The 288358-nt window shown below is 38.3% G+C and overlaps 1 protein-coding gene across 1 annotated transcript; it reads left to right on the top strand.

Annotated features, from left to right (window-relative positions):
• Positions 1-141629: 141629 nt before the first annotated feature.
• LOC147628367 (uncharacterized) lies at positions 141630-142353 on the top strand. The gene has a single exon (XM_086813044.1). It carries the CDS (start codon positions 141739-141741, stop codon positions 142351-142353), a length of 615 nt encoding a protein of 204 aa, XP_086669170.1. The 5' UTR covers positions 141630-141738.
• The last annotated feature ends 146005 nt before the right edge of the window (positions 142354-288358 follow it).

Genomic DNA, 288358 nt, shown 5'->3' with positions numbered 1-288358 from the left:
CTGAGAGCTCATCGCCTTCAAGAATTAACAGCATCTTTGCTTTCCAACCGGGAAACCCTTGGCCTTGAAAAGAAGGAATAGAACGTTGGCCAGAAGGAAAACCATTGACGAGAACAGTCATAGCCATATCTATCTGTGAGAAGACGTATAAGATAAAATCACAAAATTTGCACACCATAGACAAGGACGACTGCAAGAGATACGAGACGTCAATAAGAAAAGAGTCCTCAAAATAGCGAGATGTGGGACGCAAGATTCATTGGTAGACGCTGGATGAAAAAGCTAGATTGGTCGCTTTGCTAAAAATAGCAAAATCCGAGACGTGGGACACAAGATTCATTGGTAGACGCTTGACGAAAAAGCTAGATTTGGCGGTTTGCTAAAAACGCTTGACGAAGAAGCTAGATTTGGGCGGGTTGCTAAAAACGCTTGACGAAGACGAAACCTGTGTGCTCACAAAGACACTTGATGAAGACGAAACCTGTGTGCTCACACAAAGAACCTGTTTTGCTGTTTTACAGATGCAGTTTGCCTGAACTGTCATAACTTTTGACTCACAACTCCGTTTGACAAACTTTTTTGATAGGATTCACCAGCACAATACAATCTACGCACCTGCACCGATTAAGAAACAACTCTAATTACAACAAGTTAAGCTATAAAATCATGTAGACAACACATAATCAAAGAACAATCTTGTAAGACATGAAATTATAATCATGAATTTCACAAGAAGACATAGATGCTTCCCTCATAGATGCTCTGATACCATGTTGAAATGTAGAGAGAAAGAGACGAGACAAGAGACACATCATGTACGCTCCCAAAGACTGATTCATATTGAGGACAAGATACATATATATAGGTGAGACCAAGTTAGGTAGAGTGAGCCATATATAGAGCTCCAACAAAATCTCGCTACTTCTTAGCAACGAGCATAACAACAAAATTTCACTGCTACACTCTAATTTTAATGTTTATTAGCAAAAATAACAAAAAAATCCGTTGTTATTCTCATTGTATAAAATTTCAGAGACTTGTTGAGTGTTGAATTTAAGTTATACATGGCACATACAAACAGAAAACGATTATAGTTTTTAAAAAACATCAATCAGAATACTTGGAACAATGTTTTGAGCAAAAAATAAAAACTTTTGAGAAGGGAAACAATGTCAAGATCATGAATCTATCCCATCTTATAATAAATCCATATGTGTTTCTTCATCAATGTCTATATCTAATGGAAGCTCAATGAAAAGATGGGGTTCCATATCAATATCACTATCATTATCCAATGAAGCATTGTCATTATTGATAGGTGACTCATGATCTTCTTTGGATCGATGTTCGTCATGCTTTTGATCGGCCTCCTCCAAAATGTTTTCTTCATGGTCTTCTTCCAATGAGCTAATTTCAGGTAGCACTTGCACCTCATCCAAAGATTCGACCTCCACATCTTGATCATGAAAGATATGTTTTGAATGATGGGAAACTTATACAACATACCACTAGGTTAGATCAATTTAATCGGTGTGAAACATAACCTAATATCACAAAACAAATGGGTTACACTTTTATTATACTACATTAAGATTTATCGTTTGGGATTGGTTAGATTACGAACCTGTTAGTGTTGAGGTAGTACAAAAGTTTCTTTCTTATCATTCCAAAAGTTAGTGGAATCAATTCGAAAGTATCTTTCTCATCATCCAAAATCGAGTTGAATGTTTCTTCACGGTGTTAAGAATTGCTAGAGCACCACAAAGCCTCTATATTAGTATCCTCATACTACATCATATCCACTTCACCAATGATCACAATACTAGAAATCAGAAGATTAATGGTACATATTTGAAGAACAAGAACCTTGGATATCAAGAATATCAAACTATGATATCAAACTGAAGCATGGAATCCACTCTATTTACATATCATTCTCAATATTGGGTTATTACAAGAATGGCATTAAAAATATAGCTTCCTCCTTTCATAATTCTATATGATAGACTTCATCTGGGAGATGAGACTCCGCCTCAGTAATTTGTAGAGCATTTGGTACTTGCAAAAGGAGAAACCACTCATAATCAATTCTGAAGGAAAAAAACACAAAAGCACAAAACTCGACACATTCTACTTCAATGATTTCCATGTCCAACACTAGGGAGAGGATCATGTTGACAAAATTCTTTTTCTAAGAGGTAAATTTTTTCAAAAGATCTCTAATCCAAAAAACTTGGACTTGTAGTAGCTAGCTTCTTGTGTGGTTGGCTCTTCATGGACATCATAATTATCTTCATGATATTGTTCCTGTTCTTCAAGGTCTTGACAGGTTAGAAACTGAAACCAAAATGCTTCTCAACAGAAGAAAAATATGTACACTGAGAAGGTTCCACCCAAACCATTGCTATGAGGATCTGCAAAGTGGCGGACACCAACTGGCCTAGTCTCATGAATGACCTTGACTTCATAGCCAGAGTCTCCCTACAAACTCAGACTAGAGACATAAAATAACAGTGTTTTTTAAAACAGAAGCACAAAAAACTCATACACAATTTTTACTTCTGCGCATAATTTCCTCACCTCTTAGACAAAAGGAGGAAAAAAACATTCATATACAACTAACTGTCTCTGCCCACAGTCTTCTCATGCAATTAGACAGAAAACGTAGAAAAATAATAGTGGTTAAAAAAAAACTCATATACACAACCCAACATGCTTAATGTGCAGCTGAGGACCCCTTCTTATATAATTTTCTTTGTTTCATTGTTTGGCCCATATCGTTGCTTCTCCATGCATTTCTCAAAGCCACTGTTACAACTGGCGGCCAGTTAACTACTGATATCATGCATCTTCTATTTTTTCCAAGTCTTTTGTGCAGTTGTATCACCATTCCTTTACCTCTTTGATTTCCCATTTCTAGTTGGTTGTGGCAACTGTGGCTCCATTGTTGGATTCCTCTCTTTTAGCGCATTTTCTGAGCTTTTAGCAGTCGTTCGCTCTCAACTTTCCTTCTTTTTTTTTGATCAATTTATTCTCAATGGTCGTGAGCCTCCTATTTTTGAGTTTCCTTGGGTATATGTTATTTTCCCCTTTCCATTGATTTTTTAACCATATTCACTTCCTTTTGACATAAGGGTGTGAAGACCTTTAAAACCCCTTACACCCCCAAATAAATGCAAGTACCACATGCTATATTTACAAATATGAGGAACACACAACTAAAATGCATCCTGTCTACACCCTCATATAGCAAAACTGATTATTTCCTATTACCAAAAAACATATTGTTGTCTTTATCACCACTTTTTGCTTTCAGTGTGCAAGTTTTTATTTTGTACGTTCAGAGAATTCACAAAAATTACTTGACATATTTTGCCAACCCCTAAGTCTGTGGGCATTCATGTCTTGCAGCCTCAAATAACCAATGTAGTGAATATCTGGAGTCATCCTCTAAGTGGCTGCCCTCACAGGAACTTGTCCCCTCTTTCTCCTTCTTTGTTTGACCGGTGGTAATCATCATCATCCTTGCTACATATTTCTTTAGTCGATAACCATTGGATCTTCTCTAGTGCAAAGTTTCATCATCCAAATCCTCTACCTAGTACAAGCCATTGGAAAATATTTGTTGTTCTTTGAAAGGACCTTCCCACTTTGTTTTAAACTTTGTGTGAAATGATTTGTCCAGCTTGCTGTTATATCGGAGTACCAGATAACATTGTTTAATACCTTTATCCTTGATCTTATTGTTAATTCTCCCGTTGATTTTATTCTTGAGTCCTTTCATATTGTTCAATAGCATGCATTCTATCCAACTCCGCTGTTTGTAGTGAAAGAAGCATGTTCCGCAAAATATGTTGTGGTTCTTCACTTTCTCTTACCAAGAATTTTAAGACTGGCATCTCCACCTCAATAGGTAATAAAGCTTCGGTACCATAAAGAATATGAAACGGAGGGAACTAGGTTCCTTCTTTGACTACGATCCTATAAGCCTAAAGTGCATAAGGAAGCTCTAAATCCCAAGTCCTTTCATGGGATTGTGTCATTTTACTCGGCATGCATATGAGTTCTCCATTAAATATTTCATTCATCTAGTTACGTTGGGGGTAATATGGTGTGGCATATCTATGTTAAATTTTTAGCTTCTCACATAGATGATCCATCAATTCACTACTAGAAATTGGCTCTAGTGGTATCCCAAAACGACACCAAATTCCCTCATATACAAATTTTGATACCTCTTTTGCATTGAGTGCTTTTGTAGCGTTAGCCTCGGCCCATAATCAATGGCTGTAAGTATATAACATTTTCCACATGAAGTCAAGGGTAATGGAACAATGGCATCGATCCCCCATTTTCAAAAATGTTAAAAGCAAGTATAACATTCCTAGGCTCAAACTTTAGTATTCTTCTTCCCATTCTTTGGCATGGGAAACATGATTTAAACCAATGTTGTACATCCTTTTGGATTGAAGGCCATATAAAACCTTCCACAATAATATCTTTTATAATGTGATTTTAAAAGCAAAATGTCCTCCGTAGTAGCCTCCTTCATGATTCACTTCCAAAATTTGATAGATTTATTCTCTCCGAGGGATTCTTCTTAGCACTAAATCTGTTTCTTTCATGAATAAAACATCATTAATCTCAAGAGTTTGTTTTGACATCTCTTAACAAAGTAATACCTCTTGGATTTTGAAAGATCTTGAGGCACTTTTCCTATCATGACATATGCTTAGGAACTCTATTCCTTGATGTAATAGTCCATCCACCTTAGCTGCATAAAGTATAGACATAATTGCACTTTAAGCAGCTTCGTGAGGTCCATGTTTTTTTCCCCTATCAATGTGGTGAATGCTCCATGCTTCAAAATGTCCAAGTAATCTCTTTACTTGTCCTACCCAAGCCTTGAGATGGGTATGCTTGGTTCTCCATACTCCCAATACCTGTATGATTACCAACAAATCATCTCCTTTAATTGCAATTCTTTCAATTCCAAAATTAAGACATACCTTTAAACTTTGACATAAAGCTCCATATTCGGCCTCATTGTTGCTTTTGGCTTCCAGTTGAAATCATGTTTTTTGTATTTCTTTCCCTTGTGAATCCAGAACCACCATTCCTCCATTAGTTTGATTTAATCTTTTTTTGATTACGTGTATTGTGTGTGACATAGCTGGCTGAGGTATATTACCTTCTTAGCTTGATAATTCCTTAAAATGATTCGATATTTTTCAAGCGTGGTAGCTCCTAGTACGTTACATCGCAGGATGTCAAATGCGCCGTTTTGAAGAAAGAGGAGAGGATTTTCAATGGTGGAAGTGAAAGCAAGGGTTTCGTCTAAAGGCGCAACACCGGTGAAGAAAAGTCGTTCTTCCTTCAGACTCTTCGCACCCTCTTGCCTCCTATAAAAAGCACCGTTTTGTTGGGGTAAAAGGCAGCTTTCCTGCAACATCAAGCTCTCAAACAACAACAATGGGTAGGCTAGCATTGCTGCAGGCGCTGGTGCTGTTGGTGCTGGCCTCCTTGGCTTCACCACTGCTAGCCGGCTACCATGAATCCCCGCCTCCAGCTTACACAATTATACCCCCCCTAATTCCCGAGCACACACCACCCCATTACCAACCACCCCCACCCGTTGGCTACACCCCTCCACCACCAGCTTACACTCCCGAGTCGCCTCCCCTCCTCACGCCCCCCACTGCCCCCCCTCCTCACCACAAATCACCCGGGCCCCACAAAATGCCGCCTCCCCACGGTAACAAGCCCTACTGGCCACCACCACCTTACTAACCACCCAAACATGTAGCCTCCTTCAAGAAGTGCTTTGAAATAAGAGCTAGCTATCGAGCTACAGTTTACTCCATGAGTTTTGCACAAGTTAATCTTTATGATGTGTTTTCGATACTCCATGAAAGGGGAGGGTTAACTACATTAATTTAGATTCAAGAATTTTGAACTTTGTCATTTTTTTACATCTTAAACACCTCCTTTTCACACGTGAAAAAGGGATTCTATTCATTTTTGGTAGTTTAAACACCTCTTTCAAATGGATGATATCAAGGGAAATAAAGTCATGTTTATCATTTCCCAAAATTCTCCAAACATCACTGAATGACACGAACACCGCTTTGTTTCTTACGCACTATTCTAGTGTCAATCTATGGAATATTTGGGTGTAGATTAAAATCCTTGTAGGTGTAGCTATTTGCACTTTTTAGCACTAATATTTTAGAAATTATATATATTTACCATTCTCATGCTTGGAATCAATTCAAGATTCGCTTTCACAAAGATAAATTAGTACATTCAAGTGCGGGTGATCCTAAAATCTCCATAGTATAGTTCATATGGTTGTGCTTACAAAGCTAGTTGGGTTTTATATTGCTCAAAAACATATTTAGCATTGAAGTGGAAGAAAAGCTCCAATAAGGTGAAAAAAGTGATGGTGGGGTTAGTCTTTCATATTTGTGGATCACCACAATCAAGAGCACCATGTTCATGCATTCATGTGATGAGAACTATCTATATACATCAATCTCTATGTTTGGAAATTTTCTCATGATTCGCTTTTGCAAGGTTTCAATCAGCACATTTAAAAGATACCCGCCACGATTATTTCCATATTACAATCTATAAGCCAATATTTTTGTTGAAGATCCACTATTCGAGAAAGCTAGTTGGGAAAATGTTTCTCATGAGTAACACTAAAGTATTCAATTCAAAGCAAACCTCTAATAAGCAAAAATTGGTAATGACATGGATATTAGTTCTCCTTTTTAAATTACCCCAAACACACTTTTGCTGTGCATAAGTTAAGCTATCTACATTACTTGATCATTCCCATGGTTAGAAGGAATTGACCATTCACTAAAAAACGGTTTCGTCATTAGGTTCAAGTGACAAGGGTATGCGTATGTACTGAGCTAAAACCTTTTAGTTAAAAATGCCGAGCTATAATTTTCCACATGCATTAATTCATATTATATAACATACTAGATAAAAGGGTTAGTGGGGATGTTTATCAGAATATCTTCGTATGGCCTTCTCTACAAGCACACATGACCTCCATATCCTCAAATCGAAGTGAAAATGCCATTTGGGCGCATTCAATGGATTAAATCTTTTAAAAAACATGATTTACGATGAATTTTTCAAAAATAAAGATCTAGATCTACAATTGGATAAGTTTAAAAGCTATCTCTTATGCTTTTTTCAACTACATTACTTAAGTCTATCCTACTATTTATCTAGAGTGATGTCCTCTATAGACCCACTAACTCCTTGTCCTTCTTACTTTTGTTAATTAAGCGCATGGAGAGGGGACTCTTACATGGGCATGATCTCCTTTACATATGCCTATATTTACGTGTCTTAAATCCACCAATCTCTCTCCATATTGCCATCCTCACATGTAACTCCTAATATTCAGTTGTCACTACAACACGTTGGGAGCATAGCAACGTTTTCTAGCAGTGTTTCAGCATCATTTATTTTATCGGGATGTCGAGGATTTCAATCATTGGCCCATAGCAAAACATCATTGCGGGTAGCACCCGTGGTAGTGAAATCTCGCTACTTCTTAGCAACGAGCATAACAACAAAATTTCACTGCTACACTCTAATTTTAATGTTTATTAGCAAAAATAACAAAAAAATCCGTTGTTATTCTCATTGTATAAAATTTCAGAGACTTGTTGAGTGTTGAATTTAAGTTATACATGGCACATACAAACAGAAAACGATTATAGTTTTTAAAAAACATCAATCAGAATACTTGGAACAATGTTTTGAGCAAAAAATAAAAACTTTTGAGAAGGGAAACAATGTCAAGATCATGAATCTATCCCATCTTATAATAAATCCATATGTGTTTCTTCATCAATGTCTATATCTAATGGAAGCTCAATGAAAAGATGGGGTTCCATATCAATATCACTATCATTATCCAATGAAGCATTGTCATTATTGATAGGTGACTCATGATCTTCTTTGGATCGATGTTCGTCATGCTTTTGATCGGCCTCCTCCAAAATGTTTTCTTCATGGTCTTCTTCCAATGAGCCAATTTCAGGTAGCACTTGCACCTCATCCAAAGATTCGACCTCCACATCTTGATCATGAAAGATATGTTGTGAATGATGGGAAACTTATACAACATACCACTAGGTTAGATCAATTTAATCGGTGTGAAACATAACCTAATATCACAAAACAAATGGGTTACACTTTTATTATACTACATTAAGATTTATCGTTTGGGATTGGTTAGATTACGAACCTGTTAGTGTTGAGGTAGTACAAAAGTATCTTTCTTATCATTCCAAAAGTTAGTGGAATCAATTCGAAAGTATCTTTCTCATCATCCAAAATCGAGTTGAATGTTTCTTCACGGTGTTAAGAATTGCTAGAGCACCACAAAGCCTCTATATTAATATCCTCATACTACATCATATCCACTTCACCAATGATCACAATACTAGAAATCAGAAGATTAATGGTACATATTTGAAGAACAAGAACCTTGGATATCAAGAATATCAAACTATGATATCAAACTGAAGCATGGAATCCACTCTATTTACATATCATTCTCAATACTGGGTTATTATAAGAATGGCATTAAAAATATAGCTTCCTCCTTTCATAATTCTATATGATAGACTTCATCTGGGAGATGAGACTCCGCCTCAGTAATTTGTAGAGCATTTGGTACTTGCAAAAGGAGAAACCACTCATAATCAATTCTGAAGGAAAAAAACACAAAAGCACAAAACTCGACACATTCTACTTCAATGATTTCCATGTCCAACACTAGGGAGAGGATCATGTTGACAAAATTCTTTTTCTAAGAGGTAAATTTTTTCAAAAGATCTCTAATCCAAAAAACTTGGGCTTGTAGTAGCTAGCTTCTTGTGTGGTTGGCTCTTCATGGACATCATAATTATCTTGATATTGTTCCTGTTCTTCAAGGTCTTGAAAGGTTAGAAACTTAAACCAAAATGCTTCTCAACAGAAGAAAAATATTCTCCTTAAATATGTACACTGAGAAGGTTCCACCCAAACCATTGCTATGAGGATCCGGACACCAACTGGCCTAGTCTCATGAATGACCTTGACTTCATAGCCAGAGTCTCCCTACAAACTCAGACTAGAGACAGAAAATAACAGTGTTTTTTAAAACACAAGCACAAAAAACTCATACACAATTTTTACTTCTGCGCATAATTTCCTCACCTCTTAGACAAAAGGAGGAAAAAAACATTCATATACAACTAACTGTCTCTGCCCACAGTCTTCTCATGCAATTAGACAGAAAACGTAGAAAAATAATAGTGGTTAAAAAAAAACTCATATACACAACCCAACATGCTTAATGTGCAGCTGAGGACCCCTTCTTATATAATTTTCTTTGTTTCATTGTTTGGCCCATATCGTTGCTTCTCCATGCATTTCTCAAAGCCACTGTTACAACTGGCGGCTAGCTACTGATATCATGCATCTTCTATTTTTTCCAAGTCTTTTGTGCAGTTGTATCACCATTCCTTTACCTCTTTGATTTCCCATTTCTAGTTGGTTGTGGCAACTGTGGCTCCATTGTTGGACTCCTCTCTTTTAGCGCATTTTCTGAGCTTTTAGCAGTCGTTCGCTCTCAACTTTCCTTCCTTTTTTTTTGATCAATTTATTCTCAATGGTCGTGAGCCTCCTATTTTTGAGTTTCCTTGGGTATATGTTATTTTCCCCTTTCCATTGATTTTTTAACCATATTCACTTCCTTTTGACATAAGGGTGTGAAGACCTTTAAAACCCCTTACACCCCCAAATAAATGCAAGTACCACATGCTATATTTACAAATATGAGGAACACACAACTAAAATGCATCCTGTCTACACCCTCATATAGCAAAACTGATTATTTCCTATTACCAAAAAACATATTGTTGTCTTTATCACCACTTTTTGCTTTCAGTGTGCAAGTTTTTATTTTGTACGTTCAGAGAATTCACAAAAATTACTTGACATATTTTGCCAACCCCTAAGTCTGTGGGCATTCATGTCTTGCAGCCTCAAATAACCAATGTAGTGAATATATGGAGTCATCCTCTAAGTGGCTGCCCTCACAGGAACTTGTCCCCTCTTTCTCCTTCTTTGTTTGACCGGTGGTAATCATCATCATCCTTGCTACATATTTCTTTAGTCGATAACCATTGGATCTTCTCTAGTGCAAAGTTTCATCATCCAAATCCTCTACCTAGTACAAGCCATTGGAAAATATTTGTTGTTCTTTGAAAGGACCTTCCCACTTTGTTTTAAACTTTGTGTGAAATGATTTGTCCAGCTTGCTGTTATATCGGAGTACCAGATCACATTGTTTAATACCTTTATCCTTGATCTTATTGTTAATTCTCCCGTTGATTTTATTCTTGAGTCCTTTCATATTGTTCAATAGCATGCATTCTATCCAACTCCGCTGTTTGTAGTGAAAGAAGCCTGTTCCGCAAAATATGTTGTGGTTCTTCACTTTCTCGTACCAAGAATTTTAAGACTGGCATCTCCACCTCAATAGGTAATAAAGCTTCGGTACCATAAAGAATATGAAACGGAGGGAACTAGGTTCCTTCTTTGACTACGATCCTATAAGCCTAAAGTGCATAAGGAAGCTCTAAATCCCAAGTCCTTTCATGGGATTGTGTCATTTTACTCGGCATGCATATGAGTTCTCCATTAAATATTTCATTCATCTAGTTACGTTGGGGGTAATATGGTGTGGCATATCTATGTTAAATTTCTAGCTTCTCACATAGATGATCCATCAATTCACTACTAGAAATTGGCTCTAGTGGTATCCCAAAACGATACCAAATTCCCTCATATACAAATTTTGATACCTCTTTTGCATTGAGTGCTTTTGTAGCGTTAGCCTCGGCCCATAATCAATGGCTGTAAGTATATAACATTTTCCACATGAAGTCAAGGGTAATGGAACAATGGCATCGATCCCCCATTTTCAAAAATGTTAAAAGCAAGTATAACATTCCTAGGCTCAAACTTTAGTATTCTTCTTCCCATTCTTTGGCATGGGAAACATGATTTAAACCAATGTTGTACATCCTTTTGGATTGAAGGCCATATAAAACCTTCCACAATAATATCTTTTATAATGTGATTTTAAAAGCAAAATGTCCTCCGTAGTAGCCTCCTTCATGATTCACTTCCAAAATTTGATAGATTTATTCTCTCCGAGGGATTCTTCTTAGCACTAAATCTGTTTCTTTCATGAATAAAACATCATTAATCTCAAGAGTTTGTTTTGACATCTCTTAACAAAGTAATACCTCTTGGATTTTGAAAGATCTTGAGGCACTTTTCCTATCATGAGATATGCTTAGGAACTCTATTCCTTGATGTAATAGTCCATCCACCTTAGCTGCATAAAGTATAGACATAATTGCACTTTAAGCAGCTTCGTGAGGTCCATGTTTTTTTCCCCTATCAATGTGGTGAATGCTCCATGCTTCAAAATGTCCAAGTAATCTCTTTACTTGTCCTACCCAAGCCTTGAGATGGGTATGCTTGGTTCTCCATACTCCCAATACCTGTATGATTACCAACAAATCATCTCCTTTAATTGCAATTCTTTCAATTCCAAAATTAAGACATACCTTTAAACTTTGACATAAAGCTCCATATTCGGCCTCATTGTTGCTTTTGGCTTCCAGTTGAAATCATGTTTTTTGTATTTCTTTCCCTTGTGAATCCAGAACCACCATTCCTCCATTAGTTTGATTTAATCTTTTTTTGATTACGTGTATTGTGTGTGACATAGCTGGCTGAGGTATATTACCTTCTTAGCTTGATAATTCCTTAAAATGATTCGATATTTTTCAAGCGTGGTAGCTCCTAGTACGTTACATCGCAGGATGTCAAATGCGCCGTTTTGAAGAAAGAGGAGAGGATTTTCAATGGTGGAAGCGAAAGCAAGGGTTTCGTCTAAAGGCGCAACACCGGTGAAGAAAAGTCGTTCTTCCTTCAGACTCTTCGCACCCTCTTGCCTCCTATAAAAAGCACCGTTTTGTTGGGGTAAAAGGCAGCTTTCCTGCAACATCAAGCTCTCAAACAACAACAATGGGTAGGCTAGCATTGCTGCAGGCGCTGGTGCTGTTGGTGCTGGCCTCCTTGGCTTCACCACTGCTAGCCGGCTACCATGAATCCCCGCCTCCAGCTTACACAATTATACCCCCCCTAATTCCCGAGCACACACCACCCCATTACCAACCACCCCCACCCGTTGGCTACACCCCTCCACCACCAGCTTACACTCCCGAGTCGCCTCCCCTCCTCACGCCCCCCACTGCCCCCCCTCCTCACCACAAATCACCCGGGCCCCACAAAATGCCGCCTCCCCACGGTAACAAGCCCTACTGGCCACCACCACCTTACTAACCACCCAAACATGTAGCCTCCTTCAAGAAGTGCTTTGAAATAAGAGCTAGCTATCGAGCTACAGTTTACTCCATGAGTTTTGCACAAGTTAATCTTTATGATGTGTTTTCGATACTCCATGAAAGGGGAGGGTTAACTACATTAATTTAGATTCAAGAATTTTGAACTTTGTCATTTTTTTACATCTTAAACACCTCCTTTTCACACGTGAAAAAGGGATTCTATTCATTTTTGGTAGTTTAAACACCTCTTTCAAATGGATGATATCAAGGGAAATAAAGTCATGTTTATCATTTCCCAAAATTCTCCAAACATCACTGAATGACACGAACACCGCTTTGTTTCTTACGCACTATTCTAGTGTCAATCTATGGAATATTTGGGTGTAGATTAAAATCCTTGTAGGTGTAGCTATTTGCACTTTTTAGCACTAATATTTTAGAAATTATATATATTTACCATTCTCATGCTTGGAATCAATTCAAGATTCGCTTTCACAAAGATAAATTAGTACATTCAAGTGCGGGTGATCCTAAAATCTCCATAGTATAGTTCATATGGTTGTGCTTACAAAGCTAGTTGGGTTTTATATTGCTCAAAAACATATTTAGCATTGAAGTGGAAGAAAAGCTCCAATAAGGTGAAAAAAGTGATGGTGGGGTTAGTCTTTCATATTTGTGGATCACCACAATCAAGAGCACCATGTTCATGCATTCATGTGATGAGAACTATCTATATACATCAATCTCTATGTTTGGAAATTTTCTCATGATTCGCTTTTGCAAGGTTTCAATCAGCACATTTAAAAGATACCCGCCACGATTATTTCCATATTACAATCTATAAGCCAATATTTTTGTTGAAGATCCACTATTCGAGAAAGCTAGTTGGGAAAATGTTTCTCATGAGTAACACTAAAGTATTCAATTCAAAGCAAACCTCTAATAAGCAAAAATTGGTAATGACATGGATATTAGTTCTCCTTTTTAAATTACCCCAAACACACTTTTGCTGTGCATAAGTTAAGCTATCTACATTACTTGATCATTCCCATGGTTAGAAGGAATTGACCATTCACTAAAAAACGGTTTCGTCATTAGGTTCAAGTGACAAGGGTATGCGTATGTACTGAGCTAAAACCTTTTAGTTAAAAATGCCGAGCTATAATTTTCCACATGCATTAATTCATATTATATAACATACTAGATAAAAGGGTTAGTGGGGATGTTTATCAGAATATCTTCGTATGGCCTTCTCTACAAGCACACATGACCTCCATATCCTCAAATCGAAGTGAAAATGCCATTTGGGCGCATTCAATGGATTAAATCTTTTAAAAAACATGATTTACGATGAATTTTTCAAAAATAAAGATCTAGATCTACAATTGGATAAGTTTAAAAGCTATCTCTTATGCTTTTTTCAACTACATTACTTAAGTCTATCCTACTATTTATCTAGAGATGATGTCCTCTATAGACCCACTAACTCCTTGTCCTTCTTACTTTTGTTAATTAAGCGCATGGAGAGGGGACTCTTACATGGGCATGATCTCCTTTACATATGCCTATATTTACGTGTCTTAAATCCACCAATCTCTCTCCATATTGCCATCCTCACATGTAACTCCTAATATTCAGTTGTCACTACAACACGTTGGGAGCATAGCAACGTTTTCTAGCAGTGTTTCAGCATCATTTATTTTATCGGGATGTCGAGGATTTCAATCATTGGCCCATAGCAAAACATCATTGCGGGTAGCACCCGTGGTAGTGAAATCTCGCTACTTCTTAGCAACGAGCATAACAACAAAATTTCACTGCTACACTCTAATTTTAATGTTTATTAGCAAAAATAACAAAAAAATCCGTTGTTATTCTCATTGTATAAAATTTCAGAGACTTGTTGAGTGTTGAATTTAAGTTATACATGGCACATACAAACAGAAAACGATTATAGTTTTTAAAAAACATCAATCAGAATACTTGGAACAATGTTTTGAGCAAAAAATAAAAACTTTTGAGAAGGGAAACAATGTCAAGATCATGAATCTATTCCATCTTATAATAAATCCATATGTGTTTCTTCATCAATGTCTATATCTAATGGAAGCTCAATGAAAAGATGGGGTTCCATATCAATATCACTATCATTATCCAATGAAGCATTGTCATTATTGATAGGTGACTCATGATCTTCTTTGGATCGATGTTCGTCATGCTTTTGATCGGCCTCCTCCAAAATGTTTTCTTCATGGTCTTCTTCCAATGAGCCAATTTCAGGTAGCACTTGCACCTCATCCAAAGATTCGACCTCCACATCTTGATCATGAAAGATATGTTTTGAATGATGGGAAACTTATACAACATACCACTAGGTTAGATCAATTTAATCGGTGTGAAACATAACCTAATATCACAAAACAAATGGGTTACACTTTTATTATACTACATTAAGATTTATCGTTTGGGATTGGTTAGATTACGAACCTGTTAGTGTTGAGGTAGTACAAAAGTATCTTTCTTATCATTCCAAAAGTTAGTGGAATCAATTCGAAAGTATCTTTCTCATCATCCAGAATCGAGTTGAATGTTTCTTCACGGTGTTAAGAATTGCTAGAGCACCACAAAGCCTCTATATTAATATCCTCATACTACATCATATCCACTTCACCAATGATCACAATACTAGAAATCAGAAGATTAATGGTACATATTTGAAGAACAAGAACTTTGGATATCAAGAATATCAAACTATGATATCAAACTGAAGCATGGAATCCACTCTATTTACATATCATTCTCAATATTGGGTTATTACAAGAATGGCATTAAAAATATAGCTTCCTCCTTTCATAATTCTATATGATAGACTTCATCTGGGAGATGAGACTCCGCCTCAGTAATTTGTAGAGCATTTGGTACTTGCAAAAGGAGAAACCACTCATAATCAATTCTGAAGGAAAAAAACACAAAAGCACAAAACTCGACACATTCTACTTCAATGATTTCCATGTCCAACACTAGGGAGAGGATCATGTTGACAAAATTCTTTTTCTAAGAGGTAAATTTTTTCAAAAGATCTCTAATCCAAAAAACTTGGGCTTGTAGTAGCTAGCTTCTTGTGTGGTTGGCTCTTCATGGACATCATAATTATCTTGATATTGTTCCTGTTCTTCAAGGTCTTGAAAGGTTAGAAACTTAAACCAAAATGCTTCTCAACAGAAGAAAAATATTCTCCTTAAATATGTACACTGAGAAGGTTCCACCCAAACCATTGCTATGAGGATCCGGACACCAACTGGCCTAGTCTCATGAATGACCTTGACTTCATAGCCAGAGTCTCCCTACAAACTCAGACTAGAGACAGAAAATAACAGTGTTTTTTAAAACACAAGCACAAAAAACTCATACACAATTTTTACTTCTGCGCATAATTTCCTCACCTCTTAGACAAAAGGAGGAAAAAAACATTCATATACAACTAACTGTCTCTGCCCACAGTCTTCTCATGCAATTAGACAGAAAACGTAGAAAAATAATAGTGGTTAAAAAAAAACTCATATACACAACCCAACATGCTTAATGTGCAGCTGAGGACCCCTTCTTATATAATTTTCTTTGTTTCATTGTTTGGCCCATATCGTTGCTTCTCCATGCATTTCTCAAAGCCACTATTACAACTGGCGGCTAGCTACTGATATCATGCATCTTCTATTTTTTCCAAGTCTTTTGTGCAGTTGTATCACCATTCCTTTACCTCTTTGATTTCCCATTTCTAGTTGGTTGTGGCAACTGTGGCTCCATTGTTGGATTCCTCTCTTTTAGCGCATTTTCTGAGCTTTTAGCAGTCGTTCGCTCTCAACTTTCCTTCTTTTTTTTTTTGATCAATTTATTCTCAATGGTCGTGAGCCTCCTATTTTTGAGTTTCCTTGGGTATATGTTATTTTCCCCTTTCCATTGATTTTTTAACCATATTCACTTCCTTTTGACATAAGGGTGTGAAGACCTTTAAAACCCCTTACACCCCCAAATAAATGCAAGTACCACATGCTATATTTACAAATATAAGGAACACACAACTAAAATGCATCCTGTCTACACCCTCATATAGCAAAACTGATTATTTCCTATTACCAAAAAACATATTGTTGTCTTTATCACCACTTTTTGCTTTCAGTGTGCAAGTTTTTATTTTGTACGTTCAGAGAATTCACAAAAATTACTTGACATATTTTGCCAACCCCTAAGTCTGTGGGCATTCATGTCTTGCAGCCTCAAATAACCAATGTAGTGAATATATGGAGTCATCCTCTAAGTGGCTGCCCTCACAGGAACTTGTCCCCTCTTTCTCCTTCTTTGTTTGACCGGTGGTAATCATCATCATCCTTGCTACATATTTCTTTAGTCGATAACCATTGGATCTTCTCTAGTGCAAAGTTTCATCATCCAAATCCTCTACCTAGTACAAGCCATTGGAAAATATTTGTTGTTCTTTGAAAGGACCTTCCCACTTTGTTTTAAACTTTGTGTGAAATGATTTGTCCAGCTTGCTGTTATATCGGAGTACCAGATCACATTGTTTAATACCTTTATCCTTGATCTTATTGTTAATTCTCCCGTTGATTTTATTCTTGAGTCCTTTCATATTGTTCAATAGCATGCATTCTATCCAACTCCGCTGTTTGTAGTGAAAGAAGCCTGTTCCGCAAAATATGTTGTGGTTCTTCACTTTCTCTTACCAAGAATTTTAAGACTGGCATCTCCACCTCAATAGGTAATAAAGCTTCGGTACCATAAAGAATATGAAACGGAGGGAACTAGGTTCCTTCTTTGACTACGATCCTATAAGCCTAAAGTGCATAAGGAAGCTCTAAATCCCAAGTCCTTTCATGGGATTGTGTCATTTTACTCGGCATGCATATGAGTTCTCCATTAAATATTTCATTCATCTAGTTACGTTGGGGGTAATATGGTGTGGCATATCTATGTTAAATTTTTAGCTTCTCACATAGATGATCCATCAATTCACTACTAGAAATTGGCTCTAGTGGTATCCCAAAACGACACCAAATTCCCTCATATACAAATTTTGATACCTCTTTTGCATTGAGTGCTTTTGTAGCATTAGCCTCGGCCCATAATCAATGGCTGTAAGTATATAACATTTTCCACATGAAGTCAAGGGTAATGGAACAATGGCATCGATCCCCCATTTTCAAAAATGTTAAAAGCAAGTATAACATTCCTAGGCTCAAACTTTAGTATTCTTCTTCCCATTCTTTGGCATGGGAAACATGATTTAAACCAATGTTGTACATCCTTTTGGATTGAAGGCCATATAAAACCTTCCACAATAATATCTTTTATAATGTGATTTTAAAAGCAAAATGTCCTCCGTAGTAGCCTCCTTCATGATTCACTTCCAAAATTTGATAGATTTATTCTCTCCGAGGGATTCTTCTTAGCACTAAATCTGTTTCTTTCATGAATAAAACATCATTAATCTCAAGAGTTTGTTTTGACATCTCTGAACAAAGTAATACCTCTTGGATTTTGAAAGATCTTGAGGCACTTTTCCTATCATGAGATATGCTTAGGAACTCTATTCCTTGATGTAATAGTCCATCCACCTTAGCTGCATAAAGTATAGACATAATTGCACTTTAAGCAGCTTCGTGAGGTCCATGTTTTTTTCCCCTATCAATGTGGTGAATGCTCCATGCTTCAAAATGTCCAAGTAATCTCTTTACTTGTCCTACCCAAGCCTTGAGATGGGTATGCTTGGTTCTCCATACTCCCAATACCTGTATGATTACCAACAAATCATCTCCTTTAATTGCAATTCTTTTAATTCCAAAATTAAGACATACCTTTAAACTTTGACATAAAGCTCCATATTCGGCCTCATTGTTGCTTTTGGCTTCCAGTTGAAATCATGTTTTTTGTATTTCTTTCCCTTGTGAATCCAGAACCACCATTCCTCCATTAGTTTGATTTAATCTTTTTTTGATTACGTGTATTGTGTGTGACATAGCTGGCTGAGGTATATTACCTTCTTAGCTTGATAATTCCTTAAAATGATTCGATATTTTTCAAGCGTGGTAGCTCCTAGTACGTTACATCGCAGGATGTCAAATGCGCCGTTTTGAAGAAAGAGGAGAGGATTTTCAATGGTGGAAGCGAAAGCAAGGGTTTCGTCTAAAGGCGCAACACCGGTGAAGAAAAGTCGTTCTTCCTTCAGACTCTTCGCACCCTCTTGCCTCCTATAAAAAGCACCGTTTTGTTGGGGTAAAAGGCAGCTTTCCTGCAACATCAAGCTCTCAAACAACAACAATGGGTAGGCTAGCATTGCTGCAGGCGCTGGTGCTGTTGGTGCTGGCCTCCTTGGCTTCACCACTGCTAGCCGGCTACCATGAATCCCCGCCTCCAGCTTACACAATTATACCCCCCCTAATTCCCGAGCACACACCACCCCATTACCAACCACCCCCACCCGTTGGCTACACCCCTCCACCACCAGCTTACACTCCCGAGTCGCCTCCCCTCCTCACGCCCCCCACTGCCCCCCCTCCTCACCACAAATCACCCGGGCCCCACAAAATGCCGCCTCCCCACGGTAACAAGCCCTACTGGCCACCACCACCTTACTAACCACCCAAACATGTAGCCTCCTTCAAGAAGTGCTTTGAAATAAGAGCTAGCTATCGAGCTACAGTTTACTCCATGAGTTTTGCACAAGTTAATCTTTATGATGTGTTTTCGATACTCCATGAAAGGGGAGGGTTAACTACATTAATTTAGATTCAAGAATTTTGAGCTTTGAAGGCATCAAATTTAGTCATTTTTTTACATCTTAAACACCTCCTTTTCACACGTGAAAAAGGGATTCTATTCATTTTTGGTAGTTTAAACACCTCTTTCAAATGGATGATATCAAGGGAAATAAAGTCATGTTTATCATTTCCCAAAATTCTCCAAACATCACTGAATGACACGAACACCGCTTTGTTTCTTACGCACTATTCTAGTGTCAATCTATGGAATATTTGGGTGTAGATTAAAATCCTTGTAGGTGTAGCTATTTGCACTTTTTAGCACTAATATTTTAGAAATTATATATATTTACCATTCTCATGCTTGGAATCAATTCAAGATTCGCTTTCACAAAGATAAATTAGTACATTCAAGTGCGGGTGATCCTAAAATCTCCATAGTATAGCTCATATGGTTGTGCTTACAAAGCTAGTTGGGTTTTATATTGCTCAAAAACATATTTAGCATTGAAGTGGAAGAAAAGCTCCAATAAGGTGAAAAAAGTGATGGTGGGGTTAGTCTTTCATATTTGTGGATCACCACAATCAAGAGCACCATGTTCATGCATTCATGTGATGAGAACTATCTATATACATCAATCTCTATGTTTGGAAATTTTCTCATGATTCGCTTTTGCAAGGTTTCAATCAGCACATTTAAAAGATACCCGCCACGATTATTTCCATATTACAATCTATAAGCCAATATTTTTGTTGAAGATCCACTATTCGAGAAAGCTAGTTGGGAAAATGTTTCTCATGAGTAACACTAAAGTATTCAATTCAAAGCAAACCTCTAATAAGCAAAAATTGGTAATGACATGGATATTAGTTCTCCTTTTTAAATTACCCCAAACACACTTTTGCTGTGCATAAGTTAAGCTATCTACATTACTTGATCATTCCCATGGTTAGAAGGAATTGACCATTCACTAAAAAACGGTTTCGTCATTAGGTTCAAGTGACAAGGGTATGCGTATGTACTGAGCTAAAACCTTTTAGTTAAAAATGCCGAGCTATAATTTTCCACATGCATTAATTCATATTATATAACATATTAGATAAAAGGGTTAGTGGGGATGTTTATCAGAATATCTTCGTATGGCCTTCTCTACAAGCACACATGACCTCCATATCCTCAAATCGAAGTGAAAATGCCATTTGGGCGCATTCAATGGATTAAATCTTTTAAAAAACATGATTTACGATGAATTTTTCAAAAATAAAGATCTAGATCTACAATTGGATAAGTTTAAAAGCTATCTCTTATGCTTTTTTCAACTACATTACTTAAGTCTATCCTACTATTTATCTAGAGATGATGTCCTCTATAGACCCACTAACTCCTTGTCCTTCTTACTTTTGTTAATTAAGCGCATGGAGAGGGGACTCTTACATGGGCATGATCTCCTTTACATATGCCTATATTTACGTGTCTTAAATCCACCAATCTCTCTCCATATTGCCATCCTCACATGTAACTCCTAATATTCAGTTGTCACTACAACACGTTGGGAGCATAGCAACGTTTTCTAGCAGTGTTTCAGCATCATTTATTTTATCAGGATGTCGAGGATTTCAATCATTGGCCCATAGCAAAACATCATTGCGGGTAGCACCCGTGGTAGTGAAATCTCGCTACTTCTTAGCAACGAGCATAACAACAAAATTTCACTGCTACACTCTAATTTTAATGTTTATTAGCAAAAATAACAAAAAAATCCGTTGTTATTCTCATTGTATAAAATTTCAGAGACTTGTTGAGTGTTGAATTTAAGTTATACATGGCACATACAAACAGAAAACGATTATAGTTTTTAAAAAACATCAATCAGAATACTTGGAACAATGTTTTGAGCAAAAAATAAAAACTTTTGAGAAGGGAAACAATGTCAAGATCATGAATCTATCCCATCTTATAATAAATCCATATGTGTTTCTTCATCAATGTCTATATCTAATGGAAGCTCAATGAAAAGATGGGGTTCCATATCAATATCACTATCATTATCCAATGAAGCATTGTCATTATTGATAGGTGACTCATGATCTTCTTTGGATCGATGTTCGTCATGCTTTTGATCGGCCTCCTCCAAAATGTTTTCTTCATGGTCTTCTTCCAATGAGCCAATTTCAGGTAGCACTTGCACCTCATCCAAAGATTCGACCTCCACATCTTGATCATGAAAGATATGTTTTGAATGATGGGAAACTTATACAACATACCACTAGGTTAGATCAATTTAATCGGTGTGAAACATAACCTAATATCACAAAACAAATGGGTTACACTTTTATTATACTACATTAAGATTTATCGTTTGGGATTGGTTAGATTACGAACCTGTTAGTGTTGAGGTAGTACAAAAGTATCTTTCTTATCATTCCAAAAGTTAGTGGAATCAATTCGAAAGTATCTTTCTCATCATCCAGAATCGAGTTGAATGTTTCTTCACGGTGTTAAGAATTGCTAGAGCACCACAAAGCCTCTATATTAATATCCTCATACTACATCATATCCACTTCACCAATGATCACAATACTAGAAATCAGAAGATTAATGGTACATATTTGAAGAACAAGAACCTTGGATATCAAGAATATCAAACTATGATATCAAACTGAAGCATGGAATCCACTCTATTTACATATCATTCTCAATATTGGGTTATTACAAGAATGGCATTAAAAATATAGCTTCCTCCTTTCATAATTCTATATGATAGACTTCATCTGGGAGATGAGACTCCGCCTCAGTAATTTGTAGAGCATTTGGTACTTGCAAAAGGAGAAACCACTCATAATCAATTCTGAAGGAAAAAAACACAAAAGCACAAAACTCGACACATTCTACTTCAATGATTTCCATGTCCAACACTAGGGAGAGGATCATGTTGACAAAATTCTTTTTCTAAGAGGTAAATTTTTTCAAAAGATCTCTAATCCAAAAAACTTGGGCTTGTAGTAGCTAGCTTCTTGTGTGGTTGGCTCTTCATGGACATCATAATTATCTTGATATTGTTCCTGTTCTTCAAGGTCTTGAAAGGTTAGAAACTTAAACCAAAATGCTTCTCAACAGAAGAAAAATATTCTCCTTAAATATGTACACTGAGAAGGTTCCACCCAAACCATTGCTATGAGGATCCGGACACCAACTGGCCTAGTCTCATGAATGACCTTGACTTCATAGCCAGAGTCTCCCTACAAACTCAGACTAGAGACAGAAAATAACAGTGTTTTTTAAAACACAAGCACAAAAAACTCATACACAATTTTTACTTCTGCGCATAATTTCCTCACCTCTTAGACAAAAGGAGGAAAAAAACATTCATATACAACTAACTGTCTCTGCCCACAGTCTTCTCATGCAATTAGACAGAAAACGTAGAAAAATAATAGTGGTTAAAAAAAAACTCATATACACAACCCAACATGCTTAATGTGCAGCTGAGGACCCCTTCTTATATAATTTTCTTTGTTTCATTGTTTGGCCCATATCGTTGCTTCTCCATGCATTTCTCAAAGCCACTGTTACAACTGGCGGCTAGCTACTGATATCATGCATCTTCTATTTTTTCCAAGTCTTTTGTGCAGTTGTATCACCATTCCTTTACCTCTTTGATTTCCCATTTCTAGTTGGTTGTGGCAACTGTGGCTCCATTGTTGGATTCCTCTCTTTTAGCGCATTTTCTGAGCTTTTAGCAGTCGTTCGCTCTCAACTTTCCTTCTTTTTTTTTTGATCAATTTATTCTCAATGGTCGTGAGCCTCCTATTTTTGAGTTTCCTTGGGTATATGTTATTTTCCCCTTTCCATTGATTTTTTAACCATATTCACAAATCGAGTTGAATGTTTCTTCACGGTGTTAAGAATTGCTAGAGCACCACAAAGCCTCTATATTAATATCCTCATACTACATCATATCCACTTCACCAATGATCACAATACTAGAAATCAGAAGATTAATGGTACATATTTGAAGAACAAGAACCTTGGATATCAAGAATATCAAACTATGATATCAAACTGAAGCATGGAATCCACTCTATTTACATATCATTCGCAATATTGGGTTATTACAAGAATGGCATTAAAAATATAGCTTCCTCCTTTCATAATTCTATATGATAGACTTCATCTGGGAGATGAGACTCCGCCTCAGTAATTTGTAGAGCATTTGGTACTTGCAAAAGGAGAAACCACTCATAATCAATTCTGAAGGAAAAAAACACAAAAGCACAAAACTCGACACATTCTACTTCAATGATTTCCATGTCCAACACTAGGGAGAGGATCATGTTGACAAAATTCTTTTTCTAAGAGGTAAATTTTTTCAAAAGATCTCTAATCCAAAAAACTTGGGCTTGTAGTAGCTAGCTTCTTGTGTGGTTGGCTCTTCATGGACATCATAATTATCTTGATATTGTTCCTGTTCTTCAAGGTCTTGAAAGGTTAGAAACTTAAACCAAAATGCTTCTCAACAGAAGAAAAATATTCTCCTTAAATATGTACACTGAGAAGGTTCCACCCAAACCATTGCTATGAGGATCCGGACACCAACTGGCCTAGTCTCATGAATGACCTTGACTTCATAGCCAGAGTCTCCCTACAAACTCAGACTAGAGACATAAAATAACAGTGTTTTTTAAAACACAAGCACAAAAAACTCATACACAATTTTTACTTCTGCGCATAATTTCCTCACCTCTTAGACAAAAGGAGGAAAAAAACATTCATATACAACTAACTGTCTCTGCCCACAGTCTTCTCATGCAATTAGACAGAAAACGTAGAAAAATAATAGTGGTTAAAAAAAAACTCATATACACAACCCAACATGCTTAATGTGCAGCTGAGGACCCCTTCTTATATAATTTTCTTTGTTTCATTGTTTGGCCCATATCGTTGCTTCTCCATGCATTTCTCAAAGCCACTGTTACAACTGGCGGCCAGCTACTGATATCATGCATCTTCTATTTTTTCCAAGTCTTTTGTGCAGTTGTATCACCATTCCTTTACCTCTTTGATTTCCCATTTCTAGTTGGTTGTGGCAACTGTGGCTCCATTGTTGGATTCCTCTCTTTTAGCGCATTTTCTGAGCTTTTAGCAGTCGTTCGCTCTCAACTTTCCTTCTTTTTTTTGATCAATTTATTCTCAATGGTCGTGAGCCTCCTATTTTTGAGTTTCCTTGGGTATATGTTATTTTCCCCTTTCCATTGATTTTTTAACCATATTCACTTCCTTTTGACATAAGGGTGTGAAGACCTTTAAAACCCCTTACACCCCCAAATAAATGCAAGTACCACATGCTATATTTACAAATATGAGGAACACACAACTAAAATGCATCCTGTCTACACCCTCATATAGCAAAACTGATTATTTCCTATTACCAAAAAACATATTGTTGTCTTTATCACCACTTTTTGCTTTCAGTGTGCAAGTTTTTATTTTGTACGTTCAGAGAATTCACAAAAATTACTTGACATATTTTGCCAACCCCTAAGTCTGTGGGCATTCATGTCTTGCAGCCTCAAATAACCAATGTAGTGAATATATGGAGTCATCCTCTAAGTGGCTGCCCTCACAGGAACTTGTCCCCTCTTTCTCCTTCTTTGTTTGACCGGTGGTAATCATCATCATCCTTGCTACATATTTCTTTAGTCGATAACCATTGGATCTTCTCTAGTGCAAAGTTTCATCATCCAAATCCTCTACCTAGTACAAGCCATTGGAAAATATTTGTTGTTCTTTGAAAGGACCTTCCCACTTTGTTTTAAACTTTGTGTGAAATGATTTGTCCAGCTTGCTGTTATATCGGAGTACCAGATCACATTGTTTAATACCTTTATCCTTGATCTTATTGTTAATTCTCCCGTTGATTTTATTCTTGAGTCCTGTCATATTGTTCAATAGCATGCATTCTATCCAACTCCGCTGTTTGTAGTGAAAGAAGCCTGTTCCGCAAAATATGTTGTGGTTCTTCACTTTCTCTTACCAAGAATTTTAAGACTGGCATCTCCACCTCAATAGGTAATAAAGCTTCGGTACCATAAAGAATATGAAACGGAGGGAACTAGGTTCCTTCTTTGATTACGATCCTATAAGCCTAAAGTGCATAAGGAAGCTCTAAATCCCAAGTCCTTTCATGGGATTGTGTCATTTTACTCGGCATGCATATGAGTTCTCCATTAAATATTTCATTCATCTAGTTACGTTGGGGGTAATATGGTGTGGCATATCTATGTTAAATTTTTAGCTTCTCACATAGATGATCCATCAATTCACTACTAGAAATTGGCTCTAGTGGTATCCCAAAACGATACCAAATTCCCTCATATACAAATTTTGATACCTCTTTTGCATTGAGTGCTTTTATAGCGTTAGCCTCGGCCCATAATCAATGGCTGTAAGTATATAACATTTTCCACATGAAGTCAAGGGTAATGGAACAATGGCATCGATCCCTCATTTTCAAAAATGTTAAAAGCAAGTATAACATTCCTAGGCTCAAACTTTAGTATTCTTCTTCCCATTCTTTGGCATGGGAAACATGATTTAAACCAATGTTGTACATCCTTTTGGATTGAAGGCCATATAAAACCTTCCACAATAATATCTTTTATAATGTGATTTTAAAAGCAAAATGTCCTCCGTAGTAGCCTCCTTCATGATTCACTTCCAAAATTTGATAGATTTATTCTCTTCGAGGGATTCTTCTTAGCACTAAATCTGTTTCTTTCATGAATAAAACATCATTAATCTCAAGAGTTTGTTTTGACATCTCTTAACAAAGTAATACCTCTTGGATTTTGAAAGATCTTGAGGCACTTTTCCTATCATGAGATATGCTTAGGAACTCTATTCCTTGATGTAATAGTCCATCGACCTTAGCTGCATAAAGTATAGACATAATTGCACTTTAAGCAGCTTCGTGAGGTCCATGTTTTTTTCCCCTATCAATGTGGTGAATGCTCCATGCTTCAAAATGTCCAAGTAATCTCTTTACTTGTCCTACCCAAGCCTTGAGATGGGTATGCTTGGTTCTCCATACTCCCAATACCTGTATGATTACCAACAAATCATCTCCTTTAATTGCAATTCTTTTAATTCCAAAATTAAGACATACCTTTAAACTTTGACATAAAGCTCCATATTCGGCCTCATTGTTGCTTTTGGCTTCCAGTTGAAATCATGTTTTTTGTATTTCTTTCCCTTGTGAATCCAGAACCACCATTCCTCCATTAGTTTGATTTAATCTTTTTTTGATTACGTGTATTGTGTGTGACATAGCTGGCTGAGGTATATTACCTTCTTAGCTTGATAATTCCTTAAAATGATTCGATATTTTTCAAGCGTGGTAGCTCCTAGTACGTTACATCGCAGGATGTCAAATGCGCCGTTTTGAAGAAAGAGGAGAGGATTTTCAATGGTGGAAGCGAAAGCAAGGGTTTCGTCTAAAGGCGCAACACCGGTGAAGAAAAGTCGTTCTTCCTTCAGACTCTTCGCACCCTCTTGCCTCCTATAAAAAGCACCGTTTTGTTGGGGTAAAAGGCAGCTTTCCTGCAACATCAAGCTCTCAAACAACAACAATGGGTAGGCTAGCATTGCTGCAGGCGCTGGTGCTGTTGGTGCTGGCCTCCTTGGCTTCACCACTGCTAGCCGGCTACCATGAATCCCCGCCTCCAGCTTACACAATTATACCCCCCCTAATTCCCGAGCACACACCACCCCATTACCAACCACCCCCACCCGTTGGCTACACCCCTCCACCACCAGCTTACACTCCCGAGTCGCCTCCCCTCCTCACGCCCCCCACTGCCCCCCCTCCTCACCACAAATCACCCGGGCCCCACAAAATGCCGCCTCCCCACGGTAACAAGCCCTACTGGCCACCACCACCTTACTAACCACCCAAACATGTAGCCTCCTTCAAGAAGTGCTTTGAAATAAGAGCTAGCTATCGAGCTACAGTTTACTCCATGAGTTTTGCACAAGTTAATCTTTATGATGTGTTTTCGATACTCCATGAAAGGGGAGGGTTAACTACATTAATTTAGATTCAAGAATTTTGAGCTTTGAAGGCATCAAATTTAGTCATTTTTTTACATCTTAAACACCTCCTTTTCACACGTGAAAAAGGGATTCTATTCATTTTTGGTAGTTTAAACACCTCTTTCAAATGGATGATATCAAGGGAAATAAAGTCATGTTTATCATTTCCCAAAATTCTCCAAACATCACTGAATGACACGAACACCGCTTTGTTTCTTACGCACTATTCTAGTGTCAATCTATGGAATATTTGGGTGTAGATTAAAATCCTTGTAGGTGTAGCTATTTGCACTTTTTAGCACTAATATTTTAGAAATTATATATATTTACCATTCTCATGCTTGGAATCAATTCAAGATTCGCTTTCACAAAGATAAATTAGTACATTCAAGTGCGGGTGATCCTAAAATCTCCATAGTATAGTTCATATGGTTGTGCTTACAAAGCTAGTTGGGTTTTATATTGCTCAAAAACATATTTAGCATTGAAGTGGAAGAAAAGCTCCAATAAGGTGAAAAAAGTGATGGTGGGGTTAGTCTTTCATATTTGTGGATCACCACAATCAAGAGCACCATGTTCATGCATTCATGTGATGAGAACTATCTATATACATCAATCTCTATGTTTGGAAATTTTCTCATGATTCGCTTTTGCAAGGTTTCAATCAGCACATTTAAAAGATACCCGCCACGATTATTTCCATATTACAATCTATAAGCCAATATTTTTGTTGAAAATCCACTATTCGAGAAAGCTAGTTGGGAAAATGTTTCTCATGAGTAACACTAAAGTATTCAATTCAAAGCAAACCTCTAATAAGCAAAAATTGGTAATGACATGGATATTAGTTCTCCTTTTTAAATTACCCCAAACACACTTTTGCTGTGCATAAGTTAAGCTATCTACATTACTTGATCATTCCCATGGTTAGAAGGAATTGACCATTCACTAAAAAACGGTTTCGTCATTAGGTTCAAGTGACAAGGGTATGCGTATGTACTGAGCTAAAACCTTTTAGTTAAAAATGCCGAGCTATAATTTTCCACATGCATTAATTCATATTATATAACATACTAGATAAAAGGGTTAGTGGGGATGTTTATCAGAATATCTTCGTATGGCCTTCTCTACAAGCACACATGACCTCCATATCCTCAAATCGAAGTGAAAATGCCATTTGGGCGCATTCAATGGATTAAATCTTTTAAAAAACATGATTTACGATGAATTTTTCAAAACTAAAGATCTAGATCTACAATTGGATAAGTTTAAAAGCTATCTCTTATGCTTTTTTCAACTACATTACTTAAGTCTATCCTACTATTTATCTAGAGATGATGTCCTCTATAGACCCACTAACTCCTTGTCCTTCTTACTTTTGTTAATTAAGCGCATGGAGAGGGGACTCTTACATGGGCATGATCTCCTTTACATATGCCTATATTTACGTGTCTTAAATCCACCAATCTCTCTCCATATTGCCATCCTCACATGTAACTCCTAATATTCAGTTGTCACTACAACACGTTGGGAGCATAGCAACGTTTTCTAGCAGTGTTTCAGCATCATTTATTTTATCGGGATGTCGAGGATTTCAATCATTGGCCCATAGCAAAACATCATTGCGGGTAGCACCCGTGGTAGTGAAATCTCGCTACTTCTTAGCAACGAGCATAACAACAAAATTTCACTGCTACACTCTAATTTTAATGTTTATTAGCAAAAATAACAAAAAAATCCGTTGTTATTCTCATTGTATAAAATTTCAGAGACTTGTTGAGTGTGAATTTAAGTTATACATGGCACATACAAACAGAAAACGATTATAGTTTTTAAAAAACATCAATTAGAATACTTGGAACAATGTTTTGAGCAAAAAATAAAAACTTTTGAGAAGGGAAACAATGTCAAGATCATGAATCTATCCCATCTTATAATAAATCCATATGTGTTTCTTCATCAATGTCTATATCTAATGGAAGCTCAATGAAAAGATGGGGTTCCATATCAATATCACTATCATTATCCAATGAAGCATTGTCATTATTGATAGGTGACTCATGATCTTCTTTGGATCGATGTTCGTCATGCTTTTGATCGGCCTCCTCCAAAATGTTTTCTTCATGGTCTTCTTCCAATGAGCCAATTTCAGGTAGCACTTGCACCTCATCCAAAGATTCGACCTCCACATCTTGATCATGAAAGATATGTTTTGAATGATGGGAAACTTATACAACATACCACTAGGTTAGATCAATTTAATCGGTGTGAAACATAACCTAATATCACAAAACAAATGGGTTACACTTTTATTATACTACATTAAGATTTATCGTTTGGGATTGGTTAGATTACGAACCTGTTAGTGTTGAGGTAGTACAAAAGTATCTTTCTTATCATTCCAAAAGTTAGTGGAATCAATTCGAAAGTATCTTTCTCATCATCCAAAATCGAGTTGAATGTTTCTTCACGGTGTTAAGAATTGCTAGAGCACCACAAAGCCTCTATATTAATATCCTCATACTACATCATATCCACTTCACCAATGATCACAATACTAGAAATCAGAAGATTAATGGTACATATTTGAAGAACAAGAACCTTGGATATCAAGAATATCAAACTATGATATCAAACTGAAGCATGGAATCCACTCTATTTACATATCATTCTCAATATTGGGTTATTACAAGAATGGCATTAAAAATATAGCTTCCTCCTTTCATAATTCTATATGATAGACTTCATCTGGGAGATGAGACTCCGCCTCAGTAATTTGTAGAGCATTTGGTACTTGCAAAAGGAGAAACCACTCATAATCAATTCTGAAGGAAAAAAACACAAAAGCACAAAACTCGACACATTCTACTTCAATGATTTCCATGTCCAACACTAGGGAGAGGATCATGTTGACAAAATTCTTTTTCTAAGAGGTAAATTTTTTCAAAAGATCTCTAATCCAAAAAACTTGGGCTTGTAGTAGCTAGCTTCTTGTGTGGTTGGCTCTTCATGGACATCATAATTATCTTGATATTGTTCCTGTTCTTCAAGGTCTTGAAAGGTTAGAAACTTAAACCAAAATGCTTCTCAACAGAAGAAAAATATTCTCCTTAAATATGTACACTGAGAAGGTTCCACCCAAACCATTGCTATGAGGATCCGGACACCAACTGGCCTAGTCTCATGAATGACCTTGACTTCATAGCCAGAGTCTCCCTACAAACTCAGACTAGAGACAGAAAATAACAGTGTTTTTTAAAACACAAGCACAAAAAACTCATACACAATTTTTACTTCTGCGCATAATTTCCTCACCTGTTAGACAAAAGGAGGAAAAAAACATTCATATACAACTAACTGTCTCTGCCCACAGTCTTCTCATGCAATTAGACAGAAAACGTAGAAAAATAATAGTGGTTAAAAAAAAACTCATATACACAACCCAACATGCTTAATGTGCAGCTGAGGACCCCTTCTTATATAATTTTCTTTGTTTCATTGTTTGGCCCATATCGTTGCTTCTCCATGTATTTCTCAAAGCCACTGTTACAACTGGCGGCCAGCTACTGATATCATGCATCTTCTATTTTTTCCAAGTCTTTTGTGCAGTTGTATCACCATTCCTTTACCTCTTTGATTTCCCATTTCTAGTTGGTTGTGGCAACTGTGGCTCCATTGTTGGATTCCTCTCTTTTAGCGCATTTTCTAAGCTTTTAGCAGTCGTTCGCTCTCAACTTTCCTTCTTTTTTTTTGATCAATTTATTCTCAATGGTCGTGAGCCTCCTATTTTTGAGTTTCCTTGGGTATATGTTATTTTCCCCTTTCCATTGATTTTTTAACCATATTCACTTCCTTTTGACATAAGGGTGTGAAGACCTTTAAAACCCCTTACACCCCCAAATAAATGCAAGTACCACATGCTATATTTACAAATATGAGGAACACACAACTAAAATGCATCCTGTCTACACCCTCATATAGCAAAACTGATTATTTCCTATTACCAAAAAACATATTGTTGTCTTTATCACCACTTTTTGCTTTCAGTGTGCAAGTTTTTATTTTGTACGTTCAGAGAATTCACAAAAATTACTTGACATATTTTGCCAACCCCTAAGTCTGTGGGCATTCATGTCTTGCAGCCTCAAATAACCAATGTAGTGAATATATGGAGTCATCCTCTAAGTGGCTGCCCTCACAGGAACTTGTCCCCTCTTTCTCCTTCTTTGTTTGACCCGTGGTAATCATCATCATCCTTGCTACATATTTCTTTAGTCGATAACCATTGGATCTTCTCTAGTGCAAAGTTTCATCATCCAAATCCTCTACCTAGTACAAGCCATTGGAAAATATTTGTTGTTCTTTGAAAGGACCTTCCCACTTTGTTTTAAACTTTGTGTGAAATGATTTGTCCAGCTTGCTGTTATATCGGAGTACCAGATCACATTGTTTAATACCTTTATCCTTGATCTTATTGTTAATTCTCCCGTTGATTTTATTCTTGAGTCCTTTCATATTGTTCAATAGCATGCATTCTATCCAACTCCGCTGTTTGTAGTGAAAGAAGCCTGTTCCGCAAAATATGTTGTGGTTCTTCACTTTCTCTTACCAAGAATTTTAAGACTGGCATCTCCACCTCAATAGGTAATAAAGCTTCGGTACCATAAAGAATATGAAACGGAGGGAACTAGGTTCCTTCTTTGACTACGATCCTATAAGCCTAAAGTGCATAAGGAAGCTCTAAATCCCAAGTCCTTTCATGGGATTGTGTCATTTTACTCGGCATGCATATGAGTTCTCCATTAAATATTTCATTCATCTAGTTACGTTGGGGGTAATATGGTGTGGCATATCTATGTTAAATTTTTAGCTTCTCACATAGATGATCCATCAATTCACTACTAGAAATTGGCTCTAGTGGTATCCCAAAACGACACCAAATTCCCTCATATACAAATTTTGATACCTCTTTTGCATTGAGTGCTTTTGTAGCGTTAGCCTCGGCCCATAATCAATGGCTGTAAGTATATAACATTTTCCACATGAAGTCAAGGGTAATGGAACAATGGCATCGATCCCCCATTTTCAAAAATGTTAAAAGCAAGTATAACATTCCTAGGCTCAAACTTTAGTATTCTTCTTCCCATTCTTTGGCATGGGAAACATGATTTAAACCAATGTTGTACATCCTTTTGGATTGAAGGCCATATAAAACCTTCCACAATAATATCTTTTATAATGTGATTTTAAAAGCAAAATGTCCTCCGTAGTAGCCTCCTTCATGATTCACTTCCAAAATTTGATAGATTTATTCTCTCCGAGGGATTCTTCTTAGCACTAAATCTATTTCTTTCATGAATAAAACATCATTAATCTCAAGAGTTTGTTTTGACATCTCTTAACAAAGTAATACCTCTTGGATTTTGAAAGATCTTGAGGCACTTTTCCTATCATGAGATATGCTTAGGAACTCTATTCCTTGATGTAATAGTCCATCCACCTTAGCTGCATAAAGTATAGACATAATTGCACTTTAAGCAGCTTCGTGAGGTCCATGTTTTTTTCCCCTATCAATGTGGTGAATGCTCCATGCTTCAAAATGTCCAAGTAATCTCTTTACTTGTCCTACCCAAGCCTTGAGATGGGTATGCTTGGTTCTCCATACTCCCAATACCTGTATGATTACCAACAAATCATCTCCTTTAATTGCAATTCTTTTAATTCCAAAATTAAGACATACCTTTAAACTTTGACATAAAGCTCCATATTCGGCCTCATTGTTGCTTTTGGCTTCCAGTTGAAATCATGTTTTTTGTATTTCTTTCCCTTGTGAATCCAGAACCACCATTCCTCCATTAGTTTGATTTAATCTTTTTTTGATTACGTGTATTGTGTGTGACATAGCTGGCTGAGGTATATTACCTTCTTAGCTTGATAATTCCTTAAAATGATTCGATATTTTTCAAGCGTGGTAGCTCCTAGTACGTTACATCGCAGGATGTCAAATGCGCCGTTTTGAAGAAAGAGGAGAGGATTTTCAATGGTGGAAGCGAAAGCAAGGGTTTCGTCTAAAGGCGCAACACCGGTGAAGAAAAGTCGTTCTTCCTTCAGACTCTTCGCACCCTCTTGCCTCCTATAAAAAGCACCGTTTTGTTGGGGTAAAAGGCAGCTTTCCTGCAACATCAAGCTCTCAAACAACAACAATGGGTAGGCTAGCATTGCTGCAGGCGCTGGTGCTGTTGGTGCTGGCCTCCTTGGCTTCACCACTGCTAGCCGGCTACCATGAATCCCCGCCTCCAGCTTACACAATTATACCCCCCTTAATTCCCGAGCACACACCACCCCATTACCAACCACCCCCACCCGTTGGCTACACCCCTCCACCACCAGCTTACACTCCCGAGTCGCCTCCCCTCCTCACGCCCCCCACTGCCCCCCCTCCTCACCACAAATCACCCGGGCCCCACAAAATGCCGCCTCCCCACGGTAACAAGCCCTACTGGCCACCACCACCTTACTAACCACCCAAACATGTAGCCTCCTTCAAGAAGTGCTTTGAAATAAGAGCTAGCTATCGAGCTACAGTTTACTCCATGAGTTTTGCACAAGTTAATCTTTATGATGTGTTTTCGATACTCCATGAAAGGGGAGGGTTAACTACATTAATTTAGATTCAAGAATTTTGAGCTTTGAAGGCATCAAATTTAGTCATTTTTTACATCTTAAACACCTCCTTTTCACACGTGAAAAAGGGATTCTATTCATTTTTGGTAGTTTAAACACCTCTTTCAAATGGATGATATCAAGGGAAATAAAGTCATGTTTATCATTTCCCAAAATTCTCCAAACATCACTGAATGACACGAACACCGCTTTGTTTCTTACGCACTATTCTAGTGTCAATCTATGGAATATTTGGGTGTAGATTAAAATCCTTGTAGGTGTAGCTATTTGCACTTTTTAGCACTAATATTTTAGAAATTATATATATTTACCATTCTCATGCTTGGAATCAATTCAAGATTCGCTTTCACAAAGATAAATTAGTACATTCAAGTGCGGGTGATCCTAAAATCTCCATAGTATAGTTCATATGGTTGTGCTTACAAAGCTAGTTGGGTTTTATATTGCTCAAAAACATATTTAGCATTGAAGTGGAAGAAAAGCTCCAATAAGGTGAAAAAAGTGATGGTGGGGTTAGTCTTTCATATTTGTGGATCACCACAATCAAGAGCACCATGTTCATGCATTCATGTGATGAGAACTATCTATATACATCAATCTCTATGTTTGGAAATTTTCTCATGATTCGCTTTTGCAAGGTTTCAATCAGCACATTTAAAAGATACCCGCCACGATTATTTCCATATTACAATCTATAAGCCAATATTTTTGTTGAAGATCCACTATTCGAGAAAGCTAGTTGGGAAAATGTTTCTCATGAGTAACACTAAAGTATTCAATTCAAAGCAAACCTCTAATAAGCAAAAATTGGTAATGACATGGATATTAGTTCTCCTTTTTAAATTACCCCAAACACACTTTTGCTGTGCATAAGTTAAGCTATCTACATTACTTGATCATTCCCATGGTTAGAAGGAATTGACCATTCACTAAAAAACGGTTTCGTCATTAGGTTCAAGTGACAAGGGTATGCGTATGTACTGAGCTAAAACCTTTTAGTTAAAAATGCCGAGCTATAATTTTCCACATGCATTAATTCATATTATATAACATACTAGATAAAAGGGTTAGTGGGGATGTTTATCAGAATATCTTCGTATGGCCTTCTCTACAAGCACACATGACCTCCATATCCTCAAATCGAAGTGAAAATGCCATTTGGGCGCATTCAATGGATTAAATCTTTTAAAAAACATGATTTACGATGAATTTTTCAAAAATAAAGATCTAGATCTACAATTGGATAAGTTTAAAAGCTATCTCTTATGCTTTTTTCAACTACACTACTTAAGTCTATCCTACTATTTATCTAGAGATGATGTCCTCTATAGACCCACTAACTCCTTGTCCTTCTTACTTTTGTTAATTAAGCGCATGGAGAGGTGACTCTTACATGGGCATGATCTCCTTTACATATGCCTATATTTACGTGTCTTAAATCCACCAATCTCTCTCCATATTGCCATCCTCACATGTAACTCCTAATATTCAGTTGTCACTACAACACGTTGGGAGCATAGCAACGTTTTCTAGCAGTGTTTCAGCATCATTTATTTTATCGGGATGTCGAGGATTTCAATCATTGGCCCATAGCAAAACATCATTGCGGGTAGCACCCGTGGTAGTGAAATCTCGCTACTTCTTAGCAACGAGCATAACAACAAAATTTCACTGCTACACTCTAATTTTAATGTTTATTAGCAAAAATAACAAAAAAATCCGTTGTTATTCTCATTGTATAAAATTTCAGAGACTTGTTGAGTGTTGAATTTAAGTTATACATGGCACATACAAACAGAAAACGATTATAGTTTTTAAAAAACATCAATCAGAATACTTGGAACAATGTTTTGAGCAAAAAATAAAAACTTTTGAGAAGGGAAACAATGTCAAGATCATGAATCTATCCCATCTTATAATAAATCCATATGTGTTTCTTCATCAATGTCTATATCTAATGGAAGCTCAATGAAAAGATGGGGTTCCATATCAATATCACTATCATTATCCAATGAAGCATTGTCATTATTGATAGGTGACTCATGATCTTCTTTGGATCGATGTTCGTCATGCTTTTGATCGGCCTGCTCCAAAATGTTTTCTTCATGGTCTTCTTCCAATGAGCCAATTTCAGGTAGCACTTGCACCTCATCCAAAGATTCGACCTCCACATCTTGATCATGAAAGATATGTTTTGAATGATGGGAAACTTATACAACATACCACTAGGTTAGATCAATTTAATCGGTGTGAAACATAACCTAATATCACAAAACAAATGGGTTACACTTTTATTATACTACATTAAGATTTATCGTTTGGGATTGGTTAGATTACGAACCTGTTAGTGTTGAGGTAGTACAAAAGTATCTTTCTTATCATTCCAAAAGTTAGTGGAATCAATTCGAAAGTATCTTTCTCATCATCCAAAATCGAGTTGAATGTTTCTTCACGGTGTTAAGAATTGCTAGAGCACCACAAAGCCTCTATATTAATATCCTCATACTACATCATATCCACTTCACCAATGATCACAATACTAGAAATCAGAAGATTAATGGTACATATTTGAAGAACAAGAACCTTGGATATCAAGAATATCAAACTATGATATCAAACTGAAGCATGGAATCCACTCTATTTACATATCATTCTCAATATTGGGTTATTACAAGAATGGCATTAAAAATATAGCTTCCTCCTTTCATAATTCTATATGATAGACTTCATCTGGGAGATGAGACTCCGCCTCAGTAATTTGTAGAGCATTTGGTACTTGCAAAAGGAGAAACCACTCATAATCAATTCTGAAGGAAAAAAACACAAAAGCACAAAACTCGACACATTCTACTTCAATGATTTCCATGTCCAACACTAGGGAGAGGATCATGTTGACAAAATTCTTTTTCTAAGAGGTAAATTTTTTCAAAAGATCTCTAATCCAAAAAACTTGGGCTTGTAGTAGCTAGCTTCTTGTGTGGTTGGCTCTTCATGGACATCATAATTATCTTGATATTGTTCCTGTTCTTCAAGGTCTTGAAAGGTTAGAAACTTAAACCAAAATGCTTCTCAACAGAAGAAAAATATTCTCCTTAAATATGTACACTGAGAAGGTTCCACCCAAACCATTGCTATGAGGATCCGGAGACCAACTGGCCTAGTCTCATGAATGACCTTGACTTCATAGCCAGAGTCTCCCTACAAACTCAGACTAGAGACAGAAAATAACAGTGTTTTTTTTAAAACACAAGCACAAAAAACTCATACACAATTTTTACTTCTGCGCATAATTTCCTCACCTCTTAGACAAAAGGAGGAAAAAAACATTCATATACAACTAACTGTCTCTGCCCACAGTCTTCTCATGCAATTAGACAGAAAACGTAGAAAAATAATAGTGGTTAAAAAAAAACTCATATACACAACCCAACATGCTTAATGTGCAGCTGAGGACCCCTTCTTATATAATTTTCTTTGTTTCATTGTTTGGCCCATATCGTTGCTTCTCCATGCAGTTCTCAAAGCCACTGTTACAACTGGCGGCCAGCTACTGATATCATGCATCTTCTATTTTTTCCAAGTCTTTTGTGCAGTTGTATCACCATTCCTTTACCTCTTTGATTTCCCATTTCTAGTTGGTTGTGGCAACTGTGGCTCCATTGTTGGATTCCTCTCTTTTAGCGCATTTTCTAAGCTTTTAGCAGTCGTTCGCTCTCAACTTTCCTTCTTTTTTTTTGATCAATTTATTCTCAATGGTCGTGAGCCTCCTATTTTTGAGTTTCCTTGGGTATATGTTATTTTCCCCTTTCCATTGATTTTTTAACCATATTCACTTCCTTTTGACATAAGGGTGTGAAGACCTTTAAAACCCCTTACACCCCCAAATAAATGCAAGTACCACATGCTATATTTACAAATATGAGGAACACACAACTAAAATGCATCCTGTCTACACCCTCATATAGCAAAACTGATTATTTCCTATTACCAAAAAACATATTGTTGTCTTTATCACCACTTTTTGCTTTCAGTGTGCAAGTTTTTATTTTGTACGTTCAGAGAATTCACAAAAATTACTTGACATATTTTGCCAACCCCTAAGTCTGTGGGCATTCATGTCTTGCAGCCTCAAATAACCAATGTAGTGAATATATGGAGTCATCCTCTAAGTGGCTGCCCTCACAGGAACTTGTCCCCTCTTTCTCCTTCTTTGTTTGACCGGTGGTAATCATCATCATCCTTGCTACATATTTCTTTAGTGGATAACCATTGGATCTTCTCTAGTGCAAAGTTTCATCATCCAAATCCTCTACCTAGTACAAGCCATTGGAAAATATTTGTTGTTCTTTGAAAGGACCTTCCCACTTTGTTTTAAACTTTGTGTGAAATGATTTGTCCAGCTTGCTGTTATATCGGAGTACCAGATCACATTGTTTAATACCTTTATCCTTGATCTTATTGTTAATTCTCCCGTTGATTTTATTCTTGAGTCCTTTCATATTGTTCAATAGCATGCATTCTATCCAACTCCGCTGTTTGTAGTGAAAGAAGCCTGTTCCGCAAAATATGTTGTGGTTCTTCACTTTCTCTTACCAAGAATTTTAAGACTGGCATCTCCACCTCAATAGGTAATAAAGCTTCGGTACCATAAAGAATATGAAACGGAGGGAACTAGGTTCCTTCTTTGACTACGATCCTATAAGCCTAAAGTGCATAAGGAAGCTCTAAATCCCAAGTCCTTTCATGGGATTGTGTCATTTTACTCGGCATGCATATGAGTTCTCCATTAAATATTTCATTCATCTAGTTACGTTGGGGGTAATATGGTGTGGCATATCTATGTTAAATTTTTAGCTTCTCACATAGATGATCCATCAATTCACTACTAGAAATTGGCTCTAGTGGTATCCCAAAACGACACCAAATTCCCTCATATACAAATTTTGATACCTCTTTTGCATTGAGTGCTTTTGTAGCGTTAGCCTCGGCCCATAATCAATGGCTGTAAGTATATAACATTTTCCACATGAAGTCAAGGGTAATGGAACAATGGCATCGATCCCCCATTTTCAAAAATGTTAAAAGCAAGTATAACATTCCTAGGCTCAAACTTTAGTATTCTTCTTCCCATTCTTTGGCATGGGAAACATGATTTAAACCAATGTTGTACATCCTTTTGGATTGAAGGCCATATAAAACCTTCCACAATAATATCTTTTATAATGTGATTTTAAAAGCAAAATGTCCTCCGTAGTAGCCTCCTTCATGATTCACTTCCAAAATTTGATAGATTTATTCTCTCCGAGGGATTCTTCTTAGCACTAAATCTGTTTCTTTCATGAATAAAACATCATTAATCTCAAGAGTTTGTTTTGACATCTCTTAACAAAGTAATACCTCTTGGATTTTGAAAGATCTTGAGGCACTTTTCCTATCATGAGATATGCTTAGGAACTCTATTCCTTGATGTAATAGTCCATCCACCTTAGCTGCATAAAGTATAGACATAATTGCACTTTAAGCAGCTTCGTGAGGTCCATGTTTTTTTCCCCTATCAATGTGGTGAATGCTCCATGCTTCAAAATGTCCAAGTAATCTCTTTACTTGTCCTACCCAAGCCTTGAGATGGGTATGCTTGGTTCTCCATACTCCCAATACCTGTATGATTACCAACAAATCATCTCCTTTAATTGCAATTCTTTTAATTCCAAAATTAAGACATACCTTTAAACTTTGACATAAAGCTCCATATTCGGCCTCATTGTTGCTTTTGGCTTCCAGTTGAAATCATGTTTTTGGTATTTCTTTCCCTTGTGAATCCAGAACCACCATTCCTCCATTAGTTTGATTTAATCTTTTTTTGATTACGTGTATTGTGTGTGACATAGCTGGCTGAGGTATATTACCTTCTTAGCTTGATAATTCCTTAAAATGATTCGATATTTTTCAAGCGTGGTAGCTCCTAGTACGTTACATCGCAGGATGTCAAATGCGCCGTTTTGAAGAAAGAGGAGAGGATTTTCAATGGTGGAAGCGAAAGCAAGGGTTTCGTCTAAAGGCGCAACACCGGTGAAGAAAAGTCGTTCTTCCTTCAGACTCTTCGCACCCTCTTGCCTCCTATAAAAAGCACCGTTTTGTTGGGGTAAAAGGCAGCTTTCCTGCAACATCAAGCTCTCAAACAACAACAATGGGTAGGCTAGCATTGCTGCAGGCGCTGGTGCTGTTGGTGCTGGCCTCCTTGGCTTCACCACTGCTAGCCGGCTACCATGAATCCCCGCCTCCAGCTTACACAATTATACCCCCCCTAATTCCCGAGCACACACCACCCCATTACCAACCACCCCCACCCGTTGGCTACACCCCTCCACCACCAGCTTACACTCCCGAGTCGCCTCCCCTCCTCACGCCCCCCACTGCCCCCCCTCCTCACCACAAATCACCCGGGCCCCACAAAATGCCGCCTCCCCACGGTAACAAGCCCTACTGGCCACCACCACCTTACTAACCACCCAAACATGTAGCCTCCTTCAAGAAGTGCTTTGAAATAAGAGCTAGCTATCGAGCTACAGTTTACTCCATAAGTTTTGCACAAGTTAATCTTTATGATGTGTTTTCGATACTCCATGAAAGGGGAGGGTTAACTACATTAATTTAGATTCAAGAATTTTGAGCTTTGAAGGCATCAAATTTAGTCATTTTTTTACATCTTAAACACCTCCTTTTCACACGTGAAAAAGGGATTCTATTCATTTTTGGTAGTTTAAACACCTCTTTCAAATGGATGATATCAAGGGAAATAAAGTCATGTTTATCATTTCCCAAAATTCTCCAAACATCACTTGAATGACACAAACACCGCTTTGTTTCTTACGCACTATTCTAGTGTCAATCTATGGAATATTTGGGTGTAGATTAAAATCCTTGTAGGTGTAGCTATTTGCACTTTTTAGCACTAATATTTTAGAAATTATATATATTTACCATTCTCATGCTTGGAATCAATTCAAGATTCGCTTTCACAAAGATAAATTAGTACATTCAAGTGCGGGTGATCCTAAAATCTCCATAGTATAGTTCATATGGTTGTGCTTACAAAGCTAGTTGGGTTTTATATTGCTCAAAAACATATTTAGCATTGAAGTGGAAGAAAAGCTCCAATAAGGTGAAAAAAGTGATGGTGGGGTTAGTCTTTCATATTTGTGGATCACCACAATCAAGAGCACCATGTTCATGCATTCATGTGATGAGAACTATCTATATACATCAATCTCTATGTTTGGAAATTTTCTCATGATTCGCTTTTGCAAGGTTTCAATCAGCACATTTAAAAGATACCCGCCACGATTATTTCCATATTACAATCTATAAGCGAATATTTTTGTTGAAGATCCACTATTCGAGAAAGCTAGTTGGGAAAATGTTTCTCATGAGTAACACTAAAGTATTCAATTCAAAGCAAACCTCTAATAAGCAAAAATTGGTAATGACATGGATATTAGTTCTCCTTTTTAAATTACCCCAAACACACTTTTGCTGTGCATAAGTTAAGCTATCTACATTACTTGATCATTCCCATGGTTAGAAGGAATTGACCATTCACTAAAAACGGTTTCGTCATTAGGTTCAAGTGACAAGGGTATGCGTATGTACTGAGCTAAAACCTTTTAGTTAAAAATGCCGAGCTATAATTTTCCACATGCATTAATTCATATTATATAACATACTAGATAAAAGGGTTAGTGGGGATGTTTATCAGAATATCTTCGTATGGCCTTCTCTACAAGCACACATGACCTCCATATCCTCAAATCGAAGTGAAAATGCCATTTGGGCGCATTCAATGGATTAAATCTTTTAAAAAACATGATTTACGATGAATTTTTCAAAAATAAAGATCTAGATCTACAATTGGATAAGTTTAAAAGCTATCTCTTATGCTTTTTTCAACTACATTCCTTAAGTCTATCCTACTATTTATCTAGAGATGATGTCCTCTATAGACCCACTAACTCCTTGTCCTTCTTACTTTTGTTAATTAAGCGCATGGAGAGGGGACTCTTACATGGGCATGATCTCCTTTACATATGCCTATATTTACGTGTCTTAAATCCACCAATCTCTCTCCATATTGCCATCCTCACATGTAACTCCTAATATTCAGTTGTCACTACAACACGTTGGGAGCATAGCAACGTTTTCTAGCAGTGTTTCAGCATCATTTATTTTATCGGGATGTCGAGGATTTCAATCATTGGCCCATAGCAAAACATCATTACGGGTAGCACTCGTGGTAGTGAAATCTCGCTACTTCTTAGCAACGAGCATAACAACAAAATTTCACTGCTACACTGTAATTTTAATGTTTATTAGCAAAAATAACAAAAAAATCCGTTGTTATTCTCATTGTATAAAATTTCAGAGACTTGTTGAGTGTTGAATTTAAGTTATACATGGCACATACAAACAGAAAACGATTATAGTTTTTAAAAAACATCAATCAGAATACTTGGAACAATGTTTTGAGCAAAAAATAAAAACTTTTGAGAAGGGAAACAATGTCAAGATCATGAATCTATCCCATCTTATAATAAATCCATATGTGTTTCTTCATCAATGTCTATATCTAATGGAAGCTCAATGAAAAGATGGGGTTCCATATCAATATCACTATCATTATCCAATGAAGCATTGTCATTATTGATAGGTGACTCATGATCTTCTTTGGATCGATGTTCGTCATGCTTTTGATCGGCCTGCTCCAAAATGTTTTCTTCATGGTCTTCTTCCAATGAGCCAATTTCAGGTAGCACTTGCACCTCATCCAAAGATTCGACCTCCACATCTTGATCATGAAAGATATGTTTTGAATGATGGGAAACTTATACAACATACCACTAGGTTAGATCAATTTAATCGGTGTGAAACATAACCTAATATCACAAAACAAATGGGTTACACTTTTATTATACTACATTAAGATTTATCGTTTGGGATTGGTTAGATTACGAACCTGTTAGTGTTGAGGTAGTACAAAAGTATCTTTCTTATCATTCCAAAAGTTAGTGGAATCAATTCGAAAGTATCTTTCTCATCATCCAAAATCGAGTTGAATGTTTCTTCACGGTGTTAAGAATTGCTAGAGCACCACAAAGCCTCTATATTAATATCCTCATACTACATCATATCCACTTCACCAATGATCACAATACTAGAAATCAGAAGATTAATGGTACATATTTGAAGAACAAGAACCTTGGATATCAAGAATATCAAACTATGATATCAAACTGAAGCATGGAATCCACTCTATTTACATATCATTCTCAATATTGGGTTATTACAAGAATGGCATTAAAAATATAGCTTCCTCCTTTCATAATTCTATATGATAGACTTCATCTGGGAGATGAGACTCCGCCTCAGTAATTTGTAGAGCATTTGGTACTTGCAAAAGGAGAAACCACTCATAATCAATTCTGAAGGAAAAAAACACAAAAGCACAAAACTCGACACATTCTACTTCAATGATTTCCATGTCCAACACTAGGGAGAGGATCATGTTGACAAAATTCTTTTTCTAAGAGGTAAATTTTTTCAAAAGATCTCTAATCCAAAAAACTTGGGCTTGTAGTAGCTAGCTTCTTGTGTGGTTGGCTCTTCATGGACATCATAATTATCTTGATATTGTTCCTGTTCTTCAAGGTCTTGAAAGGTTAGAAATTTAAACCAAAATGCTTCTCAAGAGAAGAAAAATATTCTCCTTAAATATGTACACTGAGAAGGTTCCACCCAAACCATTGCTATGAGGATCCGGAGACCAACTGGACTAGTCTCATGAATGACCTTGACTTCATAGCCAGAGTCTCCCTACAAACTCAGACTAGAGACAGAAAATAACAGTGTTTTTTAAAACACAAGCACAAAAAACTCATACACAATTTTTACTTCTGCGCATAATTTCCTCACCTCTTAGACAAAAGGAGGAAAAAAACATTCATATACAACTAACTGTCTCTGCCCACAGTCTTCTCATGCAATTAGACAGAAAATGTAGAAAAATAATAGTGGTTAAAAAAAAACTCATATACACAACCCAACATGCTTAATGTGCAGCTGAGGACCCCTTCTTATATAATTTTCTTTGTTTCATTGTTTGGCCCATATCGTTGCTTCTCCATGCATTTCTCAAAGCCACTGTTACAACTGGCGGCCAGCTACTGATATCATGCATCTTCTATTTTTTCCAAGTCTTTTGTGCAGTTGTATCACCATTCCTTTACCTCTTTGATTTCCCATTTCTAGTTGGTTGTGGCAACTGTGGCTCCATTGTTGGATTCCTCTCTTTTAGCGCATTTTCTAAGCTTTTAGCAGTCGTTCGCTCTCAACTTTCCTTCTTTTTTTTTGATCAATTTATTCTCAATGGTCGTGAGCCTCCTATTTTTGAGTTTCCTTGGGTATATGTTATTTTCCCCTTTCCATTGATTTTTTAACCATATTCACTTCCTTTTGACATAAGGGTGTGAAGACCTTTAAAACCCCTTACACCCCCAAATAAATGCAAGTACCACATGCTATATTTACAAATATGAGGAACACACAACTAAAATGCATCCTGTCTACACCCTCATATAGCAAAACTGATTATTTCCTATTACCAAAAAACATATTGTTGTCTTTATCACCACTTTTTGCTTTCAGTGTGCAAGTTTTTATTTTGTACGTTCAGAGAATTCACAAAAATTACTTGACATATTTTGCCAACCCCTAAGTCTGTGGGCATTCATGTCTTGCAGCCTCCAATAACCAATGTAGTGAATATATGGAGTCATCCTCTAAGTGGCTGCCCTCACAGGAACTTGTCCCCTCTTTCTCCTTCTTTGTTTGACCGGTGGTAATCATCATCATCCTTGCTACATATTTCTTTAGTCGATAACCATTGGATCTTCTCTAGTGCAAAGTTTCATCATCCAAATCCTCTACCTAGTACAAGCCATTGGAAAATATTTGTTGTTCTTTGAAAGGACCTTCCCACTTTGTTTTAAACTTTGTGTGAAATGATTTGTCCAGCTTGCTGTTATATCGGAGTACTAGATCACATTGTTTAATACCTTTATCCTTGATCTTATTGTTAATTCTCCCGTTGACTTTATTCTTGAGTCCTTTCATATTGTTCAATAGCATGCATTCTATCCAACTCCGCTGTTTGTAGTGAAAGAAGCCTGTTCCGCAAAATATGTTGTGGTTCTTCACTTTCTCTTACCAAGAATTTTAAGACTGGCATCTCCACCTCAATAGGTAATAAAGCTTCGGTACCATAAAGAATATGAAACGGAGGGAACTAGGTTCCTTCTTTGACTACGATCCTATAAGCCTAAAGTGCATAAGGAAGCTCTAAATCCCAAGTCCTTTCATGGGATTGTGTCATTTTACTCGGCATGCATATGAGTTCTCCATTAAATATTTCATTCATCTAGTTACGTTGGGGGTAATATGGTGTGGCATATCTATGTTAAATTTTTAGCTTCTCACATAGATGATCCATCAATTCACTACTAGAAATTGGCTCTAGTGGTATCCCAAAACGACACCAAATTCCCTCATATACAAATTTTGATACCTCTTTTGCATTGAGTGCTTTTGTAGCGTTAGCCTCGGCCCATAATCAATGGCTGTAAGTATATAACATTTTCCACATGAAGTCAAGGGTAATGGAACAATGGCATCGATCCCCCATTTTCAAAAATGTTAAAAGCAAGTATAACATTCCTAGGCTCAAACTTTAGTATTCTTCTTCCCATTCTTTGGCATGGGAAACATGATTTAAACCAATGTTGTACATCCTTTTGGATTGAAGGCCATATAAAACCTTCCACAATAATATCTTTTATAATGTGATTTTAAAAGCAAAATGTCCTCCGTAGTAGCCTCCTTCATGATTCACTTCCAAAATTTGATAGATTTATTCTCTCCGAGGGATTCTTCTTAGCACTAAATCTGTTTCTTTCATGAATAAAACATCATTAATCTCAAGAGTTTGTTTTGACATCTCTTAACAAAGTAATACCTCTTGGATTTTGAAAGATCTTGAGGCACTTTTCCTATCATGAGATATGCTTAGGAACTCTATTCCTTGATGTAATAGTCCATCCACCTTAGCTGCATAAAGTATAGACATAATTGCACTTTAAGCAGCTTCGTGAGGTCCATGTTTTTTTCCCCTATCAATGTGGTGAATGCTCCATGCTTCAAAATGTCCAAGTAATCTCTTTACTTGTCCTACCCAAGCCTTGAGATGGGTATGCTTGGTTCTCCATACTCCCAATACCTGTATGATTACCAACAAATCATCTCCTTTAATTGCAATTCTTTTAATTCCAAAATTAAGACATACCTTTAAACTTTGACATAAAGCTCCATATTCGGCCTCATTGTTGCTTTTGGCTTCCAGTTGAAATCATGTTTTTTGTATTTCTTTCCCTTGTGAATCCAGAACCACCATTCCTCCATTAGTTTGATTTAATCTTTTTTTGATTACGTGTATTGTGTGTGACATAGCTGGCTGAGGTATATTACCTTCTTAGCTTGATAATTCCTTAAAATGATTCGATATTTTTCAAGCGTGGTAGCTCCTAGTACGTTACATCGCAGGATGTCAAATGCGCCGTTTTGAAGAAAGAGGAGAGGATTTTCAATGGTGGAAGCGAAAGCAAGGGTTTCGTCTAAAGGCGCAACACCGGTGAAGAAAAGTCGTTCTTCCTTCAGACTCTTCGCACCCTCTTGCCTCCTATAAAAAGCACCGTTTTGTTGGGGTAAAAGGCAGCTTTCCTGCAACATCAAGCTCTCAAACAACAACAATGGGTAGGCTAGCATTGCTGCAGGCGCTGGTGCTGTTGGTGCTGGCCTCCTTGGCTTCACCACTGCTAGCCGGCTACCATGAATCCCCGCCTCCAGCTTACACAATTATACCCCCCCTAATTCCCGAGCACACACCACCACATTACCAACCACCCCCACCCGTTGGCTACACCCCTCCACCACCAGCTTACACTCCCGAGTCGCCTCCCCTCCTCACGCCCCCCACTGCCCCCCCTCCTCACCACAAATCACCCGGGCCCCACAAAATGCCGCCTCCCCACGGTAACAAGCCCTACTGGCCACCACCACCTTACTAACCACCCAAACATGTAGCCTCCTTCAAGAAGTGCTTTGAAATAAGAGCTAGCTATCGAGCTACAGTTTACTCCATGAGTTTTGCACAAGTTAATCTTTATGATGTGTTTTCGATACTCCATGAAAGGGGAGGGTTAACTACATTAATTTAGATTCAAGAATTTTGAGCTTTGAAGGCATCAAATTTAGTCATTTTTTTACATCTTAAACACCTCCTTTTCACACGTGAAAAAGGGATTCTATTCATTTTTGGTAGTTTAAACACCTCTTTCAAATGGATGATATCAAGGGAAATAAAGTCATGTTTATCATTTCCCAAAATTCTCCAAACATCACTTGAATGACACAAACACCGCTTTGTTTCTTACGCACTATTCTAGTGTCAATCTATGGAATATTTGGGTGTAGATTAAAATCCTTGTAGGTGTAGCTATTTGCACTTTTTAGCACTAATATTTTAGAAATTATATATATTTACCATTCTCATGCTTGGAATCAATTCAAGATTCGCTTTCACAAAGATAAATTAGTACATTCAAGTGCGGGTGATCCTAAAATCTCCATAGTATAGTTCATATGGTTGTGCTTACAAAGCTAGTTGGGTTTTATATTGCTCAAAAACATATTTAGCATTGAAGTGGAAGAAAAGCTCCAATAAGGTGAAAAAAGTGATGGTGGGGTTAGTCTTTCATATTTGTGGATCACCACAATCAAGAGCACCATGTTCATGCATTCATGTGATGAGAACTATCTATATACATCAATCTCTATGTTTGGAAATTTTCTCATGATTCGCTTTTGCAAGGTTTCAATCAGCACATTTAAAAGATACCCGCCACGATTATTTCCATATTACAATCTATAAGCGAATATTTTTGTTGAAGATCCACTATTCGAGAAAGCTAGTTGGGAAAATGTTTCTCATGAGTAACACTAAAGTATTCAATTCAAAGCAAACCTCTAATAAGCAAAAATTGGTAATGACATGGATATTAGTTCTCCTTTTTAAATTACCCCAAACACACTTTTGCTGTGCATAAGTTAAGCTATCTACATTACTTGATCATTCCCATGGTTAGAAGGAATTGACCATTCACTAAAAACGGTTTCGTCATTAGGTTCAAGTGACAAGGGTATGCGTATGTACTGAGCTAAAACCTTTTAGTTAAAAATGCCGAGCTATAATTTTCCACATGCATTAATTCATATTATATAACATACTAGATAAAAGGGTTAGTGGGGATGTTTATCAGAATATCTTCGTATGGCCTTCTCTACAAGCACACATGACCTCCATATCCTCAAATCGAAGTGAAAATGCCATTTGGGCGCATTCAATGGATTAAATCTTTTAAAAAACATGATTTACGATGAATTTTTCAAAAATAAAGATCTAGATCTACAATTGGATAAGTTTAAAAGCTATCTCTTATGCTTTTTTCAACTACATTCCTTAAGTCTATCCTACTATTTATCTAGAGATGATGTCCTCTATAGACCCACTAACTCCTTGTCCTTCTTACTTTTGTTAATTAAGCGCATGGAGAGGGGACTCTTACATGGGCATGATCTCCTTTACATATGCCTATATTTACGTGTCTTAAATCCACCAATCTCTCTCCATATTGCCATCCTCACATGTAACTCCTAATATTCAGTTGTCACTAAAACACGTTGGGAGCATAGCAACGTTTTCTAGCAGTGTTTCAGCATCATTTATTTTATCGGGATGTCGAGGATTTCAATCATTGGCCCATAGCAAAACATCATTACGGGTAGCACCCGTGGTAGTGAAATCTCGCTACTTCTTAGCAACGAGCATAACAACAAAATTTCACTGCTACACTGTAATTTTAATGTTTATTAGCAAAAATAACAAAAAAATCCGTTGTTATTCTCATTGTATAAAATTTCAGAGACTTGTTGAGTGTTGAATTTAAGTTATACATGGCACATACAAACAGAAAACGATTATAGTTTTTAAAAAACATCAATCAGAATACTTGGAACAATGTTTTGAGCAAAAAATAAAAACTTTTGAGAAGGGAAACAATGTCAAGATCATGAATCTATCCCATCTTATAATAAATCCATATGTGTTTCTTCATCAATGTCTATATCTAATGGAAGCTCAATGAAAAGATGGGGTTCCATATCAATATCACTATCATTATCCAATGAAGCATTGTCATTATTGATAGGTGACTCATGATCTTCTTTGGATCGATGTTCGTCATGCTTTTGATCGGCCTGCTCCAAAATGTTTTCTTCATGGTCTTCTTCCAATGAGCCAATTTCAGGTAGCACTTGCACCTCATCCAAAGATTCGACCTCCACATCTTGATCATGAAAGATATGTTTTGAATGATGGGAAACTTATACAACATACCACTAGGTTAGATCAATTTAATCGGTGTGAAACATAACCTAATATCACAAAACAAATGGGTTACACTTTTATTATACTACATTAAGATTTATCGTTTGGGATTGGTTAGATTACGAACCTGTTAGTGTTGAGGTAGTACAAAAGTATCTTTCTTATCATTCCAAAAGTTAGTGGAATCAATTCGAAAGTATCTTTCTCATCATCCAAAATCGAGTTGAATGTTTCTTCACGGTGTTAAGAATTGCTAGAGCACCACAAAGCCTCTATATTAATATCCTCATACTACATCATATCCACTTCACCAATGATCACAATACTAGAAATCAGAAGATTAATGGTACATATTTGAAGAACAAGAACCTTGGATATCAAGAATATCAAACTATGATATCAAACTGAAGCATGGAATCCACTCTATTTACATATCATTCTCAATATTGGGTTATTACAAGAATGGCATTAAAAATATAGCTTCCTCCTTTTATAATTCTATATGATAGACTTCATCTGGGAGATGAGACTCCGCCTCAGTAATTTGTAGAGCATTTGGTACTTGCAAAAGGAGAAACCACTCATAATCAATTCTAAAGGAAAAAAACACAAAAGCACAAAACTCGACACATTCTACTTCAATGATTTCCATGTCCAACACTAGGGAGAGGATCATGTTGACAAAATTCTTTTTCTAAGAGGTAAATTTTTTCAAAAGATCTCTAATCCAAAAAACTTGGGCTTGTAGTAGCTAGCTTCTTGTGTGGTTGGCTCTTCATGGACATCATAATTATCTTGATATTGTTCCTGTTCTTCAAGGTCTTGAAAGGTTAGAAACTTAAACCAAAATGCTTCTCAATAGAAGAAAAATATTCTCCTTAAATATGTACACTGAGAAGGTTCCACCCAAACCATTGCTATGAGGATCCGGAGACCAACTGGACTAGTCTCATGAATGACCTTGACTTCATAGCCAGAGTCTCCCTACAAACTCAGACTAGAGACAGAAAATAACAGTGTTTTTTAAAACACAAGCACAAAAAACTCATACACAATTTTTACTTCTGCGCATAATTTCCTCACCTCTTAGACAAAAGGAGGAAAAAAACATTCATATACAACTAACTGTCTCTGCCCACAGTCTTCTCATGCAATTAGACAGAAAATGTAGAAAAATAATAGTGGTTTAAAAAAAACTCATATACACAACCCAACATGCTTAATGTGCAGCTGAGGACCCCTTCTTATATAATTTTCTTTGTTTCATTGTTTGGCCCATATCGTTGCTTCTCCATGCATTTCTCAAAGCCACTGTTACAACTGGCGGCCAGCTACTGATATCATGCATCTTCTATTTTTTCCAAGTCTTTTGTGCAGTTGTATCACCATTCCTTTACCTCTTTGATTTCCCATTTCTAGTTGGTTGTGGCAACTGTGGCTCCATTGTTGGATTCCTCTCTTTTAGCGCATTTTCTAAGCTTTTAGCAGTCGTTCGCTCTCAACTTTCCTTCTTTTTTTTTGATCAATTTATTCTCAATGGTCGTGAGCCTCCTATTTTTGAGTTTCCTTGGGTATATGTTATTTTCCCCTTTCCATTGATTTTTTAACCATATTCACTTCCTTTTGACATAAGGGTGTGAAGACCTTTAAAACCCCTTACACCCCCAAATAAATGCAAGTACCACATGCTATATTTACAAATATGAGGAACACACAACTAAAATGCATCCTGTCTACACCCTCATATAGCAAAACTGATTATTTCCTATTACCAAAAAACATATTGTTGTCTTTATCACCACTTTTTGCTTTCAGTGTGCAAGTTTTTATTTTGTACGTTCAGAGAATTCACAAAAATTACTTGACATATTTTGCCAACCCCTAAGTCTGTGGGCATTCATGTCTTGCAGCCTCAAATAACCAATGTAGTGAATATATGGAGTCATCCTCTAAGTGGCTGCCCTCACAGGAACTTGTCCCCTCTTTCTCCTTCTTTGTTTGACCGGTGGTAATCATCATCATCCTTGCTACATATTTCTTTAGTGGATAACCATTGGATCTTCTCTAGTGCAAAGTTTCATCATCCAAATCCTCTACCTAGTACAAGCCATTGGAAAATATTTGTTGTTCTTTGAAAGGACCTTCCCACTTTGTTTTAAACTTTGTGTGAAATGATTTGTCCAGCTTGCTGTTATATCGGAGTACCAGATCACATTGTTTAATACCTTTATCCTTGATCTTATTGTTAATTCTCCCGTTGACTTTATTCTTGAGTCCTTTCATATTGTTCAATAGCATGCATTCTATCCAACTCCGCTGTTTGTAGTGAAAGAAGCCTGTTCCGCAAAATATGTTGTGGTTCTTCACTTTCTCTTACCAAGAATTTTAAGACTGGCATCTCCACCTCAATAGGTAATAAAGCTTCGGTACCATAAAGAATATGAAACGGAGGGAACTAGGTTCCTTCTTTGACTACGATCCTATAAGCCTAAAGTGCATAAGGAAGCTCTAAATCCCAAGTCCTTTCATGGGATTGTGTCATTTTACTCGGCATGCATATGAGTTCTCCATTAAATATTTCATTCATCTAGTTACGTTGGGGGTAATATGGTGTGGCATATCTATGTTAAATTTTTAGCTTCTCACATAGATGATCCATCAATTCACTACTAGAAATTGGCTCTAGTGGTATCCCAAAACGACACCAAATTCCCTCATATACAAATTTTGATACCTCTTTTGCATTGAGTGCTTTTGTAGCGTTAGCCTCGGCCCATAATCAATGGCTGTAAGTATATAACATTTTCCACATGAAGTCAAGGGTAATGGAACAATGGCATCGATCCCCCATTTTCAAAAATGTTAAAAGCAAGTATAACATTCCTAGGCTCAAACTTTAGTATTCTTCTTCCCATTCTTTGGCATGGGAAACATGATTTAAACCAATGTTGTACATCCTTTTGGATTGAAGGCCATATAAAACCTTCCACAATAATATCTTTTATAATGTGATTTTAAAAGCAAAATGTCCTCCGTAGTAGCCTCCTTCATGATTCACTTCCAAAATTTGATAGATTTATTCTCTCCGAGGGATTCTTCTTAGCACTAAATCTGTTTCTTTCATGAATAAAACATCATTAATCTCAAGAGTTTGTTTTGACATCTCTTAACAAAGTAATACCTCTTGGATTTTGAAAGATCTTGAGGCACTTTTCCTATCATGAGATATGCTTAGGAACTCTATTCCTTGATGTAATAGTCCATCCACCTTAGCTGCATAAAGTATAGACATAATTGCACTTTAAGCAGCTTCGTGAGGTCCATGTTTTTTTCCCCTATCAATGTGGTGAATGCTCCATGCTTCAAAATGTCCAAGTAATCTCTTTACTTGTCCTACCCAAGCCTTGAGATGGGTATGCTTGGTTCTCCATACTCCCAATACCTGTATGATTACCAACAAATCATCTCCTTTAATTGCAATTCTTTTAATTCCAAAATTAAGACATACCTTTAAACTTTGACATAAAGCTCCATATTCGGCCTCATTGTTGCTTTTGGCTTCCAGTTGAAATCATGTTTTTTGTATTTCTTTCCCTTGTGAATCCAGAACCACCATTCCTCCATTAGTTTGATTTAATCTTTTTTTGATTACGTGTATTGTGTGTGACATAGCTGGCTGAGGTATATTACCTTCTTAGCTTGATAATTCCTTAAAATGATTCGATATTTTTCAAGCGTGGTAGCTCCTAGTACGTTACATCGCAGGATGTCAAATGCGCCGTTTTGAAGAAAGAGGAGAGGATTTTCAATGGTGGAAGCGAAAGCAAGGGTTTCGTCTAAAGGCGCAACACCGGTGAAGAAAAGTCGTTCTTCCTTCAGACTCTTCGCACCCTCTTGCCTCCTATAAAAAGCACCGTTTTGTTGGGGTAAAAGGCAGCTTTCCTGCAACATCAAGCTCTCAAACAACAACAATGGGTAGGCTAGCATTGCTGCAGGCGCTGGTGCTGTTGGTGCTGGCCTCCTTGGCTTCACCACTGCTAGCCGGCTACCATGAATCCCCGCCTCCAGCTTACACAATTATACCCCCCCTAATTCCCGAGCACACACCACCACATTACCAACCACCCCCACCCGTTGGCTACACCCCTCCACCACCAGCTTACACTCCCGAGTCGCCTCCCCTCCTCACGCCCCCCACTGCCCCCCCTCCTCACCACAAATCACCCGGGCCCCACAAAATGCCGCCTCCCCACGGTAACAAGCCCTACTGGCCACCACCACCTTACTAACCACCCAAACATGTAGCCTCCTTCAAGAAGTGCTTTGAAATAAGAGCTAGCTATCGAGCTACAGTTTACTCCATGAGTTTTGCACAAGTTAATCTTTATGATGTGTTTTCGATACTCCATGAAAGGGGAGGGTTAACTACATTAATTTAGATTCAAGAATTTTGAGCTTTGAAGGCATCAAATTTAGTCATTTTTTTACATCTTAAACACCTCCTTTTCACACGTGAAAAAGGGATTCTATTCATTTTTGGTAGTTTAAACACCTCTTTCAAATGGATGATATCAAGGGAAATAAAGTCATGTTTATCATTTCCCAAAATTCTCCAAACATCACTTGAATGACACAAACACCGCTTTGTTTCTTACGCACTATTCTAGTGTCAATCTATGGAATATTTGGGTGTAGATTAAAATCCTTGTAGGTGTAGCTATTTGCACTTTTTAGCACTAATATTTTAGAAATTATATATATTTACCATTCTCATGCTTGGAATCAATTCAAGATTCGCTTTCACAAAGATAAATTAGTACATTCAAGTGCGGGTGATCCTAAAATCTCCATAGTATAGTTCATATGGTTGTGCTTACAAAGCTAGTTGGGTTTTATATTGCTCAAAAACATATTTAGCATTGAAGTGGAAGAAAAGCTCCAATAAGGTGAAAAAAGTGATGGTGGGGTTAGTCTTTCATATTTGTGGATCACCACAATCAAGAGCACCATGTTCATGCATTCATGTGATGAGAACTATCTATATACATCAATCTCTATGTTTGGAAATTTTCTCATGATTCGCTTTTGCAAGGTTTCAATCAGCACATTTAAAAGATACCCGCCACGATTATTTCCATATTACAATCTATAAGCGAATATTTTTGTTGAAGATCCACTATTCGAGAAAGCTAGTTGGGAAAATGTTTCTCATGAGTAACACTAAAGTATTCAATTCAAAGCAAACCTCTAATAAGCAAAAATTGGTAATGACATGGATATTAGTTCTCCTTTTTAAATTACCCCAAACACACTTTTGCTGTGCATAAGTTAAGCTATCTACATTACTTGATCATTCCCATGGTTAGAAGGAATTGACCATTCACTAAAAACGGTTTCGTCATTAGGTTCAAGTGACAAGGGTATGCGTATGTACTTAGCTAAAACCTTTTAGTTAAAAATGCCGAGCTATAATTTTCCACATGCATTAATTCATATTATATAACATACTAGATAAAAGGGTTAGTGGGGATGTTTATCAGAATATCTTCGTATGGCCTTCTCTACAAGCACACATGACCTCCATATCCTCAAATCGAAGTGAAAATGCCATTTGGGCGCATTCAATGGATTAAATCTTTTAAAAAACATGATTTACGATGAATTTTTCAAAAATAAAGATCTAGATCTACAATTGGATAAGTTTAAAAGCTATCTCTTATGCTTTTTTCAACTACATTCCTTAAGTCTATCCTACTATTTATCTAGAGATGATGTCCTCTATAGACCCACTAACTCCTTGTCCTTCTTACTTTTGTTAATTAAGCGCATGGAGAGGGGACTCTTACATGGGCATGATCTCCTTTACATATGCCTATATTTACGTGTCTTAAATCCACCAATCTCTCTCCATATTGCCATCCTCACATGTAACTCCTAATATTCAGTTGTCACTACAACACGTTGGGAGCATAGCAACGTTTTCTAGCAGTGTTTCAGCATCATTTATTTTATCGGGATGTCGAGGATTTCAATCATTGGCCCATAGCAAAACATCATTACGGGTAGCACTCGTGGTAGTGAAATCTCGCTACTTCTTAGCAACGAGCATAACAACAAAATTTCACTGCTACACTGTAATTTTAATGTTTATTAGCAAAAATAACAAAAAAATCCGTTGTTATTCTCATTGTATAAAATTTCAGAGACTTGTTGAGTGTTGAATTTAAGTTATACATGGCACATACAAACAGAAAACGATTATAGTTTTTAAAAAACATCAATCAGAATACTTGGAACAATGTTTTGAGCAAAAAATAAAAACTTTTGAGAAGGGAAACAATGTCAAGATCATGAATCTATCCCATCTTATAATAAATCCATATGTGTTTCTTCATCAATGTCTATATCTAATGGAAGCTCAATGAAAAGATGGGGTTCCATATCAATATCACTATCATTATCCAATGAAGCATTGTCATTATTGATAGGTGACTCATGATCTTCTTTGGATCGATGTTCGTCATGCTTTTGATCGGCCTGCTCCAAAATGTTTTCTTCATGGTCTTCTTCCAATGAGCCAATTTCAGGTAGCACTTGCACCTCATCCAAAGATTCGACCTCCACATCTTGATCATGAAAGATATGTTTTGAATGATGGGAAACTTATACAACATACCACTAGGTTAGATCAATTTAATCGGTGTGAAACATAACCTAATATCACAAAACAAATGGGTTACACTTTTATTATACTACATTAAGATTTATCGTTTGGGATTGGTTAGATTACGAACCTGTTAGTGTTGAGGTAGTACAAAAGTATCTTTCTTATCATTCCAAAAGTTAGTGGAATCAATTCGAAAGTATCTTTCTCATCATCCAAAATCGAGTTGAATGTTTCTTCACGGTGTTAAGAATTGCTAGAGCACCACAAAGCCTCTATATTAATATCCTCATACTACATCATATCCACTTCACCAATGATCACAATACTAGAAATCAGAAGATTAATGGTACATATTTGAAGAACAAGAACCTTGGATATCAAGAATATCAAACTATGATATCAAACTGAAGCATGGAATCCACTCTATTTACATATCATTCTCAATATTGGGTTATTACAAGAATGGCATTAAAAATATAGCTTCCTCCTTTCATAATTCTATATGATAGACTTCATCTGGGAGATGAGACTCCGCCTCAGTAATTTGTAGAGCATTTGGTACTTGCAAAAGGAGAAACCACTCATAATCAATTCTGAAGGAAAAAAACACAAAAGCACAAAACTCGACACATTCTACTTCAATGATTTCCATGTCCAACACTAGGGAGAGGATCATGTTGACAAAATTCTTTTTCTAAGAGGTAAATTTTTTCAAAAGATCTCTAATCCAAAAAACTTGGGCTTGTAGTAGCTAGCTTCTTGTGTGGTTGGCTCTTCATGGACATCATAATTATCTTGATATTGTTCCTGTTCTTCAAGGTCTTGAAAGGTTAGAAACTTAAACCAAAATGCTTCTCAATAGAAGAAAAATATTCTCCTTAAATATGTACACTGAGAAGGTTCCACCCAAACCATTGCTATGAGGATCCGGAGACCAACTGGACTAGTCTCATGAATGACCTTGACTTCATAGCCAGAGTCTCCCTACAAACTCAGACTAGAGACAGAAAATAACAGTGTTTTTTAAAACACAAGCACAAAAAACTCATACACAATTTTTACTTCTGCGCATAATTTCCTCACCTCTTAGACAAAAGGAGGAAAAAAACATTCATATACAACTAACTGTCTCTGCCCACAGTCTTCTCATGCAATTAGACAGAAAATGTAGAAAAATAATAGTGGTTAAAAAAAAACTCATATACACAACCCAACATGCTTAATGTGCAGCTGAGGACCCCTTCTTATATAATTTTCTTTGTTTCATTGTTTGGCCCATATCGTTGCTTCTCCATGCATTTCTCAAAGCCACTGTTACAACTGGCGGCCAGCTACTGATATCATGCATCTTCTATTTTTTCCAAGTCTTTTGTGCAGTTGTATCACCATTCCTTTACCTCTTTGATTTCCCATTTCTAGTTGGTTGTGGCAACTGTGGCTCCATTGTTGGATTCCTCTCTTTTAGCGCATTTTCTAAGCTTTTAGCAGTCGTTCGCTCTCAACTTTCCTTCTTTTTTTTTGATCAATTTATTCTCAATGGTCGTGAGCCTCCTATTTTTTAGTTTCCTTGGGTATATGTTATTTTCCCCTTTCCATTGATTTTTTAACCATATTCACTTCCTTTTGACATAAGGGTGTGAAGACCTTTAAAACCCCTTACACCCCCAAATAAATGCAAGTACCACATGCTATATTTACAAATATGAGGAACACACAACTAAAATGCATCCTGTCTACACCCTCATATAGCAAAACTGATTATTTCCTATTACCAAAAAACATATTGTTGTCTTTATCACCACTTTTTGCTTTCAGTGTGCAAGTTTTTATTTTGTACGTTCAGAGAATTCACAAAAATTACTTGACATATTTTGCCAACCCCTAAGTCTGTGGGCATTCATGTCTTGCAGCCTCAAATAACCAATGTAGTGAATATATGGAGTCATCCTCTAAGTGGCTGCCCTCACAGGAACTTGTCCCCTCTTTCTCCTTCTTTGTTTGACCGGTGGTAATCATCATCATCCTTGCTACATATTTCTTTAGTCGATAACCATTGGATCTTCTCTAGTGCAAAGTTTCATCATCCAAATCCTCTACCTAGTACAAGCCATTGGAAAATATTTGTTGTTCTTTGAAAGGACCTTCCCACTTTGTTTTAAACTTTGTGTGAAATGATTTGTCCAGCTTGCTGTTATATCGGAGTACCAGATCACATTGTTTAATACCTTTATCCTTGATCTTATTGTTAATTCTCCCGTTGACTTTATTCTTGAGTCCTTTCATATTGTTCAATAGCATGCATTCTATCCAACTCCGCTGTTTGTAGTGAAAGAAGCCTGTTCCGCAAAATATGTTGTGGTTCTTCACTTTCTCTTACCAAGAATTTTAAGACTGGCATCTCCACCTCAATAGGTAATAAAGCTTCGGTACCATAAAGAATATGAAACGGAGGGAACTAGGTTCCTTCTTTGACTACGATCCTATAAGCCTAAAGTGCATAAGGAAGCTCTAAATCCCAAGTCCTTTCATGGGATTGTGTCATTTTACTCGGCATGTATATGAGTTCTCCATTAAATATTTCATTCATCTAGTTACGTTGGGGGTAATATGGTGTGGCATATCTATGTTAAATTTTTAGCTTCTCACATAGATGATCCATCAATTCACTACTAGAAATTGGCTCTAGTGGTATCCCAAAACGACACCAAATTCCCTCATATACAAATTTTGATACCTCTTTTGCATTGAGTGCTTTTGTAGCGTTAGCCTCGGCCCATAATCAATGGCTGTAAGTATATAACATTTTCCACATGAAGTCAAGGGTAATGGAACAATGGCATCGATCCCCCATTTTCAAAAATGTTAAAAGCAAGTATAACATTCCTAGGCTCAAACTTTAGTATTCTTCTTCCCATTCTTTGGCATGGGAAACATGATTTAAACCAATGTTGTACATCCTTTTGGATTGAAGGCCATATAAAACCTTCCACAATAATATCTTTTATAATGTGATTTTAAAAGCAAAATGTCCTCCGTAGTAGCCTCCTTCATGATTCACTTCCAAAATTTGATAGATTTATTCTCTCCGAGGGATTCTTCTTAGCACTAAATCTGTTTCTTTCATGAATAAAACATCATTAATCTCAAGAGTTTGTTTTGACATCTCTTAACAAAGTAATACCTCTTGGATTTTGAAAGATCTTGAGGCACTTTTCCTATCATGAGATATGCTTAGGAACTCTATTCCTTGATGTAATAGTCCATCCACCTTAGCTGCATAAAGTATAGACATAATTGCACTTTAAGCAGCTTCCTGAGGTCCATGTTTTTTTCCCCTATCAATGTGGTGAATGCTCCATGCTTCAAAATGTCCAAGTAATCTCTTTACTTGTCCTACCCAAGCCTTGAGATGGGTATGCTTGGTTCTCCATACTCCCAATACCTGTATGATTACCAACAAATCATCTCCTTTAATTGCAATTCTTTTAATTCCAAAATTAAGACATACCTTTAAACTTTGACATAAAGCTCCATATTCGGCCTCATTGTTGCTTTTGGCTTCCAGTTGAAATCATGTTTTTTGTATTTCTTTCCCTTGTGAATCCAGAACCACCATTCCTCCATTAGTTTGATTTAATCTTTTTTTGATTACGTGTATTGTGTGTGACATAGCTGGCTGAGGTATATTACCTTCTTAGCTTGATAATTCCTTAAAATGATTCGATATTTTTCAAGCGTGGTAGCTCCTAGTACGTTACATCGCAGGATGTCAAATGCGCCGTTTTGAAGAAAGAGGAGAGGATTTTCAATGGTGGAAGCGAAAGCAAGGGTTTCGTCTAAAGGCGCAACACCGGTGAAGAAAAGTCGTTCTTCCTTCAGACTCTTCGCACCCTCTTGCCTCCTATAAAAAGCACCGTTTTGTTGGGGTAAAAGGCAGCTTTCCTGCAACATCAAGCTCTCAAACAACAACAATGGGTAGGCTAGCATTGCTGCAGGCGCTGGTGCTGTTGGTGCTGGCCTCCTTGGCTTCACCACTGCTAGCCGGCTACCATGAATCCCCGCCTCCAGCTTACACAATTATACCCCCCCTAATTCCCGAGCACACACCACCCCATTACCAACCACCCCCACCCGTTGGCTACACCCCTCCACCACCAGCTTACACTCCCGAGTCGCCTCCCCTCCTCACGCCCCCCACTGCCCCCCCTCCTCACCACAAATCACCCGGGCCCCACAAAATGCCGCCTCCCCACGGTAACAAGCCCTACTGGCCACCACCACCTTACTAACCACCCAAACATGTAGCCTCCTTCAAGAAGTGCTTTGAAATAAGAGCTAGCTATCGAGCTACAGTTTACTCCATGAGTTTTGCACAAGTTAATCTTTATGATGTGTTTTCGATACTCCATGAAAGGGGAGGGTTAACTACATTAATTTAGATTCAAGAATTTTGAGCTTTGAAGGCATCAAATTTAGTCATTTTTTTACATCTTAAACACCTCCTTTTCACACGTGAAAAAGGGATTCTATTCATTTTTGGTAGTTTAAACACCTCTTTCAAATGGATGATATCAAGGGAAATAAAGTCATGTTTATCATTTCCCAAAATTCTCCAAACATCACTGAATGACACGAACACCGCTTTGTTTCTTACGCACTATTCTAGTGTCAATCTATGGAATATTTGGGTGTAGATTAAAATCCTTGTAGGTGTAGCTATTTGCACTTTTTAGCACTAATATTTTAGAAATTATATATATTTACCATTCTCATGCTTGGAATCAATTCAAGATTCGCTTTCACAAAGATAAATTAGTACATTCAAGTGCGGGTGATCCTAAAATCTCCATAGTATAGTTCATATGGTTGTGCTTACAAAGCTAGTTGGGTTTTATATTGCTCAAAAACATATTTAGCATTGAAGTGGAAGAAAAGCTCCAATAAGGTGAAAAAAGTGATGGTGGGGTTAGTCTTTCATATTTGTGGATCACCACAATCAAGAGCACCATGTTCATGCATTCATGTGATGAGAACTATCTATATACATCAATCTCTATGTTTGGAAATTTTTTCATGATTCGCTTTTGCAAGGTTTCAATCAGCACATTTAAAAGATACCCGCCACGATTATTTCCATATTACAATCTATAAGCCAATATTTTTGTTGAAGATCCACTATTCGAGAAAGCTAGTTGGGAAAATGTTTCTCATGAGTAACACTAAAGTATTCAATTCAAAGCAAACCTCTAATAAGCAAAAATTGGTAATGACATGGATATTAGTTCTCCTTTTTAAATTACCCCAAACACACTTTTGCTGTGCATAAGTTAAGCTATCTACATTACTTGATCATTCCCATGGTTAGAAGGAATTGACCATTCACTAAAAAACGGTTTCGTCATTAGGTTCAAGTGACAAGGGTATGCGTATGTACTGAGCTAAAACCTTTTAGTTAAAAATGCCGAGCTATAATTTTCCACATGCATTAATTCATATTATATAACATACTAGATAAAAGGGTTAGTGGGGATGTTTATCAGAATATCTTCGTATGGCCTTCTCTACAAGCACACATGACCTCCATATCCTCAAATCGAAGTGAAAATGCCATTTGGGCGCATTCAATGGATTAAATCTTTTAAAAAACATGATTTACGATGAATTTTTCAAAAATAAAGATCTAGATCTACAATTGGATAAGTTTAAAAGCTATCTCTTATGCTTTTTTCAACTACATTACTTAAGTCTATCCTACTATTTATCTAGAGATGATGTCCTCTATAGACCCACTAACTCCTTGTCCTTCTTACTTTTGTTAATTAAGCGCATGGAGAGGGGACTCTTACATGGGCATGATCTCCTTTACATATGCCTATATTTACGTGTCTTAAATCCACCAATCTCTCTCCATATTGCCATCCTCACATGTAACTCCTAATATTCAGTTGTCACTACAACACGTTGGGAGCATAGCAACGTTTTCTAGCAGTGTTTCAACATCATTTATTTTATCGGGATGTCGAGGATTTCAATCATTGGCCCATAGCAAAACATCATTGCGGGTAGCACCCGTGGTAGTGAAATCTCGCTACTTCTTAGCAACGAGCATAACAACAAAATTTCACTGCTACACTCTAATTTTAATGTTTATTAGCAAAAATAACAAAAAAATCCGTTGTTATTCTCATTGTATAAAATTTCAGAGACTTGTTGAGTGTTGAATTTAAGTTATACATGGCACATACAAACAGAAAACGATTATAGTTTTTAAAAAACATCAATCAGAATACTTGGAACAATGTTTTGAGCAAAAAATAAAAACTTTTGAGAAGGGAAACAATGTCAAGATCATGAATCTATCCCATCTTATAATAAATCCATATGTGTTTCTTCATCAATGTCTATATCTAATGGAAGCTCAATGAAAAGATGGGGTTCCATATCAATATCACTATCATTATCCAATGAAGCATTGTCATTATTGATAGGTGACTCATGATCTTCTTTGGATCGATGTTCGTCATGCTTTTGATCGGCCTCCTCCAAAATGTTTTCTTCATGGTCTTCTTCCAATGAGCCAATTTCAGGTAGCACTTGCACCTCATCCAAAGATTCGACCTCCACATCTTGATCATGAAAGATATGTTTTGAATGATGGGAAACTTATACAACATACCACTAGGTTAGATCAATTTAATCGGTGTGAAACATAACCTAATATCACAAAACAAATGGGTTACACTTTTATTATACTACATTAAGATTTATCGTTTGGGATTGGTTAGATTACGAACCTCTTAGTGTTGAGGTAGTACAAAAGTATCTTTCTTATCATTCCAAAAGTTAGTGGAATCAATTCGAAAGTATCTTTCTCATCATCCAAAATCGAGTTGAATGTTTCTTCACGGTGTTAAGAATTGCTAGAGCACCACAAAGCCTCTATATTAATATCCTCATACTACATCATATCCACTTCACCAATGATCACAATACTAGAAATCAGAAGATTAATGGTACATATTTGAAGAACAAGAACCTTGGATATCAAGAATATCAAACTATGATATCAAACTGAAGCATGGAATCCACTCTATTTACATATCATTCTCAATATTGGGTTATTACAAGAATGGCATTAAAAATATAGCTTCCTCCTTTCATAATTCTATATGATAGACTTCATCTGGGAGATGAGACTCCGCCTCAGTAATTTGTAGAGCATTTGGTACTTGCAAAAGGAGAAACCACTCATAATCAATTCTGAAGGAAAAAAACACAAAAGCACAAAACTCGACACATTCTACTTCAATGATTTCCATGTCCAACACTAGGGAGAGGATCATGTTGACAAAATTCTTTTTCTAAGAGGTAAATTTTTTCAAAAGATCTCTAATCCAAAAAACTTGGGCTTGTAGTAGCTAGCTTCTTGTGTGGTTGGCTCTTCATGGACATCATAATTATCTTGATATTGTTCCTGTTCTTCAAGGTCTTGAAAGGTTAGAAACTTAAACCAAAATGCTTCTCAACAGAAGAAAAATATTCTCCTTAAATATGTACACTGAGAAGGTTCCACCCAAACCATTGCTATGAGGATCCGGACACCAACTGGCCTAGTCTCATGAATGACCTTGACTTCATAGCCAGAGTCTCCCTACAAAATCAGACTAGAGACAGAAAATAACAGTGTTTTTTAAAACACAAGCACAAAAAACTCATACACAATTTTTCGCATAATTTCCTCACCTCTTAGACAAAAGGAGGAAAAAAACATTCATATACAACTAACTGTCTCTGCCCACAGTCTTCTCATGCAATTAGACAGAAAACGTAGATAAATAATAGTGGTTAAAAAAAACTCATATACACAACCCAACATGCTTAATGTGCAGCTGAGGACCCCTTCTTATATAATTTTCTTTGTTTCATTGTTTGGCCCATATCGTTGCTTCTCCATGCATTTCTCAAAGCCACTGTTACAACTGGCGGCCAGCTACTACTGATATCATGCATCTTCTATTTTTTCCAAGTCTTTTGTGCAGTTGTATCACCATTCCTTTACCTCTTTGATTTCCCATTTCTAGTTGGTTGTGGCAACTGTGGCTCCATTGTTGGATTCCTCTCTTTTAGCGCATTTTCTGAGCTTTTAGCAGTCGTTCGCTCTCAACTTTCCTTCTTTTTTTTTTGATCAATTTATTCTCAATGGTCGTGAGCCTCCTATTTTTGAGTTTCCTTGGGTATATGTTATTTTCCCCTTTCCATTGATTTTTTAACCATATTCACTTCCTTTTGACATAAGGGTGTGAAGACCTTTAAAACCCCTTACACCCCCAAATAAATGCAAGTACCACATGCTATATTTACAAATATGAGGAACACACAACTAAAATGCATCCTGTCTACACCCTCATATAGCAAAACTGATTATTTCCTATTACCAAAAAACATATTGTTGTCTTTATCACCACTTTTTGCTTTCAGTGTGCAAGTTTTTATTTTGTACGTTCAGAGAATTCACAAAAATTACTTGACATATTTTGCCAACCCCTAAGTCTGTGGGCATTCATGTCTTGCAGCCTCAAATAACCAATGTAGTGAATATATGGAGTCATCCTCTAAGTGGCTGCCCTCACAGGAACTTGTCCCCTCTTTCTCCTTCTTTGTTTGACCGGTGGTAATCATCATCATCCTTGCTACATATTTCTTTAGTCGATAACCATTGGATCTTCTCTAGTGCAAAGTTTCATCATCCAAATCCTCTACCTAGTACAAGCCATTGGAAAATATTTGTTGTTCTTTGAAAGGACCTTCCCACTTTGTTTTAAACTTTGTGTGAAATGATTTGTCCAGCTTGCTGTTATATCGGAGTACCAGATCACATTGTTTAATACCTTTATCCTTGATCTTATTGTTAATTCTCCCGTTGATTTTATTCTTGAGTCCTTTCATATTGTTCAATAGCATGCATTCTATCCAACTCCGCTGTTTGTAGTGAAAGAAGCCTGTTCCGCAAAATATGTTGTGGTTCTTCACTTTCTCTTACCAAGAATTTTAAGACTGGCATCTCCACCTCAATAGGTAATAAAGCTTCGGTACCATAAAGAATATGAAACGGAGGGAACTAGGTTCCTTCTTTGACTACGATCCTATAAGCCTAAAGTGCATAAGGAAGCTCTAAATCCCAAGTCCTTTCATGGGATTGTGTCATTTTACTCGGCATGCATATGAGTTCTCCATTAAATATTTCATTCATCTAGTTACGTTGGGGGTAATATGGTGTGGCATATCTATGTTAAATTTTTAGCTTCTCACATAGATGATCCATCAATTCACTACTAGAAATTGGCTCTAGTGGTATCCCAAAACGACACCAAATTCCCTCATATACAAATTTTGATACCTCTTTTGCATTGAGTGCTTTTGTAGCGTTAGCCTCGGCCCATAATCAATGGCTGTAAGTATATAACATTTTCCACATGAAGTCAAGGGTAATGGAACAATGGCATCGATCCCCCATTTTCAAAAATGTTAAAAGCAAGTATAACATTCCTAGGCTCAAACTTTAGTATTCTTCTTCCCATTCTTTGGCATGGGAAACATGATTTAAACCAATGTTGTACATCCTTTTGGATTGAAGGCCATATAAAACCTTCCACAATAATATCTTTTATAATGTGATTTTAAAAGCAAAATGTCCTCCGTAGTAGCCTCCTTCATGATTCACTTCCAAAATTTGATAGATTTATTCTCTCCGAGGGATTCTTCTTAGCACTAAATCTGTTTCTTTCATGAATAAAACATCATTAATCTCAAGAGTTTGTTTTGACATCTCTTAACAAAGTAATACCTCTTGGATTTTGAAAGATCTTGAGGCACTTTTCCTATCATGAGATATGCTTAGGAACTCTATTCCTTGATGTAATAGTCCATCCACCTTAGCTGCATAAAGTATAGACATAATTGCACTTTAAGCAGCTTCCTGAGGTCCATGTTTTTTTCCCCTATCAATGTGGTGAATGCTCCATGCTTCAAAATGTCCAAGTAATCTCTTTACTTGTCCTACCCAAGCCTTGAGATGGGTATGCTTGGTTCTCCATACTCCCAATACCTGTATGATTACCAACAAATCATCTCCTTTAATTGCAATTCTTTTAATTCCAAAATTAAGACATACCTTTAAACTTTGACATAAAGCTCCATATTCGGCCTCATTGTTGCTTTTGGCTTCCAGTTGAAATCATGTTTTTTGTATTTCTTTCCCTTGTGAATCCAGAACCACCATTCCTCCATTAGTTTGATTTAATCTTTTTTTGATTACGTGTATTGTGCGTGACATAGCTGGCTGAGGTATATTACCTTCTTAGCTTGATAATTCCTTAAAATGATTCGATATTTTTCAAGCGTGGTAGCTCCTAGTACGTTACATCGCAGGATGTCAAATGCGCCGTTTTGAAGAAAGAGGAGAGGATTTTCAATGGTGGAAGCGAAAGCAAGGGTTTCGTCTAAAGGCGCAACACCGGTGAAGAAAAGTCGTTCTTCCTTCAGACTCTTCGCACCCTCTTGCCTCCTATAAAAAGCACCGTTTTGTTGGGGTAAAAGGCAGCTTTCCTGCAACATCAAGCTCTCAAACAACAACAATGGGTAGGCTAGCATTGCTGCAGGCGCTGGTGCTGTTGGTGCTGGCCTCCTTGGCTTCACCACTGCTAGCCGGCTACCATGAATCCCCGCCTCCAGCTTACACAATTATACCCCCCCTAATTCCCGAGCACACACCACCCCATTACCAACCACCCCCACCCGTTGGCTACACCCCTCCACCACCAGCTTACACTCCCGAGTCGCCTCCCCTCCTCACGCCCCCCACTGCCCCCCCTCCTCACCACAAATCACCCGGGCCCCACAAAATGCCGCCTCCCCACGGTAACAAGCCCTACTGGCCACCACCACCTTACTAACCACCCAAACATGTAGCCTCCTTCAAGAAGTGCTTTGAAATAAGAGCTAGCTATCGAGCTACAGTTTACTCCATGAGTTTTGCACAAGTTAATCTTTATGATGTGTTTTCGATACTCCATGAAAGGGGAGGGTTAACTACATTAATTTAGATTCAAGAATTTTGAGCTTTGAAGGCATCAAATTTAGTCATTTTTTTACATCTTAAACACCTCCTTTTCACACGTGAAAAAGGGATTCTATTCATTTTTGGTAGTTTAAACACCTCTTTCAAATGGATGATATCAAGGGAAATAAAGTCATGTTTATCATTTCCCAAAATTCTCCAAACATCACTGAATGACACGAACACCGCTTTGTTTCTTACGCACTATTCTAGTGTCAATCTATGGAATATTTGGGTGTAGATTAAAATCCTTGTAGGTGTAGCTATTTGCACTTTTTAGCACTAATATTTTAGAAATTATATATATTTACCATTCTCATGCTTGGAATCAATTCAAGATTCGCTTTCACAAAGATAAATTAGTACATTCAAGTGCGGGTGATCCTAAAATCTCCATAGTATAGTTCATATGGTTGTGCTTACAAAGCTAGTTGGGTTTTATATTGCTCAAAAACATATTTAGCATTGAAGTGGAAGAAAAGCTCCAATAAGGTGAAAAAAGTGATGGTGGGGTTAGTCTTTCATATTTGTGGATCGCCACAATCAAGAGCACCATGTTCATGCATTCATGTGATGAGAACTATCTATATACATCAATCTCTATGTTTGGAAATTTTTTCATGATTCGCTTTTGCAAGGTTTCAATCAGCACATTTAAAAGATACCCGCCACGATTATTTCCATATTACAATCTATAAGCCAATATTTTTGTTGAAGATCCACTATTCGAGAAAGCTAGTTGGGAAAATGTTTCTCATGAGTAACACTAAAGTATTCAATTCAAAGCAAACCTCTAATAAGCCAAAAATTGGTAATGACATGGATATTAGTTCTCCTTTTTAAATTACCCCAAACACACTTTTGCTGTGCATAAGTTAAGCTATCTACATTACTTGATCATTCCCATGGTTAGAAGGAATTGACCATTCACTAAAAAACGGTTTCGTCATTAGGTTCAAGTGACAAGGGTATGCGTATGTACTGAGCTAAAACCTTTTAGTTAAAAATGCCGAGCTATAATTTTCCACATGCATTAATTCATATTATATAACATACTAGATAAAAGGGTTAGTGGGGATGTTTATCAGAATATCTTCGTATGGCCTTCTCTACAAGCACACATGACCTCCATATCCTCAAATCGAAGTGAAAATTCCATTTGGGCGCATTCAATGGATTAAATCTTTTAAAAAACATGATTTACGATGAATTTTTCAAAAATAAAGATCTAGATCTACAATGGGATAAGTTTAAAAGCTAACTCTTATGCTTTTTTCAACTACATTACTTAAGTCTATCCTACTATTTATCTAGAGATGATGTCCTCTATAGACCCACTAACTCCTTGTCCTTCTTACTTTTGTTAATTAAGCGCATGGAGAGGGGACTCTTACATGGGCATGATCTCCTTTACATATGCCTATATTTACGTGTCTTAAATCCACCAATCTCTCTCCATATTGCCATCCTCACATGTAACTCCTAATATTCAGTTGTCACTACAACACGTTGGGAGCATAGCAACGTTTTCTAGCAGTGTTTCAGCATCATTTATTTTATCGGGATGTCGAGGATTTCAATCATTGGCCCATAGCAAAACATCATTGCGGGTAGCACCCGTGGTAGTGAAATCTCGCTACTTCTTAGCAACGAGCATAACAACAAAATTTCACTGCTACACTCTAATTTTAATGTTTATTAGCAAAAATAACAAAAAAATCCGTTGTTATTCTCATTGTATAAAATTTCAGAGACTTGTTGAGTGTTGAATTTAAGTTATACATGGCACATACAAACAGAAAACGATTATAGTTTTTAAAAAACATCAATCAGAATACTTGGAACAATGTTTTGAGCAAAAAATAAAAACTTTTGAGAAGGGAAACAATGTCAAGATCATGAATCTATCCCATCTTATAATAAATCCATATGTGTTTCTTCATCAATGTCTATATCTAATGGAAGCTCAATGAAAAGATGGGGTTCCATATCAATATCACTATCATTATCCAATGAAGCATTGTCATTATTGATAGGTGACTCATGATCTTCTTTGGATCGATGTTCGTCATGCTTTTGATCGGCCTCCTCCAAAATGTTTTCTTCATGGTCTTCTTCCAATGAGCCAATTTCAGGTAGCACTTGCACCTCATCCAAAGATTCGACCTCCACATCTTGATCATGAAAGATATGTTTTGAATGATGGGAAACTTATACAACATACCACTAGGTTAGATCAATTTAATCGGTGTGAAACATAACCTAATATCACAAAACAAATGGGTTACACTTTTATTATACTACATTAAGATTTATCGTTTGGGATTGGTTAGATTACGAACCTCTTAGTGTTGAGGTAGTACAAAAGTATCTTTCTTATCATTCCAAAAGTTAGTGGAATCAATTCGAAAGTATCTTTCTCATCATCCAAAATCGAGTTGAATGTTTCTTCACGGTGTTAAGAATTGCTAGAGCACCACAAAGCCTCTATATTAATATCCTCATACTACATCATATCCACTTCACCAATGATCACAATACTAGAAATCAGAAGATTAATGGTACATATTTGAAGAACAAGAACCTTGGATATCAAGAATATCAAACTATGATATCAAACTGAAGCATGGAATCCACTCTATTTACATATCATTCTCAATATTGGGTTATGACAAGAATGGCATTAAAAATATAGCTTCCTCCTTTCATAATTCTATATGATAGACTTCATCTGGGAGATGAGACTCCGCCTCAGTAATTTGTAGAGCATTTGGTACTTGCAAAAGGAGAAACCACTCATAATCAATTCTGAAGGAAAAAAACACAAAAGCACAAAACTCGACACATTCTACTTCAATGATTTCCATGTCCAACACTAGGGAGAGGATCATGTTGACAAAATTCTTTTTCTAAGAGGTAAATTTTTTCAAAAGATCTCTAATCCAAAAAACTTGGGCTTGTAGTAGCTAGCTTCTTGTGTGGTTGGCTCTTCATGGACATCATAATTATCTTGATATTGTTCCTGTTCTTCAAGGTCTTGAAAGGTTAGAAACTTAAACCAAAATGCTTCTCAACAGAAGAAAAATATTCTCCTTAAATATGTACACTGAGAAGGTTCCACCCAAACCATTGCTATGAGGATCCGGACACCAACTGGCCTAGTCTCATGAATGACCTTGACTTCATAGCCAGAGTCTCCCTACAAACTCAGACTAGAGACATAAAATAACAGTGTTTTTTAAAACACAAGCACAAAAAACTCATACACAATTTTTACTTCTGCGCATAATTTCCTCACCTCTTAGACAAAAGGAGGAAAAAAACATTCATATACAACTAACTGTCTCTGCCCACAGTCTTCTCATGCAATTAGACAGAAAACGTAGAAAAATAATAGTGGTTAAAAAAAAACTCATATACACAACCCAACATGCTTAATGTGCAGCTGAGGACCCCTTCTTATATAATTTTCTTTGTTTCATTGTTTGGCCCATATCGTTGCTTCTCCATGCATTTCTCAAAGCCACTGTTACAACTGGCGGCCAGCTACTGATATCATGCATCTTCTATTTTTTCCAAGTCTTTTGTGCAGTTGTATCACCATTCCTTTACCTCTTTGATTTCCCATTTCTAGTTGGTTGTGGCAACTGTGGCTCCATTGTTGGATTCCTCTCTTTTAGTGCATTTTCTGAGCTTTTAGCAGTCGTTCGCTCTCAACTTTCCTTCTTTTTTTTTTTGATCAATTTATTCTCAATGGTCGTGAGCCTCCTATTTTTGAGTTTCCTTGGGTATATGTTATTTTCCCCTTTCCATTGATTTTTTAACCATATTCACTTCCTTTTGACATAAGGGTGTGAAGACCTTTAAAACCCCTTACACCCCCAAATAAATGCAAGTACCACATGCTATATTTACAAATATGAGGAACACACAACTAAAATGCATCCTGTCTACACCCTCATATAGCAAAACTGATTATTTCCTATTACCAAAAAACATATTGTTGTCTTTATCACCACTTTTTGCTTTCAGTGTGCAAGTTTTTATTTTGTATGTTCAGAGAATTCACAAAAATTACTTGACATATTTTGCCAACCCCTAAGTCTGTGGGCATTCATGTCTTGCAGCCTCAAATAACCAATGTAGTGAATATATGGAGTCATCCTCTAAGTGGCTGCCCTCACAGGAACTTGTCCCCTCTTTCTCCTTCTTTGTTTGACCGGTGGTAATCATCATCATCCTTGCTACATATTTCTTTAGTCGATAACCATTGGATCTTCTCTAGTGCAAAGTTTCATCATCCAAATCCTCTACCTAGTACAAGCCATTGGAAAATATTTGTTGTTCTTTGAAAGGACCTTCCCACTTTGTTTTAAACTTTGTGTGAAATGATTTGTCTAGCTTGCTGTTATATCGGAGTACCAGATCACATTGTTTAATACCTTTATCCTTGATCTTATTGTTAATTCTCCCGTTGATTTTATTCTTGAGTCCTTTCATATTGTTCAATAGCATGCATTCTATCCAACTCCACTGTTTGTAGTGAAAGAAGCCTGTTCCGCAAAATATGTTGTGGTTCTTCACTTTCTCTTACCAAGAATTTTAAGACTGGCATCTCCACCTCAATAGGTAATAAAGCTTCGGTACCATAAAGAATATGAAACGGAGGGAACTAGGTTCCTTCTTTGACTAGGATCCTATAAGCCTAAAGTGCATAAGGAAGCTCTAAATCCCAAGTCCTTTCATGGGATTGTGTCATTTTACTCGGCATGCATATGAGTTCTCCATTAAATATTTCATTCATCTAGTTACGTTGGGGGTAATATGGTGTGGCATATCTATGTTAAATTTTTAGCTTCTCACATAGATGATCCATCAATTCACTACTAGAAATTGGCTCTAGTGGTATCCCAAAACGACACCAAATTCCCTCATATACAAATTTTGATACCTCTTTTGCATTGAGTGCTTTTGTAGCGTTAGCCTCGGCCCATAATCAATGGCTGTAAGTATATAACATTTTCCACATGAAGTCAAGGGTAATGGAACAATGGCATCGATCCCCCATTTTCAAAAATGTTAAAAGCAAGTATAACATTCCTAGGCTCAAACTTTAGTATTCTTCTTCCCATTCTTTGGCATGGGAAACATGATTTAAACCAATGTTGTACATCCTTTTGGATTGAAGGCCATATAAAACCTTCCACAATAATATCTTTTATAATGTGATTTTAAAAGCAAAATGTCCTCCGTAGTAGCCTCCTTCATGATTCACTTCCAAAATTTGATAGATTTATTCTCTCCGAGGGATTCTTCTTAGCACTAAATCTGTTTCTTTCATGAATAAAACATCATTAATCTCAAGAGTTTGTTTTGACATCTCTTAACAAAGTAATACCTCTTGGATTTTGAAAGATCTTGAGGCACTTTTCCTATCATGAGATATGCTTAGGAACTCTATTCCTTGATGTAATAGTCCATCCACCTTAGCTGCATAAAGTATAGACATAATTGCACTTTAAGCAGCTTCCTGAGGTCCATGTTTTTTTCCCCTATCAATGTGGTGAATGCTCCATGCTTCAAAATGTCCAAGTAATCTCTTTACTTGTCCTACCCAAGCCTTGAGATGGGTATGCTTGGTTCTCCATACTCCCAATACCTGTATGATTACCAACAAATCATCTCCTTTAATTGCAATTCTTTTAATTCCAAAATTAAGACATACCTTTAAACTTTGACATAAAGCTCCATATTCGGCCTCATTGTTGCTTTTGGCTTCCAGTTGAAATCATGTTTTTTGTATTTCTTTCCCTTGTGAATCCAGAACCACCATTCCTCCATTAGTTTGATTTAATCTTTTTTTGATTACGTGTATTGTGTGTGACATAGCTGGCTGAGGTATATTACCTTCTTAGCTTGATAATTCCTTAAAATGATTCGATATTTTTCAAGCGTGGTAGCTCCTAGTACGTTACATCGCAGGATGTCAAATGCGCCGTTTTGAAGAAAGAGGAGAGGATTTTCAATGGTGGAAGCGAAAGCAAGGGTTTCGTCTAAAGGCGCAACACCGGTGAAGAAAAGTCGTTCTTCCTTCAGACTCTTCGCACCCTCTTGCCTCCTATAAAAAGCACCGTTTTGTTGGGGTAAAAGGCAGCTTTCCTGCAACATCAAGCTCTCAAACAACAACAATGGGTAGGCTAGCATTGCTGCAGGCGCTGGTGCTGTTGGTGCTGGCCTCCTTGGCTTCACCACTGCTAGCCGGCTACCATGAATCCCCGCCTCCAGCTTACACAATTATACCCCCCTTAATTCCCGAGCACACACCACCCCATTACCAACCACCCCCACCCGTTGGCTACACCCCTCCACCACCAGCTTACACTCCCGAGTCGCCTCCCCTCCTCACGCCCCCCACTGCCCCCCCTCCTCACCACAAATCACCCGGGCCCCACAAAATGCCGCCTCCCCACGGTAACAAGCCCTACTGGCCACCACCACCTTACTAACCACCCAAACATGTAGCCTCCTTCAAGAAGTGCTTTGAAATAAGAGCTAGCTATCGAGCTACAGTTTACTCCATGAGTTTTGCACAAGTTAATCTTTATGATGTGTTTTCGATACTCCATGAAAGGGGAGGGTTAACTACATTAATTTAGATTCAAGAATTTTGAGCTTTGAAGGCATCAAATTTAGTCATTTTTTTACATCTTAAACACCTCCTTTTCACACGTGAAAAAGGGATTCTATTCATTTTTGGTAGTTTAAACACCTCTTTCAAATGGATGATATCAAGGGAAATAAAGTCATGTTTATCATTTCCCAAAATTCTCCAAACATCACTGAATGACACGAACACCGCTTTGTTTCTTACGCACTATTCTAGTGTCAATCTATGGAATATTTGGGTGTAGATTAAAATCCTTGTAGGTGTAGCTATTTGCACTTTTTAGCACTAATATTTTAGAAATTATATATATTTACCATTCTCATGCTTGGAATCAATTCAAGATTCGCTTTCACAAAGATAAATTAGTACATTCAAGTGCGGGTGATCCTAAAATCTCCATAGTATAGTTCATATGGTTGTGCTTACAAAGCTAGTTGGGTTTTATATTGCTCAAAAACATATTTAGCATTGAAGTGGAAGAAAAGCTCCAATAAGGTGAAAAAAGTGATGGTGGGGTTAGTCTTTCATATTTGTGGATCACCACAATCAAGAGCACCATGTTCATGCATTCATGTGATGAGAACTATCTATATACATCAATCTCTATGTTTGGAAATTTTTTCATGATTCGCTTTTGCAAGGTTTCAATCAGCACATTTAAAAGATACCCGCCACGATTATTTCCATATTACAATCTATAAGCCAATATTTTTGTTGAAGATCCACTATTCGAGAAAGCTAGTTGGGAAAATGTTTCTCATGAGTAACACTAAAGTATTCCATTCAAAGCAAACCTCTAATAAGCAAAAATTGGTAATGACATGGATATTAGTTCTCCTTTTTAAATTACCCCAAACACACTTTTGCTGTGCATAAGTTAAGCTATCTACATTACTTGATCATTCCCATGGTTAGAAGGAATTGACCATTCACTAAAAAACGGTTTCGTCATTAGGTTCAAGTGACAAGGGTATGCGTATGTACTGAGCTAAAACCTTTTAGTTAAAAATGCCGAGCTATAATTTTCCACATGCATTAATTCATATTATATAACATACTAGATAAAAGGGTTAGTGGGGATGTTTATCAGAATATCTTCGTATGGCCTTCTCTACAAGCACACATGACCTCCATATCCTCAAATCGAAGTGAAAATGCCATTTGGGCGCATTCAATGGATTAAATCTTTTAAAAAACATGATTTACGATGAATTTTTCAAAAATAAAGATCTAGATCTACAATTGGATAAGTTTAAAAGCTATCTCTTATGCTTTTTTCAACTACATTACTTAAGTCTATCCTACTATTTATCTAGAGATGATGTCCTCTATAGACCCACTAACTCCTTGTCCTTCTTACTTTTGTTAATTAAGCGCATGGAGAGGGGACTCTTACATGGGCATGATCTCCTTTACATATGCCTATATTTACGTGTCTTAAATCCACCAATCTCTCTCCATATTGCCATCCTCACATGTAACTCCTAATATTCAGTTGTCACTACAACACGTTGGGAGCATAGCAATGTTTTCTAGCAGTGTTTCAGCATCATTTATTTTATCGGGATGTCGAGGATTTCAATCATTGGCCCATAGCAAAACATCATTGCGGGTAGCACCCGTGGTAGTGAAATCTCGCTACTTCTTAGCAACGAGCATAACAACAAAATTTCACTGCTACACTCTAATTTTAATGTTTATTAGCAAAAATAACAAAAAAATCCGTTGTTATTCTCATTGTATAAAATTTCAGAGACTTGTTGAGTGTTGAATTTAAGTTATACATGGCACATACAAACAGAAAACGATTATAGTTTTTAAAAAACATCAATCAGAATACTTGGAACAATGTTTTGAGCAAAAAATAAAAACTTTTGAGAAGGGAAACAATGTCAAGATCATGAATCTATCCCATCTTATAATAAATCCATATGTGTTTCTTCATCAATGTCTATATCTAATGGAAGCTCAATGAAAAGATGGGGTTCCATATCAATATCACTATCATTATCCAATGAAGCATTGTCATTATTGATAGGTGACTCATGATCTTCTTTGGATCGATGTTCGTCATGCTTTTGATCGGCCTCCTCCAAAATGTTTTCTTCATGGTCTTCTTCCAATGAGCCAATTTCAGGTAGCACTTGCACCTCATCCAAAGATTCGACCTCCACATCTTGATCATGAAAGATATGTTTTGAATGATGGGAAACTTATACAACATACCACTAGGTTAGATCAATTTAATCGGTGTGAAACATAACCTAATATCACAAAACAAATGGGTTACACTTTTATTATACTACATTAAGATTTATCGTTTGGGATTGGTTAGATTACGAACCTCTTAGTGTTGAGGTAGTACAAAAGTATCTTTCTTATCATTCCAAAAGTTAGTGGAATCAATTCGAAAGTATCTTTCTCATCATCCAAAATCGAGTTGAATGTTTCTTCACGGTGTTAAGAATTGCTAGAGCACCACAAAGCCTCTATATTAATATCCTCATACTACATCATATCCACTTCACCAATGATCACAATACTAGAAATCAGAAGATTAATGGTACATATTTGAAGAACAAGAACCTTGGATATCAAGAATATCAAACTATGATATCAAATTGAAGCATGGAATCCACTCTATTTACATATCATTCTCAATATTGGGTTATTACAAGAATGGCATTAAAAATATAGCTTCCTCCTTTCATAATTCTATATGATAGACTTCATCTGGGAGATGAGACTCCGCCTCAGTAATTTGTAGAGCATTTGGTACTTGCAAAAGGAGAAACCACTCATAATCAATTCTGAAGGAAAAAAACACAAAAGCACAAAACTCGACACATTCTACTTCAATGATTTCCATGTCCAACACTAGGGAGAGGATCATGTTGACAAAATTCTTTTTCTAAGAGGTAAATTTTTTCAAAAGATCTCTAATCCAAAAAACTTGGGCTTGTAGTAGCTAGCTTCTTGTGTGGTTGGCTCTTCATGGACATCATAATTATCTTGATATTGTTCCTGTTCTTCAAGGTCTTGAAAGGTTAGAAACTTAAACCAAAATGCTTCTCAACAGAAGAAAAATATTCTCCTTAAATATGTACACTGAGAAGGTTCCACCCAAACCATTGCTATGAGGATCCGGACACCAACTGGCCTAGTCTCATGAATGACCTTGACTTCATAGCCAGAGTCTCCCTACAAACTCAGACTAGAGACATAAAATAACAGTGTTTTTTAAAACACAAGCACAAAAAACTCATACACAATTTTTACTTCTGCGCATAATTTCCTCACCTCTTAGACAAAAGGAGGAAAAAAACATTCATATACAACTAACTGTCTCTGCCCACAGTCTTCTCATGCAATTAGACAGAAAACGTAGAAAAATAATAGTGGTTAAAAAAAACTCATATACACAACCCAACATGCTTAATGTGCAGCTGAGGACCCCTTCTTATATAATTTTCTTTGTTTCATTGTTTGGCCCATATCGTTGCTTCTCCATGCATTTCTCAAAGCCACTGTTACAACTGGCGGCCAGCTACTACTGATATCATGCATCTTCTATTTTTTCCAAGTCTTTTGTGCAGTTGTATCACCATTCCTTTACCTCTTTGATTTCCCATTTCTAGTTGGTTGTGGCAACTGTGGCTCCATTGTTGGATTCCTCTCTTTTAGCGCATTTTCTGAGCTTTTAGCAGTCGTTCGCTCTCAACTTTCCTTCTTTTTTTTTTGATCAATTTATTCTCAATGGTCGTGAGCCTCCTATTTTTGAGTTTCCTTGGGTATATGTTATTTTCCCCTTTCCATTGATTTTTTAACCATATTCACTTCCTTTTGACATAAGGGTGTGAAGACCTTTAAAACCCCTTACACCCCCAAATAAATGCAAGTACCACATGCTATATTTACAAATATGAGGAACACACAACTAAAATGCATCCTGTCTACACCCTCATATAGCAAAACTGATTATTTCCTATTACCAAAAAACATATTGTTGTCTTTATCACCACTTTTTGCTTTCAGTGTGCAAGTTTTTATTTTGTACGTTCAGAGAATTCACAAAAATTACTTGACATATTTTGCCAACCCCTAAGTCTGTGGGCATTCATGTCTTGCAGCCTCAAATAACCAATGTAGTGAATATATGGAGTCATCCTCTAAGTGGCTGCCCTCACAGGAACTTGTCCCCTCTTTCTCCTTCTTTGTTTGACCGGTGGTAATCATCATCATCCTTGCTACATATTTCTTTAGTCGATAACCATTGGATCTTCTCTAGTGCAAAGTTTCATCATCCAAATCCTCTACCTAGTACAAGCCATTGGAAAATATTTGTTGTTCTTTGAAAGGACCTTCCCACTTTGTTTTAAACTTTGTGTGAAATGATTTGTCCAGCTTGCTGTTATATCGGAGTACCAGATCACATTGTTTAATACCTTTATCCTTGATCTTATTGTTAATTCTCCCGTTGATTTTATTCTTGAGTCCTTTCATATTGTTCAATAGCATGCATTCTATCCAACTCCGCTGTTTGTAGTGAAAGAAGCCTGTTCCGCAAAATATGTTGTGGTTCTTCACTTTCTCTTACCAAGAATTTTAAGACTGGCATCTCCACCTCAATAGGTAATAAAGCTTCGGTACCATAAAGAATATGAAACGGAGGGAACTAGGTTCCTTCTTTGACTACGATCCTATAAGCCTAAAGTGCATAAGGAAGCTCTAAATCCCAAGTCCTTTCATGGGATTGTGTCATTTTACTCGGCATGCATATGAGTTCTCCATTAAATATTTCATTCATCTAGTTACGTTGGGGGTAATATGGTGTGGCATATCTATGTTAAATTTTTAGCTTCTCACATAGATGATCCATCAATTCACTACTAGAAATTGGCTCTAGTGGTATCCCAAAACGACACCAAATTCCCTCATATACAAATTTTGATACCTCTTTTGCATTGAGTGCTTTTGTAGCGTTAGCCTCGGCCCATAATCAATGGCTGTAAGTATATAACATTTTCCACATGAAGTCAAGGGTAATGGAACAATGGCATCGATCCCCCATTTTCAAAAATGTTAAAAGCAAGTATAACATTCCTAGGCTCAAACTTTAGTATTCTTCTTCCCATTCTTTGGCATGGGAAACATGATTTAAACCAATGTTGTACATCCTTTTGGATTGAAGGCCATATAAAACCTTCCACAATAATATCTTTTATAATGTGATTTTAAAAGCAAAATGTCCTCCGTAGTAGCCTCCTTCATGATTCACTTCCAAAATTTGATAGATTTATTCTCTCCGAGGGATTCTTCTTAGCACTAAATCTGTTTCTTTCATGAATAAAACATCATTAATCTCAAGAGTTTGTTTTGACATCTCTTAACAAAGTAATACCTCTTGGATTTTGAAAGATCTTGAGGCACTTTTCCTATCATGAGATATGCTTAGGAACTCTATTCCTTGATGTAATAGTCCATCCACCTTAGCTGCATAAAGTATAGACATAATTGCACTTTAAGCAGCTTCCTGAGGTCCATGTTTTTTTCCCCTATCAATGTGGTGAATGCTCCATGCTTCAAAATGTCCAAGTAATCTCTTTACTTGTCCTACCCAAGCCTTGAGATGGGTATGCTTGGTTCTCCATACTCCCAATACCTGTATGATTACCAACAAATCATCTCCTTTAATTGCAATTCTTTTAATTCCAAAATTAAGACATACCTTTAAACTTTGACATAAAGCTCCATATTCGGCCTCATTGTTGCTTTTGGCTTCCAGTTGAAATCATGTTTTTTGTATTTCTTTCCCTTGTGAATCCAGAACCACCATTCCTCCATTAGTTTGATTTAATCTTTTTTTGATTACGTGTATTGTGTGTGACATAGCTGGCTGAGGTATATTACCTTCTTAGCTTGATAATTCCTTAAAATGATTCGATATTTTTCAAGCGTGGTAGCTCCTAGTACGTTACATCGCAGGATGTCAAATGCGCCGTTTTGAAGAAAGAGGAGAGGATTTTCAATGGTGGAAGCGAAAGCAAGGGTTTCGTCTAAAGGCGCAACACCGGTGAAGAAAAGTCGTTCTTCCTTCAGACTCTTCGCACCCTCTTGCCTCCTATAAAAAGCACCGTTTTGTTGGGGTAAAAGGCAGCTTTCCTGCAACATCAAGCTCTCAAACAACAACAATGGGTAGGCTAGCATTGCTGCAGGCGCTGGTGCTGTTGGTGCTGGCCTCCTTGGCTTCACCACTGCTAGCCGGCTACCATGAATCCCCGCCTCCAGCTTACACAATTATACCCCCCCTAATTCCCGAGCACACACCACCCCATTACCAACCACCCCCACCCGTTGGCTACACCCCTCCACCACCAGCTTACACTCCCGAGTCGCCTCCCCTCCTCACGCCCCCCACTGCCCCCCCTCCTCACCACAAATCACCCGGGCCCCACAAAATGCCGCCTCCCCACGGTAACAAGCCCTACTGGCCACCACCACCTTACTAACCACCCAAACATGTAGCCTCCTTCAAGAAGTGCTTTGAAATAAGAGCTAGCTATCGAGCTACAGTTTACTCCATGAGTTTTGCACAAGTTAATCTTTATGATGTGTTTTCGATACTCCATGAAAGGGGAGGGTTAACTACATTAATTTAGATTCAAGAATTTTGAGCTTTGAAGGCATCAAATTTAGTCATTTTTTTACATCTTAAACACCTCCTTTTCACACGTGAAAAAGGGATTCTATTCATTTTTGGTAGTTTAAACACCTCTTTCAAATGGATGATATCAAGGGAAATAAAGTCATGTTTATCATTTCCCAAAATTCTCCAAACATCACTGAATGACACGAACACCGCTTTGTTTCTTACGCACTATTCTAGTGTCAATCTATGGAATATTTGGGTGTAGATTAAAATCCTTGTAGGTGTAGCTATTTGCACTTTTTAGCACTAATATTTTAGAAATTATATATATTTACCATTCTCATGCTTGGAATCAATTCAAGATTCGCTTTCACAAAGATAAATTAGTACATTCAAGTGCGGGTGATCCTAAAATCTCCATAGTATAGTTCATATGGTTGTGCTTACAAAGCTAGTTGGGTTTTATATTGCTCAAAAACATATTTAGCATTGAAGTGGAAGAAAAGCTCCAATAAGGTGAAAAAAGTGATGGTGGGGTTAGTCTTTCATATTTGTGGATCACCACAATCAAGAGCACCATGTTCATGCATTCATGTGATGAGAACTATCTATATACATCAATCTCTATGTTTGGAAATTTTCTCATGATTCGCTTTTGCAAGGTTTCAATCAGCACATTTAAAAGATACCCGCCACGATTATTTCCATATTACAATCTATAAGCCAATATTTTTGTTGAAGATCCACTATTCGAGAAAGCTAGTTGGGAAAATGTTTCTCATGAGTAACACTAAAGTATTCAATTCAAAGCAAACCTCTAATAAGCAAAAATTGGTAATGACATGGATATTAGTTCTCCTTTTTAAATTACCCCAAACACACTTTTGCTGTGCATAAGTTAAGCTATCTACATTACTTGATCATTCCCATGGTTAGAAGGAATTGACCATTCACTAAAAAACGGTTTCGTCATTAGGTTCAAGTGACAAGGGTATGCGTATGTACTGAGCTAAAACCTTTTAGTTAAAAATGCCGAGCTATAATTTTCCACATGCATTAATTCATATTATATAACATACTAGATAAAAGGGTTAGTGGGGATGTTTATCAGAATATCTTCGTATGGCCTTCTCTACAAGCACACATGACCTCCATATCCTCAAATCGAAGTGAAAATGCCATTTGGGCGCATTCAATGGATTAAATCTTTTAAAAAACATGATTTACGATGAATTTTTCAAAAATAAAGATCTAGATCTACAATTGGATAAGTTTAAAAGCTATCTCTTATGCTTTTTTCAACTACATTACTTAAGTCTATCCTACTATTTATCTAGAGATGATGTCCTCTATAGACCCACTAACTCCTTGTCCTTCTTACTTTTGTTAATTAAGCGCATGGAGAGGGGACTCTTACATGGGCATGATCTCCTTTACATATGCCTATATTTACGTGTCTTCAATCCACCAATCTCTCTCCATATTGCCATCCTCACATGTAACTCCTAATATTCAGTTGTCACTACAACACGTTGGGAGCATAGCAACGTTTTCTAGCAGTGTTTCAGCATCATTTATTTTATCGGGATGTCGAGGATTTCAATCATTGGCCCATAGCAAAACATCATTGCGGGTAGCACCCGTGGTAGTGAAATCTCGCTACTTCTTAGCAACGAGCATAACAACAAAATTTCACTGCTACACTCTAATTTTAATGTTTATTAGCAAAAATAACAAAAAAATCCGTTGTTATTCTCATTGTATAAAATTTCAGAGACTTGTTGAGTGTTGAATTTAAGTTATACATGGCACATACAAACAGAAAACGATTATAGTTTTTAAAAAACATCAATCAGAATACTTGGAACAATGTTTTGAGCAAAAAATAAAAACTTTTGAGAAGGGAAACAATGTCAAGATCATGAATCTATCCCATCTTATAATAAATCCATATGTGTTTCTTCATCAATGTCTATATCTAATGGAAGCTCAATGAAAAGATGGGGTTCCATATCAATATCACTATCATTATCCAATGAAGCATTGTCATTATTGATAGGTGACTCATGATCTTCTTTGGATCGATGTTCGTCATGCTTTTGATCGGCCTCCTCCAAAATGTTTTCTTCATGGTCTTCTTCCAATGAGCCAATTTCAGGTAGCACTTGCACCTCATCCAAAGATTCGACCTCCACATCTTGATCATGAAAGATATGTTTTGAATGATGGGAAACTTATACAACATACCACTAGGTTAGATCAATTTAATCGGTGTGAAACATAACCTAATATCACAAAACAAATGGGTTACACTTTTATTATACTACATTAAGATTTATCGTTTGGGATTGGTTAGATTACGAACCTCTTAGTGTTGAGGTAGTACAAAAGTATCTTTCTTATCATTCCAAAAGTTAGTGGAATCAATTCGAAAGTATCTTTCTCATCATCCAAAATCGAGTTGAATGTTTCTTCACGGTGTTAAGAATTGCTAGAGCACCACAAAGCCTCTATATTAATATCCTCATACTACATCATATCCACTTCACCAATGATCACAATACTAGAAATCAGAAGATTAATGGTACATATTTGAAGAACAAGAACCTTGGATATCAAGAATATCAAACTATGATATCAAACTGAAGCATGGAATCCACTCTATTTACATATCATTCTCAATATTGGGTTATGACAAGAATGGCATTAAAAATATAGCTTCCTCCTTTCATAATTCTATATGATAGACTTCATCTGGGAGATGAGACTCCGCCTCAGTAATTTGTAGAGCATTTGGTACTTGCAAAAGGAGAAACCACTCATAATCAATTCTGAAGGAAAAAAACACAAAAGCACAAAACTCGACACATTCTACTTCAATGATTTCCATGTCCAACACTAGGGAGAGGATCATGTTGACAAAATTCTTTTTCTAAGAGGTAAATTTTTTCAAAAGATCTCTAATCCAAAAAACTTGGGCTTGTAGTAGCTAGCTTCTTGTGTGGTTGGCTCTTCATGGACATCATAATTATCTTGATATTGTTCCTGTTCTTCAAGGTCTTGAAAGGTTAGAAACTTAAACCAAAATGCTTCTCAACAGAAGAAAAATATTCTCCTTAAATATGTACACTGAGAAGGTTCCACCCAAACCATTGCTATGAGGATCCGGACACCAACTGGCCTAGTCTCATGAATGACCTTGACTTCATAGCCAGAGTCTCCCTACAAACTCAGACTAGAGACATAAAATAACAGTGTTTTTTAAAACACAAGCACAAAAAACTCATACACAATTTTTACTTCTGCGCATAATTTCCTCACCTCTTAGACAAAAGGAGGAAAAAAACATTCATATACAACTAACTGTCTCTGCCCACAGTCTTCTCATGCAATTAGACAGAAAACGTAGATAAATAATAGTGGTTAAAAAAAAACTCATATACACAACCCAACATGCTTAATGTGCAGCTGAGGACCCCTTCTTATATAATTTTCTTTGTTTCATTGTTTGGCCCATATCGTTGCTTCTCCATGCATTTCTCAAAGCCACTGTTACAACTGGCGGCCAGCTACTGATATCATGCATCTTCTATTTTTTCCAAGTCTTTTGTGCAGTTGTATCACCATTCCTTTACCTCTTTGATTTTCCATTTCTAGTTGGTTGTGGAAACTCTGGCTCCATTGTTGGATTCCTCTCTTTTAGCGCATTTTCTGAGCTTTTAGCAGTCGTTCGCTCTCAACTTTCTGTTAACCCATGGCGGACATTGAGACGTATTATGTTTTACGTCATTAATTTAAATATTCTGAGTCATGGGCCGGGCTTGTCGGCACCATATGTTAAGGATAAAGGGATTGGGTGATCGCCGATGAGAGGCGCACCTGAATATCAGCAGGGTTAGGGTTAGGATCGGACGGCCATGTATGGGCGCCCAAGTGTGAACGGCCAAGTCACCTATAAGAGTCAAATGTAACCCTAAAATCCTCATTCTCATGTGTTGTGAATACAAGAGTGCTCTTGCCTTATCTCTTTGGTTTCCTTCTCCTGCGTATGTGAGAGAGAGAGAGAGAGTGAGAGAGCGATCGAGCACTGTGTAGCGGCACGGCGGGGCGGAGAGGCGGTAGAGCGGCGACGGCGGCTCCTTCTTCACGGCTGCGACGCGGGAATCCTTCAAGGCAGTGGTTGAGCGGTGAGTGCCACACCCTTTGGCATTCTGTTTGAGCTTCCTTCCCTGGTTGTATGCTTGCAGCCATTCGTGGCTCGCATACGGTGTCCGGCAAGTCCCCAGCTACGACCTGTGCTGCAAAAGCGCACATTTTTGGCGCCGCTGCCGGGGAGTTGCCCTGCACCAAGCTCCAGTTTGCAGCTCGACTGCTACACGAAGTTTAATATACACTGTAGGAAAGAGACTGTGTGTTTGTTGTTGAGGTGTTTCTATGTTTTGCAATCTGTCTTCTGCAATTTGTCTTCTGTGGTTCTGTTTCTTTTGTTATTTTTTCGCTCCGCGTGTGGGCGTGTGTTCTGTTATCTGGTTATCTGAGGGCGGGGGGGATTTCTAAATCCCCAGATCTGTGCTGTGTGCGAACAGCGCCGCGGCCAAGGCTGAACCCTAAAGAAACCCTAGAAAACTTATCTTAAAAAAAACAGAAAATAAAAATTTTTAAAAAAATACAAAAAATTAAAAACAAAAAAATAATAAATTTTATTTTTAAAGAAAGAACCAAACGTGTGGAGAGGAAGAGAGGAAAGATTTTCTAATTGGAGAAAAATTTTTTGAAAAGAAAGAACCCCAATTGACCCACGACCCACGACCCACGGCCCCGGTCCCGGTCTCGGTCTTTTGATATATATATATAGGAGAGTGAGCCTCCATAGCTTTCTTTCAAGTGAGAGCTTATGGGAAGTCGTGCCCTATATGTAGCCCACTCCCCAAGGAGTAAAGTGAGCATGTGGGATAAAGCCCTCACCCTTTCCTCCACAAGCAAATAGGCTTTTGCCCCTTCCCCCCAAAGGAAACGGACTATTTTGAGGACTACAGGAGCTCTAGATAGGCGAACACGGTGCTGTAAAGCACACTAGGACCCTTTAAATGATACGCTCGTTTCGAGCTATCACACGCCCTAGTCCAAGTTCGACCGTAAGTAAGGGGGTAAAAAATGAGTTAAAAATAATCTAAAAACAAGTAAAAACGAGGTGCAAAATACCCAAGAAACCACTTCTGTGGGCTTCAAGGGTAGTTACTAACGCACGTAGGGTACCCACATCACATGCATCTACATTCTGGTCGGGTACTAGAGCCTGAGCCACTAGAAAGCGTTTCAGTTTACGCAGGCTCACACCATCCCTCCACGTTGGCATCTTGGCCTTCGGCTGGAACCCAAGGGAGTGCAACCCAAGATCCACGAATAGTGGATAGTGACTCGTCTTCCGACTCAGAAGCCATGGAAGGACACCCTACCAAGAACCCTGAGGAGACAAGCCAAAACATGCCAGTGTGGGTCCCACAACCCAGATCTAGCATGTTTAGTCGTCTAATAGAGACCTTTAGTAGAGCTACACGCTCTGAGCATGCGACAAGCGAAGTAAATGAGGAAGGAGGGGTAGTAGATTCGCCATTCACATCTTATGTGGACCCTACCCTCCCAAAGAGTGTCCATGTGGATATTCTACCCACTTCGTTTAATGAGGGCCCTACTGAGCTACCACATTCCGATGCTCTTCCTAAAGTAGAGGTCCCTAGAAACCAATCCATAAGAAGTGACATTGCATCCACTTCAAGAGAACCATTTGGCACACCAAGTCTAGATGGGATATTTCTCAATGAAAATTGGGAATATGATCTACACACAGAGACTCTAACTGACCTATACACAGGTTACACATACCATGTAGGTTGGTTAGAAGTCCTACGATCTACATCTAGCGCCACTAATCTAGAGGAGCAACAACACATGATATGTGAGGTGATTCATAGAATTATCCAAATTGAGAGGCAAAATAGGGGAGTGGACCTAGTTTCCACTGGCCCTATGAGGTTTTTGGATACGGGCAAGGCCAAACAACCAACCCTATCACAATTGGAGACTCCCTCGGTGAGTCCCATAGACCCTTCGTATGTTGTTTCGCCTGGAGTCTCAATGCAGGTTGAGCCCACGAGCAGTAACTTTAGTTTTCCAACCTTGGCTCAACTTTCCATTAAGGAATCCACAATGCCTACCCCAATGATGAGCATGACAGAAAGCGCACCTGTTACCACTGTAGTTAGTACAACACCACTACCTAGTGGAACAGTACCTACAACAGTGCGTGCCCGTGCCTATCGACCCTATGTACCTATCTCAACTCATGCTCATGTAGCTCCTACGCCTCTTAGTATGCCAATGGCGTATGCTCCACGACCGCCTTATCACCACCCTTATCCAATAGGAGCTAGGCCTAGTCACATATCATATCCTACGTCATTTGCCAACATACTCAGACCAATGCCAACTCCTATCAGCCAGGCTATCCCAGACGTACCTCCACCAACTATGCCTGCTCACTTAGGTGATCTCGCAGCATTTGCTCAGACGATCGGACGATCCATTGCGGAAAACATGCGGGGCATGCCTGAGAGAGAACCTAGAAGCAAGGCAGTACAAGTGGCTAAGCTCACTCAAAACTTCAGTGGTAACGAGGATGTTAGGAAGCACATTGAAGTCTTTGAACACGTGTGTGATTCCTTGGAAGAGCACAATGAGCTGCATAAATGTAAAGCCTTAGGCTTAACCTTGAGTGGGAAGGCCGGAGATTGGTATCGAACCTTAAGGGTTGAAGAGCGCACTCACTACCCCACTCTCAAGAGATTGTTCTTAAAAGAATACATACGTGAGGGTGTGCTTTGGGGGGTAGCATCTCAACTTCAAAAAGCTGAACGTGAGGAAGGGGAGTCAGTGAGAGACTTTATAAGTCGATTGAAGCATCTAAATTCTCGCTGCACTCCTGATGAATGCTTCAATAACAACCAACTCCTCGATAGATTCATCCGAGGATTGCGCCACGAGGACATTTACAATGGCCTAGTCATTAGAGGTCTTACAACGTGGGAAGCAGTCACTGCCAATGCAATCCAGTTAGAAGACAACTTGATGATTGCGGGTAAAAAGGTGTCTTCAGAAACAAAATCCGTTAGTTCGCAAGTATCTGGGCACGAGCCAATGACGGTGAAACCTATTGCCAAGGAGCCCAAGATATCTGAAATGTCTGTGATCGACCTTACTAAGGCTCTCCAAGAATACTTTAGGGGTAATCGAGCTCCTCAGAATAGCCATATGTACCCAAGGAGAGAGCAACAATGGTGTTCGGTGTGCTTAGGACCACATAGCACGAGTGAATGTCCCACATTCAGAGTCAAATTCAATGGGAATTGCAATGCATGTGGTAAGTATGGCCATCAATCTAAATATTGCCTAGTACTTAAGCGAATGTTGGCAAATCAGGCACCACTAGCCTGGTCAAACACACCTCAAGTACCTGCGCTAATGCCTGCACAACCTGTCGAGCAACCGTCACAGCACATAGTTCCAAGGAATCCGAATGTAGTCCAGTCTGTGCCGTTACCACCGCCAGTGCTAGGACCACAACCTCCACATCCAAGGATAACCCCAATAAACCAGATGGGTTGTGAGTCACATAGTGCGTGTGGGGATTATGAAGAGGAGATAGACCCCACTGCTCCATACGGGATTGATACGTTTGAAATGATTCCCCAGTACTACATGGAGGATCATTTCGGGCAGGTCAAGCCTGTATATCAAGCGGCTGCTCTCGCCACAAGAGGGCAAAACCTTAATACCTTGGCAAGGAGACCACCTCTTCAATGCTACGAGTGTGGTGGACCGCATCGTGTAGCAGAGTGTCCTAATAGGCTACAGAAGATCGCTACTCAAATGCAACCAAATCAAGGGAGCACATCGGGAATGCCGGTACTTACATGTAAGCGTTGTGGCATAGATCATTTGATCGCTCAATGTCCACATAATCCTAATGCACCCAAGATTACGCCATTGAATTTGGTTGAGGTCACCAACCAAGCACGAGGAACCACACCCGTTGTACCCGCGAATGTAGTTACACGGTCAATGCTTCAAAATCAAAACTACATTCTTGAAGAGAGGGATACTGCATCAATCACTCAGGCAAAGAAAAAGAAAACACGACGAAAGAGATCGCTTAATGCCACGAGCTCCAAGCCCAGTTCAAAGACTAACATAGGGACAGGAGACGACCCCGTGTATATGAATGATCCTGAAGATGATTCCGATTCAATAGGAACCATGGGGACCAAAGCCACTACCTTAAGGGAGGAACCCACTCGGGAGCTCAATGAAGGAGAATCAAGCAAGTACAAAAATAAGGGGAAACAGAAGGAGACTTCCTCGGCCCCACAACCAAGTCAGTTAATGTCCTCTCGACCACCCAAATTGACTGAGATTCCCCAAGACAAGCCACATGGGCCAAAAACCCTCAAGAAAAAGATTGGAACTTACCCAAACCCAGTTGAGGAGATTGAACAAGTGCAACACTTAAGGGGTTTGGTGGAAGAAACACAAAGAGAACTGGAGCCAAACCTGAGAAAAATCAAAATTCCAGACACAGTGTTCCCTACGCAAGTTCAGCCTCACAGGAACCATAAACCGTTAGCTATACCTAGCATCATTCGGGAAGAAAGTGAGGATAGGACATCAGGAACTGGGCAAACACCCTTCCTGCTGGAAAGAATGTTTAGTGAGGGAATGCCTGACCCTATTGAAGAGGAAGTGATTCCATCTTCACCAGTCAAGGGGCGATGTCTCGAAAAGTACCGTTGAATGTGTCCAAGCTAATGGATTTCATGTCCTCCGAGATCAGAACCACGATCATATCCAAATTATACGGGGATCCTGAGCTATTCTTAGCTCTTCGGGCATTTCTCAATGGAGAACTAAAGGCGGGGCTACCACAATTTGCAAATATGGATAGACCTAACACGCTTCAAGATGAAGGGGAACAATGGGATCTACAACCCAACCTAGATGAAAACTCGGTCATGGAAATACCTGTTAACAAGTTGGGACAGTACTTTGAAGGTGACGAATCTAATGCAACCCTCCCCATTACTACCAAGGGATTAACTCTAAAGGGAATCCTTGATGGTGGTGCTGGAGTGAGCATTGTGACTAAAAACTGTTGGGAATCTATGGGGAGACCTCACCTCGAAGTCACAAACATAGTGGTTAAGATGGCAAACGGAACTATTGCTAAACCTATTGGAATGTTAAGGGACCTTAAGATCAAGGTTCTCGGATACAAGGTACGACATACCTTCATTGTAATGGATTTCTCCAAGCATCCTATGTCATATCAAATGATCTTAGGACGTCCTTTCATGAGGGAAGCACAAATGGTGCATGACTGGTCGAAAAACCATGTCTACCTACAATTCCAAGACTCTGTCATTCGAGTTGATCTTGAGAATGGTCGTGCACGTCCTTTAGGAAGCAAGGTTATCATTGATAATCGATCGGATACCACTATTCACTCCGCCCCATTAAGGTATTGCTATACATGCAAAAAAGAGACTGATGATGGGAAAGATTCTCCTTACATGGATGTCCTACCGGGTATGACTGAGTCGGATAACATGGATTGGGTACACCTAGCGGCAACCATAGACACATGGGGGAATAGAGGCACAAGCTGGGTAACACCTGAGGGGCAAGATATGCCACCGTTAGTGCCAATAAACATGATAGGTGTTATGCACTTGACTCCTGATGGCGAGAACGTGGCAAATTCCACCGACACTGAAGGTAGCGAATACTCTGACCAATGCAACTGTGAGTATGAATCTCAAGAAGAAACTGACCCTGAGCCTGAAGGGAAAAATGAATCAAATATTCACCCAAATGTGGAAGCAAGGTGCTCAAGGCCTAGGACAGTGACCTCCTGCAGTTCATCCGAAAGTGAGGGGGACACAAGTGAAGATCGACCAAGTGAGTTCGAATCTGACAGAAACAAAAATTAAAAACTTGGTAAGAAGAAAACGAGACATAAGCGCCAATGCTATCGAGCTAATGTACGCACTGCAATAAACAAGGAAAGATCCACTGCAGAATGGCTTAGTTATGTAGGAGCCATTGACGCTAATCGGAAGTTAGCAGATAATTGGGGACAATACCTCCAAGGTGTCATGTGGTGTATTCCGCAACCTCATGACGTCGCCCAATTAGAAATCGAAGAGAAGCTGAAACTAAGTCGTACTGCAAGAAGGCGGCAAAACCAAGAGTTGGCTCAACAACAAAAGGAAGCGGAATTGAAAGAAAAAAGCCTGGCACAACAAGAACCAGTAGACTTACACCCCGCACCCGAGCATTTCAAATCATTTACCACAGGGGAACGTAAAGTGGTCTACACAAAAGCTCAACGAACGCCTACCAATGGGAGTAGCGGTGTCTACGATGGCCCTGCAGTAGTCAAGGAGATAGACTTAGCAGATCCAGGTGAGGAGTCTAAACCAGTTTTTATTGCTCAAGACCTCACCAAGGCGGAAGAAGCTGCACTTACGAAGCTTCTTAAAGAATTCAAGGACATATTTGCTTGGACATATCATGATATGAAGGGTGTCCCACCCTCGGTAGTGCAACACACGATTCCAATGATTAGCACTGCTAAACCAGTCCAGCAACGTCCCTACCCAATGAATCCTAAGTACGCAAAGATTGTACAAGAGGAAATTGAAAAGCTGGTAAAATGTGGATTCATATACCCAATTGAGCACTCAGAATGGGTTTCTCCGATAGTCATCGTGCCAAAGAAGAATGGGAAACTCAGAGTGTGCGTTGATCTCAAAAAGGTTAATGCAGCCACCAGAAGGGATCATTACCCCTTGCCATATTCTGAACATGTGCTTGAAAGAGTGGCAGGCAAGGAGGCATATAGCTTTTTAGATGGGTACTCGGGTTACAATCAGATCACAATTGCAGTCGAGGACCAAGCTAAAACAGCATTTATCACGGAGTTTGGAGTGTTTGCCTTTCGCGTCATGGCTTTTGGCTTGACCAATGCACCTGCAACATTCCAACGATTGATAAACACGGCCTTTAAGGAATATCTAAGGGACTTCTGTGAAGCTTTCTTAGATGATCCTTGTGTTCATTCCTCTTGGGACGAGCACTTGATGTGTTTACGAAAGATATTTGAAAGGTGTAGATTATATCGCATCTCCTTGAATCCTTTCAAATGCCAATTCTGGGTTAAACACGGAGTTATCTTAGGGCATATAGTGTCCAAAAATGGGATTTCCACTGACGAGAGTAAAATCAAGGTCATTCTGGAATTACCCCCACCCACCAACTACAAGGGAGTCCAACGCTTTATGGGCCATGTTGGTTATTATCGAAGGTTTATTCTCTTCTTCGCCGAGATAGCTCGACCATTGTATAAGCTTCTCATCGAGTTTATTTGGACCGAAGAATGTGACCGTGCCTATGAGCTATTAAAGAAGGCCTTGGCGAGTGCTCCAATCTTGAGAATGCCTAACTGGGATTTACTCTTCCATGTGCATATTGATGCATCAAACTTTGCTATTGGGTGTGTGTTAACTCAACCTGGAGAGCACAAGCTAGACTACCCCATTAGCTTTGCCAGTCGCCAGTTGAACGATGCTGAGATGAACTACACCACTACGGAGCGAGAAGGGTTGGCAATGATATATGCAGTAAGGAAATTTCGTTATTACCTCCTTGCCACCAAGTTTGTTTTCTATGTAGATCATCAAGCATTGTTGTATCTGGTAAACAAACCATGCTCCACAGGAAGAATCACACGATGGCTATTGATTCTTCTTGAGTTTGATTTCACTGTTGTTGTGAGACCTGGCAAAAAACATGTTATGGCTGATCATTTGTCTCGCATACCTAATGGTGAGTCTCCTACAGGGGTTGATGATGACTTACCAGACACTTCCCTGTTCATGGTGGAGACAATGCCTGAATGGAGTGAGAAGATTGTTAACTTTTTGGTTAATGGCTTTCCACCCAAGGAGCTTCGTAAAGATCTAGCTCGAAAGCTAATCAAAGAATGCGAACCCTACTGCCTGATAGCCGCGACTCTTTATAAAAAAGGAAAGGATGACGTTCTTAGGCGTTGTGCCCGAGAGGATGAGTATCTATACATTTTGCAAGAGGCACATATGGGCATAGCCGGTGGTCACTTCTCAGGAGACTTAACTGCGCGAAAGATCTTACAATCAGGGTATTGGTGGCCCACTATGTTCCAAGATGCATCACTCTTTGTGAAGGGTTGCGATGAATGCCAACGATACAAGAAACCCCAGAGGAAAGATCAGATGCCCCTACATCCAATCAAAGTAAACCAACCATTTGAAAAGTGGGGTTTAGACTTTGTAGGTCCGATTAGCCCAGCGGCCCGAAACACACAATCTCGCTATATTATTGTGGCCACTGACTATATGACCAAATGGGCTGAAGCGAAAGCGACACGTAAGGCAGATGCAAGGACAACAGCCAAGTTCCTCTTTGAAAATATAATCACACGATTTGGTTGTCCTTTTGAACTTGTGAGCGACAATGGTACGCATTTTATAAATGAAGTGATTAAGGAGCTCACAACAAATTTCATGATATCCCATCATAAATCTACTCCTTACTATCCGCAAGCGAATGGCCAAGCTGAGAGTACCAACAAGACTTTAATCTCTGTTTTGACAAAGACAGTTGAAGCTCATCGCACGGATTGGGATCTAAAGCTTACAACAGCTTTATGGGCCTATCGTACTGCGTACAAAGTGGCTATTAATTGCACACCATTCAAAATGGTATATGGCCAAGAAGCAGTCATGCCGTGGGAATTTGTCATTCCAAGTCTTCGCGTTGCTACTCAAGAGGGTTGGGATGGTAATCCCTTAGCAGAGCGTCTGTATATCCTTGAGCGGCTAAATGAAGAAAGACAATTGGCTGTGTACAATGCCCTTGTGGAGAAGGATAGAAGGAAAAAATGGTTTGATCGCCACCTCAAGGACAAGGACATCAAGGTTGGGGATAAAGTCCTGATGTATGGAGTGCGTAATGAAAAGAAGAAGCTCAAATATGTTGGTAAGGGACCATATAGAGTATGTGAAATTACCCCGCAAGGTACCATTAGAGTGGAGACTCTCGACAGAGTTGAAACCATTGGATTCCTTAATGGGATAAATTCAAAAGATACTATGACCCCCTGAGCCAGGAGGAGTTACATGCAATCCATCAAAAGAAGGCGGCTAAAGAACAAGCTGAGCTTAAAAAGATACAAGCGAGAGTCGAAGCCAAAGAACGTCAACAGCGTGCTAGGCGACAACGAGAAGCCAACTTGGGGATTACACAAGCATTTTTTGAGGAAGCAGAGGAGGATGCACTGGAATCTGACCCACCTCTAAGATACCCAATTGAGTTACAGAGTCCTTATGGGGAGGTGCTGTATAATGCATTATTGGATACAGGAGCTCAATACAATTTGCTATCATATGGCGTGTGGTGCCAACTTGGAAAACCACCTTTATCCAAGAGTTCTATCCAAGTTCAAGGAATCAACAAGAAGAAAACTCCTGTCTCAGGAATTCTTCACACTCCGGTTGCTTATGACAAGGGAACCATAATTCAAAGCTTTTTGGTTATGCCTGCTGGTACCATGGAAGGGACTGTAATCTTAGGGCGCAAATGGATGATGGCCACCAAGTGCAATATCGATTGGGCAACCAGAAAAGTCACAACGCAAGAACCAACACTAGGTCTGACCGCTCAAAATCTCGCACCTAAGTCATCCACTCAAATATTAGATAATGAAAAATCACAAGGTCCAGTGGCAAAACCATCTTCAATTGTTGGCCACCCCTCTAACGCTTCAACGCCAAGAATGGAAACAGGCAAGGTGGTCCCTAAAGCTCCGCTTACTATGCCAAAAAACACATACAAATGGGTCCCAAAGGCTTCATTAATAGCTACTTCCCCTGCTCAATCTCGTTCAGCCACCAAGAAGCCTCGTAAAAGGAAAGCAGCTTCCCACCCGAAAAAGGGCAATGTAACATCACGATGGATCCCTAAAAAATTATTAGTAGCCCAAGGGTACTACGAGGGAAATGACCAGATTTGGGTCCCTAAACATAAGCTGAATCCCTCTACATCACCTGTAAAACCTTGCAAACCCATTGTTGCCACCCCAATGACAATTCAAGACCGTGGTAAGGGAAAGGTGACAGAGTGCTCCGCACCACTTCCTCCAGAGTTAGTTTGGATTCCCAAACGATATCGATCATTACCACCTAGCTCAGGAAGGGGGGAGCCACATGAAGCTTCTAGCTCCTCATGCCAGGCACACGCTAATATAGAAGTTTCTACATGCTCTACACCTACTCTTGTCAACACCCAACAAAAAACCGATGAGTCTACGTCTCCCCTTGTAATAGTATCGTCGGAAACCATTTCCTCCATTCGTCAATGGGAGCGTACACTACCATCTCTACAATTGGATGTGGCCACAAGGGTCATAAAAAGCTATCTGCCCACATCACAACCTATGACCCGCTGGACAAATTGGTTCCAAGAGGCTGCAACATCATTGCAACTAATATGATCTACCCAGAAAAAGGGGGAGCATGTACTCACGCTCGACATTCTAATGCTTCCTCCTTATAACCTTCTCCCCTGACCATGTAATTGCCAAATTCAAGGGGATGTATATATATAGCTTCATACATTTTTAAAAAAAAACAAACAAACAAAGAAAAGAAAAACAAAAAATAGTAAAAAGAGCAAGAGCACAAAAACAAGAGAAATATCCGTATACAATCAAGAACTAGATTGTCCTGTCATAAACCTACTGATGCTATATCTGTGTTTGCAGATATGGCAGATGCCCGATCATCATACACTTCATCCACTCCTACCTTTGGTGAAAGGTATCATCTGTACCTTTCTCAGATATTCCACATGTGCTATCCTGTAATTGAAACTGAATGGGATCATATAGATGTACTAGCCAGAGAGGAAAATGTTGAGGAATTAGAGTGGCTAATTCGCCTATTGACCATGACTGACCCCTACTCCGTAGAGGACATATCCCTGATAGCCCAATGCTTTCCTTTTCCACAAGATAACTATCCTCGCATGGTTACATTTTTGATGAGTTTATGTGGATGGGAAAATGAAAAGGAAATATCTGACACTGATGAATGGACGGATGAAACTCATGGCACTACTGAGGTTGACTTTATTTGTTTGGATGATGCGGATAGAGGCTTAGCCTTAGGGCTAGAGCCAGGACTCTACAACATCCTCTTACCGTATCCTCAGTAGTAGTGTGGTGACTGGTAGGTAGGTTAGTGTTTGCAAGTTTTTTCTAGTTTAGATTCCTTAAACAAGTCTTTAAATTTTCACACTGATGTGCCTCTCAAGGTATAGTGCTTGTTAGTTGGTTGTACAGGTTGAAAAGTTTGAGGTGGGTTCGCTTCCAAGTCCTGAGACTGCCGCAACGTTCATCAAAATATATCTACATCAAATTGCAAGTTGTCTCGTCAAATCAAGGAGATCTCCAATTACAGGTGTAATTCTTCCATACCCACTCTCTTTCGTTTTTACTGTTCAATCAATTGCATACACTATAATGAATGACCACATGGAAATTGTAAATATACTACTTAGTTTTTGAAGTTGCTTGCATGCTAGTGTAAATCATTAATGAGCTTAACTTTATTGGAAATATTCCTAGGCAGCATGATGTCTTTAGTTAACCTTGGAATACGATTGTCTTAGGTCTAGGGTCAAACCATCTTAATGTTTGACACCTAGCCATGTGTGTGTTGACCTCTAGGACATAGCTATTACCGCTTTGTCGAAAGGATGCAAGACAAATTATAGTTCAGGAGCGAAGATAAAAAAGAAATAGATTTAAAAAAAAAAGCCTACAATAAATGGCAATACAAGTCTATGATATGCTTTAATGTTGGCCTATCGCCTTATTGATACTTGGTAGGCGAGGAGTATTCTACTCCAGACCGATGCCTTGGTTGGTAGGGGGTAGCCTTGCCTAAAGTAAGCTAATAGATTCCTGGATAATGCCTTGTGTTAAACATGGTACCAGGATCGATGTTAGTTTTGCCTTAGGAAGGTCACCATTGTGTGTAAAAGTTGTCACGTGCAAAAAAAAAAAAAAAAGAAGGCAAAAAGCTCCTGTAACTCTGATGTTTCTTGTTTCCCTAGACTTGTGGTATTAACTTGTTCTTAGAGTAGACACAGTATGGTCATGTGTTTATTTATTAAGCTTGGTTATTTTTCTTGACTTAGGCCAGTTATAAACCTTGATTAACCTTTGACACCTTGCTTACTCTTGATTTACTTTCAATAATTTTAAACTCCTGTTAATTTGCTACACTAGCTCATTCATGTGACCCTTAAACTAAGTTCTCATAGCAACATCCATTGTGGTCTAACATGCTTGAATTTATACACTTTATATCTTTTGAATTCCAGCATATCTTCACTCTACTTCCCTGTTTTGCAGACGGTCTACCACAACAACCCTCTCGAGCTTACCATACCATAGCTTCCGAGGACGGAATCTACATCAGGAAGGGGGGCATGTTAACCCATGGCGGACATTGAGACGTATTATGTTTTACGTCATTAATTTAAATATTCTGAGTCATGGGCCGGGCTTGTCGGCACCATATGTTAAGGATAAAGGGATTGGGTGATCGCCGATGAGAGGCGCACCTTGAATATCAGCAGGGTTAGGGTTAGGATCGGCCGGCCATGTATGGGCGCCCAAGTGTGAACGGCCAAGTCACCTATAAGAGTCAAATGTAACCCTAAAATCCTCATTCTCATGTGTTGTGAATACAAGAGTGCTCTTGCCTTATCTCTTTGGTTTCCTTCTCCTGCGTATGTGTGAGAGAGAGAGAGAGTGAGAGAGCGATCGAGCACTGTGTAGCGGCACGGCGGCGGAGAGGCGGTAGAGCGGCGACGGCGGCTCCTTCTTCACGGCTGCGACGCGGGAATCCTTATAGGCAGTGGTTGAGCGGTGAGTGACACACCCTTTGGCATTCTGTTTGAGCTTCCTTCCCTGGTTGTATGCTTGCAGCCATTCGTGGCTCGCATACGGTGTCCGGCAAGTCCCCAGCTACGACCTGTGCTGCAAAAGCGCACACTTTCCTTCTTTTTTTTTTTGATCAATTTATTCTCAATGGTCGTGAGCCTACTATTTTTGAGTTTCCTTGGGTATATGTTATTTTCCCCTTTCCATTGATTTTTTAACCATATTCACTTCCTTTTGACATAAGGGTGTGAAGACCTTAAAAACCCCTTATACCCCCAAATAAATGCAAGTACCACATGCTTTATTTACAAATATAAGGAACACACAACTAAAATGCATCCTGTCTACACCCTCATATAGCAAAACTGATTATTTCCTATTACCAAAAAACATATTGTTGTCTTTATCACCACTTTTTGCTTTCAGTCAATGTGCAAGTTTTTATTTTGTACATTCAGAGAATTCACAAAAATTACTTGACATATTTTGCCAACCCTTAAGTCTGTGGACATTCATGTCTTGCAGCCTCAAATAACCAATGTAGTGAATATATGGAGTCATCCTCTAAGTGGCTGCCCTCACAGGAACTTGTCCCCTCTTTCTCCTTCTTTGTTTGACCGGTGGTAATCATCATCATCCTTGCTACATATTTCTTTAGTCGATAACCATTGGATCTTCTCTAGTGCAAAGTTTCATCATCCAAATCCTCTACCTAGTACAAGCCATTGGAAAATATTTGTTGTACTTTGAAAGGACCTTCCCACTTTGTTTAAAACTTTGTGTGAAATGATTTGTCCAGCTTGCTGTTATATCGGAGTACCAGATCACATTTTTTAATACCTTTATCCTTGATCTTATTGTTAATTCTCCCGTTTATTTTATTCTTGAGTCCTTTCATATTGTTCAATAGCATGCATTCTATCCAACTCCACTATTTGTAGTGAAAGAAGCCTGTTCCTCAAAATATGTTGTGGTTCTTCACTTTCTCTTGTGTGTGTGTGTGTGTGTATATATATATATATATATATATATTATGTGTATGTGTGTGTGTGTATATATATATATATATATACATATATATATATATATATATATATAGGGAGAGAGAGAGAGAGAGAGAGAGAGAGAGAGAGAGAGAGAGAGATTACGTGTATTGTGTGTGTGTGTGTATATATATATATATATATAGGGCGAGAGAGAGAGAGACAGAGAGAGAGGGAGGGAGGATGCAGCGATCCGTTATTGGTGACATAGGTGGCTGAGGTATATTACCTTCTTAGCTTGATAATTCCTTAAAATGATTCGATATTTTTCAAGCGTGGTAGCTCCTAGTACGTTACATCGCAGGATGTCATTTTAAAAGCAAAATGTCCTCCGTAGTAGCCTCCTTCATGATTCACTTCCAAAATTTGATAGATTTATTCTCTCCGAGGGATTCTTCTTAGCACTAAATCTGTTTCTTTCATGAATAAAACATCATTAATCTCAAGAGTTTGTTTTGACATCTCTTAACAAAGTAATACCTCTTGGATTTTGAAAGATCTTGAGGCACTTTTCCTATCATGAGATATGCTTAGGAACTCTATTCCTTGATGTAATAGTCCATCCACCTTAGCTGCATAAAGTATAGACATAATTGCACTTTAAGCAGCTTCGTGAGGTCCATGTTTTTTTCCCCTATCAATGTGGTGAATGCTCCATGCTTCAAAATGTCCAAGTAATCTCTTTACTTGTCCTACCCAAGCCTTGAGATGGGTATGCTTGGTTCTCCATACTCCCAATACCTGTATGATTACCAACAAATCATCTCCTTTAATTGCAATTCTTTTAATTCCAAAATTAAGACATACCTTTAAACTTTGACATAAAGCTCCATATTCGGCCTCATTGTTGCTTTTGGCTTCCAGTTGAAATCATGTTTTTTGTATTTCTTTCCCTTGTGAATCCAGAACCACCATTCCTCCATTAGTTTGATTTAATCTTTTTTTGATTACGTGTATTGTGTGTGACATAGCTGGCTGAGGTATATTACCTTCTTAGCTTGATAATTCCTTAAAATGATTCGATATTTTTCAAGCGTGGTAGCTCCTAGTACGTTACATCGCAGGATGTCAAATGCGCCGTTTTGAAGAAAGAGGAGAGGATTTTCAATGGTGGAAGCGAAAGCAAGGGTTTCGTCTAAAGGCGCAACACCGGTGAAGAAAAGTCGTTCTTCCTTCAGACTCTTCGCACCCTCTTGCCTCCTATAAAAAGCACCGTTTTGTTGGGGTAAAAGGCAGCTTTCCTGCAACATCAAGCTCTCAAACAACAACAATGGGTAGGCTAGCATTGCTGCAGGCGCTGGTGCTGTTGGTGCTGGCCTCCTTGGCTTCACCACTGCTAGCCGGCTACCATGAATCCCCGCCTCCAGCTTACACAATTATACCCCCCTTAATTCCCGAGCACACACCACCCCATTACCAACCACCCCCACCCGTTGGCTACACCCCTCCACCACCAGCTTACACTCCCGAGTCGCCTCCCCTCCTCACGCCCCCCACTGCCCCCCCTCCTCACCACAAATCACCCGGGCCCCACAAAATGCCGCCTCCCCACGGTAACAAGCCCTACTGGCCACCACCACCTTACTAACCACCCAAACATGTAGCCTCCTTCAAGAAGTGCTTTGAAATAAGAGCTAGCTATCGAGCTACAGTTTACTCCATGAGTTTTGCACAAGTTAATCTTTATGATGTGTTTTCGATACTCCATGAAAGGGGAGGGTTAACTACATTAATTTAGATTCAAGAATTTTGAGCTTTGAAGGCATCAAATTTAGTCATTTTTTTACATCTTAAACACCTCCTTTTCACACGTGAAAAAGGGATTCTATTCATTTTTGGGAGTTTAAACACCTCTTTCAAATGGATGATATCAAGGGAAATAAAGTCATGTTTATCATTTCCCAAAATTCTCCAAACATCACTGAATGACACGAACACCGCTTTGTTTCTTACGCACTATTCTAGTGTCAATCTATGGAATATTTGGGTGTAGATTAGGATCCTTGTAGGTGTAGCTATTTGCACTTTTTTTAGCACTAATATTTTAGAAATTATATATATTTACCATTCTCATGCTTGGAATCAATTCAAGATTCGCTTTCACAAAGATAAATTAGTACATTCAAGTGCGGGTGATCCTAAAATCTCCATAGTATAGTTCATATGGTTGTGCTTACAAAGCTAGTTGGGTTTGATAATGCTCAAAAACATATTTAGCATTGAAGTGGAAGAAAAGCTCCAATAAGGTGTAAAAAGTGTTTCAAGTGTTTAAACATGATTTAATGTTCTTCTATATACAATTATGCAACATGTGGAACAAAGGAGATAAAGTTTTTCTTCTTCAACGATCCTTAAGAAAAGGTTGTGGGATCATTTTCCCCAAACGCTTTCTATATCAAGGGATCCCAATCAAACAAATGAGAACATTGAAGATGGCAATTTGATGAAAGAAGATAATGCAAATAAACATACAACTAAGGACAAAGAAACATTTGATGTCACAATTCGGGATACTTAATGTGCTATTCAAATGGTGGACACATTCACGACATGCCAAAAACATTGTTTTTTCAATTAGATAATTGTGGATTTGAGAATAATAATGGGTATGTATTTTCATATTTGTCTTTGTTGGGAGAAAAAGGGGTTTATAGATGGTTTAACTTGGTTTTCTTACGGTGGGACACACATATGAGGATAGTGATGCATTGTTTAGTCAATTTTTTGTGAATCTTAGAACAAGTTAGACATTTACCTTTCCTCATCTTTGATGAGAAGCTTTAATGAGTGCACAAGTATGAAACTAACACCTTTTCTTATGAAGGAGGTGCCAGATTTCAAAGCGTATTGAAAGGGTATTTGAAAGATCCCTGCCCCCTCCACGCAATGAATTTGGGGGTGCTAGCAGGTGGAAGTAGCACTTCTTGCGCACGGCAGAGCCTCTCACTCAGGGCCTCGCCCACGGATATCCGGATACAAGACTAATCCCTTGGTTCTTCCAAAACCAAACCCGAAAAAAACTTCCCTCGCCCAGAAAGCACGGGCGTTTCCTCTCAGATATTTTTATTCTAACGTACATAGTCAAGAGCCTTAACTAAACCAAAACTAATCCGACCGAACCTGTAAGTCACATAGTCAGATCAAGGAAAAGACTTGCACTTGGATCATAGAGTCCAAAGATTTTTTCCTCATCAAGAGGCACAGCCGTTGATTCTTTTCCATAGAACAAGGGTTATCTGGGATTTGCTTCAACTATCGTAACTTAACAGAATTGAGTCTCATTTTAGGGATCCATCACTCCAGTCTAACCCTATCCAGTCCCATGGATTAGCCAACCGCCCAACCATTGTAGTGATAGGATCCATTTAGGAATTTGGATATGTCTTGCCCCGGGTACCAGGGAAAAGAGTTCCCAGGCCCCCTAGCCAGCGCTTCAAGCAAACTTCAAGATAGTTACACACCCTATATGAAATTGCGTGTTTCACAAATTTGGCTGTCTTTAAAATAATCTTTTAATGAAACCATAGTATCACTGATCATAATCCTCCAAAATATCCAGTTGAATTCTAATTTCCAATCATTCCTTCATCGGTGTACCTATGGCATCATTGGCAACCAGAACACTCACCACCTGTTCACTCGCGGGCCTTTTCAATAATTCCTAGCTCATATTATTCAGCAATATAATCACATAAGAAAATCCAGATGGACTCTTTATTGAAGATCAGCAAGATCAACCAACAAATCCATATAAAAGAGCCATGGACTCATCCGTTGAGGACCAGCAAAAAGGACAATCAACCAGATCCATGCCCGAGTTCAGAAAACAACTCTAACACCTTGTTCCATTTTCTTCCTCGACGCACACGTGGGTATCTTCGGCGGCGGCGACCCAAAGCCCAAGCACCGTATAGTCAACACCCTCTAGGCTCATTTGTAGGTCACCTAGCACTTCACTCATAGGCCGATTCCTTGGTCCCTCTTCCATCGTACTGGAAGCTCACCATTTAAATCAAACCGAGGCTGGTCAAGACCTCGATCGACCTTGCTACGCGAGACATCCTCCGTTGACTCGGTCAGTTGTTGTAACTTTATCAATTAGGTCTCCACAACCTTATTTACAATTAGGTCAAAATGCTTTCCCAGCATTCTTAACATAAAGCAATCATTTAAAAACAGGTTTCATAAATACAGTTTCTAATGAACTCTCATCTTTCCTCATTGTTCCACATCATTTCTCATTATTCCACATTCTTCTACATCAATTCATATTGCTTATTCCATATCCAATCATATGTATTCCCATCATCCTTCATCCATTCTCATCGAATCACATCATATTACATCTCATCCATTCACATCTACCCATATCCACATCACAGCACATCACATCCATTCACATCACATCTCATCCATTCACATCTACCTAGATCCACATCACATCACATTCATCCACCTTACATCTCATCCATCCATTCACATTACATCACATTCATTTATATTCATTCAGATCCACATCACATCTCATCCATTCACGTCACATCACATCATACTCACATCCATTTACATCTCATTGTATCATATTCACATCGTATCACATCCATTTAGATATCATCACATCACATACTCACATCCATTTAGATATCATCACATCACATTCACATCCATTCACATCTCATCACGTTCACATCCATTCACATCACATCTCATCACATCCATACACCCATTCACATCAAACCACACCCATTCACATCCATCACATTCATTGCATCCACATCACATCACATTCATTCCACCCATATTACATCGCATCCACATCTCATTCTCATCCATTTATCACATCACATCCTTTCACATATCATTACATCTCAATCTCATCTCATCACATTCACATTCACATCCATTTACATCACATCACATCCAATCCACATCTCTTCACATCCATTTACATCACATCACATCCTTTCATATATCATCACATCTCAATCTCATCTCATCACATTCACATCCGCATCCATTTACATCACATCACATCCTTTCACATATCATCACGTCTCAATCTCATCTCATCACATTCACATCCACATCCATTAACATCACATCCACATCCACATTCATTTACATCACATCCACATCCACATCCATTAACATCACATCCACATCCACATCCACATTCATTTACATCACATTACATTCACATCTTATCACATCTACTCACATCCTATCACATCACATTTACATCTTATCACATCCCCTCACATCTTATCACATCGCATTCACATCTTATCACATCGTATTCACATCTATTCATATTTAGTAACATTTTCTACTTTCGATAGCAATGATGGGACTTTTCTCAATTTTTCTGCCAATTGCTTGGCCTAGTTAAAGGTGCTTTTTCTCGATGGATATTTTCATATTCTTTCTCAAATTTTTCAAGTGAAATTTATTCAATATTCTTCTTTTAAGTAAAAGATTCATGGGATTTACAAAAATCAATTCTACCCATATTTCCCAATAAAACTAATAATGCTCCAAGTTCCACTTTTGATAAATACTCATAATTTGAAATATGCTAAAAATTCCTCTTTTACCATTTAATTTCTTGGATCTCAATTATCATGGGAATTCCTCTTTTTATATAAAAATAACTTTATCAAAATTTACTCTTATCTCATAATCAATTAAGCATAATTATTAAAAAATTTATTTCTCATGAATATGATGAAAATCATTCTTTTTGCATAGGATGTCCAATCCTAGAATATGGTAGGAAGTCCTCTTTTAGCATTATGCATAAAAATAAGATATGTGTTAATTTCTAAAAAATTTACCATAGCTTCGTTGCTATTTCAGATAATTTTTAATTTTTCTATAAAAGAATAAGACTTTGTAATACAATTATGATAGAAGAACTATCCTTAAACTTAAATCCAAATTATGGAATTAAATCCTAAATTTACCATAATTTTATTAACATAAAAGCATAAAAGTATAATTTTCTTAACCTCTAGGTTAACAAGCTTAGAGTTTGGTTTTTAATTAAGAATTTATCAATGAGAAGCATTCATTTTCTAAAGAATAAGCCATAGGAATGACTATTCTTTTGGGAGAGAGAGATATACATAAAAAGCATTCAAAATAAGCATAAAGATTAACTTTTTTGTGATTAATCATTAAAGTTCTTAGAGAAAGCTTGATTTGCATTAAAAACAACTAATTGGAAACTTCTCAAGCTTGAGAGGGGTTGAGAAGTGAAATCATTTGAGAATAACAAAAACCATGAAATTCCTTACCTATAGGTTTGGCTTGCTTATTTATCTAGAAGTGAAGCCCCCAACCAATCAATTGGTTTAGTGAGTTGAGAAGAAAGATCCAAGAGTTGTTGAGAGAGAGAGAGAGAGAGAGAGAGAGAGAGAGAGAGAGAGAGAGAGAAGCTCCAAGCTCTCCAAAAGTAGAGGATTTAAAGCGATAATATAAAATATCACTATTTTAATGTAATACTGGCATGGTATAGTTCACAGATTTGTTTACAAAAGACTAAGGATCTATTTATAGGTGAGGGAAGCCACTAACCAAGTCCAACTGAGTTCTAGAACTTTCCAAGTTCAATTTGACTCAATTTGGACAAGATTTGGACAAGTTTGGCTCCTTTTTTTATTTGGTTTGATCCAGGAGAGAGGAAAGATAAAAATATCACAATTTTTTTGAATTAGAAACCCTTCCACATTTTTGAAATAGGTGCCTACCACAAGAGTCCCCCTCTCCTTACCAAGGTGTCAAAAATGCATCATTATTCTAAAATATCTCATTTTTTTAGTAATAGCTCTTAATTTTTCACTAATAAACCTTGTACTCAATCAACTCTTCATCTTATGTGAGAATTTACTCATTTTAGGGTATTTTCTTTTTATTTTTGGATTTATCTCATCCCAACACTTGATTAATCCTATTGGCCCATAGGAATCTTGATTGGACCATAATCCAAAAATTTCTAAAAATGTACACCCTTAGGCTAAGGTCCTTTATACACATTTTTAATTAATTCCAAATGCACCTTGGAAAGTTTATTTTGAATCTCTGTTTCAAGGGAATCCATTTTGGACACTAGGAGGATTTTTATATCCAAAGATATCCTAATTTTGGATTGTCTCTCTCTAGGCTAAAACATGATAAAACAAGATCTTTCGTCTATTTCAGAGGGGAATAATTACAAGAATAGAAAAGGAGGTTCTTACACCTTTACACCTCAAAAGTTGGAGGGAGGAATCTTACATCCTACCCCACTTAAAAAACGCGAGATGTCCTCATCTCGCAGGTGGAGTATAGTCTCTCTTTCATCTTCTTCCTCTTCAATCACTTCCAGCGTTAGTGCCTTGGAAGTGGATAGCCGATTTGGGAATATCTCCCTTTGACTTCCCCCTTTCTGAGACGGAGTTCTTGCATTACTTTGGATTGAAACTGAGGGTTGGTTAGAGAGTCTACCTCTAGGATTTTTTTGATTTTTTACGGAAAGGAATGTGATGTAGCCTCCTTCAAGAAGTGCTTTGAAATAAGAGCTAGCTATCGAGCTACAGTTTACTCCATGAGTTTTGCACAAGTTAATCTTTATGATGTGTTTTCGATACTCCATGAAAGGGGAGGGTTAACTACATTAATTTAGATTCAAGAATTTTGAGCTTTGAAGGCATCAAATTTAGTCATTTTTTTACATCTTAAACACCTCCTTTTCACACGTGAAAAAGGGATTCTATTCATTTTTGGTAGTTTAAACACCTCTTTCAAATGGATGATATCAAGGGAAATAAAGTCATGTTTATCATTTCCCAAAATTCTCCAAATATCACTGAATGACACAAACACCGCTTTGTTTCTTATGCACTATTCTAGTGTCAATCTATGGAATATTTGGGTGTAGATTAGGATCCTTGTAGGTGTAGCTATTTGCACTTTTTAGCACTAATATTTTAGAAATTATATATATTTACCATTCTCATGCTTGGAATCAATTCAAGATTCGCTTTCACAAAGATAAATTAGTACATTCAAGTGCTGGTGATCCTAAAATCTCCATAGTATAGTTCATATGGTTGTGCTTACAAAGCTAGTTGGGTTTTATATTGCTCAAAAACATATTTAGCATTGAAGTGGAAGAAAAGCTCCAATAAGGTGAAAAAAGTGATGGTGGGGTTAGTCTTTCATATTTGTGGATCACCACAATCAAGATCACCATGTTCATGCATTCATGTGATGAGAACTATCTATATACATCAATCTCTATGTTTGGAAATTTTTTCATGATTCGCTTTTGCAAGGTTTCAATCAGCACATTTAAAAGATACCCGCCACAATTATTTCCATATTACAATCTATAAGCCAATATTTTTGTTGAAGATCCACTATTCGAGAAAGCTAGTTGGGAAAATGTTTCTCATGAGTAATACTAAAGTATTCAATCCAAAGCAAACCTCTAATAAGCAAAAATTGGTAATGACATGGATATTAGTTCTCCTTTTTAAATTACCCCAAACACACTTTTGCTTTGCATAAGTTAAGCTATCTACATTACTTGATCATTCCCATCGTTAAAAGGAATTGACCATTCACTAAAAAACGATTTCGTCATTAGGTTCAAGTGACAAGGGTATGTGTATGTACTGAGCTAAAACCTTTTAGTTAAAAATGCCGAGCTATAATTTTCCACATGCATTAATTCAAGAAATTATATATTTATCCAAGAAATTATACAACATACTAGAAATTATACAACATACTAGAAAAAAGGGTTAGTGGGGATGTTTAATAGAATTTTTTCGCATGGTCTCCTCTAAAAGCACACATGACCTCCATATCCTCCCTATTTAGTCTTATAAAGTACCTAGGGAAGAGTCCCTAGCATGGCTTTGTTCTCCATTACATTACCATGACCTCCTTTTCCTCTCTACTTTCCCCTTAAGGAAAGTGCTTAAGGAGGAGTCCCTAAGATAGCAAGATCCTGCATGCACATAAACTAGGATAACTTGGCATCAAAGAAAGAAATCCCAAGTGCTTTCTGTAGAGAAAGCACTTGGGAAATCTTGTGAAAGAAGGCAAGTCCAAGTACTTTCACTGGCGAAAGTACTTGGGACAACTCTTCAAAATTGCCATAAATCTCACATCTAAGGTCCAAATAGAGTCATCCAGCCACTCAAATCGAAGGGAAAATGCCATTTGAGCGCATTAAATGGATTAAATCTTTTGAAAAACATGATTTACGATGAATATTTTTAAAATAAAGATTTAGATCTACAATTAGATAAGTTTAAAAGCTATCTCTTGTGCTTTTTTCCACGACATTACTTAAGTCTATCCTACTATTTATCTAGAGATGATCTCCTCTATAGACCCATGAACTCCTTGTCCTTCTTACTTTTATTGATTATGTGCATGGAGAGGAGTCTATTACTACATGTGCATGATCTCCTTTACATATGCCTACATTTACGTGTTTTAAATCCACCAATCTCTCTCCATGACATCCCCACATGTAACTCCTAATATTTAGTTGCTACTACAACACATTGGCAGCATAGCAACATTTTCTAGTAGCATTTTAGCATCATTTATTTTATTGGGATGTCGGGGATTTCGGTCTCATTGGCCCATAGCAAAATATCATCACGGGTAGCACCTGTGGTAGTGAAATCTCGCTACTTCTGAGCAGCAGGCATAACAATGAAATTTCATTGCTATACTCTAATTCTGGTGTTGAGCAGCAATAAAAACGAAATTTCGATGTTAATCTCACTGTATAAAATTTTAGAGAGTTGTTGAGTGCTGAATTTAAGTTATACATGTCACATACAAACAAAAAATGATTATAGTTTTTAAAAAACATCCATCAAAATCCTTGGAGCAATGTTTTGAGCAATAATAAAAAACTTTTGAGAAGGAAAATGTTTCTCATGTGAGTAATACTAGTGAAGTATTCCATTCGAAGCAAATATCTAATAAGCAAAAATTGGTAATGACATGGATATTAGTTCTCCTTTTTAAATTACCCCAAAAATGCTTTTGCTTTGCATAAGTTAAGCGATCTACATTTCTTGATCATTCCCGTGGTTAGAAGGAATTGAACATTCACTAGAAAATGGTTTCATCTCATTAGGTTCAAGCGACAAGCCTATATGTATGTATCGAGCTAAAACCTTTGAGTTAAAAATGCCGAGCTATAATTTTCCACATGCATTAATTCATATATTTATCCAAGAAATTATATAACATAAAAGGGTTAGTGGGGATGTTTAATAGAATTTCTTCGCATGGCTTTCTCTACAAGCACAAATGACCTCCATATCCTCAAATCGAAGTGAAAATGCCATTTGAGCGCATTCAATGGATTAAATCTTTTAAAAAACTTAATTTATGATGGATTTAAAAAAATAGAGATCTGGATCTACAATTGGATAAGTTTAAAAGCTATCTCTTATGCTTTTTTCAACGACATTACTTAAGTCTATCCTGATATTTATCTAGAGATGATCTCCTCCTATAGACCCATTAACTCCTTGTCCTTCTTACTTTTGTTGATTAAGTGCATGGAGAGGAGTCTCTTATATGGGCATGATCTCCTTTACATATGCCTACATTTACGTGTCTTAAATCCACCAATCTCTCTCCATGCCATCCTCACATGTAACTCCTAATATTCAATTACGTGTCTACATTTACGTGTCTTAAATCCACCAATCTCTCTCCATGCCATCCTCACATGTAACTCCTAATATTCAACATGTTGGGAGCATAGCAACATTTTCTAGCATCGTTTACTTTATCGGGATGTCGGGGATTTCAATCATTGGCCGATAGCAAAATATCATTGTTGGCAGCACCCGTGGGTAGTGAAATCTCGCTACTTCTGAGCAGCGAGCATAGTACCAAAATTTCACTATACTCTAATTTTAGTGTTGAGCAGCAAAATAACGGCAAAATTCCATTGTTATTCTCATTGTATAAAATTTTAGAGAGTTGTTGAGTGCTTAATTTAAGTTATACATGTCACATACAAACAGAAAATAATTATAGTTTTTAAAAAACATCCATCAGAATCCTTGGAACAATGTTTTGAGCAAAAAATAAAAACTTTTGAGAAGGGAAACAATGTCAAGATCATGAATCTATCCCATCTTATAATAAATCCATATGTGCTGCTTCATCAATGTCTATATCTAATGGAAGCTCAATGAAAAGATGGGGTTCCATATCAAATCACTATCATTATCCAATGAAGCATTGTCATGATTGATAAGTGACTCATCATCTTCTTTGGATTAATGTTCCTCTTGCTTTTGATCGGCCTCCTCCAAAATGTTTTCTTCATCATCTTCTTCCAATGAGCCGATTTCAGGTAGCACTTACACATCATCCAAAGATAAGACCTCCATATCTTGATCTTGAAAGATATGTTTTGAATGATGGGAAACTTATATAACATACCACTAGTTTAGATCAATTTAATCTGTGTGAAACATAACCTAATATCATAAAACAAATAGGTTACACTTTTATTATACTACATCAAGATTTATCATTTGCGATTGGTTAAATTACTAACATGTTGACAGTGTTGAGGTAGTACAAAAGTATCTTTCTCATCATTCCAAAACTTAGTGGAATCATTTTTTTTGAAAGTATCTTTCTCATCATTCCAAAACTTAGTGGAATCAAATTTTTTGAAAGTATCTTTCTCATCATCCAAAGTCCAGCTGTATGTTTCTTCAAAGTGTTAAGAATTGTTAGAGCACCACAAAGCCTCTATATATCCATTAGGAAAATTTCAGACTCAAAAGAGGGCTGTTTCAATAATAATATAATAATAGACACAGATATTGAGTGACATGAAATCTACCAACGATATTCACCGGTGGTGGGATCTCTGTACAAACCCACCTAAAATGTGGAGAAACTCTTATCTTCATGAAATATTAAAAAAACCATCACCTTGTCTTAAAATATTTTAAATCGTTTTTTTGTCAACACCTAACACAATAAAAGAATGTTTTCCACATTCCTGTATTCGACGTGGAGCACTAAAAAATTCTTTCCACCACCCCTAGAACTAATGATTTTGAATGCTTGGAACAGATAGATACCCAATCTCCTGGTTATTCCCTCAACTTGGTTCCACTTTTGAAACTCGAAACATCTTTGGTGCCCAAAAGGACACACCGTTCCTCATTTTTTTCTTCCCTCCTTGATCCACAAAAGTGGTTAGCTCAAAAAATTGAAAAATGGTCAGCCATACAAAGGAGGTTATGGCAAAAGTTTCTTAAATTTAGTGAAATAAGCTTTATCATTTATTATTCAAAAAGAGTAATCCCCACCGCTTGAGTATTCTAAAAGTATTATTTTTATTCTATGCATAGAAAAATGCATATTAGAAATATTTTTATGATAAAAGTTTTATTTTCATTAGAATTAAATTCTATGCATAGAAAGATGCATATTAAGAATATTTTGATTATAAAAGTGTTACTTTCATCAAAATTGATTTTTATGCATAAATAGATGCATAAAGAAATTTATTTTTAATTCAAAAGAGATTCTCATCAATTTTGATTTTATGCATAGAAAGATGCATAATGAAATTTATTTTTAATTCAAAAGAGTTATTCTCATCAATTTTGATTTTATGCATAGAAAAATGCATAAAGAAATTTATTTTTATTTCAAAAGAGTTATTCTCATCAATTTTGATTCTATGTATAGAAAGATGCATATTGGAAATATTTTGATTATAAAAGTGTTAGTTTCATGAAAATTAATTTTTATGCATAAATAGATGCATAAAGAAATTTATTTTTAATTCAAAAGAGTTATTCTCTCAATTTTTATTTTATGCATAGAAAGATGCATAAAGAAAGTTATTTTTATTTCAAAAGAGTTATTCTCATCAATTTTGATTTTATGCATAGAAAGATGCATAAAGATATTTATTTTTATTTCAAAAGAGTTATTCTCATCAATTTTGATTTTATGCATAGAAAGATGCATAAAGAAATTTATTTTTATTTCAAAAGAGTTATTCTCATCATCAATTTTGAATTTATGCATAGAAAGATACATAAAAGATTTATTTTTATTTTGAAAGTGTTATTATCCTTCAAATTGAATTTATGCATAAATAGATGCATAAACGGATTTTTATAAGATGTGAATCAATGATATAGGATGTGAATGAATGTGATAACATGTGAATCGGGATGTGAATGAACGATAAGGGACGTGAATGAATGTGTTAGCATGTGAATCGGCATGTGAATGAATGAGATGTGATGTGAAATAGATGTGATAAGATGCGATGTAAACTGGATAGATGTTAATGTATGTGAAGTGATGAGATGTATGGGTAGATGCAAGTAGATGTGATCTGATGAGGATAAATGAGGAAATAAGTGATGAGATAGAAAAAGATGTGATTAGATGAGAATGGGAATACTTATGAAATGAATGTGGATTGATGTGTGGATAATGTGGATTGATGTGAATGGATGTATGGATGATGTGGATTGGTGTGGATGATGTGGATGGATGGATGTATGGATGATATGGATTGATGTGTGGGTAATGTGGATTGATGTATGGAAGATGTGGATGGATGTGTGGGTAATGTGGATTAATGTGGATGGATCAGTGGATAATGTGGATTGATGTGGATGGATGTAGGGATGATGTGGATTGATGTGTGGGTAATGGGGACGATGTGGATTGATGTGTGGGTAATGTGGATGGATGTATGGATGATGTGGATTGATGTGTGGGTAATGTGGATTGATGTGGATGGATGAGTGGATAATGTGGATTGATGTGGATGATGTGGATAGATGTAGGGATGATGTGGATTGATGTGTGGGTAATGTGGATTGATGTGGATGGATGTATGGATGATGTGGATTGATGTGTGGGTAATGTGGATTGATGTGGATGGATGAGTGGATAATGTGGATTGATGTGGATGGATGTGGATGGATGTAGGGATGATGTGGATAGATGTATGGATGATGTGGATTGATGTGTGGGTAATGTGGATTGATGTGGATGGATGAGTGGATAATGTGGATTGATGAGTGGATAATGTGGATTGATGTGGATGATGTGGATGGATGTATGGATGATATGGATTGATGTGTAGATAATGTGGATTGATGTGGATGGATGTATGGATGATGTGGATTGATGTGTGGATGATACGATTGGATGTGATTTGATGTGGGAATGATGTGATGTGATAGGGATCAATGAAGAAAAAAAATTTATGAGAAGATGAGAAAAGATGGGGACTAATGTGAAAGGATGTGGAGTACTGAGAAAAAATGGAAATATTGTTGGAATTGTATTTGTATGTGAAATCTGTTTTTAAATGACTGTTTTATGTCAAGAATGTTGGGGAAGTATTTTGACCGTCTTGTGAATGAGGTCGTGGAAACCTATCTGTTAAAGTTGCAACTGCGACGGAGAGTCAACGGAGGACGTCTCGGGTAGCAAGGTCGGTCGAGGTCTTAACCAGCCTCGGTTTGATTTAAATGGTGAGCTTCCGATACAGTGGATGAGGGACCAAGGAAGCCGCCTATGAGTGAAGCGCTAGGTGACCTGCGAAGGATCCTAGAGGGTGCTGACCATACGGTGCTCGGGCTCTGGGTCACTGAAGATACCCACATGTACGTGAGGGAAGATATTGGAACAAGGAGTAAGAATTATTTTCTGAATTCGAGCATGGATCTGGTTGATTGACCTTACTGGTCCTCAACGGATGAGTCCATGGCTCTTTTATATGGATCCATTGGTTGATCTTGCTGATCTTCAACGGAGACTCCATTTTTGATATGTGAATATATTGCCGGTTACTATGAGCTAGGAACTATCGAGAAGGCCCCTGAGTGGACACGTGGTGAGCGTTCTAGTTGCTAATGATGCCATAGGTACACCGATGAAGGAATGATTAGAAATAAGGATTCAACCGGAGATTTTGAGGGTTGTGGATCAGTGACACAACGGTTTCATTAAATGATTGTTTTAAAGATAGCTAATGCTGAGAAAAAGGCAATTTCATATTGGGTGTGTAAGTGGTGTGACTAGTTTTAAGTTTGCATGAATATCCGGCTAGGGGGGTCTGGGAACTCTTTTCCCTGGTACCCGGGACAAAACCTAACCAAATTCTTAATTGTATCCCATCACTACAGTGGTTGGACAGTTGGCTAACCCACGGGACTAGATGGGGTTAGGCTGGACTAATGGATTCTTAAATTGAGACTCAATTCTGTTATGGTACGATAGATGAAGTAAATCCTAGACAAAGATTGTTCTATGGAAAAAAATCAATGGTTGTGCCTCTCAATGAGGAAAAAAGTGTTGGTCTTTATGATCCAAGTACAATCTTTTCCTGATCTGACTCCCTAATCTAACTATGGGACTTACGGGTTCGGTCAGATCAGTTCAGTTAGTTAAGGCTTTTGACTACGTTAGAGAAAAGTTATCCCGGAGGAATCGCCCGTGCTTTCTGGTCAAGGGAAGTTTTTCCGGGTTCAGTTTTGGAAGAACCGATGGATTCGAGTGTGAGACCCTACCCCCCGCAAGAAGCGCTACTTCCACCGTTCGTACCCCTGAATTCGTTGCGCGGTGGGGACAAGGACCTTATAGCTGGTATCAGAGCGAATTGGCTAATGAGGATCAACCAAGATGCCAAAAATGTCAAAAAATATATGAAGCAGTAAAAGGTTGTAATTGTGTGAAAAAATTCATATGAATTGATATTCAAACTGAAATTCGTAAATTGGTAATTGGGTCTTCAGATGGAAGTACCGCAATTGTATGGAATCCCTGACTCGCTTGAGGCCTAGACATGATGGTATTTACCTTATAGTTCCAAGGACCATGACTACCCGTATATACCGAGGGTATAACTGTGCAGCTCTTTACTGGCAATATATACGAGTAAATCTAAAACTTGAAATTATAAGTATTAATACTATCCAGATGATGAATTCAAAAGTGGTTGATATGATTTTAAATTCTGGTTGAGAACTGATGAGTTGATTTGGATTCTGATTGAAAAATGAAGATTCTTGAATTTTGGTTGAAATGTAATAAACTAAGCAAAACCACAATGAGGATGAATGGGACGAATCCCTGTGATGATGTTCGTAGCTGGAATGACGTTAATGACTTCAGCAAATCACTATGAGATTAGTGGATTGTGCTGGCAGATTGCTGCTGTTAACACTTGACCTAGTTGATCAAGTTAAGGGATGTCAAATTAAAAATCTGTAAAGACCGTATTAGGTATTATGGGAAAAATCCCGCATTATGGGAATTTTGAAATTGAGAGGTTTCATGTATTATGGGAATTTCTCACTTAATGTGGGAATAGTTATTGTGGAATTTCTTAATATAGAACGGAGGAAGGTAGTGTTGAGATAATCACTGTTCGAACCAAAAAAGTGGTATAATTAGTATTTGTGCATAATTATATTTTGAAAGGAGTTTGATAATCATGTAGGAAGGTGGTGTTGATAAATACCATTAATAAGAAAGTGGTATTTGTTTCTTTGCAACAAGGACCTGCACCAATTGAGTTGTACACTGCACAAAATTTATGAAACAATTGAACAAATAAGATAAAAACATTATTATATCAAAAAAATATAGGAGGCACAAAGAAAAATTTCATTCAATAAGTGAAAATAAAAAATAATTTAAAAGAAGATAGTACAAAAGTACATCTCTTTTGGATATTAGAGTTATAACCTAAAAATCCACATTGTCAATATTGCATCTACAAATGCTACTCCTCATTGAAGGAACCATCAATATGAGCTTCATCCTCACAGGCCAAGCCTAAGCATGCTTTTGCTTTACGGGCTTCCTTTTCTGGTATCTTGATTCTTTTGTATGGTGGTGGATTCCTTGGTCTCCACGACCAGAGAATTGCATCAGCATTTTCCCATACTTATTGTTCTGCCTCATTAATTTGCCAATATCCCTTCCAACAATCAGCATAAGCTTGAGTATCTGTCAAACCTTTCTTCCTTGCACAAGGTCCCCAATATTGAATCAAGAGTTTCTTGTAATTTGGTGATGTAGGCTCATCATCAATATCCGATTCAGCCATAGCAAGCCAAACTGGATAGATGTTTGTGTCATCTGGGTTCAGCATAACAAAGTGTCCTTGCTGAACATGTAGCATAGGGTTAAATGCCTCCCTTGGTTTATCCCGTGCAAGCCCACAATAATGATCATTATGTTCTTCAATACCTAAGAATCTTTGTGCCTGCAATTGTTCAACATTCATATCATCTAATTGATGGGACCCTTCAGATTTTGGCCAAAAATCTGTGTACTTTCTTGCCTCTGATTGTATTGGTTTTCCAAGCTCTTCGATTACATTACTCCAATAATCTATGACGGGCCTATAATATCTTGGCACAAATGAACCATTACTTAGATTCTGCCAAAATTTTATGTAACCCTTCAATCCTGATATTACTTCTGCATGCATCTTTATATGCTCGGCCATTGGTAGTAGAGGTGGATCTCCTTTTGGTAACCTTGGTTTACCTTCACTGTCTGTCTTCCAAAGACGAATACTTCCACTCCAATTACGAATAGCTACATGTGCCTTTAATTGCATTACCGATGTGTCTCCTTCCATGAAGAACCTGAATAGAAGTGGTTTGGAGTGACCTATAAGTGCTTCTTGCCCATCACAAATGTAGCCATCACAATATGCCTTGAAGTCAGGGACCTGTGTAAGCAAGAAGGGAGCTGGAGAAGAAGTTGAGATGGTTCTTAAAGTATCCATCAAATGTGGTAAAGTAAAGGTTTGCCCCACTCTTAATTTCTCTGAAAACTTGCTAAACATGGCATCTATATCCTCATGTGTATGTCCGACCATTAGAAATCCCAACTGTACAGTTTTGAAAGCACCCCGTGCAACAAGCAATGACAAATAGGCAAATAAGTACCGATTTTTATTTTCTCCAGCACAATTATCTAGTTGTAGCAACAAGTTTTCTGGCAACTTGCAAAACGAGGAAACCCAATTCATTGTGTTTCCCTGATTTATACATGGTTCAACAATGGGATCTTTACCATCACTCATATTGTGGTTGTCTAAAGCTGTCCTTGAATTTAAAGCATGTAGAAGTGAAACATTGCTCCTTGGAAGCCCATTTGTTACTAGATCATCCTCTCTAAGTTATGTAAACAACTTACAATTGAGCCAATTGTTAGATTGGGATCAGATGGCCATAAACCATTCAAAATAAAGTGTCCATAATGACCTTCTGCATGGCCATGAGTGATCATACCAATCAATGCAATTGGTAAATTATATCCCGAATCCACACCCTTGGGAAGGACCCGTAGTCTGGGAATGGCTGTTTTCTTTTGATCCATCTTGTCATGGATGATGCATACATACTTTTGTGGTTGGGTTTGCGAAAATATGCGCCATGCATAGTATAAGCTCCTGCAACTTTGTTGTTGTCGCATGTAAATATCTCTTTCACTGAGGAGCCTTGCTCTTTCTTCTAGACTAGGTTTGGCTTCTAGTTTTGCCTTGAGACCACTACACAAGGTGCACTTGGAGAACTCACTTGCCTTTGTTAGGGACACTTGTGGGTACTCTTTATTCCAAATTCTACTAAACAATGACTTTGATAGCCTCTTCTCATGTCCCAACTGCTCAAGTGTTGCGTTAATTTCATTTAAAATGTCAACTTGCTTGAATATTGATGGAATCGACAACCTGGTTTCCCTTGAGCCATCTAGCATTGTTCTACTTTTGTGTGGCGCAAGCTCGGAGTTCATGTTCACAAATTCATCAAGTAGTGCTCTTGCCTCACTAGCATGTTGTAGGCGTCTCCTCAATACCGCTGTGTTTCCATGCACATATTGACACACACCGGACTCAAACTTTTCCCTGTAACGGTAAAAGGATGTCTTTGGTATACCATGTATCTCATACCATGCTCTGCAACAAACAATCGCCCCATTTAACCTAAATTCATATTTAATTTTTTGAGCTGAATCACGATGCCAAGCTGTAGAAAGCACATCATATACATAATTTGTACGAGACTCCTGAGATTGTCCCCAAAAGTCTTGTCGTATCCTCATTAGTACATCACGATCGATTAGCTGACAACATTTTTTTGCACAACAAGATGAAATCCTTTGAACTGATTCACGTGACATATATAATGCAGAAGCTGGTTGTGGTCTCTGCTTTGGAATCCTGTTTATGAAAGTGTAGCGTCTTTTTGCAGAGGTTTGGGCAACAATAACCTCATTAGTTACATCTCCATCATTATCCTCATTACATACATCAGCATGTTCAACATGCATGCCATTAAGCGGAACATAGCGTTGCAATGGGCTCCCATCCAGCATTGTCAACTGTTTAATAGGCCATTTAACTAGGGTGATACTATCCACTTGCGGCATAGTTTGAAATACATTTGCACTTTCAATAGCCACACCCACACAATCCTCACCAAGTTGTTGAAAGTTGACACATTCAAATGGAAACACATATAAGATAGTCCCTTGATTGATAATTTGCATCATGCTCTCATCCTTTCGAAGAACCATCTCATTCTTCCAAGATTGTCGGATTTGCATGTCAAGTTCTGGAGATGTTATCGGTATTGCATCTATAATTGGAGGTTCCACAGACTCTTCTTGATCTGCATCACTACATCTTTCACTCCACTCTCCAAATTCCAGCTCCCTTGTGAAAGGCCTTAAAAGCAATTTTGGCCAACGAACATTACTCCATAATGCATTTTTTAGATAAATGGTATCCATTGTAGGGAATGGTAGTTCCACATCCTTCAAGCATTCCTCCACAAGTAATGACACATTTCCTTGACCAATCTTTGTTCCACTACAAGTGGAATTTGGATCAATTCTACACACGCAGCCAATACCTATAGAATCATTGTTCAACATCATGTAGACCCTCCCTCCAGATTGGAAATCCATCCTGCACATAATCATGTTGGACTTGTTAAACTAGTAATCAAATCTAGCAAGCAATTTTTTTTAGATTGAAACCTACATCAGACTCTACCATGAAGTATAGCTCTACCATGTGGCCGAGCTAGAACTAGAGCTAGAACTAGCTCTATCATATGGTAGAGATAGAACCCATTGAAGACTATCTCTACTATGTGGTGGAGTTAGACTTCAAAGCATTCTAGTGATACCATGGTGTCTAGATAGATTATTTTGATACAGCTCTACCACATGGTAGAGCTAGATCAATGAACTCTAGCTCCGTTACATGATATAGTTACATTGATGCATTCTACATCCACCACATGATATAGTTACCAGATAGTATAGCTAGTTCAATGTATTCTAGCTCCACCACATGGTAGAGCTAGACCTTTAGGCATTCTAGGTCTACAACGTGGTTTATGGTACAGCTAGATTGATGCATTCTAACTCCACCACATGGTAGAGCTAGACCTTAAAGTTCTACGATGTGGTCTAGGTAGAATACAGCTCTACCACGTGTAGAGCTAGATCAAATAGTTTGAGGTCTAGCTCTACCATGTGGTGGAGCTAGAATTGCATTTAAGGTCTAGCTCTACATGTGGTGGAGCTAGAATTACGCCAAGAAGAGACCTACTTCACATGACAAGAACCAAGGAGCTAGAATTGCATTTGATCTTGCTCTACCACGTGGTAGAGCTGTATTCTACCTAGACCACATCATAGAGCTGGAATTATTTGAGGTCTAGCTCTACCATGTGGTGGAGCTAATGCAAATCAATAAAACTAATTACTCCAAGAAGAGACCTACTTCACATGATGAGAACCAAGGCTCTAGAAAAAAGGTCAGACTCTATTAGTCCTAAAAATAGGTTATTTATAAACTTAAATTATATGGGTTTATATATAGAAATCTTATATGCCTCCAGATACACTTGTAGTGCAAGCATAATTGTGTTTGCTAGGTCACCCATGCCAAACAATCGAGCACCCTTAATGCAACCACATGAGACATGGTAATTTTCCACCCATATATAACACCTCTCGAGGATTACACTGAAGGTATGCTTCAAATATTAAACCCGTAGGAAGGGGTTGGGCATGTAGGTAGTCCACATAATTAGAAATCCACATGCAAAACTAACACATATTGCCACATGCATGAACAAATTTGATGGAACAAGAAACAAATTTCAACATTTAGAGTTGTTTGATAACTTTTAGAAACCCCCTTTACATTGACACTTAAGGCAAGGTGATCCAATGGTTTGGATCACCTTTAGGAAACTCTAATTAACAAAATTAAAGTTTCAATTTTAAACTGAATCGCTGCAACCTTATCACAGTAGAAATTTGGTAACCACCTTGGAACCAAATGACTAAAAGGTTACAAATTGTAATCTAATTTAGATTGATGATTACCATTTGGTAACTTTGCACTAGTAAAAAATTACAAATGATAACTCACCTTTTAAGAAAAATTACCATTACGGTTTTTCTATAAGCCTATATGATGCATGCTTAACAAGGCTCAAATTGATAACTTGAGGTTCACCAAGTAGAAATCACTATAATATCTTGCTCTTTTTTCCAAGTTCTCTCAGTTCTCTCAATAACTGATAGAAATAGCTTTATTTTTTTGAAACTCATACAACATCTAGTCCCGAGCTATGTCAGTCCGCTATGCGCGCACACGTGTGTATGGATGCATAAGGAGCATAGATGAGTCTAGTAGGGAACTATGGATTAGGCGTCAAGAGCCGAGGACCTCAATATTGATTTTGCACAAGTGCACACAGCCATTGCATGTTCAGAAGATAAAACAAGGTGATTTGTCAAGATAAATTCGTAATAATTGATCTTCATAATTTAAGTAAATCCAAGAGCAAAAAAAGAATTATATGAAATTATCTTTGCTCTTGATTTTATATTTCAAAATTGTGTACATGATGGGATGGCCTAATCCCAAATGTATGGAGAAATGAAGAGATCTTTGGAAACTTTAAGATCTAGAAAATTACCAAACTGTAACTTAAAATTTGGTATATGTTACCAATGCTAATTTTATATTACCAATGCTAATTTTATGAAATTCTCAAATTTATACTAATCCTTATCCTCAACCTTATCCGCGGCGCACATTCTGGGCGGCTTTCTCTCTCTCTGCGTGGCGAACGTTTCTGGGCGGCTCTCTCTCTACATGGCGAATGTATCCGTCTCTCTCTACGGGTTCAGTGGGCGCACGTTCTGGGCGGCTCTCTCTCTCTCTGCGGGGTGCATGTTCGTGGGCGGCTCTCTATCTTTCTGCAGGTTCTGTGTGCGCCTCCATCAACACAAGCTACAACAATTCTCTCCTCTGTTTTGCAAGTTCTGTGTGCGCCTCCATCAACACAAGCTACACGGCTACAACTCTTCTGTGGGGCGTACGTTCTATCTTTCTGCAGGTTCTGTGTGCGCCTCCATCAACACAAGCTACAACAATTCTCTCCTCTGGTGCAGGTTCTGTGTGCGCCTCCATCAACACAAGCTACAACAATTCTCTCCTCTGGTGCAGGTTCTGTGTGCGCCTCCATCAACACAAGCTACACGGCTACAACTCTTTTGTGGGGCGCACGTTTGCATGGCCGTTGTTGTAGGCTTGCGTGGCCTGCTTCCTGCTTCTCTCTGGGCGGCTCTCTCTCTGTAGCCCCCCTTAATATGCGCATCTTCTACTCACCCCTTCAGCAGCTCTATCCGCTGGATGCCTAGCATTATGTACACCTGGGGTTATTTATCTAAGCTTATCCGTCCCTCCACAGCCATGCAAGCCATGCAATCTAGATTCTAGCAGGTATATGGGCGTCTCTTAAACTCTAATTTTCTCATTTTCTCTTCTGAATCAGACAATAAAAAAGATAGAGCATGTAGTAGTCGAAGTTTCATTAGCAACCATGTAGAGCATTGTAGGTCATAAAGGGCAATAAACAGGCCATAAATCTCTCATGCTTGGTTTTCTTTAGGCGTCTCTTATTGCTATGAGCAGGCCCACTCTCCGACGCAGCATATACAAGACATTGCATAGTTGCAGGCCACATCTTCTACAGCACCGCAGATAGAGCAGCCAGCATAAACTTGTCTACGTAGGTCCATTCCTGATTTTCTCTTCAGGTTTTTCTCTTCAACCATTCCTAAGTTTTTGAATTCTTGCATGCTTTTATTTTCTACTCTATGTCAATGTGTATGATCTGATTTTTGATTGACATGTTCAAAACTTTAAATCTAATCATAGATAATGATTTAATATGAGACAAAAATATGTGTACCTTGTTGTATCGTTGAATTTGATAATGGATGCGGTGATGTCCAAGTGCTAGTTGTCAATGACAAGATGGGAAAGTAGGTTTGTATTACATAAGCAACATGGACGTCAAGGAAAACTTGAAAAATAGCAAGACCATTTTAAATTCTTTAAGGGCGAGATAATTTGAATTTAAAATTGGGCGGGATAATTTGAATTTAAAATTGGGCGGGATAATTTGAATGCTCTACCACATGCTAGAGCTGGAAAATGCATTCTAGCTCTACCACATGGTAGAGCTGGAGTTGAAATGACTTAAACTAGTGCAAGATTACTTGAAATGAAAAACCATCCATCTAGTATCGTACCTCTATTCATAGCATAGCTTCTCCCCTCTCTCCTTGCTTGAAATTGTACTTTCTTGCTCTTACACTCTAAGCATGAGATCTATGCAAGAGAGCTCTCATAATAATGCAAGAGAGCTCTCATAATAATGCAAGAGATCTATGCAAGAGAGCTCTCATAATAATGCAAGATGTAGCTCCTAATGCTCTTACTCTCTAAGCATGAGACTATGCATGAGAACTCTTTTACTTTTTACATGAGATCTATCCATGGGAGCTCTTATAATAATGCAAGATATAGCTCTATGTATGAGAGCTCTTATAATAATTAATGCAAGATCTAACTCTATGCATGCGATCTCTATGTATGAGAGCTCTTAATGCAAGACTTAGCTCTACTCTTAATGCAAGACTTAGCTCTATGCATGAGAGCTCTTTCACTCTAGACATGAGATCTATCCATGGGAGCTCTTATAATAATGCAAGATATTATAGCTCTATGCATGAGATGTATGTAAGAGAGCTCTCATAATAATGTAAGATCTAACTCTATGCATGTGAGATCAATGTATGAGAGCTTTGAATGCAAGACCTAGCTCAGAGTTATGGTTGAAAGCAAACAGGGAAATATGTAAAGTGCCTAAGGTCAGATGAAGGGGGAGAGTACTTCTCCAATGAGTTCTCTGAATTTTTGAAGAAGAATAGTATTCGGAGATAGTTTACATACAGATACACTCCGGAGCAAAATGGAGTTGTTGAGCAAAAAAACAGGCACATTGCTGAGATTGCGGGAGCATTGATGGAAGAGAAAAATATGCCGCATAGCTATTGGGCTAAGGCTGTTTCTACAGCAGTTTACATCATGAATAGGACTCCAACTGCAGCCATACATGATGTAACTCCAGAGGAGAGGTTTATTGGTAGAAAACCTGATTTGTCTCATCTGAAAGTCTTTGGATGCATTGCATATGTGCATGTGCCAGATGAGCTGAGAACCAAGCTGGATCCAAAAGCTGAAAAATGTGTGTTTATTGGATATTCCCTTGAGCAAAAGGGATACAGGTGTTATAACCCTGCTACATGTGAGTTGAGGGTAAGCAGGGATGTTGTTTTTGATGAGATGAGCAGTTGGTATGCTGCTGAAAAAGAAGCTGTTGGGGCTGATGTGAGTGGAAATGTGGTTGCACAGAATGCAAGTCAGCAATCACAGTCTTTGAGTGGACTAGGAGAGTCCTCATCTAGTGGTTCAGTTGATAGACCATGGAGTGGAAGGCTGTGTCATAATACCAATCCTGTCTTTTTTCCTCATTGAGAGGCACAACTGTTGATTCTTTTCCATAGAACAATTTTTGTCCGGGATTTACTTCATCTATCGCACCATAATAGAATTAAGTCTCAATTTAAGTATCCATCAGTCCCGTGGGTTAGCCAACCGCCCCACCACTGTAGTGATGGGATCCAATTAAGAATTTGGTTAGGTTTTGTCCCGGGTACCAGGGAAAAGAGTTCCCAAACCCCCTAGTCAGATATTCATGCAAACTTAAAACTAGGCACACCACTTACACACCCAATATGAAATTGCCTTTTTCTCAGCATCATCTATCTTTAAAACAATCATTTAATGAAACCATTGTGTCACTGATCACAATCCTCAAAATCTCCGGTTGAATCCTTATTTCCAATCATTCCTTCATCGGTGTACCTATGGCATCATTGGCAACCAGAACACTCACCACCTGTCCACTCAGGGGCCTTTTCGATAGTTTCTAGCTTATAGTAGTAACCGACAATATAGTCAAGATCAGCAAGATTAACCAACAGATCTATATAAAAGAGCCATGGACTCATCCGTTGAGGACCAGCAAGGTCAATCAACCAGATCCATGCCCGAATTCAGAAAACAACTCTTACTCCTTGTTCCAATATCTTCCCTGACGTACATGTGGGTATCTTCGGCGACCTAGATCCCGAGCACCGTATGGTCAGCACCCTCTAGGATCCTTCGCAGGTCACCTAGCGCTTCACTCATAGGCGGCTTCCTTGGTCCCTCATCCACTGTACCGGAAGCTCACCATTTAAATCAAACCGAGGCTGGTCAAGACCTTGCTATGCGATACGTCCTCCGTTGACTCTCCGTTAGCAGTTGCAACTTTAATAGATTGGTCTCCACGACCTCATTCACAAGATGGTCAAAATGCTTCCCCAGCATTCTTGACATAAAATAGTCATTTAAAAACAAATTTCACATACAAATACAGTTCCAACAATATTTCCATTTTTTCTCATCACTCCACATCCTTTCACATTAGTCCCCATCTTTTCTCATCTTCTCATAATTTTTTTTTCTTCATCGATCCCTATCACATCACATCATTCCCACATCAAATCACATCCAATCGCATCATCCACACATCAATCCACATCATCCATACATCCATCCACATCATCCACACCAATCCACATCATCCATACATCCATCCACATCAATCCATATCATCCATACATCCATCCACATCAATCCACATTATCCACTTATCCTACCACATCAATCCACACATCAATCCACATTACCCACATATCAATCCACATCATCCATATCATCCATACACCCACACATCAATCCACATTACCCACACATCAATCCACATCATCCATACATCCATCCACATCAATCCACATTACCCACACATCAATCCACATCATCCCTACATCCATCCACATCAGTCCACATTATCCACTCATCCATCCACATCAATCCACATTACCCACACATCAATCCACATCATCCATACATCCATCCACATCAATCCACATTACCCACACATCAATCCACATCATCCCTACATCCATCCACATCATCCACATCAATACACATTATCTACTCATCCATCCACATCAATCCACATTACCCACACATCAATCCACACCATCCATACATCCATTCACATCAATCCACATTCATTTCATAAGTATTCCCATTCTTATCTAATCACACCTTTTTCTATCTCATCACTTATTTCCTCAGTTATCCTCATCAGATCACATCTACTTGCATCTACCCATACATCTCATCACTTCACATACATTGACATCTATCCAGTTTACATCGCATCTTATCACATCCATTTCACATCACATCTCATTCATTCACAACCCGATTCACATGCTAACACATTCATTCACATCCCTTATCGTTCATTCACATGTTATCACATTCATTCACATCCTGATTTACATGACATCGCATCTCATCTATTCATTCACATTTATCTGATTCGCGTCACATATCATCACATCTATTTACCTTTCATTCTCATCACTTCTATTCTCATCACATTTATCCATCCATCCATTCCCATATATTTGATTCATATCACATCTATTAACCTCTCATTCTCATCACTTCTATTCTCATCACATCCATCCATCCATTCATTCCCATCTATCTGATTCATATCACATCTTATCACATCTATTTACCTCTCATTCTCATCACTTCTATTCTCATCACATCCATCCTCTATTCATTCTCATCTATCTGATTCATATCACATCTATTTACCTCTCATTCTCATCACATCCATCCTCTATTCATTCTCATCTATCTGATTCATAATACATCTTATCACATCTATTTATAGAATGTAAGAGAATTCTTATTTTTGATATAAAGATTCTTTATGCATCTATTTACGCATAAGAACAACTTCAATGGGAAATAACACTTTTATAAAAATCCGTTTATGCATCTATTTATGCATGAATTCAATTTTAAGGAGAATAACACTTTCGAAATAAAAATAAATCTTTTATGCATCTTTCTATGCATAAATTCAAAATTGATGAGAATAACTCTTTTGAAATAAAAATAAATTTCTTTATGCATCTTTCTATGCATAAAATCAAAATTGATGAGAATAACTCTTTTGAAATAAAAATAAATTTCTTTATGCATCTTTCTATGCATAAAATCAAAATTGATGAGAATAACTCTTTTGAATTAAAAATAAATTTCTTTATGCATCTATTTATGCATAAAAATCAATTTTGATGAAAGTAACACTTTTATAATCAAAATATTCCCAATATGCATCTTTCTATGCATAGAATCAAAATTGATGAGAATAACTCTTTTGAAATAAAAATAAATTTCTTTTTGCATCTTTCTATGCATAAAATCAAAATTGATGAGAATAACTCTTTTGAATTAAAAATAAATTTCTTTATGCATCTTTCTATGTATAAAATCAAAATTGATGAGAATAACTCTTTTGAATTAAAAATAAATTTCTTTATGCATCTGTTTATGCATAAAAATCAGAACTCTTTCCTTAAGGTCCAACTGATTCTAGGGTTCCTTATAGTCTGGTGAACCCAACAGAATCCTAGAATAAAGATCCCTTATATAAAACTCATCATCAGATAATAATTCACTCAGATCGTATCATTCAAATCCTTATCACAATAATGGTCCATTAGATCGAATTTTCTATCTGAACAGTCCTTTATGGAAATTTTCAATTATACAAAGACCGTATTAGGTAAAGTGGGAAAAATCCCATTCCCACATTGAAAAATTGTATGCATTTAATCTAGAATATACCTTCTTCAACCTAGTATAAAAAATTTAAAAATGGTTTGCTTTATCAAGTGATGCTTGATCGAACCTAGCTTGATCTTAGAAATAGAAAGGTTTCAAGATTTTTCAGATCCACCACTTGAAGGTATCCTTATATACACAACCACTACAAATTAACATTATTAAGGATAGAAAGAGTCTCCTTGGAGTAGGATGCACTTTGTGAAAATTACGATTATAAATTTTATCATGGGGGTGTAATTTTGATTTTAAGGGATTCTAGCTCCACCACATGGTAGAACTAGAATTTTGAGCTAGCTCTACCATGTGGAGCTACAACACATTGAGGAGGATTTTAAAGATTTTTAGATCCACCCATTGGCCATTCTACAGTCCATAAGAAACCAAGATATAACATTTGATTGATCTAGACCCCCAATTACAAACATTGATACAAGAGATGGTATATTGAGAGTCCCCTTAGAGTAGGATGCACTCTCCAATTTTAAAGCTTCATTGTAATGAACAAGACAAAATGAACAAGATTTTATAAATTAAGGTGGTGAAGGTATTATACTTATATATACAATTGCTACAGATTAACATTATTAAAGATAGAAAGAGTCTCCTTGAGTAGGATGCACTTTGTCAAAATTACGGTTAAAAGATTTCATTTTGATGAAGCTTATTCTACTAAAGAGTCCCCTTAAAGTATGATGCACTTTGTCAATAGATAAAAGGAGTCTCCTTAGAGTAGGATGCACTCCATCTACGACTCCATTATAATAAAACATTGTAAATGAAAATAAATTTATTTTTTTGTGTTAAAATATGTTCAATGCCTTGCAAAAGGCACACAATTGAACAGCACGCTCACGAAGATGGCCAGATTACAAAGACCCTTTATATTTTATTATAATAGAGACCATTTACAAAGACCATTTACATTACAAAAGGGAGTAACAAAATGTACTAGTGTCATGGGGGTGTATTGGTTGAATGAGGTATTGAGCTTCTTTTTAAGCATGTTCATACTTCACATGACAAGAACCAAGGAGCTAGAATTGCATTTGATCTAGCTCTACCACGTGGTAGAGCTGTATTCTACCTAGACCACTTCGTAGAATTGAATGCTTTGAGGTCCAGCTCTATCATGTGGTGGTTCTAGAATTGCATTTGAGGTCTAGCTCTACCATGTGGTAGAACTGTATTCTATCTAGACTACATCGTAGAGCTAGAATGCTTTGAGGTCCAGCTCTACCATGTGGTAGAGCTAGAATGCATTCTTCTAGCTCTACCATGTGGTAGAGCTAGACTTCAATGAATGTAACCGGCTGAGGTTGAATGTAACTGTGGTAGAGCTAGACCTCAAAGCTTTCTACCTCTACGATTCTAGCTCCACCACATGGTAGAGCTAGACCTCAAATGCAATTCTAGCTCCAGCACATGGTAAAGCTAGACCTCAAAGCATTCTATCTCAATTACTCCATCTTGGAGCTCTCAATACATTTATTAGTCTTGCTCTACCACATGGTAGAGCTAGATAAATGCATTCTAGCTGGACTTCAAAGTATTCTAGTGCTAGTTTTTCAATGGATATTATCTCTACCAGGTGGCAGAGCAAGATTAATAAATGTATTGACCAGAATGCTTTGAAATCTAGCTCTACCATGTGGTGGAGCTAGAATGCATTCTTCTACCATGTGGTAGAGCTAGATTTCAATGAATGTAACCGGCTGAGGTTAAATGTGACATTGGTAGAGCTGTATTCTACCTAAACCACATTGTAGAGATAGAATGCTTTGAGGTCTAGCTCTACCATGTGGTGGAGCTAGAATTGCAATTGAGGTCTAGCTCTACCATGTGGTGGAGCTAGAATCGTAGAGGTAGAAAGCTTTGAGATCTAGCTCTACCATGTGGTAGAGCAAGAATGCATCGATCTAGCTGTGTTCCATACACATCAACAAAACCAATTACTCCAAGAAGAGACATACTTCACATGACAAGAACCAAGGAGCTAGAATTGCATTTGATTTAGCTCTACCACGTGGTAGAGCTGTATTCTACCTAGACCACTTCGTAGAATTGAATGCTTTGAGGTCCAGCTCTACCATGTGGTGGTTCTAGAATTGCATTTGAGGTCTAGCTCTACCATGTGGTATAACTGTATTCTATCTAGACTACATCATAGAGCTAGAATGCTTTGAGGTCCAGCTCTACCATGTGGTGGAGCTAGAATGCATTCTTCTAGCTCTACCATGTGGTAGAGCTAGACTTCAAAGAATGTAACCGGCTGAGGTTGAATGTAACTGCTGTGGTAGAGCTAGACCATAAAGCTTTCTACTTCTACGATTCTAGCTCCACCACATGGTAGAGCTAGACCTCAAGTGCAATTCTAGCTCCACCACATGGTAAAGCTAGAACTCAAAGCATTCTATCTCAATTACTCCATCTTGGAGCTCTCAATACATTTATTAGTCTTGCTCTACCACATGGTAGAGCTAGATAAATGCATTCTAGCTGGACTTCAAAGTATTCTAGTGCTGGTTTTTCAATGGATATTATCTCTACCAGGTGGCAGAGCAAGATTAATGAATGTATTGACCAGAATGCTATGAAATCTAGCTCCACCAAGTGGCAGAGCAAGATTAATGAATGTATTGACCAGAATGCTATGAAATCTAGCTCTACCATGTGGTAGAGCTAGACTTCAATGAATGTAACCGGCTGAGGTTGAATGTAACTGTGGTAGAGCTGTATTCTACCTAAACCACATTGTAGAGATAGAATGCTTTGAGGTCTAGCTCTACCATGTGGTGGAGCAAAAGTCGTAGAATTAGAAAGCTTTGAGGTCTACCTCTACCATGTGGTAGAGCAAGAATGCATCGATCTAGCTGTGTTCCATACACATCAACAAAACCAATTACTCAAAGAAGAGACCTACTTCACATGACAATAACCAAGGAGCTAGAATTGCATTTGATCTAGGTCTACCACGTGGTAGAGCTATATTCTACCTAGACCACATCGTAGAGCTAGAATGCTTTGAGGTCCAGCTCTACACTGTGGTGGAGCTAGAATTGCATTCTTCTAGCTCTACCATGTGGTAGAGCTAGACTTCAACGAATGTAACCGACTGAGGTTGAATGTAACCGGTTGAGGTTGAATGTAACCGGCTGAGGTTGAATGTAACTGGCCTGAGGTTGAATGTAACTGTGGTAGAGCTGTATTCTACCTAAACCACATTGTAGAGATAGAATGCTTTGAGGTCTAGCTCTACAATGTGGTGGAGTTAGAATTGCATTTGAGGTCTAGCCCTACCATGTGGTGGAGCTAGAATCGTAGAGGTAGAAAGCTTTGAGGTCTAGCTCTACCATGTGGTAGAGCAAGAATGCATCGATCTAGCTGTGTTCCATACACATCAACAAAACCAACTACTTCAAGAAGAGACCTACTTCACACAACAAGAACCAAGGAGCTAGAATTGCATTTGATCTAGCTCTACCACATGGTAGAAATGTATTCTACCTAGACCACATCGTAGATCTAGAATGCTTTGAGGTCAAGCTCCACCATGTGGTGGAGCTAGAATGCATTCTTCTAGCTCTACCATGTGGTAGAGCTAGACTTCAACGAATGTAACCGGCTGAGGTTGAATGTAACTGTGATAGAGTTGTATTCTACCTAAACCACATTGTAGAGATAGAATGCTTTGAGGTCTAGCTCTACCATGTGGTGAAGCTAGAATTGCATTTGAGAGTTTTCATGCATTGTGAGAGATCTTACATAAAGCTCTCAAGTGTGGATCTCTTCCATGAGAGATCCATGCATATAGATCTCATAAATATAGAGCTAACATTGTGTGTGATTCATTGTGAGAGCTCCCATGCATATAGATCGCAAATCTCATGCAAAGAGAGCTCTAATGCATATAGATCAGCTATTATCAAGTGCGAGTCATTGTGAGAGCTCCTATGCATAGAGGGCTGTCATGCATATATATCTCATGCATGAGAGCTCTTATGCATATCGATGAGCTCTCATGCATATAGAGTTATCATACATGAGATCTTATGCATCGAGCTCTCTTGTATTCTAAGAGGTCTCATGCATGAGATCCCTCTTGCATTGTAAGAGCTCTCATGCATTAATAGCTCTCATATGCATAGATCTCTCATATCATGCATGAGAGCTATAGAGATTTTGGTCTTGCACTAGAGCTCTCATGCAAAGAGCTAGGTCTTACATTAAGAGCTCTCATACATAGAGCTCCCATGCATAGAGCTTGGTCTTGCATTAGAGCGCTCATTCATAGAGATAGGTATTACATTAAGATCTCTCATACATAGAGCTCCCATGCACAGAGCTATATCTTGCATTATTATAAGAGTTCCCATGGATAGATCTCATGTATAGAGTGAAAGAGCTCTCATGCATAAATTTTGAAAGTGAGTGAACACCTCACCCTTCTCCTTCATGAAGTATACCCACACTTTCCTTGTGTGGTCATCAATAATTGTCACATAATACCTGCAGCCTCCCATAGACATGGTCTTCGTAGGACCCCATACATCTGAATGCACAACATCTAGTGTATTTCTGCTCACATATCTGTTACATGGAAATACATGCTTTGTTTGCTTTCCAAATTGGCATGCTTCACATATTCTCTGCATACCTTCAACTTTAAATTTTGGCAGCCCTGTCACAATTCCTTTAGTCTGCATAGACTTCATTCTCTGCACATTCACATGTCCAATTCTTTTATGCCAAATGTCTGTGTTTGCAACAATTCCTGAACCATTTGCAAACATCGCAGCACTCACTTCAAGCATGTTTACATTCAACATAAACATTCTGCCCACTCTGTTGCCTTTTGCAACCAACCTGCACTTGTCTTTAAAGTCTTCAACATAACAACCATCAGGGTTAAACCGAACCTGCAAACCCTGCTCAATCATTTGGCCAACTGAAACCAGATTCTTTGTTATGTTCGGTACATGAAGTACATCTGCAAGGTACTTCACTTTGCCATCCTGTATAGACAATGGCACATCTCCAACATGGGCAATTAGATGAGCAGTGTCATCCCCTGTTTCCACAAAACTTGGTCTTTCCAGGTTTTTCATCTCCTTGAATCACTCCCCATGACTTGTCATGTGGTTCGAAGCACCTGAATCAACGTACCATACATCATCTTTATGTGCTGCTTTTACATTTTTAGACATGGCATTCACGACATGCTGCATAATAAACAACCTTTCATTATCCTCATTGTTTCTGCTTAAGGATGCATAGTTGTTTTGCTGCGATTTCCCATTTTGCATGTCAGCCTGCTTCTTATAACACTCTGTCTGCACATGTCCAGGCTTACCACAATAAAAGCATCCACGTGTGTCATTATACTGCCTTTGCCGATTTCCACGACCTCTTTGACTCCCCCTGCCTCTGAATTGGCCTCTTCCACCTACGTGTTGTTATTGTTGTTGTTGTAAATTCTTGGGACTGTTGTTGTTGCTGCTGTTGGCCATAATTCTGATTACCTGTTCGGCCACCTCCTTGACCGCGTCCACGGCCTCCTCTACCTCGTCCTCTTCCTGAACTTGTGTAGCAGGCCTGTTGCTCGGAACTGTTTTTGTTTTGTGAAGACTGTTGGTCTTCACCCAAGCTCTTCTCTTCTATAATCAGCATAGACACCAAATCTATAAAATTGGGAATGAATAGATGTCTTGAACGCCTTGTATTGTGGCCCGAGACCACGTAGACAGACTTCCACCTTGTCATAATCATCTACTGAGACACCAATAGATGCAAGGGATTCCACAATACCCTTTATCTTCAATGCATAGTCATTCATAGACATACTCTTTTTCTCCACAGTATGAAGTTCATTCTTCAACTGTATCTTTCGTGCCTTGGTATTTGTTTCATAGAGCTTTACCAAGGTGTCCCACGCCTCCTTGGGGGACTTGTCATCCTGTATGTGCCCAATCATGGTGTCCTGTATACTGATAGAGAGCCAATACATGACCTTTCTGGCTCCTTGGTTCCAATCCTTCAACTCTTTCACATCTGCAGCAATCGGATTGATATCCGATATCTCCGATGCCTCTTCATGCTCACCTTCTATATAGTCCCAGTAGCCCTTTCCCATTAGGAAATTCGTCAACCTGAACCTCCAAGCATGGAAGTTGTTCTTATCTAGCTTCTCAGCGACAATCTGGGTTATTCCATCATTTGACATCTTGCCAGATACACAAATTTACCAGAAACAGCACTCTGGTTTGTCCTGCACAAACTGCTGTATTTTCTGCAGCGGTATTGTAGTACACTCAAATGTCACAACCAGTGACCTCAATGTGCATACATACACCCAATGGCAACTATTGACCTCTTTGTAGCACACAGTGTCTGCACAGCCAATCTGTCTTCCTGCAGTTCTTAAAACAGAATTCTGCAGAGAATCGATGACTTACCTGCAGTGCTCGAAATCGCTTGCTTTCTAAAAAACGGAGGTCCAGACGTGCCCGAAACGCGGTATCGGCCAAGGAAATGCAATTCGATAGGACAGTAGAGTTGCCCTATAGCTTTACTAGTGCAAAGAAAGCTCCTCAATCAGAGATCGTTTGCCGGTCCCTCCCGTAGAGCTCCCGACAAGGGTGTAGTCACTAACACAAATAGGGAAGAGTAGTTGAAGCTCTTACCCTCGTACCGCTTCCTGTGGTTCTCTTGCTTGCAGATCAGCCCTTAGCATGAACTAGGCTCTGATACCATGAAAAGATGCAGGGGGGAAAAGAGCTTAAGCTCTTGCAAGCACACACACACTCACAAAACCCTAATAGAGAACACACAAGGTGAGAGGCTGAAAATCTTCTTCTTCTTCACTCAACACTCAACACACCATATACAAGATAAGAGTACACACATATGAAAAGGTACTCAACCAAAATACATACAAGGGTTCTCTATAGTGTGAACCCAACTGAATGAGCTGGCGCTATAACTATGCCAGTCTCTAGAACGGTTGTCACCACACACCCTGTCATCCCACTGGCCGCATATCACCCGTGATCTAATCCTGTGTGAAGTATTCTGATGCATACTTATCTCTAGATTTGTGTGGGATAATTTTTGGTGGTATGGGACACTAGAACTTATTACGCATAGAAGTCCTTGATACTATGTCTCTTTTACATGTATGTGAGACGAGTATTTAGTGATATTTATTTGTGATGTGGATAACTTATCATAATTAAATGTTAAGTAAATCCGATTAACTCTTTTGGTTAATTATTGAGAGGGTGACCCAAGTGTAGTATAAGAATTAAGAGCGAATCTAATTAATTCTTTAGAGGGTGACCCAAGTTGGTTTGTGAGTGAATCCAACCAGCTATGACACGTGTGAGACGTGTGGGTGAGTTTGATCAACTCTGTGAATACGTGTAATGCGTATGAAGACATTGTGAGTGAATCCAATGTGGCAGTTTGATTGTGAGTGAATCCGATCAACTCTAAGACACGTGTAATGCATGTAAAGGTTGTGTGAGTTTGATTGTGAGTGAATCCAATCAACTCTAAGACACGTGTAATGCATGTAAAGGTTGTGTGAGCTTGATTGTGAGTGAATCCAATCAACTCTAAGACACGTACGATGCATGTAAAGACAGTGAGTGAATCCAATGTGGGAACAATTAATGTGTTTAATCACCCATGTGCGCTGATAGTTAACAACCGAGGACAGTTGTATATTCTCAACTAGGAGGATTATCACGCGAGTGAGATTTTCCAAATATTTTATTTTTGTAAAAGAAAATCTTGTGGAGCAAGAAAGGGCTAAAATAGCCATGTAACCTATTTTTAAAGTACTAAAATCTATAAATACTCAAGCGGGGATGCTTTTGACACATGCTTGGGGGGGGGGGGAAGTTGGGACCCAAGTTGGTGTTCTCTCTCGTTTCTATATTTTTTAGTTGTGCGCGTTTCTCGTAGTTTATGGTTTTTCCATTTCATTAGGAGCATTGTTGCTTTTCTTTGGCTAAGACTCAAACTTTTTCTTCTTTTCCTTCTTTGTCTTCTTTTCCACCTTAGGAGTACTTTTGCCTTAGCATTGTTGCCTTCTCTTTGGCTGAGACTCAAACTTCATCTTCTTTGCCTTCTTCTTGAGGTTTCTTTGTGCTTAGCCCTTGAATCTCTCTTTAACATAATTAGCACTCCACCTCTTACTTGGGACCACCATCTTCCTTCTTAGGCTTCTCTACTGTAGCCATTTACATGGTAGTGATATGTGGACGCAGAATAATAATGGGTCGATGTACTTTTTTCCCAAGTGAATGTACACACCTTTATGACTATAAGTGACGTTATCATGTCACTTCAATTGTACCTCACTCATTCTTATTAATATATTTTGAGTGCTGGGCTTCCATCTCTCCCTCCTTGTTTACTGCATCTATCATGTGTTGCTACCTTGATCTTAACTCCAACAAAATTGGTATTAGATCAAGTTCTCTTGGCACTCACCCCCTTGTCATCTTCTCCTTGAGATGCTCTTTTGATTATATCATATTGAGCTATCCTCTTAGATGGAGGTATACTTTATAGTGTGTTGTTCATTATGCTAATATTTAACTACGTTAACAGATATTTTTTGCATATCGGGCCAATTTGAGCGCGCTTCAAGGCTCGTTCGCATATTGTAAGTTTTTGCAAACCTAGGGAGTGTCAATTTGAACTGTATTTCTTCAATTTTGGGTTTTATGCACTGCAACAACATTTGGTATATAGATAGGGCTATCATCATCTTTGACATTGCATCTTCAAGCTCATCTTCAACAGCTTCAATGTTGGAAATCATGGATCTAGGACTAGGCTAGCCTATGGAGGTTCAAACATAATGCTAAACATGATTATAAACAAATGACAAAGAGCAATACAAAGCAACACAAGATGCACTTACTTGACCAAGAGATTGTGTACTTGAGAATGAGTTGTGTTACATTACATTGAAATGACCCTTTATATAGGTCCAAGTACCATATGGGCTTTGCCTTTGCATGTGGGATAACTCCTAGCCTTCACCACATTCATCCACATCCCTTTGACCTTGTCTATGATATGACATAGATCACTTTTTCTAACACCCTTCCTTGATCATGGCATATCATAATGCCCTTCCTCGCTTCTAACATTACATGAAAGAAAAAGCTTAACTCATAAGGAGTATAGCTCTACAGTACAAAAAAGAAATTAGCATCGCTCATAGGGAGCATAGCTTCTACATTGCGAAAAGAAAATGACATGACATGAAAAACATTCCTACATGAAAACATTCCTCTCCCATACCCCATCATCATCATAGCATCATCATCATATCCATGGGCATCATCATCATCATTTGTTGGTCATGGAGACCCAACTCCCCATCAATCCCCCCTTGAGGGCTACATGGCCTACTGAGAGATATTGTGAGCATCATAAAAACACATAACCTACATCATCGGTGGTTAGAGGTGTCCATACATAAACTTTGGGTAAGAGAGGGCATAAATCATTCGTCATTATGACATGTGAGCCATGACATAAGAATCAACATAGACAGCATCTTGTTCATCTTCATCGATATCTTCGTCTTTATCTTCATCCATTTTTGCATCTCTGTCTGCATCTTCATCTGCATCTTCATTTTGCATAGCATCTTCTTCGTCCTGACATTGCACATAGATTGGTCGTGCGTGCATTCCCATCAATCATACCCATTCTAACTACCATTGCCACTTAGGCTACATCATAGGTGCCTAGAGGTGGTTTTCATCCAACAAATTTTCCTACATATTTTTGGAGTTGTGCCCCCACTAGATCCAAAACATCTCCCATATTTGATGCATGCATTTTTGTTGATGAATGCCACTGTGGAATACAAATTCCAAAGAAAGAAATCCCAAGATGATGAAGCATTTGCTTCCCATGTGAACACCCACTATGGAAGCCTCTTTTACACTAAGGTTTTTATACCTTAGTATCAACGGTGGTTTTTATAACTGCGTTGTCAGCGCACCGTTAGTATTTTTGATGGGCACCGCCAAATGTCAGCGCTTTCCGTCGATTTCAGATCTGCTTGGTGTTCGAAGGCTCCACAGATGATGCTGGATAAGGATCTGGTCAACTGCCTTCTTCGTCTCGCCGTCACCGCCTATGTTCTGCTGTGGCCTGCGCTACTGGGCAGCTCCTTCTTCTACTGCTTTGGACAGTGATAGCTTCTCATTCCCTCCTGGCTTCTGTACTAGGTTTGTGGTTGGCCGTGCACCGTCGTGAGCTGCCACACATGCTCTACTTGTTCTTGCAAATGCGTGTCTCGGAGGTTGCTGAAACAGCTGGCACTTGGAGATGTAAATGTTGAGGCCCGTGCTGCTATCTCTCGTTCTGATGCTGCCGTCTACAGCATAGCCTTCACTGCCGGCTAGCCGTTGCTTTGTTGCCGAGCTGCTTATCTATTCTTTAGATGCTCACTCTCTCTCTTCATGCGGTGTGTGTTCCAAGTACCTCTTGTATGGCAAAGCGAGCGCTCGTCTATGGACTCTTATCTCCTTTGAGAGTCTAAAGGGCTCTAAACTAAAGAGACCAACACAATAATCCTAATGAAAGAGATTAGTGCTAATGATGTGAAAAATACTAAGCTAAGCTAAGAGAGATAGACCTAAGCTATTGGAGAGCTGAACCTACCAGATCCCTAATGGTGCAAAGACTAATGCAATAATTTTGCTATTCCTTCTTCTCAATGGCACTTCCTTTTGTGGGCACCATATTGAAGAGAAATGGCAAAATAACTAAACTAAGCTAAGCCATAGCCTGCCAGGCTCTGATACCATGTTGGAAATCATGGATCTAGGACTAGGCTAGCCTATGGAGGTTCAAACATAATGCTAAACATGATTATAAACAAATGACAAAGAGCAATACAAAGCAACACAAGATGCACTTACTTGACCAAGAGATTGTGTACTTGAGAATGAGTTGTTGTGTTACATTACATTGAAATGACCCTTTATATAGGTCCAAGTACCATATGGGCTTTGCCTTTGCATGTGGGATAACTCCTAGCCTTCACCACATTCATCCACATCCCTTTGACCTTGTCTATGATATGACATAGATCACTTTTTCTAACATTCAATAGCATCATCAATTTTTACATCATTGCTCAGTATTATTTCCACACTCTATACTCTACCATTCTTCATACACTTTGTAGGTTTCCTTCATTATCAGTGATCTATTGGTAAGAGTAATCTCAATTGCATTCAGTAGGCATTGACAGCACCTGCAAGTAGCCAGTATATTTACATTTTGTGTGAGATTAGTTATTTACAAGTTGAAATGGTAGGTAGTGATGTATTTGGGATGCTTTCCACCATTAAGGATAAACTTGGTGAGACCAACTACACGTCATCATCATATATGATGTTTCGTGTATTGGTTGCCAAAGGGTTTTTGGAACGTCATTATTAGCATTGAGGCATGCCCTGTCTCGTTAGCATAGGATAGTACAAGTACTTTGGATAGTGACACTAGTTCAGATGTAACTGTGGCATTTGCCTCCACACCTCCCAAAGTGGAAAAAACCAAGTGGGATGGCAAGGATGCATAGGCACATACATTAGTGGCACTCTCTATGAAGAGGACCATTATTCCTCATATTCACTTATGTAAAACTACTAAGGAGGCTTACAATACCTTTATTGCACTTTACCAATTATATAATGAGATGCGAGAGGCCTACTTACGTAAGTAGTTAGGGTTTGAGCATATAAATGAGGGAGATTTAATAGGAGTTTCTCACAAGGATTAAAGATCTTAGGGAGCAACTTGCATGTATGATAAGGCATATCTAACAGTTCATTGGTGTCTACTATTCTCACAGCTTTACCAAATTCATACCAAGGTTTTACATCCACACTTCAACTCATGATGAAGGATAACCCCAAAGCCCTTATGTTTAATGAAATAGTTGTAGTGCTAGAAGAGTTATATCAACAAAGCCGAATTAGTATGCATGTGGGAGATTAGGCATTTTGCATTGCTGGTAAAAAAGGTAAAGGCAGAGCCTTTTCTCGAGCCTTTTTTCATGGTGCTATGAGGTATGTGGTCCTATGAGGACACCATCAATCACACAAGGGATATCTATACTTTGTGACTTTTATTAATGACTATTCTAGGTACCCCTAGGTGTATATGGCACCTTTCGTATAGATCGAGGGGGGGAGTATATATCAAAGGAGTTTCATGTATATATGGATGAAAGAGCAACAATGGTCACTTTGAACCATGATGCTGAGTATATGACATGATAGCTTTACAATGACTGTGAAGTGTGTATGGCTCAGATGACTTTTGGTAGATCTTGGTGTTGGACAACAACCCCCACCTCCATCTTCACTGATAGATCAGAGTGCATTGGCCTTGTGAGGAACCCAATATTGAATGCTCTATGTTAGGGAGAGGCTCATTGTTGTAGAAGAGATTAGCCTAGCTTATGTCTCTACACATGATAATGTGGCAGATATGTTCACGAAGGCTCTCTCATGATCAAAGGAGAAGTTTGAAGCTTTGGGCTTATTGCCATTTGGGGATTGATTAGCCATACGATCCTTGTACATGTTCACATCATCACAACAGGAGGGATTTGTAGCCATTTATATAGTAATAATGTGTGGACGTAGGCTAGTTACTACATCTATGCATGCATTACTATGTTGATCTCAACTCCAATAAATTATAGCCCTTTTTTGGTAGATGTGTGGATGTAGGCTAATAATGGGCTGGTGCACTTTTTTCAGCAACATGATCTCAAAGCATTCCATTATTGATTTTCTTAGCATGTATTGGGTTGCTTTATACATGAGTTATGCCTGAAGCATTCCATTGCCGATTTTCTTAGCATATTGGGTTGCTTTATACATGAGAAAGTATTATCCTCTTTTATCTTCCATGTGTGGCTCCTACCCTTCATAGTCTTCACCTACCAATTCCCTATCCACATTGTGGCCAGGAGCTATGGTTGGTTACCAAGGAAAAATGGGAAGTGAAAGTGGAGTTGCATTCAATTTTGGTAGTATCGCTTCCCACTCTATCATAGATTTGATAATAATATCTCCTATATCCGAATCAGGGACACTCATTTGTTTCCATATGATTCTTGCTATAAATGGTACACCAAATAATAAAATGTTTTGGCTACAATTTAGAAGGGTTGGAACCGCTTATCTTTAATTTCTCTCGCATCATGGTGGTTAGCCAACTCCTTAACCACTACATCATGTGGCTTTGTCTTCTCCAAATGAGCTTGTTTTTTGCTGTTAGATCTGGACCTTGATGATGAGGAAGGCTTCCACTTTCTCCATCACGTGGCTTTGTCTTCTCCAAACTAGCTTGCTTTTTGCTGTTGTATCTGGACCTTGATGATGAGGAAGGCTTCCACTTTCTCCATCCTTTGCACTTCTTGATGATGAACAACGCAGGAAAGACCATCATGCAGTTGGGTTTGATAATGAAGTCTTGAAGCCCTAGTCTCTTGGTATTTTGTTCTTTGATTCTAATTTTAGTCTCTTGGACTTCCATTGTAGAGCATTGTGCAATGGGACAAGATTATAGACCTTCATGACATAGTCTCGTACCTTGTCCTTCTTTTGATCAGTTCTCATAGATGGAGAATTTGTTGTGCCAATTGTGCTAATTGGAACCTTGTGGGTGATGAAGGTTGGATGTATATTGTTCCACTCCTCTGTGTGGTAGCTGGTAAATCTTCATACTAGTGGTGATTTCTACCCACTATAAACACATTAGGAAAACCCTTTACATAGTTTCCCTCCTTTTTGCTACCGTGAGGATGGCATTAAATCATCTATAAACACATTAGGAAAACCCTTTACATAGTTTCCCTCCTTTTTGCTACCGTAAGGATGTATATTGTTCCACTCTTCTGTGTGGTAGCTGGTAAATCTTCATACTAGTGGTGATTTCTACCCACTATAAACACATTAGGAAAACCCTTTACATAGTTTCCCTCCTTTTTGCTACCGTGAGGATGGCATTAAATCATCTATAAACACTGTGCATTTTTTCTCAAAATGTTATAGGCACTTGAATGACATCACCTGAGCACATCACCATGGCCTTATCATTTCTCCATGTGATTGGCGATGGTCAATATATTGTCGAGCTATTAGTTATTATTTTTTAGAATTGTTACTTTATCTTGGCTCTTGTTGTATAGAAAATTTGATGCAGTCCCTCAAAAGGTCTTATAAGGAGTTGATTTAGTGAACCTTTTGATAGTAGTCTGGGTTGGCCTCTTGAAGCTCTATTTGACCTAGTGAGGTACTTGTCGATGGATCGAAGGTGATTTGAAGCTGTAGAGCTTAGCTTCATACATCACTTGAATCATGGGTGAGGGTTGTCCTTGTTGAAATGCAATGAATCTCATATATACGATGGACTTGCATTTTCACCTTTAAAACGAGTTTCTCAATTTCCAAAAATCTCCAAATTTTAGTCACAGTACCAACAAAATTTAGAAAAAAACCTTTAAAAGTTTATAGTGCTCCTCAAAGTCGTGACATGCTTCCCGGAGGTGAGCGAATCTCACAAGCATAGCTGAAAGGGGAGGGGACCTCTGCTCCCAATGGGAGCAATGGCAAGTCGGAAGTGACATCGCAAAATGCTGAAGTCGAAGCAGAGCATTAGCAGCAAGTCCATCGTGTCGATGTACGGTGAGGACAGCCCAGACGAGGCCGCCCAGCAGCACCTTGTGGACCTAGAGATCGGCGTACCCAGCAGGCGCCCCCCTCGGAAGCTCAAGCGCTCCGGCCTCTCCAGAATGCTGCACCGTCTCCAGCACCGCCACAAAGTTGCCGCTTGGTCCCTCCTCTTGGGCTCCTTTGCTCTTGGCACATGCATCCTCTACCTGATTGCTAGGGTTTACCAAAACTTCTTAGGTCCCTCTGCATTGCACCTACCCTCTTCCCACCTCTACCCCTACCCCAACCTCCATAACCTCGTCATGGTCGCGGGACATGCTGTCTACACAAGTACCGGATGTGGCAATGCTGATAGAGAAGGTTCTTGGTTCCTTGAATCATACCAGAAGCACCCTGGCCAGGCAGCCACCTTCCTTCATCACATCAGAGCTGGAGTAGAGTCCGCAGCCTCTGATGAGAATGCGCTTCTTTTGTTTAGCGGCGGGGAGACGCGGAAGGATGCAGGACCTCGAAGCGAAGCTCAGAGTTACTGGTCCGTCGCAGAATCCTCCAATTGGTTTGGTGAGTGTTCATAATCTCATGGATTTGGGTCCAATCTTGTTGTTTTTATGGAACAATGTGATGTTGAAGCAAGAGTGGAAACATGCTTTTAAGCCTAGTTTTTTGGCTTTATGGGACAATGCGATGTTGAAGCAAGCATAGAAGCATGGATGTGGGCTGATCTTATATTTATGGCGCATTGTCTTGTTGAAGCAAGCATAGCAACAAGTAGAGTAGAGGAGGAAGCTTAAAAAATAAGAAAACAGTTAAGCAAAGGAGTAGCGCCCAAGTCAAGGTCATAGAGCCCACATTTGAAACTTGCATTGAATGATTACAAGATGCTAGTCTATTGTGAAAATTGAACACTTGCTTGGAGAGTTAAAGAACAAAAGTGTTTCTATAGTGCCTGGCCTTTGTCTTTACCTTTCTTATGGCACCGCCTAATGTTGAGCAAGGAAAGAACTAATTATACTTGAAGGGAACTCGAAACTGCAGAAGCCTTCTGGGTTTAGGTTATTTGCTTGGACAGCTATCCAGTCAAAAATCTTGCAGTGTCTGGTCCTAGGTGAAGGTAAAATTTCTTAAACTTGCTAGATAGCATTGAGATCTCAATAGAATGTTGAGAGTATGACACTTGTGCCAGAGGCTCAAGATTAGCATAACAAATGGCCATGAGATCTTGTAATATAACCCATGAGAGAAGCATAATGAGATACGATAAATTTGTAAGAACTCAAGAGGGCAAGAAAGAAGATAAGAGCACGCCAAGCATGGAGAAAGGGATTTTGTTAGAAGAGGAGATGAAACTTGTAACTATTTGGTCCTCTTAGCTCTTTTTCACATTATGAACTTATGCCCAGATACATGGACAGACGGATGAAAGCATTGAAACAGGGATCTTGAAGTTGGCCCATGAAGAAGCACCCGTTTTGGTTAAAAAGCAAGGAAAAGTAGAAAGTCAAACTTGGTTGACCACGAGCCAAGGTCACCATTGGAAAGAGGAGACTGAGCCGAACCAAAAAGCTAAGGGCCGCTAAACCAAAAAAAAGCAGCTCCAAGGCCAAAAAGCAAGGCCCTGAAGCTATGGAAGCATAAAACAAGAACTTTGGCAAAGATGAACAATATTTTAATATAACTAAAATATTAAAGTAAAAAGAGAAAAGCAAAGCATAAAGTATTGCTTTTGGCAAAAAGCAAGGCCCTTCCCAAGTATAAAAGAAGCTAGAGTCCTCTTGTTTTGAGCATCAAGCTTGTGGAGAGCAAGGAGACCCTCATCTTCATCCACTCGTTGCCGCTCAGCTCAGCCCAGCCCAGCTGCTCCCTAGCTCAGCCTGGCCGCCGCCCAACTCCGTCACCCCCCAGAGCCACTGCTGCCCAACTCTGTCGCACCTCCCGCCGTCACCGCCTATCTTTGAGATTCGAGATTTGTAGTTTGACTTGGGATTTGGACTCGGAATTGAATCTAGACTTGGATTTGTATTTTGGATTTGGTACTAGCCCGGTGAGAGATACTTGTGGGTTATCCCTATGGTGTGATCTTGTGCCTTGACATCGACATCGACTTGGATATCCTACATCGGCATATTTGTTTGTTTTGTGTTCATTGATTGTATTGATCCTGGCCAGTGTGCCCGTGGATTGTTCTTGAATAGATTCCTGAAAGGGGGCGAGGCCTGTTCCTCGCTCAGTGTGGTGTACTATGCAAGATTCCTATTCCTTTTGTTGCGAGACGCCAATGCCAAACTTGAGACGGAACTAGAGAAGGCCAAGAACGCAATCATAGCAGAAATTCGAGAGGCTAAATTAGGATTCCGGGAGAAGCATGCAAGCCTCCGAAAAGACATGGAAGCACAAAGAAGAGGTTGGAGAAATCTCCAAATGGGTTGAGGTTGTGAAAAAGAAAAAAAACAGTCCACACCTCAAATGCCACATCCATCATGATGGCCACGCAATCCAGGGCTCTACATATGTGAGTAACAGGCTTGCAAGCAAGCAACTCACCAAAAGAGGACGGTGAGACTTTATGCAGACATATAGGCCTCATTATGTCAAATACGCAGCGGAAATGATAACCAAACTTGAGACCACAAGAGCAAGTAGAGTGCAGAAAATAGACAGCGCAAGAGAAGGAGAGAGATAGGCGTGTAACTCTTCTCTATACACAAGATCCTGAGGAAAACTGAATGAGTACAAAGTGGGGATCATGGGGCCTATTTATATGGCCCCATGGATGCAATCGGCTAGCGCATGAAGTGCCACCAGCCCTCCACGACTGGGCAAAGCCAGTCAGCCAGCAGAAAAACACCACGACCTCCTCTGATCAATTCGGCCAGCCTTCAGGAACATATGAGTGTAGTCGGCCAACATCAGAGGCTCCTGCCAACATGTGGCATCCACCCACACCAAAGAAAAATGGGAAAAAAATACGGGGAGTGAGGAAAAATGATAAAACACCTATACAGGGCGGGCACACCCACAACAGAGGCCCTGGTGTCTGATTAAGATAGGAGATGACTTCTAACACCCCCTCTCAGCTCCTGGCTGTGAAATCAACCCAAGGGATTTGGAGTGCCACCTGAGCGTAGCTTGAGGTAGAGACTTCGTGAAGAGGTCCGCCGCATTGTCCTCCGTCGAACAATAAAGGAGCAAGATGTCACCAGCCAAGATCTTCTCACATACAAAGTGATATTGTATCTCTATGTGCTTGGTCCGGGCATGGAAGACCGGGTTCCGAGCAATAGCTATACAACTCTGGTTATCGCACTGGATGACTGTGGGCTCCTTCTGTGGAAACCCAATCTCGCCTAGCAGCCTCCGCAACCACACAACCTCGCAAGCAGCACCACAAGCAGCCCGGTACTCTGCATGTGTCGAAGATAGGGCAATAGTTGGTTGCCTCTTACTGCTCCAAGAAACTCCTCCTGAGCCAAGGGTAAAATTGTATTCTGAAGTAGATCTCCTCGTGTCTGGATCTCCTCCCCAATCTGAGTCACTCCAACCTTGGAGTCTGACTCCATCCCCTCCTATGTAAAAGAGTCCTAGATCCTTCGTACTTTGCAGATACCGCAAGATCCGCAATCTTGCATCCCAATGAGACTTCAATGGTGTCTGCATAAAAGAGCTCAACAGCCCCATGGAGAAGCTCAAGTCCAATCTGGTGTTCAGCAACCAGATCAATGAACCAACCAACTTCCGGTACTGCGAGGCATCAACTGGCTCACAAGGATCATTAACGGTTAACTTTGTGTTTGGGTCCATCGACGAAGGAATAGGCTTGCAGTTCTCCATCCCAAAGGCCTCAAGCATCTCATGAACATATCGCTGTTGAGAGACAAAAAACCCCCTCTGGGTCTGCCAGATCTCCAATCCCAAAAAGAAGTGGAGTAAGCCTAAGTCGGTCATCTCAAACTCCTTTGACAAGGCAGCCTTTGTCACACCAATGTGCTCCACATGACCGTCGGTGAGAATGAGATCATCTACATAAAGGATGATAATCGTAACCATGCCGCGTTCCCGAAAGAGATACAGGTTAGGATCTGCAACAACCGATCTCTGAAATCTAGTCCCAACAAAGAAGGAATCAATCTTTTGATTCCAAGCCCTGGGAGCTTGCTTAAGACCATACAAGGCCTTACGTAACCTTAAAACCTTTCCTTCTAATCCTGGAACAACAAAGCCTGGAGGTTGCTCAACATACACCTTCTCTTGCAGGTCACCATTAAGGAACGCAGATTTTACATCCATTTGATACACGGGCCACCTCTGAGAAGAAGCAAGGGCAAGAACGGTCCGAATCGTGGACATCCGTGCTGTCGGTGCAAAGGTATCCTCATAGTCGATGCCTGGCCGCTGAGCATAACCTTTAGCCACAAGTCTGGCTTTGTGTTTGTCCACCGACCCATCTGACGCATATTTGGTCTTAAAGACCCATTTGACACCAATGACTGACCGTTTCAACGGCCTCGATACCAACTCCCATGTGTTGTTCTTCTCGATGGCATCAAGCTCCACCTGCATGGCTTTCCTCCAAGTATCCTGTGAAAGGGCTTCCTTGACGGAAGTGGGCTCCTTGTCCCGCATAATACGAGACATCAGAGCATAGTTTACCTGAAGAAGCTTCGTTGTATTGCTTTTGTCTCAGACTCTATGTGATCTTCGAGGGCCGTCCTCTGTGGTCCACTTGGAGGGTAACTCCGTGACACCTGACTCCCAAAGGGTGTCCATCAACCACATGGGTACTCGAACGGATTGTGGAGCCTCCTGCTATTGCGGGGGCTCTGCTCCAGCTGCGGGCTCAACCTCCTGTGTTGAGTGAGGGTGATCAACTGGAGCAATGGTCTGGGAATCATCATCAGACTCCTCTAGATCTCCAAGAAGTGGTAGCTCCTCGACAGTGCATACTGGAACATGCTCATCAAAGACCACATCCTGGCTGACAACAATCTCATTCCTGTCTGGATCATACAATCTGTATATGGAAAGAGAATTATACTCCACAAATATAAGCTTGCGGGACTTGGAGTCAAGCTTCCCTCTCTGCTTCTTCGGAATATGAACATATGCATCACTCTCAAAAACACGGAAGTGCGAGACATCAGGTTTCCTGCCAAAGTATGTCTCAAACGGAGTCATGTTAGGTACTGAAGTCGTCGGAGTTCGGTTGAGGGTATGGACAGCCATTGCCACAGCCTCTCCCCAAAGTGGATGAGGAAGATCACGATGCTCCAGCATGGTCCTCGCCATCTCCACCACAGTCCTGTTCTTGCGTTCTACAACTCCATTCTCCGAAGGCGATCCTGTATTGGCCAGTTCCCTCTTGATGCCATGGTCTGCACAAAATCCGAGAAATATAGTCGACGAGAACTCACCTCCTTTGTCAGCCCTGAGAGTCTTTACCTGCAATCGAGACTCTTTCTCCACCATCACGTGCCAATCCTTGAACCGTGCAAAAGCTTGGTCCTTCTGTGAAAGAAAGTAGACCTACATGAATTTGGTATAGTCATCAACAAGCAACATGAAATAGAGAGATCCTCCCAATGATGGTGTCTGCTGAGGTCCACACAAGTCAGTGTGAATCAACTCCAACGGTTTTGAAGCCCGCCTGGAAGCCTGCTTCGGGAAGGATTCCCTGTGCTGCTTACCACGTATGCAAGAACTGCAACGTCCTTGCCTACTGCCAACATCTGGCAAGCCTTGCTGTTTCAGAACCAAAAAGAAGTCAAGGGATGGAGTCATGTGCCTGGAAGCACCACTGTCAAGAATCCACTCTCGGGTATCCTTCGCGATGAAGCCAACTGTCTCCTCGGTCGAAGATGAAGCATCGGATTCCATCATCTCTAAGTGCACAAATGCAGGATTCTTTGCAGCTGAGGCTGAAGAATCAGCACTCTTCCCAGTCCGCCTAGGACACTTCCTCCAATAGTGGCCTTTCTCGCCACAATCATTGCAGGATCGTTCGGCCTTCAGCTTCTCTCGTTCTGAGTGGGGCTTCTTCTCAGAAGACTTCTCCAGTAAAGCCTTCCCTTTGCCCTTGTTATTATTCCGGCCTTTCGACCGTTGGCCAGTTAAGGCCTCCGAACCTCCGCTGTGAGGAGGGCTTGTGAAACGTTCCTCCTGGTCCAAGACCATTGGCACAAGATCCTCCCAGGTAATGGTGCTGAGCCTGTCTCTCATAATCAAAGAGGAGTAGAAAGCAGAATACTGAGCAGGCAAGTGGGACAGCAAAGTAATGGCCATGTCTTCAAATGATATCTCCTTCCCAGCCTGGAGGACTTCCTGCTAAAGGGCCTGCAGCTTGTTAATGTGCTCCCGCATCGTCGATGACTTTGCAGGGTTCATACCCCGCATATGCACTTCCAAGGAGATCCTCTTCATGGGCGATACCCTGTTATAAAGAGAAGCCAAGTGCTGCCATATGCCTGTGACCAGCGTCATGTGCTTTACGTGATTGATTACTTGTGGTGTGCAATTGAGAAAAATAAATGATCGAACCCTGGCGTTGACACGATCCCACATCTGTGCCTGTGCCTCTCGGTCCATCTTCATCGACGGTAACTCCCCTTCCTCTACTTCCGACCGTGGAACCCCGATGACGATGAAATCAGCAAGGTCATATGACTCTAGCACAGACTCCATCATAACAGATCCCAAGGAAAACGGAATGAGTACAAAGTGGGGATCATGGGGCCTATTTATATGGCCCCATGGATGCAGTGAGCCAGCGCATGAAGTGCCACTAGCCCTCCACGACTGGGCAAAGCCAGTCGGCTAGAAGAAAAACACCACGGCCTCCTCTGATCAAGTCGGCCAGTCTTCAGGAACATATGAGTGCAGTCGGCCAGCATAAGAGGCTCCTCCCAGCATGTGGCATCCACCTACACCAAGGAAAAATGGGAAAAAAATACGGGTAGTGAGGAAAAATGATAACACCTATACAAGGCGGGCACACCCACAACAGAGGCCCTGGTGTCTGATTAAGACAGGAGATGACTTCTAACACATGAACATCCCTTTTGTAGATGCTTGGCGAGCTGGGAAGGACTCGATGAGGGAGAGGCCTCTCCTTCTCAAGTTCAAAGATACGGAGTCCCGTTTGGCTTTCTTGAAGAAGAGGGCCACCCTCTGTCTGAACCACCAAAATATACCTTGGAGATGACCTCACCCCCCTAGAGGTGGAACACTGGAAAGCCGGGATGGTTCAAGTTATGGAAGCTCACAAGGCAGGAAAATGGGCCGTTTATCGTGATGACCGAGTCATCATCACGGATAAATGCCCCATATAACGGTGCGGGGTCTATGAGACCACATACGCATTGAGGATAGGAGTATGGAATTGCAATGGAACTCTATGGTGAGACACAGGTTGCTTCACAGAGACTTGCACTGATAGGGATATTATCTTCTACATAGAAATGCATCAAAGCCTTGAGAGAGGGCTACCCAAAGTGGAGCGTTACACCATTACACATGGGAGTCGGCTTTCAGAGGACAAACACGCACCACGGGAGGGGGGGCATGGGTCGGGAGGAGTGGCATGCCTATTTCGCCTTCATTTGAGAGGCATGCTCACAATGGTTAGACACGATGAGGAGGCTCGCTTTATGTGGATGGGATTAGCCAGGCCTGGCTTGAGAGTGATGCATATTGCAGAATGCTACTTCCCACTAGAGAAATCATAATATGCATGCAAGTTGACAGAGAAAGGGGAGACTCCATATGCGCCATTATTTGTAGACATTGTAGAGTTCTCCCAACAAGGAGAGGTCCTCCTATTAATGCATGGACAAAAGGGGAACAAGTGCAGACATATGACTTTCAGGAAGATGCCATTACGTTGTCAGAAATTGACTTGGCTGAGATGGGCCTCCAGAGGGCCAACCAGGATATGGGGAATGCAACACCATATGGTAGACACACTTCTTGGAGATGGGGGTGCTGTCAGAATACGCAGCGGAGATGATGACCAGATCTGGGAACACGAGCAAAAACGCATGCAGAAAAATACAGCACAAGAGAGAGAGAGATGTAGGCGTGTAACTCTGCTCTATATACACAAGAAAATCCCGGGTATAATACACAAGTGGTATGGGGGCTGGGGGCCTATTTATATGCCCCCATATGAGCAATCGGCCTGCTGAAAAAGGCACTCCACGATTGCATCAAGTCGGCCAGCAGCATGCAGCCAGTCGGCCAGCACTGAGGGTCCACGACTGGTCAAGTATAGTCGGCCAGCTCCAGTATACACATCCTGACGTAGTCGGCCAGCAAATGGATCCTCCTGCCAACTCAGGGCTGCCTCCCAAGCCATATAAAAAAATGGAAAAAATAGGGAAAAAATGCGGAGAGTGGGGAAAAATGATAAAACACCTCATAAGGGCGGGCACACCCACAACAAAGGCCGTGGTGTATAAAACTAGACAGGAGATGACTTCTAACACCCCCTCTTAGCTCATGGCTGTGAAACCAACCACAAGGAGCTAGGGTGCTGCTTGAGCAAATCGTGAGAGAGCGACTTCGCGAAGAGGTTCACCGTACTGTCCTTCGTCGAACAGAACTCTAGCAAGATGTCATCAGCAACGATCTGTTCACGAACAAAGTGCCTCTGGATGACCATGGGTTCCTCCAGTGGAAGCCCAAACCTGCAATGCAACCTCTGCATCCTCACCACCTCATAAGCAGCATCACAAACAGCCCGGTACTCTGCCTCTGTCCTCGACAAGGTAAAAGATGACCGTCTCTTACTGCTCCGAAAAATTGCTCCTGGGCCTGAAGTAGATCTCCTCGTGTCCGGATCTCCTCCCCAAACTGAGTCACTCCACCCGTGGAGTCCGACTCCATCCAACAATCCCCCTCCTGTCTACAAGAGTCCATGATCCTTCGCACGCTTAGAAACCACAGGAAACGCAATCATGTCCCCCAAGGAGTCATCCGCAACCATGAGCTCAACTGCCTCATCAGGAAGCTCCCGTCCAATCTAGTGTCCATCAACCAGATCAATGAACCATTCTGCTTCTGAGTCAAAGAGGCATCACACAGCCCACAAGGATCAACACCTGTTATACGGTGCACAAACAGATCTGGATGTGGATCTGGATGTATGAATGCGTATGTGGAAATGGATGTATGAATGTGAATGTGGATGTGGATGTGGATGTATGAATGTGAATGTGGATGTATGAATGTGAATGTGAATGTGTGGGTGTGGAAATGGAAGTGTGGATGTATGAATGTGGATGTGGATGTATGAATGTGGATGTGGAAATGGATGTATGGGTGTAGATGTGAATGTGGATGTATGGATGTGGATGTGTGGATGTGGATGTGGATGTGGATGTATGAATGCGGATGTGGAAATGGATGTATGAATTTGAATGTGGATGTGGATGTATGAATGTGAATGTGGATGTGTGGATGTGGAAATGGAAGTGTGGATGTATGAATGTGGATATGGATGTATGAATGTGGATGTGGAAATGGATGTATGGATGTAGATGTGAATGTGGATGTATGGATGTGGATGTGTGGATGTGGATGTATGGATGTGGATGTGAATTTGGAAATGGATGTATGGCTGTGGATGTGGATGTATGCATGTGGAAGTGGATATGGATGTGGATATGGATATGTATATATGAATGCGAATGTAGAAGTGGATGTATGGATGTGGAAGTACGAATGTGGATGTGTATGTGGAATAATAAATGCCAATGAGTATGTGAAATGATATGACGTCGATATATGAGTGAATGGATGAGATGTGATGGCATGTGAATTGGGATGTGAATAAATGATATGTGATGTGAATGAATCTGATGTGATGAGATGGAAAATGATATGATTGGATAAGAATGAGTACACATATGAATAGAATGTGGAATAAGTAATGTGGATTGATGAGGGATAATGTGGAAAGATGCGAGTTCATTATAGAAACTATATTTGTAAACTGTTTGTAAATGACTGTTTTATGTCAAGAATGCTGGGGAAGCATTTTGACCGTCTTGTGATTAAGGTCGTGGGGACCGAACTGATAAAGTTGCAACTGCTGACGGAGAGTCAATGGAGGACGTCTCGCGTAGCAAGGTCGGTCGAGGTCTTGACCAGCCTCGGTTCGATTTAAATAGTGAGATTCTGGTACAGTGGATGAGGGACCAAGGAAGCGGCCTATGAGTGAAGTGCTAGGTGACCTGCGAAGGATCCTAGAGGGTGCTGACTATACTGTGCTCGGGCTCTGGGTCGCTGAAGATACCCACATGTGCGTCGTGGAAGATATTGGAATAAGGAGTAAGAGTTGTTTTTTGAAACCGGGCATGGATCTGGTTGATTGACCATGCTAGTCCTCAATGGATGAGTCCATGGCTCTTTTATATGGATCTGTTGGTTGATCTTTCTGATCTTCCACGGAGATTCCATTTTGTTATGTGAATATATTGCCGGTTACTATGAGCTAGGAACTATCGAAAAGGCCCCTGAGTGAACAGGTGGTGTGATAAAAAACAGAAGCAGGAGGGAACACACACAAGAGAAGCAAACCCTAATCCATAACCATCAATCATAAAGAAGGAGAGAAGCCATAGTCACCATCTCTCTCACACACACAAAAGGGAACACAACATAGTGTTATGTCCACACTACAAAGTAAACCTAATGTAATGTCCACACCACACATGACCAGCTGGACACGGTCATAAACACACCACACGATATCTTTCTACCATACTGTCACTCTGTCAGCACCCATGTGCTATCCTCCAGCTGTATACGAGCTTGACATTTCAACACTCCCCCTCAAGCTCGACATGTCCATCTCTAGGACTCCCAATCTAGTACGGAAATACTCGAACTTATCCTTACCAAGTGCTTTGGTAAAGATATCTGCAACCTGCTCATCTGTCTGCACATATGTCAAATCAACATGCCCATCTAGCACTTTCTCTCTGATGAAGTGATAGTGGACCTCAATATGTTTGGTCCTGGCATGATAAACTGGCTTGCTAGCAAGCTGAATACTACTCATGTTGTCACAATGAATCACAACTCTCATATCACTCTGTATCCTGACATCATCTAGCAACTTTTTCAACCACATAGCCTCACATGCAGCTATGGCTGCTCCACGATACTCTGCCTCTGTTGTAGATAAAGCAACTGTAGGTTGCTTTTTACTGCTCCAACTCACAGCTCCACTACCAAGGCTGAAAACATAGCCACTGGTAGATCTCCTGTCATATGCACTACCGGCCCAATCTGCATCTGTATATCCATAGACATGCATGTCTTTTCCTGCCTCATAGAAAAGACCATAATGCACGGTAGTTTTGACGTATCTCAGAATACGTCTCACAGCATCCAAGTGAGGTTTACGAGGACTCTGCATAAACTGACTCACCAAACCAACTGCATAACTGAGATCTGGCCTCGTAATGGTCATGTAGATAAGACTACCAACCATTTTCCTGTACATGGTGATATCATCAAGCTCATCACCCAAATCAGCCCTGAGCTTCATGTTTTGCTCTAATGGTGTCAACATTGGTTTGCATGCTGTCATACCATACTTTGCCAGCATGTCAAGTGCATATTGCCTTTGCACCAACCATATACCCTTGCTTGTTCTAATCACCTCAATGCCAAGAAAGAACCTTAAATCACCAAGATCTTTCATATCAAACTCTTTGCATAAAGAGGCCTTAACCTCATCAATGCCTTTCCCACAATCACCTGTGATAATCAAATCATCAACATAAATGACTATCATCACGATACCATCATGTGTCTTCTTCACATAAAGTGAAGAGTCTGCATTTCCAACCACAAATCCAATACTGACAAGATATCTGCTGATCTTGTCACTCCAAGCACGAGGTGCTTGCTTCAAACCATAGATTGCTTTCTTTAACCTGCAAACAAAAGTCGGATATTTTGGATGTACATATCCTTCTGGCTGTTCCATGTACACCTCTTCTTGTAGTTCACCATTCAAGAAAGCATTTTTGACATCCATTTGATGTAAAGCCCAACCTTTTTGTGCTGCTAGTGCAATGATAGACCTCACTGTAGCCATCTTAGCCACTGGGCTGAAAGTTTCATCATAATCAAGACCATAAGTTTGTGCATATCCTTTAGCGACCAGCCTTGCCTTATGTCTCTCTAGGCTGCCATCTGACTTGCACTTTACCTTATACACCCATTTGCAACCAATTGCATTCTTTCCTTGCGGTAACTCAGCCAATTACCATGTATCATTTTTGTCCAAAGCATCCATCTCTTCATCCATGGCTTTCTGCCATACATGCTCTCCAACAGCCTCTGTATAGCATGTAGGTTCCACATGCTTTACCATAGATGTCATGTATGCATAGTGCATAGCAAAATCTCTATATGTCAGTCTTTCCACTGGATATCTGACTCTCTGGGATCTCCGCAATGCATGCGGGTCACTCTGTACACCTGTAACACGAGCATGTGGTGGCACATATCTGTCCTGCCTAGCACCAGCAGGTGTGCGTAAAACAGGTATCCCAAGCTCCTCATCCAAACTCTCTGAGCTAGAGGACTCATAGCCTGTGATTCCAATTCCTTCGACTTTCTTCTTGCCTTTATCCATAGCACTACTCCCAGTGCTCACACTCTCATGCCTCAACCGTCCTGACCATGGACGTACACTGCTACTACTCTCAGCTTCTGCTGCTGGCCCAGACATAGTAGTAGAGCTCGAACTTGCTTGTGATGGCAAGTTCACAGATACATTAGCCTCAAGTGTGTCAATGACTCCCTCATCTCTTGCTTTGTACCAACTAGCAAGCTCATCAAACACCACATCACGTGAGATGACTACTTGTCTAGTTTGAGGGTTATAACATTTGTAAGCCTTTCGATCCTGTGCATATCCAACAAATACACATTTCTCTGCCTTAGGATCCAACTTCCGTCTTCTTTCATCAGGCACATGGACATAAGCTACGCATCCAAAGACTTTGAGATGTCCAATGTCTGGCCTGTAACCTGTAAGCTGCATCTCTGGCGTGCTTCCATGAATGGCTGCTGTAGGTGTTTTGTTCAGGATATACACTGCAGTAGCACATGCTTCTGCCCAATAGTAATCTGGCATGCTCTTTTCATTGAGCATTGCCCTTGCCACTTCACATATGACTCGATTCTTTCTCTCAGCCACACCATTTTGCTGAGGTGTATACCTGCATGTCAACTGTCTCCTTATCCCATGCTTCCGCAAGAAATGCTCAAAAGCTTTTGAGGTGTATTCACTACCTCCATCTGTTCTCAGACACTTAATCCAACAGCCATATTGTTTTTCTACAAGAGCCTTGAAATCCATGAATTTTTCCAGTACTTCACTCTTCTCTCTCAAAAAATATATCCATGTCATCCTGCTGAAGTCATCTATAAATGTCACATAGTATAGACTTCCTTTGATAGATGGGTTTTGTGCTGGGCCCCATACATCACTGTGCACTATCTCAAGTGGTCTATTACTCATGTTTCCTTCTCTAGGAAACCTCAACCTTGCCTGCTTTCCAAACTGACAGGCTTCACACACATGCATATGTCCATCATATTTGAATCGAGGCAATCCACTGACAATGCCTCTTGTTTGCATGTTCTTTAATCTCTGTATATTGACATGGCCAATCCTCTTGTGCCACATGTCAATATCCTGCACAATCCCATTGCTCTTTGAAAACATGGCTGAGCTCAATTCTGGTATGCCTGCATCCAATTTGAACAACCTTCCTTCCTTCTTGCCCTTGGCAATCAATCTACAGCCATGCTTAAAGTCTTCCACAAAACAACCATTCTCATTGAATCTTACTTGTAATCCCTGCTCAACCATTTGGCCTACTGATGCCAAATTCTTTGTGATGGATGGTACATATAACACTATAGACATATTCTTCACATTTCCATCATGCATCCTCAAAGGCACACTGCCAACATGTGTTATAAGATGCTGAGTATCATCTCCTGTGACCACATAACCATTTGTATCCAATGGTTGCATCTTCTCAAACCACTCCCCATGACATGTCATGTGGTTTGAGGCACCTGAATCCATATACCATGACTCATCTCCTGCATTCTGAGAATCCATTGTCCCCATAACATGCTTCATTGCAAAAAGATGATTCGAACTCCCATCATTGTTACTAGTAGATGCATAATTTCCATGTTGTGGTCTTCCATTCCTCATATCATTCTGCTTTTTGTAACAATCTTTTGCCATATGTCCAAGTTTGCCACAATAGTGACATTCAATCCCATTCAAATTTTGTTGAGGACCTTGCCATCGTCCTCTACCACGAGCACCTGTTCCAAATCTCCCCCTATGGGATTGAAATCCACGACCTCCACGTGATCCAAATGATGACTGTGAATTCTGAAAATTCTGATTTGATTGTGGTTGAGTAGACCTGTCATTCCAACCACATCCTCCACGGCCTTGAGGGGTAAATCTCCCCCTGCCTCGAAAGCCTCTAGATGAGTAAAAAACTTGATTCCTTGCATGCTCATTATTGCTTGATGAGGATGCACCACCTGTAACACTCATACCACCAAGACCAAGCTTCAATTCTTCCACAATGAGCAATGACACAAGCTCATTAAAGTCTGGCATTCCTCCCAACCTTACTGAGATGGAAGTGTCAAAGGATTTGTATTCTTTGCCTAAACCACGCAATGTGAGAGCAACCAAATCATCATCATCCATTGGGGCATGGATTGATGACAAGGAATCTGCATAACCCTTGATTTTCTGAACATACTCATGTATATTCCGATTCCTTCGTGTTACACTGTGAGTCTGTTGCTTTAGTTGTATCTTCCTTGCAGCAGTGTCTGTCTCATACATTCGGCATAATATACCCCATGCTTCTTTTGGTGTATCTGCATCTTGGATGTGAATAAGCAAGGCATCTGTTACACATATGGAAAAATAATGCAACACCTTCGAAGACCGCTCTACCCATTGCTTGTGAGCCAGTAACTGAGCATTATTTGGTTGAGGAGGTAGGTATGGTTTCGGGTCTTCCTCCGAGACAAGACTCCATAAACCTTTGCCTTTCAAAAAACTCTTCATTCGAAACTTCCACACTTGAAAGTTAGTGCGATCAAGCTTCTCTCCAACAATCTGTATCGGACCATCTCCCATTGTTGCAAAAAATGTAGTAGATGTACCCCGTCGATCACAATGTATGAAGTACCTGTAATGCTCCAAATCTCTCCAAATCACATCAAATGCTTGCAAATTGTGTGCATTTACATCCCACAATGATTCATCAACAATGTACACTCGATCAAAGTTGAAAACACATGATACTCCACAAAAAAATTTCTGGTTTTTTTTCTCGCCAGAGAACCAGTCAAAGATCTTGCTCTAAATCCTTCAAATCTTGCCCAAATGCAATGATTCAACTTGAAATGGCTTCCCAGCACATTGCTCCAACATATCCTAGAAGGGTTTGATCAAATTCTTCAAGGGGAATGAGAACCACCAATTTTTGTAGCTTCTGGTTTGCCTTTTTCTGCGTCTGTCAGGTACCACCTCTCACTAAAAATGCTCTATCTCCTTCAAATCTTCTCCAAATTCAAAACTTTTTGATTCAAAAGTTTAGCAACTCATAGAACTCTACTTGTACCAAAGGAATTAGGGCAATTTGATATAGACAAGGATTAATGCCTTGATTAAAAATGCTCTGTTTCTGGACAGACTTTCTGCAAACCTGCACACCTCTGATAAATCACTTCAATGAGCTCCAAATACATCAAATGAGCTGCAACCAAGCATCACAAGGCCTTAGCAATGTCTTTTCTAAACTCCCCAAGCTTTGAATGGCATCAAATAGCTTAGAAATGAGTGAATTGCATGAAATCAAATCAAACTTTCCAGATTTCTGCACAGATATGCGCCGCCTGCTCCTGTGGGCTGTAGAGAGAGGGGAAATCACAATTGAAGTGATAGGCTTCTTAGCAATGACCTAATCTACCTTGGGTATGAAGGGTTTAGCTCAATTTTCTCTCTAGCTCCTGCAATCAATCCTCCACGGAGGGTATGTCCACTGTTTTTGTGAAAAACCAGAACTTTTTGCAAAAATTCACTTCCACTTGATTTTGCTCAAATATGTATGCATCAATCTGCTTCAAGATTCAGTATGTTGCTTGTGCCCACTTTGCTAATACATGTGCTAGTTCAAATACACGTGCCTTTGTGTATACATTTTCCAAGAGTACATTCACTTCAAGCTTTCCATGAAAGCTTAGAGAAAAACCAGAAATTTTCTGCTTGCTTTATGCACTTCAATCTTCACTGAACCTGCTCTTTGATACCTGCAATCTGCAGAGGGGGTCTTGCTACACTCACCAATGGTCCTTAGCTCTCAGATCTGATGCCGGTGTGTGCTCCACAGCTTTCTTTTACTCCACAGCTTCAATGGCTTCCTTCACAGCTTTTTCTTCTTCTTCCCTCTTCTCTCACTCACTCTCACAACACAGCTAATGAGCTCTTGACTCTGATACCATGATAAAAAACAGAAGCAGGAGGGAACACACATAAGAGAAGCAAACCCTAATCCATAACTATCAATCATAAAGAAGGAGAGAAGCCATAGTCACCATCTCTCTCACACACACAAAAGGGAACACAACATAGTGTTATGTCCACACTATAAAGTAAACCTAATGTAATGTCCACACCACACATGAGCAGCTGGACACGGTCATAAACACACCACACGATATCTATCTACCATACTGTCACTCTGTCAGCACCCATGTGCTATCCTCCAACTGTATACGAGCTTGACATTTCAACATGGTGAGCGTTCTAGTTACCAATGATGCCATAAGTACAGCGATGAATGAATGATTGAAATATGGATTCAACCATAGATTTTGAGGATTGTGATCAGTGACTTAATGTTTTCAATAAAGGATTGTTTTAAAGATAGCTGATGCTAAGAAAAAAGGCAATTTCATATTGGGTGTGTAAGTGGTGTGACTAGTTTTATGTTTGCATGAACATCCGGCTAGGGGGCCTGGGAACTCTTTTCCCTGGTACCTGGGACAAAACCTAACCAAATTCCTAATTGGATCCCATCACTACAGTGGTTGGGCGGTTGGCTAACCCATGGGACTTGATGGGGTTAGGCTAGACTGATGGATCCGTAAAATGAGACTCAATTTCTATTGTAGTATGCTAGATGAAGTAAATTCAGGATAGTAATTGTTCTGTGGAAAGGGAATCAACCTCTGTGCCTCTCGATGGAAAAAAAAGCGTTGATCTCTATGATCCAAGTGCAAGTTTCTTCCTTGATCTGACCAAGGGACTTTAGGTCCGGTCGGATCAGTTTGGTCAGTAATGACCCTGACTACATTAGAGTAAAATTTTATCCTGGAGGAATCGCCTCTGCTTTCCGGGCAAGGGAAGTTTTTCTAGGTTCGGTTTTGGAAGAACCGAGGAGTTAGTCACGTGTCTGGATATCCGTGGGCGAGGCCCCGAGTGTAGGACTCTGCCCCGTGCAAGATGTGCTACTTCCGCTACTAGCACCCAGAATCCGTTGCGCGGTGGGGACGGGGACCTTACAGGTGGTCACTCCAAAAACCAAAACCGGGAAGATTTCCCATGCCTGGAAAGCGGGGACGATTCCACCTTTTTGAATTTTCTTAACGGGTTTTTTTTCTAACGAGATCAATTCTAAACCATCCTTCACCTGAATAAACCAGATAGAAGGAAACTATCACTGATATAATTTGATTATCTGAGTAATTTCAATGCTTTTTTTCTAATCAAGGTCAGGCACAGTCGTTGATCCACACAATTGAGAAATTTATCAGGGAATTAATTAGCTACTCGAATCCTAGTGTAATCCTAAGATTTTTCAGTTTGATTATTAAAACTCCACTGATTCCAGCCTAACCCCATCCGGCCCATGGGTTAGCCACCACCCTACCACTGGAATCGGTAGAACCAAACAAGTACTCACCCAACCATAATTCAAATGCCTTTCTTAACTTTAGCTTTAGAAAACAGATATGCACACACTCCTCTTTAAAACTTTAATATAAAAATAATCCATTGACAAAACAGATACGATCACAGATTTCATAATTCAAAATTTCCATTCAATCCCTTGTTTCACAAAAACAATACCACTCTGGACTCTCCGTTGGGACTAGCTGGTCAGCAACGAGATCGAGTAACAGATTACAATAATCACTTCGTCAACATACATATATATATCTTCCTCGACATACCTATGGGTGTCCTAAGCACCGCGAGCCCGTGCATCGCCTGGTCAGAACCCTCGAGGATCCTCCTTAGGTGTCCTGGTACTTCACTTAGGGACCGCTTCGTCGGCCCTCGCCCATCGTACACCGAAAGCACACCATTTTTTACCATACCCAGGCTGGTCAAGACCTGGGCAGGTTTTTGCCATGTGAGCTGTCCTTTGAACACTGCCCGCCAGCTGTCGCAACCGAACTTCCCTTAGATAAACATATATGCCAAATGCTCCCTCCAGCATTCTGGCATAAGACAATCCTTTAAGAAAACAGGGTTTCTATGCAAGTTTTCAATTTTGTTTTTGTTTTTGAATACAATGGTTATATCTTAATTTCGTATCCCAATACTTCTAGATCACAGGTCTGGATTCCCAACAAGCAGAATTCCTCAAATTTTGTAATCTTGATCCTCAGATCAAAATCAAAGGTCTCAACTTAGTTTCAGATTCAGTGGGTGATATGAGTGTATTTTTCTTGAACTGGACACATCGTCATTGATCGAAACTGACGAAGGAAATAGGTCTTGGTCAAAAGTCTGAATCAGAGTTTGAGTCTGGAAAGGTTCTTCCTAAACTATCTTTCTCAAAAGGTAATATTTTAATTTCTCCTTTTTTTAAATTTCATTCTTTGAATATTTGCTTACAGATTTCTAAACTAAACATGAATTCCTAGGAGGAATAAAATAATCATTTATCTCGATCTCCAACTTCGATACTTTATTTGAATTTTCTCACTCCCATCTCAGTGAATATGAAATGGTAGAATTTCTTCTCACATATTATCTACTTATTCATTTTTTCAATTTTTACGAAAATTAACAGAGGATTAAAGAGAACCCTTATTTTATTATAAAAATTCTATATGCATCTAATTATGCATAAAATCCAATTCTGATGAAAGTCACACTTTTATCATCATAAAAATCATTTATGATGAAAATCACTCTTTTAACATGAAAGAATTTCTTTTATGCATATGTTTATGCATACAAATCATTTATGATGAAATTCACTCTTTTAATATAAAAGAATTTCTTTTATGCATCCATTTATGCATAAAAATCATTTATGATGAAAATCACACTTTTAATATATTAAAAAATCTTCTATGTATATATTTATGCATACAAATCATTTATGATGAAAATAACTCTTTTAATATAAAGGAATTTCTTTTATGCATCCATTTATGCATAAAAATCATTTATGATGAAAATAACACTTTTAATATAAAAAATCTTTTATGCATATATTTATGCATACAAATCATTTATGATAAAAATCATTCTTTTAATATAAAAGAATTTCTTTTATGCATCCATTTATGCATAAAATCATTTATGATGAAAATCACTCTTTTAATATAAAAAATCTTTTATGCATATATTTATGCATACAAATCATTTATGATGAAAATCACTCTTTTAATATAAAAGAATATCTTTTATGCATCCATTTATGCATAAAAATCATTTATGATAAAAATCACACTTTTAATATATAAAAATCTTTTATGCATACAAATCATTTATGATAAAAATCACTCTTTTAATATAAAAGAATTTCTTTTATGCATCCATTTTTGCATAAAAATCATTTATGATGAAAATAACACTTTTAATATAAAAAAATCTTTTATGCATACAAATCATTTATGATGAAAGTCACTCTTTTAATATAAAAGGATTTCTTTTATGCATCCATTTATGCATAAAAATAATTTATGATGAAAATCACTCCTTTAATATAAAAAATTTCTTTTATGCATATATTTATGCATACAAATCATTTATGATGAAAATCACTCTTTTAATATAAAAGAATTTCTTTTATGCATCCATTTATGCATAAAAATCATTTATGATGAGAATCACTCTTTTAATATAAAAGAATTTCTTTTATGCATACATTTATGCATAAAAATCATTTATGATGAAAATCACTCTTTTAATATAAAAGAATTTCTTTTACGCATACATTTATGCATAAAAATCATTATGATGAAAATAACACTTTTAATATATATATATATATATATATATATATATATATATAAGTCTTTTATGCATATATTTATGCATACAAATTATTTATGATGAAAATCACTCTTTTATGATCAAAATAAAAATTTCAATATGCTTCCTTCTATGCATAGAATTTAATTCTAAACAAAGTTACACTTTTTTTTAATAAAATATTTTTAGTAAGCATTTTTTTATACCTCGGATGAAAAATAACACTTTAAGAATATATATACGATGGGAATTTTTCTTTTTGAATTAAAAAAAATAAAACTTATTTTACACAATTTTAAAAAATTTTGGCATAACCTCCTTTGTATGGTTGGCCATTTTTCAATTTTTAACTCTCTGAAATTAATTAGAATTTCACCAAGAGTATTTAAATCATTCTAATGTAAACATTTTCTACTTATTTAAGAGAAACATTATGAAAAAACTTGATTTTATCCATTAATCATTCATCTAGGATAAAGAATGGTTGGATTTACTAAAGAAGAGAAGGAAATGCCTTTTTTCAATGAGGCATAACATCATATTCATATTAGAGAAGACAAAAATCATAAGAAACCATAAAATGAAATAGAAAAGAGAAGAATCTCTAACTTACAAGGAGAATTTGAGAGCTTTCCTTTGGCTTGATGGTTTGAGGGATCTACTCTTGTTTGAAACAAGAGTGGCCACCAATCTTTAGAAGAGGGAAGGTAAAAAACTAATGAATTATGAGTAAATTCATAATTTTTGGCTCTTGGGAGAAGTAGGATAACAGTGCAAAAACACTATTGAGCTTCAAAAAAGGGGAAGGCTTCTATTTATAGGAAAAAATGAGCTTCTAACCAAGCCAATTGATTTTAGAATTTTCCAGATCAGTTTGGTGAATTTTTGACCATTTTTGGGTCAGTTTAGTCCAGTTTTTGGATCTAGTTGAAACAGGAGAGAGGAGAGATAAAAATATCTAATTATTTGGGAGTCTTAAACTCTCCCACACATGTGATAGGTTCCTCCTTCATTTCTTCTAAATATCTCTTTTTTTTAACTATTAACCTTGTCCTTAGTCAACTCTTCATCTTATGTGAGTATTTACTCATTTTTGGGAGATTTTTCTTTTATTCTTCTATTTATATCCTCCCTACATTTGGATGAATCTTATTGGTCGATAGGAACTTTAATTTAAAATTTTGAAAAAATCTTGACCCCCAGGATAATGCCTCTTGAACAGATTATACTTAATTTCTAATGCACCTTCTGAAAATCTTTTTGAACTTCTGTTTCAGGGAAACTTATTTCAATAAGATGATATATTTTTCCATCCAAAAATATTTAAAAACTGAATTACCACTCTCTAGAAGATTTTCTCTCTCTAGGTCAAAACTAGTAGAAACAAGATCTTTTATATTTCTGAAGAGGGATTTGATTACAGGGGAAGATGCTGGACATCTTGAGAGGTTGGGGAGGAATCTTACATTCTCTCCCACTTGAAAAACGCGAGATGTCCTCATCTTGCAAACTGGGGGTAATCCCGACAGATCGGCTTCATTCTCCCAGGTGGCATCTTCAAAAGGAGAGAACTTCCATTTTACCAATAATTCTCTGAGAATTCTGTTTCTGAGAATCTTTTCTCGAACATTAAAAATTTCTTCAGGTTGGAGTTCCATCTGCCCTTAGGTTGAGGTTAGGATTTCATCATCAAGTATATGATTTGGGCTTGGCACATATTTCTTTAGAAGGCTTACATGAAATACATTATGAACTTTGAGATGAGGAGGCAGAAGAAGCTCGTAGGCTAAGTCACCTACCTTCTTTGTAATCAGATATGGCCCACAATATCTGGGGGATAACTTCTTGTACTTCCCAAGAGATAGAGAACTTCTTTTGGGCCGTACTCTAATGAAGACCATATCCGCTTCTTCAAACTTTCTATCTGTCCTTTTTTTATTTGCATACTGCTTCTGTCGATCCTGTGCAGCTTTAATATCTTTACGAATTGACTGCATCTGCTGCTCCATGTTGTCAAGCATCTGTCTGGACATCTCGACCCTAATCAATGGGTCAGACCAAGTTAATGGAGTTAAGCAATCTTGTCCATACAGAGCTTTAAAAGGGCTCATCCCGATACTTCGTTGATAAGAAGCATTGTAGGTGAACTCAACTAGGTGCAGATAGCTTAGCCACTTCTTGGGTTCCCTACCACAGCATGATCGAAGTATATCTTTGATTACTTGGTTTACCCTTTCAGTTTGACCATCGGTCTCAGGGTGATAAGCTGTGCTGAGATCCAAGAAAGTTCCCACTGTTTCGAAAAATGCAGTCCAGAACCTTGAAGTAAATTTGGGATTTCGATCACTTACTATTCTCGTGGGTAGGCCATGCAATCTGAAGATTTCTTTGAGGAACACTCTGGCCACATCCACTACAGTGTAGGTTTCTTTTACTAGGATCAGATGGGCAACTTTGGTTAGTCTATCAACTACCACAAAAATAGAGTTGTAACCTGATTGTACTGAAGGTAATCCAGTAATAAAGTCCATACTGATACATTCCCACTTAATCTGGGGGATGTCCAATGGATGTAACTTCCCAGGCATTTTTACTCTTTCAGCTTTGACTTTCTGGCATGTCAGACATTGACGTACATGATTCAGTACATCCTTTTTCAGACCAGGCCAAAAGAAGCTTTTCTTTAAAGACATGTAGGTTTTGATGAAACCTAGATGTCCTGCTATAAGGCTCTCATGGGCTTCATTTAGAATTTAGTCCTTGGTTCCCTCATCATTGAGAATGCATAGCCTGTAATTATAGTACATAATGCCATCATCCAGGCTGTACCCTTGAACTCTGTTCAACTCCTGTGGAGTTTTTCTTTCCTGCATAAGTAGGGTAGCAATAGGGCCAAAGAATCTATCCTGCATGATCTTCTCTCTTGCTTTAATAATCAAAGGATTTGATACTACAGTAATTGCAAGCAAGGAGGCTTTTCTGGTGAGGGCATCTGCTACCACATTTTCTTTGCCTGGGCGGTACTTGATTTCAAAATCAAACTCCTGTAAGGTCTGCATCCACCTTCTTTGGCGCATGTTGAGGTCCTTCTGAGTGAAGATCCACTTTAAGCTCTGATGATCTGTCACATCAAAGTGAATCTTTTTCCCATTAGGTAATGTCTCCACAACTTTAAGGCATGGACTACTGAAAGTAATTTCAGGTCGTGGATAGCATAATTCCTCTCCTACACGACGGAAGGAAATGGTTCCATTATGACACTGAATGTCAACTTGATTTTTGTGGAGCCAATCCATTCCGAGAATCCCGTCGAAAACTCCCAAAGATATAACTCTGAATTGACAGTCAGTTAAACTCCCATCTAGGTTGAACTGAATACGTTCTGTTTCAAGGTGAGTGAAAAGAATCTTCCCACTTGCCAATTCAACTTGCATAGGTTTCCGTGATTTCTGATCTAAGACTAGCTTACGCAAGCATCCAGGGGTAATGAATGAATGAGAACTGCCTGAATCAATCAAAATCTTAAAAGGTTTACCTTGATACTCTGTCAGAGTATGGATGACTGAGAACTGACGGTTAGGCCCTTGTTTTTCAATTGTAGCATAGATCTGCCCTCTTTCCTCTTCTACTACATCTGAAATTGTGACTGCTCTGGCTGCTGCAAACTGAGGTGGAACTCTTTCTCTTTGGTTGGCCTAGTTCATGGAAGGAGTTCTGAGGTTACTCTGGACAGAGGCAGATGGCTGAGCTAGAGTTCTTTTGGGGTTTCCCTGGCTTGGGCGAGACGGACCTTGATTAGACTAGTATGAAGGGGTTGGTCTCTAAATTCGGGGTCCTTGACTTCCCTGTCCCCTTGACATGGTAGGAGTCAGGCAGTCTTTCAGTTGGTGACCAAAACCTTGGCATCCAAAACATCGGTTTTCACTTCTGAGTTCATCCTTCTGATTTCTTGAAAAAGGCAGGGCTCCTGAGAAAGTATTATGGGGGAAGGGTCTTCCTTCACTTTGGAATCTTCCTGCATCCTGATTCTGATTTGGGCCTTGCTACCTCTTCAGGGGTGGAAAGTTTGAAGTACTTCCCTGGGCTTGGAATCTTTTAAAGTTAGAGGGTGCAGGCTTTGGCGGGACCTTTACTACAAAGGCTTTGGCAAATTCTTTGCCATTCTTACTGCTTCAGCCATGGACACTGGCTTGGCATTTTTGACCAGTGTGTCCAAGGGTTCGTTCATTCCCCGAATGAACCTGGCCATGAGTTGTTCTTCATCTAGAGGTGGTGAATATTTGAGTAGAAGATCAAAGACCTGGTGATATTCCTTGATGGTTTTGCTCTCCTGCTTTAGCTCTAAGAATTTGTTCATTTTGATTTCCAAAAATCTAGGGGGACAAAATCTCTTTCTCAAATAGGTTTTTAGGTCGTTCTAGGACTGAGTATTTCTATCCAGACGTTTGGTGTCACAGTGGTTCCTCCATGCTACCCTGGCTGTTTTCACTATTTCTAGCCGGGCAAGAACCATTTTGCTCCACTTTGTAGTCTGTGACGTCAAAATATTCTTCCATGGCTTCCACCCATTTCTCCACAGCCTCGCCTAGGTTCTCCCCTTCTCCTTTGAAGGGTCCTGGCTGAGTCCTATGAAGAGCCTTGCGAACATTAGGGTCAAGCTCATCATCTTCAGAGAGAGGGTCTGGCTGACGGCCACGATTTCCTTGTCTCATGATTCTGATAAAAATTTATATATTATTGATTTTTTATTTTGATATCATCCACGAGATCCTAAGACTTATGAGGTTCGGAAAACAATTTCTTAAACAAGACAATGATCTTATTAGAGATCTACGACATATGTCCAATAATAGATTTTTCTTTATCAGATCATCCATAAACAATCACTTATACAACAGGAAATTTTTCTCCGAAAAACATTTCTTTATTTATATAAAAGTTGCAATATGTACATAGAGCAGCTCGGCTCCAGAATTCAAAATCTCCTCGGGAGTTGCATAAGACGACGGTACTAGGCCATAGCCATGCCCTGATACAAACGTTCACTTACTGACAAGGGAGCTCCTATTTTCTCCTTAGGAATAAAACAACTAAGGAGTCTGTAGACTTGGCATGAAGTCTAAAATTCCAAGGCGTCGAATGATATAGAATGACGCCACGCACCATTTTCAGCTTTAACAGAATCATTGCCAATGAGAGGTTCTATCACAGCATTGCACGGCGGTCGCAAGAGACGTGGACATAGTGTCCTGCAAACCACTTATGCTGTTGTCTCTCCGCTGCCGCTGGGTTAGGAAAATATAAATCCTCGAAATGGCATGCGAGTCTTGCTTGGCTTGATCGAGTTGAAGCAGAAGAAATGAGATGCTCGAAGGCGAATGCAGTCATATCTTGAGACTGGGTGAGGTCGGGAATACCAGATAAATAGGAAACTTCCATCTATAAAAATAATGTCTTTGATTAAAAATTCTTCATTAAAGAAGCTTACGGAATGAAAATACATTATGAAAAATGCTTTTTCTGAGTTTTTATTATCAATTTCTGATAAGAATTTGTTTATCCTTATTAGCTGATATCCTCTGTGAGATCCCTTTGCCCCCTCCATGCACCGGACTCCCGGTATAGCTGACAGAGCAGAAGCAGTCCCCTCATGCGCGGGGCAGGGTTTCTCACTCGGGGCCTCCCACCAATGTCCGGGCACGAGACTAGGCTGGTGGTCACTCCAAAAACCAAAACCAAGAAAATTTTCCATGCTCGAAATGCGGGGACGATTCCACCTTTTTGAATTTTCTTAACAGATTTTTTTTCTAACGAGATCAATTCTAAACTATCCTTCACCTGAATAAACTAGATAGAAGGAAACTATCACTGATATATTTTGATCATCTGAATAATCTCAACGCCTTTTTCTAATCAAGATCAGGCAAAGCCGTTGATCCACTCACTTAAAAAATTTATCAGAGAAATAATTAGCTACTTGAATCCTAGCGTAATCCTAAGATTTTTCAGTTTGATTATTAAAACTCCACTGATTCTAGCCTAACCCCAGCCCCCACCCTACCACTGGAATTGGTAGAACCAAACAAGTACTCACCCACCCATAATTGAAATGCCTTTCTTAACTTTAGCTTTAGAAAACAGATATGCACACACTCTTCTTTAAAACTTTAATATAAAAATAATCCATTGACAAAACAAATATGATCACAGATTTCATAATTCAAAATTTTCATTCAATCCCTTGTTTCACAAAAACTGTACCACTCTGGACTCTTTGTTGGGACCAGCTGGTTAGCAACGAGATCCAGTAATAACAGATTACAATAATCACTTCATCAACATACATATATATATCTTCCTCCACATACGTATGGGTATCCTAAGCACCGGGAGCCCGTGCGTGCAGGGCCTGGTTAGAACCCTCCAAGATCCTCCTTAGGTGTCCTGGTACTTCACTCAAGGACCACTTCGTCGGCCCTTGTCCATCGTACCGGAAGCACACCATTTTTTACCATACCCAGGCTGGTCAAGACCTAGGTAGGTTTTTGCCCCGTGAGCTATCCCTTGAACACTCCCCGCTAGTTGTTGCAACCGAACTTCCCTCCGATAAACATATATGCCAAATGCTCCCTCCAGCATTCTGGTGTAAGACAGTCCTTTAAGAAAATAGGGTCTATGCAAGTTTTCAATTTTGATTTTGTTTTTGAATACAATGGCTATATCTTAATTCCGTATCCCAATACTTCTAGATCACAGGTCTGGATTCCCAAGCAGAATTCCTCGAATTCTATAATCTTGATCCTCTGATCAAAATCAAAGGTCTCAACTTAGTTTTAGATTCGGTGGGTGATTTGAGTGCATTTTTCCTGAGCTGGGCACATCGTCATTGATCAAAACTGATGAAGGAAATAGGTCTTGGTCAAAAGTCTGAATCAGAGTTTGAGTCCGGAAAGGTTCTTCCTAAACTATCTTTCTTGAAAGGTAATATTTCAATTTCTCTTTTTTCTAAATTTCGTTCATTGAATATTTGATTACAGATTTCTAAACTAAACATGGATTCTCAGGAGGAATAAAATAATCATTTATCTCGATCTCTGACTTCGATAGTTTATTTGAATTTTCACTCCCATCTTAGTGAATATGAAACGGTAGCATTTCCTCTCACATATTATCTACTTATTCATTTTTTCAATTTTTGCGAAAATTAACAAAGGATTAAAGAGAACCCTTATTTAATTATAAAAATTCTATATGCATCTATTTATGCATAAAATCCAATTCTGATGAAAGTCACACTTTTATCATCATAAAAATCATTTATGATGAAAATCACTCTTTTAATATGAAAGAATTTCTTTTATGCATACAAATCATTTATGATGAAAATCACTCTTTTAATATAAAAGAATTTCTATTATGCATCCATTTATGCATAAAAATCATTTATGATAAAAATCACACTTTTAATAAAAAAAATCTTTTATGCATGTATTTATGCATAAAAATCATTTGAGATGAAAATCACTGTTTTAATAAAAAAGAATTTCTTTTATGCATCCATTTATGCATAAAAATCATTTATGATGAAAATAACACTTTTAATATAAAAATCTTTTATACATATATTTATGCATACAAATCATTTATGATGAAAATCACTCTTTTAATATAAAAGAATTTCTTTTATGCATCCATTTATGCATAAAAATCATTTATGATGTAAATCACTCTTTTAATAAAAAATAAATAAATTTATGCATATATTTATGAATACAAATCATTTATGATGAAAATCACTCTTTTAATATAAAAGAAATTCTTTTATGCATCCATTTACGCATAAAAATCATTTATGATGAAAATTACACTTTTAATATAAAAAATTCTTTTATGCATATATTTATGTATACAAATTATTTATGATAAAAATCACTCTTTTAATATAAAATAATTTCTTTTATGTATCCATTTATGCATAAAAATCATTTATGATAAAAGTAACACTTTCAATATTAAAAAAATCTTTTATGCATATATTTATGCATACAAATCATTTATGATGAAAGTCAATCTTTTAATATAAAAGAATTTCTTTTATGCATCCATTTATGCATAAAAATCATTATGATGAAAATCACTCTTTTAATTAAAAAAAAAATTTATGCATATATTTATGCATACAAATCAATTATGATAAAAATCACTCTTTTAATATAAAAGAATTTCTTTTATGCATCCATCTATGCATAAAAATCATTTATGATGAAAATCACTCTTTTAATATAAAAGAATGTCTTTTATGCATACATTTATGCATAAAAATCATTTATGATGAAAATCACTCTTTTAATATAAAAGAATTTCTTTTATGCATAAAAATCATTTATGATGAAAATAACAATTTTAATATAGAAAAAATCTTTTATGCATACAAATCATTTACGATGAAAATAACTCTTTTATGATCAAAATAAAAAATTTCAATATGCTTTCTTCTACGCATAAAATTTAATTTTAAAGAAAGTAATATTTTTTTTAATAAAATATTTTTAGTAAGCATTTTTCTATACCTAGGATGCAAAATAACACTTTAAGAATATATATACGATGAAAATTACTCTTTTTGAATTAAAAAAAGTAAAACTTATTTTACACAATTTTAAAAAATTTGCCATAACCTCCTTTATATGGCTGACCATTTTTTAATTTTTAACTCTCTAAAATTAATTAGAATTTCACCAAGAGTATTTAAATCATTCTAATGTAAACATTTTTTACTTATTTAAGAGAAACATTATGAAAAAACTTGATTTTATCCATTAATTATTCATCTAGGATAAAGAATGGTTGGATTTACTAAAGAAGAGAGGGAAATGCCTTGTTTCAATGAGGCATAACATCATATTCATATGAGAGAAGACAAAAATCATAAAACCCATAAAATGAAATAAAAAAGAGACGAATCTCCAACTTACAAGGAGAATTTGAGAGCTTTCCTTTGGCTTGATGGTTTGAGGGATCTACTCTTGTTTGAAACAAGAGTGGCCACCAATCTTTAGAAGAGGGAAGGTAAAAAACTAATGAATTATGAGTTTATCTCCTCCCTACATTTGGATGAATCTTATTGGTCCATAGGAACCTTAATTTAAAATTTCAAAAAAATCTTGACCCCCAAGATAATGCCTCTTGAACAGATTATACTTAATTTCTAATGCACCTTCTAAAAAACTTTTTGAACTTCTGTTTCAAGGGAACTTATTTTAATAAGATGAGATATTTTTTCATCCAAAAATATTTAAAAACTGAATTATCACTCTCTAAAAGATTTTCTCTCTCTAGGCCAAAACTGGTAGAAACAAGATCTTTTATATTTCTGAAGAGGGATTTGATTACAGAGGAAGATGCTGGACATCTTGAGAGGCTGGGGAGGAATCTTACATCTACCAATTCTTAACATTCTGTTTTTGTGCCCCCACTGAGGAGTCTTCTTGGGAATTCAGGTGACTGGGATAAGAACTCAAAGATAAAAGTGTACGTGAGCCATAATGGTTAAGGATTTTCCTAAATTCCTTGGGCTACCAAATGAGGATACGTGCTGTTTTATTGAAGATTTAGAATTTATAGCTTTAATGAAAGATAAGGACACTCCAACAGTTCTGCTAAAAAATTTAGCCTATTGTCTCAAAGGAGAGGTCAAAACATGGCTGAAAATTTTTATTCTGAATTTCCAAAACTCTCACACTTCTCCTTGTGAACGAGAACATAAAGAAGTGAAGTCCTTTTTCTTGTCACAATATGCTAGGGAAAGGGATCGTGACGGGATATTGAGAGAGCTTTGCAATTATCAACAACCATCTAATCAAGAGGTCGATCAATATATGATTTGGTTTCCTAAATTATGAAATAATTGGAGAGCCGCTTTGCACCTTGAAGCTCCACCTGAAATGATAAAGAAAGAGATATTTGTGGTGGCTGGACTTAAACCAGATATTGGATTGAAAGTGGAATTGAAGAATCCCTTCCATTTTGATGAACTTGTTTGGTTTGCTTGAGAAAAAGAATGGAAAATGAAGAGACTTGGTCAATTAAGGCTGCAGGAGACATAAAGGCCTATCACCAACAATGAAGTCATTCCTACAACTAAAGAAGACCCAACTCCTCTTCAATCAAAGGGAAATGATGATTCCTTAAAAGAGCAATTACATGAAATTGTTGAATTGATGAAAAATATGAGTCTTAACATGGTTGGTGGTATAGGTAGAGAACAAGGAAGAGGATGAAATGGTGGTAGAGGAATACATTCTCAATCAAAGCAAAATGGACAAGCTACATGGCAAAGAGGAAGGGGTCGTGGAGTATATCCAATGAATGTACATTGCTATAATTGTGGAGAATGGGGACATTATAGTACCTATTGTGATAAACCTCATCGCATGGGAGGAGATATGTTTCCTTTATCTCAGAACTTAAACAACAAAGCTAATGATTTTGGAGTAAAGATCAAAGATGTTTCTAAACTCGGTAACAATGGTACTACTACTCTCATGAGAAAGGAAAAGGTAAAGCAATAAGTCTTATTGGTTTAGAAGAGGAACCAGAAGTAATGCCCGTAGCAAAAAGAACAAGAGCTTCAATTAATAGAGAGGTTGAACCCAGCACAAAGAGAGGCTGAACCCAGCTCAAAGAGAGGGAAATAAGAGATATAAGAACAGTCAAAGAAAAAAGTGAGGAAACAAAGAAGATGATTCAAGGTACCTAACCAATTCGCCTTTAGGGAAGCAACATGAAGATTATGATCTGATAAAAGATTTGGCTCAACGGAAAGTTGATATTACTTTTGGTCAGATAATGGGAATGTGTCCAAAGCTGAAAAGGGAACGGAAATGAGAACTAAATCCCATTAAAAAATTTATTCCAAAACCATTGAAGGGAGTAATGTCTGTAGAAGAATTACCAGATATTTGTCCATCTGTTGAAGCTTGGCATGAAGGAATAGGATTGGGAGAAGCTTATATTGATGGAGGAGCTCAAATTTGTGTGATCACTCAATCTTGTATGGATAATAACTACAGGTACATACAGGTAGTGGAAAAAGGATGAGTTTTTATATGGTAAATCGTATGGAGTTGAACGAGGAAGATGAAAGAAGTAATGAAAAAGAGGAGACAAAAAGTGAAAGTCAAGAAGAAGAAAGTGATGTTTCTGAGATAGAAAATGGAAAAGTATCTTTCATCCTTGGAGAAGAAGATCCACAGGAATTTCAACTCATGACTATATATGAAGTAGAAGAGGAAGGAATATTGGAAACCATGGATAATCTAATGCAACCAAAAACTTCCCAACCTTAATTATAGGAACTAATACAAAAGATGTTGAGTGCCAGTCTTACATTAGAAAAAAGGCAAATCTTGCTATGTTTACCAGATTTCCCAATATTTTTATTACTTCTCCTATGAAGAGATAAGAGGATTTACAAGTAAACCACTCAAGATTGAGTTAAAAGAAGGTGTGAAACGAGTGTTTTAAAAGTTAAGAAGGCTGGGACAAGAGCAGATTCAAGTATTCAAGGAAAAGGTACATAAACTTCTAAAATTTGGTTTTATTTATCAACTAGAAAATTCAGATTGGGGTAATCAAGTTATGATCAGGCCAAAAAAAGATGGAAGATGGAGGGTATGTATAGATTATAAACCATTGAATGCAGCTACAAAGAGGAACCATTAGCCTTTACCTTTGCTTGATGACATTTTGGATAAAGTTGTAGGGCATGAGAGATATAGTATTTGTGATGGATATTATGGATACTTCTAGATAGCCATCGCACCCAAAGATCAAGAGAAGATAACTTTTATCACACCTTAGGGATATTTCATTTATAGGGTTATGCCTTTTAGTTAAACAAATGCTCCTTCTTGGTATCAGCACAGGCAAAGATCACATGAAGTGCTCGCATCATTCCTAGATCACTTTGTTAAAGTTTTTTTGGATGACATCTGCATATTCAGTTCAAGGCATGAACATTGCAATAAATTGGAGCAAGTATTTAACATGTAAGATTCAAGGGGTGGGCACCTGAATCCAAAAAAATCTTTATTGGGAAACCAAGAATTAAACTTCTCGGGAATATAGTATCTCAAAATGGAATAGAACCAGATCCACACAAGGTCTAATCTCTAAAATTATTATCCTCCTACTTCTACAAAACAACTACTTTTATTCAGAAAGTGAAATATCTGTCAAGATTCATTCTATTATTTTCTGAAGTGTTATATCCACTTCAACAAGGAGTGAAGAAAGATCCTCTTTAATGGGATGAAGAATGTGAAGAAGTTTTTGGCAAGGTTAAAGAAGTGTTGGGAGGAATTTTGAATATAAAAGCTTCGGAGTTTGATAAGTTGTTTTATGTAAATCCTTCTATTGGATTAGATGCAATAGGAGCTATTCTGTTGCAGTAAGGGAATGAATCCAGATACATGAAGACAATGTATTATTCAAGTAGGGTGAAGATTGAGATGGAAAGAAAATTTTCTAAATCAGAATTGGTGGTATCATGCCTAGTTTAGATCATACTTGTTACCCAAACCCTTTGTAGTGCTGACCAATTATTATCTTTTACCACAACTTGTCAATAATAGCAATTTGTCAAGAAGCATGCTCAAATGGATAGTTGAACTTTAGGAATTTTAATTCACATTTTTGATTGAGGAGTCTACTCGAGCTTCTTTGGCCGCTTTACTCACATATAAAGAGGGACCAATTCTGGTAAGAGGTAGAAAAATAAAGTAAAAAATGGAAGGTTAGCAACTTGCCAATGCTCATGTACTTTTCTTTGATGGCTCATTAAAAACAAAGTTTAAATCAAGCTACTGGAGGAATGGTGGTTTTGGATTCCCAAGGAAAAGAAATACAAAGAAAATGATTTCAATTGGAAGCCAAAAACAACAATGAGGCAGAATATGGAGCTTTATGTCAAAGTTTAAAGGTATGTCTTAATTTTGGAATTAAAAGAATTGCAATTAAAGGAGATGCGTTGTTGGTAATAATACAGGTATTGGGAGTATGGACAACCAAGCATACCCATCTCAAGGCTTGGATAGGATAAGTAAAGAGATTACTTGGACATTTTGAAGCATGGAGCATTCAGCACATTGATAGGAAACAAAATCATACTCAGCATTGAGGTTGTTTAGGTGTCAATACAAGTTATGCACACTTGATTGAACCACTACATTGTAATTTGGAGCCTTGAAAAGCGCATCAAAACAGGGTATCTTGGACTGCGTGAGCCAGTTCATTTTGGATGCATATAGGTTGGTTTTCTACATCAAATTTGAAGTTTGGTATCTGGAACATCCATTGGAGTGTGGTTGAGCTGAGGAAGGCTCGTTTACACATTTGGAATTGTGCGGAGGGTGTATTTGCATTGAGTAATATGTTGGATAATCCAGTATAGATTATTGGTGAAAAGCTAGACAGGAAGAACTTCCAGGCATGGAAGTACAGGATCAAAAGTTTTCTGAAGGGAAAAGGTTTTTGGAATCTCATTACAGGTGCGAAACTACCCCGACAACCTACACAGCAGCAGCAGGTTATCGCTCATAATGGTCAGAAAGAGCATTCAAAGTGTTGCATTATCTGTCTATATGTATTTCGGATGCTATGCTCATACACATACATGATGCTGAGAATCCCAAGGATGCATGGGATACATTGGTGAAGTTGTTTGATACAGGCACGAGTGCTCGCAAGTCTCAGTTGCGATAACAGATACATAATGTGAAGCGGAATAGAAGCAGCATTCATGATTATGTACAAGAGATAAAGAAGTTTGCAGATGCATTGGCAACAATAAATGCCCCCATGCCTGATGATGATTTGGTAGACATTACCTTTGCGTGGTCTTGGCAAGGAATATAAATCTTTTGATACATCCATCTCGGTTCGGAGTACAGGTTTACCAGACTTTGATGAGTTGGTTTCACTCTTGCTTGTTAAGGAAATCAAACTCAGTGATTCCTTTCAGGATGCATCTACTAGCCATGATGATAATGGCAGAAATCAGGCTTGCTATTCCCAAAGAGGATTTAGAGGCAGGGGGAGATTCGCATCACGTGGCCATGGTAATGGTCATGGATGGCAGGACAGGTCACCACAACAGAATTTTCAACCTTCATATGGTGCTAGAGGTGGTCGTGGATATACACCTCAGAGAGGTTGAGGTAATCCTCGTGGTAGAGGACGTTGGCAAGGCCAACAAACATCTATGCAAGATGTGGAATGCCATTATTGTGGGAAATTTGGTCATATGGCACGTGATTGTTTCCGCAAACAAAATGATTTGAAAGGGGGTAGAGCGCAACGTGTTGGACATTATGGTGGAAATTATGCACAACACGGTGGAAATTTCCAAATCCTTCCTTCATTGGTGTACCTAGGGAATCATTGGCAACCAGAACGCTCACCACCTGTTTACTCAGGGGCCTTTTCAATAGTTCCTAGCTCATAGTACTCGGCAATATAATCACATAAAAATATCCAGATGGAATCTCCGTTGAAGATCAACAAGATCAACCAACAGATCCATATAAAAGAGCCATGGACTCATCCGTTGAGGACCAGCAAGGTCAATCAACCAGATCCATGCCCGAATTCAGAAAACAACTCTTACTCCTTGTTCCAATATCTTCCTCGACGTACTTGTGGGAATCTTCGGCGACCCAGAGCCCGAGCACCGTATGGTCAGCACCCTCTGAGATCCTTCGCAGGTCACCTAGCGCTTCACTCATAGGCCGCTTCCTTGGTCCCTCATCCACTGGACCGCAAGCTCACCATTTAAAGCCGAGGCTGGTCAAGACCTCAATCGACCTTGCTACGCGAGACGTCCTCCGTTGACTCTCCACCGTCAACTTTAATAGATAGGTCTCCACGACCTTATTCACAAGACGATCAAAATGCTTCCCTAGCATTCTTGAAATAGGTTTCTCATATAAATACAGTTCCGACAATATTTCCATATTTTCTCATCTTACCACAATTTTATTTTCTTCATCGATTCCAGACCTCACGAAGCTTCTTAAAGTGCAATTATGTCTACACTTTATGCAGCTAAGGTGGATGGACTATTATATCAAGAAAAAGAGTTCCTAAGCATATCTCATGACAAGAAAAGTGCCTCAAGATCTTCCAAAATCCAAGAGGTATTTCTTTGTTAAGAGATGTCAAAAACTTTTATTGATAAATGTTGTTTTATTCATGAAAGGGACGGATTTAGTGCTAAGAAGAATCCCTTAGAGAGAAGAAATCTATCAAATTTTGGCAGTGAATCATGAAGGAGGTCGCGACATTTTTCTTTCAAAATCAGATTACAAAAGATATTATTGGAAGGTTTTATATGCCCTTCAATCCAAAAGGATGTACAACATTGGTGTAAATCATGTTTCCAATGCCAAAGAATGGGAAGAAGAATACAAAAGTTTGAGCCCAGGAATGTTATACTTGCTTTTAACATTTTTGAAAATGGGGGATCGATGCCATTGGTCCATTACCCACCATGACTGCATGTGGAAAATGTTATATACTCACAACCATTGATTATCTCTCAAGATGGGCAAAGGCTAACACTACAAGAGCAGTCAAGGCAAAAGAGGTATCAAAATTTGTATATGAGGAAATTTGTTGTCTTTTTGGGGTACCACTAGAGCTAATTTCTAATAGAGGACCAGTATTTAGAAGTGAGCTGATGGATATTCTATGTGAAGCTAAAAATTTAACATAGATATGCTACACCATATTACCCCCAATGTAACTGGATGAATGAAAGATTTAATGGACAACTCATACGCATGCTGAGTAAAATGACACAATCCCATGACAGGACTTGGGGTTTAGAGCTTCCTTGTGCACTTTGGGCTTATAGGATCGAAGTCAAAGAAGGAACCCAGTTCCCTCCGTTTCATATTCTTTATGGTATTGAAGCATTACTACCTATTAAGGTGGAGATGCCAGCCTGAAAATTCTTGGTAAGAGAAAGTGAAGAACCACAACATATTTTCACGAGGAGGCTTCTTGCATTACAAATAGCGGAGTTGGATAGAATACCTGCCATAGAACATTATCGAAGGACTCAAGAACAAAATCAACGGAGAATTAACAAGAAGATCAAGGACAACGGCATTAGAAAAGGTGATCTGGTACTCCAATATAACAGTAAGCTGGACAATACATTTCACACTGTGAGATCCCGATCTCCACCGTGCAACGGATTCGGGTTACTAGCAGCGGAAGTAGCACATCATGCGTGGGTAGGGGTCTCACACTCGGGGCCTCGCCCACGGATATCCGGACAAGAGACTAATCCGTCGGTTTGTCCAAAACCGAAACCGAAAAAACTTCCTTTACCCGGAAAGCATGGGCGATTCCACCAGGATAACTCTTTACTCTAACGTAGTCAAGATCATTACGGATCAACTGATCTGACTGCACCTTTAACGGTACTTGGTCAAATCGAGGAAGAAACTTGCACTTAGATCATTGGGATCAATGCTTTTTTCCCCATCAAGAGGCACAGCCGTTGATTCCTATCCATAGAACAATTTCTATCTGGGATTTACTTCATCTATCGTAATAATAGAAATTAAATCTCGATTTACGGATCCATCAGTCCAGCCTAACCCCATCCGATCCCATGGGTTAGCCAACCTCCCAACCACTGTAGTGATGGGATCCAATTTGGAATTTGGTTAGGTTTTGTCCCGGGTACCAAGGAAAAGAGTTCCAAGGCCCCCTAGCCGGAAGTTCATGCAAACATAAAACTAGCCACACCACTTACACACCCAATATGAAAATTGCCTTTTTCTTAGCATCAGCTAACTTTAAAACAATCCTTTAATGAAACCATAGTACCACTGATCACAATCTTCCAATTTATCCAGTTGATTCATAATTTCCCATCATTCCTTCATCAGAGTATCTATGGCATCATTGGCAACTAGAACGCTCACCACCTGTCCACACAGAGGCCGTTTCCATAGTTCCTAGCCCATAATACTCGGCAATATAATCACTTATCAAGATGGACTCTCGTTGAAGATCAGCAAGATCAACCAACAGATCCATATAAAAGAGCCATGGACTCATCCGTTGAGGACCAGCAAGGTCAGTCAACCAGATCCATGCCCGGTTTCACAAAACAACTCTTACTCCTTGTTCCAATATCTTCCTCGACGCACGCGTGGGTATCCTAGGCGACCCAGAGCCCGAGCACCGTATGGTCAGCACCCTCTAGGATCCTTCGCAGGTGACCTAGCGCTTCACTCATAGGCCGCTTCCTTGGTCCCTCATCCACCGTACCGGAAGCTCACCATTTTAATCGAACCGAGGCTGGTCAAGACCTCGGTCGACCTTGCTACGCGAGACGTCCTCCATTGACTCTCCGTCAGCAGTTGCAACTTTATCAGTTAGGTCTCCACGACCTTAATCACAAGACGGTCAAAATGCTTCCCCAGCATTCTTGACATAAAACAGCCATTTACAAACAGCATTTACAAACAGTTTACAAATACAGTTTCTATATTAACTCTCATTTTTCCACATTATCCCTCATTAATCCACATTACTTATTCCACATTCCATGTATATGTGTACTCATCCAATCACCTCCTTTTCCATCTCTTCACTTCAGATTCCTTCACATCATATCATATATTCACATCCATATCCACATCCATACATCCACATCCACATCCACATTCACATCCATACATCCACATATACATGCTTATCTCCATTTTCACATCCTCATTTATACATCCACATCCCATATCCACATTCATACATACACATCCATATCCACATCCACATCCACATCCACATTCACATCCATGCATCCACATCTACATGCTTACTTCCATTTTCACATCCTCATTTATACATCCACATCCCATATCCACATTCATACATACACATCCATACATCCACATCTACATCCACATACATACATACATCCACATCCACATTCCACATTCACATCTATACATCCACATCTACATTCACATTCACATACATCCACATCCACATTCCCATACATCCACATCTATACATCCACATTCCACATTCACATCTACATTCACATTCACATACATGCATCCACATCTACATGCTTACCTCCATTTTCACATCCTCATTTATACATCCACATCCCATATCCACATTCATACATACACATCCATACATCCACATCTACATCCACATACATACATACATCCACATCCACATTCCACATTCACATCTATACATCCACATCTACATTCACATTCACATACATCCACATCCACATTCCCATACATCCACATCTATACATCCACATTCCACATTCACATCTACATTCACATTCACATACATCCACATCTACATCCACATTCACATACATCCACATCCACATTTCCATTCACATCTATACATCCACATCCATTCACATCTATACATCCACATCTACATCCACATTTACATCTATGCATATACATCTTCATGCATATATCCATTTTCATGTTCATACATCCACACTCCCATCTCCATATACATACATCCATTTTCACATTCCCATTTATATAACCCCATATACCTTCACATCTAATCTTTTACATCACATCCATTCTCGCCCTATCACAACCCATATACATCTTATCCTATCACATACACTTCTTACCTCATCCCCCCATACACATCTTAATTCATCTTATCACATCCTAACTTATTTCATAAGCATCTTATCACCTCTTATCACACCTCTTATCACATCCTATCACTTTCCATACGCATCTTATCAATTCTTATCACATCTCATACACCTCTTATCACATCTTATCACATTTCATATCTTTTTTTAAAAAAAAAAGAGAATTCTTTTATTTGATATAAGATTTCTCTACACATTTATTTATACATAAATTCCATTTAAGGAGACTAACACTTTCGAAATTAAAATCAATCTTTTATGCATCTTCTTATGCATGATTTCAATTTGGTAGGGAATTATACTTTTAGAATAAAAGAATTTCTCTTATGCATCTAAGTTAAGCATAAAATCCATTTATGAGGAAAATCATACTTTTAGTATAAAAAGAATATCTTTTATGCATACCTATATGCATGAAATCCAATATGATAAAAGTAACACTTTTGATATAAAAATTTTTCCTTTATGCATACTTCTATGCATGAAAATTAAAAATAATAAAAGTAACACTTTTGATATAAAAATTTTCCTTTATGCATACTTCTATGCATGAAAATTAAAAATGATAAAAGTAACACTTTTGATATAAAAATTTTCTTTTATGCATACTTTTATGTATGAAATAAAAATGATAAAAGTAACACTTTTGATATAAAAATTTATCCATTATGCATACTTCTATGCATGAAAATAAAAATGGTAAAAATAACACTTTTGATATAAAAATTTATCCTTTATGCATACTTCTATGCATGAAAGTAAAAATGATAAAAGTAACACTTTTGATATAAAAATTTATCCATTATGCATACTTCTATGCATGAAAATAAAAATGGTAAAAATAACACTTTTGATATAAAAATTTATCCTTTATGCATACTTCTATGCATGAAAGTAAAAATGATAAAAGTAACACTTTTGATATAAAAATTTATCCATTATGCATACTTCTATGCATGAAAATAAAAATGGTAAAAATAACACTTTTGATATAAAAATTTATCCTTTATGCATAATATTAAAATTCAATTTCTCCATGATTATAATGAAATTCTTTCAATTAATCTAGGATGATGATTCCTAGAATATGGTAGGAAGTCCTCTTTTTATGCTTTGAATGAAAATTCTTTATGCATAATTTTTATAAAAATTTTGCCATAGCTCCGCTGCTATGACTGATAAATCTCAATTTTTCTAAGGGATAAAGCTTATCATTAAGGAAATAATTAAAATGATTCTCTAATTGGATCCTTAATCCATAATGGATTGAATCATCAATATACATAAACTAAAAGCATAAGAAAAAGCCATTAATTTGGCCTCAAGCATAGCTTAATCTTGGGTTAAGGAAAAGCTTTATGAAAAGCTTGATTTGGATTGAGAATGGGTCATGAGTATGACCATTTCTTGAGTGAGAGAGAGAATTTACATAAGAATCATTAGAATTTAAACATAAATGAAAATTAACTTCAATAGCATTTTTTAAATTATGTAACTCTTCACTACTATTCAAACTTCAATAGCATTTAAAAAAAACCATACCAATTAAACTTCTCAAGCTTGAGAGGGGTTGAGAAGAGAGAAACATTGAGAAATTATAGAAAGATGAATATTCACTAATTACCTTACAACTTGCTTGATTCTTTGTTCACGGTAGAGGCCCCCAACCAATCAATTGGTTAAGTATGTTGATGGAGCCACTAATGGGGATTGAAGAAAGAGGGAAGCTCCAAAAACTAGTGAATTATTAAATGAATTCACAGTTCTTGGCTTAGGTGGAGTAGAGTAACGATGCATAAACACTATATATTTTTCAACAAGGGTGAGGCTTCTATTTATAGGAAAAATTGAGCTCCTAACCAAACAAACTGATTCTAGAATTTTCTAAATCAGTTTGGTCAATATTTGACCATTTTTAGGTCAGTTAAGCTAACTTTTTGGAACTAGACTTGAATGAGGAGAGAGGAAAGATGAAATATCTCAATTTTTATGAATTTAAAACTCATTCAAGCATGTGAAATATGCACCTCCTTTAAAGAACTCCCCTTCCTTACATATGTCATATTTTTAATATTGCTCATAGTTTTTTACTAATAAACCTTGTACATTTTCAACTCTTCATCTTATGTGAAATATGCACCTCCTTTAAAGAACTCCCCTTCCTTACATATGTCATACTTTTAATATTGCTCATAATTTTTTACTAATAAACCTTGTACATTTTCAACTCTTCATCTTATGTGAAATATGCACCTCCTTTAAAGAACTCCCCTTCCTTACATATGTCATACTTTTAATATTGCTCATAATTTTTTACTAATAAACCTTGTACATTTTCAACTCTTCACCTCATGTGAGCATTTACTCATTTTTGGGTATTTTCTTTTTACAAGTTGGATTTATCTCCTCCCTACACATGGATTGATGCTATTGGTCCATAGAAACCTTAATTGGACCATAGTCTAAAGATTTCTGAGAATCTAGACCCTTAGGCTAAGGTTCTTTATAGCTATTTTCAATTAATTCCAATTGCACATTGGAAAATTCTTTTTGAATTTCTGTTTCAGGGGAACTCATCTGAATTAGAAGAGATATTTTTCTATCCAAAAATATTCAAAATCTGAATATTCTCTCTCTAGAATATTTTTCTCTCTCTAGGCTAAAACAGATAGAAACAAGGTCTTTATATTTCTGAAGAGGGATTGATTACAGGGAAAGATACTAGACATCAAAAAGGGGGTGGGGGAGGAATCTTACATTCTACCCCACTTAAAAAACGCGAGATGTCCTCATCTCGCAACTTGTGATAATTTCGCAAGATTCACGAATATGAGACTTAGAGAAAAAATTTAATCAAGATTAACCACCAAGATAAGTCTTAAAGAGAGCAAGATTCAAAATACGAACAAGATTTAAACTTTATTCATTCTCGGAACTTATACAGTAAAGATAGAGGAACTCTTTACACTTCCATAAGCCCGTCCATCATATGGTCACAAAAGCAGTCCTCACAAGCTGCACAAGTATAAGGTAACTCATCTATGGGAATGATTCTGTGGGTTATTACTGCGCCTATCTCAGTGGTATGAGGTGTTCTAACAAAAGGACCTCTGAGAGGTAAGCCAAAAATGGGGTAAAGGCATATCTTCTCATGAGGAAGAAAACACGCCAGTAAGAAGACCCGCTCAGAAAACCCAGGATGTCTTGATCTCATGACGCAGTAGTATCGGGGACCCAAACCCAAAGCTTCAATAACCATGGCCAAGCGGACATTGTTACGGAAGTGCTGCTGACCCCAGGGTGTTACCCTAGTTATGTCTTGATAGGTCCGCCATTTGGTCTGCGCTACAGAAGTTCCCAAGTGAGGGAAAAGTGAGCGCTCATACTGTTCTATAAAATCCTTCTTCACAGACTCACTTGCGTCTTGAAGGTGAGGAATCATTATGGATAAAACTAATTCTTGTTGCCAAGCCATGAAGGAGATTAGGAAGAAAGGAGATCGATGGGAGTAAGATTACTGTGAGCGACAAGTAAAAGTTACGACTTATATAAAGGAAGGAGCTAGCGTAACTTAGAAGCCAACGGTAGCTTGCCACTGAAGTTTTACCGTCTTTCCATGATTTGGGTTTGGCACAATTTTCTATAGAAGGCATTAAGAACTTTGAGATGAGGAGATAAAAGAAGCTCGTAAGCTAAGTCACTTACTTTCTTTGAAGTCAGATAAGGCTCACAATATCTGGGGGATAACTTCTTAAACTCCCCAATAGATAAAGAACTTCTTTTGTGCCGTACTCGAATGAAGACCAAAACCTTGGTATCCAAAACACCGATTTTCACTTCTGAACTCATTGTTCTGAATCCTTAAAACAGCGTGACTCCTGAGAAGTATTCTAGGGAAAGGGTCTTCCTTTTTTTAAACAGAATCTTTCTTTTATTTTTGAGAGGGAATAATTTTAAGATCAAAAAGGGAGATTCTTACTCCTGTATGCCTCGAAGGCTGGGGAGGAATCTTACATTCTACCCCACTTAAAAAAAGTGCGAGATGTCCTCATCTCGCCAAGTAGAGGACAACTCTTTTTCTTAAGATCCAATTTATTCTAGGGTTCCTTATATTCTGGTCAACCCAACAGAATACGAGGATAAATATCCCTTAAATGGAACTCATCATTAAATGACAATTCATTCAAATCATATCATTCATATCTTTAACATGATAATGGTCCATTAGACCGAAAAATTCCCTTCTGACGATTCCTCCACGGAAATTTCAGTTAAGCAAGTTCTCAATTTGTCATCCCTTAACTTAATCTACGGGTCAAGTGTTAACAATAGCAATCTGACAGCACAATCCACTAATCTCATAGTGATTTGCTGAAATCATTATTATCATTCCAGTTATGAATATTATCACTGGGACTCGTCCCATTTATCCTCATTGTGGTTTCGCTCAGCTTATTACATTTTAACTAAATTTCAGAAATCATCATTTTTCAATCAGAATCCAAATCAATTTCATCAGTTCCTAAACAGAATTAAAAATCATATCAACCACATTCAAATTCATCATCTGGATAGCATTAACGCTTAAAATTTCAAGTCTTAGATTTACTCGTATATACTGTCAGTAAAGAGCTGCAGTATACTCTCGGTATATACGGGTAGTCACGGCCCTTGGAATTATAAGGTAAATACCATCATGTCTAGGCCTCAAGCAAGTCAGGGATTCTATATAATTGCGGTACTTCCATCTGAAGACCCAATTACCAATTTACAAATTTTTGTTTGAATATCAAATTGTATGACTTATATCACACAATTACAACCTTTTTATGTTTCTTGATAAATGTTTGACATATTTGTCTTCTCAGTTGATCTTTATTAACCAAATGCTCTGATACCAACTGTGAGATCCCGATCTCCACCGCGCAACGGATTCGGGTTACTAGCAGCGGAAGTAGCACATCATGCGTGGGTAGGGGTCTCACACTCGGGGCCTCGCCCCCCCACGGATATCCGGACAAGAGACTAATCCGTCGGTTTGTCCAAAACCGAAACCGAAAAAACTTCCTTTACCCGGAAAGCATGGGCGATTCCACCAGGATAACTCTTTACTCTAACGTAGTCAAGATCATTACGGATCAACTGATCTGACTGCACCTTTAACGGTACTTGGTCAAATCGAGGAAGAAACTTGCACTTGGATCATTGGGATCAACGCTTTTTTCCCCATCAAGAGGCACAGCCGTTGATTCCTATCCATAGAACAATTTCTATCTGGGATTTACTTCATCTATCGTAATAATAGAAATTAAATCTCGATTTACGGATCCATCAGTCCAGCCTACCCCCATCCGATCCCATGGGTTAGCCAACCTCCCAACCACTGTAGTGATGGGATCCAATTTGGAATTTGGTTAGGTTTTGTCCCGGGTACCAAGGAAAAGAGTTCCAAGGCCCCCTAGCCGGAAGTTCATGCAAACATAAAACTAGCCACACCACTTACACACCCAATATGAAAATTGCCTTTTTCTTAGCATCAGCTAACTTTAAAACAATCCTTTAATGAAACCATAGTACCACTGATCACAATCTTCCAATTTATCCAGTTGATTCATAATTTTCCATCATTCCTTCATCAGAGTATCTATGGCATCATTGGCAACTAGAACGCTCACCACCTGTCCACACAGAGGCCGTTTCCATAGTTCCTAGCCCATAATACTCGGCAATATAATCACTTATCAAGATGGACTCTCGTTGAAGATCAGCAAGATCAACCAACAGATCCATATAAAAGAGCCATGGACTCATCCGTTGAGGACCAGCAAGGTCAGTCAACCAGATCCATGCCCGGTTTCACAAAACAACTCTTACTCCTTGTTCCAATATCTTCCTCGACGCACGCGTGGGTATCCTAGGCGACCCAGAGCCCGAGCACCGTATGGTCAGCACCCTCTAGGATCCTTCGCAGGTGACCTAGCGCTTCACTCATAGGCCGCTTCCTTGGTCCCTCATCCACCGTACCGGAAGCTCACCATTTTAATCGAACCGAGGCTGGTCAAGACCTCGGTCGACCTTGCTACGCGAGACGTCCTCCATTGACTCTCCGTCAGCAGTTGCAACTTTATCAGTTAGGTCTCCACGATCTTAATCACAAGACGGTCAAAATGCTTCCCCAGCATTCTTGACATAAAACAGCCATTTACAAACAGTTTACAAATACAGTTTCTATATTAACTCTCATTTTTCCACATTATCCCTCATTAATCCACATTACTTATTCCACATTCCATGTATATGTGTACTCATCCAATCACCTCCTTTTCCATCTCTTCACTTCAGATTCCTTCACATCACATATCATATATTCACATCCATATCCACATCCATACATCCACATCCACATCCACATTCACATCCATACATCCACATCTACATGCTTATCTCCATTTTCACATCCTCATTTATACATCCACATCCCATATCCACATTCATACATACACATCCATATCCACATCCACATCCACATCCACATTCACATCCATGCATCCACATCTACATGCTTACCTCCATTTTCACATCCTCATTTATACATCCACATCCCATATCCACATTCATACATACACATCCATACATCCACATCTACATCCACATACATACATACATCCACATCCACATTCCACATTCACATCTATACATCCACATCTACATTCACATTCACATACATCCACATCCACATTCCCATACATCCACATCTATACATCCACATTCCACATTCACATCTACATTCACATTCACATACATGCATCCACATCTACATGCTTACCTCCATTTTCACATCCTCATTTATATATCCACATCCCATATCCACATTCATACATACACATCCATACATCCACATCTACATCCACATACATACATACATCCACATCCACATTCCACATTCACATCTATACATCCACATCTACATTCACATTCACATACATCCACATCCACATTCCCATACATCAACATCTATACATCCACATTCCACATTCACATCTACATTCACATTCACATACATCCACATCTACATCCACATTCACATACATCCACATCCACATTTCCATTCACATCTATACATCCACATCCATTCACATCTATACATCCACATCTACATCCACATTTACATCTATGCATATACATCTTCATGCATATATCCATTTTCATGTTCATACATCCACACTCCCATCTCCATATACATACATCCATTTTCACATTCCCATTTATATAACCCCATATACCTTCACATCTAATCTTTTACATCACATCCATTCTCGCCCTATCACAACCCATATACATCTTATCCTATCACATACACTTCTTACCTCATCCCCCCATACACATCTTAATTCATCTTATCACATCCTAACTTATTTCATAAGCATCTTATCACCTCTTATCACACCTCTTATCACATCCTATCACTTTCCATACGCATCTTATCAATTCTTATCACATCTCATACACCTCTTATCACATCTTATCACATTTCATATCTTTAAAAAAAAAAAAAAGAGAATTCTTTTATTTGATATAAGATTTCTCTACACATTTATTTATACATAAATTCCATTTAAGGAGACTAACACTTTCGAAATTAAAATCAATCTTTTATGCATCTTCTTATGCATGATTTCAATTTGGTAGGGAATTATACTTTTAGAATAAAAGAATTTCTCTTATGCATCTAAGTTAAGCATAAAATCCATTTATGAGGAAAATCATACTTTTAGTATAAAAAGAACATCTTTTATGCATACCTATATGCATGAAATCCAATATGATAAAAGTAACACTTTTGATATAAAAATTTTTCCTTTATGCATACTTCTATGCATGAAAATTAAAAATGATAAAAGTAACACTTTTGATATAAAAATTTTCCTTTATGCATACTTCTATGCATGAAAATTAAAAATGATAAAAGTAACACTTTTGATATAAAAATTTTCTTTTATGCATACTTTTATGTATGAAATAAAAATGATAAAAGTAACACTTTTGATATAAAAATTTATCCATTATGCATACTTCTATGCATGAAAATAAAAATGGTAAAAATAACACTTTTGATATAAAAATTTATCCTTTATGCATACTTCTATGCATGAAAGTAAAAATGATAAAAGTAACACTTTTGATATAAAAATTTATCCATTATGCATACTTCTATGCATGAAAATAAAAATGGTAAAAATAACACTTTTGATATAAAAATTTATCCTTTATGCATACTTCTATGCATGAAAGTAAAAATGATAAAAGTAACACTTTTGATATAAAAATTTATCCATTATGCATACTTCTATGCATGAAAATAAAAATGGTAAAAATAACACTTTTGATATAAAAATTTATCCTTTATGCATAATATTAAAATTCAATTTCTCCATGATTATAATGAAATTCTTTCAATTAATCTAGGATGATGATTCCTAGAATATGGTAGGAAGTCCTCTTTTTATGCTTTGAATGAAAATTCTTTATGCATAATTTTTATAAAAATTTTGCCATAGCTCCGCTGCTATGACTGATAAATCTCAATTTTTCTAAGGGATAAAGCTTATCATTAAGGAAATAATTAAAATGATTCTCTAATTAGATCCTTAATCCATAATGGATTGAATCATCAATATACATAAACTAAAAGCATAAGAAAAAGCCATTAATTTGGCCTCAAGCATAGCTTAATCTTGGGTTAAGAAAAAGCTTTATGAAAAGCTTGATTTGGATTGAGAATGGGTCATGAGTATGACCATTTCTTGAGTGAGAGAGAGAGAATTTACATAAGAATCATTAGAATTTAAACATAAATGAAAATTAACTTCAATAGCATTTTTTAAATTATGTAACTCTTCACTACTATTCAAACTTCAATAGCATTTAAAAAAAACCATACCAATTAAACTTCTCAAGCTTGAGAGGGGTTAAGAAGAGAGAAACATTGAGAAATTATAGAAAGATGAATATTCACTAATTACCTTACAACTTGCTTGATTCTTTGTTCACGGTAGAGGCCCCCAACCAATCAATTGGTTAAGTATGTTGATGGAGCCACTAATGGGGATTGAAGAAAGAGGGAAGCTCCAAAAACTAGTGAATTATTAAATGAATTCACAGTTCTTGGCTTAGGTGGAGTAGAGTAACGATGCATAAACACTATATATTTTTCAACAAGGGTGAGGCTTCTATTTATAGGAAAAATTGAGCTCCTAACCAAACAAACTGATTCTAGAATTTTCTAAATCAGTTTGGTCAATATTTGACCATTTTTAGGTCAGTTAAGCTAACTTTTTGGAACTAGACTTGAATGAGGAGAGAGGAGAGATGAAATATCTCAATTTTTATGAGTTTAAAACTCATTCAAGCATGTGAAATATGCACCTCCTTTAAAGAACTCCCCTTCCTTACATATGTCATACTTTTAATATTGCTCATAATTTTTTACTAATAAACCTTGTACATTTTCAACTCTTCATCTTATGTGAAATATGCACCTCCTTTAAAGAACTCCCCTTCCTTACATATGTCATACTTTTAATATTGCTCATAATTTTTTACTAATAAACCTTGTACATTTTCAACTCTTCACCTCATGTGAGCATTTACTCATTTTTGGGTATTTTCTTTTTACAAGTTGGATTTATCTCCTCAGTGTGTGGTTTTAGAGGTTCACTTTCCTTCATATCAAGTTTGTAGACTTGCATTAGCAGATTTCTCTTTGAATTTTTTTCTTCAGTGCCAAATAATTTATTAAGTTCATCTCATGCATCTTTAGCCCGTTGTATCCATGCAATGTATCCCTGCAATGTGGTGAATGATTTCATCATTTAAGCTAAGTGCAATGAGCCCTAATGCTTTCTCATCCTGTTCTTCCACTCATTCTCCCAATGCTCCTCTCGACATTCATCTCTTCCTTCAACTAGCTCCCACAGATTTTTCCTCGAGAAAATACATGGTCTTTGTTTTCCATGTATGAAACTGCTCCCCATTAAATTTAGCTATCTCTTGTGCCGTGCTCATGATGATGTGAAGGGGGTCTTACATCTTGATCCAAGGGTAGTGTCTACTCTTTTACAACTCAAATTTGGTGTGAAATGATGATTATAACAGATTTGCAAGCACGAATACACCAGAAATTGCATAAAGCCAAGGGTAACTGATTTGTACTAAATGGTTAGAATATCAAATAACCTCCAAATTTTAATATAAAGTGATAGAGACCTGTATTAGATACCCAATGGTAAGTTTGAACCATCAATTACACCAAAATACTAGTGATTAGTGCTAATTAATCATTGACAGTGAAATAATCCCCTGTTTTGTGTGCCAAAAAAAAGAGTGTACGGGGAGGCCAGATCTGGTGCCTTAGAGTTCAAATGAGCTCATATCCTTTCAAGGGCATAAATAGAAGTTAGTCTAGTAGAGGATCATGCCTAGAAACAAAGCATTTGATCAGACATTGAATGCTTAATCTTAAGATTACCAAAACTGCTTTCTATGAGTATCATAGAGCTGAAATCGGTTTGCTGGCAACATTTTTCGTGATTCTGACCACACAGGCATGTTTTTAGCATTAGAAAACCCCTTGGAATGCTCTCTTGAGGTCTACTTTCGTTAGAGTAGCATGTAATTGGTTTGAAGATATTTTGACTAGATTTGGGGGAAACTTAGAATGCGCCGACCTGCGCAGGATGTAAGCTTCATGAGCTAGCAATGCAGGTCGCCCTAACCTGATGATGACCCCCCTCAAAGGGTTTGATGATTGGTGAAGGGGATTAGGAGCATGGATGCTTTGTTCAGCTGGGGGTGCAACTTGACTATGGAAAAAAAAGGAGATTAGTGCTTATAATTATGATTATGACTAATGAGATGAATAAGATACTTGATGATGAGCTAAGGCATGTTGGGCATGGATCTAGAGCTCTGATACCAAGTTGAAATGCAAGAAAGAGTGGGCTATGGTGGATCAAATGAAAGAATCAAAATCATTAGCATGTAATTAAGATGATTAAGATGAGATTAGTTAGCAATAAACTTAATAGGATAATGTAGGCATGGATACTCAAAAACTAGCAAATACTCATTAGGCCAATGCCTCAATTTATAGGGTTTACATCCACAAAATGCTAAGCATCTAATCCCAATGATTTCTCCTTGATTTGTGCCCCCTCCCCTACGTCTGGGGGCACCTTTTCCTAGAATCTTTCCACACCCCTATATTCACTCATGCTACCCTTGATTCTCTCATCAGTAGATTCCTCTCACCTTTTCACCGATACCCACTCAATTACAGACTCCCTTTTACAATCTCTTGCTAAGGGCTTGTTCCCGCACACACCAATTCACTTGCATATTTCAACAATATCAAACCCAACTAGCTTTGCAAGCACAACCATATGAACTATACACTTTTCCTATCATGAGATATGCTTAGGAACTCTATTCCTTGATGTAATAGTCCATCCACCTTAGCTGCATAAAGTATAGACATAATTGCACTTTAAGCAGCTTCGTGAGGTCCATGTTTTTTTCCCCTATCAATGTGGTGAATGCTCCATGCTTCAAAATGTCCAAGTAATCTCTTTACTTGTCCTACCCAAGCCTTGAGATGGGTATACTTGGCTCTCCATACTCCCAATACTTGTATGATTGCCAACAAATCATCTCCTTTAATTGTAATTCTTTTAATTCCAAAATTAAGACATACCTTTAAACTTTGACATAAAGCTCCATATTCGGCCTCATTGTTGCGTTTGGCTCTAGTTGAAATCATGTTCTTTGTATTTCTTTCCCTTGTGAATCCAGAACCACCATTCCTCCAGTAGCTTTATTTAAACTTTTTTTGAATGATCCATCAAAGAAAAGTACATGAGCATTGGCAAGTTGCTGACCTTTTGTTTTTTACTTTGTTTTTCTACCTCTTTTACCAGAATTGGTCCCTCTTTGTATGTGAGTAAATTGGCCAAAGAAGCTCAAGTGGACTCCTCAATCAAAAATGTGAATTCAAATTCCTAAAGTTCAACTATCCATTTGAGCATATATCTTGACAAATTGGTATTATTGACAAGTTGTGGTAAAAGACAATAATTGGTCAACACTAGAAAGGGTTTGGGTAACAACAAGTACGATCTGAATCTTTTGCAAACATAAACTAGGCACGATATTACCAATTCTAATTCATGAATTTTTCCTTCCATCTCAGTTTTCACCCTACTTGCATAATACACTGGCTTCATGTATCTGGATTCATTCCCTTGTTGCAACATAATAGCTCCTATTGCATCTAGTCCAATAGAAGGATTCACATAAAACAACTTATCAAACTTTGGAGCTTTTATATTCGAAATTCCTCCCAACACTTCTTTAACCTTGCCAAAAACTTCTTCACATTCCTCATCCCATTAAAGAGGATCTTTCTTCACTGCTTTTGTTGAAGTGGATATAACACTTGGGAAAATAATGGAATGAATCTTGACAGATATTTCACTTTTTGAATAAAATTAGTTGTTTTGTAGAAGTAGGATAAGATAATAAAATTAGAGATTTGACATTGTCTGGATCTTGTTCTATTCCATTTTGAGATACCATATGCATATGCCCGAGAAGTTTAATTCTTGGTTGCCCAATAAAGCATTTTTTTTGGAATCAGCTACCCGCCCCTTGAATCTAACATGTTAAATACTTGCTCCAATTTATTGCAATGTTCATGCAACACCATATTAGTGAATTTGGGAATTTCCCAATTCCCATTTTTGAATACTTAAAAAAGGGGACATGGATAACATGTTTGTAAGTTTATCAAAACCCTATCATATGACCTATCGTTGGAAAGCGCTTGAAAAATGGAATCTAAAGAGCTATAAAGCGCTCATTTTGAATTAGTGGTGTTCAAGTTATGGCTAATCCAAACTTTTGACCACGTGTCCCAAACTTGTGGGAAATTCCCATATTTCCCAATATGGTGTTATGCCTTGAACTGAATATGCAGATGTCATCCGAAAAAACTTTAACAAAGCGATCTAGGAATGGTGCAAGCACTTCATCTGATCTTTGCTATTACCAAGAAGGAGCATTTGTGAAACTATAAGACATAACCCTATTACAAAAGACATCCCCAAGGTGTGATAAAAGTTGTCTCCTCTTGATCTTTGGGTGCAATGGCTATCTGCAAGTATCCATAATATCCATCACAAATATTATATCTCTCATGCCCTACAACTTTATCCAAAATGTCATCAAGGAAAGGTAAGGGTAATGGTTCCTCTTTTAGCTGCATTCAATGGTTTATAATCTACACATACCCTCCATCTTCCATCTTTTTTTGGCCTGATCACAACTTAATTACCCCAATCTTAATTTTCTATTTGATAAATAAAACCAGCTTTTATAAGTTTATGTACCTCTTCCTTGACTACTTGAATCTGCTCTTGTCCCAATCTTCTTAACTTTTGAAACACTCATTTCACACCTTCTTTTAACTCAATCTTGAGTGGTTTACTTGTAAATCCTCTTATCTCTTCATAGTAGGAAGTGATAAAAAGATTGGGAAATTTGGCAAACATAGCAAGATACTCTTGCCTTTTTTCTAATGTAAGGCTCGCACTAAACATCTTTTGTATTAGTCCCTATAATTGAGGTTGGGAAGTCTTTGGTTCCATTAGATTCTCCATGGTTTCAAATCTTCCTTTCTCTTTTGCGTCATTTATAGGCATGAGTTGAACTTCCAGTGGATCTTCTTCTTGAAGGATGAAAGATAGCTGCCCATTTTCTATCTCAGAATCATCACTTTCTTCTTCTTAACTTTCACTTTTTGTCTCCTCTTCTTCAATACTTCTTTCATCTTCCTCATTCAGCTCCATACGATTTATTATATCGAAACTCATCCTTTTTCCACTACCTGTATGTACAGTTATTATTCCTTTTCCCCAATTCTGAATGGCACCCACATGCAATGTAACATAGGAGCATCTACCACGCTTGAAGAGACTTGGTCTGACTACACTAATGAAAATGTGCCTAAATATTTAAGAAAAATATCAAATCATTGAGTAATTATGAAGATGCATCCTATTCTACATCTAACAGATCCATTTTAATCCATAATGTCAGATCCTACTCTTCCTTTGGGGTGGAGGCAGACGAATCCAAATAAGTTATGTGCCATTATCACCAGCATCATTGTTTCTCAAGGCTTGCGGGGAATCCATCCCAGTAGTGGTGCAGAACAATGCCAAATGCCCATAGGAGTCATTTCCTTTATTTCTAGCAGTAGCAATGAAGGCACTTAGAATTAGTTACCTTGTGTCCTTCATGTGCTAGACATCAAGATGGATGTTTTATCCAATATAAACATAAATGATCGTGGCTTGAATGTTCTCTCCATAAGGGTAGTGTAGTCATCGTAGATGCCAATGAAAATGTCGTAGAGAAAGGAATCCAACGTAACAATTTGTATGAGTTGGTGGCTTTTACAGGCTAAGTAGGTGATGGGATAACCAAGTGATGATATGAAAGATATGTGCACCTACATTTTCTATTCTTTAAAAGGATGCAAGGGATGTGGCACATCTACAAGCATTGTTTGAGATGTCAGATATATGTGAAGCTTACACGATGGGTAAGCAACATTAGCATGCACATTTCAAAAGAAACCAAGATTCTCAATTATGTAAAGTCTCTTTTAGAGATTTTGCATGCAGATGGGCAAGCAGTATCAGCATGAACATTTCCATAAGAACTCAAGAATTGTGCAAAGGCTTCTTTAGTCCATGCACATGTTTGTGGTAAAATGCCAACAACTGAATTTCCTACTTTTTGTTACAAATCGATAACTTTAGTAGGATGAAATTGGTGTATTTTCTCTGAAATATATTGAAGCTTCTAAAAAACTCAAACTGTGGCATGGTTTGGTAGAGAATGAGATAGAAAGAGGCTAAAGAAATTTCAAAAAGATTGAAGATGAGTATTCACATTTGTTGATGAGCACAATGCCTACTCCAAGGGGCATAAGATCAAGACAAATTTGAGAGCTACTCATACTCTCCAACAAAATAGTGTTACAAAGTGCAAGAATTGCACAACTGTGGCACAATCATGGAGATGGCGTGGAGTATGCTTGAAGGGAAAAGAATTATTATTTTTTGTTAAGATATTGAGCTCAGCTAGTGCAGATATTGGTGAAATGCCAAGATGTGAGCTCCGCTCTTATTCTAGTGGCATGGTTGGTGAGATTATCGGTGATATGTTGCTAGTAGTTTACATGTTATGTAACAGCCACTTTGGTGTCGATGTTGTTTAGAGCTAGGAAAGCTACTTTACCCCAACAAAATGGTGCTTTCTATAGTCACGAAGAGGGTGAGAACAGTACTTAGGAAGAACAAAATGGTGCTTTCTATAGTCACGAAGAGGGTGAGAGCAGTACTTAGGAAGAACAACTTTTCTTCACCGGTGTTGCGCCTTTCTCTGCATCGAGATGAAATCGTTGCTTATTCCCTTTCACTTCCCCACCATTGAAAAACGGCTCCTCTTTCTTCAAAACCATGCATTTGACATCCTCTTTCTTCAAAAATGATGCATTTGACATCCTGCGATGTAACATAGTAGGAGCTACCATGCTTGAGGAGTCTCGAGCTATGACTACCATGAAGTATAACTGACTTCTCTTCATTTCACACCTTCTTTTAGCTCAATCTTGAGTGGTTTACTTGTAAATCCTCTTATCTCTTCATAGGAAGTGATAAAAAGATTGGGAAATTTGGCAAACATAGCAAGATACTCTTGCCTTTTTTCTAATGTAAGGCTCGCACTAAACATCTTTTGTATTAGTTCCTATAATTGAGGTTGGGAAGTCTTTGGTTGCATTAGATTCTCCATGGTTTCAAATCTTCCTTTCTCTTTTGCTTCATTTATAGGCATGAGTTGAACTTCCAGTGGATCTTCTTCTCGAAGGATGAAAGATAGCTGCCCATTTTCTATCTCAGAATCATCACTTTCTTCTTCTTAACTTTCACTTTTTGTCTCCTCTTCTTCAATACTTCTTTCATCTTCCTCATTCAACTCCATATGATTTATTATATCGAAACTCATCCTTTTTCCACTACCTCTATTTACAGTTATTATTCCTTTTCCCCAATTCTGAATGGCACCCACTTTTCGCAACCATGGTCTCCCTAAATTGAGAGGATAGGATTCTAGTCTTGCTGGCATGATGACATGAGTATTGATTTTACAGTGTACATTAAAAACTTCCACATCAAGATTAGTTACAATGCCCATACATTTTATTTTAGCATGATTTGCTAATATGATCCTAAAACCAGATTGGGAAGCAATCTATAAACCAAGTTTCTCCATACAAGATTGAGTGATCACACAAATTTGAGCTCCTCCATCAATATAAGCTTCTCCCAATCCTATTCCTTCATGCCAAGCCTCAACAAATGGACAAATATCTAGTAATTCTTCTACATACATTACTCCCTTTAAATGGTTCTAGAACAACTTTTTTATTGGGATTCAGTTCTCATTTCCATTCCCTTTTCTTCAAGTTATGGTTATGGTTATGGTTGAAGGTAGAATGATTGATTTTTTTAACACATTTTGTTTTTAAAGATGAAGTCTCACTTACTTGCATGATGATAATACCTCTGAGTATAATACCTTGGAGTGGTTTTAGCTGAAGGTTGAATAACATAACCAAGCTCCACCAATGAGCACTAGCACATGGAGGTTGTAATACTCCATGCGTTTTGCACCAGGTAATCTTTATGATGTGTTTTCAATACTCCATGAAAGGGGAGTGTTAACTACATTAATTTAGATTCAAGAATTTTGAGCTTTGAAGGCATCAAATTTAGTCATTTTTTACATCTTAAACACCTCCTTTTCACACATGAAAAAGGGATTTTGATCATTTTTGGTAGTTTAAACACCTCTTTCAAATGGAAGATATCAAGGGAAATAAAGTCATGTTTATCATTTATTAAAATTCTCCAAACATCACAGAATGACACGAACACCGCTTTGTTTCTTATGCATTATTGTAGTGTCAATCTATGGAATATTTGGGTGTAGATTAGGATACTTGTAGGTGTAGCTATTTGCACTATTTAGCACTAATATTTTATAAATTATATATATTTACCATTATCATGCTTGGAACCAATTCAAGATTCCCTTTCACAAAGATAAATTAGTCCATTCAAGTGGTGGTGATTCTAAAATCTCCATGGTATAGTTCACCATAGCCCACTCTCTCTTGCATTTCAACTTTTTATCAGAGCCCTAGATCCATGCCCAACATGACTTAGCTCATCATCAAGTATCTTATTCATCTCATTAGCCATAATCATCATTATAAGCACTAATCTCCTTTTTCTCCATAGTCAAGTTCCACCCCCAGCTGAAGAAAGCATCCATGCTCCTAATTGTTGCGTGACGAGTGAAGATCAATGCAAGGATGCAACAAAAAAAGACACTTAGGGCTCTTGTAAAGAGTTTCAAGTTGTAGATGAATGTGGGAGTGGGCTTGACAATAATCCCACATGGGAACTTTTGGGAGTTTTAGAGTTTTTGTACAAAAAGTGGCTCATTTGAGAGCTAAAGGGCACTTTTTGGTCATTTGGTTGAGAGGCTCATAGAGAGAGCTTGCTCCATAGCTCCTTCTCATGTGCTCTCCCAAGGCTCTCCATCTCCATTCTTGCTTCAATCTTGTACTCTCTATTCTCTACGTATTCAATGATATGAGGTTGCGGTCTACACACTTGCTAATCTAGATCTCGTAATGATGTTTTGATGCTAAAATTTGATTTGTGAATTGTAGAGTGTATGGGATGAAGCTTGTGCATGAAATGATGTGTAGTTGAGGCTTGTGTGATAGCTCTTTGCATGTTAGATTCTTTGCATAAGTTGCATTTTTGTACTTAAGTGTAGCCTAATCTTGATGCGTTGAATATGTTAGATTGAGAAGGAATCAACGATTGATCGCTTGATTGTTGAAGAAGGATTGAGTAGGATTAGAAGTCATTAGTGTGTGGTTAACTAATCTTCTCCCATTCAAGATAGTCTCTATGCGCTAACCGGGTTGCATTCACGGATTGACAATCTGTGTGGGTTGGAGTGTAGCCTCCGCTATGCTATGATGTCCCAAACAATGGCGCCGCTGCTGAGGACGCACACCTAAGTTAGTGAAGGGTGTTAACCATTACTTCTTACTAAGTGCTCCATTGATTGCAAAATCGTGGATTAGGGTAGATTAGAGTAGAGTTTGCAAGGGCATTGAGTGTGTGATCTCAAGGGCGCCTTGTGTGTTTTCTGTTTTTTGATTAGAAGCAAAAAAAATTAAAACCCCATTGCGGTAGAGTAATCCCGCCATTAATTAGGTCTAAGTGCTTTCTGTTTTTGTATTTTTTGACGTGGCTGGCGAGAGGTAGCTAGAGAAGGTGGAGGCGGCTGAAGAAGTTGGAGGCGGCTGAACAAAATATATATATATATATATATATATATATAGATATATATATATCTATACGCTGCAGCCTTTAGAAGGCGTTGGTGAACGGTCGGCTGTCGGCACGGCAGGCAGTGGAGGCGAGCTGTGGGAGGTGAGTAGCTGGAGGCACAGCAAAGAAAATATATATATATATATATATATATATATATATATACGTTGAAGCGTGGCAGCAGGCGAAGTGGCTGTGGGGGGGCCGTCTTCATCGGGCGCAACAGTAGCTGTGTGAGGCGGCTGTGTGACGTAGAGGAGGAGTCGAGGTGGAGGCGCAGAAGAGGGAGCGCCTGTCTCGTTGTAGGCGAGCTGTGGAGGTGGTGAACGAAGAAGACCGACAAGAAGAAGGTGGGAAGCACGTGGAGAGCAAGGCCGTGGAGAGCAAGGCAGCGCGCGCTGACTGCAGCAGTGCGTGGAAGACAGGCGAAGGGGAGGTAGAAGGTGCAAGCGGGTGAAGGCGGGGCAGCTGTGGAGGCGCCTGGCCGCTGAAGAGAAAGCGAAAACGAGAAGGCGAGGTGGAGGAGGGGCGGCGAAGGCGAAGCCAAGCTGGAACCGCGAGGTGAGAAGGCGAAGGTGAGGCTGCAGAGAGAGCGAGGAGGAGATAAGGTACCCGCGGCGCAGAGAGATTCGAGGTGATAAGGTTAGTGGTATTTTTATTTTTTATTTTTTTATTGTTAATTTCTTTGTTAATTAAAAAAATAAAAAAAAAACCATAAAATAATAAATATTATTTTTTTTAAAAAAAAGAAAAAAAAGGAGAGAAAAGAAAAAAAGAGAAAAAAGAAAAAAAAGGAGAGAAAAAAAAGAGAGAGAAAAGCAAAAAAGAGAATTAAAAAAAAACAATTTTAGTCCATTTTTTATTTTTAAATTTCTGTAAAATTTTGCATAATTAAAGTAGCTTGCACTTTTTTTTTAGAATTTCTGTAATTATGTGCATAATTAGTATTTTTTTAGCGTAATTCATATTTTTGTGTAATTAGTACGAAATTTATTAGGTCCAAAAAAAAGAGAAAGAAAAAGGAAGAAAACAAAAGAAAAGAAATAGAAATTAAAAAAAAATTCTATAAATTATGTGTTTTTTTTAGGAGTCCATATTCTTTGCATATTTTGTAATTTTTTATTTTTTTAATTTTTTGCATAATTAGGATAACTTGCATTGTTTTAAAATTTTTATAGTTTTGTGCATAATTAGTATTTTTTTAGCGTAATTCATATTTTTTGTCCCGCCCAAAGTCGATTAATTTCTCTCTTCTTAAAAGGACTCAAAAATTCAACACTGCATACACATCTCTATGCAAAGAAGCATACAAATTTCAATGAATGCTGCCATGATGCTATGGATTTCACCGATAACTTCAAATTCCAAGATGGTACTGGCCCTAAGATGAAACCTAGAGATCAGTGGGGTGATGACCAAAGTTCAGGGTCTAGCGCAGTAGTAAATCTAGACCAGATAGCTAACCTAGTACTAAGGAGATTGGGACAGACCTATCGCCCACCCATGCAGCCACAACAGCAGCAACGAATGAGGAGTGTACTACCTACAGGTCCTCATCTTTGTGGAGCATGTGGCGGTAACCATAAAACTAAAGAATGTAATACCTTTTCTCCTCTAGTCACAAACCAACCCACAAAGAAGTGGTGCCAGGCCTGTGCTTGGAACTTTACCCACACCACATAGGAATGTACTCGCATTGCAAGAATGAGACAGGAACGTGAGCAGCCAAGGGGTGGAGTGGCTCCACAAATGTATCAACAGTATACTAATTTTGAACGTAAGCCAACGATGGCACAAGAGCAAGCACGACCTGTTCTTGGTGCTCAACCTCCTGCTCCCGGGACTCCTCCTGTGAGGGTTGTTGACTACGACAATTCAATTATGTGTAGAGACTTGGTAAACCCAGGCTATGTGGAGGAGGAATATGCATCATATTCATCCAAGGAAAATCTCTTTGAAAGTCCCGCATACCCAAGCCAAGCACTGGAGGCCAGGGGAACAAAATTCTTTGATGTTGCTAGGCGGCTACCAACCTAGGACTCCAGGCCTCTCAGGTCAATGACAGCAAAGGAAAGTAGAAGCCAAACCAATGGGCCCCTGTTATGAGTGCGGAGAACCCCAATGGGCTCGTGATTGTCCACATCGCTCAAGGCAAACAGCTCGATCCAATACAACAGTACCACAGTTTTCACCAATTGAAAGATATTGTCTAGGGTGTTGTGTAGAACACTTCCCAAAGGATTGTTTGTTGAAACCACATGAGGAAGGCACCTCTCAACCAAAGGTCTCACTCAACCTTGTAGGGGCAGTTCCATCACCACCTTCATCTAAGAATGAGGATGTCGTGCCACTTAGAGTCATGACTAGATCACAGACACGAAATGCCGAAATACAGACTGATGAGACACCTCGAACTAGGGATGCAAAGGCAAATCTAGTGGACAAGACCCTACATTCCAATAGAAAAAAGACCACTAGGAGGAAAAAGAACCGAAACAAGTGAACTAAAAGTGCATCCACTAGTTCTCAAGAAGCCTCTAAACAAAACATGAAGGATCAAACTTTTACATCCCAAGAAGTGCATGAGGAGCATAAACATCAACCTGGGCCTAGTGCTAAACAAGATGAGGCTAGTACGACTGAGGATAGTTCTGGGGGTTCTGTTTTTGTGGATAAAGTGAATGAGACTCTAGATGCCATCATTGATGCTCATAGAAGTCGCATTGCAGCTTTATCTGAGCTACCCAAGAAGCTTCAAGAATACCCAAACCCTCGTGAGGAGAAGATCAATCTAGCTGTACATCAGCAACTCATTAGGGAAGCTCAATCAATACTTGAGGGACCACCACCACCTATTCCTTGGGGCCCAACCTCTCTTAAGCCAACATTAGAAACCATACCAGAAGTGTCATCAAGTCGGGAAATGAGAAGTGAGCTCATCTCACAAGCTCATAGCGAGAGGTCTACACCAATTGACACCCCATTGAAAGGAGGTATTTTGCCACCACCTAGCCTTGTCTTCCCATGCAATGATGAAGTTATTGATGCTAACGAGGACATGGCAAATGAGATGTGGGCAGCAGTTCATGAGAGAGTTAATGAGAACATGTCTTCTATTAGTTCACCTCCATTCTCTGAGGTGGATTTTACCAGGGGCACAGAAAACAATTCTAGACGCCCAAGCATCCAGGAGGAAGTTCAAACAATTGTTTCTCCTAGAAGTAAGCATACAATGAAAACCTTACCATCATATCTGGGAGAATATGAGAACTGTTCTCAAACCTTGAGGATACCCTCCATGCATAAAAGGTTGACAAAGGAGATAGATATGGGTATCATGCAAGCTATTTTGTCAGCACCAGTGGCTTGTACCATACCTTTGCTTGATTTGATAAAGCTTCGACCTGAGTTGTGGAATGATATTGCCACTTGTTTGTCAGAGCAGGTATTGCTACAAAAGGGTCACCATGAGTGTACTATACACCCTGAGACAAAGCATGTTTTGCCAGTTCCTATCAACAAAGTAGGAAAATTTTGTGAGGATGATCAGGAAAATGCTACCCTCCCATTAGAAGTGCGAAAAGTAGCTTCAACTGCAATACTTGATAGTGGTGCAGGAGTGGGCATTGTGACAAGGTCCATTTGGGAAAAGTGGGGCAAACCAGCTATTAGGAGTACCAGGATGCGCTTGCAGCTAGCAGATGGAAGCTTAGAACATCCCTTTGGGCTGCTTGAGAACATATTGGTCACCACATGTGGGATTGAATATGAGCACACCTTTGCAGTAGTGGATTTTGGAAAACATCCAAACTATGAAGTGATATTGGGTAGACCATTCATGCGACAATTTCAAATGATTCAAGATTGGGGATACAATTATTTGTACCTTCGATATGATTCTGTCATCACAAGGGTCAACCTAAGGAATCACTCATATCGTGATGTAACAAGGTCTCCAATAGATGAGTTTGATTCTGCTTCATCTGAGGGCTCAAGAGTTACATTGTCAGATGGGCGAGAAGATCTGTGGATGTGTGGAGCCTCATGTAGGGATTTCAACACTGAGAGACTTAAGGGTAATCGAAGTGTATCAGACAAGGCATACATTCCACAACCCTTCCCTGAGCATTTAATTGATCCACTAGAATGGAGTCATGTCCTTGCAACATTATCGACTTGTGCTTTAACTAAGCCAATTCAATTTTGTGACTCAGATGGATATGACATTATTCCTATACGAATGGTACAACCACGTGACCTTCTAGATGATTTGTACTATAGGAATGCATCCACAACAGCATTGCATGTTGAGGAAGTCTCTGCTACTCCACGAGCTTTATCATGTCAAAAGAGTGGTGTTTCTACCTTACACAACCCACTTTCAAAATCTGCTCTTGAAGCTCCAACACAAATGATGTGGATAATTGATGAGTACTCAAGTGAGGGCCATGGGTGGCTGGCATGTTCCAACTACTTTAGTCACTGCTCAAAGAAGGCCAGGCAAGAAGGAATTATCAATTTGGCTACCCAGAGATACGTACAAACTTGTACCATCTAGCCCAGTTGCTAAGCCTCCTAAAAAGCACATCTTTTCCAAGCCTAAACCTCAGATTGTTACTCGTTGGATCCCAAAGCATGTTCTTAAAGCACAAGGCTATTATGAGGGTGCAACAGCAATTTGGCTTCCTAAATGCCATGGTTTGCTAGGGGTAAAAGAGTGTATCAATAAGATTCCAAAAGCCACCCTTGGTTTTCTATATAAGTGGGTGCAACGGAAATCAACACAACCTCTTCCAGATAGGATAGGTGGCTGTGATAGCACCTACAAATCTACTTGTGTTGATCTTCCTAAAACATGTATTGAAACACTAGTTGTCCCAATTTCTCCCTGTTACACAATTCCACAATCAACTGGTGTACCTAAGATAAATCCAACTTCACATGAGTCTCCTTTGAGCATAGATTCTAGCACTTCAATGCCTAAATCCTCTTATCTTGCTCAAATTCCTCGACAATTGCTAAAATTTTCACATCTTAAGAAGAACATACCCAAAACCAAAGATAAGGCATTAGCACTACAATTGAAGCTCTTTGGTAGATCAATGTTTGAATAGAGTGGTTCCTTATGCCTTTAGAGGATTGTGTTCTTTTTGAGATGATCTCCACCACCAGGGCAAGGGTAAGCTCAGCGACTCCACAATAAGATTAACAAGCCAGGGCACTTTTCTCCCACTGGGTTTTTTCCCTCAGCTATATTCGATGATTGGCACCAATAACAAATTTTATTCCTTTCTTTTCTTTTCTTGTTTGTTAATAAAAATTTTACAAAGATCTCAGCTAAACAAGAGCATCAAACACGCCCCAACAGTCCACCTACCATGCACACAAATTAGGAAGGGGGGAGACATGCAATGCCTACAAGAAGCAAAGAGAAGCAATCTGCACAACATCAGCAATGCATCAATGCAAACACATAACATCAACGAGCACTACAATAGGTGTATTCAAATCATAATCTTTTGTTCTTAATCTGCTAATGCAAGTCTACAAACTTGATATGAAGGAAAGTGAACGTCTAAAACCACACACTTGACAAATACAAAAGCATTAAGCAACAACTGGCAGCCATTGGGAAGAAGATAGAGGATGATGAGACACTAGTAGTGCTTCTGAGCAATGTGGACAAAGAAGAAGATGAGAACACACTTTTTCTTTGAGTGGGAATATTTCAAAGGAGAAATGCAAGAAAGAGTGGGCTATGGTGGATCAAATTCAAGCAAGATTGGGAATTATTGCTCGTGTTCTTTTTGCTTTGAGTGTGTTTTAGAAATTATATAAATTTACCATTCTCATGCTTGGAATCAACTCAAGATTCGCTTTCACAAAGATAAATTAGTCCATTGAAGTGGTGGTGATCCTAACATCTCCATAGTATAGTTCATATTGTTGTGCTTACAAAGCTAGTTGGATTTGATATTGCTCAAAAACATATTTAGCATTGAAGTGGAAGAAAAGCTCCAATAAGGTGTAAAAAGTGATGGTGGGGTTAGTCTTTCATATTTGTTGAGGATCACCACAATCAAGATCACCATATTCATGCGTTCATGTGATGATAACTATCTATATACATCGATTTCTATGTTTGGAAATCACTACAACATGTTGGGGGCATAGCAGCGTTTCAACATCGTTTATTTTATCTGGATGTGGGGGATTTCAGTCATTGGCCCATAGCAAAATATCATTGCAGGTAGCACCCGTGGTAGTGAAATCTTGCTACTTCTGAGTAGTGAGCATAACAACGAAATTTCACTACTATACTCTAATTTTGGTATTAAGCAGCAAAAATAACAATGAAATTCCGCTGTTATTCTCACTGTATAAAATTTTAGAGAGTTGTTGAGTGCTGAATTTAAGTTATGCATGTCACATACAAATCGAAAATGATTACAATTTTTAAAAAACATCCATCAGAATCCTTGGAGCAATATTTTGAGTGAAAAATTAAAAACTTTTGAGAAGGGAAACAGTGTCAAGATCATGAATCTATCCCATCTTATAATAAATCCATATGGGTTGCTTCATCAATGTCTATATCTAATGGAAGCTCAATCAAAAGATGGGGTTCCATATAAATATCACTATCATTATCCAATGAAGCATTGTCATGATTGATAGGTGACTCATCATCTTCTTCGGATCGATGTTCCTCATGCTTTTTATCGGCCTCCTCCAAAATGTTTTCTTCATCATCTTCTTCTAATGAGCCGATTTGAGGTAGTTCTTGCACCTCATCGAATGATTTAACCTCCACATCTTGATCTTCGTATAGTATGGCTCTTCCTGGACATCGTAATCATCTTTATAATATTCCTATTCTTCAAGGTCTTGAAAGGTTAGAAACTTAAACCAAAATGCTTCTCAAAAGAAGACAAATATTCTCCTTAAATATGTACTCTAACAAGGTTCCACCCAAACCGTTGCTATCAGGATCTACAACCCGACGGACACCAACTGGCCTTGTCTCACGAATGACCTCGACTTCATAGCTAGAGTCTCCCTACAAACTCAGACTAGAGACAAAAGATAACAGTGTTTTCTACTTCTGCATAGAATTTCCTCACCTCTTAGACAAAAGGCAAAAAAAAAACATTCATATACAACTAACTCTCTCTGCCCAGAGTCCTCACACAATTAGACATAAAATGTAGAAAAATAATAGTATTTAATAAAAAAACTCATATACACAAGTGAACATGCTTAATGTGCAGCCAAGGACCCCTTCTTATATAATTTTCTTGGTTTCATTGTTTGGCCCATATCATTGTTTCTCCATGCATTTCTCGAAGCCACTATTACAACTGGGTGAGCTACTAATATCATGCATCCTCTATTTTTCCCAAGTCTTTCTATGCTCTTGTATCACCATTGCTTTATGTTGCGTGACGAGTGAAGATCAATGCAAGGATGCAACAAAAAAAGACACTTAGGGCTCTTGTAAAGAGTTCCAAGTTGTAGATGAATGTGGGAGTGGGCTTGACAATAATCCCACATGGGAACTTTTGGGAGTTTTAGAGTTTTGTACAAAAAGTGGCTCATTTGAGAGCTAAAGGGCACTTTTTGGTCATTTGGTTGAGAGGCTCATAGAGAGAGCTTGCTCCATAGCTCCTTCTCATGTGCTCTCCCAAGGCTCTCCATCTCCATTCTTGCTTCAATCTTGTACTCTCTATTCTCTACGTATTCAATGATATGAGGTTGTGGTCTACACACTTGCTAATCTAGATTTCGTAATGATGTTTTGATGCTAAAATCTGATTTGTGAATTGTAGAGTGCATGTGATGAAGCTTGTGCATGAAATGATGTGTAGTTGAGGCTTGTGTGATAGCTCTTTGCATGTTAGATTCTTTGCATAAGTTGCATTGTTGTGCTTAAGTGTAGCCTAATCTTGATGCTTTGATTATGTTAGATTGAGAAGGAATCAACGATTGATTGCTTGATTGTTGAAGAAGGATTGAGTAGGATTAGAAGTCATTAGTGTGTGGTTAACTAATCTTCTCCCATTCGGGATAGTCTCTATGCGCTAACCGGGTTGCATTCACGGATTGACAATCTGTGTGGGTTGGAGTGTAGCCTCCGCTATGCTATGATGTCCCAAACTCCTTCTTCAACAATCAAGCAATCAATCGTTGATTCCTTCTCAATCTAACATAATCAACGCATCAAGATTAGGCTACACTTAAGCACAAAAATGCAACTTATGCAAAGAATCTAACATGCAAAGAGCTATCACACAAGCCTCAACTACACATCATTTCATGCACAAGCTTCATCACATGCACTCTACAATTCACAAATCAGATTTTAGCATCAAAACATCATTACGAAATCTAGATTAGCAAGTGTGTAGACCACAACCTCATATCATTGAATACGTAGAGAATATAGAGTACAAGATTAAAGCAAGAATGGAGATGGAGAGCCTTGGGAGAGCACATGAGAAGGAGCTATGGAGCAAGCTCTCTCTATGAGCCTCTCAACCAAATGACCAAAAAGTGCCCTTTAGCTCTTAAATGAGCCACTTTTTGTACAAAAACTCTAAAACTCCCAAAAGTTCCCATGTGGGATTATTGTCAAGCCCACTCCCACATTCATCTACAACTTGGAACTCTTTACAAGAGCCCTAAGTGTTTTTTTTTGTTGCATCCTTGCATTGATCTTCACTCGTCACGCAACACTTTACCTCTTTGATTTCCCATTTCTAGTTGGTTGTGGCAACTGTGGCTCCATCGTTGGATTCCTCTCTTTTAGTGCATTTTCTGAGCTTTTAGCAGTGGTTGGCTGTCAACTTTCCTTTTTTATTTTTTTGGATCAATTTATTCTCAATGGTCGTGAGTCTCCTATTTTTGAGTTTTTCTGGGTATATGTTATTTTCCCCTTTCCATTGATTTTTTACCTTATTCACTTCCTTTTGACATAAGGGTGCAAAGACCTTTAAAAACCCAAATAAATGCAAGTACCACCTGCTATATTTACAAATATGAGGAGCACAAAACTAAAATGCATCTTGTCTACACTCCCATAGCAAAACTGATTTATTTCCTACCAAAAAACATATTCTTATCTTTATTTTTACCACTTTTTTCTTTCAATCCAAGTTTTTATTCCATACATTCCGAGAATTCACAAAAATTACTTGACATATCTTGCCCACCTCTAAGTCTGGGGACATTCATGTCTTGCAACCTTTAAATAACCAATGTAGTGAATATATGGAGTCATCCTCTTCGTGGTTGCCTTCACATGAACTTGTCCTCTCTTTCACCTTGTTTGTTTGACCGATGGTAATCATCATCATCCTTGCTACATATTTCTTTAGTCGATAACCATTGGCTCTTCGTCTACCTGGTACAAGCCATTGAAAAATCTTTGTTGTACTTTGAAAGGACCTTCCCACTTTGTTGAAACTCTGTGTGAAATGTATTGTCCAGCTTACTGTTATATTGGAGTAACAGATCACCTTTTCTAATGCCGTTGTCCTTGATCTTCTTGTTAATTCTCCGTTGATTTTGTTCTTGAGTCCTTTGATAATGTTCTATGGCATGTATTTTGTCCAACTCCACTATTTGTAGTGCAAGAAGCCTATTCCTCCTGAAAATATGTTGTGGTTCTTCACTTTCTCTTACCAAGAATTTTCAGGCTGGCATCTCCACCTTAATAGGTAATAATGCTTCAGTACCATAAAGAATATGAAACGGAGGGAACTGGGTTCCTTCTTTGACTCCGATCCTATAAGCCCAAAGTGCACAAGGAAGCTCTAAACCCCAAGTCCTTTCATGGGATTGTGTCATTTTACTCAGCATGCATATGCGTTGTCCATTAAATATTTCATTCATCCAGTTACATTGGGGGTAATATGGTGTAGCATATCTATGTTAAATTTTTAGCTTCTCACATAGAATATCCATTTGTTCATTTCTAAATACTGGTCCTCTATTAGAAATCAGCTCTAGTGGTACCCCAAAAAGACAACAAGTTCCCTCATATACAAATTTTGATACTTCTTTTGCCTTGACTGCTTTTGTAGTGTTAGCCTTTGCCCATCTTGAGAGATAATTAATGGCTGAGTATATAACATTTTCCACATGTAGTCATGGTGGGTAATGGACCAATGGCATCGATCCCCCATTTTCAAAAATGTTAAAAGCAAGTATAACATTCCTGGGCTCAAATTTACTATTCTTCTTCCCATTCTTTGGCATTGGAGACATGATTTACACCAATGTTGTACATCCTTTTGGATTGAAGGGCATATAAAACCTTCCAATAATATCTTTTGTAATCTGATTTTAAAAGTACAATAGCACGACCTCCTTCATGATTCACTTCCAAAATCTGATAGATTTCTTCTCTGTAAGGGATTCTTCTTAGCACTAAATCCGTTCCTTTCGTGTGATGAATAAAACATCATTAATCAAGAAAATTTTTTGACATCTCTTAACAAAGTAATACCTCTTGGATTTTGGAAGATCTGAGGCACTTTTCTTGTCATCATGAGATATGCTTAGGAACTCTATTCCTTGATATAATAGTCCATCCACCTTAGCTGCATAAAGTGTAGACATAATTGCACTTTAAGAAGCTTCGTGAGGTCCATGATTTTGTTTCCTAGCAATGTGCTGAATGCTCCATGCTTCAAAATGTCCAAGTAATCTCTTTACTTGTCCTATCCAAGCATTGAGATGGGTATGCTTGGTTGTCCATACTCCCAATACCTGTATTATTACCAACAAAGCATCTCCTTTAATTGCAATTCTTTTAATTCCAAAATTAAGACATACCTTTAAACTTTGACATAAAGCTCCATATTCTGCCTCATTGTTGTTTTTGGCTTCTAGTTGAAATCATTTTCTTTGTATTTCTTTTCCTTGTGAATCCAGAACCACCATTCCTCGAGTAGCTTGGTTTAAACTTTTTTTTTAATGAGCCATCAAAGAAAAGTATATGAGCATTGGCAAGTTGCTGACCTTCCATTTTTTACTTTATTTTTCAACCTCTTTTACCAGAATTGCTCCCTATGAGGCTCGAGTAGACTCCTCAATCAAAAATGTGAATTCAAATTCCTAAAGTTCAACTATCCATTTGAGCATACTTCTTGACAAATTGCTATTATTGACAAGTTGTGGTAAAAGACAATAATTGGTCAACACTACAAAGGGTTTGGGTAACAAGTATGATCTAAACTAGGCATGATACCACCAATTCCGATTTAGAAAATTTTCTTTCGATCTCAATCTTCACCCTACTTGAAGAATACATTGTCTTCATGTATCTGGATTCATTCCCTTGTTGCAATAGAATAGCTCCTATTGCATCTAATCCAATAGAAGGATTTACATAAAACAACTTATCAAACTCCGGAGCTTTTATATTCGAAATTCCTCCCAACACTTCTTTAACCTTGCCAAAAACTTCTTCACATTCCTCATCCCATTAAAGAGGATCTTTCTTCACTGCTTGTTGAAGTGGATATAACACTTCAGAAAATAACAGAATGAATCTTGATATATATTTCACTTTTTGAATAAAAGTGGTTGTTTTGTAGAAGTAGGAGAAGATAATAATTTTAGAGATTTGACCTTGTGTGGATCTGGTTCTATTCCATTTTGAGATACCATATTCCCGAGAAGTTTAATTCTTGGTTTCCTAATAAAGATTTTTTTGGATTCAGGTGCCCACCCCTTGAATCTAACATGTTAAATACTTGCTCCAATTTATTGCAATGTTCATTCCTTGAACTAAATATGCAAATGTCATCCAAAAAAACTTTAACAAAGTGATCTAGGAATGATGCAAGCACTTCATGTGATCTTTGCTTGATACCAAGAAGGAGCATTTGTTAAACTAAAAGGCATAACCCTATAAATGAAATATCCCTAAGGTGTGATAAAAGTTGTCTTCTCTTGATCTTTGGGTGCAATGGCTATCTAGAAGTATCCATAATATCCATCACAAATACTATATCTCTCATGCCCTACAACTTTATCCAAAATGTCATCAAGCAAAGGTTAAGGGTAATGGTTCCTCTTTGTAGCTGCATTCAATGGTTTATAATCTATACATACCCTCCATCTTCCATCTTTTTTTGGCCTGATCATAACTTCATTACCCCAATCTGAATTTTCTATTTGATAAATAAAACCAAATTTTAGAAGTTTCCGTACCTCTTCCTTGAATACTTGAATTTGCTCTTGTCCCAGCCTTCTTAACTTTTGAAACACTCGTTTCAAACCTTCTTTTAACTCAATCTTGAGTGGTTTACTTGTAAATCCTCTTATCTCTTCATAGGAAGTGATAAAAATATTGGGAAATCTGGCAAACATAGCAAGATACTTTTGCCTTTTTTCTAATGGAGTTCTAATGTAAGACTGGCACTCAACATCTTCTTTATTAGTTCCTATAATTGAGGTTGGGAAGTTTTTGGTTACATTATATTATCCATGGTTTCAAATATTCCTTCCTCTTCTGCTTCATGTATAGTCATGAGTTGAAATTCCTGTCGATCTTCTTCTCCAAGGATGAAAGATACTTGTCCATTTTCTATCTCAAAAACATCACTTTCTTCTTCTTGACTTTCACTTTTTGTCTCCTCTTCTTCAGTACTTCTTTCATCTTCCTCGTTCAACTCCATACGATTTACCATATCGAAACTCATCCTTTTTCCACTACCTGTATGTACCAGTAGTTATTATTCCTTTTTCCCAATTTTGAATGTGACACCCACTTTCTGCAACCATGGTCTCCCTAAAATGAGAGGATAGGATCCCAATCCTGCTAGCATGACATTAGAATTGAGTTTACAGTGTACATTAAAAACTTCCACATCATCAAGGTTAGTTACAATGCCTAGACATTTTACTTTAGCATGATTTGCTAATATGGTCCTAAAACCAGATTGGGAAGTAATCTATAAACCAAGTTTCTCCATACAAGATTGAGTGATCACACAAATTTGAGCTCCTCCATCAATATAAGCTTCTCCCAATCCTATTCCTTCATGCCAAGCTTCAACAGATGGACAAATATCTGGTAATTCTTCTACAGACATTACTCCGTTTAATGGTTCTGGAATAACTTTTTTATTGGGATTTAGTTCTCATTTCCATTCCCTTTTCAGCTTTGGACACATTCCCATTATCTGACCAAAAGTAATATTAACTTTCCATTGAGCCAAATCTTTTATCAGATCATAATCTTCATGTTGCTTCCCTAAAAGCAAATTGGTTAGGTACCTTGAATCATCTTCTTTGTTTCCTCACTTTTTTCTTTGACTGTTCTTATATCTCTTGTTCCCTCTCTTTGAGCTGGGTTCATCCTCTCTATTAATGGAAGCTCTTGTTCTTTTTGCTAACGGGCAACATTACTTCTGGTTCCTCTTCTAAACCAATAAGACTTATTGCTTTACCTTTTCCTTTCTCATGAGAGTAGTAGTACCATTGTTAGTGGGTTTAGAAACATCTTGGATCTTTACTCCAAAATCATTAGCTTTGTTGTTTAAGTTCTGAGATAAACGAAACATATCTCCTCCCATGCGATGAGGTTTATCACAATAGGTACTATAATGTCCCCATTCTCCACAATTATAGCAATGTACATTCATTGGATATACTCCACGACCCCTTCCTCTTTGCCGTGTAGCTTGTCCATTTTGCTTTGATTGAGAACGTATTCCTCTACCACCATTTCATCCTCTTCCTTGTTCTCTACCTATACCACCAACCATGTTAAGACTCATATTTTTCATCAATTCAACAATTTCATGTAATTGCTCTTTCAAGGAATCATCATTTCCCTTTGATTGAAGAGGAGTTGGGTCTTCTTTAGTAGTACGAATGACTTCATTGGTGATAGGCCTTTATGTTGATCCTTCCTGCAACCTTAATTGACCAAGTCTCTTTATTTTTCATTCTTTTTCTCAAGCAAACCGAACAACTTCATCAAAATGGAGAGGATTCTTCAATTCCACTTTCAATCTGATATCTGGTTTAAGTCCAACCACCACCACAAATATCTCTTTCTTTATCATTTCAGGTGGAACTTCAGGGTGCAAAGCGGCTCTCCAATTATTTCATAATTCAGGAAACCAAATCATATGTTGATCCACCTCTTGATTAGATGGTTGTTGATAATTGCAAAGCTCTCTCAATATCCCGTCAGGATCCCTTTCCCTAGCATATTGTGACAAGAAAAAGGCCTTCACTTCTTTATGTTCTGGTTCACAAGGAGAAGTGTGAGAGTTTTGGAGATTCAGAATAAAAATTTGCAGCCATGTTTTGACCTCTCCTTTGAGACAATAAGCTAAAATTTTTAGCAGAACTTTTGGAGTGTCCTTATCTTTCATTAAAGCTGTAAATTCCAAATCTTCAATAAAAGAGCATGTATCCTCATTTGGTAGCCTAAGGAATTTAGGAAAATCCTGAGCCTTTATGGATCACGTACACACTTATCTTTGAGTTCTTTTCCCCAGTCACTTGAATTCCCAAGAAGACTCCTCAATGGGGGTACCAAAATAGAATGTTAAGAATTGGTAGAGCACCACAAAGCCTCTATATATCCTCGAACTACATTACATTCACTTCACCAATGATCACAATACTAGAAAATAGAAGATTATTGATACATATTTGAAGAACAAGAACATTGGATATCAAGAATATCAAACTATGACATCAAATTGAAGTATGGAATTCACTCTATTTACATATGATTCTCACCTCAGTAATTTGTAGAGTATTTGGTACTTACAACAGGAGAAACCACTCATAATCAGTTCTGAAGGAAAAAAAAAGAAAAATAGAAAACTCAAAACATTCTACTTTAGTTATTTTGAGTATCCAACACTAGGGAGAAGATCATGTTGACAAAATTATTTTTCTAGCATCACAACACATCGGGAGCATACCAGCGTTTTTTAGCAGCATTTTTGGAAGGAACGTATCAAGGATTTTCAAGATGCAACAATAATCTATTGCTGCTTCGCAGCTCTTTTAGAAGCATAATATTATTGCCCAGTAGCATCTATAGTAGCAGCAAATAAACGCTGCTATACTGTAAAAATATCCCACTTTTTTTGCCATCGCGTAGTTTAACCTTTTGAATACAATAAACTTATACTCCAAGTTTTTTGGAGGGTTCTGCCTTGTCTATCACTTCTACCTCTCCTATCCTATCCTCCTCAAGCTCAATCAAGGTATGTCTATTGCTTTCATTTATCTCCTATGCAAACAAGCTGTCCATGAAAGTTATCTTTTGAGTATTTGCTTTCTCTTTTCTTGCTTTTAAGTTTTTCTTTTCTTCTTTTTCCCTAATTAAGAGCTCTCCATTAAAGCTTCATATGGTAAGAGATCTTGATTTTTCTTAATACTTTTTTTTCTTGACTTGGTTTAATTTTGTAGATTTTCAACACATATACAAGACTATAAAACAGATCTCTTTCTCTTGTGTGTTTCTTCTTTCATGCTTTTAAATGCTTATAGGGCTTGTAAGTTTTAGGGCTTTTAAGATTAGGGTTTGTTTATTAATACATTTTTTTCCTTATTTTGGTTTGATTTTGTAAGTTTTCAACACATACAAGCCTCACAAGGTAAGAGATATCTTTCTTGTATGTTTCTTCTCTTGTGCTTTTACATGTTATAGGGTTTGTTTATTTTTCCATGCTACATGCTATATGCATGCCAGTAGCTACCTATGCATGCCTATACCTTCCTATGCATGTCGGTAGCAACCTATGGAAGCCGATAGCAACCTATGCATGCCGGTAGCAACCTATGGAAGCCGATAGCAACCAATGCATGCCGGGAGTTTCCTACGCAGTGCATGCCAGTAGTAGCAACCTATGCATGTTGTTAGCTTCCTATGCATGCCAGTAGCAACCTATCCATGCCAGTAGCTTTCTACGCATGCTGATAGATTCCTACTCATGCCGGTAGCAACCAATGCATGCCGATAGCTTCCAATGCATGCCGGTAGCTTCCAACACATGCCGATAGCAACCAATGCATGCCGGTAGTATCCAATGCATGCCAATAGCTTCCTACGCTTGCCAGTAGTAACCAATGCATGCCGGTAGCTTCCTACGCATGCCAGTAGCAACATATGTATGCTAGTAGCAACCAATGGACACCGGTAGCTTCCTATGCATGTCGGTAGCTTCCTATGCATGCTGATAGACTCTATGCATGTCGGTAATAACCAATGCATGCCGATAGCTTCCAACGCATGCCAATAGTTTCTAACGCATGCCTGTAGCAACCTATGCATGTCAGTAGCAACCTATGGAAGCTTCCCATGCATGTCGGTAGCAACCACAATGCATGCCGGTAGCTTCCTACGCATGATGTCGATAACTTCTTATGCATATTATTAGATTCCTACGCATGTGAGGAGCAACCGATAGCTTCTAACACATGCCGGTATAGCAACCTATGGAAGCCGGTAGCAACCAATGCATGCCGATGGCAACCTATGGAAGCTTCCTATGCATGTCGGTAGCAACCTATGAAATCTGGTAGCAACTAATGCATGCTGGTATCTTCCTATGCATGTCGATAGCAACCAAGGTATGCCAATAGTAACCAACACATGTCGGTAGCAACCAACGCATGCCGGTATCTTCCTATATAGTATAAGAGTTTTTAGTATTTATGTTTTTTATTGGATAGATGACAAATAACTTGATGCATGATGTTACATGACGTGAAGAAGGAGTTGATATCCCAACAATATTTGTAAGTATATATTAGCCTCAAATTGTATCTTATCTTCTAATTAAAGAAGGTTATCTTAAATAATAACTTTTAAGATGTTCATTTGTTTGTATGTCTATAGCTTGAAGTAGTGGGCTGCCTATGCAAGATGAATATGATTTTGCATAACAATGGGGTTTGCAAGCTCTATTTGATAGGATGTAAGATGAAGGACATCTAGAGAAAAGGATATTTTTTGTCATTTAAATTTTGGGTTATTGGATTCTATTGCTTTTTTTAGGTTGTTAACATGATTTAATGTTCTTCTATATACAATTATGCAACATGTGAAACAAAGGAGACAGTTTTTCTTCTTCAAGGATCCTTAAGAAAAGATTGTGGGATCATTTTCTCCAATGATCCTACTGAAAAGGAAAAAAAAATGCTTTCTATATCAAGGGATCCCAATCAAACAAATGACACTACAAATGAGAACACTGAAGATGGCAATTTGATGGAAAAAGATAATGCAAATAAACATACAACTAAGGACAAAGAAACACTTGATGTCACAATTTGGGATACTTAATGTGCTATTCAAATGGTGGACACATTCACAACATTGCCAAAAACATTGTTGCTTCAATTAGATAATTGTGGATCTGAGAATAATAATCGGTATATATTTGCATATGTATCTTTGTTGGTAGAAAAAGGGGTTTATGAGATGGTTTAACTTGGTTTTCTTATGGTGGGACACACATGAGGATATTGATGCATTGTTTAGTCAATTTTTTGAGAATCTTAGAACAAGTTAGACATTTACCTTTCCTCATCTGATGAGAAGCTTTAATGAGTGCACAAGTATGAAACTAATACCTTTTCTTATGAAGGGGGTGCCAGATCTCAAAGAGTATGTGAAAGGGTACTTACATGATGCAGCAGATAAACTAGTAGAGGTCATTCAAAGACATTTCGGTTTAGATTTTATATCAATGATGCCATACCATTCATGCAATAAAAAGTACATCCCTAGTAAAGTGAGTGGTTACCTAAAAATGGAATTAAACTATGGAAGTGTAATGATGAAGGGGAACATATGATTCCTCAAGAGGTACCAAAGGTTCCACCTATGTGTGCCAATACATTAAACTATGGAAGTGTAATGATGAAGGGGAACATATGATTCCTCAAGAGGTACCAAAGGTTCCACCTATGTGTGCCAATACATAAAGGATAACATCCACTACAAGGGATCGGGCTCATACCTCCTAGCCGGCTAAAAATGACTTGTGGATAAAAAGTAACAGGCCCGTGTATCAGCGCATGTATCATCGCGGCTAGAGACATGTGTGTAAAAGTGCGTGTATAGAAGGAGTCAAACGCGCTGATATGAGGGCGTATACACACGTTTTATCAGTTTAGCTGCGCTTAGACGTGCTGATACGAGGGTGTATACACGTGTTTTGTCAGTTTAGCTGCACTTATACACGCACATTTCAGAGAGTATCCGCGTATATACACACGACTTTTGCAGAGTTGACGCGTCTATACACGCGAACAGAGAGAAAAAAAAATCCAGAGAGTGCTATTTGGTACCTGAATGCTGTTTCAGCATTCCAGATAGCACTCTCTAGATTTCTTTTTTTGGGTGCATTGCACCATCCACGAGGAAGATTTAGTGCATTGTCATTACACGATTCAAGAACGACATGAATGCATACATTGTCAATACACGATTCAAGATAGACATGAATGCAATACTATCAATTCACAATTCAATATTACTATCAAAATTTTATGTGTACACATATATACAAGAAGGGAGTCCATATGTCGAAGTAGCCCAAGGCTTCAGTTACAAAAATATATATACAACCACATCCTCAATATGGAATGTGATATTATAAGTCTGAGTACTACTCAGACCCAGATGATGACCCGCTGCTCCCTCCATGATCAGATGAGCTCACATCGGTATACATGTCTGATGAGTAGTGCTCACGTCCAGTAGGAGCAGTGGCAGCAGGTGGATCATCAGTGGCAGGATCATCAGCACAGCAGGTGCAGCAGCAGCAGCTTGTGCCTGTTCAAGTAATATATAGTATATAAGTATATATATATGTAATTCAATAAACCAAAATCATTCGCTTAGAGTTTTCAAGTACCTGTCAACCGTATGGTCTCATGGCCATCTCAAACTGCGCATTCGTAATACGTCCCTCGGCACTGAAGAGGGCCCACGTGTCACGTGTGCTATGCCGGTGAGCATACCCAGTATCGTCGTGAGCTGTGGGCTTCCTCCCCATAACCCGTCGCTGTATCATAATCAACACAATTTGTAAGATTAAAACAATCATAGAATCAATGAATTAAGTAAAGAATCAAATAAAGTAGCAAGATACTTACGAACTCTGCCTCCCATGACTCGACGCTGCCAGATCCGAAATGCGAAGATCCAATGGTCTCCATTTGGATCCGTCGTGCCTCCACATGCTGCCTGCTCTTCACACGACCCTCTGCTCGTTTCTTTGCCTCCTTCCACTCGCGTTTGTGCACAGTGGGGCAGGTTTCTCGGCAAGATAGCCACCCGCAGCTACATTTATCGCATCATCGTATGCGAGTTTCTTAAGGTGAGATCTTTTATTACTTAAGATCTCCCTTATTCGCGTCCTTCCCCATACATCCGAGAATGTCGCATGTGGGGGATTGGGGTACCGACTATGTACAGCATCTATCACCTCCCCAACATCGGCTATTTTGATCTTTAAATCTAATAAAACAATTTTTGTACAAGTTTGAAACTACCCCATGCATGTACTCCATTACCTCTTTTCCCCTCGCATCCATCACTACCCCACCCCTATCCGTCACATCATAGCAGATCACTCCCTCCACCTCTCTCACCTTCTCCTCATCCTCACTGTCTCCTCTAACTCTTCTCCCTCTATCTCCTCTCTCACCACATGCCCTACTACCTCCCCCACCAAAGCACCCGTTGCATCCTCCACTCCCACTCTTCCTACTGCGGCGTTTTCTCTCCTCTGTATTGCGGGTGGAGTCACGACTGGGGAATTGTCTACATGATTGTGGCTGCGAGGAAGTACGTCAAGGTGGCTGTGAGCCTTGACGTGACGGTGCCTGGGAGGGTGTGCGTGAGTGTGTCTGGGGACGGGGTATGTCTCCTCGATGGGCGTGGAAGAGGAGAAGCTACATGCCATCTCGTCGAACTCGCAAGCATAGATGGTAGTGGAGTGACATGGATACTCGAGGGCGGTGTATAGATACCAGGCAATCCAGGAGGGAGATGGGCATACATGTACTCTGTAAGCTCAAGTGGACCAGGATGGCGCCCAAAATGATTTAGCGTCTCCATCATCCAAGTGCCGTACGCAAATGGATCGGATGAAGAACCTGGATCCATGAAGAATTTGTAAAAATAAAAGTATATACATGATTTTATCAAAGTGCAAATGCAAGCTAGCACATATGATTTTGTGAAGGCAAGCCATATATAGATGGGATCATCTCTCTCAAGAACCTGGATCATCGCTCGCAAGCATGGGTGAAACATAGTCGCGTGTAAAAACCCGTCCAAATATGCGTGTATATGCGCGTGAACGTCTATGCAAACAGGGTACACGTAGACATACACGCGTTCCTACACGGGGCCTGTGCAAAACAAAAGTACTACCGAGAAGGACGGAGACAATCGCATAAGGAAAAGAGACAATCTCATAAAAAAATGAAAGGAAAGAGACAGGACAAAGGACAAACTGACTCACCTTTGAAAAAAGTGAGTCTTCTTTTTGGCTGGTTTCCTTCACCTGTGTCTGCTCCTTGTCTGCTCCTTGCACTTAGGTTTAGTGCTCTGTTGGAAGAGGCGGCCGACGAAGGAGAGGAAATCTTAGTTTAAAAATGTTTTTTTGGAGAAGGCGACGAGTTATTTTAGGTATAGACAGGTCATCGCGTGTAACAGTGCGTGTATTTTCGTGTGTATAATAAAACAGCCGCATTTATACACGCGATTTTAAGGATGTATCCGCGTTTATACACGCGATTTTAAGGATGTAGCCGTGTTTATACACGCGATTTTAAGGATGAAGACGTACTGATACAGGCGATTTTAAGGATGTAGATGCGCTGATACATGCGATTTAAACCAGTGTGATTGGCGCTTTTACACGTGATTTATAGAAATTTTTATACTTTTATTAAAAACTGATTATGATTATATGTTTGCTCTTTTGTACATAGGATGTCATCAACCTCCTCAAGCAGTTCTGGTGAGGATGAGACAATGCGTCATCGTAATCGCGATGTGTGGTTGGGACAAAGGATCAAGTGTATGTGTAATCGATGTCAAGGATGCATTGTACGAGCGCGTCGAATTACCTTGAATCACATCTCCATGTATGGAGAATGGAACCAAACAGGTTTAGAGGTGAGTAGATGTAAATTGATAGTATGCAAATGACTCATGGTATCCAAATTAAATTAATGGAGTTGTAATATATATACTCTAATTGAAGCAGGATGCAGTACCACACCCTAACATAATGCCCTACGCGCGGCGAGAACACGCGGCGAGAGCATGCAAAGCGTCGACGAGATGATGCTGGAGCTTTGGGATCTATTGTGAGAGATGAGTGGGAAAAGGATGACAATAGCCCTGCACCCCACGAAGTTGTGGAAGAGGAAGTGTTTGATGATATGGTGCGGTATCTTTTTAGGGATGATCCCAGAGGTATGGAGATGACGATGATATGGAACAAGAGCATCTTTACAAGATTTCATCGACACCGGTTTTGTGCACATTCTCTATTTTACGTGCTTGACTTGAACTACTCAATATACAAACAGTTTGTGGATGGAGCAATGCAAGTCGACGCATTATTGAAGTAAGCATTCTAACTTGCAAATTTGAATTAGTGGTTTAGGGTTTAGGACTAATTGATGATATTGGATGCAGGCTATTATCAAACATGCTTCGAAAGGGGAATAGACTACCCACCTCAAGAGACATAGCAAGGCGCTATGTGACATCTCTTGGAGGATTGGATTATGATCGCATACATGCATGCGTCAATGATTGTAGTCTCTTTCATGGGACACATAAGGAGGCTCGACATTGTCCCACTTGTGGTGAAGCAAGGTATAGAACAGATGTGAAGAGTTTTGATGTACCTCGTAAAGTCTTGCGACACTTTCTTATAATTCCTCGCATCAAACACATGTTCAAGTGCAAATCCATAGTAGCAGAGCTCATGTCATGGCATTCCTCACATCGATCGAATGATGGCATGTGGAGAATTCCCGTAGACACTCTTGCTTGGAAGCATATTGAAGATGAGTGGCCCAGCTTTAAAACAGAGCCCAGAAACTTGAGACTTGGCCTAGGTATGGATGGAGTGAATCCATTTGGTTTCAAAAGCACCGCATACAGCATATGGCCAATTGTGTTAGTGAATTACAACCTTCCACCATCAATGGCGATCAAGAAGGGACATCTTATGTTATCCCTTCTAATTCTAGGAAAACATAAAGTCAAGCATATGGATGTTTATCTCGAACCGTTGATTGATGATTTGGAGGAACTATGGAGAGGTGTTGCGGTGGTGGACATTAGTAGGCCTCCCTCCTCTCAACACTTCGACTTAAAAGCAGTGTTGATGTGGACAATGCGTGACTTTCCAGGATACAGGGATTGTTATGTGGTAAGAATTCTAATTACCTCCCTACTCTAATACTATTGGCTATATTAATTATAGCTATTGACTTTATTATTCTAACTTATATTTATATTTTAACAGGTTTGAAAACATCGAGTTAACATGCATGTCCTGTTTGTGGCCCTTTGTTTAGTACATGAGTATGCTGACGGTTTGTGTAAGACCATATTCGATAATCATCATCGATTTCTCCCGTCAGATTATCCTAAATATGTTGCTAGTAAGAGTAACATTCCTCCACAAACACTTCGTGCAAAAGATTGGAAGCATATTTGGGCGTCTACAAATATTCTTCCTCCAGATGGCATGAACAGGTATAGTAATGTTTTTCAATCTTGTTTTGTGTAGTCTCTAATTGGATTAAAGATCACATAGAGCAAGCCCTTGTGTAGGTACTCCATTTTTTTCGGCTACCATATTGGACCCATCATAAGATCAACCATCTTCTTGATCCCATGCACATCTTCAAGAATGTGGGATTTGGTATTTGGGAACATGTTATTGGTAAACGAGACAATGTTAGCGTATGGGAGGACTTGCGGGTCACAGGACGTATGCGTCAAGCTTGGCTACGAGAGGAGGGTGGGCACGTTCGTCTTCCGCCTACACCATGGATTATATCAAAGAAAGAGGAGAAGTAGGTAAAGTAGGCCATCACCACTTTGCGTACTCCCACTGGATGCATGAGATCATTGAAGGGAGCCTTTACCACCACTAAGAAAAGAGGCATTGAGCAACTATATGGGTTGAAGTCCCACGATTGGCACAAGATGCTCCAAGTAAGTGTTTTCCAAGTCTTGTATGTTGAAATTAAATTTTGTAATGCCATAAACCATACATACATGTGCTCTTATGTGCGTAGTTCATACTACCAACTAGCACCGACCATTGTGCAAATAAGAGTTTGAAAAAATGTATTTATAAGATGGGCGAGCTTGTGAGGTATGTAAAACCCATGTCAGATCACCCTTCATTATACCTTGCAAAATGAACGTGCATGAGGTATAACGTACTATTCATTTATTTTTCAGATATGTTAGTTCCAAAGCAATTGATCCAGCCACGTTGGATGATGCGCATGCTATGGCAGTGGAGGTGGTTTGTTTGGTAGAGGAGACTTTTCTGCGAACCATTCTCACAAGTCAACTACATCTCATTGTGCATTTAGTAGACGAAATTGCTTTATGTGGCACTTTGCATGCACGTTGGATGTTCTTCCTAGAGCGCTTCATGAAGACCTTAAAAGACTTTGTGAGGCAAAGTGCAAGGCCCGAAGGAAGCATGGCCGAGGGTTGGTTGATACAAGAGTCTCTTGTATATATTTCAGAATTTCTTAGTCAGGTGGACAGCTCTTAGCCATGACTATGGAGCAATGAAGAGGACTTGAGGATGACCTCTATTGTGCCTCAAGGAAAAGGACAGAGTAAAGTAATTGACAGAACATTGATTGATGATCTCAATTTCACTTGCATCCTTAATAGTGATGTGATGAGCAGATGGGTTGCAAGATATATGGATGCAAAGACAAAAAGGCAAAGCAGAAAGAGCTCTCTTTCGGAGGCAACATGGCTCTCGTAAGGCATACCCTAAGCATCTAGCAACACTTCCGAATGATATCCATGTTGATTGGTTGCATGACGAAATGGAGAGAGCAGAGAGCAACGAGGGGCTGCATATCGGCGAAAGAATGGGAGTATGCACGAGGATGCATGTTAAAGGTACATAGAACTAATATTTTGCATTAGTTGTAAGTGATTTGCTTTTAATATTGATTCACATTGCTTACACAAATATTGCTTCTATTTTGGTCCAGTGCACTATGTTCAATGCTATATGGTGTGAAGGCAAGCATTTTCGAACACAAAGAATTGATGAAAAGAGGAATACACAAGATTGCGGTGTCATTAGTAGCTTTGAGGGAGCTAATGGAAAAATGGATGATTATTATGGCACAATCCAAGACATATTTAGGCTTGACTTTCGTAATTTCTTTGTGTATGTTTTGGATGTCAAATGGCAAATGAACGTGGTGAAAAAAGGGCATAATGCAACGATAAAACACCATGCAAGTGGCTATGTAACTATTGACTCTACAAAGATTTGGCAAACAAAGAAAGATAGGCTCGTATTGCCACAACAATGTGAGCAGGTATGCATTTTTTTACTAATGTGTTTCATGTACATATATATCTAAGCTCGCGTACCCCTTGACTTTTGATATGCTAATTCATTACTGCAGTATGTGTATTTGAGTAGGTTATCTATCTACCAATGGTGCATGACATTAAATGGTGGTACGTCATCCCTATTGCACCACATTCGAAAGTGATGTATAATACATTCACTGATATGGAGCATATGGAGGATGTAACAAGCCGTATGAAGATGATGTCGAACATGCCAATAAAGATGTTGTGATTGATGATCAAGAAATAAGAGATGATCATGATAATGAGGATGACCGTGCCATTTCTCATGATCATGAGAATGACCCTACCATTGAGGATGATGGTGATGTTGATGAGGATGATCAGGGCATCGATACCATTATCAATGGACAGAATATCGATAGTGGAATAAATTTAGTCGTAGCCTTACAAATTGATCAAATGGATATTGATGTTGATCGTTTGGCAAGGATGGATCTTATTGAGGATGAAATCGAACCCTAACCAATCCATCATTGTATCGTTCTAAATTGATGACATTTCTATTGTGTATGTTTTCTTTTAATTATCATCTCATGATTTATTTTTGAATATATTTCATTGTTGTAAATGCATGTAGTGGGATTGTGTAATGATATATACTGTAATGTACTATGAGATGGTTTAAAGAAAATGGTTTTTAATTTTGTAAAGGAATGGAGTTTTTCTTAATAAAGTTCTCTCGTGTAATAATGCGTGTATAACTGTGTGTATATACATGCGCTGATACACGCGTTTCTGAAACCAGTATACACGCGAATTTAGATGCCAATATACACGCACTGGTAGACGCGTTTCTAAAACTAGTATACACGTGAATTTAGATGCCAATATACACGCGCTCGATACTACTCATATACATGCGCGACCATACACGCGTCCGTAACTTATCGCGTGTATTGAACGCGTGTATGGCAGCAGTGTCTTGTAGTGATCTGGTTGTACAAGGCTTGAATACCTCCTTGAATTGGTGGAAAAGCTTTGTGGAAAGCAAAGGAGATGTTCAATATATGCAAAATGGATTAAACCTCTCATTGAGTATTGAGAGAACATGGTTGTTGCCTTGAATACTGCAAATGTGTATGAAAATTCATTTTGCCATGAATTTTGGCCCAAAAGTATGACTTTTAGGGATTCTTCCATTGATGACACAAAAAACAAGGATGAGACAATTGGACTAGAGAAGAATGAAGGGCACTATTGTGGGCCAGCATGCCATAAGCCAAGGGAAGAGTTCAAGGTAGAAGTTGACGTCACAAAAAATAACTTTGTACATGGGAGACCAAGTGATAAAATATATCTAGTGTGGCTTGGGGTTGAAGTTTCAAATGTTGATATGGAGAAACACTCGATAAACTATATGAGAGTTATCACAAGAAAGAAGAATGACACTGATGATGAAGCATATGAGGAAAGAGCATTGGAAATGTAAGATTACAACACTTTAAGTTCTAAACTAGTTCTAATCTTTACCTCTAGTTTACTATAGTCTTTCTCTACCTCACCTATGTCATGAGGCTCCATTCAAGTCATTGAATGGAGCCTCACCTATGTCATGAGGCTCCATTCAAGTCATTGAAGCAAACATTCTGTTTCTCAAAAAGCTTCCTATTTTAAACCTAAGTAACAACATCTTCCAACATCTCTACCTCATAACTTTATGCAAAATAAATACTCTCAAATTTCCATGTATTTGACCAAAGGGAAAAGTGCCAAAATTGTGAAAGTTTTCCAAAATTCCTAAACTAGTGTTATTACATAAAACTTTCATAAACTCAGCAAAAGCCATAACTTTAGCTCTACTTGAGCCCATGAACATCGTAGAATATCATACACTACTATGAAAAATTATAGGTTTATCTTGTTATAGTTGGAGTAGGAGATTTATTAAATGATTAAAACATTTTCCTTTAGAAATCAAAAGTGGTGAAATGATTTTTCTCCTTTTAAAAAGTACAAAAGACCACACACACACACACACATATATATTTAATCCTCACTCACTCTCCCCTCTTTATTTATTTATGTTTCTCTCTATCTAAATGAAAAATAATGAAATCCCCATTTACCCCACCTTTAAACACACATCGTTACATATGGAATAGTGCCCACCTCATTTCCTAGACTTTCATAATGGATTTAGTTCAAGGTAGGATTTACTTTATGTAAGCTATTAGATTCAAATTCTGAAGGTGCTCCAAGGATCAACTCTTTAGAGGTCCATAAGCATACAATAGTAGGTTATCTAGGAATCACATAGTAAACTTACACAATGAGCTCAAGGATTGAGACGCTCCCACTTAATAATCACAACACAATTCAAAAAAATACAATTTGGCACAAAATATTGAGGTAGAAAGAGAACAATTCTTTATATAATCAAGAAATCTTACAACAATCTGATATGAAGCACTCTTGAAGGAAAGAGTTCAAGCCACCTGACCACCCCGGAGCTATCTCACCGGCACTCACTCTCATGAAAATCTCGCACTCACACTTGCATACATGCTCACACTCGCACTCGCACTCTTCATCTCTTCTTCGATTTTCTGTGTATTCATCTTCTTCATGTGTCCAAAAGCCAAAAGTAGTCCTTCTAGAGATTTCTCGATCCATGTGCCATATTTTTGGCGATGTTTCCCTTTTGGAAAAAAGCATGTTTAGGAATCTTTCTTCATACATGGTCATCATTCCCAAGAGATTATGTTTTTTTTAAGACACTGGGAAAATAGCGCTTTTCCATGGTGTGCCATTCGTGCCTCGGTCCGATGAGGATGCTCATTAGATCATCTTGAACATTCTATCCTCCTCTTCGACCCCTTTTCTCTCCGTCCGAGGCTAAATCTTTATTCTTGACCTTCGTTTTAGGACCTAGAATGTCTCGACATGAAATTCTAGGCACATTTTTATCACAAAACCACTTAAAACCCACGTTGGAGTCACCAAAGGGATGTGAAATAATGTGAATTAGAAAGATTTTACTTGAGTAAAATTGTTCTATGTACAAAACAAAAAAACTCTCTCATACAAAACTTTGCCTAATTCCACCTCTAACCTAATCAAAAATCACCCACAAAAATGACTACCCGAAAATGACCAAAACCAAAAATTTTCTGCAACACAAAATTTTGTCAAAACATATTAGATGTCCTAACAAAACATTCTACACACTTTTTACAACAAAAATCCATGAAAAATATTTATACAAAATTATGAAGCGTCACAAGTATTAATCTCAACGTTTACATGTTATCTTGGACTACATTATCAAAGGTTCTCTAGAACTAACATACTAAACTTGCACAATGAAATCAAGGATTAGAGTTAGCTAGATTCTACTCTTCTCATCTCAATTATTGTGTCCATGCACTCAAGGTGTATTTATGCTCTAGGTGTCAGTGCATATATATGTGTATTGTATGCATGTGTGTGTGTGTGTGTGTGTGTGTGTGTGTTTATGCATGTGTGTTTGTTTATATGTACATGTGTTTATGTGTGTGTGTATATATAGGAGAGAGAGGATAAAATGATCCATTACTGGTCACCTATTTAGATTAGAAATTGTATAGTTGCAGAGCTGAGCTATATTAACTTCTTAGCTTGATAATTACTTAATGATTTGATATTTTTCTTTAATATTTAGACAAATTTTAGTTAGTTTTAAGTCATCGTAGTCATAGCCCGAGACTCTTCAAGCATGGTAGATCCTACTACGTTACATCATAGGATGTCAAATGCATCATTTTGAAGAAAGAGGAGTTGATTTTATGTCATGGTAGTCATAGCCCGAGACTCCCCAAGCATGGTAGCGCCTACTATGTTACATCGCAAGATGTCAAATGCATTATTTTTGAAGAAAGAGGATGTCAAATGCATCGTTTTGAAGAAAGAGGAGCCGGTTTTCAATGGTGGAAGTGAAAGGGAATAAGTAACGGTTTCATCTCGAGATGCGGAGAACGGCGCAACACCAATGAAGAAAAGTTGTTCTTCCTAAGGACTGTTCTCACCCTCTTGGTTCCTATAAAAAGGACCTTTTTTTGGAGTAAAGGTAGCTTTCCTAGCTCTAAATAACATGGACGCCAAAATGGCTATCACATAACATATAAACCACTAACAACATATCACTGATAATCTCACCAACCATGCCACTAGAATAAGAGTAGAGCTCACATCCTGGCATATCACCAATATTTGCACTAGTTGAGCTCAATATCTTAACAAAAAAAAAACTTCTTTTCCCTTCAAGCATACTCCACGCCATCTCCATAATTGTGCCACAATTGTGCAATTCTTGCACTTTGTAACACTATTTTGTTGGAGAGTATGAGTAGCTCTCAAATTTGTCTTCATCTTATGCCCCTTGGAGTAGGCATTGAGTTCACCAATAGATGTGAATACTCATCTTCAATCTTTTTGAAAAAATTTTAGCCTCTTTCTATCTCATTCTCTACCAAACCATGCCACAGTTTGAGTTTTTTAGAAGCTTCAATATTTCTCAGAGAAAATACACCAATGTCATCCTACAAAAATTATCGATTTGTAACAAAAAGTAAGAGATTCAGATGTTGGCATTTTACCACAAAGATCTGCATGAACAAGATCTAAAGAAGCCTTTGCATAATTCTCGATTTCTTATGGAAATGTGCATGCTGATACTGCTTGCCCATCTGCACGGAAAATATCTAAAAGAGACTCTACATAATTCAGAATCTTGGTTTCTTTTGAAAATGTTGGAGCTCTATATATGGCTCACTCTACCTAACTTGGTCACCTATATATATGTATCTTGTCCTCAATATGAATCAGTCTTTGGGAGCGTACATGATGTGTCACTTGTCTCGTCTCTTTCTCTCTACATTTCAACATCGTATTAGAGCATCTATAAGGGAAGCATCTATGTCTTCTTGTTAAATTCATGATTATAATTTCATGTCTTACAAGATTGTTCTTTGATTATGTGTTGTCTACATGATTTTATAGCTTAACTTATTGTAATTAGAGTTGTTTCTTAATCGCGTCCTTAAAACCAAAACCAATTCTTAATCGGTGAGTAGATTGTATTATGCTGGTGAATCCTATCAAAAAAAGTTTGTCAAACGGAGTTGTGAGTCAAAAGTTATGACAGTTCAGGCAAACTGCATCTGTAAACAGCAAAACAGGTTCTTTGAATAAGCAAACAGGTTCTTTGTGTGAGCACACAGGTTTCGTCTTCGTCAAGCGTCTTTTATTATTTTGCTATTTTTAGCAAACCGCCAAATCTAGCTTTTTCGTCAAGCGTCTCTTATTATTTTGCTATTTTTAGCAAAACGACCAATCTAGCTTTTTCATCAAGTGTCTATCAATGAATCTTGCATCCCACGTCTCTCTATTTTGAGGACTCTTTTCTTATTGACGTCTCTTATCTCTTGCGGTCGTCCTCGTCTATGGTGTGCAGATTTTGTGATTTAATCTTATACGTCTTCTCGCAGATAGATATGGCTATGAGTGTTCTCATCAATGCTGGAGTACTGGGGCAATGGAAGTAGCAACCTTGCATGCAGGGCAGAGCTTCCCACTCGGGGCCTCGCCCACGAATGTCCCGAAAAGAGACTAATCCCTCGGTTCTTCCAAAACCAAACCCGAAAAAAACATCCCTCGCCCAGAAAGCATATGCAATTCTTCCAAGAAAATCTCCTAACGTACTCAAGAGCCTTAACTATCCTTTGTATTCTAATCGAACCTATGGGTCACATGGCCGAATCAAAGGAGGAACTTGCACTTGGTTCATAGAGACCAACGCTTTTTTCCCCATCAAAAAAGGCATAGGCGTTGACTCTTTTCCATAGAACAAGGATTATCTTGTGACTTATTTCATCTATCGTTACCAAGACTAAATTTTATTATAGAAATCCATCGATCAAGCTCCAACCCCATGGGTTAGCCAACCTCCCACCACTATATTGAAAGAATCCATTATAAAAATTTGGTTATGTTTTGTCCCGGGTACTAGGGAAAAGAGTTCCTAGGCCCCCTAGCCACATCACTCATGCAAAAGTTAAATAGACACACCAGTTACACACCCAATATCCTCTCTTTATTCCATTTTCAGGGTCCAATTCCAACTTTTCCACTTTGCAACCATAGAATCCGAATTCCAATCATTACTTCCTCGGTGTACCTATGGCATTATCGGCAACCAGAACACTCACTTGGTCAGTCCCTCTAGGCTCACATAGTACTTCACTCAGGGGTCTTTTCGATAGTTGCTAGTCCATAGTACCTAGGAATACAACGATTCATTCCTTCCTCGGCATACCTATGGTATCATTGGCAGCCAGAACGCTCACCACGTGGTCACTCAGGGTCCTTTTGAATAGTTCCTACTCATAGTACCTAGGAGTATAATCTCATAAAATCCATATGGACTCTCTGCTGAAGATCAGCTAGATAAACCAACAAGATCCACTTAAAAGAGCCATGAACTCATCCAGCCAATCAACCAAATCCATGCATATATTCAGAAAACAACTCCAACTAATTTTCTTCCTCGATGCATGCGTGGATATCCTGGGTAACCTAGAGTCCGAGCACCATATGGTCAGCACCCTCTAGGCTCCTTCTTTGCAGGTGACCTAGTGCTTCACACATAGGCTGCTTCCTTGGTGCCTCATCTACTGTACCGGAAGCTCACCATTTTAACCGAACCGAGGCTAGTCAAGACCTAGGCCAATCTTACCATGCGAGACATCCTTCTTTGACTCTCTGTCAGTTGTTTGCAACATTCTCCACTTAGGTCCCTACGACCTCATTCCATAAGATATTCAAAATGCTTCCCCAACATTCTTGACGTAAAACAATCTTTAAAAAACAAGTTTCACATACAAATACAGTTTCCAAGCAAAATTCCCATCTTTCCTCATCATTCCATATCATTCCACATCATTCCATATCATTCAATGTCATTCCACGTCATTTCTCATTATTCTAAATTTTTCCACATCAATTCACATCACATCATTCCACATTCATTCACATCATCATACATCATTTCCACATTCATTCATATCATCCCACATCATTTCCACATTCATTCACATCATCCACATCAACCCACATCATTTCCACATCACTCTACATCACTCTGCATCAACCCACATCATTTCCACATCACTCCACATCATTTCTCATCAATACCATCACTTCACATCATACCACACATCAATCCACATCAACCCACATCAATCCACACACTCCACATCAATTCACACATTCCACATCCTTCCACACATCAATTCCAGATCAATCCACACATCCCACACATCACATCAATTCCAATTTCTACGAACAAGATGGTCTCTTTTCGCTTTGAGCAAATCAGGTTTGATTATTAACTTTCCTTGATCTAGTTATCAGAATCTTTGTTCCATAATCAACGAGGTTAAAAGTACAGTTACTCTACTTTTCATACTGACAGAACTTTCTAAGTCTCGGCCATTACTTGGCTCAGTTATTAAAGGCAACTTTTTCTCGACTCAAATCAATTAAGTCTAAATTTTTGTTTCCTTTTGGATGGTCGATCCTTTTAAGAATTCTAGATTCCTTTCCCAGGGAATCTAGGAATAAGTCACTCACAAGTATTTACATTCATCCAACTAAGCGTGTTTCTAGTCTTTTTCTGGGAAATCCCTTTTCTCGTTCCAGAGTGTACTAAAGATTCTTATTCTAGAGAATCTAGACATACTCCAAAAGTCAAATATTTTCGTGATTCCTCTTTCTGATTAAAATTTTCTCTATGTTTTCTCCATGCATTTCTATGAATATTTTCACATTCTTTTCTCAATTCTTCCAAAATAAAATATGCTCAATATTATTCTTTTTGAATAAAAGATTTATGCATACAATCTCATGGGATTTACAAAATCAATTATACCCATAATTTCTCTTTCACCATAAAACATTTATGCACACATACTAATTTATTTTTATCTAAATGAATTATATTTACTACTATTTATGGGGCTCAAACTAAGGTTTAAGCTCTCAAGCTTTGGATTCACTCCAAGTTCTAGGTTGCAAATAATATCAAGTCTATTTTTGGGAAATGTGTGCCATATTTCAAGATGAACCTAGAAAAACATATTTCTTGCTATAGTAGATTTTGAATGCACTCCAATTTCTACGTTGCAAACTTTGTTTGCATGTTTGTTTTTTATCATCTCTTACATATGTGTGAAGACCATGTGTCCTAATGTCTCTCATCTAATGTTTAAGATTTGGTGAATATGTCATTAGGCTCAAGCTTGAGTTTGAACATCACTTAAACAAAGGCATTGGGAAGGTTTTGCAAGGGCAAGAGAGGGGCAAGTAGTTTCAAAATAAGTCTATTTCCTTTAAAAAGGGAGCCTTCAATATTTTCTCTTATAACAAGATTTATCTCTACTTTCAGTTCAACATCTCATACATTTGCTTGCCTCCTAGGGTCTCCAATCTTATATGCTTGCTCGAGAAAACAAAAGTCTCATGAGACTTAAGCTTGAGATTGAGCATCTCTTTCACATGGTCATTTGGGAGGACTAGAACTACTAACATGCAAAACATGTTTGAAATAAAGTCTACTTCCTTGCAAAAAGAGACACAAAGAAGTTACATCAAAACTTGATGTAATTTCTTAAAAAAAAAGCCGAAAAAAACACTTCTCTTTCTTTGTATACAATATTCAACAAAACCTTGAAGTTTGATGCTCTCAAGCTTGTGCACACTCTCAAAACGTTTCTTGAATATGGGTTCAAAAATACACTTAGCAACATTTTTTACATCAAACTCAACTTAGAATAAGTTAGACATTTACCTTTCCTCATCTGATGAGAAGCTTTATTGAGTGCACAAGTGTTAAAATAACACCTTTTCTTATGAAGGAGGTGCCAGATTTGAAAGAGTACGAAAGGGCACTTGCATGATGGAGCAGATAAACTAGTAGGTCATTCAAAGCCATTGCAGTTTAGATTTTATATGAATTATGCCATACCATTGATACAATACAAAATACATCCCCAGTCAAGTGAGTGGTTACCTAAAAACGGAATTAAACTATGGAAGTGTAATGATGAAGGGGCACCTATGATTCCTCAAGAGATACCAAAGGTTCTACCTATGTGTGAATACATAAAGGATAACATCTAGTTGTACAAGGCTTGAATACCTTCTTGAATTGGTGGAAAAGCTTTGTGGAAAGCAAAGGAGATGTTCAACATATGCAAAATGGATTAAACCTATCATTGAGTATTGAGAGAACATGGTTGTTGCCTTGAATACTCCTTTTGCCATGAATTTTGGCCCAAAAGTATGACTTTTAGGGATTCTACTACGTTACATCGTAGGATGTCAAATGCATCATTTTGAAGAAAGAGAAGTCAGTTATACTTCATGGTAGTCATAGCTCGAGACTCCTCAAGCATGGTAGCTCCTACTATGTTACATCGTAGGATGTCAAATGCATCATTTTTGAAGAAAGAGGATGTCAAATGCATCGTTTTGAAGAAAGAGGAGCCGTTTTTCAATGGTGGGTAAGTGAAAGGGAATAAGCAACGATTTCATCTCGATGCGGAGAAAGGCACAACACCGGTGAAGAAAAGTTGTTCTTCCTAAGTACTGTTCTCACCCTCTTTGTGACTATAAAAAGCACCATTTTGTTGGGGTAAAGTAGCTTTCATAGCTTTAAACAACATCGACACCAAAGTGGCTATTACATAACATATAAACTACTAGCAACATATCACCCGATAATCTCACCAACCATGCTACTGGAATAAGAGCAGAGCTCACATCTTGGCATTTCACCAATATCTGCACTAGTTGAGCTCAAAATCTTAACAAAAAATAATAATTCTTTTCCCTTCAAGCATACTCCACGCCATCTCCATGAATGTGCTACAATTCTGCAATTCTTGCACTTTGTAACACTATTTTGTTGGAGAGTATGAGTAGCTCTCAAATTTGTCTTGATCTTATGCCCCTTGGAGTAGGCATTGAGCTCACCATCAGATGTGAATACTCATCTTCAATCTTTTTGAAAATTTTTTAGCCTCTTTCTATCTCATTCTCTACCAAACCATGCCACAGTTTAAGTTTTTTTATCTCAGAGAAAATACACCAACGTCATCCTACTAAAGTTATCGATTTGTAACAAAAAGTAGGAAATTCAGTTGTTGGCATTTTACCACAAACACGTGCATGGACAAGCTCTAAAGAAGCCTTTGCACATTCTCGAATTCTTATGGAAATGTGTGTGTGTGTGTATTGTGTACTGTGTGTGTGTGTGTGTGTGTGTATATATATATATATAGAAGAGAGAGAGAGGATGCAACGATCCTAAAGGTAGGATTTACCTTATGTAAGATATTAGATTCAAATCCTAAAGGTGCTCCAAGGATCAACTCTTAGAGGTTCATAAGCATATGATAGTAGGTTGTCTAGGACTCATATAGTAAACTTACATAATGAGCTCAAGTATTGAGATGATCCCACTCATTAATCACAATACAATTCAAGAAAATAGATTTTGGCATAAATTTTTAAAGCGGAAAATAATAGGTTTCTCTTGTTATAGTTGTAGGAGATTTATTAAATGATTAAAACATTTTCCTTCAGAAATCAAAAGTGGTAATATGATTTTTCTCCTTTTAAAAAGTACAAAAGACCACACACACACACACACACACACACACACACACACACACACACACATGTAATCCTCACTCACTCTCCCCTCTTTATTTATTTATGTTTCTCTCTGTCAATGAAAAATAACAGAATCCCCATTTACTCCACCTTTAAACACACATCTTTACATATGGAATAGTGCCCACCTCGTTTTCTAGACTTGCATAATGGATTTAGTTCAAGGTAAGATTTACCTTATGTAAGCTATTAGATTCAAATCCTAAAGGTGATCCAAGGATCAACTCAGAGGTTTATAAGCATATGATAGTAGGTTGTCTAGTACTCATATAGTAAACTTACACAAGGAGCTCAAGTATTGAGACACTCCCACTCAATAATCACAATACAATTCAAGAAAAAAGAAATTGGCACAAATTTTTGAGGTAGAAAGAGAAAAATTATTTATATAATCAAGAAATCTTACAACAATCTGACATGAAGCACTCTTGAAGAAAAGAGTTCAAACCATCCTACCACCCCCGAGCTATCTCACTCGCACTCTCACTCATGGAAATCTCGCACTCACACTTGCATACGCACTTGCACTCGCACTCTTAATCTTTTCTTCGATTTTCTATGTATTCCTCTTCTTCATGTGTCCAAAAGCCAAAAGTAGCCCTTCTAGATATTTCTCGATCCGCATGCCATATTTTTTGCGATGTTGCCCTTTTTTAAAAAAAACGTGTTGAGGAAGCTTTCTTCATACGCGGTCAACATTCCCATGAGATTATGTTTTTTTTAAAACACTAGGAAAATAGCACTTTTCCATGTTGTGCCATTCGCACCTCGGTGCTTCGATGAGGATGCTCAATATCTCATCTCAAACATTCCATCCTCCTCTTCGACTTTGTATCTCTTCATCCGAGGTTAAATCTTTATTCTTGACCTTCGTCTAGGACCTGCAATGTCTCGACATGAAAATCTAGGAACATTTTTAGCACAAAACCACTTAAAACCCACTTTGTAGTCACCAAACGGATGTGAAATAATGTGAATCACAAAGATTTCACTTGAGTAAAAATTTTATATGTACAAAATAGAAAAACTCTCTCATAATAAAAAACTTCGCCGAATTCCACCTCTAACCTAATAAAAAATCACCCACAAAAATTACTACCCGAAAATGACCAAAACCAAAAATTTCCTGCAACACAAAACTTTGTCAAAACACATTACATGTCCTAACAAAACATTCTACACACTTTTTACAACAAAAATTCATGAAAAATATTTATACAAAATTATGAAGCATCACAAGTATTAATCCCAACTTTTACATGTTATCTTGGACTACATTATCATAGGTTCTCTCAAACTAACATACTAAACTTGCACAATGAAATCAAGGATTAGAGTTAGCTAGATTCTACTCTCCTTATCTCAATTATTGTATTCATGCACTCAAGGTGTATTTATGCTCTAGGTGCAAGGGTATATATGTGTATTGTATGCATGTGTGTATGTGTGTGTGTGTGTGTGTGTGCACGTGTGTGTTTGTTTATGTGTGTGTGTGTGTGGTTATGTGTATCTATATAGAGGAGAGAGAGGATAAAATGATCCATTACTGGTCACCTCTTTAGATTAGAAATTGTATAGTTGCAGAGCTGAGCTATATTAACTTCTTAGCTTGATAATTACTTAATGATTTGATATTTTTCTTAAATATTTGGACACATTTTAGTTAGTTTTAAGTCAAGGTAGTCATAGCCCAAGACTCTTCAAGAATGGTAGCTCCTACTACGTTATATCGTAGGATGTCAAATGCATCATTTTGAAGAAAGAGAAGTCGATTATACGTCATGGTAGTCATAGCTCGAGACTCCTCAAGCATGGTAGCTCCTACTATGTTACATCCCAGGATGTCAAATGCATCGTTTTTGAAGAAAGAGGATGTCAAATGCATCGTTTTGAAGAAAGAGGAGCCGTTTTTCAATGGTGGAAGTGAAAGGGAATAAGTAACGATTTCATCTTGATGCGGAGAAAGGCGCAACACTGGTGAAGAAAAGTTATTCTTCCTAAGTACTGTTCTCACCCTCTTTGTTCCTATAAAAAACACCATTTTGTTGGGGTAAAGTAGCTTTCCTAGCTCTAAACAACATGGACACCAAAGTGGTTGTTACATAACATATAAACCACTAGCAACATATCACCGATAATCTCACCAACCATGCCACTGGAATAAGAGCGGAGCTCACATCCTAGCATTTCACCAATATCTGCACTAGTTGAGCTCAATATCTTAACAAAAAATAATAATTCTTTTCCCTTCAAGCATACTCCACGCCATCTCCATAATTGTGCCACAATTGTGAAATTCTTGCACTTTGTAACACTATTTTGTTGGCACTATTTTGTTGGAGAGTATGAGTAGCTCTCAAATTTGTCTTGATGTTATGCCCCTTGGAGTAGGCATTGAGCTCACCAACAGATGTGAATACTCATCTTCAATCTTTTTTTGAAATTTCTTTAGCCTCTTTCTATCTCATTCTCTACCAAACCATGCCATAGTTTAAGTTTTTTAGAAGCTTCAATATATCTCAGAGAAAATACACCAACGTCATCCTACTAAAGTTATCGATTTGTAACAAAAAGTAGGAAATTCAGTTGTTGGCATTTTACCACAAACATGTGCATGGACAAGCTCTAAAGAAGCCTTTGCACAATTGATTTCTTATGGAAATGTTCATGCTGATACTGCTTGCCCATCTGCATGGAAAATCTCTAAAAGAGACTTTACATAATTGAGATTCTTGGTTTCTTTTGGAAATGTGCATGCTAATGCTGCTTGCCCATCGTGTAAGCTTCACATATTCTGACATCTCAAACAATGCTTGTAGATGTGCCACATCCCTTGCATCCTTTTAAAGAATAGAAAATGTAGGTGCACATCCGTTGCATCCTTTTAAAGAATAGAAAATGTAGGTGCACATATCTTTCATACCATCACTTGGTTATCCCATCACCCACTTAGCCTGTAAAAGCCACCAACTCATACAAATTGTTACGTTAGATTCCTCTCTCAACTACGACATTTTCATTGGCATCTACGATGACTACACTACCCTTATGGAGAGAACATTCAAGCCACGATCATTTATGTCTATATGGGATAAAACATCCCTCTTGATGTCTAGCACATGAAGGACACAATGTAACTAATTTTTAGTGCCTTCATTGCTATTGCTAGAAATAAAAGAAATGACTCCTATGGGCATTTGGCATTGTTCTGTACCACTACTGGGATGGATTCCCCGCAAGCCTTGAGGAACAATGATGCTGGTGATAATGGCACCATTAGGAAGTGAATGGGGTCTTCTTGGGCCCTTTAATTTGCCCAAGCCTAATCAAGGTGATTAAGGAATAGCCAAATGGGGAGTTGCCATTTGGACTGAAATGTTGGGTTTTTAAGAGAGGTGTAAGAGTGGTCAAAGGGTGCACTTTTTCCCCCAAAAGAGGGGGGGTTGCCATGTGGACTGAAATGTTGGGTTTTTAAGAGAGGTGTAAGAGTGGTCAAAGGGTGCACTTTTTCCCCCAAAAGAGGGGTGGCAATTTTACAATTTTTGGACCTCCATAACTTCTACATACAAGCTCCGATTTGAGCGGAGATTACAGATCCGTGATCTACGCATCAAGAGCTTTCCATAGATATGTTACATGGTATGATTTTATCCGCTAGATTTTAAATTCTTTTTTTTCCCAAAATTCAAATTCGAATAAAATAGCCGTTTTGAAGCTTCTAATTAGAAAACGTTTCTTCTTAAGAGAAAAGGTTTGACTCCCTTAAACTGCCAAATAAAAGGGCCCAAGAAGCCTTCCATTGAGGTCCTAATGATAACTTATCTAGATTCCTCTGCCTCCACCCCAAAGGAAGAGTAGGATCTGACATTATGGATTAAAATGGATCTGTTAGATGCAGAATAGGACGCATCTTCATAATTACTTAATGATTTGATATTTTTCTTAAATATTTAGGGACATTTTCATTGGTGTAGTTAGACCAAGTCTCTTCAAGCGTGGTAGATGCTGCTATGTTACATTGCATGATGTCAAATGCATTGTTTTGAAGAAAGAGGCGAGAGTTTTCAATGGTGGAAGCGAAAGCCAATAAGCAAGGCAGAGAAAGGCGTAACACCGGTGAAGAAAAGGCATTGGATTCCTCTCTCAATGACATTTTCATTGGCACTTGTGAGATGAGAGAGAGAGAGAGAGAGAGAGAGAGGGAGAGACATATATATATAGGAGAGAGAGAGAGAGAGGATGCAACGATCCGTTATTGGTGACATAGCTGGCTGATCTATATTACCTTCTTAGCTTGATAATTCCTTAAAAAGATTTGATACTTTTCAAGCGTGGTAGCTCCTAGTACGTTACATCGCAGGATGTCAAATGCGCCGTTTTGAAGAAAGAGGAGAGGATTTTCAATGGTGGAAGCGAAAGCAAGGGTTTCGTCTCGACGCGGAAAGGCGCAACACCGGTGAAGAAAAGTCGTTCTTCCTTCTGAAGACTCTTCGCACCCTCTTGCCTCCTATAAAAAGCACCGTTTTGTTGGGGTAAAAGGCAGCTTTCCTGGAACATCAAGCTCTCAAACAACAACAATGGGTAGGCTAGCATTGCTGCAGGCGCTGGTGCTGTTGGTGCTGGCCTCCTTGGCTTCACCACTGCTAGCCGGCTACCATGAATCCCCGCCTCCAGCTTACACAAAACCCCCCCTAATTCCCGAGCACACACCACCCCATTACAAACCACCCCCCGGCTTCCCGCACATGATGAAACCCCCACCCGTTGGCTACACCCCTCCACCACCAGCTTACACTCCCGAGTCGCCTCCCCTCCTCACGCCCCCCACTGCCCCCCCTCCTCACCACAAATCACCCCCCCACAAAATGCCGCCTCCCTACGGTAACAAGCCCTACTGGCCATCACCACCTTACTAACCACCCAAACATGTAGCCTCCTTCAAGAAGTGCTTTGAAATAAGAGCTAGCTATCGAGCTACAGTTTACTCCATGAGTTTTGCACAAGTTAATCTTTATGATGTGTTTTCGATACTCCAGGAGTGTTAACTACATTAATTTAGATTCAAGAATTTTGAGCTTTGAAGGCATCAAATTTAGTCATTTTTTACATCTTAAACACCTCCTTTTCACACGTGAAAAAGGGATTCTGATCATTTTTGGTAGTTTAAACACCTCTTTCAAATGGACGATATCAAGGGAAATAAAGTCATGTTTATCATTTCTTAAAATTCTCCAAACATCACAGAATGACACAAACACCGCTTTGTTTCTTATGCACTATTTTAGTGTCAATCTATGGAATATTTGGGTGTAGACTAGGATTCTTGTAAGTGCACTATTTAGCACTAATATTTTAGAAATTATATTTATTTACCATTCTCATGCTTGGAATCAATTCAAGATTCGCTTTCACAAAGATAAATTAGTCCATTCAAGTGGTGGTGATCCTAAAATCTCCGTAGTAAAGTTCATATGGTTGTGCTTACAAAGCTAGTTGGGTTTGATATTGCTCAAAAACATATTTTGCATTGAAGTGGAAGAAAAGCCCCAATAAGGTGTAAAAAGTGATGGTGGGGATAGTCATTCATATTTGTGGGTCACCACAATCAAGATCACCATGTTCATGCATTCATGTGATGAGAACTATCTATATACATCATGATTCGCTTTTGCAAGGTTTCAATCAGCTCATTTAAAAGATACCCTCCATGATTATTTCCATATTACAATCTATAAGCCAATATTCTTGTTGAAGATCCACTATTCGAGAAAGCTAGTTGGAAAAATGTTTCTCATGAGTAATACTAGAGTATTCAAATCGAAGCAAATCTCTAATAAGCAAAAATTGGTAATGACATGGATATTAGTTCTCCTTTTTAAATTATGCCAAACACTTTTGCTTTGCATAAGTTACGCTATCTACATTACTTGATCATTCCCATGGTTAGAAGGAATTGACCATTCACTAAAAAACGATTTCGTCATTAGGTTCAAGCGACAAGGGTATGTGTATGTACCGAGATAAAACCTTTGAGTTAAAAATGCCGAGCTATGATTTTCCACATGCATTAATTCATATTATATAACATACTAGATAAAAGGGTTAGTAGGGATGTTTAATAGAATATCTTCGCATGGCCTCCTCTACAAGCACACATGACCTCCATATCCTCAAATCGAAGTGAAAATGCCATTTGAGTGCATTCAATGGATTAAATCTTTTAAAAAACATGATTTACGATGATTTTTTTAAAATAAAGATCTAGATCTACAATTGGATAAGTTTAAAAGCTATCTCTTATGTTTTTTTCAAGTACATTACTTAAGTCTATCCTACTATTTATCTAGAGATGATCTTCTTTATAGACCCATTAACTCCTTGTCCTTCTTACTTTTGTTAATTAAGCGCATGGAGAGGGGTCTCTTACATGGGCATGATCTCCTGTACATATGCCTACATTTATGTGTCTTAAATCCACCAATCTCTCTCCATGCCATCCTCACATGTAACTCCTAATATTCAATTGTCACTACAACATGTTGGGAGCATAGTAATGTTTTCTAGCAGCATTTCAGCATCATTTATTTTATCGAGATGTCGAGGATTTCAATCATTGGTCCATAGCAAAATATCATTGTGGGTAGCAAACTGTGGGTAGCAAACGTGGTAGTGAAATCTTGCTACTTATAGCAACGAGCATAACAACAAAATTTCTGCTATACTCTAATTTTAATGTTGAGCAGCAAAAATAACAAAAAAAATCTGTTTTTATTCTCACTGTATAAAATTTCAGACACTTGTTCAGTGCTGAATTTAAGTTATACATGGCATATACAAACAGAAAACGATTATAGTTTTAAAAAGACATCGATCAAAATCCTTGGAACAATGTTTTGAGCAAAAAATGAAAACTTTTGAGAAGGGAAACAATGTCAAGATCATGAATCTATCCCATCTTATAACAAATCCATATGTGTTTCTTCATCAATGTCTACATCTAATGGAAGCTCAATGAAAAGATGGGGTTCCATATTAATATCACTATCATTATCCAATGAAGCATTGTCATTATTGATAGGTGACTCGGGATCTTCTTCGGATCGATGTTCCTCATGATTTTGATCGGCCTCCTCCAAAATGTTTTCTTCATCGTCTTCTTCCAATGAGCCAATTTCAGGTAGCACTTGCACCTCATCCAAAGATTTGACCTCCACATCTTGATCCTAAAAGATTTGTTTTGAATGATGGAAAACTTATATAACATACCACTAGTTTAGATCAATTTAATCGGTGTGAAACATAACCTAATATCACAAAACAAATGGGTTACACTTTTATTATACTACATCAAGATTTATCGTTTGGTTAGATTACAAACGTGTTGATAGTGTTGAGGTATTACAAAAGTATCTTTCTCATCATTCCAAAACTTAGTGGAATCAATTTGAAAGTATCTTTCTCATCATCCAAAATCCAGTTGGATGTTTCTTCACGGTGTTAAGAATTGTTAGAGCACCACAAAGCTTCTATATATCCTCGTACTACATCATATCCACTTCACCAATGATCACAATACTGGAAATTAGAAGATTAATGGTACATATTTGAAGAACAAGAACCTTGGATATCAAGAATATCAAACTATGATATCAAACTGAAGCATGGAGATCCTCTATTTACATATCATTCTCAATATTGGGTTATTACAAGAATGGCATTAAAAATATAGCTTTCTCCTTTCATAATTCTATATGATAGACTTCATCCGGGAGATGAGACTCCACCTCAGTAATTTATAGAGCATTTGGTACTTGCAAAAGGAGAAACCACTCATAATCAGTTCTCAAGGAAAAAAAACAAAAGCAGAAAACCTGACACATTTTACTTCAATGATTTCCATGCCCAACACTAAAGAGAGGATCATATTGACAAAATTCTTTTTCAAAGAGGTATATTTTTTCAGAGGATCTCTAATCCAAAAAACTTGTGCTTGTAGTAGCCAGCTTCTTGTTAATTGTGTGGTTGGCTCTTCATGGAGATAATGTTCCAGTTCTTCAAGGTCTTGAAAGGTTAGAAACTTAAACCAAAATGCTTCTCAACACAAGAAAAATATTCTCCTTAAATATGTACACTGAGAAGGTTCCACCCAAACCATTGCTATCAGGATCAGCGGACACCAACTGGCCTAGTCTCACGAATGACCTTGACTTCATAGCCAGAGTCTCCCTACCAACTCAGACTAGAGACAGAAAATAACAGTGTTTTTTAAAACAAAAGCACAAAAAACTCATACACAATTTTTACTTCTGCGCATAATTTCCTCACCTCTTAGACAAAAGGAGGAAAAAAACAACTAACTGTCTCTGTCTCACGCAATTAGACAGAAAACGCAGAAAATTAATAGTAGTAAAAAAAAACTCATATACACAACCCAACATGCTTAATGTGCAGCCGAGGACCCCTTCTTATATAATTTTCTTGGTTTCATTGTTTGGCCCATATCGTTGCTTCTCCATGCATTTCTCGAAGCCACTGTTACAATTGGCGGCCAGCTACTACTGATATCATGCATCTTCTATTTTTTCCAAGTCTTTTGTTGCAGTTGTATCACCATTCCTTTACCTCTTTGATTTCCCATTTCTAGTTGGTTGTGGCAACTGTGGCTCCATCGTTGGATTCCTCTCTTTTAGCGCATTTTCTGAGCTTTTAGCAGTCGTTGGCTGTCAAGTTTCCTTTTTTATTTTTTTGATCAATTTATTCTCAATGGTCGTGAGCCTCCTATTTTTGAGTTTCCTTGGGTATATGTTATTTTCCCCTTTCCATTGATTTTTTTAACCATATTCACTTCCTTTTGACATAAGGGTGTGAAGACCTTTAAACACCCTTATACCCCCAAATAAATGCAAGTACCACATGCTATATTTACAAATATGAGGAACACACAACTAAAATGCATCCTGTCTACACCCCCATAGCAAAACTGATTATTTCGTACCAAAAAACATATTGTTATCTTTATTACCACTTTTTGCTTTCAGCCCAAGTTTTTATTTTGTACGTTCAGATAACTCACAAAAATTACTTGACATATTTTGCCAACCCCTAAGTCTGTGGACATTCATGTCCTGCAGCCTTCAAATAACCACTGTAGTGAATATATGGAGTCATCCTCTAAGTGGCTGCCCTCATAGGAACTTGTCCCCTCTTTCTCCTTGTTTGTTTGACCGGTGGTAATCATCATCATCCTTGCTACATATTTCTTTAGTCGATAACCATTGACTCTTATCTGGTGCAAAGTTCCATCATCCAAATCCTCTACCTAGTACAAGCCATTGGAAAATATTTGTTGTACTTTGAAAGGACCTTCCCACTTTGTTTTAAACTTTGTGTGAAATGATTTGTCCAGCTTGCTGTTATATTGGAGTACCAGATCACCTTTTTTAATACCTTTATCCTTGATCTTATTGTTAATTCTCCCGTTGATTTTGTTCTTGAGTCCTTTCATATTGTTTGATAGCATGCATTCTATCCAACTCCGCTATTTGTAGTGAAAGAATCCTGTTCCTGAAAATATGTTGTGGTTCTTCACTTTCTTTTACCAAGAATTTTAAGGCTGGCATCTCCACCTCAATAGGTAATGAAGCTTTGGTACCATAAAGAATATGAAACGGAGGGAACTAGGTTCCTTCTTTGACTCTGATCCTATAAGCCTAAAGTGCACAAGGAAGCTCTAAATCCCAAGTCCTTTCATGGGATTGTGTCATTTTACTCGGCATGCATATGAGTTCTCCATTAAATATTTCATTCATCTAGTTACATTGGGGGTAATATGGTGTGGCATATCTATGTTAAATTTTTAGCTTCTCACATAGATGATCCATCAATTCACTACTAGAAATTAGCTCTAGTGGTACCCCAAAACGACACCAAATTCCCTCATATACAAATTTTGATACCTCTTTTGCATTGAGTGCTTTTGTAGCGTTAGCCTCTGCCCATCTTGAGAGATAATAAATGGTTGTGAGTATATAACATTTTCCACATGCAGTCAAGGGTAATGGAACAATGGCATCGATCCCCCAAATTTTTCAAAAATGTTAAAAGCAAGTATAACATTCCTAGGCTCAAACTTTAGTATTCTTCTTCCCATTCTTTGGCATGGGAAACATGATTTAAACCAATGTTGTAAATCCTTTTGGATTGAAGGCCATATAAAACCTTCCACAATAATATCTTTTATAATGTGATTTTGAAAGCAAAATGTCATCCGCAGCCTCCTTCATGATTCACTTCCAAAATTTGATAGATTTCTTCTCTCCAAGGGATTCTTCTCAGCACTAAATCTGTTTCTTTCATGAATAAAACATCATTAATGAAGAGTTTGTTTTGACTTCTCTTAACAAAGTAATACCTCTTGGATTTTGGAAGATCTTGAGGCACTTTTCCTATCATGAGATATGCTTAGGAACTCTATTCCTTGATGTAATAGTCCATCCACCTTAGCTGCATAAAGTATAGACATAATTGCACTTTAAGCAGTTTCATGAGGTCCATGTTTTTTTTCCCTATCAATGTGGTGAATGCTCCATGCTTCAAAATATCCAAGTAATCTCTTTACTTGTCCTACCCAAGCCTTGAGATGGGTATACTTGGTTCTCCATACTCCCAATACATGTATGATTACCAACAAATCATCTCCTTTAATTGCAATTCTTTTAATTCCAAAATTAAGACCTACCTTTAAACTTTGCAATAAAGCTCCATATTCGGCCTCATTGTTGCGTTTGGCTTCCAGTTGAAATCATGTTCTTTGTATTTCTTTCCCTTGTGAATTCAGAACCACCATTCCTCTAGTAGCTTGATTTAAACTTTTTTTGAATGATCCATCAAAGAAAAGTACATGAGCATTGGCAAGTTGCTGACCTTTTGTTTTTTACTTTGTTTTTCTATCTCTTTTACTTGAATTGGTCCCTGTTTGTATGTGAGTAAATCGGCCAAAGAAGCTCAAGTGGACTCCTCAATCAAAAATGTGAATTCAAATTCCTGAAGTTCAACTATCCATTTGAGCATATCTCTTGACAAATTGGTATTATTATAAGTTGTGGTAAAAGACAATAATTGGTCAACACTAGAAAGGGTTTGGGTAACAAGTACGATCTGAATCTTCTGCAAACATAAACTAGGCACGATATTGCCAATTCTAATTCAGGAAATTTTCCTTCCATCTCAGTTCTACTTGCATAATACACTGGCTTCATGTATCTGGATTCATTCCCTTGTTGCAACATAATAGCTCCTATTGCATCTAGTCCAATAGAAGGATTCACATAAAACAACTTATCAAACTTCGTAGCTTTTATATTTGAAATTCCTCCCAACACTTCTTTAACCTTGCCAAAAACTTCTTCACATTCCTCATCCCATTAAAGAGGATCTTTCTTCACTGCTTTTGTTGAAGTGGATATAACACTTGGGAAAATAACGGAATGAATCTTGACAGATATTTCACTTTTTGAATAAAAGTAGTTATTTTGTAGAAGTAGGAGAAGATAATAAAATTAGAGATTTGACATTGTATGGATCTGGTTCTATTCCATTTTGAGATACCATATGCATATGCCCAAGAAGTTTAATTCTTAGTTGCCCAATAAAGCATTTTTTTTGGAATCAGCTACCCGCCCCTTAAATCTAACATGTTAAATACTTGCTCCAATTTATTGCAATGTTCATGCCTTGAACTGAATATGTAGATGTCATCCAAAAAAACTTTAACAAAGCAATCTAGGAATGGTGCAAGCACTTCATCTGATCTTTGCTATTACCAGGAAGGAGCATTTGTGAAACTAAAAGTCATTACCCTATTACAAAAAACATCCCCAAGGTGTGATAAAAGTTGTCTCCTCTTGATCTTTGGGTGCAATGGCTATCTGCAAGTATCCATAATATCCATTACAAATAGTATATCTGCCCTACAACTTTATCCAAAATGTCATTAAGGAAAGGTAAGGGTAATGGTTCCTCTTTTAGCTGCATTCAATGGTTTATAATCTACACATACTCTCCATCTTCCATCTTTTTTTGGCCTGATCACAACTTAATTACCCTAATCTTAATTTTCTATTTGATAAATAAAACCAGCTTTTATAAGTTTATGTACCTCTTCCTTGAGGACTTGAATCTGCTCTTGTCCCAAACTCCAATTACTAGACTTTTTCATGAAGTTCGAGTGCGGCCGATGAATTTGCTATGACTCATAAACGTATTTTGGTCAAAGCTCATGAGTCTATTCTTAAGGCTCAAAAAGCTTACACTAAACATGCTAACAAGCATAGAAGACCAAAGACTTTTGAAGAAAATTATTTAGTTTGGCTTCGCATAGAAAAGTGTAGATTAAATTTTGTTGACAGACATCCAACCATTAACTTATCTCCATGATTTTATGGGCCTTTTAGAATTACTGCTAAGATCAATGACAATGCTTATCGTTTTTCCCTTCCCAACCATTGGAATATTCATAATTCCTTTCACATTAATCTACTTAGTCCCTTCAAAGGTACACCACCTTCAACCCCCGTTTATGATGACCCACCTCTCCTAGAGGCTGATACAGAAATTTTAGTTCTTGAAGCAATTATTGATCTTGAGCAAACTATAACTCGCAATGGTAATATTTATGTTAGATATTTGGTTAAGTACAAGAATCATCCTGTAGAATAATCTGAGTGGATTTCAGACCACGCCCTTGCTACCCACTCTACCTTGATCGACACCTTTCACAGACAGTTGCAGTGAATTTTACACTTGGTATTGAGAACGGTGTAGTTGTATGAAGGTCATAAATTTAAGGTATCACATGATTGGAAGTTTATTTTCGGTATTTGATATTGATATGTGTGAAGGTAACCAATTTGAGGTATCACACATTGTTGTTTTTTCGTGCAAAGATCATCAAATTGAGGTATTGCACAAGGTGTTCATATTGTGGAATCAGATTTTCCATGATGGATATTTTGCATTTGATATTTTCTTTTGTGCAAATGTCACCGAATTGAGGTATTGCACGTAGTTTTTTAAATATGCAAAGTACAGACTTTGAGGTATTACATGTTTCGCAATTGAGGACAATTGTTTTTCACTAGGGAGAAATGTTAAAATTATTCTCATTATTTGGTATTTATGGATTTATTTGATTGATATTTATTTTATGTGCAAGAAAGATTGATAACCTCTAACTTGTTACATATTTTGAGCTTATATTGTGAATGTCAGTGCAGATCAGTGTCACAGTTAGTGTGTGGGATGTACAAGGATCCAATTGGCTTGCTTCGACGGAAATTTATTGATGCATGGCGTGTGGCGATTATTTATGATCGACAATGGTAGTGATATTTTATGTGCACATTAGTGTGCAACATTTAGATATACATTAGTTCTATTTCATGAGTGAACCATAGAGTGTTCACACTTTTGTATTTAGGCTTATGCAAGCCCAAAGTGGAGATCCATACTTTTGGCTACATGTATTTTTGGCTCTTGCTTTTTGTACAAGGAAATATATTTAAATATACCATGAAGAGGACGTGAGCCACTCTTATGGTGGGGGATATTTAACCCATTCTTATGTCGCATGCATAAGCTTTTTCATCTCTTTTGAGCTTTGAGTATTCCTTTCAAGTTTATTTTTATAGAGGGCCAACCGTGAGCTCCCAGCAGCTTTTTGGTGACTTCTCGATGATCCATGATGGAATTCCTTACTTGATAAGAAAAAAAAAACAAGAAACATATTGTTTGCGATCACAATCTCTAATCTAATCCAAGTCACAAAATCGAGTTAAGATATTGTACATGATGTGGATGTCTAAGTGATATCATACCCAATGGTACGTTTGATGTACTTTAACACTAACATATCCCTACCTTATAATGCTTCTCTTGGAGATGATTCGAGAACCTACTAAGGACACCAGCTCTGCAACGCTAATATCAAGTTGTGTATTACATAGAAAGATCAAACCCCACTAGCATCCTGTACTCCTTCATAACTACAAGTGGGGAAGCATCTTTGCATCAATCTCCATGGGTGATTTTGAGCTTAGATATGCTAAATGTCTTTAAAATTTTTGCTAAATACTTTTAGTAAGAAATGCAGATTCCATTTGACTCTTGCATGACCCTAATCCTCGAAATGCATAAACTCTAGGTCTGCTAATCAAACTTGGAACTCAACATCTCTTGTGTCTATTAGTTCTTCTCTTCATGGTTCTCTATGACATCATGAGGTCATCCATCTATAGGATAATGATCATGTGTACTTTCCCAGGCTGAGAGAAAATATAGAAATTTTCATTTCATGGGCTTTAAAAAACACCAATACTTACAAAGAAAGCATCTATCCCACTAGCCTTACCAACTTGCTTTAGAAGGATTTTTATTTCAATCCATACAATGCATACTTCTAGAGTATGTATACTTTATTTTCCAAATTATCTCAAACCCAAGTAGTTGCACCACCTAAACCTCCAATGCTAAATATTTCTTTGAGAGGTATCAAACCCAACTAGTTTTGTAAGAACAACAAAAAGAACTATCTATGGAAATTTTAGGAGCACCACCACTTGAATGGGCTAATTTATCTTTGTGAAAGTGAATCTTGAATTGATTCCAGGCATGAGAATGGTAAATATCTATAATTTCTAAAATATTAGTGCTAAATAGCACAAATATATACACCTATAAGGATCCTAATCTACACCCAAATATTCCATAGATGACACTAAAATTGTGCATAAGAAACAAAGAGGTGTTCTTATCATTCTATGATATTTGGAGAATTTTAGGAAACCATAAACATGACTTTATTTCCCGTGATATCGTCCATTTGAAAGAGGTGTTTAAACTACCAAAACTGATCAGAATCCCCTTTTCACGTCTAAAAAGGAGGTGTTTCACATGTAAAAAATAACTAAATTTGATGCCTTCAAAGTGCAAAAATCTTGAATCTAAATTAATGTAATTAACACTCCCCTTTCATGGAGTATTGATAAAGATTAACTTGTGCAAAACGCATGGGTGGAGTATTACAACCTGCACGTGCTAGTGCTCATTGGTGGAGCTTAGTTATGTTATCGAACCTTCCGCTAAAACCACTCCAAGGTATTGTACTCAAAAGTATTATCATCATGCAGCAAGTGGGACTTCATCTTTAAAAACAAAATGTGTTAAAAATTATTCTACCTTCAACCATAACCATAACTTGAAGAAACCCAAATTATTACCAGGAGATGAGAAACCCAAGTAATCATGAAACCACAAAATAATAAGGCTTACTAATTACGTCATGGATCATGTGGAATTAAGCACGTGCAAGCAAGCAAGCTAACACGTACAGAGTACACAAGACTCTACAAGAAGACATTTTGCCACAAGATCGTGGCATGGTGCAAGCAAGCAAGAACACACTACAACACAAGACCTCTACGCAAGAAGTAACATTCATATTAAGTGATAGCACCTCTTGAAGGAGGCTAGGCATATCTATAATCAGATCTACCATGATCATGTTTGGGTGGCTAGTAAGGTGGTGGTGGCCAAGAGGACCTTGGGGGCTTGTTACCGTAGGGAGGTGGCATTTTGTGGGGAGAGGAGGGGGGGCAGTGGGGGGCATGAGGGGAGGCCACTCGGGAGCGTAAGCCAACGGGTGGGGGTTTCATCATGTGCGGGAAGCCGGGGGTGGTTTGTGCTTGGGAATTAGCGAATTAAGAGCCAAAGATGGTGTGAAGAGTCTTGAGGAAGAACAACTTTTCTTCATCGGTGTTGCGCCTAAAAACATCGAGACCAAACCCTTGCTATCACTTCCACCATTAAAAATCTCTCCTCATTTGCCTAAATATTTAAGAAAAATATCAAATCATTGAGTAATTATGAAGCTAGGTCCTATTCTCGATCTAACAGATCCATTTTAATCCTTAATGTCAGATCCTACTCTTCCTTTGGGGTGGAGGCAGAGGAATCCAAATAAGTTATGTGCCATTATCACCAGCATCATCGTTCCTCAAGGTTTGTGGGGAATCCATCCCGGTAGTGGTGTCGAACAATGCCAAATGCCCATAGGAGTCATTTCTCTTATTTCTAGCAATAGCAATGAAGGCACTAAGAAGTTGCCTGGTGTCCTTCATGTGCTAGACATCAAGAGGGACATTTTATCCAATATAGACATAAATGATCGTGGCTTGAATGTTCTCTCCATAAGGGTAGTGTAGTCATCATAGATGCCAATGAAAATGTCCTAGAGAGAGGAATCCAACGTAACAATTTGTATGAGTTGGTGGCTTTTACAAGCTAAGTCAATGATGGGATAAGCAAGTGATGGTATGAAAGATATGTGCACCTACATTTTCTAGTTTTTAAAAGGATTCAAGGGATGTGGCACATCTACAAGCATTGTTTGAGATGTCAGATATATGTGAAGCTTACACGAAGGGCAAGTAGCATTAGCATGCACATTTTCAAAAGAAATTAAGATTCTGAATTATGTAGAGTCTCTTTTAGATATTTTCCATGCAGATGCGCAAGCAGTATCAGCATGCACATTTCCATAAGAAATCGAGAATTGTGCAAAGGCTTCTTTAGATCTTGTTTATGCAGATCTTTGTGGTAATATGCAACATCTGAATTTCTTACTTTTTGTTACAAATCGACAACTTTTGTAGGATGACATTGGTGTATTTTCTCTGAGAAATATTGAAGCTTCTAAAAAACTCAAACCATGGCATGGTTTGGTAGAGAATGAGATAGAAAGAGGCTAAATTTTTTCAAAAAGATTGAAGATGAGTATTCACATATATTGGTGAACTCAATGCCTACTCCAAGGGGCATAAGATGAAGACAAATTTGAGAGCTACGCATACTCTCCAACAAAATAGTGTTACAAAGTGCAAGAATTGCACAATTGTGGCACAATTATGGAGATGGCGTGGAGTATGCTTGAAGGGAAAAGAATGTTTTTTTTTGTTAAGATATTGAGCTCAACTAGTGCAAATATTGGTGATATGCCAGGATGTGAGCTCTGCTCTTATTCTAGTGGCATGGTTGGTGAGATTATCAGTGATATGTTGTTAGTGGTTTATATGTTATGTGACAGCCATTTTGGCGTCCATATTGTTTAGAGCTAGGAAAGCGACCTTTACTCCAAAAAAATGGTTCTTTTTATAGGAACCAAGAGGGTGAGAACAGTCTTTAGGAAGAACAACTTTTCTTTATTGGTGTTGCGCCGTTCTCCACATCTCGAGATGAAACCGTTACTTATTCCGTTTCACTTCCACCATTGAAAACCGGATCCTCTTTTTTCAAAACGATGCATTTGACATCCTCTTTCTTCAAAAATGATGCATTTGACATCTTGCGATGTAACATAGTAGGCGCTAACATGCTTGGGGAGTCTCGGGCTATGACTACCATGACATAAAATCAACTCCTCTTTCTTCAAAATGATGCATTTGACATCCTACGATGTAATGTAGTAGGATCTACCATGCTTGAAGAGTCTCGGGCTATGACTACCATGACTTAAAACTAACTAAAATTTGTCTAAATATTAAAGAAAAATATCAAATCATTAAGTAATTATCAAGCTAAGAAGTTAATATAGCTCAGCTCTGCAACTATACAATTTCTAATCTAAATAAGTGACTCGGGGGGGGTCACTATATGTAGAATACCCCTATCGCGTGGCCTATATTTTAAATCCTTTATCTGTGAAATTTTTTATCCATATAATATCCCCTTTTCTTTATGAATCTGTAAATTTTTTTGAAAAAATTTTAAATCATACCCTTATGTAAATATATTTCTGTAAGTTTCATAAATTAAAAATATGCTTCTCTTGAACGCACGTGATATTTATATTTTTTTGTGAGTGACCCCCCCGAGAAGATAAGTGACCAGTAATGGATCATTTTATCCTCTCTCTCCTATATATATACACACACACACACACACACACACATAAACACATGTACATATAAACAAACACACACGCATAAACACACACACACACACATGCATACAATACACATATATACACTCACACAAGAGCATAAATACACCTTGAGTGCATGGACACAATAATTGATATGAGGAGAGTAGAATCTAGCTAACTCTAATCCTTGATTTCATTGTGCAAGTTTAGTATGTTAGTTCTAGAGAACCTTTGATAATGTAGTCCAAGATAACATGTAAACGTTAAGATTAATACTTGTGACGCTTCATAATTTTGTATAAATATTTTTCATGAATTTTTGTTGTAAAAAGTTTTGTGGGTGATTTTTGATTAGGTTAGAGGTGGAATTAGGCGAAGTTTTGTATGAGAGAGTTTTTTTGTTTTGTACATAGAACAATTTTACTCAAGTGAAATCTTTCTAATTCACATTATTTCACATCCCTTTGGTGACTCCAACATGGGTTTTAAGTGGTTTTGTGCTAAAAATGTGCCTAGAATTTCATGTCGAGACATTCTAGGGCCTAAAACGAAGGTCAAGAATAAAGATTTAGCCTCGGACGAAGAGATAAAAAGTTGAAGAGGAGGATAGAATGTTCAAGATGATCTATTGAGCATCCTCATAGGATCACCGAGGCGCGAATGGCACACCATGGAAAAGCGCTATTTTCCCAGTGTCTTAAAAAACATAATCTCATGGGAATGATGACCGCGTATGAAGAAAGATTCCTAAACATGCTTTTTTCCAAAAGGAAAACATCTCTAAAAATATGGCACACGGATCGAGAAATCTCTAGAAGGGGTACTTTTGGCTTTTGGACACGTGAAGAAGATGAATACACAGAAAATCGAAGAAGAGATGAAGAGTGCGAGTGCGAGGGTTTATGCAAGTGTGAGTGCGATATTTTCATGAGAGAGAGTGCCGGGGAGATAGCTCCGGGGTGGTCAGGGGGCTTGAACTCTTTCCTTCAAGAGTGCTTCTTATCAGATTGTTGTAAGATTTCTTGATTACATAAAGAATTGTTCTCTTTCTACCTCAATATTTCGTGCCAAATTGTATTTTTTTGAATTGTGTTGTGATTATTAAGTGGGAGCGTCTCAATTCTTGAGCTCATTGTGTAAGTTTACTATGTGATTCCTAGATAACCTACTATCGTATGCTTATGAACCTCTAAAGAGTTGATCCTTCAAGCACCTTCAGGATTTAAATCTAATAGCTTACATAAAGTAAATCCTACCTTGAACTAAATCCATTATGAAAGTCTAAGAAACGAGGTGGGCACTATTCCATATGTAACGATGTGTGTTTAAAGGTGGGGTAAATGGGGATTTCATTATTTTTCATTTAGATAGAGAGAAACATAAATAAATAAAGAGGGGAGAGTGAGTGAGGATTAAATATGTGTGTGTGTGTGTGTGTGTGTGTGTGTGTGGTCTTTTGTACTTTTTAAAAGGAGAAAAATCATTTCACCACTTTTGATTTCTAAAGGAAAATGTTTTAATCATTTAATAAATCTCCTACTCCAACTATAACAAGAGAAACCTATAATTTTTCATAGTAGTGTATGATATTCTACGATGTTCATGGGCTCAAGTAGAGCTAAAGTTATGGGATTTGTTGAGTTTATGAAAGTTTTATGTAATAACACCAGTTTAGGAATTTTGGAAAACTTTCACAATTTTGGCACTTTTCCCTTTGGTCAAATACATGGAAATTTGAGGGTATTTATTTTGCATAAAGTTATGAGGTAGAGATGTTGGAAAATGTTGTTACTTAGGTTTAAAATAGGAAGCTTTTTGAGAAATAGAATGTTTGCTTCAATGACTTGAATGGAGCCTCATGACATAGGTGAGGCTCCATTCAATGACTTGAATGGAGCCTCATGACATAGATGAGGTAGAGAAAGACTATAGTAAACTAGAGGTAAAGATTAGAACTAGTTTAGAACTTAAAGTGTTGTAATCTTACATTTCCAATGCTCTTTCCTCATATGCTTCATCATCAGTGTCATTCTTCTTTCTTGTGATAACTCTCATATAGTTTATCGAGTGTTTCTCCATATCAACATTTGAAACTTCAACCCCAAGCCACACCAGATATATTGTATCACTTGGTCTTCCATGTACAAAGTTATTTTTTGTGACGTCAACTTCTACCTTGAACTCTTCCCTTGGCTTATGGCATGCTGACCCACAATAGTGCCCTTCATTCTTCTCTAGTCCAATTGTCTCATCCGTGTTTTTTGTGTCATCAATGGAAGAATCCCTAAAAGTCATACTTTTGGGCCAAAATTCATGGCAAAAGGAATTTTCATACACATTTGCAGTATTCAAGGCAACAACCATGTTCTCCCAATACTCAATGAGAGGTTTAATTCATTTTACATATGTTGAACATCTCCTTTGCTTTCCACAAAGCTTTTCCACCAATTCAAGGAGGTATTCAAGCCTTGTACAACCAGATCACTACAAGACACTGCTAACATACACGCGATAAGTTACAGGCACGAGCATGGTCGCGCATGTATATGAGTAGTATCGGGGGTGCTTGTATATTGGCATCTAAATTCGCGTGTATACTGGTTTCAGAAACGCGTCTACCAGCGCATGTATATTGGCATCTGAATTTGTGTGTATACTGGTTTCAGAAACGCGTGTATCAACGTGTGTATATACACGTAATTATATACGCATTATTACATGCGAGAACTTTATTAAGAAAAACTCCATTCATTTACAAAATCAAAAACCATTTTCTTTAAACCATCTCATAGTACATTACAGTATATATCATTACACAATCCCACTACATGCATTTACAACAATGAAATATATTCAAAAATAAATCATGAGATGATAATTAAAAGACAACATATACAATAGAAATGTTATCAATTTAGAATGATACAGTGATGGATTGGTTAGGGTTCAATCTCATCTTCAATAAGATCCATCCTTGCCAAACGATCAACATCAATATCCATTTGATCAATTTGTAAGGCTACGATTAAATTTATTCCACTATCGATATTCTTTTCCCATTGATAATGGTATCGATGCCGTGATCATCCTCATCAACATCACCATCATCCTCAATGGTAGGGTCATTCTCATGATCATGAGAAATGGCACGCTCATCCTCATTATCATGATCATCTCTTATTTCTTGATCATCGATCACAACATCTTCATTGGCATGTTCGACATCATCTTCATTGCGGCTTGTTATATCCTTCATATGCTCCATATCAGTGAATGTATTATACATCACTTTGGAACGTGGTGCAATAGGGATGATGTACCACCATTTAATGTCATGCACCATTGGCAGATAGATAACCTACTCAAATACACATACTGCAGTAATTAATTAGCATATCAAAAGTCAAGGGGTACGCGAGCTTAGATATATGTGTACATGAAACACGTTAGTAAAAAAATGCATACCTGCTCACATTGTTGTGGCAATACGAGCCTATCTTTCTTTGTTTGCCAAAACTTTGTAGAGTCAATAGTTGCATAGCCACTTGCATGGCGTTTTATTGTTGCATTAGGCCCTTTTTCCACCACGTTAATTTGCCATTTGACATCCAAAACATACACAAAGAAGCGACGAAAGTCAAGCCTAAATATGTCTTGGATTGTGCCACAATAATCATCCATTTTTCCATTAGCTCCCTCAAAGCTACTAATGACACCACAATCTTGTGTATTCCTCTTTTCATCAATTCTTTGTGTTCGAAAATGCTTGTCTTCACACCATATAGCATTGAACATAGTGCACTGGACCAAAATAGAAGCAATATTTGTGTAAGCAATGTGAATAAATATTAAAAGCAAATCACTTACAACTAATGCAAAACATTAGTTCTATGTACCTTTAACATGCATCCTCCCATTCTTCCGCCGTGATATGCAGCCCCTCGCCGCTCTCTACTCTCTCCATTTCCTCATGCAACCAATCAACATGGATATCATTCGGAAGTGTTGCTAGATGCTTAGGGTATGCCTTACGAGAGCCATGTTGCCTCCGAAAGAGCTCTTTCTGCTTGCCTTTTTGTCTTTGCATCCTCATATCTTGTAACCCATCTGCTCATCACATCACTATTAAGGATGCAAGTGAAATTGAGATCATCAATCAATGTTCTGTCAATTACTTTACTCTGTCCTTTTCCTTGAGGCACAATAGAGGTCATCCTCAAGTCCTCTTCATTGCTCCATAGTCATGCCAAAGAGCTGTCCACCTGACCAAGAAATTCTGAAATATATACAAGAGACTCTTGTATCAACCAACCCTTGGCCGTGCTTCATTTGGGCCTTGCACTTTGCCTCACAAATTCTTTTAAGGTCTTCATGAAGCGCTCTAGGAAGAACATCCAACGTGCATGCACAGTGCCACATAAAGCAATTTCGTCCACTAAATGCACAATGAGATGTAGTTGACTTGTGAGAATGGTTCGCAGAAAAGTCTCCTCTACCAAACAAACTACCTCCACTGCCATAACACGCGCATCATCCAATGTGGTTGGATCAATTGCTTTGGAACTAACATATCTGAAAAATAAATGAATAGTACGTTATACCTCATGCACGTTCATTTTGCAAGGTATAATGAAGGGTGATCTGACATGGGTTTTACTTACCTCACAAGCTCGCCCATCTTATAAATACATTTTTTCAAACTCTTATTTGCACAATGGTCGATGCTAGTAGGTAGTATGAACTGCGCACATAAGAGCACATGTATGTATGGTTTATGGCATTATAAAATTTAATTTCAACGTGCAAGACTTGGAAAACACTTACTGGAGCATCTTATGCCAATCGTGGAACTTCAACCCATATAGTTGCTCAACGCCTCTTTTCTTAGTGGTTGTAAAGGCTCCTTTCAATGATCTCATGCATCTAGTGGGAGTACCCAAAGTGGTGATGGCCTGCTTTACCTGCTTCTCCTCTTTCTTTGATATAACCCATGGTGCAGGCAGAAGACGAACGTGCCCACCCTCTTGGCCAAGCTTGACGCATACGTCCTGCGACCCGCAAGTCCTCCCCGAGGTCCTCCCGTACGCTAACATTGTATCGTTTACCAATAACATGTTTCCAAATACTAGATCCCACGTTCTTGAAGATGTGCATGGGATCAAGAAGATGGTTGATCTTAAGATGGGTCCAATATGGTAGCCGAAAAAAAATGTACCTACACAAGGGATTGCTCTATGTGATCTTTAATCCAATTAGAGACTACACAAAACAAGATTAAAAAACATTACTATACCTGTTCATGCCATCTGGAGGAAGAATATTTGTAGACTCCCAAATACGCTTCCAATCTTTTGCACGAAGTGGGACAATGTCGAGCCTCCTTATGCGTCCCACGAAAGAGAATGCAATCATTGACGCATGCATGTATGCGATCATAATCTTTTGCACGAAGTGGGACAATGTCGAGCCTCCTTATGCGTCCCACGAAAGTGGGACAATGTCGAGCCTCCTTATGCGTCCCACGAAAGAGAATGCAATCATTAACGCATGCATGTATGCGATCATAATCCAATCCTCCAAGAGATGGGTAGTCTATTCCCCTTTGGAAGCATGTTTGATAATAGCCTGCATCCAATATCATCAATTAGTCCTAAATCCTAAACCCTAAACCCTAAACCCTAAACCACTAATTCAAATTTGCAAGTTAGAATGCTTACTTCAATAATACGTCGACTTGTATTGCTCCATCCATAAACTGTTTGTATATTGAGTAGTTCAAGTGAAGCACATAAAATAGAGAATGTGCACCCTTCAAAAACGGGTGTCGATGAAGCCTTGTAAAGATGCTCTTGTTCCATATCATCGTCGTCCATACCTTTGGGATCATCCCTAAAAAGATACCGCAACATATCATCAAACACTTCCTCTTCCACAACTTTGTGGGGTGCAGGGCTATTGTCATCCCTTTCCCACTCATCTCTAACAATAGATCCCGAAGCTCCAGCATCATCTCATCGATGCTTTGTGTGCTCTCTCCGCACGTAGGGCACCATGTTAGGGTGTGGTATTGCATCCTGCTTCAATTAGAGTATATATATTACAACTCCATTAATTTAATTTGGATACCATGAGTCATTTGAATACTATCAATTTACATCTACTCACCTCTAAACCTGTTTGATTCCATTCTCCATACATGGAGATGTGATTCAAGGTAATTCGACGCGGTCGTACAATGCATCCTTGACATCGATTACACATACACTTGATCCTTTGTCCCAACCACACATCGCGATTACGATGACACATTGTCTCATCCTCACCAGAACTGCTTGAGGAGGTTGATGACATCCTATGTACAAAAGAGCAAACATATAATCATAATCAGTTTTTAATGAAAGTATAAAAATTTCTATAAATCGCGTGTAAAAGCGCATCTTACTGGTTTAAATCACGTGTATCAGCGCATCTACATCCTTCAAATCGCGTGTATCAGTGCATCTACATCCTTAAAATCGCGTGTATAAACGTAGAATCGCGTGTATCAGCGCATCTACATCCTTCAAATCGCGTGTATAAACGCATCTACATCCTTAAAATCGCGTGTATAAACGCAGCTACATCCTTAAAATCACGTGTATAAATGCGGCTGTTTTATTATACACGCGAAAATACACGCACTGTTACACGCGATGACCTGTCTATACCTAAAATAACCTACCGCCTTCTCCAAAAAAAACATTTTCAAACTAAGATTTCCTCTCCTTCGTCGCCGCCTCTTCCAATAGAGCACTAAAGCTAAGTGCAAGGAGCAGACACGGGTGAAGGAAACCAGCCAAAAAGAAGACTCACTTTTTCAGAGGTGAGTCGGTTTGTCCTTTGTCCTGTCTCTTTCCTTCCATTTTTTTATGCGATTGTCTTCGTCCTTCTCTGATAGTACTTTTGTGAACGATTGTGATAGTCTGGGCTTTTTTTATAAGGACGATTTGTCGGTAGTCGATTGCTTTCAAAAAAAAATTTACACAGGCCGCGTGTGTAGGAACGCGTGTATGTCTACGTGTACCCTGTTTGCACAGACGTTCACCCGCATATACATGCATTTTTGGACGGGTTTTTACACGCGACTATGTTTCACCCATGCTTGCGATCCAGGTTCTTCAGAGAGATGATCCCATCTGCATATGGTTTACCTTCACAAAATCATATGTGCTAGCTTGCATTTGTGCTTTGATAAAATCATGTATATACTTTTATTTTTGCAGATTCTTCATGGATCTAGGTTCTTCATTCGATCCATTTGCATACGGCACTTGGATGATGAAGATGCTAAATCATTTTGGGTGCCATCCTGGTCCAGTTGAGCTTACAGAGTACATGTATGCCCATCCCCCTCCTCGATTGCCTGGTATCTATACCCCGCCCCCGAGTATCCATGTCACTCCACTGCTGTCTATGCGTGCGAGTCCGACGAGACGGCATGTAGATTCTCCTCTTCCACGCCCACCGAGGAGACATACCCCATCCTCCCAGACACACTCACGCACACCCTCCCAGGCACCGTCACGTCAAGGTTCACAGCCACCACCACGTACTCCCTCACAGCCACAGTCACGAAGACAATCCCCCAGTCGTGACTCCACCTGCAGTACAGAGGAGAGCAAATGCCGCAGTAGGAAGAGTGGGAGTGGAGGATGCGGTGGGTGCTTTGGTGGGGGAGGTAGTAGGGCATGCGGTGAGAGAGGAGATAGAGGGAGAAGAGTTAGAGGAGACAGTGAGGATGAGGAGGAGGTGAGAGAGGTGGAGGGAGTGATCTGCTATGATGTGAGACGGATAGGGGGCGGGGTAGTGATGGATGCGAGGGGGAAAGAGGTAATGGAGTACATGCGTGGGGTAGTTTCAAACTTGTACAGAAATTATTTTATTAGATTTAAAGATCAAAATAGCCGATTAGTTAGGGAGGTGATAGATGCTGTATATAGTCGGTACCCCAATCCCCCACATGCGACATTCTCGGATGTATGGGGAAGGACGCGAATAAGGGAGATCTTAAGTAATAAAAAATCTCACCTTAAGAAACTCGCGTACGATGATGGGCTAAATGTAGCTGCGAGTGACTATCCTGCCGAGAAACCTGCCACCACTGCGCACAAACGCGAGTAGAAGGAGGCAAAGAAACGAGTAGAGGGTGGCACGAAGAGTAGGCAACATGTGGAGGCACGACGGATCCAGATGGAGACCATTGTATCTTCGCATTTCGGATCTGGCAGCTGTCAGGCGTTTTTCTGAGACGTCTTTTTGGCTAGTGTATATATGGGTGCATGGCAGTTGTGAAGGGTTGGCTTTGAATGCCTTGCCAGGTGTGCAGTGTGGATCGGTTTGGTATTGAGCTTGTTGCAGGCTTGTCTGGTGAAAGGTCAGATGGAGGTGATATCAACCATTTGGCAGCTCTCGGTGTGTACGCGTCTCCAAAGAAAAGAGCGGGCAAAAGTGGCATTTGAAGAGGTATGGCATGAAGGGCAATTAAAAGACGAGAGGGGCCGATGTTGCCTTGAGAGAGAGGTGTGTGGAGCATCGGCGAGCAATTGATGAGTCATGGGCATTTGGTGTGAAAAGCTAGGGGAGTGGCCATCTTAGGCAAAAAATATATATATATATATAATAATTAATGGCCAAAAAGGTAACATGGCGTGGAACGCTGAAGGGCTGCCAACGCAGCGTTCTGGAAGCTGGTCGAAGGTAGAGGAGTTGGCGTGGGCTGCAGATAAGTAATGGAGGTCGCTTTGTTTGAAGGGGGGCTCTCCGGTGGTTCTATTGCAGAGAGACTCTGCCGCTGCGGAAGGTGAGCGTGAGAGCTCTTGGACGTGTGGTGCCAGCGCAAGCAGGGCGCAATGGCTGGTGTAGAGGCCAACGGGAAGTCTCCCAGGTGAAAAAGCCGACGTGAGCTGGCGTGTACAGGAAGTCGTGGGCTTTGGAGCGCAGCTGGTCAAGCATGGCGAGTGGCTGGCGTTGAAGGACAAATGGTGAACCGCCTAGTAGAAGTGTGGGCTGGTGACTGATGGCGCAGCTGCAATTGGCAGCATGAGTAAGAAGGAGACCACCGTGTAGGTGATCTAGGCACAGGCGACACAGAAGCCGCCTTGGTGAAGGTGCAGAGGACGTGTGAGAGGACGGGCTGGTGAGCCTATGGGCAAGGTGGGCGACTGGAAACTGTAGAGATGGCCGCCCTGGGATACGAGAACTGGTGAGTGTGGAGGACACACACAGAGAGACAGGTGGGCAGTGACTTTGAAGGCAGAGGGAGCCTGTGAAGTGAGGAGCAGATAAGCTGCTGAGTGACAGGCAGGCTGGTGTGGGCCGCCTAGAAGACAGGACAGAGGACAGAGTGGGTGCCGAGTGAGGCAGAGAAGAGGAAGTGTTGCTGCTTGGTGGTGGGCCGGTAGCAAGGCAGATAAGCTGCCTGGGTTTGTTGTGAAGCTGGCAGAGGATCAGCACAGAGAGAGTGAGAGAGAGAGATGATGGTGTAGCTGCTGCTGATGACACATGCAGAAGTGATGGGTCGCAGAGGACTCGAGGGTTAGCTGGTGTGGGCGCCTTCTGGAGCGAGAGTGGCCGGGTTCATTCTGGTGTGATTGGTATAGCAGGCAGGCGAGTGGATCTCGTGGTGATCGGGGATGTGGTGTATCCTCGGCTGACAGGCCTGAGTGTTTGTTTGTGAGTTGTGTGAGTAAAGCTTCTGTGTCGGGAGAAGCTTGTATGAAATGTTTTGATCTGGAATATATTGCTGGGTGTTTGCTTTGAGTACGGTGCCCCTGTTTTGGGCTGTCTGTCTGGCGTGGGTTGGGTGGTGAAGTGCGAGAGAGTGTTCCAGCCGGTGGCTGGTGGTGCCCCCGTTCGTGTGTGTATTCCAAGTTTGCGAGGTGGAAGGGCTATAGAGGCAGGTCTTTCTTTCTTTTTTTCACCTCACATCCTTCTGGTGCCCCCACTGAGGAGTTGCTCTGGCATTGTGTGACTGAGGAGTGGCTCAGGCGTTGTTCTTTGCCTAGAAAGGCGTGTGTTCCGCTGAGGAGAGCTTAGGGATTGTTACAGGCTATCATGATGTGGTCTTATCCAGAGTTTCATGGCAGGAAGGGAGAGGATTGGTGTGACTTTTTGGAGCAGATGGAGATGGCATGCATTAGTAACCATGTGACAGATGAAGAGCAGGTTCTGAGGCTGATAAGGATTTTCTTGAAGGGAGATGCCCGAAGCTGGCTGAAAGGTTTTGAAGTACAGGATGCTGGTGTTTTGACCTTGGACAGGTTGAAGGAAGGGCTTTTGGAGCGATTTCAGCAAGTGGAGGATTCTAGTGTGCTTTGGCAAGAGCTGAGCGTCTTGAAGCAGGTACATGGGCAATCACTGGACGATTTTGTGAAGGTATTTACATGTTTGTGGAATAAGTGGTGTATGACATTGAAGCAGGAAGTTCCTCCAATGTTTCTGAAGAAGAGCTTGTTTATTGATGGTTTGCTACCCCATTTGAGAGTCAGGGTTGAGTTGAAGAATCCCAGGTCATTTGATGATGCTATTAGGATTGCTAGGGAAAAGGAAGGCAAGGTTTTGAAGCAGATGGAGATGGGTATATATCCGTATGAGGGTGTTGTGTCTGCAAGGGATAAGCAGGTGAATCTGGTTGAGGTGAATAAGAGTCCTATGCAAAGTGTGATGAGACAGGAGCCTCAAAGGCCGATACAGGTGCAAAGGGGTATGTTTTATATGCCTTCTGATTTTTTTCCAAAGTTTGAAAAGCATGTGCAGGTGGATGAGAAGCAGGTGAAGGAGAAACGTGAAGATGAGAAGTTGCCAGTAGATTCTTCTTTGGACGTGGTGGCTGTACAGGACAGTGATCTGGAGGATATGCATGCACATGGAAGCAAGGAGGATGATGCCTTGGGATTGGCTGATGATAAGAAGGAAGAGGAGCTGGATCCAGGATGCTTTGAAGATGGTTCTTTGCCGGATTCTACAAGGGAGGAGGATGGGGTAGAGACTTCTGATGAAGTGAAGATGGTTTGTGATGCGGATGTGGAGAGCGTGGAGGAAGACTCCATCATCCTGGATTTTCTTGGACAGCTGGATGGTGGTATGGTACCTGCGATGAAAGGTATGGATGATGTGGATGCATTATGTGCTGGGGAGTCTTTGGACAATAATACTAGGGGGGTTGGCAACACTGAAGAAGGTATGCATGAGGATTTGGCTGATGAAGAGCGTTGTGAGGAGAGTAGTATGCCTGAGGAGGATATTTGGGAAGTTGCTAGCCTGGATGAACAGGAGCCAGAGGTAGAGATGGATGCTGACATGGTCGAGAATGTAGCTAAGGCTTCTTTGCGGATTGCTGAGATGCTGAAAGCAAAGTCCCTGGATAACAAGGATTCTGAGCCAGTTGAACTCGATGGTTGTGATGAGATGCCTGAAATACAGGAGCTGACAGTGCTGGTGGACACTGCTGATGCTGGAGAGGATGTGGATTTTGGTGTGCAGAAAGGTCAAGATGCTGAAACCTGGCCTTCATCGGTGTTGATGGATGGGATGCTAAATACTGCAATGTCACAGGTTTTGAAGACGGGGAGGTTTGCGGTGGGTAAAGTGGACATGGATGATTTGGTGATGCACGTGGTTGATGTTTGGTGTGCAGTGATGCAGCCATGGTGTTTGATGGATGTTGGGGAATGGAATGGTGAATTGTTGTTTCCTTTTGATCCTGGTGGATGACTACTGGAATTGCTGAATGCTGCTGAGCATGAATGCTCTAGCAGATGGGGGGGGTGGCAAAGTATGTCAGGCGTTTTTCTGAGACGTCTTTTTGGCTAGTGTATATATGGGTGCATGGCATTTGTGAAGGGTTGGCTGTGAATGCCTTGCCAGGTGTGCAGTGTGGATCGGTTTGGTGTTGAGCTTGTTGCAGGCTTGTCTGGTGAAAGGTCAGATGGAGGTGATATCAACCATTTGGCAGCTCTCGGTGTGTACGTGTCTCCAAAGAAAAGAGCGGGCAAAAGTGGCATTTGAAGAGGTATGGCATGAAGGGCAATTAAAAGACGAGAGGGGCCGATGTTGCCTTGAGAGAGAGGTGTGTGGAGCATCGGCGAGCAATTGATGAGTCATGGGCATTTGGTGTGAAAAGCTAGGGGAGTGGCCATCTTAGGCAAAAAAAAAATATATATATATATAATAATCAATGGCCAAAAAGGTAACATGGCGTGGAACGCTGAAGGGCTGCCAACGCAGCGTTCTGGAAGCTGGTCGAAGGTAGAGGAGTTGGCGTGGGCTGCAGATAAGTAATGGAGGTCGCTTTGTTTGAAGGGGGGCTCTCCGGTGGTTCTATTGCAGAGAGACTCTGCCGCTGCGGAAGGTGAGCGTGAGAGCTCTTGGACGTGTGGTGCCAGCGCAAGCAGGGCGCAGTGGCTGGTGTAGAGGCCAACGGGAAGTCTCCCAGGTGAAAAAGCCGACGTGAGCTGGCGTGTACAGGAAGTCGTGGGCTTTGGAGCGCAGCTGGTCAATCATGGCGAGTGGCTGGCATTGAAGGACAAATGGTGAACCGCCTAGTAGAAGTGTGGGCTGGTGACTGATGGCGCAGCTGCAGTTGGCAGCATGAGTAAGAAGGAGACCACCGTGTAGGTGATCTAGGCACAGGCGACACAGAAGCCGCCTTGGTGAAGGTGCAGAGGACGTGTGAGAGGACGGGCTGGTGAGCCTATGGGCAAGGTGGGCGACTGGAAACTGTAGAGATGGCCGCCCTGGGATACGAGAACTGGTGAGTGTGGAGGACACACACAGAGAGACAGGTGGGCAGTGACTTTGAAGGCAGAGGGAGCCTGTGAAGTGAGGAGCAGATAAGCTGCTGAGTGACAGGCAGGCTGGTGTGGGCCGCCTAGAAGACAGGACAGAGGACAGAGTGGGTGCCGAGTGAGGCAGAGAAGAGGAAGTGTTGCTGCTTGGTGGTGGGCCGGTAGCAAGGCAGATAAGCTGCCTGGGTTTGTTGTGAAGCTGGCAGAGGATCAGCACAGAGAGAGTGAGAGAGAGAGATGATGGTGTAGCTGCTGCTGATGACACATGCAGAAGTGATGGGTCGCAGAGGACTCGAGGGTTAGCTGGTGTGGGCGCCTTCTGGAGCGAGAGTGGCCGGGTTCATTCTGGTGTGATTGGTACAGCAGGCAGGCGAGTGGATCTCGTGGTGATCGGGGATGTGGTGTATCCTCGGCTGACAGGCCTGAGTGTTTGTTTGTGAGTTGTGTGAGTAAAGCTTCTGTGTCGGGAGAAGCTTGTATGAAATGTTTTGATCTGGAATATATTGCTGGGTGTTTGCTTTGAGTACGGTGCCCCTGTTTTGGGCTGTCTGTCTGGCGTGGGTTGGGTGGTGAAGTGCGAGAGAGTGTTCCAGCCGGTGGCTGGTGGTGCCCCCGTTCGTGTGTGTATTCCAAGTTTGCGAGGTGGAAGGGCTATAGAGGCAGGTCTTTCTTTCTTTTTTTCACCTCACAGCAGCGTCGAGTCATGGGAGGCAGAGTTCGTAAGAATCTTGCCACTTTATTTGATTGTTTACTTAATTCATTGATTCTATGATTGTTTTAATCTTACAAATTGTGTTGATTATGATACAATGACGGGTTATGGGGAGGAAGCCCACAGCCCACGATACTGGGTATGCTCACCGGCATAGCAGACGTGACACGTGGGCCCTCTTGAGAGCCGAGGGACGTATTACGGATGCGCAGTTTGAGATGGCCATGAGACCATACAGTCGACAGGTGCTTGAAAACTCTAAACGAATGATTTTGGTTTATTGAATTACATATATATATACTTATATACTATATATTACTTGAACAGGCACAAGCTATTGCTGCACCTGCTGTCTGCTGATGATCCTACCATTGATGATCCACCCGCCCGTCCCCCACTGCTCCTGCTGAACGTGAGCACTACTCATCGGACATGTATATTGATATGTGAGCTCACCTGATCATGGAGGGAGCAGTGGGTCATCATTTGGGTCTGAGTAGTACTTAGACTTATAGTATCACATTCCATATTGAGGATGTGGTTGTATATATGTTTTTGTAACTGAAGCCATGGGCTACTTCGACATATGAACTCCCTTGTATATATGTGTATACATAAAATTTTGATAGTAATATTGAATCATGAATTGATAGTATTGCATTCATGTTTGTCTTGAATCGTGTATTGACAATGTATGCATTCATGTCGTTCTTGAATCGTGTAATGAAAATGCACTAAATCTTCCTTGTGGATGGTGCAATGCACCCAAAAAAAAAATCCAGAGGGTGCTATTGGGTGCTGGAATGCTGGAACAGCATTCAGGTACCAAATAGCACTCTCTAGATTTTTTTTTGCTCTCTGTTCGCGTGTATAGACGTGTCAACTCTGCAAAAGTCACCTGTATATACGCGGATACTCTATGAAATGTGTGTGTATAAGCACAGCTAAACTGACAATACACGTGTATACATCCTCGTATCAGCACGTCTAAGCGTAGCTAAACTGACAAAACGCGTGTATACGCCCTCGTATTAGCGCGTCTGACTCCTTCTATACACGTGCCTTTACACGCATGTCTCTGGCCGTGATGATACACGGGCCCGTACCTTCTTTTCACAAGTCATTTTTAGCCGGCTAGGAGCGCGTGTATGATCCTGATCCCTTGTAGTGGATGTTTTCCTTTATGTATTGGCACACATAGGTGGAACCTTTGGTACCTCTTGAGGAATCATATGTTCCCCTTCATCATTACACTTCCATAGTTTAATTCCATTTTTAGGTAACCACTCACTTTACTAGGGATGTATTTTGTATTGCATCAATGGTATGGAGGTCAAAACATGGCTGCAAATTTTTATTCTGAATCTCCAAAACTCTCACACTTCTCCTTGTGAACCAGAACATAAAGAAGTGAAGGCCTTTTTCTTGTCACAATATCCTAGGGAAAGGGATCCTGACGGGATATTGAGAGAGCTTTGCAATTATCAACAACCATCTAATCAAGAGGTGGATCAATATATGATTTGGTTTCCTGAATTATGAAATAATTGGAGAGCCGCTTTGCACCCTGAAGTTCCACCTGAAATGATAAAGAAAGAGATATTTGTGGTGGTGGTGGCAGGACTTAAACTAGATATTATATTGAAAGTGGAATTGAAGAATCCTCTACATTTTGATGAAGTTGTTCGGTTTGCTTGAGAAAAAGAATGGAAAATGAAGAGACTTGGTCAATTAAGGTTGCAGGAAGAATAAACATAAAGGCCTATCACCAATGAAGTCATTCCTACTACTAAAGAAGACCCAACTCCTCTTCAATCAAAGGGAAATGATGATTCCTTGAAAGAGAAATTACATGAAATTGTTGAATTGATGAAAAATATGAGTCTTAACATGGTTGGTGGTATAGGTAGAGAACAAGGAAGAGGATGAAATGGTGGTAGAGGAATACGTTCTCAATCAAAGCAAAATGGACAAGCTACACAGCAAAGAGGAAGGGGTCGTGGAGTATATCCAATGAATGTACATTGCTATAATTGTGGAGAATGGGGACATTATTGTACCTATTATGATAAACCTCATGATTCATCGCATGGGAGGAGATATGTTTACTTTTTCTCAGAACTTAAAAAGCAAAGCTAATGATTTTGGAGTAAAGATCAAAGATGTTTCTAAACCCACTAAGGTACTACTACTCTCATGAGAAAGGAAAAGGTAAAGCAATAAGTCTTATTGGTTTAGAAGAGGAACCAGAAGTAATGCTGCCCGTAGCAAAAAGAACAAGAGCTTTAATTAATAGTGTGAGATCCCTGTTCCCACCGAGCAACAGTTTCAGGGTGCTAGCAACGGAAGTAGCACTTCTCGCGTGGGACAGGGGTCCCACATTCGGGGCCTCGCCCATGGATATCCGGATAAGAGACTAATCCGTCGGTTGTTCCAAAACCGAACCCGGAAAAACTTCCTTTACCGGAAAGCACGGGCGATTCCACCAGGATAACTTTTTACTCTAACGTAGTCAAGATCATTTCTGATCGAGCTGATCCAATTGCATCTATAAGATACTTGGTCAGATCAAGGAAGAAACTTGCACTTGGATCATTGGGATCAACGCTTTTTTCCCCATTCAAGAGGCACAGCCGTTGATTCCTATCCATAGAACAATTTCTGTCCGGGATTTACTTTATCTATCGTAATAACAGAATTTTTGAGTCTCGATTTACGGATCCATCAGTCCAGCCTAACCCCATCCGATCCCATGGGTTAGCCAACCGCCCAACCACTGTAGTGATGGGATCCAATTTGAAATTTGGTTAGGTTTTTGTCCCGGGTACCAAGGAAAAGAGTTCCAAGGCCCCCTAGCCGGAAGTTCATGCAAACATAAAACTAGCCACACCACTTACACACCCAATATGAAATTGCCTTTTCTTAGCATCAGCTAACTTTAAAACAAACCTTTAATGAAACCATAGTACCACTGATCACAATCTTCCAATTTATCCGGTTGATTCATAATTTCCCATCATTCCTTCATCAGAGTATCTATGGCATCATTGGCAACTAAAACGCTCACCACCTGTCCACACAGGGGCCGTTTCCTAGTTCCTAGCCCATAATACTCGGCAATATAATCACTTATCAAGATGGACTCTGGAGATCAGCAAGATCAACCAACAGATCCATATAAAGAGCCATGGACTCATCCGTTGTTGAGGACCAGCAAGGTCAGTCAACCAGATCCATGCCCGGTTTCAGAAAACAACTCTTACTCCTTGTTCCAATATCTTCCACGACGCACGTGTGGGTATCTTCGGCGACCCAGAGCCCGAGCACCGTATGGTCAGCACCCTCTAGGATCCTTCGCAGGTGACCTAGCGCTTCACTCATAGGCCGCATCCTTGGTCCCTCATCCACCGTACCGGAAGCTCACCATTTAAATCGAACCGAGGCTGGTCAAGACCTCGGTCGACCTTGCTACGCGAGACGTCCTCCATTGACTCTCCGTCAGCAGTTGCAACTTTAACAGTTAGGTCTTCATGACCTTAATCCACAAGACGGTCAAAATGCTTCCCCAGCATTCATGACATAAAACAATCATTTACAAACAGTCACAAAATACAGTTTCTAAATCGAACTCTCGTCTTTCCACATTATCCCTCCTTATAAGGTCCACATTACTTATTCCACATTCCATTTAATGTGTACTCATTCTCATCCATTTTCTCATATCGGCGACACATTAATTCACATACACATTCACATTCACATCCCTACATTCACATCTACATGCATACATCCATTTTTACATCCTCATTTATACATCCACATCCCATATCCACATTCATACATACACATCCATATCCACATCCATATCCACATCCATACATCCACATCCACATACATACATCCACTATCACGTCCTCATTCATACATCCACATCCACACACATACATCCACATCCACATTCCCATTCATATCTATACATCCACATCTACATCCACATACATACATACATCCACATTCACATTCCATATCCATATCTACATCCACATTCACATACATCCACATTCATACATACACATTCCATATCCATATCTACATCCACATTCATACATACACATCCATATCCACATCCATATCCACATCCACATCAACATCCACATCCATACATCCACATCTACATGTTTACCTCATTTTTCACATCCTTATTTATACATCCACATCCCATATCCACATTCATACATACACATCCATTTTCACATCCATACATCCACATCCACATACATACATCCACTATCACGTCCTCATTCATACATCCACATCCACACACATACATCCACATCCACATTCCCATTCATATCTATACATCCACATCTACATCCACATACATACATACATCCACATTCACATTCCATATCCATATCTACATCCACATTCACATACATCCACATCCACATTTCCATTCACATCTATACATCCACATCTACGTCCACATTCACATACATCCACATCCACATCAACATTCACATTCATACATATACATCTACATGTATACATCCACATCACATTCATACAACCATATTACATTCATTCTCGTCCTAACACATCCCATATACATCTTAACACATCCTAACTCATCTTAACACATTCTATCACATCTCATACACATCTTATCACATCTTTTTACATCTCATACACCTCTTATCACATCCTATCACTTTCCATACGCATCTTATCAAATCTTATCACATCTCATACACATCTTATCACATCTTTTTACATCTCATACACCTCTTATCACATCCTATCACTTTCCATACGCATCTTATCAATTCTTATCACATCTCATACACATCTTATCACATCTTTTTACATCTCATACACCTCTTATCACATCTTATCACATTTCATATCTTTAAAAAAAAAAAAAGAGAATTCTTATATTTGATATAAGATTTCTCTACACATTTATTTATACATAAATTCCATTTAAGAAGACTAACACTTTCGAAATTAAAATCAATCTTTTATGCATCTTCTTATGCATAAATTCAATTTGGTAGGAAATTACACTTTTAGAATAAAAGAATTTCTCTTATGCATCTAAGTTAAGCATAAAATCCATTTATGAGGAAAATCACACTTTTAGTATAAAAAGAATATTTTTTTATGCATACCTATATGCATGAAATCCAATATGAGAAAAGTAACACTCTTACAATAAAATAATCAACTTTTACGCATACCTCTATGCATGAAATTCAATTATGATAAAAGTCACACTTTTATAATAAAATAATCAACTTTTATGCATACCTCTATGCATGAAATCCAATATGATAAAAGTAACACTTTTGATATAAAAAATTTTCTTTTTATGCATACTTCTATGCATGAAAATTAAAAATGATAAAAGTAACACTTTTGATATAAAAATTTTTCCTTTATGCATACTTCTATGCATGAAAATTAAAAATGATAAAAGTAACACTTTTGATATAAAAAATTTTCCTTTATGCATACTTCTATGCATGAAAATTAAAAATGATAAAAATAACACTTTTGATATAAAAATTTATCCATTATGCATACTTCTATGCATGAAATAAAAATGGTAAAAATAACACTTTTGATATAAAAATTTATCCATTATGCATACTTCTATGCATGAAATAAAAATGGTAAAAATAACACTTTTGATATAAAAATTTATCCATTATGCATACTTCTATGCATGAAATAAAAATGGTAAAAATAACACTTTTGATATAAAAATTTATCCATTATGCATACTTCTATGCATGAAATAAAAATGGTAAAAATAACACTTTTGATATAAAAACTTATCCTTTATGCATGATATTAAAATTCAATTTCTCCATGATTGTAATGAAATTCTTTCAATTAATCTAGGATGATAATTCCTAGAATATGGTAGGAAGTCCTCTTTTTATGCTTTGAATGAGATTATTTTATGCATAATTTTTATAAAAATTTTGCCATAGCTCCGCTGCTATGACTAATAAATCTCAATTTTTCTAAGGGATAATGCTTATCATTAAGGAAATAATTAAAATGATCTCTAATTGGATTATTAATCCATAATGGATTGAATCATCAATATACATAAACTAAAAGCATAGAAAAAAGCCATTAACTTGGCCTCAAGCATAGCTTAATCTTGGGTTAAGGAAAAGCTTTATGAAAGCTTGATTTGGATTGAGAACAGGTCATGAGTATGACCATTTCTTGAGTGAGAGAGAGAATTTACATAAGAATCATTAGAATTTAAACATAAATGAAAATTAACTTCAACAGCATTTATTAAATTATGTAACTCTTCACTACTATTCAAACTTCAATAGCATTTAAAAAAAACCATACCAATTAAACTTCTCAAGCTTGAGAGGGGTTGAGAAGAGAGAAACATTGAGAAATTATAGAAAGATCAATATTCACTAATTACCTTACAACTTGCTTGATTCTTTGTTCACGGTAGAGGCCCCCAACCAATCAATTGGTTAAGTATGTTGATGGAGCCACTAATGGGGATTGAAGAAAGAGGGAAGCTCCAAAAACTAGTGAATTATTAAATGAATTCACAGTTCTTGGCTTAGGTGGAGTAGAGTAACGATGCATAAACACTATATATTTTTCAACAAGGGGGAGGCTTCTATTTATAGGAAAAATTGAGCTCCTAACCAAACAAACTGATTCTAGAATTTTCTAAATCAGTTTGGTCAATATTTGACCATTTTTAGGTCAGTTAAGCTAACTTTTTGGAACTAGACTTAAATGAGGAGAGAGGAGAGATGAAATATCTCAATTTTTATGAGTTTAAAACTCATTCAAGCATGTGAAATATGCACCTCCTTTAAAGAACTCCCTTTCCTTACATATGTGTCATAATGGAATCATTTTAATATTGCTCATTGTTTTTTTTACTAATAAACCTTGTACATTTTCAACTCTTCATCTTATGTGAAATATGCACCTCCTTTAAAGAACTCCCCTTCCTTACATATGTGTCATAATGGAATCATTTTAATATTGCTCATAGTTTTTTACTAATAAACCTTGTACATTTTCAACTCTTCATCTTATGTGAAATATGCACCTCCTTTAAAGAACTCCCCTTCCTTACATATGTGTCATAATGGAATCATTTTAATATTGCTCATAGTTTTTTACTAATAAACCTTGTATATTTTCAACTCTTCATCTTATGTGAAATATGCACCTCCTTTAAAGAACTCCCCTTCCTTACATGTGTCATAATGGAATCATTTTAATATTGCTCATAGTTTTTTTACTAATAAACCTTGTACATTTTCAACTCTTCATCTTATGTGAGCATTTACTCATTTTTGGATACCCAAAATATCTCATATTTTTAATATTGCTCATAGTTTTTTACTAATAAACCTTGTACATTTTCAACTCTTCATCTTATGTGAGCATTTACTCATTTTTGGGTATCTTCTTTTACAAATTGGATTTATCTCCTCCCTACACTTGGATTGATGCTATTGGCCCATAGGAACCTTAATTGGACCATAATCCAAAAATTTCTGAAAATCTAGACCCTTAGGCTAAGGTCCTTTATACCCATTTTCAATTAATTCCAATTGCACATTGGAAAATTCTTTTTGAATTTCTGTTTCAGGGGAATTTATCTTAATTATAAGAGATATTTTTCTATCCAAAAATATTCAAAATCTGAATATTCTCTCTCTAGAATATTTTCTCTCTCTAGGTTAAAACAGTTAGAAACAAGTCTTTTATATTTCTGAAGAGGGATTGATTACAGGGAAAGATGCTGGACATTTTGAGAGGCTGGGGAGGAATCTTACATTCTCTCCCACTTAAAAAACGCGAGATGCCCTCATCTCGCAAACTGGGGGTAATTTCGCAAGATGCACAAGTATGAGACTGAGAGAAATTTTTTTTTAATTAAGATTAACCACCAATTAAAAAAAATCTCAAGAGAGCAAGATTCGAGAGAAGAACAAGATTTAAACTTTATTCATTCTCGGAACTTATACAGTAAAGATAGAAGAACTCTTTACACTTCCATAAGCCCGTCCATCATATGATCACAAAAGCAGCACTCACAAGCTGCACAAGTATAGGGTAACTCATCTATGGGAATGATTCTGCTGGTTATTGCCGCACCTATCTCAGTGGTATGAGGTGATCTAACAAAAGGACCTCTGAGAGGCAAGCCAAAAACGGGGTAAAGGCATATCTTCTCATGAGGAAGAAAACACGCCAGTAAGAAGACCCGCTCAGAAAACCCAGGATGCCTTGATCTCATGATGCAGTAGTATCGGGGACCCAAACCCAAAGCTTCAATAACCATGGCCAAGCGGACATTGTTACGGAAGTGCTGCTGACCGCAGGGTGTTACCCTAGTTATGTCTTGATAGGTCCGCCATTTTGTCTGCGCTACAGAAGTTCCCAAGTGAGGGAAAAGTGAGCGCTCATACTGCTCTATAAAATCTTTCTTCACAGACTCACTTGCGTCTTGAAGGTGAGGAATCATTATGGATAAAACTAGTTCTTGTTGCCAAGCCATGAAGGAGATTAAGAAAGAAAGGAGATCGATGGGAGTAAGATTACTGTGAATGACAAGTAAAAGTTACGACTTATATAAAGGAAGGAGCTAGCGTAACTTAGAAGCCAACGGTATCTTGCCACTGAAGTTTTACTGTCTTTCATGATTTGGGTTTGGCACATTTTTCTATAGAAGGCATTCAGAACTTTGAGATGAGGAGATAAAAGAAGTTCGTAAGCTAGATCACCTACTTTCTTTGGTCCACAATATCTGGGAGATAACTTCTTATACTTCCCAAGAGATAAAGAACTTCTTTTGGGTCGTACTCGAATGAAGACCAAAACCTTGATATCCAAAACATCGATTCTCACTTCTAAACTCATTGTTCTGAATCCTTAAAACAGGTGGGACTCTTGAGAAGTATTCAGGGAAAAGGTTCTAAACAGAATCTTTCTTTTATTTTAGAGAGAGAATAATTATAAGATCAGAAAGGGAGATTCTTACTCCTGTATACCTCTAAGGCTGGGGGAGGAATCTTACATTCTACCCCACTTAAAAGGTGCAAGATGTCCTCATCTCGCAAGTAGAGGACAACTCTTTTACTTCAGATCCAATTTATTCTAGGGTTCCTTATATTCCGGTCAACCCAACAGAATATGGGGATAAATATCCCTTATATAGAACTCATCATTAAATAACAATTCATTCAGATCATATCATTCATATCTTTAACACGATAATGGTCCATTAGACCGAAAAATTTTCTTCTGAACATTCCTCCACAGGAATTTTAGTCAAGCAAGTTCTCAATTTGTCATCCCTTAACTTGATCCACCAAGTCAAGTATTAATAGTAGCAATCTGACAGCACAATCCACTAATCTCATAGTGATTTGCTGAAATCATTATCATCATTCCAGTTATGAATATCATCACAGGGACTCATCCCATTCATCCTCATTGAAGCTTATTACATTTCAACCAAATTTCAGGGATCATCATTTTTCAATCAGAATCCAAATCAATTCATCAATTCTCAAACAGAATTAAAAATCATATCAACCACATTCGAAATCATCCTCTGGATAGCATTAACGCTTATAATTTCAAGTCTTAGATTTACTCGTATATACTGTCGGTAAAGAGCTGCAGTTATACCCTCGGTATATACGGATAGTCATGATACTCGAAACTATAAGGTAAATACCATCATGTCTAGGTCTCAAGCAAGTCAGGGTTCCATACAATTGCGGTACTTCCAATTGAAGACCCAATTACTAATTTACGAATTTCAATTTGAATTAACAATTTGTATAAATTATATCAAACAATTACAACCTTTTTGTGCGTCTTGATAAACTTTTGACATAATTGGCTCCTCAGTTGATCTTATTGGAGATCTATGACTTAAGTCTGATAAATAGATTTTTCTTTATCCGATCGTATGTAAAAAAAACATTTGTATATTTATATACAAGTTGCAATAAGTACATAGAGTGGCTCGGCTCCAAAATTCAAAATCTCCTCGAGAGACGCATAAGACGACGGTACTGGGCCATAGTCATGCCCTGTTACATAAGTTCTCTAACTGCGAAGGGAGTTATTATTTTCTCCTTAGGGATAAATCGACTAAGGAGTCTATAAATTCGACATGAAAGTCTAAAATTTCGAGGTGTCGAATGATATAGAATGACACCACGCACCATTTTCAGCTTTAACAGGATCATAGTCAATGAGAGATTCTGCCACAGCATTGTACGGCGGTTGCAATGGGCGTGGACATATTGCCCTGCAAACCACTTATGTTGTATTCTCTCCGCTGGGGTAGGAAAATATAAATCCGCGAAATGGCGTGCGAGTCTTGCTCGGCTTGTTTGAGTTGAAGCGGAAGAGATGAGATGCTCGAAGGCAAATGCAATCATATCTTGAGACTGGGTGAGGTCGGAAATACCAGATAAATGTGGAACTTCCATCTATAAAAACAATTTCTTTGATTAACATTTCTCCATTAAAGAAGCTTACGGAATGAAAATACATTATGAAAATGCTGTTTCTGAATTCTTATTACCAATTTCAGATAAGAATTTAATTATCTTTATTAGCTTTCAAAACCTGCTCTGATACCAACTGTGAGATCCCTGTTCCCACCGAGCAACAGTTTCAGGGTGCTAGCAACGGAAGTAGCACTTCTCGCGTGGGACAGGGGTCCCACATTCGGGGCCTCGCCCATGGATATCTAGATAAGAGACTAATCCGTCGGTTGTTCCAAAACCGAACCCGGAAAAACTTCCTTTACCGGAAAGCACGGGCGATTCCACCAGGATAACTTTTTACTCTAACGTAGTCAAGATCATTTCTGATCGAGCTGATCCAATTGCATCTATAAGATACTTGGTCAGATCAAGGAAGAAACTTGCACTTGGATCATTGGGATCAACGCTTTTTTTCCCATTCAAGAGGCACAGCCGTTGATTCCTATCCATAGAACAATTTCTGTCCGGGATTTACTTTATCTATCGTAATAACAGAATTTTTGAGTCTCGATTTACGGATCCATCAGTCCAGCCTAACCCCATCCGATCCCATGGGTTAGCCAACCGCCCAACCACTGTAGTGATGGGATCCAATTTGAAATTTGGTTAGGTTTTTGTCCCGGGTACCAAGGAAAAGAGTTCCAAGGCCCCCTAGCCGGAAGTTCATGCAAACATAAAACTAGCCACACCACTTACACACCCAATATGAAATTGCCTTTTCTTAGCATCAGCTAACTTTAAAACAAACCTTTAATGAAACCATAGTACCACTGATCACAATCTTCCAATTTATCTGGTTGATTCATAATTTCCCATCATTCCTTCATCAGAGTATCTATGGCATCATTGGCAACTAAAACGCTCACCACCTGTCCACACAGGGGCCGTTTCCTAGTTCCTAGCCCATAATACTCGGCAATATAATCACTTATCAAGATGGACTCTGGTTGAAGATCAGCAAGATCAACCAACAGATCCATATAAAGAGCCATGGACTCATCCGTTTTGTTGAGGACCAGCAAGGTCAGTCAACCAGATCCATGCCCGGTTTCAGAAAACAACTCTTACTCCTTGTTCCAATATCTTCCACGACGCACGTGTGGGTATCTTCGGCGACCCAGAGCCCGAGCACCGTATGGTCAGCACCCTCTAGGATCCTTCGCAGGTGACCTAGCGCTTCACTCATAGGCCGCTTCCTTGGTCCCTCATCCACCGTACCGGAAGCTCACCATTTAAATCGAACCGAGGCTGGTCAAGACCTCGGTCGACCTTGCTACGCGAGACGTCCTCCATTGACTCTCCGTCAGCAGTTGCAACTTTAACAGTTAGGTCTTCATGACCTTAATCCACAAGACGGTCAAAATGCTTCCCCAGCATTCATGACATAAAACAATCATTTACAAACAGTCACAAAATACAGTTTCTAAATCGAACTCTCGTCTTTCCACATTATCCCTCCTTATAAGGTCCACATTACTTATTCCACATTCCATTTAATGTGTACTCATTCTCATCCATTTTCTCATATCGGCGACACATTAATTCACATACACATTCACATTCACATCCCTACATTCACATCTACATGCATACATCCATTTTTACATCCTCATTTATACATCCACATCCCATATCCACATTCATACATACACATCCATATCCACATCCATATCCACATCCATACATCCACATCCACATACATACATCCACTATCACGTCCTCATTCATACATCCACATCCACACACATACATCCACATCCACATTCCCATTCATATCTATACATCCACATCTACATCCACATACATACATACATCCACATTCACATTCCATATCCATATCTACATCCACATTCACATACATCCACATTCATACATACACATTCCATATCCATATCTACATCCACATTCATACATACACATCCATATCCACATCCACATCCACATCCACATCCATACATCCACATCTACATGTTTACCTCATTTTTCACATCCTCATTTATACATCCACATCCCATATCCACATTCATACATACACATCCATTTTCACATCCATACATCCACATCCACATACATACATCCACTATCACGTCCTCATTCATACATCCACATCCACACACATACATCCACATCCACATTCCCATTCATATCTATACATCCACATCTACATCCACATACATACATACATCCACATTCACATTCCATATCCATATCTACATCCACATTCACATACATCCACATCCACATTTCCATTCACATCTATACATCCACATCTACGTCCACATTCACATACATCCACATCCACATCAACATTCACATTCATACATATACATCTACATGTATACATCCACATCACATTCATACAACCATATTACATTCATTCTCGTCCTAACACATCCCATATACATCTTAACACATCCTAACTCATCTTAACACATTCTATCACATCTCATACACATCTTATCACATCTTTTTACATCTCATACACCTCTTATCACATCCTATCACTTTCCATACGCATCTTATCAAATCTTATCACATCTCATACACATCTTATCACATCTTTTTACATCTCATACACCTCTTATCACATCCTATCACTTTCCATACGCATCTTATCAATTCTTATCACATCTCATACACATCTTATCACATCTTTTTACATCTCATACACCTCTTATCACATCTTATCACATTTCATATCTTAAAAAAAAAAAAAAGAGAATTCTTATATTTGATATAAGATTTCTCTACACATTTATTTATACATAAATTCCATTTAAGAAGACTAACACTTTCGAAATTAAAATCAATCTTTTATGCATCTTCTTATGCATAAATTCAATTTGGTAGGAAATTACACTTTTAGAATAAAAGAATTTCTCTTATGCATCTAAGTTAAGCATAAAATCCATTTATGAGGAAAATCACACTTTTAGTATAAAAAGAATATTTTTTTATGCATACCTATATGCATGAAATCCAATATGAGAAAAGTAACACTCTTACAATAAAATAATCAACTTTTACGCATACCTCTATGCATGAAATTCAATTATGATAAAAGTCACACTTTTATAATAAAATAATCAACTTTTATGCATACCTCTATGCATGAAATCCAATATGATAAAAGTAACACTTTTGATATAAAAAATTTTCTTTTTATGCATACTTCTATGCATGAAAATTAAAAATGATAAAAGTAACACTTTTGATATAAAAATTTTTCCTTTATGCATACTTCTATGCATGAAAATTAAAAATGATAAAAGTAACACTTTTGATATAAAAAATTTTCCTTTATGCATACTTCTATGCATGAAAATTAAAAATGATAAAAATAACACTTTTGATATAAAAATTTATCCATTATGCATACTTCTATGCATGAAATAAAAATGGTAAAAATAACACTTTTGATATAAAAATTTATCCATTATGCATACTTCTATGCATGAAATAAAAATGGTAAAAATAACACTTTTGATATAAAAATTTATCCATTATGCATACTTCTATGCATGAAATAAAAATGGTAAAAATAACACTTTTGATATAAAAATTTATCCATTATGCATACTTCTATGCATGAAATAAAAATGGTAAAAATAACATTTTTGATATAAAAATTTATCCATTATGCATACTTCTATGCATGAAATAAAAATGGTAAAAATAACACTTCTGATATAAAAATTTATCCATTATGCATACTTCTATGCATGAAATAAAAATGGTAAAAATAACACTTTTGATATAAAAACTTATCCTTTATGCATGATATTAAAATTTAATTTCTCCATGATTGTAATGAATTTCTTTCAATTAATCTAGGATGATAATTCCTAGAATATGGTAGGAAGTCCTCTTTTTATGCTTTGAATGAGATTATTTTATGCATAATTTTTATAAAAATTTTGCCATAGCTCCGCTGCTATGACTGATAAATCTCAATTTCTCTAAGGGATAATGCTTATCATTAAGGAAATAATTAAAATGATCTCTAATTGGATTATTAATCCATAATGGATTGAATCATCAATATACATAAACTAAAAGCATAGAAAAAAGCCATTAATTTGGCCTCAAGCATAGCTTAATCTTGGGTTAAGGAAAAGCTTTATGAAAGCTTGATTTGGATTGAGAACGGGTCATGAGTATGACCATTTCTTGAGTGAGAGAGAGAATTTACATAAGAATCATTAGAATTTAAACATAAATGAAAATTAACTTCAACAGCATTTATTAAATTATGTAACTCTTCACTACTATTCAAACTTCAATAGCATTTAAAAAAAACCATACCAATTAAACTTCTCAAGCTTGAGAGGGGTTGAGAAGAGAGAAACATTGAGAAATTATAGAAAGATCAATATTCACTAATTACCTTACAACTTGCTTGATTCTTTGTTCACGGTAGAGGCCCCCAACCAATCAATTGGTTAAGTATGTTGATGGAGCCACTAATGGGGATTGAAGAAAGAGGGAAGCTCCAAAAACTAGTGAATTATTAAACGAATTCACAGTTCTTGGCTTAGGTGGAGTAGAGTAACGATGCATAAACACTATATATTTTTCAACAAGGGGGAGGCTTCTATTTATAGGAAAAATTGAGCTCCTAACCAAACAAACTGATTCTAGAATTTTCTAAATCAGTTTGGTCAATATTTGACCATTTTTAGGTCAGTTAAGCTAACTTTTTGGAACTAGACTTAAATGAGGAGAGAGGAGAGATGAAATATCTCAATTTTTATGAGTTTAAAACTCATTCAAGCATGTGAAATATGCACCTCCTTTAAAGAACTCCCTTTCCTTACATATGTGTCATAATGGAATCATTTTAATATTGCTCATAGTTTTTTTTACTAATAAACCTTGTACATTTTCAACTCTTCATCTTATGTGAAATATGCACCTCCTTTAAAGAACTCCCCTTCCTTACATATGTGTCATAATGGAATCATTTTAATATTGCTCATAGTTTTTTACTAATAAACCTTGTACATTTTCAACTCTTCATCTTATGTGAAATATGCACCTCCTTTAAAGAACTCCCCTTCCTTACATATGTGTCATAATGGAATCATTTTAATATTGCTCATAGTTTTTTACTAATAAACCTTGTATATTTTCAACTCTTCATCTTATGTGAGCATTTACTCATTTTTGGATACCCAAAATATCTCATATTTTTAATATTGCTCATAGTTTTTTACTAATAAACCTTGTACATTTTCAACTCTTCATCTTATGTGAGCATTTACTCATTTTTGGGTATCTTCTTTTACAAATTGGATTTATCTCCTCCCTACACTTGGATTGATGCTATTGGCCCATAGGAACCTTAATTGGACCATAATCCAAAAATTTCTGAAAATCTAGACCCTTAGGCTAAGGTCCTTTATACCCATTTTCAATTAATTCCAATTGCACATTGAAAAATTCTTTTTGAATTTTTGTTTCAGGGAAATTTATCTTAATTATAAGAGATATTTTTCTATCCAAAAATATTCAAAATCTGAATATTCTCTCTCTAGAATATTTTCTCTCTCTAGGTTAAAACAGTTAGAAACAAGTCTTTTATATTTCTGAAGAGGGATTGATTACAGGGAAAGATGCTGGACATTTTGAGAGGCTGGGGAGGAATCTTACAAATAGAGAGGCTGAACCCAGCTTAAAGAGAGGGAAACAAGAGATATAAGAACAGTCAAAGAAGAAAGTGAGGAAACAAAGAAGATGATTCAAGGTACCTAACCAATTTGCCTTTAGGGAAGCAACATGAAGATTATGATTTGATAAAAGATTTGGCTCAATGGAAAGTTGATATTACTTTTGGTCAGATAATGGGAATGTGTCCAAAGCTGAAAAGGGAATGGAAATGAGAACTAAATCCCAATAAAAAAGTTATTCCGGAACCATTAAAGGGAGTAATGTCTGTAGAAGAATTACCAGATATTTGTCCATCTGTTGAAGCTTGGCATGAAGGAATAGGATTGGGAGAAGCTTATATTGATGGAGGAACTCAAATTTGTGTGATCACTCAATCTTGTATGGAGAAACTTGGTTTATAGATTACTTCCCAATCTGGTTTTAGGATCATATTAGCAAAGCATGCTAAAGTAAAATGTCTAGGCATTGTAACTAACCTTGATGTGGAAGTTTTTAATATACACTGTAAACTCAATTCTAATGTCATGCTAGCAGGATTGGGATCCTATCCTCTCATTTTAGGGAGACCATGGTTGTAGAAAGTGGGTGTCATTCAGAATTGGGGAAAAGGAATAATAACTACAGGTACATACATGTAGTGGAAAAAGGATGAGTTTCGATATGGTAAATCGTATGGAGTTGAACGAGGAAGATGAAAGAAGTACTGAAGAAGAGGAGACAAAAAGTGAAAGTCAAGAAGAAGAAAGTGATGTTTCTGAGATAGAAAATGGACAAGTATCTTTCATCCTTGGAGAAGAAGATCCACAGGAATTTCAACTCATGACTATACATGAAGCAGAAGAGGAAGGAATATTTGAAACTGTGGATAATCTAATGCAACCAAAAACTTCCCAACCTCAATTATAGGAACTAATACAGAAGATGTTGAGTGCCAGTCTTACATTAGAAAAAAGGCAAGAGTATCTTGCTATGTTTGCCAGATTTCCCAATATTTTTATCACTTCCTATGAAGAGATAAGAGGATTTACAAGTAAACCACTCAAGATTGAGTTAAAAGAAGGTGTGAAACGAGTGTTTCAAAAGTTAAGAAGGCTGGGACAAGAGCAGATTCAAGTATTCAAGGAAGAGGTACAGAAACTTCTAAAATTCGGTTTTATTTATCAAATAGAAAATTCAGATTGGGGTAATGAAGTTATGATCAGGCCAAAAAAAGATGAGAGATGGAGGGTATGCATAGATTATAAACCATTGAATGCAGCTACAAAGAGGAACCATTACCCTTACCCTTTGCTTGATGACATTTTGGATAAAGTTGTAGGGCATGAGAGATATAGTATTTGTGATGGATATTATGGATACTTCTAGATAGCCATTGCACCCAAAGATCAAGAGAAGACAACTTTTATCACACCTTAGGGATATTTCATTTATAGGGTTATGCCTTTTAGTTTAACAAATGCTCCTTCTTGGTATCAGGCAAAGATCACATGAAGTGCTTGCATCATTCCTAGATCACTTTGTTAAAGCTTTTTTGGATGACATCTGCATATTCAGTTCAAGGCATGAACATTTGGAGCAAGTATTTAACATGTTAGATTCAAGGGGTGGGCACCTGAATCCAAAAAAATCTTTATTGGGAAACCAAGAATTAAACTTCTCGGGAATATGGTATCTCAAAATGGAATAGAACCAGATCCACACAAGGTCAAATCTCTAAAATTATTATCTTCTCCTACTTCTACAAAACAACTACTTTTATTCAAAAAGTGAAATATCTGTCAAGATTCATTCTGTTATTTTCTGAAGTGTTATATCCACTTCAACAAGCAGTGAAGAAAGATCCTCTTTAATGGGATGAGGAATGTGAAGAAGTTTTTGGCAAGGTTAAAGAAGTGTTGGGAGGAATTTCGAATATAAAAGCTCCGTAGTTTGATAAGTTGTTTTATGTAAATCCTTCTATTAGATTAGATGCAATAGGAGCTATTCTATTGCAACAAGGGAATGAATCTAGATACATGAAGACAGTGTATTATTCAAGTAGGGTGAAGATTGAGATGGATAGAAAATTTTCTAAATCCGAATTGGTGGTATCATGCCTAGTTTAGATCATACTTGTTACCCAAACCCTTTGTAGTGTTGACCAATTGTTGTCTTTTACCACAACTTGTCAATAATAGCAATTTGTCAAGAAGTATGCTCAAATGGATAGTTGAACTTTAGGAATTTGAATTCACATTTTTGATTGAGGAGTTTACTCGAGCTTCTTTGGCCGCTTTACTCACATATAAAGAGGGACCAATTCTGGTAAAAGAGGTAGAAAAATAAAGTAAAACAAAGGAAGGTCAGCAACTTGCCAATGCTCATGTACTTTTCTTTAATGGCTCATTAAAAAAAAAGTTTAAATCAAGCTACTAGAGGAATGGTGGTTCTGGATTCACAAGGAAAAGAAATACAAAGAAAATGATTTCAAAAGCCAAAAACAACAATGAGACAGAATATGGAGCTTTATGTCAAAGTTTAAAGGCATGTCTTAATTTTGGAATTAAAAGAATTGCAATTAAAGGAGATGCTTTGTTGGTAATAATACAGGTATTGGGAGTATGGACAACCAAGCATACCCATCTCAAGGCTTGGATAGGACAAGTAAAGAGATTACTTGGACATTTTGAAGCATGGAGCATTCAGCACATTGATAGGAAACAAAATCATGGACCTTACGAAGCTTCTTAAAGTGCAATTATGTCTACACTTTATGCAGCTAAGGTGGATGGACTATTATATCAAGGAATAGAGTTCCTAAGCATATCTCATGACAAGAAAAGTGCCTCAGATCTTCCAAAATCCAAGAGGTATTACTTTGTTAAGAGATGTCAAAAACTTTTCTTGATTAATGATGTTTTATTCACGAAAGGAACGGATTTAGTGCTGAGAAGAATCCCTTAGAGAGAAGAAATCTATCAAATTTTGGAAGTGAATCATGAAGGAGGTCGCGCTATGTTTCTTTCAAAATCAGATTACAAAAGATATTATTGGAAGGTTTTATATGCCCTTCAATCCAAAAGGATGTACAACATTGGTGTAAATCATGTTTCCAATGCCAAAGAATGGGAAGAAGAATAGTAAATTTGAGCCGAGGAATGTTATACTTGCTTTTAACATTTTTGAAAATGGGGGATCGATGCCATTGGTCCATAAACCACCATGATTGCATGTGGAAAATGTTATATACTCACAGCCATTGATTATCTCTCAAGATGGGCAAAGGCTAACACTACAAAAGCAGTCAAGTCAAAAGAGGTATCAAAATTTGTATATGAGGGAATTTGTTGTCTTTTTGGGGTACCACTAGAGCTAATTTCTAATAGAGGACTAGTATTTAGAAATGAACTGATGGATATTCTATGTGAGAAGCTAAAAATTTAACATAGATATGCTACACCATATTACCCCCAATGTAACTGGATGAATGAAAGATTTAATGGACAACTCATATGCATGCTGAGTAAAATGACATAATCCCATGAAAGGACTTGGGGTTTAGAGCTTCCTTGTGCACTTTGGGCTTATAGGATCGGAGTCAAAGAAGGAACCCAGTTCCCTCCGTTTCATATTCTTTATGGTATTGAAGCATTATTACCTATTAAGGTGGAGATGCTAGCCTGAAAATTCTTGGTAAGAGAAAGTGAAGAACCACAACATATTTTCAGGAGGAACAGGCTTCTTGCACTACAAATAGCGGAGTTGGACAAAATACATGCCATAGAACATTATCAAAGGACTCAAGAACAAAATCAACGGAGAATTAACAAGAAGATCAAGGACAACGGCATTAGAAAAGGTGATCTGGTACTCCAATATAACAGTAAGCTGGACAATACATTTCACACAAAGTTTCAACAAAGTGGGAAGGTCCTTTCAAAGTACAACAAAGATTTTCCAATGGCTTGTACGAGGTAGAAGAAGAGCCAATGGTTATCGACTAAAGAAATATGTAGCAAGGATGATGATGATTACCATCGGGCAAACAAACAAGGTGAAAGACGAGACAAGTTCATGTGAAGGCAACCACGAAGAGGATGACTCCATATATTCACTACATTGGTTATTTAAAGGTTGCAAGACATGAATGTCCCCAGACTTAGAGGTGGGCAAGATATGTCAAGTAATTTTTGTGAATTCAAGGAATGTATGGAATAAAAACTCGGACTGAAAGAAAAAAGTGGTAATAAAGATAAAAATATGTTTTTTGGTAGGAAATAAATCAGTTTTGCTATGGGAGTGTGCATTTTAGTTTTGTGTTCCTCATATTTGTAAATATAGCAGGTGGTACTTGCATTTATTTGGGTTTTTAAAGGTCTTTGCACCCTTATGTCAAAAGGAAGTGAATAAGGTAAAAAATCAATGGAAAGGGAAAAATAATATATACCCAAAAAACTCAAAAATAGGAGGCTCACGACCATTGAGAATAAATTGATCCAAAAAAAATAAAAAAGGAATGTTGGTAGCCAACCACTGCTAAAAGCACATAAAATGTGCTAAAAGAGAGGAATCCAACGATGGAGCCACGGTTGCCACAACCAGCTAGAAATGGGAAATCAAAGAGGTAAAGCAATGGTGATACAACAGCATAGAAAGACTTGGGAAAAATAGAGGATGCATGATATCAGTAGCTCGCCCAATTGTAATAGTGGCTTCGAGAAATGCATGGAGAAACAACAATATGGGCCAAACAATCAAACCAAGAAAATTATATAAGAAGGGGTCCTTGGCTGCACATTAAGCATGTTCAGTTGTGTATATGAGTTTTTTATTAAATACTATTATTTTTCTACGTTTTATGTCTAATTGTGTGAGGACTCTGGGCAGAGAGAGTTCGTTGTATATGAATGTTTTTTTTTGCCTTTTGTCTAAGAGGTGAGGAAATTCTACGCAGAAGTAGAAAACACTGTTATCTTTTGTCTCTAGTCTGAGTTTGTAGGGAGACTCTAGCTATGAAGTCGAGGTCATTCGTGAGACTAGGCCAGTTGGTGTCTGTCGGGTTGCAGATCCTGATAGCAACGGTTTGGGTGGAACCTTGTCAGAGTACATAATAAAGGAGAATATTTGTCTTCTTTTGAGAAGTATTTTGGTTTAAGTTTCTAACCTTTCAAGACCTTGAAGAACAGGAATATTATCAAGATGATTACGATGTCCAGGAAGAGCCATACTATGCGAAGATCAAGATGTGGAGGTTAAATCTTTCGATGAGATGCAAGAACTACCTCAAATTGGCTCATTAGAAGAAGATGATGAAGAAAACATTTTGGAGGAGGCCGATAAAAAGCATGAGGAACATCGATCCGAAGAAGATGATGAGTCACCTCTCAATCATGACAATGCTTCATTGGATAATGATAGTGATATTGCTATGGAACCCCATCTTTTCATTGAGCTTCCATTAGATATAGACATTGATGAAGCAACACATATGGATTTATTATAAGATGGGAGAGACTCATGATCTTGACGTTGTTTCCCTTCTCAAAAGTTTTTAATTTTTCACTCAAAATATTGCTCCAAGGATTCTGATGGATGTTTTTTAAAAATTATAATCATTTTTTATTTGTATGTGACATGTATAACTTAAATTCAGCACTCAACAACTCTCTAAAATTTTATACAGTGAGAATAACAGCGGAATTTCATTGTTATTTTTGCTGCTTAATACCAAAATTAGAGTATAGTAGTGAAATTTTGTTGTTATGCTCGCGCTACTCAGAAGTAGCGAGATTTCACTACCACGGGCGCTACCCGC

This window comes from Cibotium barometz, chromosome 19 (genome assembly GCF_041138505.1).
Source record: "Cibotium barometz isolate CiBa-2024 chromosome 19, ASM4113850v1, whole genome shotgun sequence".
NCBI lineage: Eukaryota > Viridiplantae > Streptophyta > Polypodiopsida > Cyatheales > Cibotiaceae > Cibotium > Cibotium barometz.
Note: the sequence above shows the minus strand (reverse complement) of the source record. Positions and strands in the feature narration are given on the sequence as shown.

Excerpts from the sequence above, each read along its gene's own strand:
- LOC147628367 (XM_086813044.1), top strand. The coding sequence starts at position 141,739 with ATGCTGAAGTCGAAGCAGAGCATTAGCAGCAAGTCCATCGTGTCGATG.